The sequence below is a fragment of the Chiloscyllium plagiosum genome, unplaced genomic scaffold, assembly GCF_037043375.1.
Source record: "Chiloscyllium plagiosum isolate Xiang-an unplaced genomic scaffold, Cpla_swu_hap1 HiC_scaffold_15, whole genome shotgun sequence".
Taxonomy (NCBI): Eukaryota; Metazoa; Chordata; class Chondrichthyes; order Orectolobiformes; family Hemiscylliidae; genus Chiloscyllium; species Chiloscyllium plagiosum.
Genome location: NW_028270153.1, coordinates 70722826 through 71011183, shown reverse-complemented (window position 1 = coordinate 71011183; position 288358 = coordinate 70722826). Strand labels below are relative to the sequence as shown.

Below are 288358 nucleotides of genomic sequence, written 5' to 3'. Positions count from 1 at the left end.
TAGCAGTGATCTCATTGAAAGAGGAAGCAGACTGGATGGACCAAATAGTCTACTTCTGTTCATGTGGCTTACGGTTTTAGGTACAATGTTAGTTGCTACAGCACATCTGTGACAAGAAACTGCACAGATTCTTCCATGCAAGTCATACTGTTTGAGATGAGCAGGGAAGCAATAGCCGAGAAGAATTATAATTGGGCTCTTAATCCAAAAACTCAGCGCATATTATGGAGATTGACTTTGAGAGTGCAACAAAGGTTTTACCCACACAGTTGAAGGGATACAGGGTAGGCCGTTTAGGACTGAGAGGAGGAGAAATTTCTTCACTCACTGAGTGAGTGAGCCCATGGAATTCTCTGCCACAGAAAGCAGTTGATGCCAAAATACTGAATGTTTTCAAGGAGTTAGATCTAGTTAGAGTCATGAGTTATAAAGATATACAGCATGTAAACAGACCCTTCAGTCCCACTTGTCAATGCTGACCAGATATGCTAACCCAATCTAGTCCTACCTGCCAGCACCCGGCTCATATCCCTCCAAACCCTTCCTATTCATATAGTCAACCAGATGCCTTTTAAATGGTGCAACTGTACCAGCCTCCACCACTTCCTCTGGCAGCTCATTCCATACACATACCACCTTCTGCGTGAAACAGTTGCTCCTTGGGTCTCTTTTATATCTTTCCCCTCTCACTCTAAACCTATGCCCTCTAGTTCTGGAGTCCCCAACCCCAGGGAAAAGACTCTGTCTATTTATCCTATCCATGCCCCTCATGATTTTATAAATCTCTATAAGGTCACCCCTCAAAATCCAAGGAAAACAGCCCCAGCCTGTTCAACCACTCCCTATAGCTCAAATCCTCCAACCCTGGCACCATCCTTGGAAATCTTTTCTGAACCGTTTCAAGTTTCACAACATCCTTCTGATAGGAAGGGGACCAGAATTGCACGCAATATTCCAACAGTGGCCTAACCAATGTCCTGTACAGCCGCAACATGACCTCCCAACTCCTGTACTCAATACTCTGACCAATAAAGGAAAGCATACCAAACACCTTCTTCACTATCCTAGCTATATTTGACTCTACTTTCAAGGAACTATGAACCTGCACTCCAAGGTCTCTTCATTCAGCAGAACACCCTAGGACCTTACCATTAATAGACAATAGACAATAGACAATAGGTGCAGGAGTAGGCCATTCTGCCCTTCGAGCCTGCACCACCATTCAATATAATCATGGCTGATCATCCTTAATCAGTATCCTGTTCCTGCCTTATCTCCATAACCCTTGATTCCACAATCCTTGAGAGCTCTATCCAACTCTTTCTTAAATTAATCCAGAGACTGGACCTCCACTGCCCTCTGGGGCAGAGCATTCCACCTCTCTCTGGGTGAAGACGTTTCTCCTCATCTCTGTCCTAAATGGTCTACCCTGTATTTTTAAGCTGTGTCCTCTGGTTCGGCACTCACCCATCAGCGGAAACATGTTTCCTGCCTCCAGAGTGTCCAATCCTTTAATAATCTTATATGTCTCAATCAGATCCCCTCTCAGTCTTCTAAACGCAAGGGTATACAAGCCCAGTCGCTCCAGTTTTTCAGTGTAAGGTAATCCCACCATTCCAGGAATTGACCTCGTGAACCTTCGCTGCACTCCCTCAATAGCCAGAATGTCTTTCCTCAAATTTGGAGACCAGAACTGCACACAGTACTCCAGGTGTGGTCTCACCAGGGCCCTATACAGCTGCAGAAGAATATCTTTGCTTCTATACTCAATCCCTCTTGTTATGACGGCCAGTATACTATTAGCCTTCTTCACTACCTGCTGTACCTGCATGCTTACCTTCATTGACTGGTGTACAAGGACACCCAGATCTCTCTGTACTGCTCCTTTACCTAAATTGATTCCATTTAGGTAGTAATCTGCCTTCCTGTTCTTGCCACCAAAGTGGATAACCATACATTTATCCACATTAAACTGCATCTGCCACTCACCTATACCTTCCATGTCCTTCTTCACAGTAAATAATGATGCACAATACTCATTTAGTATCTCCCCATCGCCTGCGACTCCGCAAAAAGCCACCATGCTGATCTTTGAGAGGCCTCATTTTCTCCCTCGTTACCTTCTGTCCTTCATGTATTTGTAAAAACCCTTTGGATTCTCCTTAACTCTATTTGTCAAAGCTATCTCATGTCCCCTTTTTGCCCTCCTGATTTCCCTATTAAGTATACTCAAACTGCCTTTATACTCTTCTAAGAATTCACGCGATCTATCTTGTCTGTACCTGACATATGCTTCCTTCTTTTTCTTAACCAAACCCGCAATTTCTTCAGTCATCCAGCATTCTCTATACCGATCAGCCTTTCCTTTCACCCTAACAGGAATATACTGTCTCTGGACTCTCAGTATCTCATTTCTGAAGGCTTTGCATTTTCCAGCCATCCCTTTACCCGCAAACATCCACTCCCAATCAGCTTTTGAAAGTTTTTGCCTAATACGGCCAAAATTAACCTGACTCCAATTTAGAACTTCAACTTTTAGATCTGGTCTATTCTTTTCCATCACTATTTTAAAACTAATAGAATTATGGTTGCTGGCCCCAAAGTGCTCCCCCACTGACACCTCAGTCACCTGCCCTGCCTTATTTCCTAAGAGTAGGTCAAGTTTTGCACCTTCTCTAGTAGGCGCATCCACGAACTGAATCAGAAAATTTTCTTGTACACATTTAACAAATGCCTCTCCATCTAAACCCTTAACACTATGGCAGTCCCAGTCTATGTCTGGGAAGTTAAAATCCCCTACCATAACCACGCTATTATTCTTACAGATAACTGAGATCTCCTTACAAGTTTGTTTCTCAATTTTCCTCTGACTATTAGGGGGTCTATAATACAATCCCAATAAGGTGATCATCCCTTTCTTATTTCTTAGTTCCACCCAACTAACTTCCCTGGATGTATATCTGGGAATATCCTCCCTCAGTACAGCTGTAATGCTACCCCTTATCAAAAACGCCACTTCCCCTCCTCTCTCGCCTTCCTTTCTGTAGCATTTGTATCTTGGAACATTCAGCTGCCAGTCCTGTCCATCCCTGAGCCATGTTTTTGTAATTGCTATGATATCCCAATCCCATATTCCTAGCCTTGCCGAGTTCATCTGCCTTCCCTGTTAGGCCCCTTGCATTGAAATAAATGCAGTTTAATCTGTCAGTCCTACCTTGTTCTCTGCTTTGTCCTGGCCTACCCTGACCGTTTGACTTGCTTCTGTTCTGAACTGTACCAGTCTCAGATTGATCTCTTTCCTCACCCAACACCTCCCCCCAACCCCCCACCCCACCTTACTAGTTTAAGCCCTCCCGGGCAGCTCTAGCAAATCTCCTTGCCAGTATATTAGTCCCCTTCCAATTTAGGTGCAATCTGTCCTTGTACAGGTCACTTCTATTCCAAAACAGCTTCCAGTGATCCAAAAACATGAATCCTTCTCCCATACACCAGCCCCTCAGCCATGCATTCAACTGCTCTATCTTCCTTTTCCTGCCCTCACTAGTTCGCAGTACCGGGAATAATCCTGATATCACTACTCTTGAGGACCTTTATAAATTGCTGCCTAACTCTCTGTAATCTCCCTTCAGAATCTCAACCTTTTCCCTTCCTATGTCGTTGGTTCCAATGTGTACAATGACTTCCTGCTGGCCCCTCTCCCCAGTGAGAACATTCTGCACCCTCTCTGAGACATCCTTGATCCTGGCACCAGGGAAGCAACACACCATTCTGATTTTTCTCTGCTGGCCACAGAAACGTCTGTCTATACCTTGGACTAGAGAGTCCCCTAAAACAATTGATCTCTTGGAATCTGACGTGTCCCTCAATGCATGAGAACCAGTCTCAAGAGCAGAAACTTGGCTGTTCGTGCTACATTCCCCAGAGAATCAATCACCCCATACATTTTCTAAAACAGCATACTTGTTTGAAATGGGGACAGCCACAGAAGACTCCTACACAACCTGCCTATCTCTCTTACCTTTCCTGGAGTTTACCTATCTATGTGACTGTATCTGCAACTTTTCTCCCTTCCTGTAACTGCCATCCATCACATCCCCTTGCTCTTATAAATTCCTCATTGCCTCTCACTGTCTCTCCATCCAATCCACTCAATCTGATAGGATTTGCAATTGCAGATATAATCCTCAGTAACACGTAAACTCTGCCTAAACTCCCACATTCGACAAGAGGAGCATACCACTCTACTAAAGGCCATTTTTGCTTCATTCAACCTACAGACTGCCTTATTCCTCTAAAAAACACCGCTCCAGGTTAAATTAATACTTATGGCTTATATTTTTAAGTTTAATCAAGAGACATATCTCAATATAACATATAATCAAGAAAGAACCCACTCTACTCACTACTGTAGACTAACTGTAAGGCCATGCTTAAAATAATCACTTATCTGTTTCTGTGCTTTGGCCTCTTTCAAACACATTCCTCCAACATCAGTTGTGAATTTCACTGTTTGTTAGTTCTCCCAGGCGCACTCCAGCATCCAGCATTAAATGAATTCAAACAGCAAAGGCAATAATTGTGCAGTTCACTGCTGTGTCAGTTAGCAGTGTGGGTTTCTTTCTTTTTCTCTCTCTCTCTTCCCCCCCCCCCCCCCACCCACCCCCAACACGGACCTTACCATGTGCTTCCTAAGTCTGTTCCTCTCCCTTTTAAAAGTGCTGTTGTTTTAACTTTTTTCTCTCCAAAGTTCCAAACCAATGCAACAGCATAGAAAACAGCAATTGCTGCTCCTGGAATTCGAGGAAATCACCTCCAACACTTAAAATCCTCAAAAAAGGAGCAGCCTGCGACAGCCAGAAATTTTTCCCATCCTCCATCTTGAATTACCTAGAATCCTAGTAGCCTTCCTCAAGCTAAAAGGATCAAAAGATAAGTGGAGAAAGTGGGAACAGGGGACTGAGTTGAATGATCAGTCATGACCACACTGTATATCAGCGCAGGCTCATGGCCACCATCTGCCCCTACTTCCTTTGACTATAAAATATGATGCAAATGTCAGGATGGTAATTAATAAAAGCAAAAACAAAAACTACAATCAGCTCATTGTAACATTACAGCAAGGAAAACAGCATTGAAATGTTCAGCATTCTGAACGTGACACTTGCTTTCAATATTTCAAAACACATACAACCTAGCTTCATTCTGGGTATAAGTGCAGCCTGGAGGTATTTTCCCTTCTGTGACTAAAGCAAAATTCAAAGGCTACACAGTTGTAAAGCATGTGTTTGAAAAGGCTTCCGTCATCACAGGTGATTAATAGTGAAATCACAACCAATGAACTGACAACCAATCCAACACCTGAACACTTAAGACAGAAGGAAGTTTTCAAAGAATACGCAGAAATAGGCAAAATTGATTTGTCTGATCAAGCATATTTATTGCCTTTGAGCATACATTCAGCAGGGTGGCAATATACTGGAGCACAACATTCCAATTGCTTACCTTATGGCAAACTTCAGTCTTTATCTCCTTCATAGCACGCTCCGAAAAGACACAGCCACAGTCGCGGAGATAACAAAATCTGCAAGATACCAATAACATGACTAACAACAACAGTAACTACCTTCACAAAGAATGTTTTATATATAAAAAAAAATTCCTTTGCATTTATAATCTAGATCATAGAGTCAGAGAGATGTACAGCGGCAAGGAGAGAGGGCTGTGCAGAAGCTTTTCAGCGGCTGAGATCTAAACCAGAGACCCTACACCATAGGGCATCCCACCCTCCGTCTCACCCATCCCCTCTAACCTTACCCAGAGTCTGTAAATTCGGTAAGTTTGCAGGATTTCTTTTTCTTCTCTTCCTTGTTTAGTCCTGTGTGGGCTTTCAAATTAGCAAGGTTTGGCTGATAGGGCAGTTGCATGTTCCTCCTGCAGAAGGTGGCAGGTGAGTGACATGACACATGACTCTAGCTCCTTGAAAATCAAGTTACGGAATTGGAGCTGGATGAACTGCAGATCATCCGGGAGGCTGAGGGAGAAATTGAGAGAACATACAGGGAGGTGGTCACTCCTCAGTCATAGGATAAGGACAGCTGGGTTACAGTCAGGGGGAAGAAATGGAACCAACAGTTAGAGTAGGGATCCCCTGTGTCCATCCCCCTCAACTGATCACAACTGCCTCACATTTACCATAGACTTGGAGAGGGAAAGGAGCAGTTACCAAGGGAAGATATTTAATTGGGGAAAAGGAAAGTATGACCCTATCAGACAGCAGTTGGCAAGTACAGATTGGGAGCAATTATTCCACAGAAAGGGCACAGCAGACTTGTGAAGGCTATTTAAGGAGCAGTTGTTGCAAGTGATGCACGAATTTGTTCCTCTGAGATAGGTAAGAAGGGGCAAGATTAAGGAGCCTCGGATGACGAGAACAGAGGAGCTTCTCATCAAAAGGAAGACAACAGACTACATAAAGTGGAGGAAGCAAGGATCTAGCATAGCTTTAGAGGATTACAGGCTTACTAGAAAGGAGCTCAGAAATGGACTGAGGAGAGCCAGGAGGGGGCACGAGAAAGGCTTGGCAGGAAGGATTAGGGAGAACCCAAACGCATTTTACTCTTACATGAGGAACAAGATAATAATCAAGGAGAAGGTCAGGCCGATCAGGGACAGCGTAGGGAACTTGTGCGTGGAGTCTGAGCAGATAGGGAAAGCCATAAATGAGTTTTTTGCTTCGGTTTTCACTAAGGAAAGGGACCTTGTTGTGAATGAGAACTTTGAGGAGCTGGGAAACAGGCTTGAACAGATCAAGATTGATGAAGTTGATGTGCTGGAAATTTTGGAAAACATTAAGACTGATAAGTCCCCAGGGCCAAACCAAATTTATCCTCGGTTGCTTTGGGAAGCAAGAAAGGAGGTTGTTAAGCCGTTGGCGAAGATCTTTGCTTCCTCACTCTCCATGGGAGTCGTACCGGAAGAGTGGAGGGAGGCAAATGTTGCTCTTCTTTTCAAGAAGGGGAATAGGGAAATCCCTAGCAATTACAGACCAGTCAGTCAGTCTTACGTCTGTGCTCAGCAAGGTTTTGGAAAGCATTTTGAGGGATACAATTTATGACTATTTGGAAAAGCGTTCCGAGATTAAAGGCAGTCAGCAAGGTTTTGAGAGGGGCAGGTCATGCCTCACAAATCTTATTGAGGTGTCAGGACAGGTCGACGAAGGTCGAGCAGTGGATGTGGTTTATGTGGACTTTAGCAAGGAATTTGATAAGGTTCACCATGGTAGGCTCATTCATAAAGTCAGGAGGTATGGGATACAGGGAGATTTGGGTTTCTGGATTCAGAATTAGTTGGCTGACAGAAGATAGAGTGGTTGTAGATGGAACGTGTTCTGCCTGAAGGTCACGGTGAGTGGTGTCCTGCAGAGTTCTGTTCTTGGGCCTTTGCTCTTTGTAGATTTTATAAATGACTTGGATGAGGAGGTTGAGGGGTGGGTTAGTAAATTTACAGATGACACAAAGGTTGGAGGTGCTATTGATAGTATCGAGGGCTATTACAGGCTACAGCGCGACATAGACACGATGCAGAGCTGGGCTGAGAAATGGCAGATGGAATTCAACCTGGATAAATGCGAAGTAATGCATTTTGGAAGGTCGACCTTGAATGCTGAACATAGGATTAAAGACAGGATTCTTGGCAGTGTGGAGGAACAGAGGAATCTTGGTGTTCAAGTGCATGGATCCCTCAAAGTTGCACCCAAGTGGGTTAAGAAAGCATATGGTGTTTTGGCTTTCATTAACAGGGAGTTTAAGACATGCGAGGTTTTGCTGAAACTCTACAAGTCCCTGGTGAGACCACACTTGGAATATTGTGTCCAATTCTGGTCACCCTGAGATTAGATTAGATTACTTACAGTGTGGAAACAGGCCCTTCGGCCCAACAAGTCCATACCGACCCGCCGAAGCGCAACCCACCCAGACCCATTCCCCTACATTTACCTCTTCACCTAACACTACGGCAATTTAGCATGGCCAATTCACCTAACCTGCACATTTTTGGACTGTGGGAGGAAACCGGAGCACCCAGAGGAAACCCATGCAGACATGGGGGGAACGTGCAAACTCCACACAGTCAGTCGCCTGAAGTGGGAATTGAACCCGGGTCTCTGACGCTGTGAGGCAGCAGTGCTAACTAGCCACTGTGCCACCGTGCCGCCCAATTATAGGAAAGATATGGAGGCTTTGGAAAGGGTGCAAAGAATGTTCACCAGGATGCTGCCTGGATCGGAGGGCTTGTCTTACGAAGACAGGTTGGCTAAGCTAGGACTTCTCTCTCTCTGGAGTGAAGGGGCAAGAGAGGTGACCTGATCAAGTTACACAAGGTAATAAGAAGCATGGATAGAGTCAATAGTCAGATACTTTCCCCCCAGAGAAGGATGACTGGTGCAAGGGGTCTTGGTTTTAAGATATTAGGAGGAAGGTATAGAGGATACATCAGAGGAAGATTCTTTACACAGAGAGTTCAGTGTGCATGGAATGTGTTGCCAGTGGTGGTGGTGGTACCAGAGTCATTAGGGTCATTTAAGTGACTGCTGGACACGCACATGGACAGCAATGAACCGAGGGGTGCGTAGGTTAGGTTATTTTATTTTATTATTTCTAATAATCCTCAGTACAACAGCGTGGGCTGAAGGACCTGCTCTGTGCTGTACTTTTCTATGTTCTGTGTTCTATGTTAAACAGACCTATCAGTCCAACCCATCCATGCCAACCAGATATCCTAAATTAATCTAGTCCTATTTGCTAGCAGTTTGCCCATATCCTTCTAAACCCTTCCTATTCATATACCCATCCAAATGCATTTCAAATGCTGTAATTGTAGCAGCCTCCAACACTTCCTCTGACAGCTTATTCCATACACTGACTTGACCTGTAGTTACACAGAACATTACAGCGTAGAACATGCCCTTTGGTCCACGATGTTGCGCCAACCTGTGGAACCAATCTGAAGCCCATCTAACCTACACTATTCCATTCTCGTCCACATGCTTGTCCAATGACCATTTAAATCCCCTTAAAGTCCCCAAGTCTACTACTGTTGCTGGCAGTGCATTCCACTCCCCTACTACTTTCTGAGTAGGACATCTCTCCCACATCTATCACCCCTCAATTTAAAGCTATGTCCCCTCATGCTAGCCATCGCCATCTGAGGAAAAAGGTTCTCACTGTCCACCCTATCTAACCCCCTGATTATCTTAGATGTCTCAATTAAGTAACCTCTCAACCCTCTTCTCTCTAATGAAAACAGCCTTAAGTCCCTGAGCTTTTCCTTGTAAGATCTTCCCTCCACACCAGGCAACATCCTACTAAATGTCCTCTGAACCCTTTCCAAAGCTTCCACATCCTTGCTATAAAGTGGTGACCAGAACTGGACGCAATACTCCAAATGTGGCCGCACCAGAGTTTTGTATAGCTGCAGCATGACCTCATGGTTTTGAAACTCAATAATTCTACTAATAAAAGCTAACACACCAAATGCCTTCTGAACAACCCTGTCAACCTGGGCGGCAACTTTCAAGGAACTATGTACATGGACACCGAGATCTCTCTGCTCATCTACATTACCAAAGATCTTACCATTAGCCCAGTACTCTGCATTCCTGTTACTTCTTCCAAAGTGAATCATGTCACACTTTTCCACATTAATCTCCATTTGCCACCTCTCAGCCCAGCTCTGCAGATTATCTATTTCCCTCTGCATCCATCAGCACTACCCACAACTTTACCAACCTTAGTGTCATCCACAAATTTACTAACCCATCCTTCTATGCTCTCATCCATGTCATTTATAAAAATTACAAACAACAGTGGACCCAAAACAGATGCTTGCGGCAGACCACTAGTAACTGAACTCTAGGATGAACATTTCCCCTGGGTCTCCTTTCAGCTAGCCAATTTCTGATCCAAACTGCTAAATCACCCTCAATCCCATGCCTCCGTATTTCGCGCAATAGCCTACCGTGGGGAACCTTATCAAATGCCTTGCTGAAATCTATGTACACCACATCAACTGCTTTACCCTCACTCACCTGTTTGGTCACCTTCTCAAAGAACTCAATAAGGTTTGTGAGGCACGACCTATCTTCACAAAACCGTGTTGACTATCCCTAATTAAATTATTCCTTTCTAGATGATTATAATCCTACCTCTTCTAACTCTTCCCAATTCTTTACGCACAACTGAAGTATGGTCCACCGGTCTATAATTTCTAGGGTTGTCTCTATTCCCCCTTCTTGAACAAGGGAACAACATTTGCTATCCTCCAGTCTTCTGGCACTATTCCTGTAGACAATGACAACATAAAGATCAAAGCCAAAGGCTCGGCAATCTCCTCCCTGGCTTCCCAGAGAATCCTCTGATAAATCCCATCTGGCTCAGGGAATTTTTCCATTTTTAACACTTGGGGATGGAGATAGCAAATGGCATGCAGGGAGGTAGAAAGTGGCATTCAAAGGGGAGACATAGTGCCGGAAGGGAGTAAACAGTAGAAATGAAGGGGGGAGATGGCACAGAAGAGGGTAGACCAATAATACGGAAGGGGAAGGCGACAGTATTGCTAATATCAATCATGTTTAACTAATACAATCTGTTATTTTAAGACTATTAGATGTGGAAGCAGAAGTAGACCATTTTTCCCATCATTCCAGAAGACCATGGCTGATCTGATAATCCCCAACTCCACATCCTGCCATTTCTCCATATTCCTTGATTCCATAATCAATTAAAAATGTCTATCTCAGCCTTGAATATACTAAATGATCTAGCCTCACTGTTCTCTGCAGTAAAGAACTCCAAAGATCAACTACCATCAGAAAAATCTCTTCCTCATCACTAGCTTAAATGTGCAAACTCTAATTCAGAGATGATGCCCTCTGGTCCTAGACTTTACCACATGGGGAAAACGTCTCTTCCTATGTTTCAATAAGGTGTCGCTTCTTTATCTTCCAAAAAGAGTACAGACCCACCTGACTCACCCCCTCCTCACAAGTAAGTCCCTCCATATCCAGGATCAACCTTGTGAACCATTTCTGGTCTGTAAAAGTTTTCCTGTTGATTTTTTGGTTGACAAACACTGCCAAGCACAAGTCTTCTAGGTTACCCCTATCAGGGTGAGTTAGTCATGTCCCACCTGTCCCAGAGGTGTGTAGCAAGATCTCTGAACAGGGCAATTACAATATATCACAATGGTTACTAAAAGGTGCCCTTACAAATCTTTTTTAAAAGTTTTGTATAACTCACAAACATTTACACAGTTTACAGCTCATCAGTTAACTCTATTTGTATATGCAATTCTCATGAATCAAAGTCCTAATGTTAAGGAAATATTAAAATCAAATAACTCACTTCTGTCGACCATTCATTTCCAAACCAACGACAGGACAGATGAATGCAGCACCTTGCAAATCTTCATACTTGTCACCTTTTGTGTTCACCTTGTCACCTTTCCAGGCTGGATTGTCAGTCAGATTTAGCTCCTTCACATCCTGAGGATCAAAACAGCACAGTGAAAACAAGTCATAGCATCTTGGTCCAACAAACTCGGAGGCAGGTGTTATGCCTATTGCTTTATTTTGATGGGTGGTTTAATTACAGGACTCCTGAAGGAACATATTTTTAAATCCAAATTTCTCAGAGCAACTTAGCTGAAATTTATAAGGTTTGTCTCATTAGCTTATTGATGTCCTCAGTAGGTTGATTTTACCTTAACCATCAGGGTAAAAATGTCTATCTCAGCCTTGAATATACTAAATGATCTAGCCTTACATTTTCCCACAATGCTAAGCCAAAATGGGGGGAAAAAAAAGGAACAAAACATCTCATCAGATGAAAACACAATCAACCAGCACAGAAAGCTAGAGGGGCCTCTTGGCTGCTTTGCATGCAAGCTAGGTCAATTGCCCAAATGCAAGGAGGAAACGTACAGAATGGAAAATGTAATCATTACAGAAGGTAATGCCCAAGACAGAGCAGCATTTGAGGGCAAGGAAGCGACCAAATACCAAAGGATGTCTGACTTGCAGACTACACTGTAACTACTACATAAAGAAGCTGGGGGATAGAGGTACTGAAGGTTCACTGTTAAGCAGTTGATAGAGACTGGACAACATTAGCAGATTGTAGGTCCTTTGGAGCGTGAATCTGGGCTACATTAATACAATTAAAGTGTCTCAGTTTCTCTTTGGTTTGTGGAAAGGTTGACTGTAATACAACTTTGTATCATCTGAATCCAAGTTTAAATGAGTATGGACTCAACAAGAATGTGCGGTTTCAGATATAAATTGGCAATTTAATTCTGATAACCTCCCAGCTCCTGCGTTGTTATCTTGAGGCTACAGCAAAGGCATATTTATAAAGCAAGCAACTAGCAGCGAAAATGTTGAATTCCGAATACAACAAAAATTGTTCACCTCAAACATTGAAAAAAAAGCTAATGTATAATCACATAGGCCTTTATTTCTTCAAGAGTCTTCAGTCATACATTAATCACCCCAACAACTTCCAAGTACTATCTTTCATCACTGTCAAATCGCATTTAAAGGTGGGTATGCTGCTCTGAGGCTTGCAAGCATGAGCTAGCTGAGCATGATCAATAGGCTGTGAATAGTCAATAAGATGCATTGTTTCATATAGTCCGCATGTTGTTAGGTTATGTGGAGAAACTACCAAACAAGACACAGCTGTAGGCTGAACAAATGTTTTTTTGGCTTGAAAATAGCCAAGTCCACAAGTATGTCGACGATGGGTTGAGACTGTATTATAGAAATCATTTATTAAATAATCTGAAATCAAATCAAAAATCTGTCAAGCATGCGACACACGACATATCTAAATGCACAGGACCCTGTTTTATGAACACTGAAGGAATTTGTCCATTCATTGCATCTTTTTCATGGAAGGAAACCTGTTATGGATACTACTAACCTCAGTATTTCTATGGCACACACTATTGGCTGTCTGCCTGACCAGTCAAAGAATCAAAACAGTCAGATAACTTGTTCCTGCATCTTCATGGCAAAGATGGCCTCACCATTCAACACCTGTTTCTCATGTTGTGTAATGTATTTTTTCCAAGACTGTTTCTTACATCCTAGTCCCGATAAGTGCAAAGCAAAAAGCTTTGACTTCTTGTTTCCTTTCAGCAAGGCTATGAAATAATTATTGCCTGCAGAAAATCAAAAAAAGTTGATGATTTTTTTTCCCTGAACTTAATAGTTTATCTGACTCAGCGTGAATATCTTTTCAGTACATCTATGGCTATTTGAAGTCACTTTTCCATCTCGTGGCCTTGCAACTTTTACAGCATCAAAAAACAGACAAATGGTTCTAGAAATACTGGATACTTTCCAACCCATTAATTGTGTACTGAGATCATTGCCAACTGTTTAAAAAGATTAAGATACTCATGTTCCTTAGATAACATGAAGATCACAAGATCATAGAACCACAGAATCCCTTCAGTGTGGAAACTGGCCGGGCCCAATAAGTCCACACTGACCTTGATTAGATTAGATTAGATTAGATTAGATTAGATTAGATTAGATTACTTACAGTGTGGAAACAGACCCTTCGGCCCAACAAGTCCACACCGCCCTGCCGAAGCGCAACCCACCTATACCCCTACATTTACCCCTTACCTAACACTACGGGCAATTTAGCATGGTCAATTCACCTGACCCTGCACATCTTTGGACTGTGGGAGGAAACCGGAGCACCCGGAGGAAACCCACACAGACACGGGGAGAACGTGCAAACTCCACACAGTCGCCTGAGGCGGGAATTGAACCCGGGTCTCTGGCGCTGTGAGGCAGCAGTGCTAACCACTGTGCCACCGTGCCGCCCAGAAGGGCATCCTATCCAGACTCACTCCTCTACCCAATACTCTAGATTTCCCCGATTAATGCACTTAGCCTTAACATCCCTGAACACTATGGAGAAAGTGAGGACTGCAGATGCTGGAGATCAGAGCTGAAAAATGTGTTGCTGGAAAAGCGCAGCAGGTCAGGCAGCATCCAAGAAGCAGGAGAATCGACATTTCGGGCATAAGCCTTTCTTCACTATGGCCAATTCACCTAATTTGCACATCTTTGGACTGTGGGAGGAAACCCATGCAGATGCAGGGAGAATGTATAAACTCCACACTGACAGTCGTCCAAGGCTAGAATTTAACCTGAGTCCCTGGCACTGTGAGGCAGCAGTGCAAACCACTGAGCCACTGCCATCGTTTTTTTTTTAAATCCCTGAACTGCAACAATTGGCACCTCCCCTAGGATTATATTCTTTCCAACGCGTTAACTGTGTACTGCCAATTGTTTCCGAAGATTAAGCTATTCACGTCTTTCAGATAACATGAAGATTACAAGATATAGGAGTAGAATTAGGCCATTTCGGCCATCAAGTCTGCTCCATCATTCGATCATGGCTGATATGCTTCTCAACCGCATTTTCCTGCTTTCAAAGTAGCCTTTGAATGCCTTAGAAATGAAGAACCTATCTCTGACTTAAATACACTCAATGACTTGGCCTTCCTTAGTAATCAGTTTCACAGATTCAACGTGCTTTGGTTGAATAGTCCACTTCACCCCAGTCCCTTCACACTGAGACAGTGCCTACAAGTCCTAGTCTTTCCTAATAGTGGAAACATCTTCACCACATCCAGGCCTCTCAGTATTCAGGAAGTTCCAATAAGATTCCCCTTCATCCTTCTAAGCACCATTACATACAGACCCAGAGCCCTCAAGTGCTCCTCATTAAGACAAGCACTTCATTCCATGATCATTCTTGTTATGAAGCTGTAGATGTGTATTGTACCTTTAAGAGAGTAAAGGACTTAGCAAGCACACACAGTGCTTGAGAATTTACAATGTAACATTTGGTTCAGCAGCTAGGTCTGGCTAAGTTGCTATGAGACAAAAAAAATTTGAATTTGGCCAATCAGTTTAAGTTATACCCCAAAATACCAACCTTCAATCAAGTTTGAATTTAGTATATTGACAATATTAAAAACCAATGAAACAATCCAATGCTTTGGGGTATAAGACCAGGAAAAATTGAACAGTTAAGGGGAGAACTGCCAAGCCACCAGCACATACAGAATGCCCAAATCACAACTCTCTTAAAAGGTAACTTTATCTATCAACGACCTGTGAAACAGAAATCCCTAAGAAGAAGAAAATATACAATGGAAGATACAAAGGGAAGATTCGACAGCTATCTGGTTTTGAAATTTGAATTTTTGGTTAATCTTACTCAGAGGTTTTATCGGACTTGTATTATAGAAGGGAAAGTAAAAGATAGGTTAGAGGAAGGAGTCAAGATTAGAGTGGTGCTGGAAATGCACAGGTCAGGCAGCATCCGAGGAACAGGAAAATCGACTTCATCAGGATTAAGGGCTCCTGCATGAAACTTAATTTCCCTGCTCCTTGGATGCTGCCTGACCTGCTGTGCATTTCCAGCACCACTCTAATCTTGACTCTAATCTCCAGCCCTCACTTTTGCCTATAGGGAGGAGTTGTAAATAGTTGTCAGTTAATTATACTCTGTTATACTTTATAAAATAAAGTTGTTAATTTTAACTTCAAATAGCTCTTGGCCTCTCAAATTTTCACAGATTACTGCACGGGATAAATCTTTTCTGTGTTGCTGGTTTAAATTAAGCAGAAGAGTTTACCAGTGTCCTAACATTCCTGTGAACCTTCTCCAGATCCCATCCAATACCAGTACATATTTCCTTAGATACAGGGCCCAAAACTGCTCTCAGTATTCCAAATATGGTCTGACCAGAGCCTTATCCACCTACAGCAATACATTATTGCTCTTATAATCCAAAAAAAATGGAGTTCTGATATTGTATTTGTATTCCTAATTGCCAACTGAACCTGCATGATAATCTTAAGAGAATCCTGAACTAGACTAAGTTCCTCTGTGCTTTGGATTTCTGAAGCCTTTCCTCAATTCGAAAATGTTCTATGCCTCTATTCTTCCTACCAAATAGCATAACCTCACACTTTCCAACTTTGTATTCCATCTGCCATTTCTTTGTTCACACACCTATGCTGTCCAAGTCTTTTTGCAGCCTCACCACTTCCTCAACATGACCTGTCCCTCCATCCACCTTTGTATTATCTGCAAACTTAGCAGTAGTGTTTCTTCGTCCAGATTGTAATGGGTAAAGTGAGCATCTGTGGCCACAACACTGATTCCTGTGGAACTCCACTAGTCACCATCCTGGCTGTTATCCTGAAAAAGACGCCAGTCAGCCAATCCTTTATCCATGCCAATACCTTGCCCTAACACTACAGGCTCTCATTTAGCAGCGTCGAGTTCAGCATCTTGTCAAAGGCCATCTGGAATCCAAATAGATCACAACCACTGGCTCTCCTGTGTCTAACTTGCTCATTACCTCCTCAAAGAATTCTAAGAGATTTGTTAGGCATAACCTTCCCTTGACAATGCCAAGCTGACTCCGCCTACTTTACCTTACACTTTCAAGTACACAGCAATCTCATGCTTAAGAATGTACTTCAAAACCTTACCAATGACAAAGGTCAGGTTAAGGAGCCTAGAATTTCCCATCTCCTGCCTCCCTCCTTTCTTAATGGGGATGTTACATTAGACATTTTTCAGTCATCTGGGACCCTCCCTGACTCCAGTGATTCTTGAAGGATCACAATCAATGCCTTCACAATCTCTTCAGCTACCTCTTTCTGAACGCTGGAGCATAATCCTTCTGGTCTCGGTGATTTATCCACCTGCTCTCTAGCACCTTCTCCTTAATGATAGCCACGGCTCTCACTTCAGCCCCGATTCTCTCGAAGTTCTGGAATACTACTGATGTCCCCCACTGTGTTGACTGATTAAAAATAATGATTCAGTTCTTCTGCCATTTCTTTGCTCTACATCACTACTTCTGCAAACCACATTACAGGAGCAATTTAATTGCACTGGAAAGGGTGTGGAGGAGATTTACCAGAATGTTACTCAAACCTTCCAGCCCAGGCACCAAAGACAAATCAGACAGACTGGGGTTGTTTTCCTTGGATTAGAAGAGACCGGCAGGAGAGGGAAATGGTAGAGATGTATAAAATTATGAGGGGCCAAGATAGGGTAGAAAAGAAACTTTTCCCCTTGAAGAAGGAATCAATTTCAGATAAGGGACAGAAGCTTAAGAGGAGATGGGAGGAAAAAGCTTTTCATCCAGAGTGGTGGAATCTGGAACTCTCTGCCTGTAAGTATGGTAGAGGCAGAATCTGTCATACCATTTAAGGAATATTCTGATTAAGGCACACAAGGCTATGGGCCAAATGCTGGAAATCGGATTAGGACAGTTAGCAGATTGTTTCTGACCAGCGCAGACTTGATGAGCCAAAGGGTCTTTTTCTGCACTGCTGGATAAAGCAGGATATGAATTCTGCTACATGATCAAAGAATCAAGTATTCCACTGTTAACCATAATGCAGTTTTGAAGTCCAAAGTAGGATACAAGTCCAACTAGAACAAAAATGTAAAAACATCTCACTGACTGCAGTTGAAACACAACGGCCAAAGGAATCATCTCATATCAGATCTTGGCCTGTAAATTATCTGATTAACTCAACAAATGCCAGAGGGTAGAAATGATATGCAGATAGAAGCTCACGTTGACCATGTGCGTAACACTACAAAAGAAACTTAGCACATCTGATGGTCACTGCTATTGACTGGTCTTTGTACCATTTAGTATATTATACAGATATACTAGAACATGTCAAACCGATAAAGACTCCTTTCAGCAGAAGAACGAAGACACTGAGCCCAAAGTTAACTCTGTGTTCATGTATATGTTTTAAAACCTTGCCCATTACTTCTGTGGGGCTTCTCACTATTTGTCATTCCAAATTACCAGAGGGCAGTTTGGGTTCAACCACTTTACTGTGGAGTCTCGTGTACACCAGGCAAGTTAAGGCTGACAGATTTGCTTCCAAAGGATTTTTTTAATGATAATCAACAGTTGCATTAGGCTAAATTCTTAATCCAAACTAGGCAACAGTGAGGACTGCACATGCTGGAAATAAGAGTCTACATTAGTGTGATGCTGGAAGAGCACAGCAGATCAGGCAGCATCCGAGGAGCAGGGAAATCGACGTACCTGATGAAGGGGTTTTGCCCGAAATGTCAATTTTCCTGCTCCTCGGATGCTGCCTGATCTGCTGTGCTTTTCCAGCACCACACTAATCTAAATTCTTTATCCAGTTATTTGCAGAATTTAAATTTCACCATCTGCCAATGACATTCAAACTCATGTTCCAAGACCAATTGCCTACGGTTCTGGATTAGTGGTAGTTAGTACACCACGACATCTCCAAGATATAATAATCAATTCTAGTGATTTACATCCGAGAGATTGTGGGGGCTTTCGCGATCATCTACCCCTACGATTTAAGGAGGGAGAGACAGAGAAAGTGGTGAGTTCAAGATCTGTAGTAGCTGATGTCTGTTGGGGGTCAAAAACTAGAATCTATTTCCACAGATGTGGCATTTGCACGGTTAGAAAACAATTATAATTGGGCCATGTCAACATGGATTTAAGACAGAAATCATGTATGATAAACCTTTTTAAATTATTTGAAAACGCTGTTAGCAGAGCAAATAAAGAGAAACTAATGAATGTGTTGTATTCGGAGCATCACAAGGTTTGAGATAGGGTTTCACACAGGAGGTTAGTATATGGTGTAGGGGGTAACATATTAGCATGGATTGAGGATTGGTAAACAGAAAGAGACAGCAAGAATAAATGGAAGCTAAGCTTGGTAGGTCAACTTACAGGAAACTGGTAGAATCAGTGCTTAGGCTTCAAGCATTCACAATATAGATTAATTATTTGGATGCATGGACCAAATGGAATATTTCCAAGTTTGCAGGTGTGAGGATCAAAGAAGCTTCAAGGAACTTGGATGGGCTAAGTGACTGGGCAAGGACGTGGCAGATACAATTAATGTGGATAACTGAAAGGATATCCACTTTGGTGAGAGGAGTAATGTTGAGAGACTGGGAAGTATGGATGCCTAAAGAGACCTGGGTGTCTTTGTTCACGAGTCAGTGAAGCTTACACAGATACAGCAAGGAATTAGGAAAACAAATAGTACCTTGGCCTTTATCACAGAGAATGCGAGTACAGGAATAAAGATAAATTGCATCATTCGTATAAAACCTCAACAAGGCTGTATTGGAATATTATGCGCACAGAGTCATAGAGATGTACAGCATGGAAACTGACCCTTCGGTCCAACCTGTCCATGCCGACCAGATATCCCAACCCAATCTAGTCCCACCTGCCAGCACCCGGCCCATATCCCTCCAAACCCTTCCTATTCATATACTCATCCAAATGCCTCTTAAATGTTGTAATTGTACCAGCCTTCACCACTTCCTCTGGCAGCTCATTCCATACACGTACCACCCTCTGCGTGAAAAGGTTGCCCTTAGGTCTCTTTTATATCTTTCCCCTCTCACCCTAAAGCTCTAGGTCTGGACTCCCCAACCCCAGGGAAAAGACTTTGCCTATTTACCCTATCGATGCCCCATATAATTTTGTAAATCTCTATAAGGTCACCCCTCAGCCTCCGACGCTCCAGGGAAAACAGCCCCAGCCTGTTCAGCCTCTCCCTATAGCTCAAACCAAAAAGCCATAGGAGTGCAGCAAAGGTTCACTCAGCTAATTGTGGAGACGGTGGGACTGCCCAATAACAACAGATTGAGGCAGCTGGGCTTGCATCCTCTGGATTGAGATTGAGTTTGAGATTGAACATAATAAAATTCTCAAAAAGCCTGGCAGGGTGAATGATGAAAGGATATTTTTCCTCAGTTGGGGCCCTACATTCCAGGGACACAGTCTCAGTGTAAGAGGCAGTCTATGTAAGACTGACAAAAAAGAATTTCTTCATTCAAAGCATATTCTAGATGGTTGCAGAAATGTAATCACTTTGCATCTCCAAGACACAGATCAATCGAGTTCCACAAACTAATCACATCAAGGAATAGAATAGATTAGATTAGATTCGATTCAATTCGATTCCCTCCAGTGTGAAAACAGGCCTTTCGGCCCAACCAGTCCACACCAGTCGAAGAGTAACCCACCCAGACCAATTTCCCTCTGACTAATGCACCTAACACTATGGCCAATTCACTTGACCTGCACATGTTTTGGACTGTGGGAGGAAACCGGAGCACTCGGAGGAAACTCACGCAGACATAGGGAGAAAACAGCTCCAGGCTATTCAACCTCCTCCTGTAGCTCAAACCTACAACCTTGGCAACATGCTTGCAAATCTTTTCACAACATCCTTCTGATAGGAAGAGACTAAAATTATACATAATATTCCAAAACTGGCCAAACCAATGACCTGTACAACAGCAACATGACCTCCCACTCCTACACTCAATGCTCTGACCAATAAAGGAAAGCATACCAAATGCCATCTTCACTGTCCCGTCTACCTGCGACTCCACATTCAAGGAGCTATGAACCTGCACTCCAAGGTCTCCTGGTTCAGCATCACTCCCTAGGACCTTACCATTAAGTCTAAAAATCCTGCTAAGATTTGCTTTCCCAAAATGCAGCACCTCACATTTATTGAAGTTAAACTTCATCTGCAACATCTGAGCCCATTGGCCCATTTGGTCAAGATCCTGTTGTACTTTGAGGTAACCTTCTTCACTGTCTACTACACCTCCAATTTTGGTATAATCTGCAAACTTCGTAACTACACCTCTTTTCACATCCAAGTCATTTATATAAATGATGAAAAGTAATGGACCCAGCATAGATCCTTGTGGCACACCACTGGTCACAGGCCTCCAGTCTGAAAAACAACCCTCCACCACCACCCTCTATCTTCTACCTTTGAGCCAGTTCTGTATCCAAATAGCTAGTTCTCACTATATTCCATGAGATCCAAACTTGATAACCAGTCTCCCATGGGGAACCTTGTGAAACAACTTACTGAAGTCCAGAGAGATCATGTCTACCGCTCTGCCCTCATCAATCCTCTTCATTAAGTCTTCAAAAAACTCAATCAAGTTTGTGAGATATGATTTCCCATGCACAAAGCCATGCAGACTATCCCTGATCAATCTTTGCCTTTCCAAATACATGTAAATCCTGTCCCTTAGGATTCCCTGCAACAACTTGCCCACCACTAATATCAGGCTCACCGGTCTACAATTCCCTGGTTTTCCTTACCACCTTTCTTAAATAATTAGCCAACCTCCCGTCTTCCAGCACCTCACCTGTGACTATCGATGATACAAATATCTCAGCAAAAGGCCCAGCAGTCACTTCCCTAGCTTCCCACAGAATTCTAGGGTACACCTGATCAAGTCCTGAGGATTTATCCACTTTTAGATGTTTTAAGACATCCAGTACTACCTCCTCTGGAATACAGACATTTTTCAAGATGTCACCATCTATTTCCCCCACATTCGAGCTCTTCCATGTCCTTCTCCACAGTAAACACTGTTGCAAAATACTCGCTTAGTATCTTCCCCAGTTCCACACACAGACTGCCTTGCTGATCTTTGAGCGATCATATTCTCTCCCTAGGTTCCCTTTTGTCCTTAATTTATTTATAAAATCACTTGGACTTCTCCTTAACTCTATTTGCCAAAACTACCTCATGTTCCCTTTTTGCCATCTTGATTTCCCTCTTATACTCTTCTAAGGATTCATTCGATCTATCCAGTCTATACCTGACATGATTCCTAGTTTTTCTTAATCAAACCCTCAATTTCTTTCGTCATTCAGTATTGCCTGTACCTACCAGCCTTTCCTTCCACCCTCACAATAATATACTGTCTCTGGAATTTTGTTATCTCATTTTTGAAGGCTTCCTATTTTCCATCCATCCCTTTACATCCAAACATCTGCCTGCAATCAGCTTTTGAAAGTTATTTTTAAGATTCCCTACAGTGTGGAAACAGGCCCTTCGGCCCAACAAGTTCACACCGACCCTCCGAACAGCAATCCACCCAGATCCATTCCCCAACATTTACCTCTGACTAATGCACCTAACACAATGGGCAATTTAGCATGGCCAATTCACCTGACCTGCACATCTTTGGACTGCGGGAGGAAACCGGAGCACCCAAGGGAAACCCATGCAGACCCAAGGGAAACCCATGTGCAAACTCCACACAGACAGTTGCCCGAGACAGGAATTGAACCCGGGTCCCTGGCGCTGTGAGGCAACAGTGCTAATCACTGAGCCACTGTGCCACCCAGAGAAATTCTTGTGTAATACTGTCAAAATTAGCCGTCCTCCAATTTAGAACTTGAACTTTTAGATCCAGTCTATCCATTTCCATCACTATTTTAAAAATAATAAAATTATGGTTGCTGGCCCCAAAGTGCTCCCCCATTGACACCTTAGTCACCTGCTCTGCCTTACTTCCCAAGAGTAGATCAAGTTTTGCACTTTGTCTAGTTGGTACATGCACATACTGATTCAGAACATTTTCTTGTAAAAATTTAAATTCCTCCCCATCTAAACCCTTAACACTCCAGTGTTTGTTTGGAAAGTTAACCACCCTATCATTCTTACAGATAAATTTAAATCACCTTACAAATTTGCTCCTCAATTTCCTACTGACTATTAGGGTGTTTATTGTTACAAAGCCGGTCCTTTTCTCAAAGGTACTGTGCCATTGAGTTTTTTCAGAGGAGTCTTAAAACAGCCCAGGCTCCAAAACGGCAGAGTTGGTACAGAGATGAATAGTTTAATGGGACCCTTTTTGTTTACCCCTAAACAGATGATACCTCAGGTCAAAGGATTTCAGTCTTAGAAATTACTTGTATAATGAAAGGGGAGTGGCCAGTCCTGGCAGCTGAGGTTTTTTGGATTAGTTACAGCAGGGGATGTGTGAAACAAGCTTCTGGACTTCTCGCGCTCTCCTTGCAAATTGTGAGTTGCCTGCGTCATGTTTTACTGTTTGTGCTCAAGGGTGTGTGTGTTTTTGGAACAGCATCATTAAGTCAGGTTTGGATAAGTTATCGAGTAAACTATTTTCTGTTCTTTGTGTTTCATTCCGTAATGTTGTAAATAAATATTTTCTGTTTAAAACTTGGCAGTCAACCCAGGAATGTCCAATTTACACTTAGCTAAACAAATAACAAAGTTAAGGTCTGGGTTACCTGCTTAAAAATGTTTTGAGGGGTCTGGCCTAGCCATAACAGATTGGGGTCTCTTAGTGGGATTAAGTGGTGGTTTGTGTCTTTTATTTCGGCTGTTGATTTGGTTGGTTTAAACAGCACTCTGACAGCAAATGCTCTTTCAGTCACTGAGGAGGTTCGAGAGGTGGAAGAAGTAACCTTGGGGGTTTTACAAAAGGCAAACAAGACCAAGTGGCGGAAATTAATAGACAAGCTGGGGTTGCATTTACCTTCTAATGAGGAGAGATGTGATGATTTCAGCAGTAGTTCAATCTTTAAATTTGCTGGAAACACATCATGATATGTAGAAATGGCAAGAATTCAATTGCAAATGAAACCATTTGAGTTAGAGGCGAGAGAGAAGGAAAGGGCAGCAGAAATGAAACAGTTCGAGTTACGATTAAAATCAGAAGAAAACAAAGGGCTCTAGCAGAAGAGAAAGAAAGAAAGAGAGAGAGTTTGAACTTCAGAAATTGACACTTAAAAAGGGAAGTGAGCATAAAAGGATGGAGACAAAGCCTGAAGGTAGGCTTAGTGAGGAAGAGAGTGAGGATAAGCAAGCCCCCGGAAGTCAAAAGCCTGGTGAGAAACTGTTTAACTATGTTCAAGCATTGCCTAAATTTGATGCGAAGGATATGAAAGCCTTTTTCATCTCATTTGAAAAAGTAGCTAAACTAATGGAGTGGCAGTGACCATGTGGGTTTTATTGATCCAAACTAAACTTGTAGATAGAGCTAGTGAGGTATTTGCATCACTATCAGAGGTGGTATCTGGGGTGTATGAGGAAGTGAATAAAGCTTTCTTAAGTACATATGAACTTGTACCAGAAGCTGATAGACAACATTTTCAGGAATCTAAGGAGGGACCCTGGTCAAACCTATATTGAGTTTGAAAGGATCAAACAAAGTAATTTTGATAGGTGGATAAGAGCTTTAAAAATAGAGCAAACGTACGATGCCCTGAGAGAGAATTATTTTGGAGAAGTTCAAAAATTCACCGTCTGACATAGTGCAACCTCATGTGGAAGAGCAGAGAGTTAAAACGGCAAGGTTAGCAGTTGACACGGCTGATGATTATGAGTTGGTCCATAATCCATGGTTTGACTTCCTGAATCAATTTCAATCCATGAGGGATAGAAGTTAGGGAAAAGAAAAATCCTCACATGGAAAGTGAAAGCTAGACCTCAGTGAAAAGCATAAGGAGACCTTATCCCAGGGTAAAAAGGCAACCCTTGAGTGGGGCAAAGAAGTTAAACAGCTCCTGTGTTTTCATTGTAATAAAGTAGACCCCATGAAATCAGAGTGTTAGTGGGCTAGAAAAAGCACAGGAAAGCCAGGCATGGGAAGGTGGGATAAGCCTGAAAGTTTTGTTGGAGTGGTAACACGAAGCTAGAAAGCTGCAGAGTGCACACGCTGATCAGATGGTAGTGAAGGAGGAAGTGCCATATCTGCTTAAAGAAATACCTGCAAAGCTTATTCACATAGGCCAGGTGTAGAAGGTAAAGAGGTTACAATATTAAGGGACACAGGATCCTCTCAGTCTGTGATGCTGAAGGATGAGAAGATATGTACTTCTGAAGGGCTATTGCCAGAAAAGGTACTGGTAACAGGAAGTCATGGTGAGACAAAAAGGGGTCAATTATTTAAAGTGAGGCTAGAGTGTCCAGAAAAAGGGGAAAATTTGTGTTAAGAGTACTGGAAAAATTCTTGGAACCAGGAATACAATTTGTCCTTGCGAATGATATAGCTGATTCACCGCTAGGCATGTTGCCTACTCTAGTTGAAAAGCCAGTTGAAATGCAGGCAACTGAAGCAATGCAGTATGTTTATCCAGGAATCTTGCTTGATTGTGTAGTAATGAGATCACAGAGTCACAAGCTGAAGCAGGAGAGATCAAACGGCACAGAGAAGGAAGCTGAAGTAGCACTAGCAGAGACTGCATCCAGTCAGTTGGTTGGGACAAACCAAGAGCAAATAAAGGATCATGCAAATATCTTTAGCTTTGCTGAGCTCATTGAGTTTCAGCAGAAGGATGAAAAGTTAAAGCAATTGTATTAAAAGATATACTCAGTAAATGAGTCTGAATGCATTCCTGCATGTTATTACCTGAAAAATGATGTCTTAATGAGGTAATAGGAGACCATCACATATTCAAGCAGATGAGAAATGGTCATCAAATTCATCAAATTGTATTGCCAGTGGGGTATAGAAAGGTGGTGTTGAGAGTGGCGCATGAGCTACCACTTGGAGGTCATTTAGGGGTGAAGAAAACACAGGCTAAAATACAAAGACATTTTTACTAGCCTGGACTGCAGAAGGGTGCAATTGAATTTTGCCAGACATGTCATACGTGTCAGGTAATTGGAAAATTACAGGCGGTAATAAAACCTGCACCTTTAATATCTATACCAACATTTGAGGAACCTTTTGCAAGAGTCTTAATTAATTGCGTAGGTTCCCTAACTCAAACGGAAAGCAGGAATCAGTATTTGTGAACAACAATGGCTGCATCAATGAGATTTCCAGAGGCCATTCCATTAGACAATATCTTAGCAAAAAGAATTGTGTAATTTTTCTACGAATTTTCTTTTACTAGATACGGACTACCAATTGAGATACAGTCACATTAAGGGTCAAACTTCACATCCAAACTATTCAAGGAAGTTATGGACAGCTTAGGCATAAACAATTCAAATCCATTGCAGAATCCAGGATCTATCCAGAATCGCAGGGAGATGGCATCAAACACTAAAGACAACGTTGAGGGCTTATAGTCAGGATTAACCAGATGATTGGAGTAAGTAACTTCCACATGTGTTTTTTGCAGTCAAAGATGCACTAAATGAATCAACCAAAGTCAGTCCATTTGAATTAGTTTTTTGGCATGAAGTCAGAGGACTACTAAAATCGATTAAGGAGAAATTACTAAGTCAGTATTCGGAGACCACACATTTGGACTGTCAAATCTTCAAGAACGATTAAGTAGAGCTGGGGAGTTGGCTAGACAGCATTTAACAGTATCACAGCATGCAATGAAACAGGAAGCAGATAAGAAATCAATAATTCGCAATTTTGCTAGCAGGGATAAGGTAAATAGTGCTACTTCCAGTAATAGCTGAACCTTTAAAAGCAGGGTTTAGCGGATCTTATAAAATCGAAAGGAAATTGAGTGAGGTGAACTATTTGATAAGGACTCTAGACAGGAAGAAATCTCACGGAATGTGTCATGTGAATGTGAATATGCTCAAAAGATATTTTGACAGGGAAGGAAAGCAAGAGGAGAAAGTATTAATGATTACAACAAAGAAGGAATAACCAAATTCTGAATTGGACATTCCTCAAATTAAAGTGGGATAAATTATTGGGTTATCTTCCTGAGAAAAATCAAAATGACCTGAAAGAGTTATTGCTATCACATGGGGAGATATGTGGAAATTATTTGGGAGGTACTAACATAATTGTGCATGATGTAGATGTAGGAGATGCTGTTCCGATTAAGCAACATCCTTACAGGCATAACCTTCTAAAGTTGGCACAGGTTCAAGAGGAGATAGAACATGTGCTCCAAGATGGCATAATTGAAGTGAGTTATAATGACCGGAGCTCATCCATAGTTATGGTGCCAAAGCCAGATGGTACCCAACGGTTATGTATGGACTATCGCAAAGTCAATGTACTTACAAAAACTAATGCATATCCAATTCCATGGTTGGAACATTGTGTTGAAAAGGTGGGACAAGCAATTTCTAAGTTAGACTTGCTCAGAGGCCACTGGCAGATACCTTTGTCAGAAACAGCAAAGGTAATTTTGGCTTTCATAACGCCAAATGGACTGTATCAATTTAGAAGGATGAAATTTAGTATGAAAAACGCTCCAGCCACATTTCAGAGACTGACTAATAAAGCTACTTTCCCCTCCTCCTCCTCCCCCCCCAACCCCACACCTTCCCCTCCTCCTCCTCCCCCCCATCCCCACCACTTCCCCTCCTCCTCCTCCCCCCCATCCCCACACCTTCCCCTCCTCCTCCTCCTCCTCCCCCCCATCCCCACACCTTCCCCTCCTCCTCCCCCCCAGATTACCCAACTGTTGTGTACATTCCTGATCTGGTGATTTTTAGTCACTCATGGAAGGAACAGTTACAGCATTTATCGGACTTAGATCGACTTTAGAAGGCAGGTTTGGTGGTAAACCTAACTAAAAGTGAATTTACCAAAGCCCAAGTCACCTTCCTGGGCCATGTTATTGGACATGGACAAACGGCCCCATGGGATGTGAAAACAAAAGTAATTAGGAAATTTCCACACCATCGACAGAAAGAGCTATACAACAGATCCTGGGATTGAGTGGATTTTATCGAAAGTTTGTGATGAACTTTAGCAGTGTAGCAACACCACTCACTGAAATACTAAAGAAAGGAAAGAAGTTTCAGTGGACAACAGACTGTCAAAAGGCGTTTGACAGCATGAAAACTGTGTTAACCACTGCCCCAGTATTAGCCACACTTAATTACACACAGCCTTTCAAGGTGGTTATCAATGCGAGCGATATGGGTGTTGGTGCGGTGCTCCTGCAGGCAGAGATTAAGAAAATAGAATGACCGATTGGGTATTTTTCCATGAAACTGAATGTTCATCAGCAAAAATATTTCATGGTTGAGAAAGAGACTTAAAGCTTGGTGTTGGCACTCCCAACATTTCAGTGTTTATATTACTAGCAACGCATCTGAGACAATGGTATACATTGATCATTACTCATTGAACTTTGTGGAAGAATTTAAGGACAAAAATGCCAGACAATTTAGATGGCGCTTGTTGTCGCATCCATTCAATTTGAACATTGTGTTTGCGCCACATCGAGAAAATGTGATTGCCGATGCATTGTTGAGACTCTAATGAGATACGGAGGTATTCAGTGGTGGGGGTACACAGACTGAATCCTGTCATCAGGCATGTTTGCATGTGTATAATCAGTGTAATGTATATGTGCATTTTAGAGTACTAATCAACTTTTTTTTAAAAGGGGTTTTAAAAATGAAGCCACCTTTGGTTAATGATGGTTCATTTTTTAAGGGGGGGGGTGGGTTGTCACAAAGCCGACCCTTTTTCTCAAAGGTACTGTTCCCTTGAGCTTTTTCCAGAGGGGTCTTAAAACAGCCCAGGCTCCGAAACGGCAGAGTTGGTGCAGAGATGAATAATTTACTGGGACCCTTTTTGTTTACCCCCGAACAGATGATACCTCAAGCCAAAGGATTTCATGTTTTAGAAACAACTTGTATAATGAAAGGGGACTGGCCAGTCCTGGCAGCTGAGGTTTTTTTGGTTCAATTACTGCAGGGGGTGTGTGAAACAAGCTGTTGGACTACTCTCTCTCCTTGCAAACTGCAAGCCTGCGCCATGTTTTACTGTTTGTGCTAAGGGATGTGTGTGTTTTCGGAACAGCATCATTAAGTCTGATTTGGATAAGTTATCGGGTATTCTATTTTCTACTCTTGTGTTTCATTCCATAATTTTCTAAATAAATTTTAAAACTTGGCAGTTGACCCAGCTAATTTACACCAATAATCTCCAATATATACCGAGCAAAACAAATAGTAAAGTTACATAGAACATAGAAGAATACAGCGCAGTACAGGCCCTTTGGCCCTCGATGTTGCGCCGATCCAAGCCCACCTAACCCACTATCCTCCATATACCTATCCAATGCCCGCTTAAATGCCCATAAAGAGGGAGAGTCCACCACTGCTACTGGCAGGGCATTCCATGAACTTACGACTCGCTGAGTGAAGAACCTATCCCTAACTTCAGTCCTATATCTACCCCCCCTTAATTTAAAGCTATGCCCCCTTGTAATACCCGACTCCATACGCGGGAAAAGGTTCACACTGTCAACCCTATCTAACCCCCTAATCATCTTGTACACCTCAATCAAGTCACCCCTAAACCTTCTTTTCTCTAATGAAAACAGCCCCAAGTGTCTCAGTCTTTCCTCATACGATCTTCCTTCCATACCAGGCAACATCCTGGTAAACCTCCTCTGCACCCGTTCCAGTGCCTCCACATCCTTCCTATAGTATGGCGACCAAAACTGCACACAATATTCCAGATGCGGCCGCACCAGAGTCTTATACAACTGCATCATGACCTCAGGACTCCGGAACTCAATTCCTCTACCAATAAAAGCCAGTACGCCATATGCCTTCCTCACCGCACTATTTACCTGGGTGGCAACTTTCAGAGATCTGTGTACATGGACACCAAGATCCCTCTGCTCATCCACACTACCAAGTATCCGACCATTAGCCCAGTACCCCATCTTTTTGTTATTCTTCCCAAAGTGAATCACCTCACACTTAGCTACATTGAATTCCATTTGCCACCTTTCTGCCCAGCTCTGCAGCTTCTCTATATCCTGCTGTAACCTGCCACATTCTTCCTCACTGTCACGGTCTGGGCTACCTGCTTAAAAATGTTTTGAGGGGTCTGGCCTTGTCCATAACGCTCTAATACAATCCCAATACTGCTGAACAATTTTGTTTGAAATCAAAGGCTTAAGTGTTAGAAAGAATGTTGTTCTCAAAAAAGTTCCAAATTTAACTTTGGAAAATAGTGTCAATTTTAAAAAAAATCAGATACTTGAACTGACAAACCTGACGACTGCAAAATTGAGACAATTGGCAAAAATCACGATAGCACAAACTTCTGATTAAATTTCCAATGATTAGAATCACAGACTTAACAGAATTGTTACCTGATGAGTTTGGTATGTCCGTTTTCAAAAATGTACTTGGTCACTTCACATCGATATAATGATTATGAATGTGCTGAAAATCAGATTGCACCACCAAACTCAAACTTAGCAGGTGTTTTGTAGCCTCTAGTGGTCAAGATTATATACTACACCAAAAAGATCAGACTGGAGAAGCTAAAATTCATCCCTATCAATTTCAGTATGTATATCTGCTGTCATTAAGACAGTGAAATAAAAGTTTTGTAGGATTCACTCAGATTTAAGAAAAATAATTGTTGGTACATGCCATCATTGTTTTTATTGTTGACTCCTCAGGAAAGGGGTGGCGAGTTTTCATCTTGAACTGATTCAGTCCACGAAGAATTCTTTACTCAGCAACTATAAGTATTTAAACCATATTTTCAATCAACAGCAATTTAGAGCTTGTAGACGCAGTGGCTCAACTCATTTGTTTAAAGGTCAGTTCACAGCACTTGCACACGAAGAACTAAAATTTTCTAATATGAATGAAGAGGAAGCAGCTCCTAGTTTAAACAGAAAACCTTCCATGAAGTATTACACATTTATGCTATTAAATAGCCTAATCTCTGTGGGATTAACAAGGTACAATAGGATGGGATAAGCAAACAACAGCATTCTCAAACAGTTGTTAAAGTGATTTGGAGACTGGCTACAATTGAAATGGTACATATTTCTGGCACTTTTCTTTTAATTAACAATCTAGCAAAATTGCCACAAGTTTGCAAATAAAATTTAAGAGACATTTAAACATACACATGTTGAGGCAGCGAAGACAGGGATACAGATCATAAGCAGGCAGTTGGTTTAATTTATAATTGAATCAAGGTCAGCACAAAGATGGTGGGCTGAAGGGCCTGTTCCTGCAATGCACCGTTCTATGTTCTATCAAGATACTCATATTCCTCTGCATATCAGAGCTTTGCACTCTTTCACCATTTACATACTATGCTTCTTTCATATTCTTCCTGCTAAAATGGACAATTTCACATTTACCCACATTACACAGCATTTGACACATGCTTGTCCACTCAATTCACCAATCTACATCTTTTGTAACCTTATGTCATCTTCACAACTTACTTTTCCACATATCTTTGCATCCGTAGCAATTTTGGAACCATACCTTCTATCCTTTCTTCCAAGTTTATATAGTTTATATAAGCAGTTGATGCAGCAGCACCAATTCCCGTGGTACAACACTCTCCATCTTGGAACCAGAAAAAGACCCACTTACACTTGTGCTTTGCTTCCCATTAGCCAGCCAATCTTTTCTCCGTACCAAAGTGCTGGGATTACATCATTACCTTCTATTTTCTGTAATAATCTTTGACACAGCAATTTATCTGTGTCTCCTTGCTTACTATGATCTGCCCATACTGACAATAAATCAAATCAATTTATCAAATGCCTTTGGAAATCATGGACAGGGCATCCACCACTTGAAACTTTATTGCTGGAACAGCACAGCAGGTCAGGCAGCATCCAGGGAACAGGAGATTCGACGTTTCGGGCACAGGCCCTTCTTCAGGAATGATTCATTCCTGAAGAAGGGCCTGTGCCCGAAACGTCGAATCTCCTGTTCCCTGGATGCTGCCTGACCTGCTGTGCTGTTCCAGCAATAAAGTTTCAACTTTGATCTCCAGCATCTGCAGACCTCACTTTCTCATCCACCACTTGCCCTTTACCCATTGTAAATTTTACCTCAAAGAATTCCAATAGATTCATTGAATCATAGACTCCCTACAGTGTGGAATCAGGCCACTTGGCCCATCGAATCCACACAGACTCTCTGAAGAGCATCCCAACCAGGCTCCCACCCCACCACACCCCCAAATCTGCAGCTGCAACCCCACATTTCCCATGGCTAATCCATCGAGCCTGTACCTCCGTGGATACAACGGGAAATTTGGTATGGCTAATCTACCTAACCGGCATATCTTCGGACAGTGGTAGGAAACCTAAATTCCTGGAAGAAACCAATAGGACAAATGCCATTTGAACTGAAATCCTCCAAGTGTCCTTTTATAACTTAAGTAATAGCTTTGAACATTTTCCCTGTGATAGACGTTAAGCTAACTGTCCTACAGGTTCTTGCTTTATTTCCCTCCCCTTTTGACGGGTCTGTTTCCATACTGTACATCTCTATGACTCAATGAATGGACAAATTTGAAGCGCCATCTTCCAATCTAAAGGTACCACCTTAAATCAATGTAGTTTTGGAAAATTAACAACTTTGAGTCACAGATTCATAGATATGTACAGCATGGAAATTGACCTTCCAGTTCAACTTGTCCACACCAACCATGACCTAAATTAATGTAGACCCATTTGCCAGCATCCAGCCCATATCCCTCTAAACCCTTCTTATTCATACACACATTCAAGTGCCTTTTAAATGTTGCAATTGTCCCAGGCTCCACCACTTCCTCTGGCAGCTCAATCCATACACACACCGCTCTCTGCGTGAAAAAATTGCCCCTTCGGTCCCTTTTAAATCTTTCCCCTCTCACCCTAATCCTATGCTACCAAGTTCTGGACTCCCCAACCCAGGGAAAAGACCCTGTCTATTTACCTTATCCATGCCCCTTCAGATTTTATAAACCTCTTCTCTGATGATTGCAGTTTTCCTGAGTTCCTCCCTTCCTTCCATTTCCTGATTTTTTCATGGCTACTGGGATGTTAGTCATTCTTTGTCATGAAGACTGATGTAAAAGATCTGTTCAAAGTATCTGCCACCCACCTCCTACAAGTTGTTTCTGCCAACTGTGTTTTTTAAAAACATTTACAGCAAGATTTACAATCAGTTTTTTTTATATTCCGAGCTATCTTTTTCTCATACTCGAGTTTTTCCCTCAATTCATTTTGTTGCAATTCTTTGTTGTTTTTGACATTCCATCCAACATTTTACCTGCTACATGCTTTTGCACAACCACACTTTTTTCCAAGTTCGATATTATCTTTAATATTTCGACATATCCACTGATAATGAGTCCACCCTTCAGAAATTTTCTTACTCATTGGCAAAACTATTCTGTATATTCTGAGATATCACCTTAGTTGTCTGTCATTGCATCTCAAATTAAGCCATCCTCTGGCCAGTTGTGTTTTCAAAGCATCATAAATGCCCTTATTTACATTTTAAACAGAACCCACTTCCCTCTCCCTCAAACTGAAAGTTAATTTCAACCACATCATAGTTTCTGCTACCTAGGGACACGTTCACTTAGAGATCACGAATAAATCCTACCACAATGTACATTATCAAGCTAGGTACATCCTGTTCTCTGGTCAGCTCCAGAATGAGCTATTCTAAGAAACTATCCCAAAAACTTTCTATAAATGGCTCATCTAGGCTACCTTTTCCCATCTGACCTTTTCAGTCGATACATGAATTAAAATATTTAAGATCATAAGAGAGAAAAACAGTAGGTTGATTTGCTCATTGAGCCTGCTCCACCACTCAATAGGATCATGGCTGATCTAACATTCGCTTTATTCCTGATGAAGGGCTTTTGCCCGAAATATAGATTTTACTGCTCCTTGGATGCTGCCTGAACTGCTGTGCTCTTCCAGCACCACTAATCCAGAATCTGGTTTCCAGCATCTGCAGTCATTGTTTTTACCTAACATTCGTCACACCCACTTTTCTATAACGTTTGATTCCTGACTGATTGAGAATCAATCTATCTCAGCCTCAAATATATACAAGAACTCTGCTCCCAATAGCTCTCCATGGCAAGGAGTTCCAAAGACTCTCAATCCTCTGACAGAAAAAATCCCTCCAGATATGTTTTAAATTGACGCTCATTTCATCTGATACTATGTCTAAACTCTCTCATGAGGGGAAACATCCTCTCATCATTTACACTGTCAAGCCCCTTAAGAATCCTTTATTTCTCAATGAGATCACCTCTCATTCTTCTAAAATCCATTGAGTAGAGTCCCAACGTATTTAGTTTTTGCTCATAAGACGATCTCTCCAGAGCAGGGATCATCCTAGTGAACCTTCTCTGAACTACCTCCAATGAAATAATATCTTTCCTTAAATAAATGAGATCAAAACCACTCACAGTATCCTGATGTGGTCTTACTAGCATCTTGCACATTTACAGTAAGAATTCCTCATACTCTAACCCTCTTGAATTAAGGGCCAACATCCAATTTGCATTCCTGATTGCCTGTCACATCTGTATGCGAGCTTTATGTTTTATGCACAAATAACCCCAAGTCCCTTTATGTTGCAGTTTTCTTCAGATTTTCTCCACTTAAATAATACTGATCTTTTGCTCTCCTTTTAAAGCAAACTTCACATTTTCCCATATTATACATCAGATCGCCTATGATTATCACTATACTTTTCTGACAAACTTGATTGAGTTTTTTGAAGACATAGCGAAGAGGATTGATGAGGGCAGAGTGGTAGACATGATCTCTCTGGACTTCAGTAAGGTGTTTGACAAGGTTCCCCATGGGAGACTGGTTAGCAAGGTTAGATCTCATGGAATACAGGGAGAACTAGCCAGTTGGATACAGAACTGGCTCAAAGGTGGTGGTGGAGGGTTGTTTTTGAGGAACCAGTGGAGTGCCACAAGGATCGGTGCTGGGTCCACTACTTCTCAACATAAATATAAATAATTTGGATGTGAGCATAGGAGGTATAGTGAGTAAGTTTGCAGATGACATCAAAATTGGAGGTGTAGTGGACAGCGAAGAAGATTACCTCAGATTACAACAGGATCTTGATGAGATGAGCCAATAAGCTGAGACGTGGCAGATGAAATTTAACTCAGATAAATGCGAGGTGCTGCATTTTGGGAAAGCAAATCTTAGCAGGACTTATACACTTAATGGTAAGGTCCTAGGGAGTGTTGCTGAACAAAGAGATCTTGGAATGCAGGTTCATAGCTCCTTGCAAGTAGAGTCGCAGGTAGATAGGATAGTGAAGAAAGCATTTGGTATGCTTTCCTTCATCGGTCAGAGTATTGAGTACAGGAGTTGGGAGGTCATGTTGCGGCTGTACAGGACATTGGTTAGGCCACTGTTGGAATATTGCATGCAATTCTGGTTTCCTTCCTGTCGGAAAGATGTTGTGAAACTTGAAAGGGTTCAGAAAAGATTTACAAGGATGTTGCAAGGATTGGAGGATGTGAGCTACAGGGAGAGGCTGAACAGGCTGGGGCTGTTTTCGCTGAAGCATTGGAGGCCGAGGGGTGACCTTATAGAGGTTTACAAAATTATAAGGGGCATGGATAGGATAAATAGGCAAAGTCTTTTCCCTGGGGTCAGAGAGTCCAGAACTAGAAGGCATAGGTTTAGGGTGAGAGGGGAAAGATATAAAAGAGACCTAAGGGTCAACGTTTTCATACAGAAGGTGGTACATGTATTGAATGAGCTGCCAGAGGAAGTGATGGAGGCTGGTATAATTGCAACATTTAAGAGGCATTTAGATGGGTATATGATAGGAAGGGTTTGGAGGGATATGGGCTGGGTGCTGGCAGGTGGGACTAGATTGGGTTGGGATATCTGGTTGGAATGGATGGGTTGGACCGAAGAGTCTGTTTCCGTGCTGAACATCTCTATGACTCGATAACAGCTACTGTGTCCTTGATAAGTATGTACCTGTCAAACAGGGATGAAGTGGTTGAGTGAGTGAGCCATGGTTTACTAAAGAAATTGAATCTCTTGACAAGAGGATGGTGGCAGCCTATGTTTGGATGAGATATGAAGGCTGAATTAGGGCATTTGAGAGTTACAAGCTGGCCAAGAAAGACCTAAACAGAGAAATAAGAAGAGCCAAGAGGGGATATGAGAAGTCTTTGGCAGGTAGGATCAAGGAAAACCCTAAAGCTTTCTATAGGTATATCAGGAATAAAAGAATGACTAGGGTAAGATTAGGGCCAATCAAGAAAGTAAAGGGAAGTTGTGTGTGGAGCCCGAGGAGAAAAGAGAAGTGCTAAATGAATATTTAACTGGACAAAGACAATGTTGTCAAGGACAATACTGAGATACAGGTTACTAGACGAGACAGGATTGAGGTTCACAAGGAGGAGGGGTTAGCAATTCTGGAAAGTGTGAAAATAGATAAATCCCCTGGGCCGGATGGGTTTTTTTTAAGATTACTTAGTGTGGAAACAAACCCTTCGGCCCAACAAGTCCACACCGACCCGCCGAAGCGCAACTCACCCAGACCCATTCCCCTACATTTACCCCTTCACCTAACACTACGGGCAATTTAGCATGGCCAATTCACCTAACCTGCACATTTTTGGATTGTGGGAGGAAACCGGAGCACCTGGAGGAAACCCACGCAGACACGGGAAGAATGTGCAAACTCCACACAGAGAGTCGCCTGAGGCGGGAATTGAACCCAGGTCTCTGGCGCTGTGAGGCAGCAGTGCTAACCACTGTGCCGCCCTAGGATGTTCGGGGAAGCGCGGGAATAGATTGCCGAGCCTTTGGCTTCGATCTTTGTGTCATCACTGACTACAGGAATAATGCCAGAAGACTGGAGGATAGCAAAAATTGTCCCTTGTTCAAGAAGGGGAGTAGAAACAACCCTGATAATTAATTATAAATCAATTATAATTAATTGATACTTCAGTTCTGGGTAAAGTGTTGGAAAAGGGTATAAGAGATAGGAATTATAATCATCTAGAAAAGAAGTTAATTAGGGATATTCAACACGGTTTTGTGAAGGGCAGTCGTTCCTCATAAACCTTATTGAGTTCTTTGAGAAGGTGACCAAAGAGGTGGATGAGGATAAAGCGGTTGATGTGGTGTATATGGATTTCAGTAAGGCATTTGATAAGGTTCCTCATGGGAGGCTATTGCACAAAATACAGAGGCATGGGATTGAGGGTGATTTAGCAGTTTGGATCAGAAATTGGCCAGCTCAAAGAAGAGATGATGATGGTTGATGGGAAATGTTCATCCTGGAGTTCAGTTACTAGTCGTGTACAACAAAAGATCTGGTTTGGGTCCAATCTGTTTATCATTTTTATAAATGATCTGGATGAATGCGTAGAAGAATGGTTTAGTAAGTTTGCAGCTGACACTAAGTTCAGTAGAGTTGTGCAAGCGCTGAAGGATATTGCAGGTTACAGAGGCAAATAGATAAGCTGCAGAGCTGGACTGACAGATGGCAAATGGAGGTTAATGCAGAAAAGTGAGAGGTGATTCACTTTGGAAGGAACAACAGGAATAAAGAGTACTGGGCTCATGGTAAGATTGTTGGCAGTTTAGAAATGTATAGACATCTCTGTGTTCACGTACATAGACCCCTGAAAGTTGCGACCCAGGTTAATAGGCATATGGTGTGTTAGCTTTTATTGGTGGAGGGATTGAGTTTCGGAACCATGAAGTTATGCTGCAGCTCTGATGCTGCCACACTAGCGAGTGTTGCGTGCAATTCTGGTCATCGCATTATAGGAAGGATGTGGAAGCTCTGGACAGGGTTCAGAGGAGATTTACTAGGATGTTGCCTGGTATGGAGGGAAGGTTTATGGAGAAAGACTGAGGGACTTGAAGCTGTTTCATTAGAGAGGAGAAGGTTCAGAAGTGACTTAATTGAGACATACAAAATAATCAGAGGGTTAGTAGGGTGGAGAATGAGATCCTTTTTCCTCCAATAGGTAACATGAGGAGGACATAGCTTTAAATTGAGCAGTGACAGATGCAGGACAGATGTCAGAGGTAGTTTCTTTACTCAGATTCGTCAGGGCATGGAACTCCCTGCCTGCAGAAGTAGTAGACGTGCCAACTTTAAAGGGCATTTAAATAGTCATTGGATAAACACAAGGATGAAAATGGAATAGTGTAGGATAGATAGGATTCAGATTAGTTACACAGGTCTGCACAACATAGGTTGAACAGCCTATATTGCGCTGCAATGTTCTATGTTCTGTCTCACAGAATTCAGGGCGAGCTGGCAAATTGAATACAAAATTGGTTTCATGATAGGAAGCAGGGGGCAATATTGGAAGGACGTTTGTTGGACTGGAGGCCTGTGACTAATTGAGTGCCTCAGGGGTTGGTGCCAAGCCTATTACTGTTAGTATCTACATCAATGATTTGGATGAGAACATACGAGGCACAATTAGTAATTTTGCAGATGACATTAAAACAGGGCCTATTGTGGACAGAAAGAAAGGCTATTAGAAATTGCAGCAGGACCTTGATCAACTGGGGAAGTGGGCCGAGAAATGGCAAATGGAGTTTAATATAGCTAAGTGTGAGGTCTTGCATCTTGGAAAGTCAAATCAAGATAGGAGTTTCATGGTGAATGGTTGGGCCTTAAGGAGTTAGTGGAACTAAGGAATCTTAGGATTCAGGATTCAGATTCAGGAGAGTGGAGTCACAGGTAGACAGGGCAGTGAAGAAGGCTTTTGGTACGCTGGCCTTCATTAGTCAGGGCATTGAGTGTCTAAGTTGGGAAGTTATATTGCAGTTGCACAGGACGGTGGTGCGGCCACACTTGGAGTAGTGTGTTCAATGTTAGTTACCTTGTGAGAACAAGGATGTTATTAGACAGGAAAGAGTGAAGAAGAAATTTACAAGGATGTTGCCTGGATTCAATGGTCTTGAGTTACAGAGAGAGGTTGGACAAAATAAGACATTTTTTCTTTACAATGTAGGAGACTGAGAGGGTACCTTATAGTGGTGTATAAGATGATGTGAGGCATGGATAGAGGACGAGAGAGCATAAGTTTAAGGTTAGAGGGAAAAGAATAAAAGGGAACCTGAGGAGTAACTTTATTACACAAAGGGTGGTACACATATGGAATGAGCTGCCAGCACAACAGGTTGAGGTGGGTACATTAACAACATTTAAAAGGCATTTGGATACATACATGGATAGGCAAAGATTAGAAAAATATGGGCCAAGTGCAGGGTAATGGACCAACATTTTGGTCAGCATGGACCAGTTTGAGCCAAAGGGTCTGTCTCCGTGCTGGAGGGCAAAAAGGGGACATGAAATAGCTTTGGCAAATGGGGTTAAGAAGAATCTAGAGGGATTTTAAAAATACATTAAGGACAAAACAGTAACTAGGGAGAGAATAGGGCCTCTCAAAGATCGTCAAGGCAACCTATGTATGGAACCGCAGGAGATGGGAGAGATATTAGGCAAGTATTTTGCATCAGTGTTTAATGTGGAGAAGGACATGGAAGATGCAGAATATGGGGAAATAGATGGTGATATCTTGAAAAATGCCCATATTACAGAGATGTTGTTATTGGATGTTTTAAAATGCATTGAGATGGATAAATCCCCAGGACAGATCAGGCGTACCCTCGAGCTCTGTGGGAAGCGAGGGAAGTGATTGCTGGACCCCTTGCAGAGATATTTCGATCATTGATAGTCACAGGTGAGGTGCTGGAAGACCGGAGTTGGGCAAACTTGGTGTCACTATTTAAGAAAGATAGTAAGGAAAAGCCAGTAAACTACAGACCGGTAAGCCTGACATCAGTGATGGGCAAATTGTTGGAGGGAATCCTGAGGGACAGGACTTACATGTATTTGGAAAGGCAAGGACGGATAAGGGATAGTCAACTTGGCCTTTGTTCGTGGAAAATCATGTCTCATAAACTTGATTATTTTCAAGAAGTAACGAAGAGGATTGTTGAGGGCAGAGTGCTGGACATGATCTATATGGACTTCTATAAGATGTTTGACAAGGTTCCTCACGGTAGACTGGTTAGCAAGGTTAGATCACATGAAATACAGGGAGAACTAACCATTTGGATACAGAACTGGCTTGGTGGTAGAAGAGAGAGGATGGTGGTGGAAAGTTGCATTTCAAACTGGAGGGCAATGATCAGTGGTGTGCCACAAGGATTTGTGCTGGGTCCACTCCTCGTCATCATTTATATAAATAATTTGGATGTGAGCATAGGTGGTCTAGTTATTAAGTTTGCAGATGACACCAAAATTGGAGGACAGCGAAGAAGGCTACCGCAGAGCACAACAGGATCCTGATCAGATGGACCAATGGGCTGAGGAATGGCAAATGGAGTTCAATTTAGATAAATGAGGTGCTGCATTTTGGAAAGGCAAACCAGGGCAGAACCGATACACTTAATAAAGTACAGAGGAGTATTGCTGAACAAAGAGACCTTGGAATGCAGGTTCATAGTTCCTTGAAAGTGGAGTTGCAGGTAGATTGGATAGTTTGGAATGCTTTCCTTTATTGGTCAGAGCATCAAGTACAGGAGTTGGGAGATCATGTTGCAGCTGTACAGAACGTTGGTTAGGCCACTGTTGGAATATTCCATGCAATTCTAGTCTCCTTCCTATTAGAAGGATGTCGTGAAACTTGAAAGAGTTCAGAAAAGATTTACAAGGATGTTGCCAGGGTTGGAGCACTTGAGCTATAGGGAGAGGTTGAATAGGCTGGAGCTGTTTTTCCTGGAGCATCAGAGGCTGAGGGGTGACCGTATAGAGGTTTATAAAATCATGAGTGGCATGGATAGGGGGATATTCAAGGTATTATCCTTGGGGTGGGGGGTGTACAGAGCTAGAGGGCATAGATTTAGGATGAGAGGGGAAAAGTTTAGGTTCTTTTTAAAGGGCAACTTTTTCATCAGAGGGTGGTGCATGTATGGAATGAGCTACCAAAAGAAGTAGTGGAGGCTGGTACAATTACAATATTTGAAAGACATCTGAATGGGTATATGAATAGGAAGGATTGCAAGAGAGATGGGCCAAGTGCTGGCAAATAGGTGTACATCAGTTTAGAATATCTGATGAGCATGGACAAGTTGGACCAAAGGCTCTGTTTTCATGCTGCATATCTATATGACTGCATGGTTCTAATTCCTGCTGCATTCCTTTGCATATATTTTCAACCCATTCCTGTTACTTTTATTATCATTTGCCTCTTCACTTCCTTGCACCTCTGTTCTTTCATTTCTTTTTGATTTTTTAAACTTCTCTCCAACTGAACCGCCACCCCCTCACACCATCACTCATTAGTTAAAACTCCTATCTACAGCCTTTGTTATACAATTCACCAGGATACTGTAACACCATTTTTCAAATGAAGCCCATACTAAGAGAGAAGCTCTTTCCCCAGGTGCCAATGGATAAACAAGAATTGGAACCCATTTTGCCCATACCAATCTTTGAGCCATTATCAACTTCTCTCATATTATTTACCTGATAGTGACTTGCATATGCCTCACCAAGTAACCTGGAGATTATTGCTTTTGTAGTTCTGCTTTAAAATTTAGCTCCAAGCTGCTCCTAATTACTCAGCAGAAATTCTTTCCTTGTTGTTGGTACCTACATGGACCAGGAAAACTGGATCCCTCCCCTCCCAAAGTTCTGCTCCATCACAGAAGAATGTTCTCAAACTTGCAAACACAGCCTATGGGACTTTGCCCATGCTTCTGAGAACACTATCTACTGCCCTAATATTCTTATCTCCTATTACAATATTATTTAATCTCCCCCCCCCCCCATTTGACTGTTGTTGGACAAGAGCTGTGGTCAGTTTGCTAATTCTTGCTGCAGTCTATGACCCCACCCACACTGGGAGTAAGAAACTTGTACCTATTGAATAAGGGCACTGGCTGAGGCTGTTAGAAAGTCAGGACCCTCATATCCTCCCCACTTGCAGTCACACCCTTTTGTCTTGACTATGGTCCAAATTTGATGTAATTAATCTAAGGAGTGTGAATGTCTCTTGAAACATTATCCAGACACCTTCACCCTTCTCTAACGTGTCATTGTGTCCACAACTCAGATTCCAGCTCATCATATCAGAGTCAAAGCTTATATTCATGATTCCATTTTTTCTTTAGTTGTTTCCCTTTCCCTTTCCAATTCGAATTCGAGCTTCCTCGTTGTTATTCCCCTTTCTTTATATTTTCTTGTACTTTGGAATTCCTTCTTGAGCACTTTCATCTTGTCTTTGTGCTCAAGCTGCTTTAACTGTAATTCAGTATTGCTCTACTCTGATGTATCAGTATCTGGATTACTTCATCTCATTATATATCAATTAAATCAAAGTGCTGTGCTCATACAGCACACTTTGTTTTAACAGTCACTCTTAAAAGGGAGCAAAAATTATGTATTTCAAATATCACAGTTTACTGTATTATTCTATATAATTATTATAGTCTTTTTAATTTATTTACCGCAATGTAAATATACTTTTTATTCAATCCAATGACCATATAAATACCAACAGTTGAATTTAATTTTGAGTCAATGACTGCATTATCAGAGTAATCAGTTAAGGCTGCAAGAGAGTAGGCTTTGTGCTGGTCAATTTTATTTCATGCAAAGTTGATTATTTAAGTGATTTATGCTGTAAATAAAGCACAACAGTAATGTGCACACTCCCTATATTACATTTCTATGACTTAATTGATGTAAAAACACACACTATGTGGACCTCTTGAATATGCAGAATATTTGATCAACTGGCACACTCCTGGCCCCCATAGATTTCTGTTTATAATAAGTTTGCTGTATTTTACATTTATCTGTTTTCCTAGCTCTGACAGGCAACGCTGCCTCCAGTTTACCTGCCAACACAATCAACCTGGGTTTTGAATGTTCACTTAAGACTATCAGGTTCAACTCTGCCCCATCCAGGAAACCCTTTGAGATTCCTAGTGCCATTTCTTTTGGAGTGCAGAACCTGACGTTTTCTTCACCTTTACTACTTACATTACCACACCCAAATCCTCATTGTCTGTTTCAAATTCTATCCTAACAAGAACCAAAAAATTGTGCTACACCTCATGGAGGTTGCACGCTTCACATTAGGTCCCTAGATTCTGGATATTTGGTGCTAGAAGAGCACAGCAATTCAGGCAGCATCCGAAAAGCTTCGAAACCGACGTTTCGGGCAAAAGCCCTTCATCAGGAATAAAGGCAGAGAGCCTAAAGCGTGGAGAGATAAGCTAGAGGAGGGTGGGGGTGGGGATAGAGTAGCATAGAGTACAATAGGTCAGTGGGGGAGGAGATGAAGGTGATAGGTCAGGGAGGAGAGGGTGGAGTGGATAGGTGGAAAAGGAGATGGGCAGGTCGGACAAGTCAAGGGGACAGTGTTGCTGGAGGTTAGAAACTAGGATGAGGTGGGGGAAGGGGAAATGAGGAAACTGTTGAAGTCCACATTGATGCCCTGGGGTTGAAGTGTTCCGAGGCGGAAGATGAGGCGTTCTTCTTCCATGCGTCTGGTGGTGAGGGAGCGGCGGTGGAGGAGGCCCAGCACCTCCATATCCTCGGCAGAGTGGGAGAGGGAGTTGAAATGTTGGGCCACGGGGCGGTTTGGTTGATTGGTGCGGGTGTCTCGGAGATGTTCCCTAAAGCGCTCTGCTAGGAGGCGCCCAGTCTCCCCAATGTAGAGGAGACCGCATCGGGAGCAACGGATACAATCAATGATATTAGTGGATTTGCAGGTAAAACTTTGATGGATGTGGAAGGCTCCTTTAGGGCCTTGGATGGAGGTGAGGGAGGAGGTGTGGGCACAGGCTTTACAGTTCCTGCGGTGGCAGAGGAAAGTGCCAGGATGGGAGGGTGGGTCATGGGGGGGGGGGGCGTGGACCTGACCAGGTAGTCACGGAGGGAACGGTCTTTGCGGAAGGCGGAGAGGGGTGGGGAGGGAAATATATCCCTGGTGGTGGGGTCTGTTTGGAGGTGGCGGAAATGTCGGCGGATGATTTGGTTTATGCGAAGGTTGGTAGGGTGGAAGGTGAGCACCAGGGGCGTTCTGTCCTTGTTGCGGTTGGAGGGGTTGGGTCTGAGGGCGGAGGTGCAGGATGTGGACGAGATGCGTTGGAGGGTATCTTTAACCACGTGGGAAGGGAAATTGCGATCTCTAAAGAAGGAGGCTATCTAGTGTGTTCTATGGTGGAACTGGTCCTCCTGGGAGCAGATACGGCGGAGTCGGAGGAATTGGGAATACGGGATGGCATTTTTGCAAGAGGTAGGGTGGGAAGAGGTGTAATCCAGGTAGCTGTGGGAGTCGGTGGGTTTGTAAAAGATATCAGTGTCAAGTCGGTCGTCACTGATGGAGATGGAGAGGTCCAGGAAGGGGAGGGAGGTGTCAGAGATAGTCCAGGTAAATTTAAGGTCAGGGTGGAATGTGTTGGTGAAGTTGATGAATTGCTCGACCTCCTCGCGGGAGCACGAGGTGGCGCCAATGCAGTCATCAATGTAGCGGAGGAAGAGGTGGGGAGTGGTGCCGGTGTAATTACGGAAGATCAACTGCTCTACATAGCAAACAAAGAGACAGGCATAGCTGGGGCCCATACGTGTGCCCTTTGGTCTGGAGGAAGTGGGAGGATTCAAAGGAGAAATTCTTAAGGGTGAGGACCAGTTCGGCCAAACGAATGAGAGTGTCGGTGGAGGGGTACTGTTGGGAACGTCTGGAGAGGAAAAACGGAGGGCTTGGAGGCCCTGTTCATGGCGGATGGAGGTGTAGAGGGATTGGATATCCATGGTGAAGATGAGGCGTTCGGGGCCGGGGAAACGGAAGTCTTGGAGGAGGTGGAGGGCGTGGGTGGTGTCTCGAACGTATGTGGGGAGTTCCTGGACTAGGGGGGGATAGGACAGTGTCGAGGTAGGTAGAGATGAGTTCAGTGGGGCAGGAGCATGCTGAGACAATGGGTCGGCCAGGGTGGTCAGGCTTGTGGATCTTGGGAAGGAGGTAGAACCGGGCAGTGCGGGGTTCCCGGACTATGAGGTTGGAAGCTGTGGGTGGGAGATCTCCTGAGGTGATGAGGTTCTGTATGGTCTGGGAGATGATGGTTTGGTGATGGGGGGTGGGGTCATGGTCAAGGGGGCGGTAGGAAGAGGTGTCCTCGAGTTGGTGTTTGGCTTCAGCGATGTAGAGGTCAGTGTGCCAGACTACCACTGCGCCCCTTTTATCCGCTGGCTTGATGGTGAGGTCGGGATTGGAGCAGAGGGATTGGAGGGCTGCGCGTTGTGAGGGTGGGAGGTTGGAGTGGGGGAGGGGGGTCGACAGGTTGAGGCGGTTAATGTCCCAGCGGCAGTTGGAAATGAAGAGGTCGAGGGCAGGTAATAGGCCAGCGCGGGGTGTCCAGGTGGATGCAGTGTGTTGGAGGTGGGCGAAGGGGTCCTCGGAAGATGGGCAGGAATCCTGATTGTGAAAGTAAGCTCGGAGGCGGAGGCGACGGAAAAATTGTTCGATGTCACGGCGTGTATTAAATTCATTGATGCGTGGACGGAGGGGGACGAAGGTGAGTCCTTTGCTGAGGACTGATCAATCGTCCTCAGGTGAGGGGGAGGTCTGGAGGGATGGTGAAAACTCGGCAGGGCTGGGAGCTGGTGTGGGTGTAGAGCTGGGAGTGGGGTCGGAGCCAGTACCTGGAGTGGGTGTGATGGTGGGGGGAATGGGGGTAGAGTCATGAGCAGGGGTAGTGTTCCCCTCGGGGTTCTGGGGGGTGGGGATAGTGACAGTGGGGTCTGTGGGGGGCGTGTCAGCAGAATGCAGGTGAGTGGCACTGGTGGGGGCGGAAGTGGTGGCAGACACGGCAGTAGGGGTGGTGGAAGTCACTGAGCGTGTGGCATCAGCGATGATGTGAGGGGCGGAAGTGGCTGTGGGAGTGGCCATGATGGGGGCAGAAGTGACATCATCAATCAGCGTGGGGGTGGTAGCTGCATCAGCCGCATGGCTAATGGTGTTTCCGAGGCCAGGGGAATCTTCTGGGATGTTCGAGGAGCTAGCCCCAGAGTCACCACAAAAGTTAAACATTTGGAATTCTGTAAAGTCTCCTTTCTAAAAGTCAGATTAACAGTAAAATGGAACAGATTTCTATACTTAACTATTTAATACAAATGTACAAATTCTAGCCATTGGTAAACAACTATGAACATTGTCAACATATATCTCTACTAGTTAAAACTCTAACCCCCTTCTAAAACTCCTCTACACACAAACAAATTTTAAAAATTTGGTGTTGTGTATGGAGGGAGAAAAAAAAGAGTGGAAAAATAATTCAATAACAACAGTCCTCAGGATTCAAATGAGGTTCCTTTTGTTTGTTGTCATTGTGGGTTTGTTCGCCGAGCTGGGAAGTTGGTTTGCAAAGATTTTGTCTGCTTTCTAGGTGACACACTCAGTGCTGTGGAGCCTCCTGTGAAGTGCTGCTGTACTGTGTTGGTTGGAATTTATTTGGCTTCGCTCCCACTGATTCCGGTTATGCGTTGCATTGGTCAGTATATCGTCCTAGGTCAATGTGTTTATTGATGGAGACCATAGACGAGTGCTCCTAGAAATTCTCTAGCTGTCCTCCGACTTGCCCTATTATTTTTGTTGTCCCAGTCAAATGTATGTTCCTTGGCATCTGTGTATAGCTACTAAGGACAGCAGCTTGTGGCGTCTAGTGGCTAGTTGATGTTCATGAATGCAGATTGCTACTGTCTATCTGTTGTCCTCCATAGTGATACGTGCAGTCCCTACATGGAATCTTGAATACCATGTTTGCCCTGCACATGACAGGTGTTGGGTATTTTGTTCTGGTGAGTTGTCGGAGCACAGTTGCCAGTTTATGTACTGTCATGAATCAGAGTGTTTGGAAAGTCTAGCTGTCAGTTCCAAGATATTATTTTTTATATAAGGTAGACTGATTAGTATATTGCGTATGGCATGTCCTTGTTGCATTGTTTGTCTGCCAGGCACCTGCAGATGAAGTTGAGGGAATATCCATTCTTGGCAAAGACTTTGTAGAGATGTCCTTCTTCCTCTCTTGACAGATCGGAAGTGCTGCTGTGTTGTAGCCCTTTTGAACAGGGTCCTAATGCAGCTGCTCTTGTGTGTGCTTGGGTGGTTGCTGTTAAATTCAGGACCTGGTCTGTGTGTGCTTTTCTGAAAACTTTTGTTATGCATTCCCCATTCTGTATTCTTTTTTACCATCACATCAACAAATGGGAGTTGATTGTTAACTTCATCCTCTCGAGTAAATTTGATCACTGTGAGCATGGTGTTGCTAATTTGATGTATGCCTTCAATTTCTGTTCTTTTAATTATTATAAATGTGTCATCCATATATCTGATCCAAAGTTCTCGTCTTTGCATCACAGCTTCTACTATGAGCCTGGAGATGGGAGAGTCCATAGGTGCCCATTGATTTGTTCATATATTTGGCTGCTGAATTAAACAGCATTGTCAAGCACAAGTCCAGTAGTTTAAGTATGCAGTCCTGTTGATTGGTCCCCTGTCATGTCATCTATTGTGTTTTATCCAGGAGATTAGCCAAGGAAACATTAGCCAAGGTTTTGTCAACTGAAATAAACAGTCCATTACATCAAATGAAACTATAGTTTTGTCCTTGTCTATGTTTATGTTCTTGATGTTGTCCAGGAATTCCTGTGATGATTGTATGGAGTGTTTGGATCCACGTTTAGAAATTTTAGTTTTTGTTTAAGTTCTTTTTTCCAGTTTATGAGATGGGATACAGCGACCACTGCAACAAACAACTGAAACCAGCAACCAGAAGCACCAAGAATGAAGCCAAATAAATTCCAACCACCCAACAGTATAGCAGCGTTTCACAGGAGGCTCCAGAGCACAGAGGGCATCACTGAGAAAGGGGATGAAATGTCTGCAAACCAACTTCTCAGCTCAGTGAACATACCTACAACAACTGCAACCCGCAACAAGCTACAAATCTTTACACAAACCTTGCTTCTTTTGTTTCCCCAGGTCCTTCAGTTGTCTGACCCTTGCTTTCACAAATGTTCACTTCTTCACAGAAGGCACAGAGCAACTAGTTCACAAGTTGTCAAGTTTCTGACATATTGTTGAGTGTGCGGGGAAGTGCGAGTATGGAGGGTGACCACGAGGCAAAGTGAAAAACATCACCTCCCTTTCCAGAGGTGTAATGGCATCTCGCTATATCAGAGTCACAAACTTCTGAATCGCCCAGGAATCATAGAGCTGTTGTCAAACTGTCCTTTGGTATCTACAACTGGTCAAACTTCCTCCAAATCAGCAACCTGTGACAAATGTACACATATCCTGGTAGCAAGCTGTCTCCTCTTACACCATTCCTCACTACTTGAAAAACAACGGAGTGAACACAAGCCACAATGAGTTTCAGTAACTTGCTTTTTAAAAGTACAGCAATTCCTTTCTCAGTTATTTGTTGTTAAATAGCCCTGTCTTGTTCAGTCCACAATCCAAGATAAAGTCTGTACAATTCTCTTGCCTCTCTAATTGTACAGTTGATAAAAACACCAGCCTGGTTCCAATGGGATTCATAGTTTTTGTAGAGAACAGTCTCAAACCTTCTATTTTATCCTCTACCACCTTCCTCCTTACCTCCTCACCTCCTCAAGTGGCTTATATGGCAGCATGTGACCATATTCGGATACTCATTCATCTTGCAGCCCTCACTCTCACCTAAAATGAAATCATCTTAAACTCATTGGATCATTGCAAGGGCTGAGGTTCTTGCAGCACTGCCCTGAGTCCCCTTACCTGCCTCATTCAGTCATACACTCCTGCCCCTGAACACTGACTGAATCAAACAATCCAATTCTGAGAGGTGTGGCTACCTCCTAGTACTAAGAATCCCTCATTGATATATTACACTGTCTGCAGTTCAAATTCTGAGATAAAGCAACCTGAACTTCAAACACTTGGGTAGTCAATATTTACTCAAATTGGAGTTTGGGAACTGCTGCAACCATGACACATTATATATCCTGCCATACTCAAGGAGCTCTATGAAATTACATATTTATTATTTTTAACTTTATGCTTAATTATGCTTTTATACATTGTATTAGCCTTACCACCAGCTGTACTATTTCCAACCTTAGGAATAAACTTTAATCACTTACCAGATATTTACCAATTAAACCAGTTACTTGTCCTGTTCAAGAGCAAGAACCAATTCCTTTAAAGTGAAAAGGCTTAGGCAAAAACAAAAGCAACAAATACTTCTTTCCCTTCCTTTGCTTAACTCCTTGAATCATTTAACTCTGGCATTCCATTCGAATTTGTACTCACGGAAACACAAAGTAGGAGTAGGAGCAGGAAACCGCCAACCGTCCCTTTGAGCCTGCTCCGCCAACCATCACGATCATGGCCGATCATCCAACTCAATAACCTAATCCTGCTTTCTCCCCATAATCTTTGGTCCCGTTCGCCCCAAATGCTATATCTAGCCGCCTCCTGAATACACATTTAGCATCAACGACCTCCTGTGTTCACGAATTCCACAGGCTCACCACACTTTGGGTGAAGAAATGGCTCTTCATCTCCGTCCTAAATGGTCCACTCCAAATTCTCAGACTGTGACCCCTGGTTCTGGACGCACCCACCTTTGGGAACACCATCCCTACATCTACCCTGCCTGGTCCTGTTAGAATTTAAGTCTCTATGAGGTTCCCCCTTCACTCATCTTAACTCCAGTGAAAATAATCCTAACCTAGTCAATCTCTCCTCACACGTCAGTCCCACCATCCCGGGAATCAGCCTGTACTTGAAATCACTTGCAATGAAGGCCAACATACCACTTTGCTTCTTTACTGCCTGCTGCACTTGCATGCTTACCTTCAGCGACTGGCACAGAAGGACACCCAGATCCCAGTGTACACTTCCCTCTCCCACTTTACAGCCATTCAGGTGGTAATGTGCCTTCTTCTTTTTTACTTCCAAAGTGAATAACCTTGCACTTATCCAAATTACACTGCATCTGCCATTGATATGCCCACTCACACAACCTGTCCAGAACATGCTGAAGGATCTCTGCACCATCAGAATTCACCCTCCCACCCAACTTGATATGAGAGTCATAGAGGTGTATAGCACGAAAACAGACCCTTCTGTCCAACCCGTCCATGCTGACCAGATATCCCAACTCAATCTAGTCCCACCTGTCAGCACCCGGCCCAAATCCCTCCAAACCCTCCCTATTCATATACCCATTCAAATGTTACATTTTGTTCCCCCATCCAAATCATTGATATATATTGTGAATAGCTGGGGTCCTCGCACCGATCCCTGTGGCACCCCACTGCCTTCCAATTTTAAAAGGACCCATAAATTCTTTTGATTCCTCTCTGTCAACCAATTTTCTATCCATCTCAATACACATCCCCCAATCTAACACAAAAGGCCAGAGTCACTTAATAGGTATCCAGTTTCAGTTGTTTCTTAATTAAGTCACTGCTTCACTCAAACCCTTGAAAAGCCCTGCTTAGGGGCTGGCAACAAAAGAAATTACGCCACTACCTGCAAGGTCAAGTTTTACAGCTCCTGTCTTACAACTGTACTGCTGTTTGCTTGCTATCACTGGGTCAAAATCCTAGAACCCCATTCCCAATAGGAGGCGCAACTGGACTGTAGTGGCTCAAGGACTGTGACACTAACATCCACAAAGAATTGAACAAGAATAGATAATCAGCATTATGGCTATGCATTGTTAAGTTATCAAGTGATAGACTCACCTTAAGGTTCTTAATGTGTGCTGCAGTCTCTATAATGCATTTCTCTGGAGATGTGTCCAATAAATATTCAATGACAACATCTTTGTTGTACAATCTAAAATGTAAAAAGTGATCAGTCAAACAGAGCGTCAATCCCAAACTCTAAGCATCAGATATAGAATTGCAGTTAGAAATATAAGGAGTTGAACTTGGAAAGGAAACGCAAATTGATTTTAAACCGTTGAAATAAAAGGACAACTGAAGCTGTCCAAAAGATAATTTTATTTTTGTATTGCATTTCAGTGGGATTATCAAGACATCCAGCTCCAAATAATCATGGACGTCTAACTGGGATGACTGCGAAGACTGCAAATTGAGTCAAAGATCTCAATCAATTCTTTCATAGATTTATAGAAACCCAGAAAAAACAAAAAACGTACTCAAAAACATTCAAAGAAGTCAATATACTCCTGGAAAAAGTACAGAAACTTTCCTAATCAGCCTTGACACAATGGGGTCCCCTCTGGTCCAGTCACAATGGGTAGCTTCCAAACCTATCCAAGGAAAGCATGCCAGATTGCAAGTATCCTGAGCAGATAATAGATGTGAACTAACACACATCTTAATATCTGACATCCATCAGGCACTGTATGACATCAGTAACAAAACTGTATTCAACCAGAACCTGTCATCTCATTTCCCAGCATATGCTTCACTCCTCCTGGCTCAACAAGGTGTAGAGGAAGGTGTGCGAGGAACAGCACCTAGAATACCTAAAAATGCGGTTGCAATCAAGGGAACGTACAAGACAGGACCACATGGATGCTAGACAGCAGAAACAAAAACATAGAACATAGAAGAATACAACGCAGTACAGGCCCTTCGGCCCTCGATGTTGCGCCGATCCAAACCCACCTAACCTATACTAGACCACTACCTCCATATGCCTATCCAATGCCCGCTTAAATGCCCATAATGAGGGACAGTCCACCACTGCTACTGGCAGGGCATTCCATGAACTCACGACTCGCTGAGTAAAGAACCTACCCCTAACATCTGTCCTATACCTACCCCCCTTAACTTAAAGCTATGCCCCCTTGTAATAGCTGACTCCATACGTGGAAAGAGATTCTCACTGTCGATCCTATCTAAACCCCTAATCATCTTGTACACCTCTATCAAGTCACCCCTAAACCTTCTTTTCTCTAATGAAAACAACCCCAAGTGCCTCAGCCTTTCCTCATACGATCTTCCTACCATACCAGGCAATATCCTGGTAAACCTCCTCTGCACCCGTTCCAGTGCCTCCACATCCTTCCTATAGTATGGCGACCAAAACTGCACACAATACTCCAGATGTAGCCGCACCAGAGTCTTCTAGAACTGCAACATGACCTCAGGACACCGGAACTCAATTCCTCTACCAATAAAAGCCAGTTCGCCATATGCCTTCTTCACCGCACTATCTACCTGGGTGGCAACTTTCAAAGATCTGTGTACATGGACACCAAGATCCCTCTGCTCATCCACACTACCAAGTATCCAACCATTAGCCCAGTACCCCATCTTTTTGTTACTCTTACCAAAGTGAATCATCTCACACTTAGCTACATTGAACTCCATTTGCCACCTTTCTGCCCAATTCTGCAGCTTATCTATATCCCGCTGTAACCTGCCACATCCTTCCTCACTGTCTACAACTCCTCCGACTTTCGTATCATCCGCAAAACTTGCTCACCCAATCTTCTAACCTCTCCTCCAGGTCATTTATAAAAATGACAAACAGCAATGGTCCCAAAACAGATCCTTGCGGAACACCGCTAGTGACGGCACTCCAAGATGAACCTTTGCCATCAACTACTACCCTCTGTCTTCTTCCAGCCAGCCAACTCCTAATCCAAACCTCCAACTCACCCTCAATGCCATACCTCCGTATTTTTTGCAGTAGTCTACCATGGGGAACCTTATCAAATGCCTTACTAAAATCCATATACACCACATCTACCGCTTTCCCCTCATCCACCTCCTTAGTCACCTTCTCAAAGAATTCAATAAGGTTTGTGAGGCACGACCTGCCCTTCACAAAACCATGCTGACTATCCTTGATCACATTATTCCTATCCAGATATTCATAAATCCTATCCCTTACAATTCTCTCTAAGACTTTGCCCACAACAGAAGTGAGACTCACCGGCCTATAGTTACTAGGGTTATCCCTACTCCCCTTCTTAAACAAGGGAACCACATTTGCTAGCCTCCAATCTTCTGGCACTACTCCTGTAGACAGCAAGGACATAAAAATCAAGGCCAATGGCTCTGCAATCTCCTCCCTTGCTTCCCAGAGAATCCTAGGATAAATGCCATCAGGCCCAGGGTACTCATCTATTTTCACCCTTTCCAGAATTTCCAACACCTCTTGACACATGCCCCATTTAATCCTGCATTTCTAAGTTTTAAAATTCCTCAGCATCAGCAAGGACAGAATCCTAATTATTTCAGTCAATGAATCGTGAGGAGTACACCATTCTTGGCACCACTACTACAAAAATTCCATTTAGAATCTTTGGCTAAGAATTGCATAGCAGGAAAATAATCATAGACAGACATCAGAGACAGGTATCAATAAGTGTACAAAAATCCCACCTATAACGCATTTTGAATGGAAGACAATTGATGAACATGCCCAATTGACTATACCCTAAGTTAACTCCTACCTGCCAAGTTCACAAGCGACTATGGGTTTCCTCAGAGGTCTCTGACTGATCGCACAGTAGTTCCAGCGAGCAATTAATGCAGCATTTTTGTCAACCTGAAAAAAAAACAAATTTATGCAAATAAAGCACAACCAAGTTTGTGCACAAGAGGAGAATGACACCTACTACACACCTCAAAACGAATATCCCAAAACAAACATTTACAAAAAGGCTTTAATTTACTAAATTGTCCTAAATTAACAAAATTGAAAAATCCAAATCAAATTGGTCACAAGTAAATCACATCAATCACAGTTTTGGCCATCCCTCTTCAACCACATTTCCCATTCCAAAGTTCCATCTAGCTATCCAATAACCCAAATGTCCCATGCAGGTGGCAAGTCAGCCACTTTAAGGTACTGCATTCATGTAAATACTTTAAGGGGGCAATGCACTTAATTAAATTTCTTCAATAAAGAAAATTTAAACATACATCGCCGACAACTCGGTTCCTGCTGCATCTGCCCTGAGAGAAATCTCATCAAAATATTCATTCAATTGTATCAAACCACTCAAGGAAAATCAAATACAATCAGACAGACCAACCGGCATTGGCCGAAACTTTAGAAATAGCAATGACTACACACCCCCAATTGATCCACAAGTCTATAGAGTCTGAGAGTCATACAGCATGGAAACAGACCCTCCAATCCAACTAGTCCATGCCAATCATGATCCCAAACTAATCTAGTCCCACATGCCTGCAATTGACTCATATCCCTCCAGTCTTTTCCTATCGAGGATATTATCCAAACGCTTAAGGATTGCAGCTGTACCTACATCCACCACTTCCTCTGGCAGTTCATTCCACACAGTAACCATTCCTGTGTGGAAACCACTTCAGTAATAGCTGAGACTTGTGCCAAAATTAGAAGGCTACCCTACAGCCTAGTCAACTAAAAGCCGGACACTATCATAGTCACCAAATTATACCATACAGCCAATGTCAAAGCTTCACCATTCCTGAGCCTGCTCTGCAGGTGGGAAGGAGCATACCTATAACCCGACCCTAAAGCAGTATGGTGTTATTCGTAGCAATACTTGGAATGCATGCCTCAAAGAAGCTAGGGCATCTCACCAGTCTATGCCGGTACTTATGCTCCATTGAAGCTTTCATGTATCATTCTTCAGTTAAACTTCGATCATGGCCCACTCCCTTTCTCTCTCTCACAGTTTGGCAAACTTCCCACAAATGCATTGATACATTTCGAAGAAAGTTTCTTCTGAATTCCCAAGTGGATTTCTTGGTGAGAACCATATATTGATGACCTTTTGCAGTGATCTTCCCCAAAATAGGAAACATACTATACCTCAAATCAAAACATTTCCTAATTTTAAAAGATCTCGATTAGCCTTTGTTTTTGAAGACATAAGAGGCCCAGCTTGCCAATTCTTCCCTTACATATATCTCTAAGTGTTCTGGCATCTGCCTTGCATATATAGGCAACTGGGCATCTATCCAACAATACAAAACAATTGTCAAGATATGCCCAATCACTTACTTAGCAAGAAGAGGTCAGTTAGCTGGGTCGACCGGACCATTAGGTTAAACCACCACCAAATCATCTCTCTATCCAATGAGACAGCTGTCCTATAATCCAGTAGGAACGTGGCAATTCTACCCTTGCATGGCAAGTACCAACTCACTGCTGCTCAACTTAGGTCCCTCCATGGTACTCAACTCTCGTCCTCATCACAGCCGTGATCCAAACACGGACAAAAGAACAGAATTCTGGAGGTCACCGGAGGGTAACTGATCTTGATTCCAAATAAACCTGTTGGACTATAAGTTGTTGTGAGCTTAAGCAAAATCAAAGTCCCTGGGAAACAAGGAAAAACCTCTTCTTGAAGTTATTGTTAACACACAGAGGGCATTGGTTGTTGAACCCCAATTATCTCAACTCCAAAATATCATTGAAGTGGTCTTAGGCCCAACCATCTTCAAGTTCATCATTAGGTTTGAAGTGCGGATATTTGCTATGATTGCAGAACGTTCACTGTTATTACTCATTACTGTCTGAAGGTATACTTGAGACTTAAGGAGCAAGGAACAGGCGATAGATAAATTAGTTAAATGATTAATTTGGTGAGCACGGGTTGTAAAAATATAGTCACGAATGTGGTGAGAGTTATATGCAATGTGGTTATCTGAAATAAAGCTGTCACTAAAAAGTGTGGACCTGAACTCTGTTTTATCTTTTTCTGTACTGCATTAACAGCAGAGGATGGTTGAGTCAAAATGTGAAGCTTCAAAGTAGATTTATCCACTATTCTCTGAAACTGAACCTAAAAGAACAAGGAAGGAAAATAGTAACTATGTGGACTTGGATTACTTTCTTACTAAAGTTAAGACAATGTATGTCCTTAGTACTTTCATTAACTGGATGTAGGTTCGCTCGCTGAGTTGGTGTTTAAAAAAAATTCTCAAGGTCAGGTTCGTAGGAGAGTAGTCTGACACAGAACAAACGACCAAGAGGCGAGACTGCTAGAATATGGGCATTTTATTCCCCGCAGTGTCGCACAACGGGTCTGGCTTATACTCACTCCACATGTTACAAAAACTGGGAGCCGTCAGTTCTCGTAGAGCGGTTGCCAACAACCCACGCTCGGCGGTTAAACGTAACCCCGGAGCAGACTCACCGAACTGGAGACTTTTCCAGCTGATATACTCCCTTCCAGATATAAACATTCATGTGAACAGCAGAGCAAGGCTAAAAAACACATTCCATTCTGGTTACATACAGATAAGAAGATTCACACGGGACTAAGCAACACCTCCATTCCGGTTAGATTCACACATGTATTGGGACATAATTTTTAACCGTTTCACCACATTCCACTGCTTGGAATTTTACACCACAGTTGGAAGGTTCATTTTCGGACGTTTCTTCACAATACTAGGTAACATCTTCAGTGAGCCTCAGGACGAAGCACTGATGATTCCTGCTTTCTATTTATAGGTTTGGGTTTCTTTGGGTTGGTGATGTCATTTCCTGTAATGTTATTTCCTGTTCTTTTTCTCAGAGGGTGGTAAATCGTGTCCAAGTCAATATGTTTATTGATAGAGTTCTGCTTGGAATGCCATGCTTCTAGGAATTCTCGCGTGGGTCTCTGTTTGGCTTGTCCTAGGATGGATGTGTTGTCTCAGTCGAAGTGGTGTCCTTCCTCATCCGTATGTAAGGATACTACTGACAAAGGGTCGTATCGTTTTGTGGCTAGTTGGTGTTCATGTATTCTGGTGGCTAGTTTTCTGCCTGTTTGTCCAATGTAGTGTTTGTTACAGTCCTTGCATGGTATTTTGTAAATGACATTAGTTTTGCTTGTTGTCTGTACAGGGTCTTTCAAGTTCATTAGCTGCTGTTTTAGTGTGTTGGTGGGTTTGTGGGCCACCATGATGCCTTGGGGTCTGAGTAGTCTGGCAGTCATTTCTGAGATGTCTTTAATGAAGGGAAGAGTGGTTAAGGTTTCTGGATGTGTTTTGTCTGCTTGTTTGGGTTTGTTGCTGAGAAATCTACAGACTGTGTTCATTGGGTACCCGTTCTTTTTGAATCTATTGTATAAGTGATTTTCCTCTGCTCTGGGTAGTTCCTCTGTGCTGCAGTATGTGGTGGCTCATTGAAATAATGTTCTGATGCAGCTTCTTTTGTGGATATGAGGGTGACTGCTTCTGTTGTTCAATATTTTGTCCGTATGTGTTGTTTTCCTGTAGGCGCTGGTTTGAAGTTCCCCAATGACTGTTCGCTCTGTGACATTTAGAAATGGCAGTTTGTTGTTGTTTTCCTCCTCTTTAGTGAACATAAATAGAAAGCAGGAATCATCAACAGCGCTTTGCCCAGAGGCTCATTGAAGATGTTACCAAGTATGGTGACGAAACATCTGAAAATGAACCTTCCAGCTCAATGAGCAAACCTACATCCAGAACCTCAACCTGAGCTACAAATCTTCTCAAAACTCACTTTCATTAACAGAAGCAGGATTGTTTTTTACTCATTCATAGAATGTGGCCATCCCTGGCTAGGCCTGCATTTGCTGCCTATCCCTAATTACCACAGTAAACAGTCAAACACATTGCTATGGGTCTGAAGTCACATGTAAACCAGACTGGATGAGGTTGGCAACTTCCTTCCCTAAAGAACATTAGTGAACCAGATAGCTTTTTGACAATTAGTAACAGTTTCAAGGTCAAAATTAGACTCTCAATTCCACATTTTTGCTGAATTCAAATTCCGCCATCAGCCATGGGATTCGAACACAGGTCTCAGGAACATTACCTGGGTCTCTGCACGAATAGTTTCATGATAGTACCGCTAATGCATCACCTCCCTTCACCTTACCGCTACAATACAAGGCTTTGAGAATACTCCTGGAGTGGTGACTAAATATGGGCTTATTTGAGGAATGGTATAATTGTATTAGAAACTAATTCAGATGAGATTAAGCCCAACTCATTCCTGGGATGAAGGGCTTATCATATGAAAACAGGTTCACCAGTTTCCACAATGCAGCTTAGAAGAACAAGTAGTGGTTATACTGAAGCATACAAAAGCTTGAGGGAATTTGAAAGGAATATAGAGAGGAGAACTAGGGGGACACAGATGAAGTGGAAGTCTCGATTTTATGATGGAGATGAAAAAGATTTTGAGAGTCAGCAATCTGTGCAATTTTCCTTCTCAGAAAATAAAGGAGGTTGAATCATTGAATTTATTCTGCGTTGAATAGACTTTTGACAGAAAACAGAATCAAGGGTTACAGAGTGAGGAACAGGAAAGTGGAGTTGAGACCACAATCAGATCAGCCATCATATTTAAAGGGTCATATGGCCTACTCCGGCTCTCCTATCTAACCAACTATAAAACAATTTAAGCAACAACTCAATTTTTTTTCCAAATGTATGCTTTATTCATAAAATTTATGCTTAGTGTACAAAGCACACAGTCATTACAACTCAGTTGCTCCAACGTTGTACATTGCTTACTCACTGTATTTATAATTACACTCAATATTTATAAAGTTCACTTCATGCTAATGTATAGCCCGAGGGAGCCCTATTCCTATGGCCATAGGCCTTTCAACAAGCGGCATTTTGAAGTTGGAACTTGATCATTTGAACAAGGAGTGTTTTGACAGGTTAACTTTGTTGAATACCAAAATGATTCATTGACTGCTTATGGCGTGTGGTCAAATTTTGATAATGTAGAAATACCTAGGAAGAATACATGATGGAATTCAGCAGACAGAATGCAAAACAGCAAGAATTTTATTTGGAAATTCCATAATCTGCACTGGTAGTCAAGTTAATGGATTGTATGAAAATATTGACTATGGACATACTTCTTGTCTTGACAGGTATTAAATTTGAAGATAAACATACACTCAGGCACTAAAGAAAAAGTTTGAGGAATTCATTTCTTTCCAGCAATGTTTGTAGAAAAAAAAGGGGCAAATGGCATACAAAAGTAAGTAGAAGATACAAATATTAAATTGTCAAGACCATCTAGATACAGAGCACAGTATGAAAGGAAACTTTAACAAGAGAAATGAGGACGGAAGTGCGATTGATAATCGAGAAGCAAAAAGAATTTGGACTTTAGAAGAAGAGAATGAACCCCAGAAATTATCAGGATGTAGGCAATGTTTCAGGTACAATTCAACATACCAGTATGCCATGAACCACACCAGATGGTATAATAAAGTACTTGAAACTAAACATGAAATGGAAAATTTGTAGGACAAACGGATCAAAGAGAGAGCATTTTATTGGTCACAAGAAGCTTCAGCCTAGTGATTCAAGGAAACAGATCAACACCAACTTCTCAAGAGCAATTATGAAACAACAATTCTGCTCTGCCAATGATGTGCACATCCTCTGAATTAATTTGATCACAATGGGATGCACCAGTCACAATAACCTGTAATCTGAACCGGATGCTTGAATGTTTTGAATTCCTTCAAACTCTCTGAAAGGAAGCTGTGTAATGCTGGAAAACAACAACATTTGAGACAATTCCTTAAACTAATTTATTTTATACCATATAAATGTACAAATCACCACTTTTGTTTTAGCAAGTTCCAAATGATTGTCATGTAATTAGAAAACAATGAACGTGCCATGCTTCCCCAGATAGGTATTACATGCAGACTTCCGTCCTCATTTCTCTTGTTAAAGTTTCCTTTCATACTGTGCTCTGTATCTAGATGGTCTTGACAATTTAATATTTGTATCTTCTACTTACTTTTCTATTCTACATGCAGTTTTGGGTGCAAACAGTTTCCATTCTTGAGTCCATTCACAAGTCGATTTGCAAGCAAGTGGTAACAATGTAGTACAATTTACAGCAGCCATTAAGTACTAGAAATGTTTGTCTGTTGGCTCTTTAAAATAAAACCTCTGTACAGGATCGCATTCCTAAGTACAAGTATTCTGGCATCATCACAGATATGAAAATTAATTAAATTACCCAATTGCCCAATTTACCTACCTAATTCAGGTTAGAAAAATACACACCATGTTTATGTCATGAACAAGCAAGTAATAATTTTTTTGTAGCCAAACTAATCTTCTACTAATGGCAAAAAATGAAAAATGAATTGCTACTTTAAACTGCAAGCTGTACTTTAATCCTTCTGCATTCCTGCACAAACAAAGACAAGACACAAATATGGACAGAGAAAGAAGTGTGCAACCACGTGGTCTCATTGTTCTGCTTTGCTACGCACTTGTTGAACACAAAAGCTCTTGGGTCCCACGTGATCTCATTCAGTTCGTCTTTGGCGCGTGCGCTGTGAACAGCCGTCCAAGCATTCTTACGCTATCCGAGCAATGGGAAAAATTGATTCAGTTCGCGAACTTTTCGGTTCGCGAACTGGGTCCCAGAACGGATTAAGTTCATAAGTCAAGGTGCTACTGTACTCCAAATGTGGCCAAATTAAAGTTTCATACAGCTGCAACATGCCCATTTTTACATTCAATCCTCCAATCGTTGGAAGGCAAGCATGCCGTTCGCCTTCTTTACTTCCTTTGTCACTTATGTTGCCACTCTCGGGTCGCTATGGACTTACACCCTAAAATCCCTCCGAATATGAATGCTCCAAGGGTATTGTCATTTATGGTAGAGTTTCCTTTTGCATTTGACCTAAAATGCATCGCCTCACTCTTGTCCAGTTTAAACTCCATCTGCCATTTCTCCACTCAACTTTCTAACTGATCGATATTCTGCTGCATCCTTAGAAAACCTTCTTCAATGTGGACAACTCCTCCAATTTTGATGCCATCTGCAAATTTACTAATCAGACCACCCACATTTCCATCCAAATAATTTATATATCTTACAAACAAGAGACCCCAACACTGACCCTTGTAGAGTATCACTGTCAGAACATCACTGCCATTCAGTCAGAAAACTACCCCTTTTCACAACCACCCTCTGTCTTCTATGACCAATTTGTCATCCTAACTGTTTACTGTTATTGCAAATTGGTTTTCTGTATTCACCTAAGTCTTTGAGTATCATACCTTATAAGAACAATACTTTTCTATTTTAATACCAAACTGAATTATCTCATATTTCTCACATTGTACTCCATCTGTGACTAAACTCAAATTTTTCACTCTCTTTTTCCAGTCTCATTATGCCATGTTCATCTGACATTCCACCTAGTTTTATACCATTAAATACATTCTCAGTCTCTTGATCCAAGTCATTAATTACATAGCTGAGGTTCCAAAACTGATCCTTGCACCATTCCTCTCATTACAAACTGCCAACCCAAAGTGTTCAATTTATCCTTACTCTACTTCCTATCCATTTACCAATCTTGTATCTTGATTGATATATTAGTTGTCAACTCCATAAGCTGTTACCTTGAATACCACATTATCTTTTTGTGGTGCCTTTTGAAAATCATCCACTGGTTTCCCTTTATGTAGCTGGTTTATGGAAAGAGGAAGGCTCTCCATGCCTGGTGAAACATCACCAGCAAGGCAAAGATGAGAACTCATCTAACAAAGGTGGAGTTACAAAGAAAAGTTAGGGAAATCAAGAACCAATTGTGGTTTTGGAAAGCTAAGGAGTTTCAACTCTTTGCCAATAAGCACAATGCCCAGGGTTTCCTCAGTAGCACGGAAGCAACATGTGGACACAATACCCCTGGCCTCAACCAGTGCAGAATAAATATGGCACTCTTGAGAAACAGAAAAAAAATCAGCTATTGATAGAGAGGATGCTTCAAAGAAGTCCTCAACTATGATATCATTGTCAATAAATACGTTTTTGCGGAAATCCCCCAACTCCTCAAAAGATGATCTCGGACTCCCAACCAGTGCGGCTGACGTTGAAGCCTCCATTCGGCACACAAATAATGGAAAAGCTGCAGGAGTGCACAGGATTCCAGCATAGATTTTCAAACTTGGAGGAGCAGGGCTTATTCGCTATCTTCATCAATTGTACGGGACAGAAACATTCATTCAGAAAAAAATCAACTTGGAGGAAACTCCTCTACGAAGCAACACAATCCTTCGAGAACACTCGACGGCAAGAGGAAATACTGAAAAGGAACCACAGAAAGGAAAGCCAACGATCTCAAGGCCAAAGTATATTTTCACCTGCTGGAAACACCTGCCAAACATGCAGCTCTACGAACGGACTCATAACTCACGTAAATACTCACGGAAACCATGACCACAGAATTTCCTAGGTGGACAATCATATACGTGAGTGATTACCAACAGTATTCTGGTTTGTAATGGACTCAAATAATTAATAAAATCATTTTAACTAAGTCTGAACATTGTGATCTTCTCAGTGCTTTGTTAACAGGCTGCAATTTTGCATAAACAATGTGAGGCTAAAAGATCTGTATTTCCCAGCTTTCCCTCTCTCTGCCTTTCTTGAATACAATGTTAGATCCCAATCTGCTGGAAAGCTTCTAGATTCTAAAGAATGTTGGAAAATCATAATCAGTCTATAGAGTCTAATCCTAGAGACATACAGCATAGAAACAGGTCCTTCAGCCAAACTAGCCCATGCCAACCATGGTCCCAAACTAAACAAGTGCCAACTGCCTGCATTTGGCTCAAATCCTTCCAAATCTTTCCTATTCATGAACTTATCCAAATGCCTTAAGCATTGCAACTGTACCTCCGTTCACCATTTCCTCTGGCAGTCCATTCCACACAGTAACCATTCCTGTGTGGAAAAGTTGCCCATCATGTTCTTTTTAAATGATTCTCCTCTCAGCTTAAAAATATGCCCACAAGTTTTGAAATCCCCCACTATTGGGAAAAGACCTTTGCTATTCACCTTATCTATGCCCTTCGTAATTTTACAAACCTCTATAAAAGGTCACCCTCAACCTCTTATGCTCTAGTGAAAGAAGTCCCAGCCTATCTAGTCTATTTTTATAACACAAACCCTCCATTCCCAGCAACATCCTGGTAAATCTTTTCTGAACCCCCCCTCCAATTTAATATTTTCCTTGCTATAACAGGGTGACCAGTACGGCACACATTACTCCAGAAGAGACCTCACTAACAGCCTGTACAACTTTAACATGATGTCCCAACTCCTACACACTCAAAAGTCTGAACAATGAAGGCAAGCGTGCTAAACATCTTCTTAAACACCCTGTCCACCTGTGATGCAAACTTCGAAGAATTATGTACCTGAACCCCTAGGTCTCTCTGTTCTACAACTCTACCCAGGGTCCTATTATTTGTTGCATAAGCCTTACCCTTGTTTTACCAAAATGCAATATCTTGGTGTTTATCCAAATTAAACTCCATCTGCTAATCCTCAGCCCATTGACCCAATTGATCAAGATCTCTTTGCAATCTTAGATAACCTTCAGCACTGTCCACTATACCACCAATTTTGGTGCCATCCACAAACTAACCATGCCTCCCCCATTCTTATCGAATCCATTTATATAAATGACAAACAAATGTGGACCCAATATCAATCACTGTGGAACACCACTGATCACTGGCCTCCAGTTCAAAAACAACCCTCCACCACCTGACCTGAAAGCCAATTTGCAAAGAATCAAAATCCCTACAGTGTTGAAACAGCCCATTTGGCCCAACAAGTTCAGAACGACCCCCAAAGCATAACCCACCTAGACCCATTCCTCTACCCTATGAGTCTACATTTACCCCTGATTAATGTACTTAACCTATACATTACTGACCACTATGGACAATCTAGCATGGTCAATTTGTCAAACTTGCACGTTTGGATTATGGAAGGACACCAGAGTTCCCAGAGGAAACTCACACAGACACAGGGAGAATGTCCATCTCCACACAGTTGTCTAAGGCTGGAATCAAACCTGGGTCCCTGGTGCTGTGAGGCAGCAGTGCAAACCACTGTGCCATCCAATTTTGTAGCCAACTGGCAAGCTGACCTTGAATCCTATGAGATCTAACTTTACTCATTAGTCGGCCATGAAGCCAACTCTTTTAGACCCCTTGGATGATTTTCATGGCTCATGTTTTAGCTACAATAGAGCAGGTGCAACATGACATATGACCACTGAACTACTGTGTATCCACACACCATTTTTCCAATGGATTAACCAATATGATGATAATGCAACACAAAGTATTAGTGTTAGTCCCTTGGAGTAAACTAAGGCACAAAACAAGCAGCATCAAGTTCATTATTGCTGTCATTCAGACTCAGCATGTACACCAACACTGTAAAAACAATCGAAAATAGCTTTTAAACTTTTTTTTAAAAATCTATGGACCTTAGGGTAATTTTCTAAGTATAAACATAGGCCTGGTGTTAATTTCCCTCTCCCTTGGTCAGCACTCACCACTGGCTAAACAGACAGACGGTATGACCTCAGTCCCAAGTTGTCAGGCCTCGCACCAGACACTAGAGCGACCGCAGTTCCGACCAGTAAACACCGCGGGAAGCCTGGGACTAGGCCACACTAACCGGCGCGATGGGACAACATCGCTCCTCACCTGCTCCACCTTCTTGGGCCCTTTCACCAACTCATGTCGTTTCGGGATAGTACCTCCATCACAGCCCATGGTGTCCTGGAGACAGGCAGCACACAACCACTCACTCCAACAACATCCGCACTGTGCATGCGAACCCCGACTCCCCGGATGTCGCTGACCTTGCCCCGCCCACACCGCCGGCAAAACCCGGAAGTCCCTACCTGGACCCATCCGCCCGGCCTCGCCGTCCCCTGAGCTGGAGTAGGGGGAGGGGGGAAACAGGGCTCTGCTCAGGCAGTCCTAATAGTGGGTTTGGGGAAGAATGCAGAACCAGGCTGTACTGGGTGAAGGGACTGTGAGGTGGGAAGTTCCACACATCCCCTTCACCAGCTTCCAATATTCCCCCTCCACCTGGGACCCTCTCTCTGGCCTTTTACCTGCTCTCAGCCTGTTCATTGAGAATGGTCAACATGACATTGGTCACCTATTCAAACCTATACCGCTCTGAACTGACTGCATTCCGTACTCTCAATCCAACCCTGACTTTGTAATTAAACCTACCAACAAGAATGGTGCTGTTGTTGTTGTTGGAGAAAGTGAGGTCTGCAGATGCTGGAGATCAAAGTTGAAACTTTATTGCTGGAACAGCACAGCAGGTCAGGCAGCATCCAGGGAACAGGAGATTCGACGTTTCGGGCACAGGCCCTTCTTCAGGAAATCTTCGACGTTTCGGGCACAGGCCCTTCTTCAGGGCCTGAAGAAGGGCCTGTGCCCGAAACGTCGAATCTCCTGTTCCCTGGATGCCGCCTGACCTGCTGTGCTGTTCCAGCAATAAAGTTTCAACTGTTGTTGTTGTTGTCTGTCTTGTGGGGGCGGGGTTCAACAATGGACACCTCCTCCTATCTCCCTCGGACCATGACAACCATCAAACATCAAGCTATTGTCTCCAATAACCGTCACCAACCTCATCTGGGGATTTCCCCCTCAAAACAGCTTCCCACTTAACCGTCCCACAACTCTATGCAGCCTGTTTCTGAATTATTCCCAAAATCTACAAACCGGATTGACTATGCAGACTTATTGTTTCTGCCGGTTCCTGCTCCACAGAACTTGTTTCTTCATATCCCGACTCCCTTATTCCCTTATCCAGTCCTGTCCCATTTACATCCATTATTCTTCTGATGCTCCATATCTGTTTCAAAATTCCATTTTGCCTGCATCAGCCATCCTCTTTACCATGGACACACAATCCCTTTACAATCTATCCCCCAATCAAGATGTTCTGAGGGTGCTCTGCTTCTTTCTTGACAGAAGTCCTAAACCATCCCTATCCACCACCCTTGTCACTCATTATCTTAACTACATATTTTTACGCTCTGCTTCCTGTAAGGATTCCATCTCATTTTCCCAGTTTCTCCATCTCTGTTGCATCTGTTCTGAAGATGCCACATTGGGGGGGAGGGGGGTTGGGCTCAAATGTCTAACGTTTCCTCAACCAAGGATTCCCTGCCACCATAATCAACAGTGCCGTCAGCTGCGTCTGACCCATTTATCACACTTCTTTCCTCATTCTTTCCTTTCTACACAATGACGAGATCTTCACTTTCCACTCCAACAGCCTCCCTATCCAAAGGATCATAAGCTGCCATTTCCACCATTTCCGGCAGGAGGCAGCTATCAAACACACATTCCCCTCCTGTTCCTTGTCAGTCTTCCGAAGGCACTGTTCCCTGTGGGATACCCTGGTCAACTATTCATCCACTCTCTTCACTCCTGACACCCTACAGCAACTTCACATGCAATCTCAGAAGGTGCAATCCCACCCTCCTCTATATCAGACCCCACACACCTTCCAATGAAGCATTGATTTTCCTGCATTTTGTTCAATCTAGGCTCACAATGTAGTCTCCTCTAAAAGTTGAAGTTCTAAATTGGAGGAAGGCCAATTTTGACAGTTTTAGGTAAGAACTTGCAAAAGCTGTTTGGGGGCAGATGTTCACAGGTAAGGGGACGGCTGGAAAATGGGAAGCCTTCAGAAAGGAGATAACAAGAATCCACAGAAAGTATATTCCTGTTAGGTTGAAAGGAAAGGCTGGTAGGTATAGGGAATGCTGGATGACTAAAAAAATTGAGGGTTTGGTTCGGAAAAAGAAGGAATCATATGTCAGGTTGAGACAGGATAGATTGAGTGAATCCTTTGAAGAGTATAAAGGCAGTAGGAGAATACTTAAGAGGGAAATCAGGAGGGCAAAAAGGGGACATGAGATAGCTTTGACAAATAGAATTAAGGAGAATCCAAAGTGTTTTTAAAAATACATTAAGAACAAAAGGGTAACTAGGGAGAGAATAGGGCCCCTCAAAGATCGGCAAGGCGGCCTTTGTGGGGAACTGCAGAAAATGGGGGAGATACTAAATGAGTATTTTGCATCAGTATTTACTGTGGAAAAGGACATGGAAGATATAGTGGGTGGCACGGTGGCACAGTGGTTAGCACTGCTGCCTCACAGTGCAAGAGACCCGGGTTCAATTCCCGCCTCAGGCGACTGACTGTGTGGAGTTTGCACGTTCTCCCAGTGTCTGCGTGGGTTTCCTCCGGGTGCTCCGGTTTCCTCCCACAGTCCAAAGATGTGCAGGTCAGGTGAATTGGCCATGCTAAATTGCCCGTAGTGTTAGGTAAGCGGTAAATGTTAGGGGTATGGGTGGGTTGTGCTTCGGCGGGGCGGTGTGGACTTGTTGGGTCGAAGGGCCTGTTTCCACACTGTAAGTAATCTAATCTAATATAGACTGTAGGGACATAGGTGGTGACATCTTGAAAAATGTCCATATTACAGAGGAGGAAGTGCTGGATGTCTTGAAACGCATAGAAGTGAATAAATCCCCAGGACCTGATCAGGTGCACTCTAGAACTCTGTGGAAAGCTAGAGAAGTGATTGCTGGGCATCTTGCTGGGATATTTATATCATTGATTGTCACAGGTGAGGTGCCAGAAGATTGGAGGTTAGCTAACGTGATGTCACTGTTTAAGAAGGGTGGTAAGGACAAGCCAGGGAACTATAGACCAGTGAGCCTGACATCGGTGGTGGGCACATTTTGGAGGGAATCCTGAGAGACACGATGAACATGTATTTGGAAAGGCAAAGACTGATTAAGGATAGTCAACATGGCTTTGTGCGTGTGAAATCATGTCTCACAAACTTGATTGAGTTTTTTGAAGAAGTAGCAAAGAGGATTGATGAGGGCAGAGTGGTAGATGTGATCTATATGGACTTCAATAAGGCATTCATAGAACATAGAACAATACAGCACAGAACAGGCCCTTCAGCCACGATGTTGTGCTGACCATCGATCCTCATGTATGCACCCTCAAATTTCTGTGACTATGTGCATGTCCAGCAGTCTCTTAAATGTCCCCAATGACCCTGCCTCCACAACTGCTGCTGGCAATGCATTCCATGCTCTCACAACTCTCTTTGTAAAGAACCCGCCTCTGACATCCCCTCTATACTTTCCTCCAACCAGCTTAAAACTATGATCCCTCATGTTAGCCATTTCTGCCCTGGGAAATAGTCTCTGGCTATCAACTTTATCTATGCCTCTCATTATCTTGTATACCTCAATTAGGTCCCCATTGCTCCTCCTATTCTCCAATGAAAAAAGTCCAAGCTCAGTCAACCTCTCTTCATAAGATAAGCCCTCCAATCCAGGCAGCATCCTGGTAAACCTCCTCTGAACCCTCTCCAAAGCATCCACATCTTTCCTATAATAGGGCTACCAGAACTGGACGCAGTATTCCAAGTGCGGTCTAACCAAAGTTTTATAGAGTTGCAACAAGATCTCATGGCTCTTAAACTCAATCCCCCTGTTAATGAAAGCCAAAACACCATATGCTTTCTTAACAACACTTGGGTGGCCATTTTAAGAGATCTATGTACCTGCACACCAAGATCCCTCTGTTCCTCCATACTGCCAAGAATCCTATCCTTAAACCTGTACTCAGCTTTCAAGTTCGACCTTTCAAAATGCATCACCTCGCATCACCTCCCTATGGCAGACTGGTTAGCAAGGTTAGATGTCACGGACTACAGGGAAAACTAGCCATTTGGATACAGAACTGGCTCAAAGGTAGAAGACAGAGGGTGGTGGTGGAGGGTTGTTTTTCAGACTGGAGGCCTGTGACCAGTGGAGTGCCACAAGGATCGGTGCTGGGTCCTCTACTTTTTGTCATTTATATAAATGATTTGGATGTGAGCATAAGAGGTATAGTTAGTAAGTTTGCAGATGACACCAAAATTGGAGGAATAGTGGACAGTGAAGAAGATTACCTCAGACTACAACAGGATCTTGATCAGATGGACCAATGGGCTGAGAAGTGGCAGATGGAGTTTAATTTAAATAAATGCGAGGCGCTGCATTTTGAGAAAGCAAATCTTAGCAGGACTTTAACACTTAATGGTAATGTCCTTTGGACAAAGAGACTTTGCAATGCAGGTTCATAGCTCCTTGAAAAAGAAGTCGCGGTAGATAGGATAGTGAAGAAGGCGTTTGGTCTGCTTTCCTTTATTGGTCAGAGTATTGAGTACAGGAGTTGGGAGGTCATGTTGCGGCTGTACAAGACTTTGGTTATGCCACTGTTGGAATATTGCGTGTAATTCTGATCTCCTTCCTGTCAGAAGGATGTTGTGAAACCTGAAAGTGTTCAGAAAAGATTTACAAGGATGTTGGCAGGGTTGGAGGATTTGAGCTATAGGCAGAGGATGAACAGGCTGGGACTGTTTTCCCTGGAGTGTTGGAGGCTGAGGGGTGACTTTATAGAGGTTTACAAAATTATGAGGGGCATGGATAGGGTAAACAGGCAAAGTCTTTTCCCTGGGTTCAGGGAGTCCAGAACTAGAGGGCATAGGTTTAGAGTGAGAGGGGAAAGATATAAAAGAGACCTAAGGGGCAACTTTTTCACACAGAGGGTTGTATGTGTATGGAATGTGTATGGAATGAGCTGCCAGAGGAAGTGGTGGAGGCTGGTACAATTGCAACATTTAAAAGGCATTTGGATGGGTATATGAATAGGAAGGGTTTGGAGGGATATGGGCCAGGTGCTGGCAGGTGGGACTAGATTGGGTTGGGATATCTGGTCGGCATGGACGGGTTGAACTGAACGGTCTGCTTCCGTGCTGTACATCTCTATGACTCTATGACTCAACATTGGAGAGATGACATGCAGACTGGGTGTCTGCTTTGTTGCTTATGCTTAATCTATTAAAATAATCCCAAGGTTCCAGTTACCTACCATTTCAACACACTACCGTGCCAACATTTCTGCAGCAGTGCTCCAGCGAGGCTCAGCACAAATGGGATGAACAACATTTCACCTTCCAGTTGACATCATACAGTCTTCAAGACTCAATATTGAATTTAATAATCTCAGAATGTAATTGCTCTCCTCCATGTTGGTTAGCCTCCCCAAAAACCCATAGGTTCCTCCCTGCACAGCCAGCCCAGTTTCACAGCCATGGATACTGGATCAGTTGGTAGTTTTAAATCTGAGAGAGATACATTCTTGTTTAGCAAGGGATTTGGGACAAGAGCAGGTATATGGAATTCAGCGACAATCTCACTGAATGGTGGAGCAGGCTCAAGGGACTGAACAAATCATACTTCTCATTGGCACTTATCACTCTGTCAGCTTATCATTAGTTATCTCTTTTGTTTGTCCCCCCCCCTCCAACACATCCCTCTGGGATACGACTCCATGTACAATATTCACTCTTCCCACCCACCCCTCCCCCACCATCTTTTCATTCGCATAGATGCTACTTTTTCCCAACTATTTTCAGTCCTGATGAAGGGTCACCGTACCTAAAACATTTACAAGGATGTTGTCAGGATTGCAAGGTTTGAGATTTAGGGAGAGGCTGACTAGGCTGGGGCTGTTTTCTCTGGAGCATCCGAGGTTGAGGGGTGACCTTATCGAGGTTTATAAAATCATTAGGGGCATAGATAGGGTACTAGTTAAGGTATTTTTCCTGACTTGGTGGGGGCGGGGGGCGCATCTAGAACTAGAGGGCATAGGTTTAGGGGGAGAGGGGGAAAGATTTAAAAGGGACCTAAAGGGAAACATTTTCACGCAGAGGCCGGGCTGCTGTGTTTCACTAGCACTATTTTTGTTTCAGCTTAAACTTTCTCAGCCTCAAATATACCTTCTTGTATTTTACAAACACTTGAACATTTACTGATCTCCTTATACTGAGGAAACCTCTTTTGAATAATTTTAAACTGTCTTCTCCCTTTCACAGGATCAACCACTTTTCACATCCAGCTTCAGTCAAGACCCAAGCAGAACTGCTCCAAGCTGAAACTAAAACACTTCTTTTCAGCTATAGGTGTTTCCTTTAAGCCAAAGAAATCAAAAATCAGAAGCTTCCATCTGAAAGCCAAACATATTGTTTGTAATATATTGCAGGTATAGCTGTGGATACAATGTCCATATCAAATGCATGAAATTTGGGCAAAGCACCAGGCAAAGACTGAGAATCAAACCACTGTCAAATGTCCTCTGTGCAGAGCGGAGTTTGCACCACTTTCTCTCCTGCAAGAAGAATTTTAAAAAACCACAAAACTTCTGACTGCAGAAAGAGAAAAACTTGACAAACACCTTGGTATTCCATACAATAACTGCCAAGTTTGTCCACTTCAGGACAAATGTTACAGGTAAACTGATTTCTATTTCAAGTTGATAAAAATCTAATATGTAGTGGTTTGTTATTTTGTTTAGAGCATCTACACCACTTGCATCTTATATATGTTATCTTTCACATTCACAGTACAGATCTTATTAAATGTTCTCTAGAATGATGAAACATTAAATGATCAAACTTTTGAAAAATTGGGTTCTTTTCATTCGAGCAGAGGAGATTATATGGTGACCTGACAGATTAAAGTCATGAAGATATGCAAAACTGTAGGTAGAAACAGATTTTCCGGTGATTGACAGATGTTGAAATGCCTTGCAGCCCATTACCTTGCTCTACATTTACTCTAAAACTGATGAACTGTGGCAGCAGTGTGTACCATCTATAAGAAGCACTGCAGTAACTCAATGTTCCTCTGATAGCACTTTTCAAACAAAAGATCTCTGCCACCTAGAATGACAAGACCACTGGATGCATGCAAACAATTAAACAACTAACAGGGAGAGGGGGCTCTACAAAAATTGCCATTCTCTAATGGTGAGAGAACCCAGAAAGTCTGTGAAAAAGACAAAACATTTTAGCCAAAATTATCTATATTGGTCCTCCCTTGAGGTCCTTTGTAAGATGGATGCAAGTTTTCAACCAATTTAATTCACTCCATATGATATCAAAAAAAACAACTTCAAAGGTTATCCGCCCTGTAAGCATTCTGACTATCGTAATGAAGATTTCACTCCAGAATTAGCTGTGCCCTGAACCAGGCTGTTCAAGTACAACCATAACAATTGAATCGATTCATCAATGTGGAAAAGTGTCCAGTTATATCACATTTACAAAAAGCAGGAGAAATCCAACCCAACCAATTTACAGTTCCATCAGTCTATTCTCAATCACCAGCAAAATGGAAAGAGTCAGCAACAGAGCTATCAATATTCAACACATCACTCACACAATTTTGTATGATCTTTTCATCTCTCTGTCCATTGATTTCTCTGCCTATAAATTCTGTGCCTGTATGCTTTTCCTCACTTCACCTAATGAAAGGGCAGTGCTCTGAAAGCTTGTGATTTCAAATAAATCTATTGGAATATAACCTGATGTCATGTGACTTCTGACCTTGTCCACCCCACTCCAACACCGTCACCTCCAGGACTTGGATCAGGGAGAGTACAGAACAGGCAATTGGATTCAGATCCGATCAGAAGTTTGAGAGTCAGAATAATTTGGAGTCTGGATGGAGGTGCAAGAAAAACCTAAATAGGAAATTAGGTATATCTTTGGAAACAACATTACACACTGAGCATGGAAGAACTGCAGCTGATAACAGGATAAGTGAGAATATCACTGAGATCTACAGGCAGTAAAGCAGAGAGTGTAACAGAGAGCTTTTAAGTAAATAAACAATGAAAAGTTGTTATCAGTGGTTGAATGAATTGAAAAAGGTGTCATAGTTTGAGGATATTTACTGGGAGAACCAAATGGAAGAGGTTTGGAATGTTCATGAACTGAGGGTCTTACTGAAGGAGAGAGCAGTATTTAATGGAGGCAATGGGGATCTCACCCAACTACTAGATAACCAGTAAAATCCTGTGTTGCTTACTTTCGGTAAGGTCCAGCAAATTGGGTGACAGTCAGGCATTTAATTGGGCAACAAAAGGCCTTCCCTGGATGCATGGGGACAGAAATCCTATCTATACCATTCTTCCCAAGAATTGCCAGCAAATCAGAGACGACTATTGTGCATTCGTCAGCAGGAACAGCACCACCTGCAAGTTTCCTTCCATTGCCACTCACCATTCCTTCAATGTCAGAATCCTGAAACTTCCTGTCTAATATTACTGTGTGGTACTTACACCATATGGACTGTAGCAGTTCAAGAAGACAGCACACTACTATGTTCTCAAAACACCTAAAGATGGGATATAAATGCTGACCCAGCAATCAATGCCCCTGTCCCATGAATGAGAAGCTGCTACTAGCAATGCATTGACCCAATGCTCAGAATCCAGGGAATAGGTATATAATAGCAAAATATCACAAGGAAGGGGCATCCTTCCTTTGCCACGTCTTTTTATTAGGCATTGAGTGCTTTTGAACACAAGGCACTCCTGGAAGCCCATGGGCAGATGAATAGGTTTTTGCTTTTTGAGCTTCCTGTACAAGTTCCCTTTCCATCAAGTGAACAGTAATTGCTCATTTAGGAGCTCTGCAATTGGCAGCAGGTGGGAAGGCCACCCATGAGCTTTTCTGTCCCATATCGTAATCAGGTCAGAAGTTGGAAGGTGGTGAGGCTCCAACCTGCCATGTTCAGCTCAATTTAATGGCCTCACCTGCCCTCAGACTCAATGGGCTGAATAGCCTTTTCTGTGTTGAATGAACGTATCACCACCATCTGCCTTTGGAGAATGTTTTAACTTCAATTTAGAATCTAGAATGCTATTTAAAAAGGAATGTAATAAACGTTGGTTCTTCCTTTTATAAAGTGAATCAGGGGTAATAATGTTATCAGAGATCATGGCGGCATTGGTGCCAGTGGGCTCATTCTATTCTATGATTTGTTTTATTCTGCTAGAACACATCATTCCATGGAATGGTTTAGAAACATTGGTGCTGACCTGAGTAAATCAGATTTGAAGAAAAGCTCTTGAACATATATTATGGGAATGCTAAATTCCCGAGTAGAAATCCCTAAAGTTTTTAGGCAAGAACTACTTTTTGTCATTTCTATAAATTTGGATGTGAGCATAAGAGGTACAGTTAGTAAGTTTGCAGATGACACCAAAATTGGAGATGTAGCAGACAGCAAAGAAGGTTGCCTCACATTACAATGGGGTATTGATCAGAAATAGCCAGTGGGCTGAGGAGTGGCACATGAAGTATAGTAGGACTTATTCACTTAATAATAAGGTCCTAGGGAGTGTTGCTGAACAAAGAGACCTTGGAGTGCAGGTTCATAGTTCCTTGAAGTTAGTGTGACAGGTAGATAGGATAGTGAAGAAGACATTTGGTATGCTTTCCTTTATTGGTCAGTGTATTGAGTACAGCAGTTGGGAGGTCAGGTTGCAGCTGTACAGGACATTGGTTAGTCCACTTTTAGAATATTGTGTGCAATTCTGGTTTCCATCTTATTGGAAAGATGTTGTGAAACTTGCAAAAGTTAAGAAAAGATTTACAAGGATGTTGCCAGGGTTGGAGGATTTGAGCTATAGGGAGAGGTTGAAAAGGCTGGTGACCATGTGGGAATCAGTGCTGATGACTTACCTTTATTGATCAGTTGTTGTGGCTGTGGGTATGTTCACCGAGCTGGGACGTTGATTTGCAGATGTTTTGTCCCCTGTCTAGGTGACACCTCAGTGCTTTGGAGTCTCCTGTGAAGCGCCTCTGTACTATGTCTTTTGGAATTTATTTGATTCCGTTTCTGCTGCTTCCGGTTCTAGTTGTTCATTGTAGTGGCTGGTATATTGGGTCTAGGTTAATGCGCTTGTTGATGGAGTCTGTTCTCAAAATTCCCTGGGTGTCCAATGTTAAGCTTGTCCTATGATCATTGTGTTGCCCCAATCGAGTTTGTGGTCCTTGTATGGCTAGTCGGGACTGCTAGCCGTGGCGTTTAGTGGCTAGTTGGCGTTTGTAGATGCAGATTGCTAGTTGTCTGCCTGTTTGCCCTATATAGTGTTTCATGCAGTCTTTGCATGGAATCCTGTAAATTACGTTAGCTTTGCATATGATGGGTCCTGGTGGGTTGTTGTCTGAGCGTGGCTGTAGGTTTATGGGCTGTCATGAATCCCATTGGATCGGAGAAACATCCGCAAATCAACTTCCCAACTGGGTGAACATGCTCACAACTACGACAACAGGCACTTGAGCTACAAATCTGAACACCAATCTTTATTGGTCAGTGCATTGAGTATAGGAGTTGAGATGTCATTTTGCAGTTGTACAGGACATCTGTTAGGTCACTTTTGAAATACTGCGTTCAATTCTGGTCTCCCTGCTATAAGAAAGATGGTGTTAAATTTGAAAGAGTGTAGAAAAAATTTACAAAGACTTTGCCGGGCTTAGAGGGTTTGAGTTATAAGGAGAGGTTGAATAGGCTGGGGTTATTTTTCCTGAAGCGTCAGAGGTTTATAAAATCATGAGGGGATAGATAGGGTGAATAGTCAAGATCTTTTTCTCAAGTTAGAGGAGTCCAAAACTCGAGATGATAAGTTAAAGGTGTGAGGAGAAAGATATAAAAGAAACCTAAGGGGAAATTTTATCATGAAAAGGGTAGTGTGTGTGTGGAATAAACTGTCAGAGGAAATGGTAGAGGCTAATAGAATTACAACATTTAAATCCATCTGGATGGGTACATGAATAGGAAGGGTTTCAAGATATATGGGCCAAATGCTGGCAAATGGGATTAGATTAAGGTAGGATATCGAGTTGCAGAGACGAGTTGGATAGAAGGGTCTGTTTCCATGCTGCACAATTCTATGATTCTAAGGTATGTTCCCTGCCACCACTTTTCCTCCTGTAGCTGTGAAGTATTACTGGAAAATGGCTGGAACAATGTCTAGGGTGGGTGGAATAAATGTCAATTTGAGGGAATATTGCTTGGACATTATGGAAATTAATATATGAAGTAGCTGTTTGCAAAGTTCATCACATTAAATTTGTAATTATTTGCTATGCATTCAGATTGAAGCTACTGAGGTTTCAGATGCTGGTCAAAGGTGATTTCCCAAATACCATTGGTGCTTGCAAATTAAACTTGGGCATCTCAATGATGTGGAAGTGAGCAACAATGATGCTGATAAGGACCAGTGCTCGCTAAAGGTGAATCACAGTTTGCCCAATTGTCAAGAGTCCTGTGTGAGCCACACAATCCTCATTTATTCCTTTACTCTTGGTCTGTTTTTAGGTCCTTCCCACCAAAAGTGATTGACACTGCTGCTGGTGGCTGCCTGCATAAGAAGGCAAAAATGGATGCAGGAGGACGAGAGCTGATGGCAAGCTGAAGAGCAGCAGCAGAGCAGCATGGAGGGCAAGGAGCATGCAGCACAGGGAGAGGTCTCCAGGATACTTCAGGATGTGTGAAATTTGGAGGCACACAGCTTTCCAGCCCATAATACATTTCCTGGGGATGACTGGACTGTGAAGAAGGTTGCCTCAGAGTACGAAAAGAAAGTGAGGACTGCAGATGCTGGAGATCAGAGCTGAAAATGTGTTGCTGGAAAAGCGCAGCAGGTCAGGCAGCATCCAAGGAACAGGAGAATCAACGTTTCGGGCATAAGCCCTTCTTCAGGAATGAGGAAAGTGTGTCCAGCAGGCGAAGATAAAAGGTAGGGAGGGATGAGGGACTGAACTGGTCCTCACCCCCACCCTCCTTCGACTGACTGAACTGGTCCTCACCCTCTTTCCCGCCGTACCAACCAGTACCCTTCCACTGACACCCTCCTTCAACTGACTGAACTGGTCCTCACCCTTCCCCACCTACGTTCGGGACACCACTCAACCCCTCCACCTCCTCCATGATTTTCGCTTCCCCTGTCCCCAACACCTTATCTTCACCATGGACATCCAGTCCCTGTACACCTCCATCCCCCATCACGAAGGACTCAAAGCCCTCCGCTTCTTCCTTTCCCGCCGTACCAACCAGTACCCTTCCACTGACACCCTCCTTTGACTGACTGAACTGGTCCTCACCCTGAACAACTTCTCTTTCCAATCCTCCCACTTCCTCCAAACCAAAGGAGTAGCCATGGGCACCCGCATGGGCCCCAACTATGCCTGCCTCTTCGTAGGATATGTGGATCAGTCCATCTTCCGCAGCTACACTGGCACCACCCCCCACCTTTTCCTCCGCTACATCGATGACTGTATCGGCGCTGCCTCGTGCTCCCATGAGGAGGTTGAACAGTTTATCCACTTTACTAACACCTTCCACCCCGACCTCAAATTCACCTGGACCGTCTCAGACTCGTCCCTCCCCTTCCTAGACCTCTCCATTTCTATCTCGGGCGACCGAATCAACACGGACATTTACTATAAACCGACCGAATCCCACAGCTACCTAGACTACACCTCCTCCCACCCTGCCCTCTGTAAAAACGCCATCCCATATTCCCAATTCCTTCGTCTCTGCTGCATCTGCTCCCAGGAGGACCAGTTCCAAATCCGTACAACCCAGATGGCCTCCTTCTTCAAGGACCGCAATTTCCCCCAGATGTGGTCGACGATGCCCTCCACCACATCTCTTCCACTTCCCGCTCCTCCGCCCTTGAACCCCGCCCCTCCAACCGCAACCAGGACAGAACCCCACTGGTCCTCACCTACCACCCCACCAACCTCCATGTACAGCATATCATCCGCCGTCATTTCCGCCACCTCCAAACGGACGCCACCACCAGGGATATATTTCCCTCCCCTCCCCTATCAGTATTCCGAAAAGACCACTCCCTCCGTGACTCCCTCGTCAGGTCCACACCCCCCACCAACCCAACCGCCACTCCCGGCACCTTCCCCTGCAACCGCAAGAAATGCAAAACTTGCGCCCACACCACCCCCCTCATTTCCCTCCAAGGCCCCAAGGGACACTTCCATATCCACCACAAATTCACCTGCATCTCCACACACATCATCTAGTGCATCCGCTGCACCCGATGTGGCCTCCTCTATATTGGGGAGACAGGCCGCCTACTTGCGGAACGGTTCAGAGAACACCTCTGGGACACCTGGACCAACCAACCCAACCACCCCGTGGCTCAACACTTCAACTCCCCCTCCCACTCCACCAAGGACATGCAGGTCCTTGGAGTCCTCCATCGCCAGACCATAGCAACACGACGGCTAAAGGAAGAGCGCCTCATCTTCCGCCTAGGAACCCTCTAACCACAAGGGATGAACTCAGATTTCTCGTTTTCTCATTTCCCCTTCCCCCACCTTGTCTCAGTCAAATCCCTCGAACTCAGCACTGCCTTCCTAACCTGCAATCTTCTTCCTGACCTCCCCGCCCCCACCCCACTCCGGCCTATCACCTTCACCTTGACCTCCTTCCACCTATCGCATTTCCAACGCTCCTCCCCCAAGTCCCTCCTCCCTACCTTTTATCTTAGCCTGCTGGGCACACTTTCCTCATTCCTGAAGAAGGGCTTATGCCCGAAACGTCGATTCTCCTGTTCCTTGGATGCTGCCTGACCTGCTGCGTTTTTCCAGCAACACATTTTTACCTCAGAGTACAACAGGATTGTAATCAGATGGCCAATGGGCCGAGGAGTGGCAGATCGAGTTTAATTTAGATAAATGTGAGGTGCTGCATGTTGGAAAGGCAAATCAGGGCAGGACATATCCACTTAATGGTAAGGTCCTGGGGAGTGTTGCTGAACAAAAGAGGCTTTGGTGTGCAGGTTCATAGCTCCTTGAAAGTAGAGTCACAGATAGTGAAGAAGGTGTTTGGTGTGTGTGCCTTTATTAGTTAGTGCGTTGAGTATTGGAGTTGGGAGGTCATGTTGTGGCTGTACAGAAAATTGGTTAGGCCACTATTGGAATACTCCATGCAATTCTAGTCACTGTGCTATAGGAAGGATATTGTGAGCTGAAAATATGTTGCTGGAAAAGCACAGCAGGTCAGGCAGCATCCAAGGAGCAGGAGAATCGACATTTCGGGCATGACCCCTCCCTGAAGAAGGGCTCATGCCTGAAATGTCGATTCTCCTGCTCCTTGGATGCTGTCTGACCTGCTGCGCTTTTCCAGCAACACATTTTCAGTTCTGATCTCCAGCATCTGCAGTCCTCACTTTCTCCTAGAAGGATATTGTGAAACTTGAAAGGGTTCAGAAAAGATTTACAAGGATGTTGCCAGAGTTGGAGGATTTGAGCTGTAGAGAGAGGCTGAATGGACTGACTAGACTGAGGCTATTTCCCTGGAGCCTTGGTGGCTGAGGGATGACCTTATAGAGGTTGATAAAATCATGAGGGGCATGGATAGGCTAAATAGACAAGGTCTTTTCCCTGGAGTGAAGGAATACAAAACTAGAGGGTATAAGGTTCAAGGTGAGAGGGGAAAGATTTTAAAGGGACCTAAGGGACAACCTTTTCATGCATAGGGTAATGCGTGTATGGAATGAACCGCCAGAGGAGGTAGTGGAGGCTGGTATAATTACAACATTTAAAAGGCATTTGGATGGGTGTATGAATAGGAAGGATTTAGAGGGATACAGGCCAAATGCCTGCAAATGGTACTAGATTTATTTAGGATATCTGGTTGGCATGGAAAAGTTGGATCAAAGTGTTTGTTTCCATGCTGTATATCTCTATGATCCTATGATTGAGATGCAGTGCTCACACAGGCTCCGTATGTCACAGAACACTTTGATAAAACTGTGCTGGATGCTGCAGCAGTACCTGACAGCCTCCATCCATTCCCAGTGGCTACGCAAGTCACTGCTATGCTGAAAGTTTATGCTGCAGGTTCCTTCCAGGGAATCATGGGTGATCTGTGTGGGCTATCTCAATCGTGAACTCTCAAATGCATTAGGACAGTTACCAATGCTATCTGTTCAAAATCACACCAGTTCATTTCCTTCATCAATGACGAGATCAGTGCTACAACCGAGTAGGATTTGGGAAAATAGCTGAGAATCCCCCAGGTGCAGAATGCCATCAAATGCACACATGTGGTTATGAAAGAACCACACAACGACGCTGCAGAACTTACTAACAGGGGCTGCAATCAAATAATATTCAGGTGATCACTCTTCCCACTTCCTAGAGGTGTGTTAAAAAAAAGCAAATTACTGTGGATGCTGGAATCTAAAACCAAAAGAGAAAATGCTGGAAAATCTCAGAAGGTCTGGCAGCATCTGTGAGGAGAGAAAAGAGCTGACATTTCGAGTCTAACTGACTCTTTGTCAAAGCTGGGGAGTTGAAGAAGTTGAAGATGGAGATTGTTCGGGCCTCTTTTCGAGAAAGAAGCGAAGAGCTTTCAAGCCGTCTTCGTGTGGAATGGAGGTGTAAAGATATCGCACATCCATGGTGGCTTTGAATAGAAGAAGCTTTGACAAAGAGTCAGCTAGACTCGAAACGTCAGCTCTTTTCTCTTCTTACAGATGCTGCCAGACCTGCTGAGATTTTCCAGCATTTTCTCTTTTGGTCCTAGAGGTGTGTGTCTGCTCCCTTGGCAGTTGCCATTGGCTCCTACATCCTGGGGTATGTTCACCCACCTGGCGCATTTGAGGATCAAGATGCCTTTCAAGGCTGCTTACTCGGGACACCATGGCACACCCTCCAACTGTTGCAGAGTGGGAGTAAAATGCCACCCATGCTTCCACGGGGTTGTGGTGGAGTATAAGGCTGCTGAAGATGCTGCTTCACACCTTCGACTTGTGCAGAGGGCCCTTAACCATCTTTAATAACTGAGAAATAATTGGGCACAGACTGAGTCAGTTCTTATAACCAAGATACTGGTGGCGTCAATGGTAAGTGACCACAGGCCTTCACAGAAAGATGGTGCCATAACAACGGCCCCGCGCACCTGCGCAGTACGGTCGAGCTCCGGGTGGCGCGCAGGCGCAGTGGGCCTTGACCGTGTCGTGCTCTCCCTGCCCGTCAATGGAGCCCTCCGTGCGAGTCGCTGACTTCGAGGCGGTGGAGAGGCACCGGGCCGTTCTGCAGCAGCGGTTGTGTGTGGACACCGAGCTTGGCGATGTCAGCCAACAGCTGGTGCGTACGGAGCCACTGGGCAGGTACAGGTCGCCTTTGTCTTCACTGCTTCAAACAGGGAGTTGGGAGAAGCCCCCAGGACCAAGGCCGCCATTGTGGGTGGCTCAGGAACAGGAGCAAGGCGGGCCTTTCCCCAGTGAGCGGGTGGGGTTAGACTTCAGTCGGAGCTCAGGTTAAAAAACACGTTTGTCTTTTACTTTAAAAAATACACCATTATTGATCTGTCGCTAATTTCTACAAACCAACTATTTTCAATGGCTGAATCCACTGAGAGTTTCATGGCTCTTGCTGCTTGGCTGTCCCATTGATGTCTTAAATTCCATGTTTAATCTGGTGTCAAAATGCCTCGCAATAATGGACGATTTTAATTCTCATCTAAACTGGATGAGTAAAATTGGCAAAGGTAGCCTGTAGGATACGTTCATTCAGGAGCCTTTCCAGGATCAATGCATTCAGCAACCAAACAGGCCATTTTAAAGTTCTGAGGAAGGGTCGCTTGAGCCAAAATGCTAACTCTGATTTCTCTCCATAGATATTGCCAGACCTGCTGGACGTTTCCAGCAATTTCTGTTCATGTTAGGCTATTTTAAATCTGTGTAATGTTTAATGAAGCAAGATTAATTAAAAACTTTGTAAATGTGAGAAACAAAGCTCACTCACTTCAATAATTGCAGTCCGAGACGAAAATCTGAATCAGCAGTGTCTTTTATTTTACACTTGCAAGTGGGTGTAATGGCAGGGACAAAAGCACACCAAATTCAACAAACTCTCGAAAGTTATATAATTTGGGTCCCTACATATTTTTTCTTATTCCATTGTTCCCCCCCCCTTACATCATTCACTTCCCTAAGACTGATCCCACCACCCCTGCTGATCCGGCCTTGTCCATGATAGAATGCCTATCTCCGGCCTCATAAGGTCGTTTGACGTCATCCCACTGCAGGTCATCGTTAGGCATATTCTTTCAATCTGGGCCTCTCCAGAGGCCACTCTGATCTTTATGACCTCTTTAATTAGGGTTTGTTCCTGTGTCTCCGTACAAGTGGGAAACAGATGTTTTTACCTACTGTTATACAAGCCGAGGTCATTTCCTTACAACTTCTTATCTATTTGCTCATACATCGACCATTGTTTTGCAATCACGTTTCATGCTAATATACCATTTTTAACTGATACGAAAACAATTATATATTTCCTTTACATAGTTTCCATTCTTGTTGACTCAACTCTTAGCTAAAACAATTACACGTGAGTTCATTTACTCTGTATCAGAAATTATAATTGCAGAAATAACATTAATTTACCTATATCCCACAATTTCCCCTTTTTCTTTTAATTACCATTTGTTATCTTCTGCATTTTTTTTTAAACATCGCCCCCGAAATTCGCAAGCATCATTCCAGAGATTTCATCCATCTTGGTCTCACTCATCTCCTCATCATTTAGTCGATAAAGTTCCTCTGTCTGATTCCCTTTTAGGGGCATCTGTTTCATCAAGGCTGTTTCAATCAGTCTTTGGGTGAGCCCTCGTATACAGGGTATGACGCAACAGCCAATGGCCACCAATACCCCGACTACTACTATCAGGGAAGTAAGGATAGAAACCACCACCCCCTTCCATTTGCCAAACCATGATTCAAGCCATCCCGTGAGAGATGTGTCTACTCCTGAATTCTCAGCCAGTTCCTCTGCTAATGGTAGTCAATCCCCTTAAGGCCCGAGTAATTGAACCATCAGGTGCAATGTTATTAGGAATAAAGATACAACAGCTTCCTCCTAACATCACACACACATTCCATTTTTCTGCTAAATTCATATCAAGGGCTATTCTGTTTTCCCATGCCATTCTACTTGTCGCATCAAGCTGTTCTGATATTCCTTTAACTGCATCTCTTGTATAATTTATAAATCGCTGTTGATTATAGAAAATGTAATTTATCCAATCTACATTTTTATTAATTGTTACCCACCAAAAGAGAGCTGACTCAAAGCCTGCTGCAATCTGGTTACGAGCCTTGAATTTATTTGATAGGGACTCCTACCAAATCAAGATAAATCCTGTCATCGAAAGAAGTGTCTAGCAGTGATCTCTTACCCCTTCCCTTTTTCCCTACTATCTTTTCCTTCTCAAATGCCAAGGTAAATGGAATTGCCAATTGTACAATTGCACATATCCCTCTCCAATCCGGAGGTAGGGTGGGTCTCAATATTTTGCCTCCACAGTACCACCACAGATCCGCCCAGGGAACCTTTAATGCTGAGTAGTTCCCTCCCTTCTCCGTTTCGGTAACATTCTTAATCTCTGAACATAATTTCAGCTCCCCCAAATCTCTCGACCGACTTGTACCTCGCCTGCGCATACACGACGTGTGATTTCCAACTGGGGCGGAAAATGTGGGGGGATCTTTTGCATCTTTCTTCTCCATGGAATGATAGGAATTGTACCTCAGAGATAGGGAGGTACAATTCCTATCATTCCATGCAGTCTCATCCTAATACAGGGCTATCATACATTTCATGCCCTTCCTGTCTCGCTTCCACCCGAGCGGAAAGGGAACCATCTGGGCCACTGGCCTACCGGAGGCACATGCATACCAATTGCTTTTGTTCAGACTTTTTACAGTATACTTTACCCATTCAACCCAGGCATTTGCATCCCCGTACCCAGTTTCTATTTCGATGGTCTGTTTCAAGTCCTTTACCTCTATAATTTTTACTACTTTAGGAGCATCGGGAGGGGTGAAGGGTTGTATCTTATTACCCAGTAATTCTACCCGTTTTCCCTGTCCTACGCTAATTCAAAAGCAACAGCCCACGAAATCCTTCCCATTTGCTTTCATTTCGATCCCCCCCCCCCCCCCCCCGAATTGCTTCATGCCATGTAGTTTTCTTTATTGTTAGGTATATTGGGTTACACTTTTTATCGGGACAATCGCGAGCTGGTCGAAAGGGGGCCCGGTGTACTGTGATGAGACCATTATACCAAGTACCATCCCCATAGGACTTAAGATGTATCTCAGAGCTGCGGTACTGTCTCTGATTATCTCCATCCCCACAATTTACTCAGCTTCAAGCATCAGCGTCTATTACTTGTAGATTATCAGACTCAGGAACCCGTTAATAATACATATGAAAATGATATTTGACAAAACCCCAATACTAAGAGGGCTAACATCATAACTCTAAGCATTCCCAGTATTCTAAACATCATGCTGAAGCACAAAAAGACTTAATATACAATCTTACAGAAATAATCCCGCGCTCGCGTCGCCACTGTATAATCAGTTACTCAAAGTCTCTTTAGTCTGAGTTTCAGCGGGTCTTGCATTGATTTGGCTGTCCAGACTTCTTCCTCAACTGGAGGGTCCACTGGCCCTTTGATCCGAGTGTAATGAGTCCAGCCTTTCTCCGCTGTCCTTATTGCCGTTTCGGTGGTCAAAAGAGCCTGGTACGGCCCTTCCCAGTCCGGCTGCAATTTAGTCTCTGTCCATGATTTTACTAAGATCCAATCACCCGGCCGGATGGGGTGAACAGTGAATTCAAGGGGCGAAGTCTGTGCCAACAGACCCTGTTTTCTGAGGAAAGATAAAGAGGAGGACAAGCCCAGTATATACTTCTTTAAAAACAAATCTTTAGTTTCGGGAATTGGCAATTCTCCATTCGTTCCCAGATAAGGTAATCCAAATAAGATTTCATAGGGGGATAGTCCCAAATCTTTCCTTGGGGCTGTTCGTACTCGCAAGAGAGCTATAGGTAAACATTTGGTCCAAGGGAGTCTGGTTTCTATTATCAATTTAGAGAGCTGTCGTTTGAGTGTTTGGTTCATTCTCTCAACCCTTCCTGATGATGGCGGGTGCCATGGAGTATGGAACTCCCAGGAAATTCCCAACCCCTTCATTACCCCCTGTAACACTTTAGAGGTAAAATGAGTTCCTTGGTCGTAATCTATACGGTTCACTAGCCCATATCGGGGAATTATGTGCTCTAATATTGTTTTAGACACCCCATTCACAGTGGCGGTAGCTAGGGGGTATGCCTCAACCCAACCAGATAGATGATCTACTATGACCAACATATATTTTAGTCTTCCAACTCTAGGTAGTTCAGTATAATCTACTTGTATACTCTGGAAGGGTCTCAATCCTGGGTCTCTTCCTCCCGGGGCCTGTTTTCTCAAGACTTTTTTATTTACCTTTCTGCATATTATACATCCCTCACATATTTGTTTAGCAATGGTATATATCCCTTTACATCCATATTCCCTAAGAACTAAATCACACATTGCTTGTACCCCCCAATGGCTGCCTTGGTGTAGGATAGCCATAATCTCTCGCATCATCATTTTGTTTAACATTTCCCTTGCATCAGGTAACCTCCAATGCCCGTCTGCTGTTTTTGCAGCCCCTAAATCTCTCAATTCTTTTTCTTCTCTTTCAGTAAATATAGGAGTTTCCCTAGGACCTGGGATAGTAGGTATTAGGGAATGAATCACCACTTCTTGTGGGTTCAGGGCGGCTTCCCGATCCACTTCATTGGCTAATCTATTTCCCCTAACCTCTGGTTCATTTCCTTTCTGATGACCATTTACGTGCACTACGGCTATCTCTCGGGGGAGTAATAGAGATTCCAAGACCCGTTTAATCAATTCTTCATGAACTAATTCCTTCCCTCGACTATTGATCAGTCTTCTTTCCTGCCATATCTTTCCGAAAGTGTGCACAACACTAAATGCATATTTAGTCAGTGTATACTGTGCCCTCTTTATTTTCTAATGCCCTAAGGGCTCTTTCCAATTCATAGAGTTCGCAGGTCTGAGCTGACCACCCATTTGGCAACCTTCCTGCCTCCACCACACTACCTTTTGTCCCATCTACGACTGCATACCCATTATGTCTTTTCCCTTCAGTCACCCAGGATGACCCGTCTATAAAAAGTCAGGCTCCTGCATGAAGCGGAACATCTCTCAGGTCTATGCGGACCTTAGTTTGGTATTCTATAATGTCAAGGCAGTCGTGCCCTGGATTCTGAGGAGAGTCTCCTTCCCCTTTCCAAAGAAAGGCAGCTGGATTTAAACAAATGTCAGTGACCAATACTAGATCATCTTTTTCTATTAATATCGCCTCATATTTCAGAATCCGTGAGTCTGTCAACCATCGCCCAGCTTTTTGGTTTAAGATCGTTCTCACTTGGTGTGGGGTGCTTACTATTAGGGGCTCCCCCAAATGTAAGCTTTCTGCTTTCCTCCACCAACAGTGCAGTGGCAGCCACGGCCTGCACACACTCAGGCCACTCCCGGGATACTGGATCCAATAGCTTTGAAAGATATGCTACTGGCTGTCTCATCCCTCCCCACCTCTGAGTTAATACTCCCAAAGCTGCTCCCTTATCTACGGTAGCAAAGAGGTGGAAAGGTTTATCTAGGAAAGGTAAGGCTAACACGGGGGCATGAATCAGATCTCTTTTGAGTTTCTCAACTAGTTCTTTTTCCTCATCATCCCAATTTAGACATTTTGGCTCCCCCTGTAATAGTTTGAGATATAATTTCCTAGTCTTCTGAGCATAGGAATCTATCCACAATCTGTAATATCCCGTTAGACCCAAAAATTTGCGTAGCTCCCGTTTAGTGCTGGGCAGTGGCATCCCCACTATTCCCTCTATCCGTTCTGGGCTTATCTTTCGCTTGCCCTCACTCACTAAATGTCCCAAGTATTTTACTTCTTGCTCCACATATTGTAATTTGTTTTTAGATACTTGCAGTCCCTGCTGACCCAGGAAATTCAATAATTTGTTAGTGGCTTCTTCTACTCCTTCTCTCCTTATTCCTGATACTAAGAGGTCGTCTACATACTGCAACAGAGTAGTCCCCTTGGGTCTGCTAAATTTCTCTAATATTTGTTCTAACATCTGTCCAAATAAATTCGGGGATTCCGTAAACCCCTGGGGGAGCACAGTCCACCGGTATTGCTGTTTCCGTCCTGTCTGAGGGTCTTCCCATTCAAAGGCAAACAAATTCCTACTTTCCTCCGCCAAGGGACAAGCCCAAAAGGCATCCTTTAAATCTATCACACTAAACCATTTGTGATCATGAGGGATCTTACTTAATAACGTATAGGGGTTTGGCACCACTGGGTGCCTGATCTGTACTATTCGATTTAATGTTCTCAAATCCTGCACCAATCGATAAGTTCCATCAGATTTCCGCACTGGTAGAATTGGGGTATTATAAGGAGACTTACATGGCTCCAACAGTTCATCTCTAATCAATCCTTCAATTACTGGCTGCAGTCCTCGTTTACCTTCTATGGAAATAGCATATTGTCGTTCACAGACAACGTCCCCTTTCCGTTTTAAATTTATTAAAAGGGGAGGGATCTGTAGTTTTCCACGATTCCCTTCTCGAGCCCATACAATAGGGTCTATCTCTCTCTCCACATCCTCTGTCAACATTGCCAGTTGTACAACTAATTCTTTTTCCTGAATTCCAATCTCCAGTCCTAATAGGATAATTAAGTCTCTCCCTAGTAAGTTACTTCCTATATCAGGGATATACAGCAGTTCCCCTGTGACCCTATCCTTAGGACCTTCTGTCATCATAGGTTTAAATACTGGAACAGTATTCACCCCAGAAACAGTAATTGACTGTGTCGACATTTCTACTTTCTTTGGTTTAAAATTCAGCGATGACCGTGCTGCCCCCGTATCTACTAGGAAGACAACCTCTTCCCTATAGGGTCCCACCTTCAGGGTTATCAAGGGTTCCTGGTGGGCCCCCGAGGGCAGGAACCCCTGACACCCCTATTCTTCATCAAAATTCAGAAGCGGAATTGCCCTTTCTTCCCTTTGTAGATCAGGACACTCCTGCTTAAAATGCCCTATCTTTCCGCAATAATAGCATCCTGCCTGTGGAGACTTCCATCTCTGCCCCTGTCGCCCAAACCCTCTTTCAAATGCTCCCCTGTGTCTTCTCCCTCTCCCTCTCCCTCTCTGTCCTACATGCTGCCTCCCGCCGCTCCGGTTGCTCACTATTGGTTCCATTCTTTTCTTAACTACCTCATCAACCGTAGCTACCATCATTTTCACCTTCTGTTTTTGTCTCTCATCCTCCCTCTTTACAAACACTTTCTGTGCCTCTCTTAACAATTCACCTAATGGTTTTTCACTCCACCCTTCTATCTTCTGTATCTTTCTCTGTATGTCTGGCCATGCCTTTGTCACAAAATGTACTTTCAAAAGACCCTGTACCACTGGGTCCTCAGAGTTCATTCCAGAATATTTCCGCATCGAGTCCCTTAATCTTTGCAAGAAAGCTGAGGGAGTCTCATCTTTCTCCTGTCTAACTTCAAAGGCTTTAGTCAAATTCTGTGACTTCTGAACTGCCTCTCTTATTCCTTTTAGAATCAGGTCTTTCAATTCCCTCATTCCTTCTCTATGCCCCGGGTTTTGGTTTTCTCACTGGGGGTCTCTGAGGGGAAACTTCACCTCTCCCTGTCCAGCAACCGCCATCTCCAATCGGGTGTTCCCAGTCCCATATTTTAATGGCGGCTCCTCGTATAAGTCCCCTTTCTTCCCCAGTAAATAGTATATTCAAAATAGACTTTAACTCAGCCCAGGTATACAGACTTGGCCCCAAAAATTGATCAATTTGTTCAGACAACCCCACTGGATCCTCAACCAGGACCTTCATTTCCTTTTTAAATGTTCTGACCTCCCCACTGGTGAGGGGGGGGCACTTACAAACCCAATCTCTTTGTCCCCTATTGGTACCTCCCGAAGGGGATAAGTCGTTACGTTCTTCCCTTTTTTGTTTTCTTTTTTTTAAAAGAAATATTGCAATATTTCTAGCTCCCCATAACTTCAAACACCAATTCATCAATTCATGCTTGACTAACTTTTAAAGCCTGTTCCTAACTTGTAATTATATTTATATATTTACGTTCATTTATTCAGTATTTAATATTTAAAATGTAAAATGCATACAATTCCCAATTTTGAAATTCGCTGTAATTACCCAGTTTTAGTCCATTAATTTAAATCCAAAATTAGTTTTCTTAAGTAGTCCTGATCAATCATTGCTCAATTACAATACTATAGGTCGTAAAATAATCAGAGCTGCCTTAAAAGAATTTGTCTATTCAAGTTTAAAAAAAAACTTCTAATGCATGAGCAATGGCTGAATGCAAGGTCACAGACATTAACCATAGAATTTTGTTTTTACTACAATCTAATGTTGAACTGAAACTTCAACTGTCCTCCATAAATCGCTTTTATATAAAGATAAAAGAGATTAGTTAGAAACTGATAGTAAGGCAGTCATGACCTGTAAAAAGAACAGGAGTTATCATTCTTTTTTTTCATAATCTCTATAGAATCCTTAACCTTAAAAGAAATCATGTTAAGTTTCCATAATAAAAATCAGATTCAAAACAGTCCTGGAACTCAAGCTCCAGGGAATAAAACGCAAACATTCAATCACCAACAAACAAATGTTCACTCAAACCAAATCACAAAGGGTAAAACTTTCTACCAGCTCCTTTCATTCTCTCTCCCTCTCACTCATTGACAAATAAATTCAGATATTTACAAACCCAGTCTTCGACCAACCCGTACTTTGGCCAGAAGACGGCAGGACGAAGAGTGGATTCCTTAGTCCATACAAAGCAACAGTATTTAATCTTCTTTCTCCCTTGTACAAGTATTATTTCTCCAATTCCACAACATCCTGCCCAAAGGACTTTCTGGAGGTATGTTGTAAGGGACCCCACCTCCATTTCCATTGCCTTTTTCTGCTTTTGTTTTCCTGGAGGCTTTTCCTTACCCACGGCACAATCCATATTGAGTTCCTTCGTTAGTCCCTTATTAACTACTAAAACTCAATCCCGGCCATCAAGGCAATACTTAAAAGTCAATTTTCTTATCTTGGTCTGTGCAGAGTTGCCTGGCCCCTTTTTGCCGTATTTTCTATCAACCTCCCATCACTGTCTGATTCAGATGTCTCTCTTGTGGGATCCGTACCAGCCGCCCAAGGGAGCAGACTAAACCGGGACACAAGACTGCTCCTCAATTGGGAATGGGACGCGTCTTCCCAGTGTCCAAGGCCAGCCACTCCCCCCGGCGATGGAAGAAAATCCCGGACAGCCCCCAATTGTGAGAAACAAAGCTCACTCACTTCAATAATTGCAGTCCGAGACGTAAATCTGAATCAGCAGTGTCCTTTATTTTACACTTGCAAGTGGGTGTAATGTCCACAAGGCAGGGATAAAAACACACCAAATTCAGCAAACTCTCGAAATTTATATAATTTGGGTCCCTACATATTTTTTCTTATTCCATTGTTCTCCCCCCCCCATTTACATCTTCCCTAAGACTGATCCCACCACCCCTGCTTATCCGGCCTTGTCCGTGATAGAACGCTTATCTCTGGCCTCAAGGTCGTTTGACGTCATCCCACTGCAGGTCATCGTTAGGCATATTCTTTCCCTCTGGGCCTCTCCGGAGGCCACTCTGATCTTTATGACCTCTTTAATTAGGGTTTGTTCCTGTGTCTCCGTACAAGTGGGAAACAGATGTTTTTACCTACTGTTATACAAGCCGAGGTCATTTCCTTACAACTTCTTATCTATTTGCCCATACATCGACCATTGTTTTGCAATCACGTTTCATGCTAATATACCATTTTTAACTGATACGAAAACAATTATATATTTCCTTTACATAGTTTCCATTCTTGTTGACTCAACTCTTGGCTAAAACAATTACACACTGATGTGAGTTCATTTACTCTGTATCAGAAATTATAATTGCAGAAATAACATTAATTTACCTATATCCCACAGTAAACAATCCTTGTTAAGAATGATCATAATGTGATGGAATTTCATATTGAGTTTTGAGAGTGAGTAATGTAGTTTAGAAATATGTCTTAACTTTGTAACTGTCTTTAAGTTTATGAAGCCAGAGTTGGCTAAAGTAGATGAGGAAAATAGGTTGAAGTAAAATGGTAGGGAAGGAATGGCCAACTAAAGATGCTTCACACCTCACAAAAAAAAGATTATTATGTTTTTGGACTTCATCTTTCCTTTGGGTTAAAATTAAGGGGGTCAAAAGAGCTGTGCTGAAATTTGCCTGACAGCTAATTTGTTACAGATCAGTGTGGAAACATTGTTTTACTGCCGAGGTACAGGATTTAAAATGAAAAAGCAGAAGCCTGTCAGCTAATAATACAGACTGTGAATTTCCAAATTCCCAGAACACTGTTGAGAATGTCAGGTTGGAAAAAGTACTTCTTATGTAGTAATCAAGTCAGAGCCATACAAGATTGAAACAGACCTTTCAATCCAACATGACGACACCCTCCAGGTTTCCCAAAGTAAATTTGTCTGCATTTGGCCCATATCCTTCTAAATCTTCCCTATTCATGCAATTACAACATCTTTTAAATGTTTTAATTGTACCTGCATCCACCACTTCATTCCATATATGAACCACCCTGTGTGTGAAAACGTTGCCCCTCAGATCCCATTTAAATCTTTCTCCTCTCACCTTAAATGTATGCCGTCTAGTTTTGAACTCTCCAACCCAAAGGAAAAGACCTTTGCTGTTCAACTTATCTGTGCCCTTCATGATTTTATAAACCTCTACAATGTCACCCCTCAACCTCCTATACTCCAGTGGAAAAAGTCCCATCCCATCCAGTCTTTCCTTATAACTCAAACTTTCCAGTCCTGGTTACATCTTTATAAATCTTTTCTGCACCCTCTCCAATATTCTTCCTGTAGTCAAGTGACCAGAATTATACACTGTACTCCAAAAGTGGCCTGACCAACATTCTATAGAACATTGGAAATTTGGAACAATCTCCCTATCTCCTCGCTCCTCCATTTTCAGGAGGAGCGAGGAGAGAGAGGACCAGGGGGCTGTTAGGTAGGTAAATTTCTCACTTAAAAGAGACTTCACTTGAGCGTCAAGCCTCCATTTTCAGGAGGAGATATAGGACCAGGGGCTGCCAGGAAGGTAAATTTCCCCCTAAAAAGGACTTCCCTCGAGTATCATGCCTCCATTTTCGGGAGGATTGGGGGCGGGAGGGGAGAGAGAGAGTTCACTCATTGCAGTAGCAGTGAGAACGAGGAGCTGAGTGGGAGCGGTCGAATTGGACTCTGAGAAGGTGAGTGAACTGATATATTTGGGCAGCGGCTGATGGCCCTGACTCCTTCATGTGCAGGAAGTGTGTCCAGCTGCAGCTTTTGTTTGATCACATGATGGCTCTGGAGCTGCGGATGGACTCCCTGTGGAGCATCTGCGATGCTGAGTGTGTCGTGGATAGCACATTTAGTGAATTGGTCACAACTCAGATTAGGAGAAAGTGAGGTCTGCAGATGCTGGAGATCAAAGTTGAAACTTTATTGCTGGAACACAGCAGGTCAGGCAGCATCCAGGGAACAGGAGATTCAACGTTTCGGGCACAGGCCCTTCTTCAGGAATGAGCAGAGAGTGTTCAGCAGGAGAAGATAAAAGGTAGGGAGGAGGGACTTGGAGGAGGGGCGTTGGAAATGTGATAGGTGGAAAGAGGTCAAGGTGAGGGTGATAGGTCGGAGTAGGATGGAGGCGAAGAGGTCAAGAAGAAGACTGCAGGTCAGGAAGGCGGTGCCGGGCTGGAGGGATCCGGCTGAGACAAGGTGGGGGGAGGGGGGATGAAGAAACTGGTGAAGTCCAAGTTCATCCCCTGCGGTTGGAGGGTTCCCAGTCGGAAGATAAGACGCTCCTCCTCCGACCGTCGGGTTGTTGTGGTTTGGCGGTGGATGAGTCCAATGACCTGCATATCCTCGGTGGAGTGGGAGGGGGAGTTGAAATGCTGTGCTACAGGTTGGTTGGGTTGGTTCGTCCGGGTGGCCCAGAGGTGCTCTCTGAATCGCTCCGCAAGTAGGCGGCCTGTCTCCCCAATATAGAGGAGGCCACACCGGCTGCAGCGGATGCAGTAGATGATGTGGGTGGAGGTGCAGGTGAATCTGTGGCGGATATGGAAGTTTCCTTTGGGGCCTTGGAGAGAAGTGAGGGGGGAGGTGTGGGCGCAAGTGTTGCACCTCCTGCGGTTGCAAGGGAAGGTGCTGGGAGTGGAGGTTGTCGCAAGTGTTGCACCTCCTGCGGTTGCAAGGGAAGGTGCCGGGAGTGGAGGTTGATATATATTTCCCTCCCCTCCCCTACCAAGGATATATTTCCCTCCCCTCCCCTATCCCAAGGATATATTTCCCTCCCCTCCCCTATCCCAAGGATATATTTCCCTCCCCTCCCCTATCAGCTTTCCGTAGAGACCACTCCCTCCGCGACTCCCTTGTCAGATCCACACCCCCCACCGACCCAACCTCCACTCCCGGCACCTTCCCTTGCAACCGCAGGAGGTGCAACACTTGCGCCCACACCTCCCCCCTCACTTCTCTCCAAGGCCCCAAAGGAAACTTCCATATCCGCCACAGATTCACCTGCACCTCCACCCACATCATCTACTGCATCCGCTGCAGCCGGTGTGGCCTCCTCTATATTGGGGAGACAGGCCGCCTACTTGCGGAGCGATTCAGAGAGCACCTCTGGGCCACCCGGACGAACCAACCCAACCAACCTGTAGCACAGCATTTCAACTCCCCCTCCCACTCCACCGAGGATATGCAGGTCATTGGACTCATCCACCGCCAAACCACAACAACCCGACGGTCGGAGGAGGAGTGTCTTATCTTCCGACTGGGAACCCTCCAACCGCAGGGGATGAACTTGGACTTCACCAGTTTCTTCATCCCCCCTCCCCCCACCTTGTCTCAGCCGGATCCCTCCAGCCCGGCACCGCCTTCCTGACCTGCAGTCGTCTTCTTGACCTCTCCGCCTCCATCCTACTCCGACCTATCACCCTCACCTTGACCTCTTTCCACCTATCACATTTCCAACGCCCCTCCTCCAAGTCCCTCCTCCCTACCTTTTATCTTCTCCTGCTGAACACTCTCTGCTCATTCCTGAAGAAGGGCCTGTGCCCGAAACGTCGAATCTCCTGTTCCCTGGATGCTGCCTGACCTGCTGTGCTGTTCCAGCAATAAAGTTTCAACACAACTCAGATTAGGATTGCTGAGAGAGAAATGTGACCGAAAGGCACAGAAAGAGCAGGAAGGCAGTGCAGGTGTCCTCTGCAGTCATTTCCCTCCAAAACAGGTCTACCATTTTGGATATTGTTGAAGGAGATGCCTCACTAGGGGAAGGCAACAGTAGCCAGGTTCATTGAACTGGGGTGGCTGGCTCTGCTATACAGAAGTGCGGGAAAAAGTGGAAGTGCTATCGTCATAGGGAATTCAATTGTAAGGGGAGTCGATAGGTGGTTCTGTGGTCAAAAACGAGACACCCAAGTGGTATGTTGCCTCCCAGGTGCACGGGTCAGGGGTGTCTCAGATCGGCTGCAGAATGTTCTCAAGGGGGAAGGTGAATAGCATTTCGACATTGGTGCATTTCGACACCAGTAATGTAGGATGAGCTCCTACAAACAGAATTTAGGGAGTTGGGAGCCAAGTTAAAAAGTAGGACCTCAGAGGTAGTAATCTCAGGATTGCTACTAGTGCCATGCGCTAGTCAGAATAGAAATGAAAGAAAAGGCAGGATGAATGCGTGGTTTGAGAGATGGTGCAGGAGGGAGGGGTTCTGCTTTTTTCGGACATTGGGACTGGTTCTGGGGAGGTGGGACCCTTACAAATTGGACAGTCTCCACCAGGGCCAGACTGGAACGTGCTTTTGCTAACTGTGGAGAGGGTTTAAATTAATTTGATGGGGATGGGAACCAAATGAGGCGGTTAGTCGACAGTAAGGAGGTAGTAACTAAACCCTGTAAGGAACTAGATAATGAAGTCAGTGTGACAAAGTAGGCAGGGCGCAGATGGTGAACGCAAAGGGACTGTTGGTCTGAGGTGCATTTGTTTTAGTGCAATAAGTGTAGTAGGTAAGGCAGATGAACTTAGGGCTTGGATTAGTACCTGGGAGTGTGATGTTATTGCTATTACTGAGACTTGGTTGAGGGAAGGGCATAATTGGCAACTAAATATCCCAGGATATCGATGCTTCAGGCAGGATAGAGAGATAAAAGGGGTGGAGGCGTTGCAATACTGGTCATCAAAGCTTCTTCTATTCAAAGCTTCTTCTATTCAAAGCCACCATGGATGTGCGATATCTTTACACCTCCATCCCACACGAAGACACAGCCATGCTGAAGAAAGTTAAAAATCACACAACACCAGGTTATAGTCCAACAGGTTTAATTGGAAGCACACTAGCTTTCGGAGCGACGCTCCTTCATCAGGTAGTAGTGGAGGGCTCAATCGTAACACACAGAATTTATAGCAAAAATTTAGTGTGATGTAACTGAAATTATACATGGAAAAATTGATTGTCTGTTAAGCCTTTCATCTGTTAGAATACAGTCATGTAGAACTCTGAGCTCAAAAACTGCATGAATTTATGTAAAACTCCATTATCTCACTTTTTAGATTAGAATCAATCTAAACATCATAGCATAGACAGAGAACACAGGGGGCTAACACCTTCAACATATTGTCTAGCTATCACCATTGTTAACAGCTAACCCGAGAATGCAACTTTTTAAAAAAAAGTTTTGTGATTGACACATGAAAGAAGTGAAACTATCACTGTATTCAAACAGATGAAAGGCTTAGCAAAGATATCAGAGATATCTTTAGCAAATAGGGTTAAGGAAAATCCCAAAGCCTTTAATTCATATATATAAAAAGCAAGAGAGTAATTAGAGAAAGGGTTGGCCTCCGGTGGCATGATGATTAGCACTGCTGCCTCACAGCGCCAGAGATCCTGGTTCAATTCCTGCCTCAGGTGACTCTCTGTGTGGAGTTTGCACATTCTCCCCATGTCTGCATGGATTTCCTCTGGGTGCTCTGGTTTCCTCCCACAGTCCAAAGATGTGCAGGTCAGGTGAATTGGCCATGCTAAATTGCCCGTAGTGTTCGGTAAAGGGGTAAATGTAGCAGAATGGGTCTGGGTGGGTTGCGCTTTGGCAGTCGGTGTGGACTTGTTGGGCCAAAGGACCTGTTGCTACACTGTAAGTAATCTAATCTAATCTAATCACTCAAGGACAAAGGAGGAAAGTTATGCGTGGAGTCAGAGAAAATGGGTCAGATTCTTAATGAGTATTTTGAGTTGGTATTTACTGAGGAGAGGGACATGACAGATGTCGAGGTTCAGGATAAATGTTTGATTACTTTCGGTCAATTTGACATAAGGATGGAGGAAGTGTTGGGTATTCTAAAAGGCATTAAGGTGGACAAGTCCCCAGGTCCAGATGGGATCTATCCCAGTTACTGAGGGATCCGAGAGGGGAAATAGCAGGTGCCTTAACAGATATCTTTGAATCATCCTTGAACACTGGTGAGGTCCTGGAGGGCTGGAGAATTGCTAATGTTGTCGCCTTGTTTAAGAAGGGTAGCAGGAATATTTCAGATAATTATAGACTGGTAAGTCTGATGTCACTAGTAGGGAAGCTGCTAAAGAAGATACTGAGGGATAGGATAGATTCCCATTTGGGGAAAAAAAATGGCTTATCAGTGATAGGCAACATGGTTTTGTGCAGGGAAGATCATGTCTTACCAATTTAATAGAATTCTTTGAGGAAGTGACAAATTTGCTTGATGAGGGAAGAGTTGTAGATGTCATATACATGGACTTCAGTAAGGCGTTTGATAAGGTAGGCTGATGGAGAAAGTGAAGTGCATAGGGTGCAGGGTGTACCAGCTAGTTAGATAGAGAACTGGCTGGGCAACAGGAGACAGAGTAGTGGTGGGAGGGAATTCCTCAAAATGGAGACCTGTGACTAGTGGTGTTCTACAAGGATCTGTGCTGGGACTACTGTTGTTTGTGATGTACATAAATGATCTGGAGGAAGGTATAGGTGGTCTGATTAGCAAGTTTGCAGTTGACACTAAGATTGGTGGAGTAGCAGATAGTGAAGGGGACTGTCTGAGAATGCAGCAGAATATAGATAGATTGGAGAGTTGGGCAGAGAAATGGCAGATGAAGTTCAATCGGGACAAATGCGAGCTGATGCATTTTGGAAGACCCAATTCAAGAGCGAAGTATACAGTAAAGGAAAAGTCCTGGGGAAGGTTGATGTACAAAGAGACCTGGGTGCTCAGGTTGATTGTACCTAGAAGGTGACAATGCAGGTCAATAGAGTGACCAAGAAGGCATATGGTATGCTTTCCTTCATCAGATGGGGTATTGAGTGCAAGAGTTGGCTGGTCATGTTGCACTTGTATACGACTTTGGTTTGGCCACATTGGGAATACTACGTTCAGTTCTGGTCGTCATATTACCAAAAGGATGTGAATGCTTTGGAGAGGGTGCAGAGGTGGTTCACCCAGATGTTGCCTGGCATGGAGGGTGCTCGCTATGAAGAGAGGTTGAGTAGATTAGGATTATTTTCACTAGAAAACAAAGGTTGAACAGGGATCTGATTGAGGTCTACAAAATCATGAGAGGTATAGTCAGGGTGGATCGCAAGAAGTTTTTTCCCCAGAGTGGAGGACTCCATTACTAGGGGTTACGAGTTCAAAGTAAGGGGGGAAAAGTTTAGGGGAGATATGTGTGGAAAGTTCTTTATGCAGAGGGTGCTGAGTGCCTGGAAAGTGTTAGAGGAGGGCACGATAGCATCATTTAAGATTTATCTAGACAGATACATGAATGGGCAGGGTACAGACCCTTAGAAAATAGGTGACAGGTTTAGACAGAGGATCAGCACAGGTTTGGAGGGCCGAAGGGCCTGTTCCTGCACTGTAATTTTTTTCGTTCTTTGTTCGAAAACAGCAATTGCTGGAGGAATTCAACAGGTCTGGCATCTGAGGATATTCTGTTCCATGCATTAAACTTACAAATCAATGTACTTTTCTTCCAGCTCTGATGTTCTTAAAAAGATTGAAAATGTTGTCAAAGAGACACTCACATATCTTGCGAAGGGAGAAGCCCCAGTTATCACTTTTGACAAACGATCATCCTGGGAGAATATTTGGTATGTTTTATTATAGTCACGCAATGCTCCAAGTGTTAAAAACATATCTGAAAAACTAAATGAACCTGATAGAAGTGAAGCAATTCGCACCAATATTGGTTTCTAATCAAACCTGCAATGTTTGAATAGTTAAGCAGTTTTAATCAATATGTACTTTTGTTTTTTGTAGTAAACATGCTCTGAGCTAATTATTTTGCTTTCGAAATGTAGATTACAATGAGAATAGCATTACAATAGCATAATTATACACCCCAGTATGCAATAAAAAAGGAGTGGTTGTTAAGCATGAGTCTTTGGCAGGGGAATGGTAATGTGGATGGGTTAGCCCCACCATCATGGACCACAAAGAGCAATTAAAGGAGTGGTGTGAAAGGTGGTGTTGTAAGCTACAGATCAGTAAGTAAAGATGGGGAGGTAACATGCACCATTGTCACAAAAATCTTTTTTTCATATAGAATCCCTACAGTGTGGAAACAGGCCCTTCGGCCCAACAAGTCCACAACCACCCTCTGAAGAGTATCCCACCCAGACCTAGTCCCCTACCCTATTACTCTACATTTCCCTGACAAATGGACCTAACCTACACATCCCTGAATGCTATGGGCAATTTAGCTTGGCAGGTTCATCTAACGTGCACACCTTTGGGCTATAGGAGGAAACCCATGCAGACACAGGGAGAATGTTCAAACTCCACGCAGACAGTCACCCAAGGCTGGAATCGAACCCGGGTCCCTGGTGCTGTGAGGCAGTAGTGCTAACCACTGAGCCACCATGCCGTCTGAGTTCGTTATTACAATACGAGACTCAGAGAGATTTGCTAGAAGAGGTCAGAGTAGACCTGTGTACAAATCTAGTAGATGACATCTTGTCCAAGGAAGTTTGAGATGAAAGGAATGTTCAAGGTGAAGTGATGGGGTTAATGTTAGGTTGGGGGTGGGTGGGTAGGAAGGATAGAGCACTTTGTCACTAATGGCACTCCTGAGAAAACAAGAAACAGCACAGACACAAAGGTACCATTAAGAGTAGTTGATACGGGGAGTTTTTAATTAATATTTCTCCTCTGTGTTTACTGAGAGAATCATGGGTGCTAAAGAAATAAGGCAAACAAGTGATGATGGTTTGGACTGCATACATATTAATAGAGAGGCGGTATTTGCAGCCTTAAATAAGTCCCCGGGCCTGATCACGTGCATCCTCTGATGTTGTGGGAGGCTAGTGAAGAAATTGCAGGGGCTCTTGCAGAGATTTTTACTTTGACTTTAGCTTCATCTGGTAAAGTTCCAAAAGACAGAGTGTGAATAATGTTGTTCCATTGTTTAAGAAAGTTAGCAAAGACAAGCCAGGGAACTACAGGTCAGTGAGCCTGATATCAGTGGGTAAGTTGTTGGCGAGGATACTGAGGGACAAGACCACTCAACATTTGGATAGACAAGGTCTGATTAAGGATAGTCAGCATGGATTTGTGTATAGGAAGTCATGTCTGCTAAATCTTTTACAATTTTTTGAAGGGGTAACCAAAATATGAGGATCGGGCAGTGGATGATGTCCCGCATGGCAGACTGGACATGAAGGTACGGTCACATGGGATCCAGGGAGAGCTAACTAATTGGATTCAAAATTGGCTCGATGTTAGGAGGCAGAAGGTGATGGTTGAAGATTGTTTCTTGGACTGGAGGACTGTGATTAGTGGTGTGCCACTGGAAACTATTTGTTATTTACATAAATGATCTAGATATGAATGTACAAGACATGATTGGTAAGTTTGCAGATGATATAAAATTAGGAGGTATTGTTGATAGCGAAGAAGGTTATCACAAATTAGGGGGATCACAGTTTATATGGGGAAGTGGACTGAGGATTCACAAATTCAGCTCAATACAGATAAGTGTGAGGTATTGCACCTTGGAAAGTCAAACCAATGTAGGCCTTATACACTAAATAGTAAGGTCCTGAGGGGTACTCGGTAATCCAAGATGGAGGTTGGGAACACATTTTGGCTGTAAGAGCTGTTCCTTTTTTTTTTGAGGTATTTTCGGTGTTGCAACTAACTTCCTCAAATTCCAGGAGCAGTAATTACTGTTTTATAATCTGTTGTATTGTGTTTGGAACTTTGGGGAAAAAAGATCAAAACAACGGCACTTTAAAAAGGAGGAAGAGAGACCAAGGTAGACACTACACGGACAATAATTCAAATGGAGAAAGAAACCTACACTGCTGTCTGACACAGCAGTGAATCTGCACAGCTACTGCTTTTGCTGTTTGAATCTCTAGACATCAGAATGTGTCTAAGAAAAATTAACAAATCGCAAAATTCACAGCTGATTTTGAGGAACCTGTGTGGGAGAGCTCACGGCACAGGAGCAGTTCAGTGCAGTTTTTAAGTGTAACCTTGCTGTTCGTTCTTTTTTGTAAGTCTACAATAATGACGAGAGAGTTCTTTTTGATTACATGTTTCATTGAGAACTGTCTCTTGATTAAATGTGAAGAATATAAAGCATAGCTACGAAATTAGCCTGGAGCAGTAAGACTCAGCTATTTTGAGTTTGTAGACTATTAAGGTGCAAAGATGGCCTTTGTTAGACTGATGTGCTCTTTCTGTCAGATGTGGGAGATTAAGGAAAGTTTCCCTATTACTGATTATTATGGTTGCAGTAAGTGTGTTTGGTTGTGAATCTTATCATTGCATGGATCGTTTGGAGAGCAGTTAGAGGCAATAAGGAATTTACAGGAGCTCAGGGGTATGATGGATGGAACTTATAGGAAGGTAGAAAAACCACAGATGCAGTCAGATAGATGGGTTACCTCCAGAGAAGCTTTGAGAGGGAGGCAGGTAGTGCAGGAGTGACCTGTGGCTGTTCCCATCTCAAACAAGCATGCTGTTTTGGAAATTACTTGGGGGAAATGGGCTCTCGGAATTCTCTGGCCAACAGCAAGAAATCAGAATGGTATGTTGACTCCCTGTTGCAGGTTCAAGGATATCTCTGAGAGACAGTGGAATGTTCTCATAGCGGGATAGACCAGCAGAAGGTCATTCTACACATTGGGAACTAACGATATAGGCAGGAAAAAGAATGAGATTTTGAATGTAGAATATAGAAAGTTAGGCAGAAATTTAAAAAGGAGGTCTTTGAGGGTAGTAGTATCTGGATTACTCCTATTAGTGTGAGCTAATGAGGGTAGAAATAGGAGGATAGAGCAGATGAATGTATGACTGAGGAGCTGGTGCAGGGGAGAAGGGTTCACATTTTTTTGGATCCTTGGAATCTCTTCTGGGATAGAAGTGATGGAATGCAACTGAATTGGAAACTGACTAATATACTGCCAGGGAGATTTGCTAGAGCTGCAGGAGGATGTAAACTAGGAGATATTGAGGAAAGAGATCAGATTAAGATGGGTACTGTTGGGAAAAGGAGCAAGTCAAACAGTCAGGGCAGGTAGGAACAAAGCAGAGAACAAGGCAAGACTGATCAACTAAACTGCATTTATTTCAAAGCAAGAGGTCTAATGGAGAAGGCAGATGAACTCAGGGCAAGGTTTGGACCGGGACTAGGATGTCATAGCAATTACAGAGACATGGTTCAGGGATGGACAGGAGTGGGACAAGCGGAGAGTCATGGAAACTTCTTGAAGGTCAAGGCTTACAAATCTCCCCCCAACCTATCAGGAACTAAGATAATGTTTTTCCAGGGCTTTATCTGCGGCTGTGGTCCATAAGAGGAAATCGTTTGATGAGGTTAAGAGAAGGTTAAAGGACCTTGATATTCAATATTCAGTGAGATACCCACGGATGCTTCATATTACTTACGAGGAGACTGTGGACCAAGCCATCCAGACCACTTTCTTAAATTTGACTGATGCACTATCTAAGCTGATGGCCTTGGTGTCGCAGCATATTATTATGGGGGGGGGACTTTAATTGCCTTAAGGATCCTGTGCTGGATAGAAAGACCAAAGGCCCCCCCAAAGTTTTCTTCACAATCTAAGCAGTTGGGTGATCACTGTGTGGAACCAGGGTTGGTAGACATTTGGAGACTTCTACACCCCACGGGCAGAGATTTTACGTTCTTTTCCAATCCTCATAAATGTCACACAAGAAGTGATTATTTCCTAACTCCTGCGGCTTTTTTAGATTTGGTGGTATCCTGTTCGATTGGGAATGCTGTGAGGACAGATGGGATAAGATGGAGTCTTTGTTTTTAGGAATCTGGATCTTCCTGGTGTGTCTGCTGAGCAGGTGTCTCTCCTTAGTGCTTCGTTAACAGCCCAAGCGATACAGGAGGCAGTAACGCACCTGGCCCTGATGGTCTGCCCAGTGAGTTTTATAAAGAATTTGCAAACATCCTGTCAGGCTGAATCTAGACATGTATAATTATTCATATAGTTGGGATTACCTCCTGCCATCCTTGAGAGAGACTAATATCTCTCTTATCCTCAAGAAAGTGAAGGCCCCGGAGGACTACGCTGCTTACAGACCCATCTCACTTTTAAACTCTGATTTTAAAATTTTATCAAAGTCTCTGGCATTCAGGTTGGAAAGAGTGTTGCCTTCTATTGTTAAGGAGGATCTCACAGGCTTTATAAAGGGTTGCAGATCTTCTAATAGTGTTAGGAGACTGGGGCGTCATGGTGGCTCAGTGGTTAGCACTGATGCCTCGCAGCGCCACGGACCTGGGTTCAATTCCAGCCTCGGTTGACTGCCTGCATGGAGTTTGCACGGGTTTGCTCCGGGTGCTCCGGTTTCCTCCCACAGTCCAAAGTTGTACAGGTAAGGTGAATTGGCCATGCTAAATTGCCCATAGTGATAGTTGCATTAGTAAGGAGTAGGGGAGTGGGTCTGGGTGGGTTACTCTTCGGAGGTAAAAACAATGACTGCAAATGCTGGAAAGCAGATTCTGGATTAGTGGTGCTGGAAGAGCACAGCAGTTCAGGCAGCATCGAAGGAGCTTCGAATTCGATGTTTCAGGAATAAAGGCAGTGAGCCTGAAGTGTGGAGAGATAAGCTGGAGGAGGGTGGGGGTGGGGAGAAAGTAGCATAGAGTACAATGGGTGAGTGGGGGAGGGGATGAAAGTGATAGGTCAGGGAAGAGAGGGTGGAGTGGATAGGTGGAAAAGGAGATAGGCAGGTAGGACAAGTCCGGACAAGTCATGGGGACAGTGCTGAGCTGGAAGTTTGGAACTAGGGTGAGGTGGGGGAAGGGAAAATGAGGAAACTGTTGAAGCCCACATTGATGCTACTCTTCGGAGGGTCAATGTGGACTTGTTGGGCCGAAGGGCCTGTTTCCGCACTGTAGGTAATCTAATCTAATCTTAACATGATTCAAGTCATAGACATGTACAACACAGAAACAGACCAGTGTGCCAGCAACAGTCAGTTCAAGGGTTGGTGGTTTCCTTGGACGCAGAGAAGGAATTTGACCAGGTGGAATGACTGTAGCTTTTTTATACCCTGGAGTGGTTTGGCCTGGTTGAAGTGTTTACTGGATGGGTAAGGGTCCTTTACAGTGATCCTCTGGCGGTGGTTCTCACTAATGGTATGAGAGATGATAATTTTAACATTGGTAGGGGCAGTTCGCAAGGCTGTCTCCTCTCACCTTTTCTCTTCACATTGGTGATTGAGCAGCTGGCAGAGGCCATTCATGAGGACCTTAACATAGCTGCCCCAAAGGTAGGGTCGAAGGTGCATAAGATCACATTATTTTCGGGTGATGTTCTTGTTTTTCTTTCGAACCCGGCAGTTTCGGTGGCCTATTTGATACAGTGTATTAATTCATTTGGCTTTTTCTTAGGTTACAAGATCAATTTTTCAACATCGGAGGCTATGCCTATTGGTGGGGAAGGTGAGGTCTTTGGGGAATACCAGATGATGAAGGTGGGTTCCCCTTTAAGTGGGTACAGGAAGGCTTTCTTTATTTGCGCCTCTGTTACCTCTAGTTTTGATCAATTAGTCAAGGCTAATTTTGTTCATTTGTTTGACAAATTTGTTAAACAAGACCTTCTAAGATGGGAGGCCCTTCCAATATCGTGGCTAGGTCAAGTTGCTCTTATTAAAATGAATGTTCTTCCTCACTTATTATACCCTCTGCAGAAGCTTCCCTTGCTTTTTCCTAGACAAACATTTTGCAAATTAAGTGGTTGGTTTAGTTCTTTTATTTGGCACCACAAGTGGCCCCTTACAAAATTGCAGGTGCTCTAGGGGTTGGGAGGAGTGGATCTCCCCGATGTCAGAAGATATCAATTGAGTTCCCTTCTATCTTTTGAGAGTGATTGGGCCTCTGAGGACTCAGCGTCGATATGGTTGGACGTTGAGGCCTCTCAGGCAAAGTGTCCTCTTATTGACCCGTTGTTTCTGGACAAAATGAGGATAGTTGCGGAACATTGCCACAAACCAGTAGTTATTAATATTGTAAAAGCATGGAGGGCAATGAGACAGATGGAGGGTAATATGTGTAAAACTTCTTTCCATACTCTCTCAGTTGGTATGCCAGGTTTCTGGACAGGAACAATGGATCCTGGGTTTAAGTCCTGGATGGATAGGGGAGTCTCTTGTTTGGGTGACCTGTTTGAAGATGAAATGTTAATGTTATTTGATCAAATTACTCATAAGTATGAACTATCAAGTTAGGACCTCTTCCGTTCTTTTCAAATCAGAGATTTTATCCGAAAAGAGACTACACTTTTGACTGAGTGTTATAGATCTGATACAGAACGAGGGTGCTTCAGGCTAAGAGCACTCTTTCAGTGAATGCACTCTATCGTTTGTTGGGGGGAGGTTCCTCAGGTGACATTAAGTGATTACGATAGGTCTGGGAGAGAGTGTTAGGTGTGGAGATCTCTCCAAAAACTTGGGAGGACGTTTGTGAGAATACGAGGAGGATTTTGAGATGTAATAGGACCTATGCTATGCAGTTAAAGATTTTTTATAGGGCTCATCTGGCCTCAGATAGTCTGGCAAAATTTAGGCAGGGTGCATCTTCAATGTGCCCCAAATATAAAATAAATACAGATACCCTCACTCACTGTGACGAGTAACAGAGAGGATCTTGGGGACCAAAGTCAAGGTGGACCTGGTTTCTCTTCTGGGTTTGCTGAATTTATCTCCCTTAGGTGTGCATGGAAAAAAGCTTTTTGGCATCCTCACCTTTTGTGCGAGGAAGAACATTGTGATGTGCTGGGTGTCTGATAACCCCCTGGGTCTGTCGGGGTGGCATTAGTTAATTATGGAACACATTCCTTTGGACTTTCTTACAGACATGGTGCACCAGAAAACAGACAATTTTTATAAGACATGGCAGCCCTTTTTGAATTATTTGGAACCAGATCAGTCCACCATTTTAATTAGGGCTTTTGTCGAGCCATGGTTTGTTGAATAAACCTAAAATCTTGAGAGGAGCAATTTCGAGCAAATGTGGATTTAATAATTGATGCTCTTGAAGGTTGAGAGCTCAGGTCTTGTTACACTGAGCGGCGTTATTTATTTACTTGTTTATTCACGTGTAATGAGTGTAATTGTGAGTTCTTTTATAGAGTAGTATAGTTCATTTATTGTTTTTTGTTATAATGGTATATTTTCATGTTTTTGTAATTTTATAATTTTGTAAAGAAGAAAATAAAAATATCTAATTAAGAAAAGGCAGTAGGAGTTGACTTAAGAGGGAAATCAGGAGGGCAAAAGGGGGGCATGAGATAGCTTCGGCAAATAGGGTAAAGGAGAATCCCAAGTGATTTTATAGTTACATTAAGGACAAAAGGGTAACTAGGGAGGGTACAGGGCCCCTCAAAGATCAGTGTTGAAAAGAGTGTGCTGGAAAAGCAAAGCAGGTCAAGCAGCATTTGAGAAGCAGGAGAGTCGTCGTTTTGGGCATAAGCCAGTCATCAGGAATATGGCATTCCTGATGAAGGGCGTGTGCCCAAAACATCAACTCACCTGCTGTTCAGATCCTGCCTGACCTGCTGTGCTTTTCCAACACACCCTTTTCAACTCTGATCTTTGCAGTATCTGCAGTCCTCACTTTCCCCTCAAAGACTAGCAAGGCAGCCAATGTGGAACGGCAGAAGATGGGAGAGATACTAAATGAGTATTTTGCATCAATGTTTACTGTGGAGAAGGACATGGAAGGTACAGAATGTGGGGAAATAGACAGTGCTATCTTGAAAGATGTCCATATTACAGAGGAGGAGATGCTAGGTGTCTTAAAATGCATAAAGCTGGATAAATCCCCAGGACCAGATAGGTGTACACTAGAACTCTGTGGGAAACTAGGGAAGTGATTTCTGGGCCCCTTGCTGAGATATTTGTATCATTAATAGTCACAGGTGAAGTGCTGAAGACTAGAGGCTGGCTAATTTGGTGCTATTATTTAAGAAAGATGGTATGGAAAAGCCAGGGAACTGTAGACCGGTGAGCCTGACATCAGTGGTAGGCAAGTTGTTGGAGGGACAGGATTTGCATGTAGAAAGGCAAGGATTGATTAGGGATGGTCAACATGGCTTTGTGTGTGGGAAATCATAGTCAAAACATGTGGCGTTGGAAAAGCACAGCCGGTCAGACAGCATCCGAGGAGCAGGAGAGTTGATGTTTCAAGCATAAGCTCTTCATCAGGATGTTTTTGACTCTGATCTCCAGCATCTACAGTCCTCCCTTTCTCTGCATGGGAAATCATGTCTCACTAACTTGATTGAGTTTTTTGAAGAAGTAACGAAGAGAATTAATGAGGGCAGAGCAGTACAAGTTAACTATATGGACTTTAGGAAGGAGTTTGACAAGGTTCCTTGTGGTACCTTGGTTAGCAAAGTTGTGTCTCATGGAATACAGGGAGAACTAGCCATTTGGATATCGAACTGGCTTGAAGATAGAAGACAGAGGATGCTGATAGAGGGTTTCTTTTCAGAATGGAGTCTGTGACCAGTGGTGTACCACAAGGATCTATGCTGGGCCATTGCTTTTCGTCATTTATATAAATGATTTGGATGTGAACACCGATATACTTAATACTTTTGCAGATAACCCCAAAATTGGAGCTGTAGTGGACAGCGAAGAGAGTAGCTCAGAGTACAACAGGATCTTTATTGGATGTGCCAATGGCCTGAGGAATGGCAGATAGTTTGATTCAGATGAATGTGAGGTGCTGCATTTTGGAAAGGCAAGTCAGGTCAGGACCTATACACTTAATGGTACTGTTCTGGGCTTTGTTGCTGAACAGACACCTTGGAATGCAGGTTCATAGTTCATTGAAAGTGGAATCGCAAAAAGATAGGATAGTGAAAAAATCATTTGGTATTCTTTTATTGGTCAGAGCATTGAGACGAGGAGTTGGGAGTCATTTTGCGGCTGTACTGAACATTGGTTCGGCCAGTTTTGGAATATTGTGTGCAATCTGGTCTCCTTCCTATTGGAAGGATGTTGTGAAACTTGAAAAGGTTCAGAGAAAGATTTACAAAGGTGTTGCCCGTTGGAGGGTTTGAGTGATAGGGAGAGGCTGAACAAGTTGGGGCTGTTTTACCTGGAGCGGCTGAGGGGTGATCTTAAAGAGGCTTATAAAAGGCTGAGGGGCATAGTTAGGGTAAATAGTCAAGATCTTTTCGCTGGGGTGCAGAAGTCCAGAGTTGGAGGGCATAGGTTTAGGGTGACAGGGGAAAGATTTAAAAGGGACCTAAGGGGCAACTTTTTCATGCTGATGGTGCCTGAATAGAATGAGCTACCAGAGGAAGTGATTGAGGCTGGTACAATTAGAATATTTAAAAGGCATTGGATGGGCATATGAATAAGAAAGGTTTAGGGGAATATGGGCCAAGTGCTGGCAAATGGGACTAGATTAATTTAGAATATCTGGTCGGCATGAGTTGGATCGAAGAGTCTATTTCCCTGCTGCACATCTCCATGATTCTGAGCTTTGTGGAACAGAGGAACCTAGGAATGCAAGTACATTGTTCATTGAAAGCTATGTCATAGGTTGATAGAAGGCATTTAGCATGCTGGCCTTCATCGGTCGAGGCATTGAGTAAAGGAGTTGGGACCTTATGTTACAGTTGTATAGTCGCTCGTGAGGCTGCAATTGAGTATTGTGTACAGGTTTCATCACCTTGTTAGACCAAAGATATAGTTAAACTGGAAAGAATTCAAGGAAGGTTTACAAGGATGGTGCCAGGACGTGTAGACCTGAGTTATGGGAAGAGGTTTGCCAAGGTATCTCTTTATTCCTTGGAACGTAGGAGAATACGGGGTGACCTTCTTGAGGTGTATAAAATCATGAGGGGCATAGATAGGATGAATGCATATCGTCTTTTTTCCCCCAGGAATGGGGAATTGAAAGCTAGAGGGCATAGTTTAAGGTGAGAGGGGAAAGATTTAAGAAGGATCTGAGGGGTAACTATTTCACGCAGACAGTGGTATGTGTGTGGAATGGACTGCTAGAAAAATTGGGTTGAGGCAAATACAATAGCATCATTTCAAAAACATCTGGATAGGTATGTGAATGGGAAGGGTTTAGGGGGATATGGACCAAATGTGGGCAATTGGAACTAGCTGAGTGGGCAGAGACCAGTTTGGGCCGAAGGGCCTGTTTCCATACTGTTACTCTATGACTCTGTGTCACAGAAAGACATATTGAATTCAGAGAGGGCATAGAAATATGGTTTAGGCCTTGTAATACAGTGGTGAATCTTCACGTGTTTAAATTCTGACTTTAATATCATCTGCTGTGAGACATTAAGAACACATGAAAAGTAAACAATGTGATTGGTGAAGTCTGAAAAATAAGAGAAGGCTAATAAAAAAAACCCAATACCTCATGTAGACATATTTTTCATTTTAACAGGTTTGATGGCAATGTTGGTTTGCAAATGGTATCTGATTCTGCTATGAGCAAAGTGAAATGTGAGTGTCCCAGATCAATCCACAGGTTTGGTAAGTAATTATTGCAGCAATACTGCTAATATAAATATAGAGTAATTACTTGCAAAGCTTGCGTGCATGTGTGGTCAAATGTGAACCTTCCCACCTTAGCCTTGCATGTGTGTTTGGTGATGTACTTGAACTATTCTTCTTCACAATTGCTTTCTATCTGCTGGGCATGTAAAACTATGTGGGGTTTAGCGTAGAGGAGGAGGTCTGGAAACTAAGTGGGGAAGGGGAAGGTCTGAATTTGGATATGTATTCCTTTTAATCATATGTGAAATAAGGGCATCTTTGGCTGAGGGAGCACATATTGCCTGTTCCTAATTGCTCTTTGATCTTCAGCGTGGCATAGTGGCTCAGTGTTTAGCATTGCTGCCTCACAGTGCCAAGGACCTGGTTTGATTCCAGCCTCAACAGTCTATGTGGAGTTTGCACATTCTCCCCATGTCTGCATGGGTTTCCTCTGGGTGCTCGGGTTTCCTCCCCCTGTCCAAAGATGTGCAGGTTAAGTGAATTGGCCATGTGTAGGTTAGATGCATTAGCCAGGAGTAAATGTAGAGTAATAGGGTAGTGGGAATGTGTCTGGGTGGGTGACTCTTCGGAGGGTCGGTATGGATTTGTTGGACCAAAGGACCTATTTCCACACAGGAGGGATTCTATGATACTCTGACCTGAGTGGCTTGTGAGGGCCGTTGTAGAGGGCAGTTAAATAAACCACATAGATCTGGAATCATTAGTTGGTTACACCAGGTAAGGTTAACAGACCTTCTGCCCTAAAGAATATTAATGAAACTGATGGGTTTTCACAACAATGGTTACATGGTACCCATCCAGCTAGCTTTGTTTAATTCACGTTTCAGCATCTGCCATGGATCAGATGTATATTTCATAAGTCGTCTTGGATTGTGGGTTATAGAGTCATAGAGATGTACAGCACGGAAACAGACCCTTCGGTCCAACCCGTCCATGCCGACCAGATATTCCCACCTGCCAGCACTTGGCCCATATCCTTCTAAACCCTTCCTATTCATATACCCATCTAAATGCCTCTTAAATGTTGCAATTGTACCAGCCTCCACCACTTCCTCTGGCAGCTCATTCCGTACACGTACCACACTCAGAATGAAAAAGTTGCCCCGTAGGTCTCTTCTTTATCTTTCCCCTCTCACCCTAAACCTGTGCCCTCTAGTTCTGGACTCCCCGACCCCAGGGTAAAGACTTTGCCTATTTACCTCTGATGCTCAGGGAAAACAGCCCCAGCCTGTTCAGCCACTCCCTATAACTCAAATCCTCCAACCCTGGCAACATCCTTGTAAATCTTTTCTGAACCCTTTCAAGTTTCACAACATCCTTCCAATAGGAAGGAGACCAGAATTGCACACAATATTCCAACAGTGGCCTAACCAATGTCCTGTACAGCCGCAACATGACCTCCCAACTCAATACTCTGATAAAGAAAAGCATACCAAACACCTCCTTCACTATCCTATCCACCTGCGACTCCACTTTCAAGGAGCTATGAACCTGCACTCCAAGTTCTCTTTGTTCAACAACACTCCCTAGGACCTTACCATTAAGTGTATAAGTCCTGCGAAGATTTGCATTCCCAAAATGCAGCACCTCGCATTTATCTAAATTAAACTCTATCTGCCACTTCTCAGCCCATTAGCCTATCTGATCAAGATCCTGTTGTATTCTGAGGTAACCTTCTTCGCTGTCCACTACACCTCCAATTTTGGTGTCATCTGCAAACTTACTAACTATACCTCTTATGCTCACATCAAAATCATTTATATAAATGACGAAAAGTAGTAGACCTAGCACCGATCCTTGTGGCACTCCACTGGTCACAGGCCTCCAATCTGAAAAACAACCCTCCAACACCACCCTCTGTTTTCTACCTTTGAGCCAGTTCTGTATCCAAATGGCTAGTTCTCCCTGTATTCCGTGAGATCTAACCTTGCTAACCAGTCTCCCATGGGGAACCTTGTCGAATGCCTCACTGAAGTCCATATAGATCACATCTACTGCTCTGCCCTCATCAATCCTCTTTGTTACTTCTTCAAAAACTCAATCAAGTTTGTGAGACATGATTTCCGACGCACAAAACCATGTTGACTATCCAGAATCAGTCCTTGCCTTTCTAAGCACATGTACATCCTGTCCCTCAGGATTTCCTCCAACAACTTGCCCACCACTGGTTACTAGTCCAGAAACATTAGTAAACATGCCACTGCCTCCCCTTAATGGTAGATGGTGCAGTATAGTAGGAACAATAAGGAGGACAAATGGTCCAAATTTTGAAAAGCAGGAAAGAACAGCGACACCTTGGGGTATATATAATCATATCGTTATATTTGTTAGTAAAAATAAAAACTGTTAAAGTGCCAACAGGATCTATGCTTTATTAATAGAAGTGTAGAGTACGAAAGTAAGAAATCTTTGCTAAACCATTTATTTAAAAAAAAGGTTTCAGTTGGGCTCACCGGGACTGATTTTAAGAGGGTTGTAAAGGTTTTAGAGAGAGTGCAAACTGGGGTTTCTACTTGTTAGAGGAGATATGGCACAAACAGGCCATTCATTTCAACTAATCCATCTCCTTAACACTGACTCACTGCCCTCCAGGTCACTGTCTCAAATCTGTTCACAAACTCATCCTACTGTTTGACTTCACATTCAGCTTATGAAGTGTCTTGCATCATATGTGCGAGTTCGTTAACCATTGTAACATCAACCAAAGTGCAGTCCTGCCTCAGCCCATTTCCAGACATGATTTGACTTATTGTTGTCACTTTGGAAGGTTGAATTTGAATTTGAATGCAGAATACAGGTTTAAAGGCGGGATTCTTGGCATTGTGGAGGAACAGAGGGGCCACATCCATAAATCCCTCAAAGTTGCCACCCAGGTTGGTAGGGTTGTTGAGAAGGCGTATGGTATGTTGGCTTTCCTTAGCAGGGGGATTGAGTTTAAGAGTCACTAGGTTATGCTGCAGCTTTATCAAGTCCTGGTTCGACCACACTTGGAATATTGTGTCCAGTTCTGTGCGCTTCATTGTAAAGAAGACGTGGAAGCTTTAGAGAGGGTGCAGAGATTTACCAGGATATTGTCTGGACTGGAGGGCATGCTTTATGAAGAAAGGTTGAGGGAGCTAGGGCTTTCTCATTGAAGCAAAGAAGGATGAGAGGCGACTTGGTAGAGGTGTACAAGATAATGAGAGGCATAGATAGAGTGGATAGCCAGAGACGTTTCTCCCAGGGCAGAAATGGCAGTCACACTGGGGCATCGTGTTAAGGTGTCAGAGGTAGGTTCTTTACACAAGGAGTGGTGGGTCCATGGAATGCACTGCCGGCAGTGGTATGAGAGTCAGATACATTAGGGACATTTAAGCGACATTTGGATAGGAACATTTAAGGTAGTACAACGAAGGGTATGTCGGTTAGTTTGATCTTAGAGTAGGATAAGACGTCGGCACAACATAGAGGGCCAAAGGGCCTGTACTGTGCTGTACTGTTCTCTGTACCAAGATACAGTAAAAGGTAATGTTTTGCATGTTAATCAGGCAAATCATACCTTACATTAGTACATCAGGATAATAGAGCAGAATGCAGAATACAGTGTGACAGCTATAGTGGAAGTGCAGAGAAAGATCAGTTCTGATATGAGAAGTCTGTTCATAAGTCTGATAACGATAAAGAAGCTGTTCTTGAAGATTTTGGTGCACGTTTCATACCTTTCTAACTTTTGCCAATGAAACAGAATATAACCGTTGTGGAAGGGGGTCCTTGATTTTCTTGGCTGCGATCCTGAGGTAGTGGCAAGTGTAGATGGAGTCATTGGAAAAAAGACTGGCTTTCATGATGGACTGGGCTGTGTTCACAACTCTCTGTAACTTCTTGTGTTCTTGGGCAGAGCAATTGCCATACCAAGCTGTGCTGCATCAGGATAGGATGCTTTCCATGGTGCATCAATTAAAAATTGTTTAGATTAATTGTGGACATGTCAAATTTTCCTCTGAGAAAGTACATGCGTTGGTGTACTTCCTTGACTGTAGCATCAATGTGGATTGACCAGGAGAGACTGTTGGTGATATTTATTCCTAGGAACTTGAAGCTTTTGACCAACTCCACCTCAGCACCATTAATACAGACAGTGGCATGTCCTCCACTCTGCTTCCTGAAGTCGATGACCAACTCCTTCATTTTGCTGACTTTGATGGAGAGATTGTTTTCTTTACACCATGCCATTAAGCTGACTTTCTCTTTCCTGTCCTCTGTCTCAACATTGTTTGAGATCTGATCCACTATGTGGTGTCATCAGCAAACTTGTAAATGGAATTAGAGCCGAACTTCTCCACATAGCTGCAAGTATACGAGGAGTGTAGTAAGGAGCTGAGTATGCAACCTTGCAGGGCAACTTGCTGAGGATTATTGTGGCGAAGGTGTTGTCACCTATCATTACTGATTGCGGTCTGTATGTCAGGAAGTTGAGGATCCACTTGCAGAGTAGGGGTAAAAGTCTTGGAGTTTGGAGATGAGTTTTATTAGAATTATGGTGTGGAAGGTTGCGGTAAAGTGAGTTGATAGGATGGCTGACTCAGATGTCCTTGTTATCCACATCCAGGGATGAGTGTAGGTCGAGGGGAATGGCATTTACCACGGACGTGTTGCGATAGTAGGTGAACTATAGTGGATCAAGGCAGCCTGGGAGGCTAGAATTGATGTATACCAGTACTAATTTTCTGAAGCATTTCATGATGGTGGATGTCAGAGTGACTGGGTAGTTAAGGCACAAACCTGATTTTTCTTTGGTACCAGGCTGATAGGTCATCTTGAAACAGGTGGGAACCTCAGATGTCTCCAAATACTCCAGCTCACTGGTCTGCACAGGATCTAAGTGCACAACCGGGCCAGTCACTTTAAGTTTTAATTGTTTCGCCACCTGTCTTCATGCTACAAACATTTGTCCAAACTTCTACAGCTCATATCACATGCTGCATGAATCCTGCTAATCTCATGTTATTGTTCCCAGCATTTTAAATCTAGCATTCTCATGTATGGTGGTTCTGTTCGCCAAGCTGGAAGTTTTTGTTGCAAACGTTTCGTCCCCTGGCTAGGCGACATCCATCAGTGCTTGGGAGCCTCCTGCGAAGCGCTTCTTTGATGTTTCCTCCGGTGTTTATAGTGGTCTGTCCCTGCCGCTTCCGGTTGTCAGTTTCAACTGTCCGCTGTAGTGGTTGGTATATTGGATCCAGGTCGATGTGTTTGTTGATGGAGTTTGTGGATGAATGCCATGCCTCTAGGAATTCCCTGGCTGTTCTCTGTCTGGCTTGCCCTATGATAGTAGTGTTGTCCCAGTCGAATTCATGTTGCTTGTTGTCTGCGTGTGTGGCTACTAAGGATAGCTGGTCGTGTCGTTTCGTGGCTAGTTGATGTTCATATATGCGGATTGTTAGCTGTCTTCCTGTTTGTCCTATATAGTGTTTTGTGCAGTCGAACAGAAGCTCGGCGAACAGAACCACAACAACGAGCACCCGAGCTACAAATCTTCGCACAAACTTTGAATTCTCATGTATATGTTGTATTTGTGTGTATATGGTTTTTTGGACTTGCCCCAACATGTACAATCCTGTCCTGCCTCCCAACTCACCAGTCTTCTGATTGTGAACTCTTGTGCATGCTTTGCTGGCATTTCTTTCAACTCTTTACCTCTCCATTGCCTCTTCGTCCTTTAACACCATTATTCTAACCTACCTCCAAGCCTTTGGTCACTTAGAATTTGTCCTTCTTTGATTTAATGTCCATATCCTTGTGATAAGTTGAGAAATGCTTTGGAATATTTTCAAAGGTGCTTATACATAAGTGTTTAATGTTCATGTGTGAAATATTAAGACAATTCAATGTTCCAGAAAAACTGTAAAAACTTGAATAAAATTGTCAAATTCTGATCCTACGTCAATGTTCGAAGTTATAATGAAGTTATCTAAGAGGCTTAGATTTGGGAATGAATGTGTGGCAATTATGACCTGTATTAGGCCATTAAAAATGCATGCAGAATGATAGTTTTCAGAAGAAACATGTCTCTGGCACTAATCACTTTTGCCTTGCAGCTCTAATACTTAAGGCTCTGGCGATGATCTACAAATTGGTGCAGAGCAATACTTACGCAACGAAAAGGTGACTAAGTTGAGATGATATTTCAAAATAGTTATAACTTGGAAGTTAGCAAAAGCATGTCTGTGTATTATTTGTACTGTATCATATATATGTCATCTTGTATTGAAAATTGATACAGTAAGATAAATAAAATTTGGCTACCAGTTATCAGCAAAAGTCAATAAACCCCTTCAGTGAAGTTGAAATCCTTTGTGCTAGCTACAATATATGTTTAAGTCAGAATGATATGACTTGGAGCCCAGATTGGACCAGAATATTGAATTGAGCAACTCTTATTGAATTTCCTCTGATTTCCACTAACTGCAGTTTAGCTAGGATGCCTTGATGTTAAAAGCAATCATTCTCACTTCACCTCTGCTCAGCTGTTTTGTTCATGTTAACATCAAAGTAATAATGAAGTCATGAACTGTGAGAGTCTTTGGTAGAATCCGGTCTGAGCATCAGTGAACACATGATTTCTTTCTATGAGCCACTTGGTTGCATTGTTGATGACACTTCACATCATTTTGCTGATGATCAATAGTACGTTGAAAGCACAATAATTGACCAGGTTGTATTTGTCATGCTTTTTGTGTACAGAGCACAGCTGGGCAATCTCCACATTTTTGGGTAGATGCCAGTATTTTAGTTTTGCTATAATAGCTTGGCTAGGGGGTGTTGCAAGTTCTGAAGCACTAGTCTTCAAGCCTATTGCTGGAATATTGTCAGAGCTCGTGGTCTTTAAAGGAAACAAAGTGAGGAACATAATAAAAATTAACGAGTCATTTATAAGGCCAGCAGACAAGTTGAAGCTTTAATCACTTCAAGCCCATAAGTATTAAAACAAACAGAAAAGATAAGTCTTAGAGATAAGCTGGACTGGGTTTTGCTAGAAGTATAATATAGATATTCTTAGAATTACAACAATGTTTATAAGCTGTATCAGGATGTATTGATTCCAGTACAAAGCTGTTGTCTCTGCTCATTCTATAATAAGTGCTTGCATCAGAAATTCAAAACTTTTGATACTGTTAGAAGGGAATAGTGTGTTATTTACCCCTGTTATGAAGATGTGGGTGTACTGTACCGTTTTGAGTGTTAAAAGCTAGCAGACCTACCTGACAGCACAAGATATAATAGCTGTGGTTCAGTAGCTAGGGTAGAAGGTTGCCTGGAAACCTCAAAACAGATTCGAATTGGGCCAATCACTTTAAATTATACCCCAAAATATACAGACTCCGGTCCAATTTGAATTTAGTATATTGGCAATCTTAAAAGCTGATGCTTTGGAGGTATAAGACCAGGAAAAATTGAACAGTTGGGAGGAGAACTGCCAAGCCAACGACATCTGCAGACTGCCCAAAGAATAGCGCTCTTAAAGGTACCTTTATTGATCAGTAACTTGTGAAGCGGAAATCCCAAAGATGAAGAAAAGTAGATTCAACATCAGGCTGGTTTTGGAAAAGTTGAATTTTGGTAAACCATAACCGGGGGTTTATTGGACTTGTATTTTAGAGGGAAGGTAAAAGATAGGGTAGAAGAAGGAGTTGTAAATAGTTGTTAGTTAATTATTCTCTGTTATACTTCAAAAAATAAAGTTGTTACTTTTACTTTAACTAGTTCTTGGCCTCTCGAATATTCACAGATTACTGCCCGGGATAAATCTTTTGTGTTGCTGTTTTAAATAAAGCTGGAGGGTTTACCCCGTGTTGAAGTACTCCATTGTTTATCTTCGTTTCTATTATTAACAAAACATTGATTTATTATTAAAACAAAAATTGCAACAGCTTATGTTTTAGTAAAAGATCACTTTGGTGAAACAAATTGTGATCTATCCAGCCAGATTCCTATTGAGAATCTCACATCTCCAGTATTTGTATCAAGTAGACATTTCTTCCTAACAGTTGGGACCACTAGATTATAAACATAATGTGAGAGATCCTATGCTCTGGTATTGGATGAGGTCCCGAAATATTAGGTGCAATATGCCCTGATGCAGCTTACAATATTGTTGCCATTCTAAGACCATCTAGTGCTGTAGTTCTAGCAAGACTCAGTCCATTTCCCAGGAAGAAAGAGAAACTATTCATTCTATTACTTTGATAGGCTGAAAGTAAGAATTTCAACTGGAACTGTCGATAACTTCGTTAATTATTATTATGCACCTGCCTTAGTTTCCTTTCAATGCTCTCCTATCTCTGCTTCAGCTTCAGTTCCTTTTTTTAATAAACTTCAACATGCTTAATCACTTATTTTTCACCGACTATATACAATACACTGGTCTGAGGTTAATAATAACTGCTTATTCTAAGACAGTTTCATGAGCTAACCCCTTTTCTTAGGAATGTTGCTCACTATATACCACCTCATGAAAAATTTCTCCTGAATAGCTCCCCATACCAATGAAAGAATATTAAAATCAAAGTCCAGAAAGTTTTCTCCCTACGCTGTCTGGGTGGTTCCCTATGAACTCTGAGTAACATCCTCTCACTTGGAATTATAACTTTTCTAACCCAATTGTTAATTTCTAATACATGGACAATTTATATATTTACCTTCGAAATCCAACAACCAAGCTCACAGTAAATGATGTCAAAATATGTATATACGCATCACAGTTTTATCACAACTAAGTATCATTTTTAAAATCTTTCCTATCACCAAAATAAAACTGATTGGTCTGTAGCTTCGGAGCTTACCATCATATATCCATTTTTGAACAAGATTAGAATATTTGAAATTCTACAGTCCTCTCAGCACCATCATGATTGACCTGAAAGCATTTCTTTGATGAAGCAGCTTATTATATCAGCTGTGCATTATCAGCTTGCATTCTCATTCTGGTGATTTTTATTTCAGAGACCTGTACTACAATGAATCACAGTTGTTTGGATCACAAATGATTCTTGATGGTATTATCAATGATATAAGCTGCATGTTAAAAGTCCCACGCAGGTCTCTTCATGTAGTAAGTACTCAGCGCATCCACTTCTGCCCCTTTAAAACTAATGATTTAAGATTGAAACAAAGAAAGCTTGGATATATCTCTAACATAGGGCGGCACGGTGGCACTGCTGCCTCACAGCACCAGAGACCTGGGTTCAATTCCCGCCTCAGGCGACTGACTGTGTGGAGTTTGCACATTCTCCCCGTGTCTGCATGGGTTTCCTCCGGGTGCTCCGGTTTCCTCCCACAGTCCAAAGATGTGCAGGTCAGGTGAATTGGCCATGCTAAATTGCCCGTAGTGTTAGGTAAGGGGTAAATGTAGGGGTATGGGTGGGTTGCGCTTCGGCGGGTCGGTGTGGACTTGTTGGGCCGAAGGGCCTGTTTCCACACTGTAAGTAATCTAATCTAATCTAATCTAATCTAATAATCCTTGTGTCAATTGTACGAATTTTGCTGAAGACTTTTTTTTTAAGATTACTTACAGTGTGGAAACGGGCCCTTTGGCACAACAAGTCCATACGACCCTCCGAAGAGCAACCCACCCAGACCCATTCCCCTACACCCAACACTACAGGCAATTCAGCATGGCCAATTCACTTAACCTGCACATTTTTGGACTGTGGGAGGAAACCGGAGCACCTGGAGGAAACCCACGCAGACACAGGGAGAATGTGCAAACTCCACAAAGACAGTAGGCAGGAATTGAACCCGGGTCTCTGGCGCTGTGAGGCAGCAGTGCTAACCACTGTGCCACCATGCTGCCCTCTATAATTGCTTATTGGCTGTCAAAAATGACTTCCATATTATGGAATAATTTCTGCTTGAAACGTTTAATTGTGTAAAGTTTAAACCTATGAAATAACTAAAAACGAAAAGAATTGAGTAGTGATTTTTAGTTTGAGTGCTGTATGTGAGATTTTCTACATAATCTGGCCGCTTTTCCACCAAATACTATCTAAATTTTATCGATGCAAGAATTGGTAAAAATTTCCCCCGAGTGTGAAATGTGTACGAAATTGGAGTGCGTAGTGCAGTCATTAACTTTTCAATTACATATGGATCTTTGTCCATAAGTGCAGTTATTAAGCAAGCATAATGTAATAGCATTCAAGGGGTACCATGATGTTCAAATAAATCCCAGGGCAGCATTAAAACTGAAATTACTAAAGCAAAGAAGTAATGGACAATACCAAATTCGTATTAGTTTTCTCCTGTCTCATGACAATGATTTGTGCCATGACGGTCAACTTTGTGTTAAGCATCACCTGCTGAGTCACAAACCTATTTTGGCATGGCAATCTCTGTCATACTTACTGCCAAGTTAAAAATCTCACAACACTAGATTATAGTTCAATAGGCTTATTTGAAAGTATAAGCTTTTGGAGTGCGGCTCCTTCAGGTAGCTAGTGGGACAGGATCAGCCTTCCTAAAGCTTGTACTTTCAAATAAACCTGATGATGTATGATTTTTAACTTTTTCCACCCCAGTCCAACACTGGCACCTCCAAATCATACTTACTGTAGAGGAAGTTAGTGGGCTGAATGTGTGCCCACTTATCTCACTTTTTTTCTGTCCTCTTTCCAACCAACAAAGCTTTTCATTCCTCCTCGCCTCTTCCACAGCAAATAGTCAGCCTCGAGGGGTCACAGCCATTGATGGTGGCCTCCTGGTTGTCAGTGCCAGTGTCTGTCATCTTCACATGTTGTTTGCTGATGTAAACAACATTTTGTGGAATTTTATTTGCTGCTGTACAGACAATATTAGTGTATAATAACACCTTCTGAAAGCAGGAGCCATTTATTGGCACACCAGTTGACACACCTGGAACTTCGCAGTGAAGCTAAGAGGGAAATTTTCTTGTAGCAGAGCTAGGAATGACCAGGATGCCTTTTGAACCAATGACCAATTCATCATATAGAAGATTTTTAGGTACGTGGCTAGAGAAAATCAACTTTTAACATTTGATAGTATTGGCATAACTGAATTCCCTGTGATCAACTGAATTGAAAAAATGTGTAACTGGAAAAAGCGCAGTAGGTCAAGCAGCATCAGAGGAACAGGAGAGTTGACGTTTCAGGCAGGACCCTTCATCACGGTCAGTCCACAGCAAAGAATATACACGTTTACTGTTCCTTCTCACTGAGGACGAATGGTCAGTCCTCAGCAAAAGATTATCAAACCAGGGACTCCATTGACCAGAAATTGAACAGGACTACCCATATATACACTGAATCTACAAGAGCATGTCAGAGGGTAGGAAGCCTCCTGACTCAAAGCTTGTCTGGCATCCACAGAGAGGGATGATTATTAAGCTTACGGATGGCCGAAGATTGGCCGTATAGTTCACAGTGAGAAAGTAGTCATTTGGTTACAAAAGGATATACACAGATTGGGCAGATCGTGTAGGTTGGAATTTAACTCTAATAAGTGCGAAGTGATGCACTTTGGAAGAAATAACGAGACAAGGGATACTAGGAAGCCCAGAGGAACAGGGGGATCTTGGAGTGTTTGTCCACAAATCATTGAAGGTGGCTGGACAGATTAATAAAGTAGTTAAGGCGGCAAATGGGACTCTTGCCTTTATCAGTCAAGGCATAGATAATGAAAAAAGAGAGGTTATAACGGAGCTGTACAGGACTTCGGTTAGGCCACAGTTGAAGTATTGTGTGCAGTTCTGGTCATTCCACTATCTGAAGGATGTAATTGCACTGGATGAGGTACAGAGATGATTCACCAGAATGTTACCTAGGATGGAGCGTTGCAGCGGTACAGAGAGGCTTGGATTGTTTACTTTGAGCAGAGAAGGTTGAGGGAAGACCTGATAGAGGTGTAGAAGATTGTGAGGAGCATGACCAGAGTGAATAGAAAGCAACTGTCCCCCTTTGGTTGAAGGGTTAATAACAAGGAGGTATAATTTTAAGTTGAAAGGCAGAAAGTTCAGAGGGGTTTGAGGAAAATATTTTCACACAGTGGGTGGAGAGGGTCTGGAATGCACTGCCTGGGAGAGTAGTTAAGGTGGATGTCTTCTAAATGTTGCAATTGCACTAGCTTCCACCAGTTCTTCTCGAAGCTCATTCCATGCATGCACCACCCTTTGTCTGGAAAAAGATTCCCCTTAGGTCCCTTTTATATCTTTCCCCTCTCACCCTAAATCTATACCCTCTAGTTCTGGACTCCCCACCCCAGGGAATAGTCCTTATCTATTTGCCCCATCCAAGCCCCTCATGATTTTTTTTAAACCTCTATAAGGTCAGCCCTTAGCCTCTGACACTCCAGGGGAAACAACCCCAGCCTATTCAGCTTCTTTCTATCCCTCAAGCCTTCCAACCCTGGCAACATCCTTGTAAATAATTTATGAACCTTCTGAAGTTTTGCAACATCCTGCTGATAGGAGGCAGACCAGAATTGCACAGTGTTCCGACAGTGGCAAAATATCCTCCCAACTCATATGCTCAGTGCTCTGACCAATAAAGGAAAGCACACTAAACGCCTCTTCACTGGACCTGCACTCGAAGGTCTCTTTGTTCAGCAACACACTCCAGTTCCTTTCCATTAAGTGTAGAAGTCCTGCCCTGATTTGTCTTTCCAAAGTGCAGCACCTCACATTCATTTAAATTAAACTCCATCTACCACTCCTCAGCAAATTGGCCCATCTGATCAAGATCCCATTGTACTCTGAGGTAACCTTCTTTGCTGTCCACTACATCTCATTCCTGTTGAAGGGCTTATGCTCAAAACATAGACTCTGTTGCTTCTTGAATGCTGCTGGATCTGCTGTACTTTTCCAATGTCACACTTTTTGACCTCCAATTTTGATCTCATCTACAAACTTACTAGTTACACCTCTTATGTTCACATCAAAATCAGTTATATAAATAATGAAAAGTAGTGGAGCTAGCACCGATCCTTGTACCACTCCACTGTTAACAGACCTCCAGTCTAAAACACAACCTTCCACCAACACCGTCTGTCTTCCTCCTTCAAGTCAGTTTGGTATCCAACCAGACAGTTCTCCCTTTATTCCATATGATCTAACCTTGCTAAACCATCTCCCATGAGGAACTTTGTTGAATGCCAAATTGAAGTCCACGTAGATCACATCTACCTCTCTGTTCTCGTCAATTGTCTTTGTTACTACTTCCAAAAACTCAATCAAGTTGATGAGACATAAAGTCATAGAGATGTACAGCATGGAAACAGACCCTTTGGTCCAACCTGTCCATGTTGACTAGATATCCCAAGCCAGTCTAGTCCCACCTGCCAGCACCTGGCCCATATCCCTCCAAACCCTTCTTATTCATATACCCATCTAAATGCCTCTTAAATGTTGCTATTGTACCAGCCTCCATCACTTCCCCTGGCAGCTCATTCCATACACGTACCACCCTCTGTGCGAAAAAGTTGCCCCTTAGGTCTCTTTTATATCTTTCCCCTCTCACCCTAAACCTATGCCCTCTAGTTCTGGACTTTCCCACCCCAGGGAAATCACTTTGCCGATTTACCCTATCCATGCCCCTCATAATTTTGTAAACCTCTATAAGGTCACCCCTCAGCCCCCGATGCTCCAGGGAAAACAGCCCCCGCCTGTTCAGCCTCTCCTTATAACTCAAATCCTCCAACCCTTATAAATCTTTTCTGAACCCTTTCAAGTTTCACAACATCCATCTGATAGGAAGGGGACCAGAATTGCACGCAATATTCCAACAGTAACCTAACCAATGTCCTGTACAACCGCAACATGACCTCCCAACTCCTGTACTCAATATTCTGACCAATAAAGGAAAGCATACCAAACGCCTCCTTCACTATCCTATCTACATGTGACTCTACTTTCAAGGAGCTATGAACCTGCACTCCAAGGTCTCTTTGTTCAACAACACTCCCTAGGACCTCACCATTAAGTGTATAAGTTCTGCTAAGATTTGCATTCCCAAAATGCAGCACCTTGCATTTATCTGAATTAAACTCCATCTGCCACTTCTCGGTCCATTGGCCCATCTGATCAAGTTCATGTTGTAATCTGAGGTAACTCTCGTCACTGTCCACTACACCTCCAATTTTAGTGTCATCTTTAAACTTACTAACTATACTTCTTATGCTCACATCCAAATAATTTATGTAAATGACAAAACGTAGAGGACCCAGCACTGATCCTTGTGGTACTCCACTGGTCACAGGCCTCCAGTCTGAAAAACAACCCTCTACCATCACTTTGTGTCTTCTACCTTTGACCCAGTTCTGTATCCAAATGGCTAGTTCTCCCTGTATTCCGTGAGATCTAACCTTGCTAATCAGTCTCCCATGGGGAACCTTGTGGAACGCCTTACCGAAGTCCATATAGATCACATCTAACGCTATTCCCTCATCAATCCTCTTTGTTACTTCCTCAAACTCAATCAAGTTTGTGAGACATGATGTCCCATGCACAAAACTATGTTGACTATCCCTAATCAGTCCTTGCCATTCCAAATACATGCAAGCCCTGTCTCTCAGGATTCCTTCCAACAACTTGCCCACCACTGAGGCCAGGCTCAATGGTCTATAGTTCCCTGCCTTGTCCTTACCACCCTTCTTAAACAGTGGCACCACGTTAGCCAACCTCCAGTCTTCTGGCACTTCACCTGTTCCTATCGATGATACAAATATCTCAACAAGGGGCACAGCAATCACATCCCTAGCTTCCCACAAAGTTCAAGGGTACACCTGATCAGGTTCTGGGGATTTATCCATCTTTGTGTTTTAAGACATCCAGCACTACTACCCCTGTAATATGGACATTTTTCAAGATGTCACCATCAATTTCCCCTACATTCTCTATCTTCCATATCCTCATCCACAGTAAACACTGATGCAAAATACCCGTTTCATATTTCCCCCGTCTCCTGCAGTTCCACACAAAAGCTGCTTTGCTGATCTTTGAAGGGTTCTATTCTCTCCCTCGTTACTCTTTTGTCCTTAACGTATTTATACATTCGCTTTGGATTCTCCTTAACTTTATTTGCCAAAGCTATCTCATGTCCCATTTTTGCCCTCATGATTTCCATCTTAAGCGTTCTCCTACTTGCTTTATACTCTTCTAAGGATTCACTTGATCTCTGCTGTCTGACATTTGCTTCCTTCTTTTTCTTAAGCAAAACCTCAATTTCTCTAGTCATCCAGCATTCCCTGCACCTAGCGGCCTTGCCTTTCACCCTAACAGGAATATACTGTCTCTGGACTCTCGATAGTCTCATTTTTGATGCCTTCCCATTTTCCAGCTGCCCCTTTACTTGCGAACATTCGCCCCCCACCCCCAATCAACATTTGAAAGTTCTTGCCTAATATTGTCAAAATTGGCTTTTCTCCAATTTAGAGCTTTAACTTTTAGATCTGGTCTATCCTTTTCCATCTCTACTTTAAAACTAATAGAACTATGGTCACTGGCCCCAAAGTGCTCCCCCACCGACATGCCAGTCACCTGCCCTGCCTTATTTCCCAAGAGTAGGTCAGGCTTTGTACCTTCTCTCCTAGGTATATCCACCTACTGAATCAGAAAATTGCCTTGTACGTACTTAACAAATTCCTGTCCATTTAAACGTTTAACACTATTGCAGTCCCAGTCTATGTTTGGAAAGTTGAAATACCTTACCATGACCACCCTATTATTCTTGGAGATAACTGAGATCGCCCAACAAATTTGTTTCTCAATTTCCTGCAAACTAGAGTGTCTATAGTACAATCCCAATTGGGTAATCATTCCTTTCTTATTTCTCAGTTCCACCCAAATAACTTCCCTAGACGTATTCCGGAGAATATCCTCGCTCAGTACAGCGTAATGTTATCCCTTATCAGAAATGCAACTCCCCCTCCTCTCTTGCTTCTTTCTATCCTTCCTGTAGCATTTGTATCCTGGAACATGAAGCTGCCAGTCCTGTCCATCTCTGTGCCACATCTTTGTAATTGTTATTATATCCCATGTTCCTGACCATGCCCCGAGTTCATCTGCCCTCCCAGTTTAATTAATAGAATACGCTGATGCAAATATATACTCCATAGCTATACTGATTACAGATGGCTTTTTGACTCAAATCATTGGATAATGAAAGTGGGAATTTCTCTAAAGGGTTTTATGATTAAAGCACATTATTTGGTGATCGTCACATTGCCTTCATGTATATTTTGGTTATCGTGTTACCTGCGGCACATGACTATTCTCCAGAAGTACTTTGTTGACTGTGAAATGCTTTGGGACAACCTGAAGTCATGGAAAATGCTGTATAAATGTAAGAATTTGTTTCAGAAAAATTATTTTTGTTTTATTATAGCTTTCTACGTCTAAAGGCTGCATTGCGGGTGATCTATGCTATACGGAGGAAGATGGCAACAGAGTGAACTGTGCTTGCAATTCTACTGTATGTACCAAGTTTATTTAAGAACCGTTCAAATTAACTAAAGATTTTATCAAAAGAAGCAAAACAAGATACAGAAAATCAACAAATAAGCATATGAACGTGTAAAAGTGATGGAAAGCAAAAACCTGCTGCCTATTCACTCTGCCTCCAAAAGCTATAATATCGGAATGTGCAATATCTGATCATTATGTAGGTCAATTAAACAATTGTTCATTATACTTGTATTGTAACAGTTCCTATGCTGCAAAAATGTGTAATGTAGTAAAATTGTTTTAATGACAATAAAGGACACCAAGTCAGGAGCCAAGAAGAAAAATTTAAATGCTGTGCTTTATGGCCTGATTATAAATGGATTTCCCTCTATCTGTTTTCTACCCAAGCTTGTTTGTAATCTTATGTTTTTTCTTCGATCATGTTAGCCCTTATAAAAATTCACATTTGTAGACTGCTTGACACTCAATACGACAAATTGTACTCAGACTGAGCTATGTTGCTGTCAATGAGATACCTTGAAGTAGCACAGAACTGCAAATACAGTGCGCATTATGTCACGTCTTACTAAATATATAATGTTACTATCAAAGTACTGTGTGACGTCATGCAAGGATACATGCAGCATGGGTGATTATTCAACACTTCCCTAATAGAATTAGGGATAAGATCTCAGGCAGGAAACCACAGAAGACCACTTGACCAAAAAGCTCAAACTCATGAAGATGCTTTTCTATCAAGTTTTTTTAGAGGTATTCAGTTGTACATAGGGAGAGTGGGACGTGTTTTCTTTTTAGAACCACTTATTAGAAATCACATGAGTTAAGCTAACCAAATAGCTGTGTATTCAGAAATGCTAAATTTACTGGAGTCACATGTCTGAGTTTATGGCTTTGATTTGAACATTGTCTAGTATTTAGTAGGGTAGACTCTGCTGAGAGAGAGAAGCTATCCAGGTCATGTTCTGTCATTCTGGGAAAACTCGTTTAAAGAGTTTAGCATGAGACCTAAACAAAGAATGTTTTCCTGAAATGCTTCTGTATATTCAATGATTCCTGAACAAAGTGTCTGCAACAGGTCCATTGACAACTGCCTATGTTCAGTGTTACCCAGCTATGATTGTTACCTCAAGCAATCTGATCATTTCCTTCTTCATTCCTTTTCCCTCGAGTACTAACAATTATTAGTCAAATTCTTCCCCCTCCCACTCCACAAAATGAATATCTACAGATAAAATAACGTTTTTTTCATTTAATTGATACGTGTATGGTATGTTTTTTAGAATGTTAAATATTTATTGTTTCACAGTTCATTATATGTTGATCAACTTTGTTGAAGAAGTTCCTTTCCCAATAGTAAATCACTTGGTCTACTTTGACTAAATTAGTTACTGAATAAAGTTACAGCATTTAAAAGGCATCTGGATGGGTATATGAATGGGAAGGGTTTAGAGGAATATGAGCCCGGTGCTGGCAAATGGGACTAGATTAATGTAGGGCATGTGGTTGGCATGGACGAGTTGGATCAAAAGGTCTGTTTCCACGCTGTACGTATCTATGACCAGGGAGCAATGGGAGCAGAGAGCAATAGTGACTGGAGAGAGGCTGTCCAACATTGGTTGTATCACTGAAAGCATAATGTTGGCCTTCAAATAGGGACATTGGAAAGATTCTAAAACATAGGAAATAATGAAATAATACAGAGGAATGATGTTTTTAAAATTAATTAATGTTTCTTTTCCTTTAATTTAACAGGCTATTCTTGTGCCATCCAATGTGGATGGGATACAAAGTATCCTTTTTATTACTAATAATCAAGATAAACTATAATATTAAGTGTTCATGGTGACAACTTGATTCATTTACTGCCTTAGCAGATGTGATTTGTCCATTGAGTTGACAAAATTATAAACTGATTATTAATTTATCAGTTTAGTATGATCGCAGGTGATTTATTACATATTGTAATATTGATGCACCTACTTTTTAAAAATAAATATGAATTCAATATTTTGCCTTTTTGTCCCATATATAAATATCTCAAATGAAATTCTTTCATGCATTGTCTCAATGTAGGCATTAACTTTAACAAGGAAGAATAGAGGTGCTGTATAACATGTAAACATAATAGTAATGAAGAGTGAAATCAGGAACAAAAGAGAAGCAGGGATGGAAAGCCAATTAAGATATAATTAAATGAAGAGAAAATAAATAGGGAAAGAGGAGATGAAGAAAAATGTGCAAAAAAGAACGATCAGTAGAAGGGCATAAATGCATAGCCTAAGGGCTATTCATATGGTATCAATAATCTAGCAAGTCCTGTCCTTGAAATCAAAGTCTCAGCAATCTTATATATCGGTATTGTAATATTCTGGACTCAACTATAATGTAGATGCTAACATATTGATTTTAATTGAATGCTATAACAGAAGATCCTTGGATGATCAGGGATTTTATGACTCCCCTCTGAGAGCTCAAAACCTAAACACCCAAAAGGAGCACCTCGCCTCGTAATCTGTTATAAAACAGAGGTGGATAAATGAAATGAAATTGTTTCAGAAAGCATAGAACAGTACAGCACACTACAGGCCCTTCTCGTTGCAACCTACAACAGCCTCCAACTATCCACAACTCCACCAACCTTCGTGTTATCAGCAAACTTACTAAGCCATCATTCCACTTCCTCACCAAAAATCACAAAGATCAGAGGTCCCAAAACCGCTCCCTGCGGAACACACTGGTCACCGAGCTCCAGGCTGAATACTTTCCTTTTACCACCATCTATGGACCAGCTAATTCTGTATCCACATGGACAGTTTCCTTATATCCCATGCCTCCTTACTTTCTGAATAAGCCTCCCATGGGGACCTTTAACAAATGCTTTGCTAAAATCCATGTATACCACATCCACTGCTCTACCTTCAATGTGTTTTGTCACATACTCAATGAATTCAGTAAGGTTTGTGAGGCATGACCAGCCCCTCTCAAAGCCATGCTGACTATCTTTAATCAAACTATGGTTTTCCAAGTAATTGTAAATCCTGTCTCTCAGAATCCTCTCCAATACTTTGCCCACCACTGATGTAAGACTGACTGGTCTGAAATTCTCAGGATTATCCCTACTCCTTTTCTTAAACAAGGGAATAACATTTGTCATCCTCCAATTATCTGGTACAACTCCAGTGGACAGTAAGGATGCAAAGATCATCATCAAAGGTGCAGCAATCACTTCCCTCCCTTCATAGTAACCTAGGGTATATCCCATCTGGCCCAAGGGATTTATCTATCCTTATGTTTTCCAAACTTTTCAGCACATCCTCCTTCCTAACATAAACCTGTTCTAGCATATCAATCTGTTTCATTCACTCTACAATAAACATGCCACAATTCATTTATCTAATTCACTATCAATGAACAACTTAACAGAACTACTAACAAACCGACTAGTTCTCCTCTAAGTAACTATTCCCTAATAAAACAAAATCCTAATGGTATGCCCTTCCAATAAAATACAAGTCAATAGAAACAAAATACAAGTCAATAGAAACAAGACAATAGAATTTAATTGTTAAAAATTACAAGTAGGAAACATCTTTCAGAATGCTCCTCATGCTCTCCGCTGATCCTCCACCAGGAGCATCTTTCTTTGTCAAATTCTGATGTCTGAAACACCTCTTCTTGGTCAAATTAGTGTGTCAAGCATATTAGCTAAGAGTGCTGTAGAGGTGTTTGGATGGTTTTTAATCAGAGAGCTTAAAGATTTCTGTGAGAGCCAGATATTTACTATTTAGATGGCAGTTCACTCTAATTTTCCAAATGCTCTAATCTTTTGTACCCATGATTATTTTCTTTACAATCAGATTGGTTCTAGATAATCAAACCCATCATATTTAAATTTAGTTGTTTTTTTAATATCTAAGGGCTTGATCTAAATTCATTGGCTAAATTTAAAAGGCCTTGGTAAGAATGCTGCTCGGCTGTTCAATACAAAATGTTTCAGTTCGGGTGCTTTCTGTGCACCAGCACTTTAAACTGTTTTCAGATATCCGTTTTAATATGATGGGTTTGATTATCTAGAACCACGTCGGAGGTAGGGAAATTATTGGAAAAGATTCTCATTAACAAGATCCATAAGCATTTGAAGCAAATAGACTGATTAGTGATAAACAGCATGGTTTTGTGTGGGGAATGTCATGCCTTACTAATTTGATCGGATTTTTTGAGGAGGTGGTGAAGATGACTGATTAGGGAAAAGCAGTTCATGTTGTCTACGTGGACTTCAGTAAGTATTTGACAAGGTCCTTCATGGCAGACTGATACAAAAGGTGAAATCACATGGTTTCAGGAATGCGCTGGCAAGGTGGATACAGAATTGGCTTAGTCATAGGAGGCAGAGGGTACGATGGAAAGATGTTTTTCGGAATGGAGGGCTGTGACTAGTAGTGCTCTCTAGGGATCAGTGCTTGGACCTGTGCTGCTTGTGATCTACATAAATGATTTGGAGGAAAACGTAGCTGGTCTAATTAGTATGTTCGCAGATGACGGAACTGCGAATAATGAGGATTGTCAGAGGATACAATAGGATTTTGATCAGTTGGTGGCATAGGCAAAAAAAAATGACAGATGGAGTTCAATCCAGACAAATGTGAGGTGATGCGTTTTGGAAGATGAAGTACAGGAAGAAATAACACATTGAATGGTAGAACCCTTAGGAGTTTTTATATGCAGAGAGACATGGGTGTGCAGGTCCACAGATCACTGAAGGTGGCAGCACAGGTAGATAACATAGTTAAAAAAATGCCTATGGCATGCTTGCCCTCATTGGAATCGGCATTGAGTATAAGGATAGACAAATTATGCTGCAGCTTTATTGAACTTTAGGCCACACTTGGAATATTGCATATAGTTCTGATCACCACACTACCAGAAGGATGTGGATGCTTTGGAGAGGGTGCGGAAAAGGTTTACCAGGATGTTGCCCGGTGTGGGCGATTTCGGCTGTAAAATAAGGTTGGATAGACTGGGTTTGTTTGCACTGGAATGCGGGAGGTTGAGGGGCTGCCTGATAAAAGTTTATAAGATTGTGAATGGCATGATTAGAGTGGAAAGTATGAGGCTTTTTCCCATGGTGGAGGGGACAATTACTAGGGGACACAGATTCAAAGTACCAGGAGGGAAGTTGAAAAGACTTTTTCACATAAAGGGTGGTGAGTGCCTGGAATGTGCTGCCAGAGGCAGTGGTGGAAGCAGACACAGTTGCAGCATTCAAGAAATATCTGGACAAATCCATGAATAGGAAGGGAATAGAGGGATACGGCTCCTGTAAGTGCAGACAGTTTTAATATGGAAGGACAAAATGTGTCAGCACAGCTTTGAAGGGCTGAAGGGCCTGTTCATGTGCTGTATTGTTCTTTGTTTTAAGATAGGAATTGTAGGATTCATTTACTAATACTGCCTAAGAATAATTTGTCTGTTAATTCACCTTAAATTTAAAGATTTAAAATCTGCTGCTAAATTTGTGCTTGTAGTTGAAAAAGATGCCACCTTCCAGAGGTTATTGGACGATGACTTTTGCACCAAATTGTTCCCATGTATTATTATAACTGTAAGTGTCCTTTATTCACAATAAATTTGGCAGTTGTTGTTTCAGCACTCTTTGATTCATGTTTTTGAGTTTTATTAAGGATGCTCATTCGCTTTTTATTTAACTGTTTGTTGAAACCATACTAAAATGTGCATTTTAATCTCTGCAGACCAGACCATTCAAAAGAAATAACAGAATTGGTTATTACAAATGAACTCTTGTTAATTGCAATTGTGAGTTACTTAAAGTGCTAAGAAAGCTTGGGAAGATTGAGAAATGACTCATCTATTTTCCTCAAATGAGTCCTTTCTGCATAAAGAAAGAGGGAGAGACAGGAGGAAATGCAGTGTATTGAATGGAAAGTAGAAGTAAGCATGGAAGGAAATTATCTTGTGCATCCTTTGCATCTCTTAACTGGGTATAGCTGTGCTAGTGTTTGGCAGGAACAGTTATCTGAGATTCCTTTTTGAATCATGTTGGTGTAACTCTATTTTGTCCTTCCTAAAATAAAGCAAAAAATGTTAAGAGGCTGCCTCAAATTCACATTTAATCAACAAAAGGTGAAATCACATGGTTTCAGGAATGCGTTGGCAAGGTGGATACAGAATTGGCTTAGTCATAGGAGGCAGAGGGTACGATGGAAAGATGTTTTTCGGAATGGAGGGCTGTGACTAGTAGTGCTGTCTAGGGATCAGTGCTTGGACCTGTGCTGTTTGTGATCTACATAAATGATTTGGAGGAAAACGTAACTGGTCTAATTAGTATGTTCGCAGATGACGGAACTGCGAATAATGAGGATTGTCAGAGGATACAAAAAAATATCTGTATGGGTGCCAAACTTAAAAATAAGTTGGTGCAGATATTATGATGGCCAGGTAGTCATTGGAGCAGTGCAGGCTGAGTTTTACATTGGGATGTTGCAGAATTCTTGACACAGCAGACTCTATGATAATTGCCCAGCACTTTGAAACTTCCAATAGGCATTCCCCTTGAATGTAGAATTGAAGTAGTCATAAATTTTTGGAAGGATGTGATTCATTTTTGTTACCCAGGGCCAAGAGTAAGTTGGAAAACTTACTCTCATTCCTGAGTAACACCACTACACACCCCAAGTCTCCCAGGTGAAATCCCCCCAGACCCATCAACAAGCTGGTCTCATGAATATGACCATTCCCTCTCCCATTAGAAGCCATTCCCCGCCTGGATCAGCTTGACTGTCCCCAACTCCAGACCTACACACACACACACTCACATTCCTCACCAACCCAGCCTGACTTGACATCCTTATTGGCCTGACCACAGTGCCAACACTTCTCTTCCCTGAGGCAACCCCAGCCTGACACAATCTGACATGACACAGCACCTCTAAACTCACATTCACTTAACTGGCATCCCATCCAAATAGCATTCAATTCATCTGGCACTCAACCCCCTCACCCAGCTGGCATCCCAGCCACCCGGCAACTTATCTTCCTGGCACTTATCTCCTGACCCACTTGGCCAATCTACTTCACTCACTTAGCACTCTAGTTCCCTGGCCAGCTGGCACACTGCTTCCTCACTCACCTGGCACCCCGCTCCCCTCATTCCATCTTAAACACAAATCCTTCACTTGCCTTATATTATCACCATTTACAGGCATTGTCAAAATGGCTGGCTGTGTTTTAGGACATGTAAATCGCAAAAACAGCACATAAAGGAGCATGGTTTAAAGATTTTCTTCACTTTTGTACTCCTGAGTACATTTGTAACAGGAGGCCTATGTTCAGAAATCCCCAGCTCACAAGTCATCTGTAGGTAAGTAGGCATTATTTAGTCAGATCAGGGTTGAAAATCGGTTTCCATCCTGTTCAGAATATCTAAGCCATTATGTGTTACCTGTATTTGAACAGGTGTTCGTGCATGTTACTGTCATGAAAATGTGAAGTTGTCTATTTTGGCAGGAAGATTGATAAAGAAGCATATTATCAAAATGGCAAGAGATTGCAGAGGATCTGGGAGTCCTTGTGTGAATTATAGAGATTGCTATGTAGATACAGCAAGTAATTGGAAAAGCAAATAGATGTTGCAGTTTATCATGCGAGGAATTGAATGCAAAAGTAAGATTGTTTTGCTTCAGCTGTACAGGGTACTGGTAGGACCACATCTAGAGTACTGTGTATAGTGTTAGTCACCTTATTTTCGAAAGGATTGGAGGCAGTTGACTAGACTAATACATGCAATGGAGATATTTTCTTTTGAAGAAAGGTTAGACAGGCTGGGATTGTATCTACTGGAGTTTAGAAGAGTGAGAGGCAATTTGATTAAAACATTACTTCTTCACATCGACCAGATTTTATTTCCTCTTATGGCAGAGGTGTCACTGTTTAGAAATCAGGGGGCAGTCCTTTAAAAGAAATAAGTGGTTAATATTACTTCTTTGTGACATTGTAAGTATTTGCCCCTCTCCCTGAAAAGGTGATGGAAGCAGATTCCTTGAATATTTTTAATGCAGAGGTGGATAGCTGCATGTTAAACAAGGGGGTGAAAGCTTATCAGGAGTTGGTATGAATATGTATTTGAAGCTCCAGTCAGATCAGACATGATCTTATTGAATGGTGGAGCAGGGCCAAGGAGTGGAATGGCCTACTGCTGCTACTGATTAATATGTTTGTAAGTCAAAATGTTATGTCTTTATAGTCTTCTATTCTTGTGTCATCACTCATTCCTTCAAGAGATTTGTGCTCTCAAATTGTTTACTACTCTCTTGTCAAAGGGCAAGATGGGGTCCATCTTGGATGATGATTCAAAGCAATCTTATTGCTTCAATTTGTTCTTTTTAACAGAAGACAATCATCCCACAGCCTGATTTCACAAGGAACCTGAGATAAACATTTGACCAAACATCAGTGCATTTATACATGTGACAGTGGGTACAAGTGGCCAGATTACAAAGGACGAGGAGCACAGTACTTGAACGAAGAGCTTGTCCTAGGCCAGAGGTCATGGCTAGAGCCATTAACAAAGTTATCTCACCTACTTTCCATTATTCCAATTCTTCTGGAGCATCAAGTATCACTGAAAATTGAGTTTCTAGTCTTGGTCACCGCTTCTTAATAGCTATCAAATTCAATGCAAATTCATTTACTTTTATCTGTGCATTGTCTGATCTATCTTGTTACAAATGCTGTATGCATTTGGATAAACAGCCTTAAGTTTTGACCATTATTACTCAGTGGCTAATTTATGCTGCATTCTTTATATATTTTCTTCCCCTTCCTGTTAAACAGGGTAGAGAGACAGACCATGCTTTTCTTCCAGAAGCAGCAGAGACCCCAAACCATGTCAGCTTAGTCAGAGGTTGCCAGTCAGGTCAATGCAGTCTCAGCTGTCCAGAGGAGTGCACTGCAATGTTGGAAGGAGGTCAATGGCCTTCAGCACTGTGTCTGCGTGGGTTTCCTCCGGGTGCTCCGGTTTCCTCCCACAGTCCAAAAATGTGCAGGTTAGGTGAATTGGCCACGCTAAATTGCCCGTAGTGTTAGGTGCAGGGATAAATGTAGGGGAACGGGTCTGGGTGGGTGCACTTCGGCGGGTCAGTGTGGACTTGTTGGGCCGAAGGGCCTGTTTCCACACTGTAAGTAATCTAATCATCAGTAAATGAGTAATTAGCACTAATGATTGAAGCTAAGTTAATGAGATGGTAATTATTGAGGTTAGATTTGTTCTGATTTTCCCAGATAGGGCATTACACCCTTCTTCTAAAAAGATTTTAAAGAGAAGCTCATTAATTACAGACCAGTACTTTGGTGGTGAGGAAACTTCTAAAATTAATCATTTGGGATAGAGTTAGTAGTCCCATGGTGTGTTATTTCAGAAAAGCCAATATAGATTTGTTAAGAGAAAATCACATCAAATTAATTTTCTGGAGTTTTCTCAAGATGTAAGAAGGGTTGATAATGCATGGACTTCCAAATGGCTTTTGATACAGTGCCACACAACAGGCTTATGAAGATCATGGTGATTCATGGAATACTGTCGGACCAATGTAAATACAAAATTGGCTGTGGAATAGGAAATAGAGAGTAGTGGTTAATGGATTTTTTTCAGGCTGGAGAGTTTGTAGTGGAATTCCTCCGGGATTAGATCCAGGGTCTCCATTTTCTTGATATATGAACAATTTAGATCTGGTGTGCAGGGGACAATTTCACAGCTCGCAGATGACACAAAACTTGTAAGAGTCATAAAATGTTAGGAGCACACAATAGACATTGGCACATTGACAGAGAGGTCACACAGGTGACGGATGAAGTGTGAGGAGATATTCTTTGATACTAAAAACATAGACTAGATTAGATTAGATTACTCACAGTGTGGAAACAGGCCTTTCGGTCCAACAAGTCCACACCGACCCACCACCCACCCAGACCCATTCCCGTACATTTATCCCTTCATCTAACACTATGGGCAATTTAGCATGGCCAATTCACCTAACCTGCACATTTTTGGATTGTGGAAGGAAACCGGAGCGCCTGGAGGAAACCCACGCAGAAACAGGGAGAATGTGCAAACTCCACACAGAGTCGCCTGAGATGGGAATTGAACCCGGTTCTCTGGCACTGTGAGGCAGCAGTACTAACCACTGTGCTGCCCACAGTACAAAATAAAGAGGTATTTTAATGAGGTATGCAGGGCGATAAAAACCCTGATGTACATGTGCATAAATCCTTAATGTTGGCAGAACAGGTAGAGAGAGATGTTAATAAAACAGAGTTTTATATGCTTTTTAATAGGGGCAAAGGCTACAAGAGAAGGGAGGTTATGCTGACCCTGTATAGGACACTGTTTAGATCTCAGAGTATTGTTTACAGTTCTGAGTGCGACATTTTAGGAAGAATGTTAAATTGATTGGAGAAAGTGCAGAAGAGGTTTACAAGAATGGTTCTGAGGATGGGAAACTTCAGTTATGAGGAATATTTGGAGAAATTGGTAAGTTTTCCTCCGAGGAGAAAGCTGTGGGGATGTTTGCTAGAAATTTGCAAAATCATGAAGTGTTTGAACAGAGTAGACAAGAAGAAACTATTCTCACATGTAAAAGATCGAAAACCAGAGGGCATGGTTTTAAATTGTTTTGCAAAAAAAGCAAATGTGAGGTGAGGAGGTAAATTGAAGCACTTGAGAGCATTTAAATATAAATGATGTGCAGGCTTATGAGGAAAAGGTGGGAGTTTGGCACAAAGTCAAAATGCTCAGAGAGCCAGTGCAGACATGATGGGTCCTCTGCATCATAACAATTCTGTGATGTAGTTTGATGATTTGGAACGTTCATTTGGTAAATTCCCAATAGTGTTTTTGTCAAGTGCACGGGAACTTATTATTGGGCTGTGTTACGTGTGAGATAGTGTTTTTTGATGCTGACATTACTAGGGCAGCATTTAATTCCTCAGCATTCAACCCGTAGCATTAATGAAAACAAAGAAAACAAAATGAGAGTTTGGTGTATCATAATCAATTCATCAGAAAGAATAATGACAAATAAATTATGTGCAAAATGTTAGCCAAATTCATCAAATGAGATGTATTTGCATGTTTTTGTGTTTTTAACATTCTATTATCACGGCTGATTTTCAGGGGAAGGGAGTACCAGATCTAAGCACCAGACTGATGGTCCGGAAACTGTGGGACATTCTGCACATCCCAGCTTTTGCCCTTGTGGATGCTGACCCACATGGTAATTATTGTCTCAGAGTAAGAAGCCAGATTTAACATAATTCAGTTAGTTATTTTTCAGAGCCTTTACTCCAGCTATCTCTCCTGCTCTCCTAAAGTCAGGGGGTTCACAGGTATAAGAGTGTGATGGGAGTCAGGGGAAGGCATTACGGGTTTGGTTGAGGGAGTGTTCGCTCAGGGCATTAATCACACATTTGGGCACAATATATCCCACAGAGTTTTGCCTAGATGCTATATCTAAAGCTTTCCAAGGATTCCTGAAAAAGTTAAATTGTGCTACACCTTAACCAGCTTGGGGATAATTTTCTGTCACATTTTTAAATTGCTACAGCCTAGATGAGAGAGAGTGAATGGATTCCTTTCAATGTCCTACTCTACAAGCCACAACAAAGTTTAGATTTTGACAAGAGGGTGATATTGCCAATTATTAGATAGTATATGACTCAGGATCAGGAACAGTGAGCCAAGTTTCTTAAATTAATAAAGAACCAATTTATTACAAAAATAACATCCTCAAGCAAAGACTATTAACAGAACTACTAAAATGTGCGAATACACTCAACTACACTTCTTGAAAAGAACAGACAAATACGCACAAAAACCACCTCCAATCCTGAGTTTTTAAAAAAAAAGAAAAATTCTGCTAAGCGTTACCTTGAAGTACTTTGGCAAAGTAACAGTGAAGTTGAGAAAACAGAACTTATTCACAGATTATCCAAAGTGCTGGTCAGCAGTCATTGCTGTTTGGCGATGAGTTTCCTCATGGATCTATTGTGATGTAATGAATCCCTTTTTCTGAAGACAATGTTGTAGATTCAGAACCTTAAAGAACCCTCCATCTGTGGTAATGAAGATGCAGTAGGGTTTTTAACTGAAACTTAAATTAGATTAGATTACGTTACAGTGTGGAAACAGGCCCTTCGGCCCAACAAGTCCACACCGACCCGCCGAAGCGAAACCCACCCATACCCCTACATTTACCCGTTACCTAACACTACGGGCAATTTAGCATGGCCAATTCACCTGACCCTGCACATCTTTGTGACTGTGGGAGGAAACCGGAGCACCCGGAGGAAACCCACGCAGACACGGGGAGAACGTGCAAACTCCACACAGTCAGTCGCCTGAGGCGGGAAGTGAACCCGGGTCTCAGGCGCTGTGAGGCAGCAGTGCTAACCACTGTGCCACCGTGCCGCCCACTGAGGGGATTCAGAGAAAAAAAAGTATAGGGTGAGGGCTTTCACTACTGTGACACATTCTCTCTGACTGCCTGTGTTCAAAATCAATGTATTTTACCCCTCTCAAACCAATTCATGTGATCTCTATAAAAATGTCGACTTGGTGACTCCAATCACCTTCAGCTTGTCTTCTGTTTGAATGTATAATTTTCTGCTGCAATAGCCAGTGTTCTTTACTTTGCAAAATATTATTTTCAGAATGGTTTAAGATAGATTTATATGTACAACTGATGGTATTATCAGTTAATGTTTGAGCTATCATCATAACAGTATTTTTAATGCAATACAAACAAAATTCTGGGTGTTGTGGTTCTGTTCGCCGAGCTGGGAATTTGTGTTGCAGACGTTTCGTCCCCTGTCTAGGTGACATCCTCAGTGCTTGGGAGCCTCCTGTGAAGCGCTTCTGCGATGTTTCCTCCAGCATTTATAGTGATTTGTATCTGCCGCTTCAGGTTGTCAGTTCCAGCTGTCCGTTGCAGTGCCTGGTATATTGGGTCCAGGTCGATGTGCTTATTGATTGAATCTGTGGATGAGTGCCATGCCTCTAGGAATTCCCTGGCTGTTCTCTGTTTGGCATGTCCTATAATAGTAGTGTTGTCCCAGTCGAAGTCATGTTGTTTGTCATCTGTGTGTGTGGCTACTAAGGATAGCTGGTCGTGTTGTTTCGTGGCTAGTTGGTGTTCATGGATGCGGATCGTTAGCTGTCTTTCTGTTTGTCCTATGTAGTGTTTTGTGCAGTCCTTGCATGGGATTTTGTACACTACATTGGTTTTGCTCTTGCTCGGTATCGGTTCCTTTGTCCTGGTGAGTTGTTGTCTGAGAGTGGCTGTTGGTTTGTGTGCTGTTATGATGTAGTGCAGCAGTGCTAACCACTGAGCCACCATGCCACCCCAGTCTGCTAACATTATTAGAAGATCTGCGACTGCTGGAGCAGAGAATGGGTAGACAGCAGGAACTGTGCCCCTGATGTATGCCAGTGCTCCCACTACCTGCTTGTCATCTAGGGGCCAAAGAAATTGTGGTCTGACATAAATGCACAAATCAATATGTTACTTGAGCAAATAGATTGTAACTAGAAAAAGTACAGGTGCTATGAATGCTAAAAATCTGAACTAAAATAGAATATTTTGGAAATACTCACTGTCTATGATGAGGAAAGGAGAGTTAGCAGACTGTACTTTATACTTTCCCCCATGGCGAATTTGGAGTCAAGAAGGTTGGGATGGTTGCAGATGTGGATCCAGCCATCCACCCCAATTAAATTTGTAGGTGTTGACTCATGGGCATATTGCTTGTGGCCTTTTGGACATGATCCCCTGAACAAAGGTAGGAGTAGGGCCTCTGAGATCAAAACACCTCCCCTCGCGACTAACCCCCTCCACTCCTTCTCTGCACCCTGTACCCATCAAACCCCTCCTGTCATCACTTGTGTCAGTCTCAGTCTCTCCGTGTTCCCAGGCTTCCAACAGTTGCCATTGCCTTTGGTGCCATTGCTGAACAAAAGCGCTGCTAATCTCTGACCTTCAACTCTCTGTAGGCAGGTCCCAAGTGGTTCTCATCTTGGGAAAAACCTGCCAATGGCCTGTTAATTGTTTGATTGGATTATGATGTGGCTTGTTTCCTCCAATGGAAGCAACATAGGTCTTTTGTCAGCTCTCCAGCAGTCAGCTGAGTGGCACACCCATCATATCCATACACTGTATCAGATCTGTGACCTTTCCATGTGTTTTCTCTGGACCAGATGCCACTTAGCTGCTGAAATAATCTGTTTAATTCCTGCTTTGGTTGTCTTCAGGCATTGAAATCATGTGTATCTACAAGTATGGTTCGAGGGTGAGTATGTTTATTTGAAATCTATGCATTGTGTTATTAGAATATCGTGATACAATATTGGGTAAAATATTCATCAGTGCTGATTGATTATCTGCAAAGTGGAATTTTTAACCTGTTCCAATGTAGATTCATAGTTTCATGCAACACAGAAAAGGCCCTTCAATCCATTGAGTTTACATAACTACCACTAAAAGTGCACTGATTCCAATTTCCTGCACTTGTCCCATATCCTTGAATGTTGTGATAATGTGCTTCAGATTTGGTTATGTGTTTCTGCAAGTTTCCAGATATACTAGTGGTTTTCTCCCCACCCACAATCAGAACATACAAACATTTCTCTGCATAACATACAGTGAGCATTTATTTTCTTTGTAGCCAATTTAGAAAAGATATTCAGAAATAGAACATAGAACATTACAGCACAGAACAGGTCCTTCAGCCCACGATGTTGTGCCGACCACTGATCCTCATGTACGCACCCTCAAATTTCTGTGACCATATGCATGTCCAGGAGTCTCTTAAATGTCCCCAATGACCCTGCCTCCACAACTGCTGCTGGCAACGCATTCCATGCTCCCACAACTCTCTGTGTAAAGAACCCGCCTCTGACATCCCCTCTATACTTTCCTCCAACCAGCTTAAAACTATGACCCCTCGTGTTAGTCATTTCTGCCCTGGGAAATAGTCTCTGGCTATCGACTCTATCTATGCCTCTCACTGATTGGTTTATAGAATTTCATATCTGAACAGAAATACTTTGTCACCTTCCTCTGCTTCTTTAACTCCTTTGTCAGGGGGAGTATCTGCGATTGAGACTAATCAATGGTAAATTCCTCTGCAGAGGTACAACAGTGCAGTCATAGGACAGGCCCCAAAGAGTCCCTGGATAGCAAGGCTGGCTGCCATGGTCCCCACTGCCATAAATACAGAGACATGAGCAGGGTGACCACTGCATGGGAATACCTATACTTGCAGGGTACTGTATGTGTTAGAAGGCTGACTAGATCACAGTGCTGTCTGGAACATTTGGATAGATAAGAATTTTAAACTAATGAAATTGATTTATGTAATGTTTTATATACTATTAACATGAACTGTGAATTATGATATATACAGATATCATCAGATTCTCACCAACGCTGTGAATACTGCAGTAGGTACACCTTCTAAATGTGCCAAATGTATTGGGAATTATATTGGCTTGATTTCCATTCTATAGCGGCTGAAGCTTTATCCTGTGCCAGAGATGTGTTCAGTCATCTACGCCAGGATCTCTCAGCTGAATTAGTATTAAATTAGGAAGTCCCTTTTGACAACCTCGTCCTGCATGGACTCTTCCATCACATTTCCTGGTGTGCCATGAAGCAAGTCTGCTTTCCCCACCCACTTTTCAGTCTCCTTGGCCTTGATTCCCCTTACCCTTCTCATTCACTCTCTTTCTTTTCCTCCTCATCCTATTTTGCCTTCCTCCTCCTCCTCCTCCAAAAATGTGGGCAGTTCCTCATCCTCCTCCTGTTGAGGAACCACTGTCCTTAGATGCAGCATACAGCATGCAAAGGGTATCCGGGATAGTTTAGCATGTGAGTATTCAAGAGCTCCACCAGAACAGTCAAGACTTCAAAATTTGCATTTTATCATGGCCATGACCTGCTTAGTGAAAGTCCTGGTGTAACACTGGCTGTCAACATCACTGAGCTGAGGTTTTGTCTGTGGATCCCAAATGGAATATGAAGCTCTGTTTTCACAGGGTAGACATTGGTGACCAGAATCCATCCATGCAGTGAGAGTATAGGGTAGAATAACTGAGGTAGTCTTGACTTGAAGGATATAGAATTATCATGGCAACTTCCTGGAAAGCTGTGCAATAAATTATTCATGTGGATGGAAACCTTCTGCACACTTACTGAATCGTACTCCCTGCTGGTGGTGAAGTAGTCTGAGTTCTCTGTTGGTGCCTTGATATGTCCGATCCACAACACTGTAAGATTGCTAGAAACTTACTTTGGAAATTAGCTACATCTATTTAGAAGTTGATGAAATCAGCACACTGTGGGAAGGCATCTCAACAGTATGGATACCTGACTGGGATATTCCACAAAGGTCAGCAACAAAGCATTGAAGTCGTCAATGGCTGTGGTGGCTTTCAGTGTGACAGGTACAGCATGACAATGGACTTAGGGACCAGGTCACCATTCAGAAAGAAGGGTTGGTCACTGTCTCACAGGACAGCCAAGTTCTTCTCCTGTGCTAGCGCTTCACATTTCCAGGAGGGAAAACCATTACAGTGGCTATTCGCTGATTCTTCTCTTTAGCAATGGCCACTGAGACTTTGGCTCTAGCCTAATTCATGGGAACCTTTCCTTGTAGCATTTTATCAGGGTCATGACCTGGTCAATGAATGTCCTGGTGCAGTGCTGGCTCGCATTATCATTTTGTGGATTCCCGAGTCGGGTTTGAAGCAAATTTTCAGAGGCTACTGCTGCTGTTCCTGGCTGGGCTGCTCGTTTGTCCAGAATCATCGAATCCCTACAGTGTGGAAACAGACCCTTCAGCCCAACAAGTCCACACTGACCCTCCAAAGAGTAACCCACCCAGATCCATTCCCTACTACTTTATATTTACCCCAGACCTACACATCCCTGAATACTATGGGCAATTTTACATGGGCATTTCATCTAACCTGCACATTTTGGGATTGTGGGAGGAAACCAGAGCACACGGAGGAAACCCACATAGACACGGGGAGAATGTACAATCGCACTCTTGACTTCAGACAGAATGCAACTTGATCAAAGGACATTCAATTTCTTGTGTTGGTCAATAGCATTGGGACTTTTGCATGTGGTACTCACCTGTCTGCTTTCAGAAGGGACAGTACAGTGCAGTTTCTTTGTCTTGATACACCACTTGAGAGAATACATTCTAGGTTACAGCAGTGATCTACACATAACCAGTTCTAATTTCCTTGTTCGTTCTTCTTTCAATAGTTCCTCGTCGATGACTCCTTATAAGTCTGAAACTATTAAAAACATTTCTTCAGTATTTACCTTCTCAAAACTATCAGTTTTGAAAAGCTGTGTTCATATTTCCTTAACATGCTCCATTCCACAGGAAGTTCTGATTTTCAAGCATGTCTTCAAAGTTCTCATCATGGTATAATATTCCCACTGACATTAAACCAAGTCCCACTGAAAATCAATATCACTTCTGCAGCTTTGTTTTCAGTGTCTCTAAATATAAAATTATGAACCAAAATTGAAATTGCTGGAAAAATTCAGCAGATCTGACAGCATCTATAGAGAGAAAATAGAATTAACATTTTGGGTCTAATGACACTTCAGAACATTTCAGGTCCACATCCTTCTTCTGATCATTGGACCTAAACGTTAACTCTGTGTTCTCTTCACAGGTGCAGCAAGACTTCCTGAGTTTTTTTCAACAATTTCTGATTTTGTTTCTGACTTCCAGCATCTGCTGTTCTTTGAGGTTTTTCTTTTAAAAAATATGAAGCCCACTTGTGTTTTTATAATCTTTCTTTCCCTGTAGTTTTCACTTCATGTTCTATTATTTATACCTTGAGAACTCTCTGCTCCTCCATTACATTAGAAATCATACTTCATAACGGCACGGTGGCACAGTGGTTAGCACTGCTACCTCACAGCGCCAGAGACCCGGGTGTGTGGAGTTTGCACATTCTCCCCGTGTCTGCGTGGATTTCCTCCAGGTGCTCCGGTTTCCTCCCACAGTCCAAAAATGTGCAGGTTAGTTGAATTGGCCATGCTAAATTGCCCGTAGTGTTAGGTGAAGGGGTAAATGTAGGGGAATGGGTCTGGGTGGGTTGCGGGTCAGTGTGGACCTGTCGGGCCGAAGGGCCTGTTTCCACACTGTAAGTAATCTAATCTAATCAAAATAACATTTTTATTTTCTTATTTTTCCAAAGTGTGTTGTTCCCTTTATTTGTTTGTTTTGTATGACGACGTGGTAAAAGAATATGTGCACCCTTGTGCACTTTCACAAGACGAACTGCATTTGGTTCTGAAGAAGTCACACTGGACTCAGAAGGCTAATTGCTTTCATCTGCCCACAGATGCTGCCGGTCCTGTTGAGTTTCTTCAGCACTTCCTGTTTTTAATTTCTGATTTCAACAGTGTTTTATTTTTATTTGAATTGTTTAATTCACTTCCAAATCCATCCCTTCTAATCCCCATCCCGTACCCTAATACCAGTTCTAATACCCAGTGACCTTCCCCTCTGATACTGAATGATATGCGTTCAGCAAAGGACTTAGTTTTATCAATTTACACCCCACCTAATAAAATTTGGCATGAAATGATGTTGAACAGTTTTTTTTTCCATCATCTTCACCTTCATGCCTGCTTCTTTGGACAATAATCCTGTCCCCACTTCACAGACCCTTTCCCCCACTTCCAATATTCAACCTTCATTAGGACTTGATCTCTCCATCGAGAAAGGCTGGTATAACATCAGTTGCCTTAGTTCCTTTCATACTGAATTTATGTCTCTTTTATCTTGACTCAATTTTTTTCCATCCTTATTCACTCTCTTCCCACCTATCTTTGTGATTCTTCTGACATTTGGGTCGGTTCTACAATTCCCAGTTTTGTTGGCCTTCACCGTGAATGTGCAATCTCTCTACACATCCATATTCCATCAGGAGAGTCTAAAGACTACCAGCTTCTTCCTTCAAAAGGCCTGAGCGGTACCCATTCCCCACTGCTTCCCTGGCTGAGCTTGTTCTCACTTTGAACAGTTTTTCCTTTGCCTCATGTCACTTTCTCCAAGTCAAAGTATATTTATGGGTACAGCCAAACTGGTCTCTTTGTGGGGTATGTGGAATATTCTCTGGTCCAGTCCTACTCGGGCCCCACCTATAACTCTTTCTCTGATACATCAGTGATGTCATCAATGCTGCTTCATGCTTTCATTGAGAATTGGAAAAATTAATAAAAACTGAAAGAACTGCAGATGCTATAAATCAGAGACAAAAAATAGAAATTGCTGGATAAGCTCAGCAAGTGTGACAGCATCTGTGTAGAGAAATCAGATTTAAAGTTTCAGGTTGAGTGACCCTTCCTCAGAGGAAGTTCTGTTGATATTCTGCAGGAACTGTCCCCTTGGTGACAATCTGGTCCACTATTCCATCACTCTGAGCACTTCCTCACTCCATCATCTGCAATTGTGGAAGCTATAACACCTGCTACCTCACCTCCTCCCACATCCAAGGTCTCAAACATCATCCAGGTGAAGCAGTATTTTACTTGGTCTTCTTTCAATCTGGTCTTCTGTATTTGCTCCTCCCATACAGTTTTCTTTACAGTGGTGACATCAAAAGCAGACTGGGTGACCACTTTGGAACACCTGCACTCTGTCCATAGGAATGACCCTGACCTTCCAGTTACTTTCCATTTCAATAAACTACATTTCTGTTCTTGACCTGCTGCAGTGTTCCATTGAAGCTCAACGCAAGCTAGAAAAGCAACTCGTTTTTTGCTTAGGCACTTTACAGCTTCTAGGACACAATACTGAGTTCTGCACCTTCAACATATGACTTTTGAGCTCCATCTTTCTTACAATCCCCACCCTCCCCTGGCTGTACTTTTTAGTCTTGTTGACTTTGCTCTCAGCAGAGCAGGCCCGTTTTTCTTCTCTCAGCTAGAATTTACTCTTATTTTACATACCTATTACTCCTTTACTACCATTATCACCACTTTTGTCTTTTGTTCTGGACACCCTCACAATCTGTTCCACTTGTTCCTCCTCCCCTTCCGTTTACCGCCTTGAATTCCCACCATTTTCCACTTCTTTTCAGTTCGAAAGAGGCAATATATTAGATCAAAAAGTTAACTTTGTTTCTCTCTCCACAGATGCTGCTAGCCCTGCTGAGTTTCTCCAGAACTTTGTTTTTATTTCACGTTTCCAGCATCACAGTATTTTGCTTTTTATCTTCAGACAAATGTTTGTTATAGAAATATTAATGCTATTATCTTTCCATACCAGTCTATGTCCTTTGATGCTCACAGTCTGACTGTTCCCATTATTAGTTGGTTGGGTTTGCTTCCATCTGATATTCAAAGGTTAGTAGTGGGATTAAAATGCAGGTCTGTTTATTTTTGTGCAGTAACCAATATTCTTATTAGGCTAATATAGGCATGTGGTTTTCAGATCATTTTTTTGTATTCTTTTATTTCCAAGAGAAACTTAGCCTCATCTGTATTAGAAGGATGTTGTTTTGTGAGAATCTTAGTGGAATGGCATTATGTTGTCATTTTCACAAAAATAGAAAATGTGTTGTTCACATCAGTAGTAACAAAGTTATTTGACAATTATTTTAATGTCATTCATTAACTAACATTAGCAAGCAGAATATTGTCATCAGATAAAACATACATTCTTTCCCACATGGTGTAATCAATGGAGAAATACGTGGGGCTGAATTTTGCTGTTGAGTCTTCTACCCTTTACGCTATCAGAAACTCTCCTTGCTGACCTCTTACAACCATGCCCTTACCAAGTATTCACCATGTACAAAACCATTGAATCATATAGTAATGATGATAATTCTTGAAATGCTTGTGAATGAAGCAGCTGTTGAGCAATCTGCTTTAGAAAGTTCTTTTGCTCTTATAACCTTAATAAAATTTCTGTTGCCTGATTCGACATATCCAGCTTGGGTTAAAAGACTCTGTTTCACACAATTTTTATTTTGGAGAGGGGAGGTGATTGTCAGGATAGACCTAGGCATATCAGCCCTGAAATCTGAATGTAGATGGCCACAGGATAGGCAATTCCAAGGTGTGCAAGTTAGAAGGTCCACAAGCTGTTAGACTCTCAAACCAAAATTAAACAGGCAGACCTTTGAAATGCAATGAAAATCTCTAATTTACACAGTTTAAAAAATAAATGTAAATGTAAATCTTTATGATTTTGAATTCATAAAGATATCAATGAATCAAAGCCAACCCTTTGCCCCAAATGAAAACAGATCTCTTTTGAACTCATCCATCCATGAGGTTTGGCCTTCGTATTGAGGCCATCTGGTAATTTCATCAACAGAAATAGATGGCCAAATATCTGTTTCTCCGCATGACGTCATTATTAAGAATATGTGACTGAAATTCAAGACTCTCAATTTGATTAACTCAACAGGAGACTGTTTAGAACTTGAGGAGGGGGTTGTTAATTTTGATTGGTATTGTTATGAGGTTATAATAAGTTATACTTTGGTGTGTTTTATCAATGTCTGTTTATTTGAAGAATACTAAGAGATAGTATACACTTAATGGTGGGGTCCTAGGGAGTAGTGGTGAACAAAGAGATCGTGGGGTGCCGGTTCACAGTTCCTTGAAGGTGGAATCAGTACGGGATACTGAAGATGATATTTGGTACACTTGCTTTTCTTGTTCAGTGCATTGAGTATAGGAATTGGGATGTCGTGTTGCAGCTGTGCAGGACATTGGTCAGGCCACTTTTGGAATACTGTGTTCAGTGCTGGTCTCCCTGCTGTGGGAAAGATGTTGTTAAACTTGAAAGGGTGTAGAAAAGATTTACAAGGATGTTGCCATGCTTGGTGGGTTTGAGCTATAAGGAGAGGCTGAATAGGCTGGGACTATTTTCCCCGGAGTGCCAGAGGCTAAAAGGGTGACCTTACATAGACTTTTAAAATCATGAGGGGCATGAATAGGGTGCATAGCCTAGGCCTTTTTCCCAGAGTAGGGGAGTCCAAAACTAGAGGGCATAGGTTTAAAGTGAGAGGGGAAAGATTTAAAAGAGAAGCAAAGGGGAGCTTTTTCATACAGAGTTTGGTGTATGTCTGGAATGAGCTGCCAGAGGAAGTGGTGGAGGCTGGTACAATTACAGCATTTAAAAGGATCTGGATGGATACGTGAATAGGAAGGGTTTGGAGGGATATGCACCAAATGCTGGCAAATGGGACTAGATTAATATAGGATATCTAGTTGGCATGGATGAGTTGGACCAAAGTTTTCCATGCTGTACAGTGCTGACTCTATGACTATTTTCTACCCCTAACTGACTGACAATTGCAGGGGCTGGGAAAATTCAGTCCAGATTGGGTGCAGCAGTTGCTTGATTTTGCAGATTTTGCCAAATGCATCAAAATTACTAAGAAGCTAGTTACTGCTGATGAACAAATGAAGGAAAAGGATGATCGAAGTGGAAAACCGCTTATGTGTATGAAAGTGGTTTGACCCTCTCAATGAGTCCATTCACGCTGCTTCCGAAATATGACTATAGTCTCCAAGAAAACTTATTATTTTCAATTATTATGTTCCCACTTCCAAATATACTTGTTCATCTAGGAGTTCAATTTCATGTGTAAACATTCAAATATTTGTTATGACGGAGTTAGGCAGGGCAAACCAATCCCTTTCTGTGACCCATTCCTCCACTGGTCATAACAAATTTTGAATCGCAAAAAGGAAATGATAGATTCCAAATTCAAATAAATATTAATATATAGTAAATCATACTGTATATAGTTCAGTTTATAAACATGTCAACCAGGCTGCTTTAATAACAAATGAATAACTAATTTATTGGAGACGACGCTGATTTAAACTGTTCAAATGCACAACTACCTTTCTTGGAAGAAAAATCACATACAAAGACAAACACACACACATACTCACACAAAATCTTCAAGTCTGGGGAGAAAAAAATACCTGAAGTAACAATTAAATTCAGAGAAATGAATTATTCATGGATTGTCCAATGTTGGTCTGCAGCTGAAGTCAGTTTGTACAGACTCTCAGGGTTTCTTTCAGAATCGGGTCTAGCTGGCTGATTTCTTTTTGTCTGAAGACCGTAGAGTTAATTCGGAATTCTTCACTTCCAATTACTCTTTATGCCCAGGGAGTTTGCAACTTACACATCTTTGCTGAGGGGAATTTCAGAGATGTGGAAACAAAGTGCAAAGGCTGTTGCTCAGGCAAGATATCTTTCTCACTATCTGTATTCAAATCCAAATGCTTTTTCACCCAAACTGGCTCTCTCTGAAGGAATTGTAGATGCAGTGACTCCAATTGCTCAATGTCTGTTTTTGAAAATGCAAAATTTTCCTGCTGTCACCAGTCTCTTTTGCTTTATAAAGTGTTTTTTTTCCAAAATGTCCATGATGTAAGTATATGTCCAGTTAATGATAGCTGATAGCATCTTAATAACAACATAAAAAGCAATTTAAAAGTGGGGTATTGCTAAAAGATCAAATACACTTGATCACTGATAGAACAACTTGATTGCATACACTGAACAAATGGTCACATTTATCATTTTAATAAACAATGTTTTGCATCTAATATTACATTCTGACAATAATCCAATATAATTTGTGACATCCTATGCTTGTCAGACTAATTTTTCATTTCATAAGTTACAAGTGATATTCATATTAGAAACTAAATGGGGCGGCATGGTGGCTCACTGCTGTATCACAGTGTCAATGACCCAGGTTCGATTCCTGCCTCGGGCAACTGTCTGTGTGGAGTTTGCATATTCTCCCCATATCTGCATGGGTTTCCTCTGGGTGGTCTGGTTTCCTCCCACAATCTAGATGAATTGGCCATGCTAAATTGCCCATAGAGTTAGGTGCATTAGTCAGGGGTAAATATAGGGTAGGGGAATGGGTCTGGGTGGGTTACTCTTCGGAGGGTCGGTGTGGACTTGTTGGGCCGATGAGCCTGTTTCCATACTGTAGAGAATCTAATCTAAATGTCGATCAAATGTGCTTTCCTTGTATATGTTGTCTCCAGATTAAATATACCAAAAGAAGTTTTAATTCCCCTTACTAACAATGATATGAGGAAGTTGAGCAAGCTGCAGAAGAGACCCTATGTTAACTGTCAACCCCTCTGGAAGAAAGAGGTAAGATTAATTAGTTGCTTATGCAGTAATACATAAGTAATAATTTTGCTGATAATACAAAATGACAAAGTATGGTCAGGTTGTACAATCAAATGTGTGGAACACAATCTCCCAGACCATCCATAACCTCATCACCTCAGGGGACCTCCCATGCACCGCCTCCAACCTCATAGTCCCACAACCCCGCACCGCCCGTTTCTACCTCCTGCCCAAAATCCACAAACCTGACTGCCCCGGACGACCCATCGTCTCAGCCTGCTCCTGCCCAACCGAACTCATCTCGGCATACCTCGACACGGTCCTGTCCCCATTAGTCCAAGAACTCCCCACCTACGTTCGTGACACCACCCACGCCCTCCACCTCCTCCAGGATTTCCGCTTCCCCGGTCCCCAACGCCTCATCTTCACCATGGACATCCAGTCCCTGTACACCTCCATCCCCCATCACGAAGGACTCAAAGCACTCCGCTTCTTCCTTTCCCGCCGTACCACCCAGTACACTGGCCCCACCCCCCATCTTTTCCTTCGCTACATTGATGACTGTATCGGCGCTACCTCGTGCTCCCACGAGGAGGTTGAACAGTTCATCCACTACACTAACACCTTCCACCCCGACCTCAAATTCACCTGGACAGTCTCGGACTCCTCCCTCCCCTTCCTAGACCTTTCTGCTTCTATCTCAGGCGACCGAATCAACACGGACATCTACTACAAACCAACCGACTCCCACAGCTACCTGGACTACACCTCCTCCCATCCTGCCCCCTGTAAAAACGCCATCCCATTCTCCCAATTCCTTTGTCTCCGCCGCATCTGCTCCCAGGAGGACCAGTTCAAAATACGTACAACACAGATGGCCTCCTTCTTCAAGGACCGCAATTTCCCCCCCCGACGTGGTCGACGGTGCCCTCCACCGCATCTCCTCCACTTCCCGCTCCTCCGCCCTTGAGCCCCGCCCCTCCAACCGCCACCAGGACAGAACCCCACTGGTCCTCACCTACCACCCCACCAATCTCCATGTACAGCGCATCATCCGCCGTCACTTCCGCCACCTCCAAACATACCCCAGCACCAAGGATATATTTCCCTCCCCTCCCCTATCAGCTTTCCGTAGAGACCACTCCCTCCGCGACTCCCTTGTCAGATCCACACCCCCCACCGACCCAACCTCCACTCCCGGCACCTTCCCTTGCAACCGCAGGAGGTGCAACACTTGCGCCCACACCTCCCCCCTCACTTCTCTCCATCCTACTCCGACCTATCACCCTCACCTTGACCTCTTTCCACCTATCACATTTCCAACGCCCCTCCTCCAAGTCCCTCCTCCCTACCTTTTATCTTCTCCTGCTGAACACTCTCTGCTCATTCCTGAAGAAGGGCCTGTGCCCGAAACGTCGAATCTCCTGTTCCCTGGATGCTGCCTGACCTGCTGTGCTGTTCCAGCAATAAAGTTTCAACTGTGGAACACAATCTGCCATTCATGGCTGCGAATCCTCAGTTTCGTTTTCCTGCCTTTTCCCCATAATGTAGAAACAGGAGTAGGCCATTCAGCCCCTCGAGCCTGTTCAGCTGTTCAAATATGACAAATTTGTAGTCTAACTCCATATACCTGCCTTTGCCCCATATTCCTTATTACCTTTGCTTAATAAAAGTGTATCTGTCTCAAATTAAAAATTAACAATTGATCTAGCATCCCCTGTTGTTAGTGGAAGAGAGTTCCAAACATATACCACCTTGTGAGCATAGAAGTGATTTCTAATGTCTCTCCTGAACTGTCTGACCCTAGTCATAGTCATAGAGATGTACAGCACGGAAACGGACCCTTCGGTCCAACTTGTCCATGCCGACCAGATATCCTAATCCAATCTCGTCCCACCTGCCAGCACCTGGCCCATATCCCTCCAAACCGTTCCTGTTCATATACCCAGATACCTTTTAAATGTAGCAATTGCACCGGCCTCCACCACTTCCTCTGGCAGCTCATTCCATACACGTACCACCTTCTGCGTGAAAAAGTTGCCCCTTAGGTCTCTTTTATATCTTTTCCCCTCTCACCCTCACCCTAACCCTATGCCCTCTAGTTCTGGACTCACCCAGCCCAGGGAATAAAACTTTGTCTATTTATCCTGTCCATGCCCCTCATGATTTTATAAACCTTTATAAAGTCACCCCTCAGCCTCCAATGCTCCAGGAAAAACAGCTCCAGCCTGTTTAGCCTTTCCCTGTAGCTCAAACCTTCCAACCCTGGCAACATCCTTGTCAGTCTTTTCTGAACCCTTTCAAGTTTCACAACATCTTTCCAATAGGAAGACCAGAATTGCACGCTATATTCCAATAGTGGCCTAACCAATTTCCTGTACAGCTGCAATATGATCTCCCAATTCCTGTACTCAATACTCTGACCGATAAAGGAAAGCATACCAAACGCCTTCTTCACTATCCTATCTACCTGCGACTCCACTTTCAAGTAGCTATGAACCTGCACTTTAAGGTCTCTTTCTTCAGCAAACTCCCTAGGATCTTACCATTAAGTGTATAAAGTGTCTGTAGTTCCCGAATCTTCAATTAGTGAACATAGTTTATCTTTATCTACCCTATCTTTTCCTGTTAATATCTTGAAGACTTTGATCAGATTGTCCATTAACTCTCGAAATTCTTGAGAGAACAGGCCTAATTTGTATAATCTCTACTCATATCTTGACCCTGTAGTCCAGGTATGATTCTTGTAAACCTACATAATACCCCTTCAAAGGGCTTACCTTCCGAAGTATGGTGTGGACAGTGGTGCCTAGTTCTGTTCACAGTACTCCAAGTGGGGTCTAACTCGTTTTTTTTTAACTGCATAATTTCTGTGTCCTTATATTCCAGTCCTCTAGAAATAAAAACTAGCATTCCATTAGCTTTCTTGATTATTTTCTATCCCTGTTTGTGGTATTTTAAAGATCGATGTACCTCAACCCCAGGTCATTGAATTTGGATGCTAGCTTTTTGTGATTTGTGGACAAACATAAGAACTAGGAGCAGAAGTTCTGGCCCTTCGAGTCTTCTCTATCATTCAGTAAGATCATGACTGATCTTTTTGTAGACTCAGCTGCACTTACCCACCCTCTCACTGTCTCGCTTAATTCCTTTATTGTTCAAAAAAATCTATCTTAGCTTTAAAAATGTTTACTGAAGTAGCTTCAACTATTACTCTAAGCAGGGAATTCCATAGATTTACATATCTCTGGGTGAAGAAGTTCCTTCTCAATTCGGTCCTAAATCTGCTCCCCCTAATTTTGAATCTAAGCCTTCTTGGCCTAGATTCACCTACCAGTGGAAACTTTCCTCTGCAAAGTTCTACAGTCCTCTGCACACTTTGCTCTGTCACTCATCTTAGTGTCATTTGCAAACTTTGACATACTGCGCATGGTTTCCAACTCCAAATCATCTATTTTAATTCTGAATAATTGCGGTCCCAACACTGATCCCTCAGGCACACCACTGGTTACTGATTTGCCAACCAGAATAGCACTCATTTATCCCCACTCTTTGCTTCCTGTTAGTCAACCAATCCTGTATCCATGCTAATATTTCAACCATAATGCCATGCATCTTTATCTTATGCAGCAGCCTCTTGTGCGGCACCTTTTTGAAAGCATTTTGGAAATCCTGGTACATCACATCGACTGGGTCTCCGTTGTCCACCTTGCTTGTAATGTCATCATAGAATTCGAAAGATTTGTCAAGCATGACGTGTCCTTCATGAACCCATGTTGCACTTGCCCAATGGAACAATTTCTCTCTAGATGCCTTGCTATTTCTTCCTTGCTAATAGCCTCAAGAAATGGTGGCACAGTGGTTAGCACTGCTGCCTCACAGCGCCTGAGACCCGGGTTCAATTCCCGCCTCAGGCGACTGACTGTGTGGAGTTTGCACGTTCTCCCCGTGTCTGCGTGGGTTTCCTCCGGGTGCTCCGGTTTCCTCCCACAGTCCAAAGATGTGCAGGGTCAGGTGAATTGGCCATGCTAAATTGCCCGTAGTGTTAGGTAAGGGGTAAATGTAGGGGTATGGGTGGGTTTCGCTTCGGCGGGTCGGTGTGGACTTGTTGGGCCGAAGGGCCTGTTTCCACACTGTAATGTAATCTAAAAAAAAATCTAAAAAACTTTCCCACCACACAAGTTAAGCTAACCAGTCTATAATTCCCCATCTTTTTTCTGCCACCCTTTTTAAATGGTGATGTCACATTTACTGTTTTCCAATCTGCTGGAACTACCCCAGAATTCAGAGAATTTTGGAAAATTACCACAAGTGCACTTGCTATTTCTCCTGCCATCTCTCTTAGTACCCTGGGATGCATTCCATCAGGGCCAGGAGACTTATCTGTCCTTAGCTCCATTGGCATGGCCAACACTGCCTCGTCTATGATAATGATTGCTTCCATGTCCTTACCTACCTTCAATTTCTTCGTCAATTACAGGCATGTTATTAGTATCCTCCACTGTGAAGACCAACACAAAATACCTGTTCAATGCCTCAGCCATTTCATCATCTCCCATAACTAAATTTCCCTTCTCATCCTGTAAAGGACCAATGGTTACTTTAGCCACTCTTTTTTGTTTGATATATTTATAGAAACTTGTTCTATCTGTCTTTATATTCTGTGCTAGTTTTTTCTTATGTTCTATCTTGCTTTTCTTTATAGCTCTTTTTGTGGCTTTCTGTTGACCTTTAAAGCTTTCCCAATCTTCTAGTTTCCCGCTGATCTTGGCCACTTTCAATTTGATAGCTTCCCTTATTTCCTTAGACACCTGTGGCAGATTACCCCTTTTCTTACACACCTTTTTCACAGGAATATACTTTTGCTGAACACGATGAAGAATTGCTTTGAAAGTCCTCCACTGCTTGTCAACTGTCCCACCATAAAATCTTTGTTTCCAGTCCACTTTATCCAAATCCCCCCATATCTCTTGTTTAAGCATAGGACCCTGGTACCGGATTTATTCTCCATCTGTATTCTAGATTCAACCATATTACCAAATCCTTCAGTTCCATGGCTTTCTGCAGCCTTCCTGCATTTAAATACTATTCAATTCCTGTATTTGTCCTGCCAAGTGCATAACCTCACTTTCCCACATTATATTCCATCATCCACAGACTTGGGTATAGTATATCACTTTCATTATCCAAGCCATTAATTTAAAGGTAAATAATTGTTGTCTCAGCATTGATCCGTGTGACCAGTGTCGTACAGAACAAAACTGCAAGTGAAAAAACAGTGTAATTATATGCTAAGGCAAATATTAATTTAAAATACTTGTGTACCCAGATAGATACACTATAAAAGAGCATCTTTATTCAGTCATGCCCCTGCCATTATCAATGGGGAAATAAAAAATCAGGTCTGGAGATGATCTCACGATATGTTGATCTGTGGGCAGCAAATCAGTGTACGATGAGGAGTGGGTATATGTCAATCTCCCAAAGCATCTTGTATTCAGAATGGAGGAGAAAGTGAGGTCTGCAGATGCTGGAGATCAGAGCTGGAAATGTGTTGCTGGAAAGGCGCAGCAGGTCAGGCAGCATCCAGGGAACAGGAGAATCGACGTTTCGGGCATAAGCCCTTCTTCAGGTATTCAGAATGTCAATTAGTTCACTCACTGATAAAGTAGCACCTTTTCATTCAGATATATCATTGCATTCTATTACTAGGAGAAAGTGAGGGCTGCAGATGCTGGAGCTCAGTTGAGAGTGTGGTGCTGGAAAAGCACAGAAGGACAGGCGACATCTGAGGAGAAGGAGAATCGATGTTTCCGGCATAAGCCTTTCCTGATGAAGGGCTTATGCCCAAAACATTGATTCTCCTGCTGCTCTCATGCTGCCTAATCTGCTGTGCTTTACCAACACCATGCTGTTGATTGCATTCTGTTACTGCCATAAATTACAGCATGTTACAAATATGTGAATTGCTACAGCAAACACGCTACTAAAAAATCTTTTATTCTTTTCAGATGGAAATTATGGAGACGTGTAAAGTGAAGGCTGAAATACAGGCCCTGGAATCTATTTCTTCTGACTACCTGACAAGAGTATACTTACCAAACAAACTCAAGTTTGGTGGATGGATATAACAAAACTGTCTGTGTTATTTGAAGTGATGTATTCATACATTTGACTGTATTCAAGTGAATTACATGTCTGATTTGAGTTGACATGCCAGCTGTTCAGCTTTTATGTTGTTTGATGTAACACCAATTGATTGTTAGTTGATGTGGTGCTGAGGTGTTGTCATCTCTGACTGAGTTGGTTTGTCAGATGTTTAGCACTTTTGCTCAGATTGCTGGTTAGTTATTCAGCCTTTTGTTTTGTTGTCTTGGTGAAGTTGAAATTTTGGTCAGATGTATCTATTCACTTGGTGAGTAAGCTGAAATATACCTGTTCAGTTGATGTGTCTGCTGTAAACTAGTTGGCGCACCAGTTATTGAGTGGTGTGGTTGGCTTTTTTATTTGCTGTTAGTGTTAAGGTCAACTCCACTGAAAGTAGTAACATATTCCATGGAATACATTAATTTGTAGTTTTAAGATCCACGAATACCTAGAGCAGTTGTACTTCATTATCGAACATTTTCACTTTCAAGTTTGTGACTGATTTCCAAAATAAATAGGATAATTGTTATACGTAAACGATAGTATTCAGTCACTACTTAAGGACTCAGATTATGTTATGAACAGTAATGACAAAGCCACAGTGGTTTCTAATGATAAGAAAATGAAAAGATTAGGTGGAAGGCATGTGCCCAATAGCTGTGACCTCACCGTGACAAGGGAACAATCCTTTCCCTTGCAGGAGAGGATCAGAACCACTCCTGTAGGGACGCAGAGTCATCGCTGTCCTGGCAACTGACTAAATCTCACTTATTCTTGCACTGAAACACTGACATTAACCTGTGAGTGTCATGCATTGGACACTTGTAACCTGTGGCCATGATGGATCACCCTCCAAGGACCAATGACATGCAACCAGGTACAGGCCCCTTCAACCGCATCTTTGGAACTGGATGCCTCAGTGATGTGCAGCAGGAGGGAGAAGAGAAGTATACTGAAGGCATGAGGGCCACAGCTCACAGTATGTACATAGTTAGTTATGATTGTAAATGTTTGTTATACATTCATATGGCTGTCCCTGTCTGTGTTGGACTTATGTGCTCCATTGTGCTCCACAGCATCACTGCCATGGCAGTAATGAGATGCAATATTTGGGGTCTGTGAAGAACAACAGTAGCAAAGCGTCTATATGTGCTTGGCTCACCTGATGCTTCAGGCCTCCCTTTCAACATTGCCTATTATCTGGCTAAGAAATGCATATATCAGGCAATACCCTGGCAGTGATGTTAAATGGGAGGTGCAGCACTGAGAGAGGGGCAATGCTGCAGGTTTACCAGGGAGTAGGCACCCTGCACGTTTGACCCGCCAATGTAGGGTCCTAGAGATGTACAGCACAGAAACAGATCCTTCGGTCCAACTAGTCAGTGTCAATGAGATATCCTAAGTTAATCCAGTCCCATTTTCCAGCACATGACCCATGTCTCTTGCAACCCTCCCTTTCCACATACCCATCCAAGTGCCTTTTAAATTTTGTAATTGTACCAGCCTCCACCACTTCCACTGGCAGCTCATTCCATATACATGCCACCCTCTGTGTGGAAAATGTTGCCCCTTAGGTCCCTTTAATATCTTCTCCTCTCACCCCAAACCTATGCCCTCTAGTTCTGGACTCCTCCACTCAGGAAAAAGACTTTGTCTGTTTACCCTATCCATGCCCCTCATGGTTTTATAAACCTCTGTAAGGTCACCCCTCAGCCCCAGTCTGTTCAAGCCTCTCCCAATAGCTCAAATCCTCCAACTCTGGCAACATCCTTGCAAATCTTTTCTGAACCCTTTCAAGTTTCACAACACCCTTCTTATAGGGGGAGACCGGAATTGCACACAATAATACAAAAATAGTCGAACAATGTCCTGTACAGCTGCAACATGATCTCCCAACTCCTGTACTCAATACTCTGACCAATGAAGGAAAGCATACTAAATGTCTTCTTCACTATCCTATCTACCTGGACTCCCTTTTCAAGGAGCTATGAACCTGCACTCCAAGGTCTCTTTGTTCAGCAGCACACCTTACTAAGTATATAAGCCCTGCCCTGCTTTGCCTTTACAAAATGCAGCACCTCACATTTATCTAAATTAAGCTCCATTTGCCACTCCTCGGCCCATTGGCCCAACTGATCAAGATCTTGTACGGTGAGGTAAACTTCTTCGCTGTTCACTACACCTCCAATTTTGGTGTAATCTGCAAACTTACTTACTATAGCACCTATGTTCACATCTAAATCATTCATATAAATGACGAAAAGAAGTGGACCCAGCACCAATCCTTGTGGCACTCCACTGGTCACAGGCCTCCAGTCTAAAAGGCAACCCTCCACAACTACTCTCTGTCTTCCACCTTCAAGCCAGTTCTGTATCCAAATGGCTACTTCTCCCTATAATCTGAGATCTAACCTTGCTAACCAGTCTACCATGAGGAACCTTGTCGAACACCTTGCTGAAGTCCATATAGATCACATCCACCGCTCTAACCTCTTCCTTCCTCTTTGTTACATCTTCAGAAAACTCAATCAAGTTAGTGAGACATAATTTCCCATGCACAAAGTCTTGGTGACTATCCTTAATCAGTCCTTTCCTATCCAAATGCATGTAAATCCTATCCCTCAGGATTCCCTTCAACAACTTGGCCACCACCAGTGTCAGGCTGAATGGTTTCTGGTTCCCTGGCTTGTCCTTCCCACCTTTCTTAGGACGTGGCACCACATTAGCCAACCTCCAGTCTTCCGGCACTTCACTTGTAACTATTGATGATCCAAATATCTCAGCAAGGGGCTCAGGAATCACTTCCCTCACTTCCCATAGAGATCTAGGGTACACCTGATCAGGTCTTGGGCATTTTATCCACCGTTCTGCGTTGTAAGACATCCAGCACCACCAGCTCTGTAACATGGACATTTTTCAAGATGTCACCATCTATTTACCCACATTCCGACTGTCATCCTGGCTGAAGTGTTCACCTGTATTACTCAGTGACTGGTTGCAGATGCAGCCCCCTCCTTCACATGTCAACACGTTTCCAAGACTTCCCTGGCTGTTCTCAGAAACATTGTGCACTTTCCATGTCCTTTATGACTGCTACAACAGTGAGCTTTCCTCTGCACTGACTTCCAGCCTCACTCTTAACACGCCACTCAGGCATCGAGTATAACCCTCCTTTCTATGTGCCTTCCATGAACTCCACAGTCTTCACACTTCCCCAGTTCATCTCCCAAGTCATGTGCATGCACTATATCCGTATACTTGCTCCCCTTCCCTCTTCAGTTCTGTGAATGAAGGAGTGGAACAACTGTGGCCCATCCCCTTGAGTGATCTGACCTGCCTAAGGCAGCCCACACCCCTGTCTGATGTACACACTGGCTTGCTGTGGATCTTCTAAATTGACCACAGCTGGAGAAATCAGGCCCAAGAGAAAATTGACCAAACTAAATTAAACTTCAGCCAGCACCTCTCAGCTAAGGAGAAGAACGGAAACAAGATCCAAGAGGCCACAAATATTCAGGGGGATCCAGTTAGAATCAGCCTGAGGGTTGTGTAATGGAGGAGTTCTAATCAGACATCCAGGCATCTTGACTTCCAGCCAATGCCTGAGGATATGTACCGCACACCTCCCAAATATGGCAACAGTGTGGGTTGTTGACATGTCGCAGTGCATGCTTTGCCCACCCCATTGTCCAAAGGCCAGATAATGTTCAGGAGGTCTGGGGCAAAGGGGAATAAAAACACACCTGGATGTCAACCCCTCAACGAAGACACAACCTGGACCAGCAGTGGAGCTCTGACCATCTGGAGAGAGACACAGAGAGACTACATCCTGACCCCTACAAGACCCACCTTAGTGGAAGAGGGCCAGCCCTACATCAGGAAAGGAGATTCCCACAGGCCAGCTCCAACATGTAGATCACTGCAGGTAATAGCTTTTCTCAGATGGATTGAGCTAGATAAAGAATAAACACTTGCAATTTGGGAAATGCTCACGATGTTTTTAATAAGGAATATTTTGTTAATAAAATCAAGATGAACCACAAACCGAATTCTGTTTGTTTGCCTCACCAAGAGTGCTTGGGTAAAGTGTTTTTAATACATAGAATAGGGCCCCTTAAAAATCAACAAGGCTGTCTATGCGTGGAACAGCAAGAGATGGGTGAGATACTAAATGAGTATTTTGCTTCAATGTTTACTGTGGAGAAGGATATGTAAGCTAAAGAACTTGGAGAAATACCTAGTGATATCTTGAAAAATGTCTATATTTCACAGGAGATGGTGTTGGATGTATTAAAACACATAAAGGAATAAATCCCAAGGACCTGAACCTAGAACTTTGTGGGAAGCTAGGGAAATGGTTGCTGGGCCCAATATTTGTATCAGTAACAGCCACAGGTGAGGTGCCAGAAGAATTTAAGGTGATTAATGTGGTGCCATTATTTAAGAAAAGTGATAAGGAAAAGTCAAGGAACTACAAACCGGTAAGCCTGTTCAGTGGTGGTAAGTTGTTGGAGGGGATTCTGAGGGACAGGATTTACATGTATTTGGAAAAGCAAAGACTGATTAGTGTAATGAAGATGTAGGGGTACTGTGCCTTTAAGAGAGTTGAAAAGCTAGCAGGAGTTGTAAATAGTTGTTAGTTAATTATTCTCTGTTAGACAAAAAGAAGTTAGTAATTTTTACTTTAAATAATGACTTTTGGGATAGTTCCTTGATTCTTGAATTTTAACAGATTACAGCATGGGGTTGTCTTTTCTGTGTTGCTGGTTTAAATTAGCAGAGGGATTTACTCCATGGTCGGTGGAGTAGTGGACAGCGTGGAAGAATATTAGAGGTTGCAGGGGGACTTGGATAAATTGCAGAATTGGGCTGAGAGGTGGCAAATGGAGTTCAATGCAGCTAAATGTGAGGTAATTCACTTGGGAAGAATAACAGGAAGGCAGAGTACTGGGTCGATGGAAAGATTCTTGGTAGTGTGGATGTGCAGATGGATCTTGGAGTCCATTTTCATAGATCCCTGAAAGTTGCCACCCAGGTGGATCGTGCTGTTAAGAAGGCATACGGTATGTTAGGTTTCATTCGTAGTGGGATTGAGTTCCGGAGTTCCGCAATATCATGCTGCAACTATACAAAACGCTGGTGTGGCCACACTTGGAATATTGTGTACAGTTCTGGTCCCCATATTTCGGGAAGGATGTGGATGCATTGGAAAAGATGCAGAGGAGATTTACCAGGATGTTGCCTGGTCTGGAGGGAAGGTCTTATGAGGAAAGGCTGAGAGACTTGAACCTGTTCTCATTGGCAAGAAGAAGGCAAAGAGGGGATTTGATAGAGACATACAAGATGATCAGAGGATTAGATAGTGTAGACAGCAAAAGTCTTTTTCCTAGGAAGATGATGTTAGCATGTACGAGGGGACATAACTACAAATTGAGGGGTGATAGATTTAAGACAGATGTCAGAGGCAGGTTCTTTATGCAGAGAGTGGTAAGGGTGTGGAATGCCCTACCTGTTAATGTAGTCAACTCAGCTACATTAGGGAGATTTAAACAATCCTTAGATTTTGGGATAGTGTAGGGGGACGAGCTGAGAATAGTTCACAGGTCGATGCAACATTGAGGGCCGAAGGGCCTTTTCTGCGCTGTATTGTTCAATATTCTATGTTCTACATCATAACAATTAGGGATAGCCAACGTGGCTTTGTGATTGGGAAATCATGTCTCACCATCTTGATTTGGCTTTTTGAAATGACAAAGAAAACAGATGAAGACAGAGTGCTGAATGTTGGATTTCAGCAAGGTTCCACATAGTAGACTGGTTAGCAAGGTTAGATCACATGGTATCCAAGGAGAGCTAGTCATTTGGATACAAAATTGGCTTGAAGATAGGAGACAGAAGGTGGTGGGAGGGGTGTTGTTTTTCAGACTGGAGGCCTGTGACCAGTGGTTTACCGTAAAGATCAGTGCTGGGTCCATTGTGTTTTGCTATTTCTCTAAATGATTTGAATATGCTTAGTAAGTTTGCAGGTGATATCAAAATTGGTGGTATAGTAGACAGTGATGAAGGTTATCTCACAGTACAATAGGACTTTGGTCAGATCGGCCAAGGAGTAGAAAATGGAGTTGAACTTAGATAATGTGAGATTTTGCATTTTGTTAAGATAAATCAGGACAGGACTTATAAACTTAATGGTAGGGTGCTGGGGAGTGTTGCCGAACAAAGGGACCTTCGGTTGCAGGTTCATAGTTCCGTGAAAGTGGACAGCATAGTGAACATTTGGTACATTTGCCTTAATTGGTCAGTGCATTGAGTGTAGGAGTTGGGATGTCATGTTGTGGGTGTACAGGATATTGGGTAGGTAACTTTTGGAATACTGTGTTCATTTCTGATCTCCCTGATATAGGAAGGATGTTGTTAAACCTAAAAGGGTGCAGAAAAGTTTACAAGGATGTTGCCAGAGTTGGAGGATTTGAGCTATAGGGAGAGGTTGAATCGTCTGGGGCTGTTTTCCAATGGACTGTTGGAGGCTGAGAGGTGACATTATGGAGACTTATAAAATCATGAGGGGCATGGATATCCTGGGGAAAAGACCTTGGCTATTCATCTATCCATGCCCCTCATGATTTTAGAAGTCTCTATAAGGTCACCCCTCAGCCTCCAACAGTCTAAAACTAGAGGGCATAGGTTTAAGGTGAGAGGTGAAAGATTTAAAAGAAACCCAGGGAGGAACATTTTCAGGCATGGATGAGTTGGACCGAAGGGTGGACAAAGTTAAAAATCACACAATACCAGGTTATAGTCCAACAAGTTTATTTGGAAGCACTAACGTTCGGAGTGCTGCTCCTTTACAGGAGGTTGTGGAGCATAGGATCATAAGACACAGAATTTATAGGAAAAGATTACAGTGTCATGGATTGGGTCACAGACTCTGACCTCACACCTTTGTCTAAGGTGAGATGTCAATTTTTTGTTATAAAACCTTAAATTATCTCAAGAAGGTGACTTAAAAGAAGTTCTGGGATTACATATTAATGAGGTCTGCAGATGCTGGAGATCAAAGTTGAAACTTTATTGCTGGAACAGCACAGCAGGTCAGGCAGCATCCAGGGAACAGGAGATTCGACGTTTCGGGCACAGGCCCTTCTTCGGCCTGTGCCCGAAACGTCGAATCTCCTGTTCCCTGGATGCTGCCTGACCTGCTGTGCTGTTCCAGCAATAAAGTTTCAACTTTGATCTCCAGCATCTGCAGACCTCACTTTCTCCTCGAAGATTTCAACCTACTGCGAATCCTCTTACAAGGATGCCTTCCTTGAAGAAGCTCTCTGCCTCTCTCTACAAAGATTTCAGTGAGTCCCTCTCTCACTGCACACCCCAGGTCATCTCCTCTGCACAGAAGCTCTTCAGCCACATTCTGAAGCAGACTCGTTACCACAGCCATATCTCCTTTCTCAGCACCTGCCTACGGAACCGACTGATCCCCCATGGACTCCAGATCACCTTCCGACCATTCCTGAAGAAGGGCCTGTGCCCGAAACGTCGAATCTCCTGTTCCCTGGATGCTGCCTGACCTGCTGTGCTGTTCCAGCAATAAAGTTTCAACTTACATATTAATGAACCAAAGCCTGCATTCTAAAAGACGAAAGATTTAACAATCAAGGTTTGATCAATATATCACTGTGTAACACTGTAATCGTTTGCTATAAATTCTGTGTCTTATGATCCAGTACTCCACAAACACTCAATGAAGGAGCAGCGCTCCAAAAGCTAGTGTTTCCAAATAAACCTGTTGGATGATAACCTGGTATTGTCTGATTTTTAACTTTGTCCACCCCAGTCCAACACCAGCTCCTCCACATCATGGACCGAAGGGTCTGTTTCCATGTTGCATAACTCTATGCTCTATGACTCTACTTTCCAAGGTAGTGCATTCCAAATTCCCACCAAATGCTGAGTGAAAAAGGTTTTCCCCCTGATCTCCTGTGAATCTCCTGCTCCTTACCATAAAACTATGGCCTCTTGTGATTGACCCCTCAACCGAGGGGAACAGCAGCTTTCAATTCACCCTGTCTACTCATAATCTTATATACATCAATCATGTCCACCCTCAATCTTGGTATAAAAAACAACAATCCAAGCCTATCCAGTCTCTTGTTATAGTTCAATTTCTCCATTCCAGCTAACATCCTGGTGAACCTCCCCTGCACCCCCTCTAGCTCTATCACATCCTTCCTGTGGTGAGGTGACAAGAACTGCTTACAGTACTCCAGTTGTGGCTGAGGAGAAAGTGAGGACTGCAGATGTTGGAGATCAGAGTCAAAACGTGTGGTGCTCGAAAAGCACAGCAGATCAGGCAGCATCCGAGGAGCAGGAGAGTCAATGTTTCGAGCATACATTCTTCATCAGGAATGTGGGGGGCCCAAGGGGGCTGAGAGATAAATGGGAAGGAGGTGGGGCTAGGGAAAGGTAGCTGGGAATGCGGTAGGTAGAAGGTTGGGGTGAAGGTGATAGGTCGGAGAGGAGGGTGGAGCGGATAGGTGGGAAGGAAGATGGACAGGTAGGACAGTTCAAGAGGGCACTGCCGAGTTGGAGGTTTGGATCTGGGATAAGATTGGGGAAGGGGAGATGAGGAAACTGGTGAAATCGACATTGATCCCGTCTTGTTGGAAGGTCCCGAAGTGGAAGATGAAGCGTTCTTCATCCATTCGTCGGGTAGCTAGAATTTGGCGATGGAGGAGGCCCAGGACCTGCATGTCCTTGATGTAGTGGGAGGGGGAGTTGAAGTGTTCAGCCACGAGGCGGTGGGGTTGGTTTGTGCATGTGTCCCAGAGATGTTGTCTGAAATAGATTAGATTAGATTACTTACAGTGTGGAAACAGGCTCTTCGGCCCAACAAGTCCACACCGACCCTCCGAAGAGCAACCCACCCAGACCCATTCCCCTACATTTACCACTTCACCTAACACTACGGGCAATTTAGCATGGCCAATTCACCTAGCCTGCACATTTTTGGACTGTGGGAGGAAACTGGAGCATCTGGAGGAAACCCACACAGACACGGGGAGAATGTGCAAACTCCACACAGTCTTCAAGGACCGCAATTTCCCCCCAGACGTGGTCGACGATGCCCTCCACTGCATCTCTTCCACTTCCCGCTCCTCCGCCCTTGAGCCCCGCCCCTCCAACCGCCACCAGGACAGAACCCCACTGGTCCTCACCTACCACCCCACCAACCTCCATGTACAGCGGATCATCTGCCGTCATTTCCGCCACCTCCAAACGGACCCCACCACCAGGGATATATTTCCCTCCCCTCCCCTATCAGCATTCCGAAAAGACCACTCCCTCCGTGACTCCCTCGTCAGGTCCACACCCCCCACCAACCCAACCTCCACTCCCGGCACCTTCCCCTGCAACCGCAAGAAATGCAAAACTTGCGCCCACACCTCTCCCCTTACTTCCCTCCAAGGCCCCAAGGGACACTTCCATATCTGCCACAAATTCACCTGCACCTCCACACACATCATCTATTGCATCCGCCGCACCCGATGTGGCCTCCTCTACATTGGGGAGACAGGCCGCCTACTTGCGGAACGGTTCAGAGAACACCTCTGGGACACCCGGACCAACCAACCCAACCACCCTGCGGCTCAACACTTCAACTCCCCCTCCCACTCCACCAAGGACATGCAGGTCCTTGGACTCCTTCATCGCCAGACCATAGCAACACGACGGTTGGAGGAAGAGCGCCTCATTTACATAGAACATAGAACATAGAAGAATACAGCGCAGTACAGGCCCTTTGGCCCTCGATGTTGCGCCGATCCAAGCCCACCTAACCTATACTAACCCACTATCCTCCATATACCTATCCAATGCCCGCTTAAATGCCCATAAAGAGGGAGAGTCCACCACTGCTACTGGCAGGGCATTCCATGAACTTACGACTCGCTGAGTGAAGAACCTACCCCTAACTTCAGTCCTATATCTACCCCCCCCCTTAATTTAAAGCTATGCCCCCTTGTAATACCCGACTCCATACACGGGAAAAGGTTCACACTGTCAACCCTATCTAACCCCGTAATCATCTTGTACACCTCAATCAAGTCACCTCTAAACCTTCTTTTCTCTAATGAAAACAGCCCCAAGTGTCTCAGTCTTTCCTCATACGATCTTCCTTCCATACCAGGCAACATCCTGGTAAACCTCCTCTGCACCCGTTCCAGTGCCTCCACATCCTTCCTATAGTATGGCGACCAAAACTGCACACAATATTCCAGATGCGGCCGCACCAGAGTCTTATACAACTGCATCATGACCTCAGGACTCCGGAACTCAATTCCTCTACCAATAAAAGCCAGTACGCCATATGCCTTCCTCACCGCACTATTTACCTGGGTGGCAACTTTCAGAGATCTGTGTACATGGACACCAAGATCCCTCTGCTCATCCACACTACCAAGTATCCGACCATTAGCCCAGTACCCCATCTTTTTGTTATTCTTCCCAAAGTGAATCACCTCACACTTAGCTACATTGAATTCCATTTGCTACCTTTCTGCCCAGCTCTGCAGCTTCTCTATCCTGCTGTAACCTGCCACATCCTTCCTCACTGTCAACAACTCCTCCGACTTTCGTATCATCCGCAAACTTGCTCACCCAACCTTCTAACCCCTCTTCCAGGTCATTTATAAAAATGACAAACAGCAATGGTCCCAAAACAGATCCTTGCGGAACACCGCTTTTGCGCCTAGGAACCCTCCAACCACAAGGGATGAACTCAGATTTCTCCAGTTTCCTCATTTCCCCTCCCCCCACCTTGTCTCAGTCAAATCCCTCGAACTCAGCACCGCCTTCCTAACCTGCAATCTTCTTCCTGACCTCTCCGTCCCCACCCCACTCCGGCCTATCACCCTCAAGCCCCTCCCCCAAGTCCCTCCTCCCTACCTTTTATCTTAGCCTGCTGGACACACTTTCCTCATTCCTGAAGAAGGGCTTATGCCCGAAACGTCGATTCTCCTGTTCCTTGGATGCTGCCTGACCTGCTGCGCTTTTCCAGCAACACATTTTCAGCTGCAACAAGACATAGACAGGATGCAGAGCTGGGCCGAGAAGCAGCAGATGGAGTTCAACCTGGATAAACGTGAAGTGATACATTTTGAAAGTCGAAGTTGAATGTTGAATACAGGGTTAGATTAGATTAGATTAGATTACTTACAGTGTGGAAACAGGCCCTTCGGCCCAACAAGTCCACACCGCCCCGCCGAAGCGCAACCCACCCATACCCCTTCATTTACCCCTTACCTAACACTATGGGCAATTTAGCATGGCCAATTCACCTGACCTGCACATCTTTGGACTGTGGGAGGAAACCGGAGCACCTGGAGGAAACCCACGCAGACATGGGGAGAATTTGCAAACTCCACACAGTCAGTCGCCTGAGGCGGGAATTGAACCCGGGTCTCTGGCGCTGTGAGGCAGCAGTGCTGACCACTGTGCCACCGTGTCGCCCAAAGACAGGATTCTTGGCAGTGTGGGGAACATTTATATAGATTCCTCAAAGTTGCCACCCAAGTTGATAGGGCTGTTAAGAAGGTGTACAGTATTTTGGCTTACATTAACAGGGGAATGGAGTTGAAGAGCCGTGAGGTTTTGCTGCTGCTCTATAAAACCCTGGTCTGACCACACTTGGAATATTGTGTCCAGTTTTGGTCGCCTCATTATAGGAAGGATGTAGGTGCTTTCAAGAGGGTGCAGAGGATATTTACCAGGACTTTGCCTTGATTGGAGGACTTGTCTTATGCAGAGAGGTTGAGTGAACTGGGGCTTTTCACATTGGAGAGAAGAAGGAAGAGAGGTGACTTGGTAGGGGTGTACAAGGTAATGGGAGGCATAGAGAGAGTGGATAGTCAGAGACTTTTCCCCAGGGCAGATATGGCTGTCATGAGGGGGTCATAATTATAAGGTGATTGGAGGAAGGTTTAGGGGAGATGTCAGAGGTAGGTTCTTTACACAGAGAATGGTGGTTGTGTGGAATGCACTGCCAGCAATGGTAGCAGAGTCAGAGACATTAGGGACATTTAACTACTGCTGGACAAGCAAATGGATTGCTGTAAATTGAGGGGTGTGTAGATTAAGCTGCCCTTAAATTAAGATAAATGCTTGGCACAACATCGTGGGCCAAAGGGCCTGTACTGTGCTGTACTGTTCTGTATTCAAAATCACCTCCCCTTATTGCAGTAGTTGACTCCTTAATTAATAGTGCTCCACTACCACCCTTTTTACACTCTCTGTCTTGCGTAAAGATCCTGTACCCCAGAATATTGATATTCTGTGTCCCCTCATTGATATTCTGTGTCCCCTCCTGCTGCCAGACTAGTTTAAACTCCTCTTAACAGCACTAGCAAGCCTAGGCTGCAAGGATGTTGGTCCCAAAACAAGATATTGGACATCCAGCCCTATCAAGTATTTGGATATGCACAGAAAGGTATCTCCTGATGAAAGTTAAAAAGAATAAAACAAGCTTTGAGGCATAAGATGGGAATTCAAGATATATGGGTGGATTCACTGAATCAGAAAAAACAATTTTGAAAATTTCTGTTGCATTGTTCAAAACAAATGCCCATGAGTATAAACCAATTAATATTAACGTTTGGTACTTGGTAACGGACCGGGACAAGTGATGGGCTTGTTAGTGGGTGAACATTTTGGTGATGGTGACCACAATTCTGTGACTTTCACCTTGGTTATGGAGAGAGATAGGTGCGTGCAACAGGGTAGGTTTTACAATTGGGGGAAGGGTAAATACGATGCTGTAAGATGGGATCTGAGGAGCATAAGTTGGGAGCATAGGCTGTCAGTGAAGGATATCGTGGAAATGTGGAACTTTTTCAAGGAACAGATACGACGTGTCCTTGATATGTATGTACCTGTCAGGCAGGAAAGAGATGGTCGTGTGAGGGAACCTTGGTTGACGAGGGAGGTTGAATGTCTAGTAAAGAGGAAGAAGGAGGCTTACATAAGGTTGAGGAAACAAGGTTCAGACAGAGTGTTGGAGGGATACAGGATAGCCAGAAGGGACCTGAAGAAAGGGATTAGGAGAGCTAAGAGAGGGCATGAAAAATCTTTGGTGGGTAGGATTAAGGATAACCCCAAGGCATTTTATGCGTATGTGAGAAACATGAGAATGACGACAACGAGGGTAGGTCCGATCAAGGACAGTAGTGGGAGACTGTGTATTGAGTCAGAAGAGATAGGAGAGGTCTTGAATGAGTACTTTTCTTCAGTATTTACAAATGAGAGGGACCATATTGTTGAAGAGGAGAGTGTGAAATGGACTGGTAAGCTAGAAGAGATACTTGTTAGGAAGATGTGTTGGGCATTTTGAAAAACTTGAGGATAGAGAAGTCCCCCGGGCCTGACAGGATATATCCTAGGATTATGTGGGAAGCAAGAGAGGAAATTGCAGTACCATTGGCAATGATCTTTTCATCTTCACTGTCAACGGGGATGGTACCAGGGGACTGGAGAGTGGCGAATGTTGTGCCCCTGTTCAAAAAAGGGAATAGGGATAACCCCGGGAATTACAGGCCAGTTAGTCTTACTTCGGTGGTAGGCAAAGTAATGGAAAGGGTACTGAGGGATACGATTTATGAGTATCTGGAAAGACACTGCTTGATTAGGGACAGCCAGCACGGATTTGTGAAGGGTAGGTCTTATCTTACAAGTCTTATTGAATTCTTTGAGGAGGTGACCAAGCATGTGGATGAGGGTAGAGCAGTGGATTAGATTAGATTACTTACAGTGTGGAAACAGGCCCTTCGGCCCAACAAGTCCACACCGCCCCGCCGAAGCGCAACCCACCCATACCCCTACATTTACCCCTTACCTAACACTATGGGCAATTTAGCATGGTCAATTCACCTGGCCTGCACATCTTTGGACTGTGGGAGAAAACCGGAGCACCCGGAGGAAACCCACGCAGACACGGGGAGAATGTGCAAACTCCACACAGTCAGTCGCCTGAGGCGGGAATTGAACCCGGATCTCTGGTGCTGTGAGGCAGCAGTGCTAACCACTGTGCCACTGTGCCGCCCATGTAGTGTACATGGATTTTAGTAAGACATTTAATAAGGTTCCCCATGGTAGGCTCATGCAGAAAGTCAGGAGGCATGGGATAGAGGGAAATTTGGCCAGTTGGATAGAAAACTGGCTAACCGGTCGAAGTCAGAGAGTGGTGGTAGATGGTAAATATTCAGCCTGGAGCCCAGTTACAAGTGGAGTTCCGCAGGGATCAGTTCTGGGTCCTCTGCTGTTTGTAATTTTTATTAATGACTTGGAAGAGGGAGTCAAAGGGTGGGTCAATAAATTTGCAGATGATACGAAGATTGGTGGAGTTGTGGATAGTGAGGAGGGCTGTTGTCGGCTGCAAAGGGACTTAGATATGATGCAGAGCTGGGCTGAGGAGTGGCAGATGGAGTTCAACCCTGTCAAGTGTGAGGTTGTCCATTTTGGAAGGAAAAATAAGAATGCGGAATACAGGGTTAACGGTAGGGTTCTTTGTAAGGTGGAGGAGCAGAGGGATCTTGGAGTCTATGTTCATAGATCTTTGAAAGTTGCCACTCAGGTGGGTAGAGCTTGTAAGAAGGCCTATGGTGTATTAGCGTTCATTAGCAGAGGGATTGAACTCAAGAGTCGTGAAGTGATGTTGCAGCTGTACAGGACCTTGGTAAGGCCACATTTGGAGTACTGTGTGCAGTTCTGGTCGCCTCACTTTAGGAAAGATGTGGAAGCTTTGGAGAGGGTGCAGAGAAGATTTACCAGGATGTTGCCTGGAATGGAGAATAGGTCGTACAAGGATAGGTTGAGAGTGCTAGGCCTTTTCTCATTGGAACGGCGAAGGATGAGGGGTGACTTGATAGAGGTTTATAAGATGATCAGAGGAATAGATAGAGTAGACAGTCAGAGACATTTTCCCCGGGGACAACAGAGTGTTACAAGGGATATAAATTTAAGGTGAAGGGTGGAAGGTATGGGGGGGATGTCAGGGGTAGGTTCTTTACCCAGAGAGTGGTGGGGCATGGAAGTGGCAGAGTCAGAATCATTGGTGATCTTTAAGCGGCAATTGGATAGGTACATGGATGGGTGCTTAAGCTAGGACAAATGTTCGGCACAACATCGTGGGCTGAAGGGCCTGTTCTGTGCTGTATTGTTCTATGTTCTATGTTCTATGTTCTATGTAACGTTGCATTTCTGCAGGGAGACCAGCTCAAGAGGGATGTGTTCCTTCATCCTGCAATAGAAGCACGAAACACAGTGGTGACAGTCTGGAAGTTAAAGAAATGTGTGCATGGTCCAAATGATACCTCAAGATTTTTGTACTCCTCAGTAAGGTCTATTTCATTAAAACCGGGTGGTCTTCAGTTAAAAGCAAACCATACCATGTTTTAAGGGCCAGGTTTGCAGATTTAAAAGAGATGCTGGAGAGTGGAGACATTAGTACTCAGCTATTTGATAGCTTTACAAAGTAAGGAATGAGTTCAGCAAAACCTTTGGAATTGCTAGAATAAGGAAGCTTGGAAGTTTACTGTTGTAAAGAATGTAATCTGGGAATATAATCTTGACATTTTATATGTTTTTACACGTTATTATCGATTGATTTATCTAAAACTAAAAAGGGAAATCTGTTATTGCCTCATGTGGTCTGAAGGAATGCCCTTACGGAAGGGGATTTTTAAATTCAGAGTTATATGGGTTTGAATTACTTGTACAAATACAGTAATCGTGGGTGAGAGTTTATGGAGTGTGACTACATGAAATAAAACTCTCATTTAAAAGCATGGCTTTACATTCTATTTAAATACAGTTATCTGATGGAATATAACAGATGCCACTGTATTTTTCTCGATTGTATCTTCAGCCTAGATATTAGTTATGACATTTTTTAAACCAATTTCTCCACCTATCTGTTACTGGAATTATTTTTAAGTACACAGGGAGCACAAGGGTGATATTGAACATGGCAAATTAAAATGTTCTTTTATTTATCTGTAGACAGCAACATATTTTAACTGAAACAATTCATTTCTGCAGTGACTTTCTGCTTTGAACTCTTGACTTGCTATTATTTTATACACTAATCCGATCCTCAGGACATCCCAAAGTAAATTGCAGCCAATGAAATAGAATTCTAACATGTAACTGTCATTGTCATGTAGGAAATGAGGCAGTCAAATTATGCAGTTACCTTTTCATGTAATAAAGACCAGAAATCTGGTTTTATTTTAAGTGATGTTAATTGTAAGATGAATACTGCCAGGATGTTAAATTTTCTTTCTCAGACTAGATTAACATTGGCTAATTTGTTTGGCTTTCAGTGCTCTGATTGGGTATTTGTCTCTAAGGCTCGGATTGGCTAATTCTGATTCGACTGAACGTTCCAATTTTCAGGAACACACTCAGTTTGAATGCACTTTAGTGTGTATCGCAGAATTAAGTTTCCTGATTGGAAGGATTAATTTCACTAAAAGAAAATCACCTAGTTTCCTGTATGAAAATTGTTCCCTCATTCTCTAATTCTTGCCCCCCCACCAGTTTCCCATTCTGCATCTCTCTTCCCATTTTCCTATTCTCATTCCCGCCTTCTCTAACTGTTCTTCTTTCTCCCCTCCTTAACTCCCATAAATTATCCAAGCCATGGTATCAGGTTTATGGAGTATTACTGGAGCTGCATTCATCCACGTAAGTGAGGAGTATTCCATCACATTCTTTGACTTGAGCCTTCAAATGGTGGACATGGATGCATGTTCTTTGAAACGTTTGGACATAATGGAAGAAGGATGCTCAGGAGTCAGGAAGTGGCTTATTTGCTGTAGGATTCCAAGCCCCTGATCAGCGTGTGGAGCCACAATATTTGCATCACTAATCCCGTTCAGTTTCTAGTCAATGATAACACCAGGATGTTACTAACGGCAAATTCAGTGATAGTAACACCATTAAAACTTGAGAGATAGAGGTTCGATTTTCGCTTTTTGGAAGTGGTCATTGCCTGGTATTTGTATTCCGCAAATAGTACTTTCCTGTCCAGTTCCTCCTTCATTTCAACGTGGGCTGATTCAGTATCTGAGGAGTCGTGAACGACGCTGAACATTGTTTAATCATCAGCGAACATCCTCACTTATGGTGTTATGATGGAGGGAAGGTCACTAATGAAGTAGCTGGAGATGTTTGGGCCTAGGACACTATCCTGAGGAACTTCTACTGAGATGTGCTGGAGCTGAGGTGACTGATCTCCAACAGATTCCTGCGTGCCAAGGACTCCAATCAGTGGACAGCATTCCCCTACCCCAATTTTAATTGATTACAATTTTGCTAGGGCTTGCTGACACCACGCTTAGCTGAATGTGGCCTTGATGTCAACGGCTATCACTCTCACCTCACTCTGGAATGCAGCTTTTTTGTTCATGCTTGAACTAAGACTGTTATGAGGTTAGAAGCGGAGTGGCCTTGGTGGAACTGAAATTGGGTGTCACTGATCTGGCTATTGCTGAGAAGATGCTACTTAATAGCACTGAAGTGAATTGAATTGAATGATTTATTGTCACTTGTGTTTCACAAATAAATGCAGTCAAAAGTAATATGTTGCCACACTCCGGTGCCATTTTGACTTACAGAAGATAAGACTGAAAGTGAGATATAAAACTTAAAAAAAATTAAACAGTGTTAACGTTCCTCCCTATTTGTGCTCCGCCTGACATTGGGGTGGGGTGGGGTGTGGGGGAGGGATGATGTGTGTTTCTACAACAGGCTCCTGGTCCACCAACACCCCTGCATCACAGTCCATTACAGTATACCAATTCAGCTTCAGCTGCAGCGATGCAGTAAGCCCGATGACATTGTTGATGGTATCTTCCAACATTTTACTGATGATCAAGAAAAGACAGATGGGATAGTAATTGCCTGGATTGATGAATTTGGTTGGATTTGTTCTGCTTTTTGTGTACAGGACGTCCCTGGGCAATTTTCCACATTGCTGAGTAGATGCCAGTGTTCAGGCCGTACTGATACATCTTGACCAGGGGCATACAGTTTGTGTAGCACAGGTCTTCAGTATTATTGCTGAAATATTTTTAGGGCTCATAAGCTTTTGCAGTGTCCAGTGCCTTCAGCTATCTTTTGATATCATGTAAAGTGGCTTGAATTGTTTGATACTGGAGGCTGAAATGGATGATTCTTTCTGCACTTCTGGCTGATGACTGTGGTAAATGCTTCAGCCTTATCTTTTGGACTTCAGCACTATGCTGCTCCATAATTAAGGATGGAGATATTTATAAAGTCTTCCATTCCAGAGAAACGTTTTAAGTATCCACCACCATTCAAGACTGGATGTGGCAAGACTGCTGAGCTTGAATCGATTGGTTGTGGAGTTGTTTAGTTCTGCCTATTATTTGCAGTATATGCTGTTTGACTCTCAAGCAGTCCTGTGTTGTAATTTTACCATATTGATACTTCATTTGTAAGTATGCTGAATGCTGATCCTCACTGCATGCTTGATTAAACCAGGGTTGATCCACTGCTTAATAGAACAAAGGACTGCAGATGCTTAAGATCTGAAAGAAAAACACAGAAATTGCTGGAGAAATGCAGCAAGTGTGGCAGTATCTGTGGAGCGAAAGCAAGTTTTGAATTCAGTGTGACTGTTCCTCAATTCTGAGGATGTTGATTGAACAATGATTTTTGACCAGCATGTAGAAGATCGAAATAAAAGCTGAAAGAACTGCAGATGCTGTAAATTAGAAACACAAACAGAAATGACTGGAAATGCTCAGCAGGTCTGGCAGCATCTATGGAGAGAAATTAGAGTTCATGTTTCAGGTTCAGCGAAATTAATTCTGATTTCTCTCCACAGATGTTGCCAGACGTGCTGAGTTTTCCCAGCAATTTCAGTTTTTGTTTCTGACTTACAGCATCCGCAGTTCTTTCAGTTTTTAATTATATCTTCCAGCATGCTGGTCAAAAAGTCGTTGCTCAACCAACATCTCAAACCAGTCAGAATTCTGAGGAAAGTCAATCACATTGAATTCAAAACTTGCGTTCGCTCCACAGATACTGCCAGACCTGCTGAATTTCTCCAGCGATTTCTGTTAATAGATTTTGAATAGGGGAAGAGAGTTGGTGCATTGTGGAGGCTGAATACTTCTGAAAAAAAAACACTTGAGTCATTAAAATATATATTCAACCTTAAAACTGAAGGGGAAAAAGTAAAGGAATCAAACGTATGGCATGTAAAGGGAAAAGGTAATGGATATAATGAATGTCGAGAAAGGGGAATACAGCAGGGTTTTGAAATCGGAAGTGCAATCGCGGATCGTCCAGACGGTGTTTGGGCAGCTCTGGCGAACCATACTCGAGTGTGTGTGAGAGAGAGAGAGAGAGAGAGGGGGATAGAGACAGGGCCCAGGAGAGGGAAAAATAAAGGGATAGAGAGAGAGGGGGATAGTGAGGAGGCACGGGGGGAGAGAGAGAGAGACAGGGCCGGGAGAGGGGGGAGAGAGGGAGTGAGGGATAGTGAGAGGGCCCGGGGGGAGGGAGGAGAGAGACAGCGAGGCCCAGAGAGGAGAGGGAGGGAGAGAGAGAGAGAGAGAGGAGAGGAGAGGGAGAGAGAGCTGGGGACCATCGGGGGCAGCAGCCCGGGGCCGGGTCAGGGTCAGGGTCAGGGTCAGGGGGGCCTGAAGCATCCAGAGCCGTGTCTCTCTGTCTCTCTGTGTCTGTGCAGTGACAGGCTGCAGGTAACTGTAACATGCACAAACCTGACATTACCTGGTTTGGGTGTTCAGCCTTTGGGGGGGGGGGCTCAGTGCAGAAATGTGGTGTCCCTTCTTTCAGCAAACCCCTCTCGCTGCTGACTGCCAGGGGCGCTCCCTCCCTCTCCCCCTGCCTGCCTGCCTCCCTCTCCCCCTGCCTGCCTGCCTCCCTCCCTCTCTCCCTGCCTGCCTCCCTCCCTCCCTCCCTGCCTGCCTCCCTCCCTCCCTCCCTCCCTCCCTCTCTCCCTCCCTCTCTCCCTCCCTCCCTCCCTCTCTCCCTGCCTGCCTGCCTCCCTCCCTCTCTCCCTGCCTGCCTGCCTCCCTCCCTCTCCCCCTGCCTGCCTGCCTCCCTCCCTCTCCCCCTGCCTGCCTCCCTCCCTCTCCCCCTGCCTGCCTCCCTCCCTCTCCCCCTGCCTGCCTCCCTCCCTCTCCCCCTGCCTGCCTCCCTCCCTCTCCCCCTGCCTGCCTCCCTCCCTGCCTCCCTCCCTGCCTGCCTCCCTCTCCCCCTGCCTGCCTCCCTCCCTCTCCCCCTGCCTGCCTCCCTCCCTCTCCCCCTGCCTGCCTCCCTCCCTCCCTCTCCCCCTGCCTGCCTCCCTCCCTCCCTCTCCCCCTGCCTGCCTCCCTCCCTCTCCCCCTGCCTGCCTCCCTCTCCCCCTGCCTGCCTCCCTCCCTCTCCCCGCCTCCCTCCCTCTCCCCCTGCCTGCCTCCCTCCCTCTCCCCCTGCCTGCCTCCCTCCCTCTCCCCCTGCCTGCCTCCCTCCCTCTCCCCCTACCTGCCTCCCTCCCTCTCCCCCTGCCTGCCTCCCTCCCTCTCCCCCTGCCTGCCTCCCTCTGCTCATGGACCCATCTTCCCCTGTGCAGATGTCCACAGTGTTCATTGGCAAGACCTCTGCTCTTGGGTCACTTGTGGTTTTTACAGGCACCATGTGACCCAGAATTCCACCTGCATTGTGGTTCTGTGCCTGTATTAGCCGCTGCTATCCAGAATTTTGCATACTTGGCTGTTTTTTTAAAAAAATCTTTGTAAGTGGGAATGTTAGAGTTGATCTTTCCTGTCTCTCAAAACACAGGACTGACCTCCGTTAGTAGGAGGATGTGGGGCAGAATGTAGAAGGGAATTACTGCAGATGCTGGAATCTGTACTGAATACAAAAAGTGCTGGACATCAGGGTGCTGCTTGACCGCTCTGGTCTCCAGTATTTTTTGTTTTCCGTCAGGATGTGGGACAGCACTGGGAGCCGTTCAGTTCAATTGTTCTTCAAGGTTGTGAAACTATCCTCATGGCTGCATTTAGCTGTGTACCTCAATAGCTTTCTGTAGTGGCTGCATGCAGAGCTATATTCTGCAGACTAGACCCACTGTCACAGTGCAAAGTGTTTGTTTCATGTGACTCCTATGAAATGCCTTGGGTTTTCATACACAGTTTTCACACCTTGGCTTTTACTTCTTGATTGGTGATGAGGTCTTATCCGAGATGATGTCCACGTATTTTGAGATTGGGTGTGAAGAAGTGGGAAATTTGAAAGTTCCCTCCCCAGCAGTGTTGCTGGGATTTCTAGTTGTAAATAAGGAGCTGAATGGAGCACCAACTCAGGGTGGGATTCCAGGCCCAGATCCTTATAGCTTCTGTAGGAATGAGGATAAATGGAAGCTTTCCCCAGTGATAAATAGCAGCTCCAATCTATGTATGCTTAACGTTGTGATTGATCCTCACTCAGTATGTCATCTCATGATTTGTCAAAACTGAGAAACAATTTGAATGTACATAAATACACAGCTTTTTTTCAGTGTTAGCTTAAATGTAATGTTTGGCAGGAAGTGCTCCCTAACTTTGTCACAAAATCAATTCATGCCTATGAGTCTTTTCCGCACTTAACTTTGACAGTCTTGGTGTGTAACTTATTTTTATGATTCCTTAAAAACAATGGATTTTTTGTTTTAAAAAATTCACAACAGCAAGAAAGACCTGCCAGCCAAATGGTCTACGATGTTTTATTTGCTCCATGTGGACCTCTATCCATCTGAAATCATTTAACTGTATCAGTACCTCGTTTTCTTGAACAGGGCAGTGGTTGTTAAGTCCTGTCTTAATTATAGTCAGCATCTGTAATCATTATTGACTTTAAAATTCATTGTTTGCAGAGTCTAAAATGAGCATATTTGGAACAAGTGGAGGGTTTGGAACTGGGAGCATGTTTGGAGGGACAACAACTGACAACCACAATCCTATGAAGGTATGGTACATTAGGAGGTATACAGCACTGGTACTGAATCTGTTTCGATAAAAACAGATAAGTAGTCACTGCAACTATATATTAAATGGTGAAATGTTATGAATAGTAAGTTTGTTTTTGTCAGCTTAGGCTCAGTTGGTGATCCTTCCATCTGTGGGTGAAAGACCAACACCAGGGACTTGACTGACCGTTGACTGAGGGAATGCTGCTGTGTTTGCACACCATGCTGGTTATCACAGCGTGGCATTATTTAAAAATGAGCAGGTGTATTCTTGGTAATATATATGTGGATGTTATGGGAGGTTGCCAAATTTTCTGCATTTCAACTTTTGTAATACTTCAAAAGGGCTCATTAGGTTGCATTAGGATTAGATGTTGACAATTGTGTAAATTATGACCACTCTTCCCTAATAATTGTTTCACTGAAGAATGCAGTTGATTTTTTTTTGTGTGCATCTCCTTTAAATGTTTTCACAGCCACCCATATTGGCAGAATAGTTTGAAGAGTCTAAACGATAACGCAGTTTAGAGGAAGCATTGGTTACACCTGATTTTCAAGATTTTTCAGTATATGTATTTACATATTAGGGTTTCCACTCAGATCACTAAAGATCATAGTTCTTGATAAAGATTAATGTTGCTAACCTTTTGTGCTTGACTTCAAAATTGTGATCTTCTGTGGAATGCAACCGCAATGTGAAGTGTCTGTTCTTGAGCAAGAGTGAATCAACATAATTGCCGATATTTAGGTATTATTTAGCAATGTGTTTTGTTTTTCCTGATAAATGTCATCTTTTCAAATCTAGGCTTTTCCAATAGGGAAAGAAGACAGTTTCTCAGTTGGAGAAACTATTTCTTATTGTGACTCCATTTTGAGGCTTTAAAATGTGAGAGCAGGGGCCTTTTGGAGTTGGAACACAGTTGTTGTGACTCATTCTGAGCTCATTATTGTGATTGTCATCACACAACTTATAGTCACACCATTTCTGATTGTGACCTCACTTTGGGGAGGCAATGGCCGGTGGTGTTATTGCTAGACTATTAATCCAGAAACTCAACTAAAGTTCTGAAGACACAGGGTCAAATCCTGCCATGGCAGATGGTGAAATTTGAATTCAGTAACAAATTTGTAATTAAGGGTCTAATGATGACTAAGTTGGAAAAACCTATCTGGTTCACTAATGTCCTTTAGGGAAGGAAATCTGTCATTCTTACCTGGTCTGGCCTACCTATGACCTCAGACTCATAACCACTATAGTTGACTCTTAACTACTCCCTGGGCAATTAGGGATGGGCAATAAATGCTGACCTAGCCAGAGACGCCCACATCCTCTGAGTGAATTAAATAACTTTGGGAAGCCCTCACTTATAGAATTAAACCTTGGTGGAAACATATACCTTCATTTTTGGGATTTTGGCACAGAGTTGTTATGGTGTAGTGGAATAGTCATCCAAAGAAATGATCTAAAAAACTCAGGTTCTAGGTTCAAATTCTACTCTCTGGCTGTCATGTTAATTGATTCTGTAAGTGATTCTCTCATCTCAAGTACTGTCTCTCTCCAGTTGGAGCTGCTATCACCAACCCCTCTTTAAATAAATCTTAACTTTCTATCCCTTCAAACAACTAGCCTGTCTCCAAACTCCATTTCTGTCTGAACCATGCTTATTGTTCCTGCATTTCTAGCCTGCTACAAATTAGGTTTATATCCTGCCAGTGTACTGAAGCTGCCCTTAACACAGTCCTGTGTGGCTCTGACCAGGGTCCCTCTTGATCTTTTTGCATCTTTAACACAGGTAGTTGCTCATCATTCTTTTGAGATGCCCCTCTGTTGCCCAACTGGGTGGGACGGACCTCAGCTGGTCCCAACACAGCAAGAGAATCAATTGTTTTAGCTCATCTTTCCTTTCTTGCATCACTCCCTCTGGTGCTTTCAAAAGTCTTCGTCCTATTTCTCAACCAAATGCTGATCCTTGGCAGCACCATCTGAAAACATGATCTCCTGTGTTACAGAGTCATACCCCATGGGAACAGACCCTTCGGTTCAACTAGTCCACACAGACCATGTCTCAAAACTAAACTAGTCCTACTTGCCTGCATTTGGCCCGTATCCCTTCAACCCTTTCCTATTCATGAACTTATCAAAATGTCTTTAAAAATGTTGTTAACTGTACCTGCACCCATAGGTACATGCAGTTTTACTTCACTCCCCTGATCTCGCTGCCTCTGACTTGGATGAGGAAAGTGAATGAATGTACTAGAGCCAAGTTTGGGAATGGCCACAAAAATAGATGTAAAAGCAAGGGGTGAGGATGACACAGAGCCTACTGATGGGTACAGACAAGTTAGCTGAGTGGGCTAAAATTTGGCAAATAGAACATACTGTGGGAAAATGTGAAGTGGTGCACCTTAGCAGGAAGACTACAGGAGCTGAAAAGTATTGAAATGGGGAAAGACTAGAAGGCTACAGAACAGAGATCTGGGAGTTTTCAAAAAGCTAGCATCCAAGTTAAACAAGTAATAGGGAAGGCAAATGGATTGTTCGCCTTTATTTGAAAGGGAATGGATTATAAAAATAGGGAAGTCTTACTAAAACTATACAAATCATTGGTCAGACCACATTTGGAATACAGGTGGTTCTGCTATAATGTGTCAGTTGTATTCCTTTGTAATCTTGCATTATGGAAAACCGCTATAGAAAATTGCACTGTAGAAGGTTGCTAATAGGAAATCACTGTATCATTCATTAGAAACTTTGTGCTATCCAAATAACGTCCATAATTCGTCAACTGTGTTATAGCCTATTCGCACTGACAAAACTTGCGTTAGAGCAGAATGACCTGTACTGTGAACAGTTTTGGGGCCCCTTGTCTTTGAAAAGATATCCTGGCATTGGAGGCAATCCAGACAAGTTTCACTAGGCTGGTTTTGGTTATGGAGGAACTCTCGTCGAGGTGAGATTCAGTAAGTTGTCATCATTGGAATTTAGTAGAGTGAGAGGTGACCTTATCAAAACATACAAGGTGCTTAAGGGACTTGACATGGTACATGCGGAAAAGTTATTTCCCCTTGTGGGAGAAATTCAGACCATTTAAAAAAAAAGGAACAGGAATAAGCCATTTGGTCCCTGGAGTCTGCTTCGTGATTCATGGCTGATCCGACATTCCTCATAACCACTTCCCTGCATTTTCCTTGGTTCCCCGACTGATCAAGAATCTATCTCAACCTTAAATATACACAAGGTCTATACCCCCACAGCTTCCTGTGGCGTGGAATTCCAAAGACACTCAACCGTCTGAGAGAAGAAATTCCTCTTTATCTCAATCTTAAATTGGCGCCCCCGAATTCTGAGACTATGCCCCCAGTCCAGGACTCACCCATGATGGGAAACATCCTCTTTGCATTTCCCTTGTCAGACCACTTAAGAATTTCTATATATTTCAATGAGATGACCTCTTATTCTAAATTACAAGGAGTCTAGTCTCAGCCTGTATAACCTTTGCTCATAATCTCAAAAGGCATAATCTGAAGAGTAAGGAGTCATCCATCTAAGAAAAAGATGAGGAGGAGATTCATGAGGGTGGTGAATCTGTGGTCGTCTTTATCATAAAGAACTCTTGAGGCCGGATTGCTAAATATATCAAGACTGAGATAGATAAAATGTTAATCAGTAAGGGAATCGAAAATCATGGAGAAAAACCAGCAAGGTAACTTATCAGTTCAGACATGATCTCATTGATTAGTGGAGAGTCTTGATGGGTGGTTGCCTTGCTTGTGTTTCTTCATCTTACAGGCCACTTGTCCAACACCCATTATTTAAAGAGGAGAAGTTTCCTCCAAGCTGTTAAGGCCGTTGTTTACCATCTCTGCCGCAAATTCCATCCTTCTCCTGGCCAGATGTCTGAAGCTGTACCAGACTGTATGCAACATTGCTGTCCTATTTGAGATGAGCATTTGTTCTGAAACCAAGATGATATGCTTTCGCTGTCAACATCACCTGACAATGTCCCATCACAGCTTACTTGTGGTTGAAATCTTCATCTGTGTCTATGGTACATTAAATTTGACTATTCCACTGCTTTCCTGGGCAGTCTACAGTCTTTTACCTGTTACAAACTGCAGCACATCCAGAATTCTGCTGCCCAGTCAGACTAAGTCCTATTCACCCATCATCCTTCTGGTTGTTGACCAACATTGGCTTTGCACCTGTTTGAAAATTCTCATGTTGGTGGTAAATTCCTATCCATGGTCTCGCCCCTCCTTGACACTCTAATCTTTCCTAGCTTTAAAACACTCCCAGGTCTCTACATTCTTCCAATTCTGGCCAACCTCAGGTTTAATTCAGCCAACAGTGGTGACTGTGCTTTCAGCTGTCTGGGCCCCAAGATCTGGGATTATCTGCTGCTAAACCTTCCTGCTTTTCTCTCCTTTGGAGAAGCCCATTAAAACCTCTGGCTGTGATCAAGTCTTTGATCATTTGTCCTACTAGCCCTTTGTGTGGCTGTGCCCTATGCTATTTAAAAATAGGGAGTTTTGAGAAGATTTGTAGCTCAGGTTGAGGTTCTGGATATAGGTTTGCTCACTGAGCTGGAAATATAAATATACCCATTTTATAAATAAAAAGCGGGCTACACCACCAGTGCATCATCAGGAGGCTCACTGATGATGTTATCTAGTATGGTGATGCAACGTCTGAAAATCAACCTTCCAGCTCGGCGAGCAAACCTACATCCAGAACTATTTAAAAATGTTCCTGTGATGCACCTCAGGAAATTTGTAATGTTCAGATTTAAGTATAAGTTGTATGTATTTTAAATCCTTTTATAGCATATTCATGAATACACGGACACCTTTATATCTTTTGTGACAACTTTTGAGGGCATTTTCTTTCTTGTACCTGAATTATTTCACACGAGTATATGAGTTGTACAAGTGAAATTGTCTGTAAACAGAAAATGCAAGTATCTGTTCTTAAGATAAAGGATATCAAGTAAGAAAAATCTGCTCTGGAAATAGCATAAATGTGATCAAATGTTTTGTTGACCAGTGTTTGTCCAGCAGAATGATGAGGTACTTCTGAATTTTACATTGACCATTGTTGGGGAGGACATGGAAAGATATTGAACAAGGGTGTTAAAATGAATCAGAAGCAGGTCTTGTACACACCTAATCTGCATTTAGTCTCTTTAATATATAAAGATTACACAGCAAGCAGCAAATACAATGTGCTGAATTAGAAAGGGGACAGTGAGGTTGATATCTCAAATGGAAGAAATAGTTGGTGCTGATGCAGAAGCATTGTGAAGATAAATGGGCACTCATTGTATCTCTTGTGGTTGCATGAAAGATGCCAAGGAAAGGGCAGCTGGATGTGGGGAATGGAGAAAAGAAGGGGAAAGGCACTTGTTGATGGGACTGATTTGTTAGCAGATTGGCGTCTGGAGAAGAGGGAGCTGGTAGGACAGAAGGAAAAAAGTGACTTACAAACAAACATACATACATGCATGTGTGGAGGAACTGGCGTGCTAATGTGTGTAGATCTCAACTGGGGTGGGCTGGGGTTTTGAAATTTACCTTTTCAGTAACTCCTCGGAGAAGTGGAATCATCTGAATAAATGTGATAACTTTGTATGTAGGTCAATGGAAAGCATATTGTAGGAATGCAGGAGGGAAAGAAACAGTCAGAGATAAATCGCATGAATGTCAAGGATGCTGTTGATGGATGAGTGGTGAACCGGTGATTGACCATAAGAAATAGAAGCAGGGTAGGTTGTTCAACTTCGGACCTGATCTACCATTTAATAGGATAATGGCTAAACCAACATTCCTCACTTCCCTGTATTTTTCCTAGAACCATTGATTCCCTGCTGATCGAGAATCTATCTATCTCAGCCTTGAATATACACAAGAACTCTGCCTCCACAGTTCTCTGTGGCAAGAGACTCTCTATCCTCTTAGCAAATAAATTCCTTCTCATCTCAATTTTAAGTTGACGCTCCTTAATTCTCAGAGAAAGTGAGGACTGCAGATGCTGGAGATCAGAGCTGAAAAATGTGTTGCTGGAAAAGCGCAGCAGGTCAGGCAGCATCCAAGGAACAGGAGAATCAACGTTTTAGGCATAAGGGCTTATGCCTGAAACGTCGATTCTCCTGCTCCTTGGATGCTGCCTGACCTGCTGCGCTTTTCCAGCAGCACATTTTTCAGCTCCTTAATTCTAGACTGTCCAGTGAGAGAATGCATCCTCCCAGCATTTACCCTGTCAAGCCCATTAAGAATCCTAAATGTCTCAATGAAGTGATATGTGCATTGAATGCAGGGTTGGGCCGAAAAGAGCTAGTGGAGGGAACTTGTGCCTGGAGTCTGAAGTCATAGGGGAGGCCCTTAAATGAGTTTTTTGCTTCTGTATTCAGTAGAGAGAGGGACCTGGTAATAATGAGACCAGGTTAACAGGCTTGAACAAATTGATATTAAGAAATTGGATGTGTTGGAAATTCTGGGAAGCGAGGAATGATCTTTGCATCCTCCCTTGCCACTGGAGTAGTACAGATGATTGGAGGGAGGCGAATGTTGTTCCTTTATTGAAGAAAGGGAATAGGGAAATCCCTGGGAATTATGTCTGTAGTAAGAAAGGATTCTAAGAGATAGGATTTATGACTATTTGGAAGTACATAGTTTGATTAAAGATAGTCAGCATGGCTTTGTGAGGGGCAGATCATGCCTCACAAGCCTTATTGCATTCTTTGAGGATGTGACAAGAAAAGTCGACGAAGGTCGAGCAGTGGTTGCTGTGTATATGTCTTTCAGTAAGGCATTTGATAAGGTTCCCCAACGTAGGCTCATTCAGAAAGTTAGGAGGTATGGGATACAGGGACATTTGTCTGACTGGATACAGAATTGGCTGTCCGGAAGGAGACAGCGAGTGGTAGTGGATGGAAAGATTTCTGTCTGGAGGTCGGTGACCAGTGGTGTCCTGCAGGGATCTGTTCTTGGGCCTCTGCTCTTTGTAGTTTTTATAAATGACTTGGATGAGGAAGTAGAAGGGTGAGGTAGTAAGTTTGTAGATGACCTAAAGGTTGTTGGTGTTGTGGATAGTGTGGAGGGATGTTGCAGGCATCCTGACAAGACATTGACAGGATGCAGAGCTGGGCTGAGAAGCGACAGATGGAGTTCAACCTGGATAAATGTGAAGTTTTTGGAAAGTTGAATTTGAATGCTGAATACAGGGTTAAATCTTGCGATCCACGTACATAGTTCCCTCAGAGTTGCCACCCAAGTTGATAGGGTGGTTCAGAAGATGTATGGTGTTTTGGCTTTCATTAACAGAGGGATTGAGTTTAAGAGCGTGAGGTTTCTGCTGTAGCTCTGTGTAACCCTGGTCAGACCACACTTGGAATATTGTGTGCAGTTCTGGTCGCCTCATTATAAGGAAGATGTAGATACTTTAGAGAGGGTGCAGAGGAGAATTACCAGGATGCTGCCTGGATTGGAGGGCTTGTCTTGTGAAGAGAGATTGACTGAGCTCGGGCTTTTCACACTGGAGAGAAGAAGGAAGAGAGGTGACTTGGTAGGGGTGTACAAGGTAATGAGAGGCATAGAGAGAGTAGATAGATTAGATTAGATTAGATTACTTAGATTAGATTACTTACAGTGTGGAAACAGGCCCTTCGGCCCAATAAGTCCACACTGACCCTCTGAAGAGCAACCCACCCAGACCCATTCCCCTACATTTACCCCTTCACCTAACACTACGGGCAATTTAGCACGGCCAATTCACCTAACCTGCACATCTTTGGACTGTGGGAGGAAACTGGAGCACCTGGAGGAAACCCACACAGACACGGGGAGAATGTGCAAACTCCACACAGATAGCTAGAGATTTTTCCCCAGGGCAGAAGTGGCTGTCACGAGGGGATCATAATTATAAGGTGATTGGAGGAAGGTGTGGGGAGATGTCAAGAGGTAGGTTTTTTACATAGAGAGTGGAATGCACTGCCAGCGGTAGTAGTAAAGTCAGAGACATTAGGGACATTTAAGTGACTGCTGGACAAACACATGGAAGGCAGTAAATTGAGTTGTGTGTAGGTTAGGTTGATCTTAAATTAAGGTAAATGCTCAGCGCAATGTCTTGGGCCGAAGGGCCTGTACTGTGTTGGACTGTTCTATACTCCTGAAGTAGAGTAGGAGAAACAGCAGCACCAAATTCAAGATATCAGAGAGAGAAGATCTGAATAGAAATGGAGCAATGGCCGTTTCACGTGTACAGAGAATGCTGGAGAAACTCAAAGTCTGGCAGCATTTTGGAGAGAGGAACAGCATTAACATTTTGAGTCCAGTAACTTTTCAGAACTGAAATGTTACTTCTGTTTCTCTCTGCACAGATGCCGATAAACCTGTTGAGTTTCTTCAATGTTCTATTTGTTTCAAATTTCAAACATTTACAGTATTTTGCTTTTATTTGTCTGTTCCACTCTCCTGTTTTACTTGATTCTTGAGGTTAATTCTTTATGGATCCATCCAAAGTGTGATTTAATAAAGAGGTTTCTGTAAAGGTTGTCTGTAAATAATTCATGTTTTTATTTGAATGCTACATTGTTGAAATGCTACATTCAATTTTCTTATTATTTAAGAGAAAAGTGAAAGCTAGAGCAAAGAGGAGATCAGCGAGGATATAATGTTACAAATGATGCAAAGTGTAGCATTTGAAAGCTCGTTGACTTTGGAAAGAAAGATTTGTAGAGGAAATGGAACAAGTCATAATTTCAACTGCAAGTGAAGGGAGGAAAGAACGTATACTGTTTGTATACGTCGAAAATAGGAGCAGGCGTAGGCTTTTCGGCCTGCTCCAAAATAGATTGGGCTATTATAGAAAAATAGTTCCATTTGTACTAGGTCTGGTGTAAATCCTGCAGAGAAAGTCAACCAACAGTTTATTATGTCGAGTATGTTGAACAGTTGTGTTCTGATGTAACAATGTTGTTTCCACAGGATATTGAAGTGGTGTCTCCTCCTGATGACAGCATCAGCTGCTTGGAGTTTAGCCCTCCGACGTTACCAGGAAACTTTCTCATTGCTGGATCCTGGGCCAACGATGTGAGTAATTGATCTAATGGTGATGCCTTTATTTATGGTGTTCTCTGTCTTGCTGCTTTCTGCACTGCCTTTTTTTTGGTAAGCTTCTACTTCGTGTCATTGTGTGATAGCTAAGTTTTATACTCATAAGAAATAGGAACAGGATCTAACCATTTGGTCTAGTGAGCCTCTTTCACCATTTAATATAGTCAAGGATGATCTTTGGCTTCAACTCCATTTTTCTGCCTCTTTGCCATCTGCTTTGACTCCATGAGCATCCAAAAATATCTAAGCAATTGAGCATCCATCTCTGGGATAGAGAATTCCAAATGGACATTACTTTGCAGTGTGGAAACAGGCCCTTCGGCCCAACAAGTCCACAGCGACCCGCCGAAGCGCAACCCACCCATACCCCTACATTTACCCCTTACCTAACACTACGGACAATTTAGCATGGCCAATTCACCTGACCTGCACATCTTTGGACTGTGGGAGGAAACCGGAGCACCCGGAGAAAACCCACACAGACACGGGGAGAATGTGCAAACTCCACATAGTCAGTCGCCTGAGGCAGGAATTGAACCCGGGTCTCTGGTGCTGTGAGGCAGCAGTGCTAACCACTGTGCCACCGTGCTGCCCACATCCTCCTTTAAATGTCTCATAAACTCAGTGTTAAATGATCAGTCTCTTCTAGGCTTTGGAAACAACTTCTTTGCCAAGCCTGTTCAGATTCTGGTATTTTCCACAGGTCCAATTTACGTGGTCTCACATCAAATCACACTCCAGAGGTTCAGGCGTAATTCTCCATCATAACCACCAGTCTCAGACTAGTCAGCAGGTGCCCAAATTGCAAAAGCAAAGTACTGTGAATGCTGAAAATCTGATGTAAAACACAAAATAAAGTGCTGGAAGCATTCACCAAGTTAGGGCAGCATCAGTGGAGAGACAAGTAATTCATGTTTAGGATCTGTGACTTTTCATCATAACTAGAAAGTTTGAGAGAATGGGTTATAAACATATATGAAAGGGGTAAAGTGAAAGTATGAAAGGAATTCCTGTGAAATGTGGAAGGCAGGAGAGGATAAATGACAAAGGAAGGTGGAAGGCTAGAGGAGATGATATTGGCACAAATCCATAAAAAGAGAGATGACTGTAGAGGAATTATAGATGGCAATTTACTCCGTTCCTTTCTCCTTTTCCAAGCTGCCGTACTTGTTTATAATCTGCTAAATCTTTAGTTTCTCCACATTTTAGCAAAAAATCATTAACCCGAAACATTGACATTGTTCTCTCTAAAGTTGGTGTCCAATCTGCTGAGTGTTTTTCAACATCCTTTGGGTGTTTTTTTTTCAGATTTACAGAATCTGCAGTATTTTATTTTTATTTTTCTTCTTGTTTTTATCGAAGACTGAGGTGTTCTCAAAATTTCCTCAGAAACTCTTTGTCACCTTCTTGTACATATCATGAGTTTTCCCCATGTTGGAACTAAGGACACAGGAAGGAAAAAGGATGAGATACTAAAAGAAGTTAGGCAGGAATTTAAAAAGGAGGTCCTCGAGGTTAGTAATGTCTGGATTGCTCCCGGCACTACAAGCTAGTGAGGGTAGGAATAGAAGGATAGAGCAAATGGATGTGTGGCTGAGGAGCTTGTGCATGGGAGAAGGGTTCACATTTTCAGATCATTGGAATCTTTTCTGGGGTAGAAGTGACCTGTATAAGAAGGACAGATTGCACCTGAATTGACAGAGGACTAATGTACTGGCAGGGAGCTTTGCTAGAGCTGCTTGGGAGTATTTAAACTAGTAAGATGAGGGATGGGATAACGAGGTCAGTCTGAGACTGGTACAGTTGGGAAAAGGAGCAAGTTAAACAGGGCAGGAAGGAACAAAGCAGAGAATGAGGTAAATTAACCTGCATTTATTTCAATGCAAGAGGCCTAACAGGGAAGGCAGATGAACTCCAGGCATGGTTAGGAACATGGGACTGGGGTATCATAGCAATTACAGAAATGTGACTCTGGGATGGACAGGACTGAGAGCTTAATGTTCCAGGATAAAAATGCTATAGGAAGGTTAGAAAGGGGGTCAAGAGAGGAGGGCGAGTGGCATTTTTGATTAGGGATAGCATTACTGCTGTACTGAGGGAGGATATTCCTGGGACTACATCAAGGAAGTTATTTGGGTGGAGCTGAGAAATAAGAAAGGGTGATAGCCTTATTGGATTGTATTATAAACCCCCTAATAGTCAGCAGCAAATTGAAAAACAAATTTGTAAGAAGCTGGTGGTCATCTGTAAGAAAAATAAGGTGGTAATGTTAGGAGATTTTAACTTTCCAAACATAGAGTGGGACTGCCATTGTGTTAAGGGTTTAGATGGAGAGGAATTTGTTAAATCTGTACAAGAAAAGTGTCTGATTCAGTACGTGTGTGTCTCTACTTGAGAAGGTGCAAAATTAGACCTACTCTTGGGAAATAAGACAGGGCAAGTGACAGAGGTGTCGGTGGGGGAGCACTTTGGGGCCAGTGAACAAATTGTATTAGTTTTACAATAGTGATGGAAAAGGGATAGACAGGATCTAAAAGTTAAAGTACTGAATTGGAGGAAGGCCAATTTTGATGGTATTCGGCAGTGTAGAGACTATATGTTCCTGTTAGGGTGAAAGGCAAGGCTGGTAGCATGACTAGAGGAATTGAGGATTTGGTCAAGAAAAAGAAGGAAACATACATCAGCAGAGATCAAGTGAATCCTTAGAAGAGTATAAAGGCAGAAGCAGTTGAAATCAGGAGGGCAAAAAGGGACATGACATAGCTTTGGCAAATAGAGTTAAGGAGCGTCCAAAGCGATTTTATAAATACATTAAGGTCAAAAGGGTAACTAGAGAGAGAACAGGACCCCACAAAGATCAGCAAGTCGGCCTATGTGTGGAACCACAGGAGATGGTGGAGATACTAAACAAGTATTTTGCATCAGAGTTTAATGTGGAGAAGAACATGGAAGGTACAGAATGTGGGGGAAATAGTTGGTGACATCTTGAAAAATGTCCATATTACAGAGGAGGAGGTGTTTTATGTTTTAAAACACATAAAGATGGATGAATCCCCAGTACCTGATCAGGTGTACCCTAGAACTCTGTGGGAATCTAGGAAAGCCTCTTGCTGAGATATTTGGATCATAGATGGTCATAGTTGAGGTGTCGGAAGGCTAATGTGGTGCCACTATTTAAGAAAGGTGGTAAGGAAAAGCCAGGGAACTATAGACCGGTGAGCCTGATGGTGGTGGGCAAGTTGGTGGTGGGAAGGAATCCTGAGGGGCAGGATTTACACTTATTTGGAAAGGCAAGGACTGATGAGGGATAGTCAACAAGGCTTTGTGCATGGGAAATCATGTCTCAGTAATTTGATTGAGTTTTTTGAAGAAATAACAGAGGATTGATGAGGGCAGAGCGGTTGATGTGATCTATATGGACTTCAGTAAGGTGTTCGACAAGGTTCCCCATGGGAGACTGATTAGCAAGGTTAGATCTCATGGAATACAGGGAGAACTAGCCATTTGGATGCAGAACTGGCTCAAAAGTAAAAAAACAGAGGGTGGTGGTGGAGGGTTGCTTTTCAGACTGGAGGCCTGTGACCAGTGGAATGCCACAAGGATTGGTGCTTGGTTTGCTACTTTTTGTCATTTTATATAAATAATTTTGACGTGAACATAGGAGGTACAATTAGTAAATTTGCAGATGAGTTAAGGTGGCAAATGGAGTTCAATGTATGTAAGTGTGAGGTGATTCACTTTGGTAAGAGTAACAAAAAGACGGGGTACTGGGCTAATGGTCGGATACTTGGTAGTGTGGATGAGCAGAGGGATCTTGGTGTCCATGTACACAGATCTCTGAAAGTTGCCACCCAGGTAAATAGTGCGGTGAAGAAGGCATATGGCGTACTGGCTTTTATTGGTAGAGGAATTGAGTTCCGGAGCCCTGAGGACATGTTGCAGTTGTATAAGACTCTGGTGCAGCCGCATCTGGAGTATTGTGTGCAGTTTTGGTCGCCATACTATAGGAAGGATGTGGAGGCACTGGAACGGGTGCAGAGGAGGTTTACCAGAATGTTGCCTGGTATGGTAGGAAGATCGTATGAGGAAAGGCTGAGGCACTTGGGGTTGTTTTCATTGGAGAAAAGAAGGTTTAGGGGTGACTTGATAGAGGTGTACAAGATGATTAGGGGTTTAGATAGGGTTGACCATGAGAACCTTTTTCCACGTATGGAGTCAGCTATTACGAGGGGGCATAGCTTTAAATTAAGGGGTGGTAGGTATAGGACAGATGTTAGGAGTAGATTCTTTACTCAGCGAGTCGTGAGTTCATGGAATGCCCTGCCAGTAGCAGTGGTGGACTCTCCCTCTTTATGGGCATTTAAACGGGCATTGGATAGGCATATGGAGGATAGTGGGCTAGTGTAGGTTAGGTGGGCTTGGATCGGCGCAACATCGAGGGCCAAAGGGCCTGTACTGAGCTGTATTTTCTATGTTTCTATGACATCAAAATTGGAGGTGTAGTGGACAACGAAGAGGGTTACCTCCGAGTACAATGGGATCTTGATCAGATTGGCCAATGGGCCGAGGAGTGGCAGATGGAGTTTAATTTAGATAAATATGAGGTGCTGCTTTTTGGAAAGGCAAATCAGGGCAGGACTTACACATTTAATGTTAAGGAACTGCGGTGTGTTGCTGAAGAAAGAGACCTTGGAGTGCAGGTTCATAGCTCCTTGAAAGTGGAGTCTCAGGTAAGTGAAGAAAGCTTTAGTCTTCACTTACCTGAGTGAAGAAAGTGAAGTATGCTTTAGTATTTTGGTAGGAGTGTTCAGCATAGGTGTTGGGAGGTCATGTTGTGGCTGTACAGGACATTGTTTAGGCCACTTTTGGAATGTTGTGTGCAATTCTGGTCTACTTCCTAAAGGAACGATGTTGTGAAAATTGAAAGGGTTCAGAAAAGTTTTACAAGGATGTTGCCAGGGTTGAAATGTTTGAGCCAAAGGGAGAGGCTGAATAGCCTGGGGCTATCTTCCCTGGAACATTGGAGGCTGAGGGGAGACCTTCTAGAAGTTTATAAAATCATGAGGGGCATGGATAGAGTAAATAGACAAGGTCTGTTCCCTAGGTTGGGGGAGTGCAAAACTAGAGGGAATAGGGTTAGGGTGAGAAGGCAAGGATTTAAAAGGGACCTAAGGGGCAGCTTTGTCATGCAAAGGGTGGTGCGTGCATGGAATGATCTGCCAGAAGAAGCAAGGGAGGCTGGTACAATTACAACATTTTAAAAGGATACATGAATAGCAAGGGTTTAGAGGGATGTGGTCCAAATGCTGGAAAGTGGGGCTAGATTAATTTAGGATATCTGGTCGGCATAAACGGGTTGGACCAAAGGGTCTGTTTACGTGCTGAGGTCGCTATGACTCTATATAATGGTGATTACAGAGACATTGCTGCAGGGTGGAGAAGGAGGAAAATTAAACATCCAGACATTCCGGGGTATTAATTATTTAGGAAGGACAGGCAAGAAAGGAGGGGTGGTGGGGTGGTGATGCTACTAAAGGACTAAAAGCAATGCAATAGTGACAAAAGAAATGATTGGGAATCTGATTGGGTGGAGATATGAAACAGCAAGGTACACACATTAGGGGTGATCTCTTGGGCCCCAAATAGTAGTGAAGATGGAGGCATTAAACAAGACATCAGTTATGCATGCAATAAAGGTACAACTGTAACCGTGGAAGATTTTTATTTTCGTACATTTTGGACAAACCAAATTAGAATGATATTGTGGAGGAGGATTTCCCAGCATTTGTACTTGATGGGTTTTTATAATACCAACATAGTTGAGGAACCAACCAGAAAACAAGTTATCTTAGACAAGATATTCTTCTAGACGACTTCAGTCAGGTGAAGACTGTGATAGTTGAATGTCATACTCGGGTCCTGAATCTGAATAAAGGGAAACACTAGAGTATGACGCACAAATTGACAGGATAGATTAGAGGATCTTAGCGAAAGGGTTGATAGTGGACAATGTCTAATATTTAAAGAATTTGTGCATGATTATAATAATTGTTCATTCCTGTCTGGCGCAAAAATAATATAGGAAAAGTGGGTTATAAGGCAAATAATGGGTAGTGTTAGATTCAGAGAGAAGACTTATAAAATTGCCTGAAAATGCAGCAAAGCTGAGGATCAGAAGCATTTTAGAATTTAGCAAAAGAGAACAAAAAGTTTGACCAAGAGGGAGAAAATAGAATACAAAGGTAAAATTGTAGGGAGCCTTAAAACATATCATAACAGTGTCTATAAATATGTGAAGAGAACAAGATTAATAAAGACAAATGTAGGTCCCTTATAGTCAGAATCCAAGGCATTTATAATGGGAAACAAAGAAACAGTAGAAGAACTGAAAATGTACTTTTGGTGCTGTCTTCACAAAAGATGGCACACATAACCTACCAGAAATATTAAGGAGCCAAGAGTCCACTAAGGGGATGAAATTGAAGGGAGTTATAATTAATAAGAAACAGTACTTGGGATATTAATGAGGTTAAAGGCTGACATATCGTCAGGGCTTGATAATCTACTTCCCAGAATACTGAAGGAAGTACCCCTGGAAATATTGGATGAATTGATGACCATCTCCCAAACTCCATACTGTTGAGCAGTTGCTACAGATTAGAAAGTGGCAAATATAACCCACTTTTTAAAAAGACAGAATAGGAAACCAGTTAGCCTAACATCAGTCCTGAGGAAAATGATAAAGTCTACTATAAAAAAACGTGATAAGAGAACTCTTAAACAAAACCAGCATGGGTAATGAAAGGCATATCATGCCTAACAAATCTACTGGATTTTATTTTGGAGGATGTAACTCATAGAATAGTTAAGGGAGAACCAGTGGGTATGGTGTATTTGGGTTTTCAGAAAGCTTTTGATAAGGTCCTACATAACAGGTTAGTTGAAAATCGGTTGACAAACAGGAACCAGTGAGAATAAATGTTTTTTTCTCCCCCACATGGCAAGCAATGACTAGTGGTGTACCCCAAGTATCAATACTTGGACACCAGCTATTCACAGTATATGTAAATGGCCTGGATGTGGGAACCAAATGCAACATTTCCAAGCTTGCTGACAGCACAAAACTGGATGGGATTGTGAGGAGGATGCAAGGAGCGTTTAGGGTGATTTAGACAAATCGAGTGTGCAGGTGCAGTACAGTGTGGCTAAATGTGAAGTTACACACTTTAGTATGGAAAACAGAAAGGAATAGTATTATTTATAGGATGGCATATTGGGAAATGTGCATGTACGAACGGATCTGGGTGTCCTTGTACACTGGTCAATGAAAGTAATGGGCAGTTAGAAGGGTAAATGTTGTACAGAGGAATCTTGATTATCGGAATATCAATTACCTGAATTTCGGATTATCCAAAGGAGATCTCAAGGTCCCGCAAAAACATGAAACATAACCTCAAAGAGGTAAGTGAATTCGTTTTACCTGTACTGAAGAACGTGTGAAAACGCTGGCAAAAACAAAGAAACACAAGCAGCTCAAGCAACAGTGACTAGATATTTTTAGGTAAAGTTTAGTTACACAGCCCTTTGCAAAAGTAAATGTTTTACAGTAATCCTGTCACTTTACCGGGCCGTGAATGAAAAGAAAATTTGACCAAGAAAGTAAACGTGTGCGAGGTGGTTCTGTCACAGAAGTTCACAGAAACTGACAAATGCTCTTGCGATCATAGAAGCAGTTGGGGACCTTGTTTAATGGTGGGATTTAGTATACAATATTTATGTGATGTTAAGTCCTTCTCGGTTTCACCTGTAATTTGCAGAATGCAAAGATTAGTTTGTTTAAATAGCATACTCATTAAAATTAAAGATTTAAATAAATTCTCCAGTAGAGTACAGCATTAGATCAATGTGGCTTCCCTTGTTTAAGGTATAGTTGATTATCCGAATGATCAATTATCCGAACAAAATAGTGCCCACCCATCTCGTTTGGATAATCGAGGTTCCTCTGTACAGGCGTTCATTGTAAGAGGATTTGAGTTTGGAAGTAGAAAGTCTTGCAGGGCCTTGGTGAGACCGCACCTGGAATATTGGGTACAGTTTTGTTCGCCCTACCTACGAAAAGATATACTTACCATGGAGGGAGTGCAGCAAAGTTTCATTTGGCTGCTACCGGGAATACCAGGGCTGTCATATGAGGAGAGATTGGTTCAATTCGGTCTGTATTTACTCAAGTTCAGAATCATGACAGGGGATCTGATTGAAATTTGTAACATTCCAACAAGACTGGACATACTAGATATAGGGAGGATGTTTCCCCTGGTGGGGGAGTCTATGACCGGGGACACAGTCTCGGGACACTAGGTAAACCATTTAGGACTGAGATCTATAAAGATTTCTTCACTCAAAGCATAGTGAACCTGTGGAATTTTATACCACAGAAGACTTGGAGACAAGTCACTGAATATATTCAAGAAAGACTTTGAAGGCAAGGGGAGAAAGCGGTAATATTATGGTAGAGGATCAGCCAAGATCATATCAGATTGCAGAGTAGGCTCAGAAGTCTAAATGGCCTACTTCTGCTCTGGTTTTCTATGTTGGGCAGGTTACTTGGTGTAGGTCCATGGTGTCCATTTGACATGGTGGGTAAGGGTTTATGTTAGTTCATTGGCCATGCTTGTTGCAACAAATGTTTTCATCTTCACTTCCCTCACATTGTGCTCAGAGAGATTTTCAGTCATTAGTTGCTCACTTGTGCACTTGCGTTCTTTCATCTAAATTTCTGAATTGTTTTGGTTTTCTGTCTGTGTGAATGATACTGTTAGTCGAATTGTTAGTTCATTATTACTACTTTTCGAATTGTGCGGTGTTGTAGAAACTTTTATTTTTATTTTTGAAGGTACGTTGCTGGGAGATTCAGGACAGTGGACAGACCGTTCCAAAGGCCCAGCAGATGCATACAGGTCCAGTGTTGGATGTCTGTTGGAGTGATGTAGGTCGATTAAATATTTAGTGTTGCAAATACATTTTGTTCTGTTCTGTTTTTATCAAAATATCCAGTCATGAAAGTAGGAAATTTGATATACTCATCTTTCTAGATTCTTAGGGCAAGGAATACAGAATCCGGTAAAAGAATTGCGGTATGAATTGATATTCGGAAATTGTAGTTATTCAAACAGGACTTGAATGGTACTTCACACTGGAATGGGCTACATTCTCTCCCTGGTTCTTTTTGTTACTTTGGTTTCTCAAATGAGGAAGAAGGTTTTCACCCAGATGGTGGTGGTAATCTGCTTGTAAGAGTGGTGGAGGCAGAGATCCTCAACATTGAAGCAGTATGTCAGTGTGCACTTGCAATGCCAAGGCATACAATGCTATGGGCTAGGTCTGCAAAATTAACTTAGAATAGTCAGGTGGTTGTTTTTGACCAGCATGATGTGATGGGCCGAAAGACTTCTCAGGCAGCGTTCTGCTAACTCTTTTCATGACCTTACCTACTGGCACTGCTATCTTTAAAAGGCAGGCTGACATTTGTTCTCCACATGTCGCCCCTGTGAAAAGAGAAGGTGGGCCCCTGTGAAAAGAGAAGGTGGGAGCTACAGTATATAAAGCTAAAGTACACCTCAGTATTAGTGTGGAATTTCAGGATTTTGACTGAACAGCAGTGAAGATGATCGCACTCTCATTGGCCAGCAAGCCTTAAGAAATAGCGCTAACTTGTCACAGAAGGAGCTTTTGAACATGATACACAAGAATAAAATGTACCAAAATAGCTTTAATGGAGGTTAATATGTACAATGATTAGGAGGGTTTATTAAAATTGCACCATGATATGCTTTCATGTCATACAGTGTGTATGGAGTGTTCACATTGACTGTGTGAGACTGCATTTAACTTTGTGCAGTAATATATCTTTGTATCCTTAAAGGATGGGAGCAAAGTGATCACAGCATCATGTGATAAAACTGCAAAGATGTGGGATCTCAACAGCAACCAGGCAATACAGATTGCACAAGTAAGTAGGAACGATGGTACTTCTGAGTGGAAACTCTGGACAAAAGACGAATGAAATGGGCCCTTTTGTCACTTTTAGATTGTAGATTTTGTTGTATTCCTTTCAAAATCATAAAAGTCCGCAAGCATGATTGACTACTAAACTGGTAATCAGCCTTGATGTAGACTGTGCATGTTGTCAATTTGCACATGTAGTACCAAACAATATTGGGGACCAACGGTAGCTGTAGAATGGCATCACACAGACTGATGTTCACAATTTGCCACTGGCAATTTCCAGTGGGCTCGGATGATTTATGAAGTATAAATTACATATTGAGTTTAGAAGACTGTGGGATGATATGATCATGTTATTTAAATGATAATAGAATTGGTATAAAACAACTGTTTTGGTGGGGAACCTAGCACAAAAGGGCACATCTGTAAGGTGAGGTCCAGACCATTCAGGAGTGAAATGAGGAAGCATTAATTCACACACATGATCATAGAATTCTGGAACATTATTCCAAAAGAGTGAATTTAAAGTTTTGAGATTATAATTGTTCTGAAGAAAAGAGATACTTAACTTGAAATGTTCATTCTTGTTTCTTAGTCCACAGCTACAGCCAAAATACTTACAGTGCTTCAGGTCTGGCAGTATCTGTGGAGAGGAAGTAGAGTTAACATTTCAGGTTCAGTGACTCTTCTTTAGAAGTCTGCATATGGGTCACTGGACCTGAAATGTAAACGATGCTGCCAGACCTGCTGCGTTTTTCCTGCAATTTCTGTTTTTACTTCAGATTTCCAGCATCCATAGTTCTTTGCACCTCTTTGTGTTTACCGCAGCATCTGCTATATTTTGCTTTTATTTTGTTGATGGATTTCTGTTAGTCAAAGGATTTGGATCAGAGGTGGTTAAATGGAGTTGACATAATCTAGTTGAGGAACTGGATGACCTCATACTGTACATCAATACAACTCCTGGGAAAACCAGCACCTTCTCTAACAGTTGGAGTTTTCTGTAACAAAACGTCAGTCTTCCAAACATGACCTTTTTTGTTTGGAGCCTGGTGGAATTAAAATGTGATTTGTTATTTTTCACAAGAGAAGGGGCAAAAAATAGGCTGCATAGTATAAAGAAAAATCCTAAATGTTTGAGTCCTCTAAGTAGTACAGCACTAGTAATAATATCCACTTGAACCACAGCACGATGCTCCCATTAAAACCGTCCACTGGATCAAAGCACCTAACTACAGTTGTGTAATGACTGGAAGCTGGGACAAGACGTTGAAGGTATGAACGCAGTATTTGTGTTGATATTAAGCTTGTAAGTGTCATTCGTTCCGTTATACAGCAGCACAGGCTTTGTGCAAAACGTTATCCATGAGATGGAACTGTCACTGCCAAGTTGCCTTTGAGAAGGTGGTGATGAGCTGTGTTTTTGAGTTGCTACAATCAATGCTGTGAAATCACTCTTAATGAGGGAATTCCAGAATTTTGACATAGCAACAATGAAGGAACAGCAATAAGCTGGGTTGTTATGTGACATGGAGGAACTTCAAAGCAATGCTGTTTCCATCCAGCTACTGTCCCTATATAACACAGCAGCCTGCAAGTATTGTAGGTAGGCTTCTTCTGTTTTTCAATTTTAGCAGTAACTGAGGAGCAGGTGCAGTGGTACTAAAGACAGTTGTAGAAACTTCAACCATGAGACCTTGCCTGAAATTGGCCAACTCAACACCTAGGGAAAAACTAGAAAAGTATTTATCTGATACATGTTTAAGGAACAGGCTACAATGTTAAATTGATTTTGAGCTTATGTCTTTAGGTAGTGAACAGTGCATAGTGGAGCAAGGATGTTAATTGCCGCTCTTGTATTTCAGTTCTGGGACACGCGTTCTCCAAATCCCATGCTGACGTTGCAGCTGCCGGAGAGATGTTACTGTGCTGATGTGGTAAGTAGTTGCATTGCAACAATGCCTATATATGTTCTTGTTAGAATTGCCATGTGAGATCGCTGGTGGTCCATGAAGCAAATGTGAGTGCCACTCACTAACCCTGACTTTACAAATTAATAATAAATTATTTAACCCAGGATAATAGACTGAAGAGGAACAAACTATCGGTGAACCATTGTTTATGTTATATCTTCATAATCTTGCCCTGTGAACCATGTAAAGTAGTGCAAAATACATCGGTTGATTGATTTGCCGACTATGACTCAAACATGCTTTCCCCAGCCCTAACCCATCTTTATAACAGCTGGTAGAATGGAGCATCCAATTTAATGGCTGTGTGTATGGAATCACACCTTGTAAGGTGATGCTGGGGGCAACAAACCCTTCTGAACAGCCCACTGAATGACACCCCAGAATTCAATTGGACTGAAGTTCAGAGTTTGCATTTTCTAACTCCGAGACAAAAATGCTACCATATGCCAACTGGTTAACTCTGAAACTGCACATTGTATCTGATTACCTTTGTGTTCAGGAGCACGAATTTAAACTATATGGGGGGGCAGGGGGGAAAGACTGGAAAATTCCTAATGTTGTCCCCTTGTTTAAGAAGGGTAGCAGGAATAATTCAGGTAATTATAGACCGGTGAGCTTGGTGCCAGTGGTAGGGAAGCTGCTGGAGAAGATACTGATGGATAGGATCTATTCCCATTTGGAAGAAAATGGGCTCATCAGTGATAGGCAACATGGTTTTCTGAAGGCAAGGTCATGTCTTGCAAACTTAATAGAATTCTTTGAGGAAGTGACAAAGTTGATTGATGAAGGAAGCGCTGTAGATGTCATTTACATGGACTTCTGTAAGGCATTTGATAAGGTTCCCCATGGTAGGCTGATGGAGAAAGTGAAGTCGCATGGGGTCCAGGGTGTACTAGCTAGATGGATAGAGAACTGGCTGGGCAACAGAAGACAGAATAGTGGTGGGAGGGAGTTTCTCAAAATGGAGAACTGTGACCAGTGGTGTTCCACAGGGATCTGTGCTGGGACCACTGTTGTTTGTGATATACATAAATGATCTGGAGGAAGGTATAGTTGGTCTGATTAGCAAGTTTGCAGATGACACTAAGATTGGTGGAGTAGCAGATAATGAAGGGGACTGTCCGAAAATGCAGCAGAATAGAGATAGATTGGAGAGTTGGGCAGAGAAATGGCAGATAGAGTTCAATCAAGGCAAATGTGAGCTGATGCATTTTGGAAGATCCAACTCAAGAGTGAAATGTACAGTAAATGGAAAAGTCCTGGGGAAAATTGACGTACAGAGAGATCTGGGTGTTCAGGTCCATTGTTCCCTGAAGGTCAATAGAGTGGTCAAGAAAGCATGCTTTCCTTCATTGGTCGGGGTATTGAGTACAAGAGCTAGCACTCATGTTGCAGTTATATTGGACTTTGGTTCGACCACATTTGGAATACTGTGTACAGCTCTGGTCACCACATTACCAAAAAGATGTGGATGCTTTGGAGAGGGTGTAGAGGAGGTTCACCAGGATGTTGCCTGATATGGAAGGTGCTAGCTATGAAGAGAGATTGAGTAGATTAAGATTATTTTCATTAGAAAGTCAGAGGTTGAGGGGGGAACCTGATTAAGATCTACAAAATCATGGGCGGTTTAGACAGGGTGGATAGCAAGAAGCGTTTTCCCAGAGTGGGGGACTCAATTACTAGGGGTCACAAGTTCAAGGTGAGAGGGGAAAGCTTTAGTGGAGATATGTGTGAAAGTTCTTTACGCAGAGGATGGTGGGTGCTGGAACGCGTTGCCAATGGACGTGGTAGAGGCGGGCACAATAGAGTAATTTAAGATGTACCTAGTCAGAATAGGCAGGAAACAAAGGGATACGGACCCTTAGAAAATAGGCGACAGGTTTAGATGGAGGATCTGGATTGGCGCAGGCTTAGATAATTTCCTTTGTTCTTTGAAGGGGCATATCTTTGCTTCTGCACCATACTGACTGCAGACTAATTGTTAAGTAATTAATTAAATTAATGAATTAATTAAACTAATTAGTTAATTCCAGACATTCTTTCTTAAGTAGTAGTGTTTGGAAGCTAACACAATAAGGTTCTTTTTACAAAGCTCTTTACTCATAATATGCACCTTTAACAATGAGGTGGAGCAATGAAAATTTGTATTCATAGTTAATAAATTATGAAAATATTTCAAGAAATTTGAGATTAATACATTTTTATGCAGTAACTAACTGCAGATCTCTTGTATTAAAATATATTACACCAAGGTGCTGTTAGAATGCTTTGTTGTGTTATTCAAGTAAATGGTCATACAAGATTCCTTACTTTCGCCATCACTCTCTCTTTTAAATTACAGTTGTATCCAATGGCTGTGGTCGCCACTGCAGAGAGAGGCCTGATAGTTTATCAGCTCGAGAACCAGCCTTCAGAATTCAAAAGGATAGACTCTCCTCTCAAGCATCAGGTACATTGCCAGCTGCAGCTGCCTGCAGGATAAAGGGAACCATTCCAACAGCAGGAAATGTGCCTTCCTATGATTAATATAAACTGCTGCGCAGGTCCATATATGCCCAATGTGCCTGCTCCTCTTTATTATTTGGAATTTCGGGTTTCTTGATGCATTTCTTACTATTTCCCCATGTTTATTTTTAGCTGTTCACTGTTTCCAGTCAACCTGAACTTTTACCTGTAAAATTTGTCCCTTTTTTAAAAAAAGAGAGGCAATTCAGTTGGAGTATTTGCCACATGGCTGACTCTCTTGGATGTCTTCTGTAAGTGCATCTTATGTATTACAATATAAATCCATCTCTAGGGAATAAATCAACACCAACCCTACATCGATGGTATTTGATTATCAAATCATTTACTAAACTGAGCCATCTTTATCTGTGAGCTTGGATAGTAAAACTTAACAGAGAATGTGACTCTGGGGAATCTGCTCCTAAATTGCAGACTGTTTACTGGAAAGGGATCAGGAATTGGTTATACTTCCATTCCCTTTCTTGAAGCTTTTATGGTTGGTCATCATTACCCACCAGTGCAGGAAAAGCCAATTCGGCCAAAAGATTTGTGCTAAATCTCCAAATTGCCATGAAAATAATTGGATTATTTATTTCTAAATCTCTCTCACTGTCGTCTGTTCCCAACCCAAGGTTTCCTCAATAGTCCTTACTAACACCATTACTTCGACCCTCCAGAAGCGCAAATAGACTCCTGAGAACGGTCATTCCCAACCCCACCCCCGTTTTTCTCCCAAGTGTCTAATTTTCCTTCCTTGGAAATGTATTTTATCTAATTATCAGGTGAAAATTTGGAACACTCTGTCTAATAGTGCTTTAGAAGTAACTTTACTACAGGAACGACAGGGTTCAGGTGGTACAGTGAGGAATGGTCAATAAACAGACCCTGCCACTCCTCCCTGTCTCAACGAATGAAATAAATGTGGCTAGTGGTAGGTATGTAAACTATTGGATTCATATTGTAAAGCTCATATTCTCAACGTTTTTCAAACCATCTTTCTCAGCACCGCTGTGTTGCCATCTTCAAAGATAAACAGAACAAGCCAACAGGATTTGCTCTTGGAAGTATTGAGGGGCGAGTGGCCATTCATTATATAAACCCTCCCAACCCGTAAGTATTCTTAGTTTTTGGCCACTTATGTTTGTTTAATGTGATGCTCTAACAAACTGCTTAATAATATTTTGTTTTAAATAGTGCAAAAGACAACTTCACTTTCAAATGTCACCGATCTAATGGAACAACCAATACATCTGGGCCTCAGGATATTTATGCTGTGAGTATTGAAACACATCTTTTCAGGCACATTTATCTTGCAGAGCACTAATTCACCTGATCAGCTGTGGCGCTGTGGGTAGAAGGAAATTGATTTGGCTAATGGTAAAATGTGACATTTAGTCTGGCCATGTTAGCAATATAATTGTTAATTACACACCTAATTATCTACTATCCTTTTCTATGGATTTATAGCCAAGTCAGGAGATCGGGAGTTGGCCCTGAAAAAAAAACTCAAGCACTTAAATACCAGTATGTGCAACCTGATTTCACACAACAGATTTCAGCACAAAGTGGTCATCGGGTGCATCATTGCTTGTGGTAGCTCCACACCAGATCTCAGGTCAATGACTGTTCATCAAAATGTGGAAACAGTTAGAAGTGGAACACATTTTAAGCAAGTACAGAATCAAAGGAATAAGAAGGGGGAAGGTCTGCAATAGGATAGAAGGTTGGAGAGCTTAAATGACGAATGGGATAATGATGTAAAACGAATGGGTATGGAAATAAATCCGAATCAAGGTATTTCCAGAGGAGGTGTATATTCAAATAGCCAAATCATTACGAGCACTGGCTCTCCGATAAAAATTGGAACAATGGAGAGGATCTGGAACTGAACTTAGAAGTCTGTAAAGGTCATAAAGGAAAGGGGATGTACTGTTCCTTGAATCACTGTTCAGATTCATTGGAACTATGTAAGAGGCCAAGGACAGAGGTGAGAGTGATGGAGAAAATTAAAATGGTAAGCTCTGCCTTTACTGTCATCACCAATCACATATTCTCTTTCCCTCCTTTCGGCATTTTGAAGGAATCTTTCCCTCTGTAACACTTTTTTGTCCACGCTTCAACTTCACCCAACAGCCTTACCCTTTCCACAGCACTGTCCTGTGTAAGCATAGGATCGCAATATCTGCCCTTTAGCCTGTTCCATCCCAACTGTTCCTGGGCCCCAAATGCTACGTCAGGTGGAAAGAAAAATTCCTCCCAGCATGGTACATTCTTGTTTGTTGCTCACAATCTAGTTTCCTCTGCATTGAGAGACCAAACGAAAGTTTAGTGCTAGCTTTGTGAAGATCTCCATGTTCCACTACTGATCAGTGTAAGCCGTAGGAACGTTGTACCTTATTCTTTTGATTAGTAATGTTACAAGCTGCTAGACTCAACATTGGGTTCAATGATTTCAGGTAACCATTGCTCCCAATTTTTTGAGAGGACAGTAGCTGTGAATCATGATCTAGAATTATCACCTCATCTACACCCACTTCTTGTTTTATGTCCTGTGTCATCCTGTTTTGCCTTACATGATCATCACTTTGTCGTGTAATCTCTTCAGCTTCCTCCCTCTCCGCTCTCACCAATCCCCTGTACTTTTCTTGCATCTGTTCTTGTGGAAGCCAGTTACATTTCTAACATTTTCTCACTTATATGAAAGGTCATCAATCTGAAATGTTAACCCTGTTTTTCTCCTCATAAATGCTGTCTGACCTGCTGAGTATTACTAACATTTTTATTTCTACTTTCCAGATTCCTCAATATTTTGCTTTTTTTAATAGATTTGGTTGAGCTTGGGTTAATTACTTACAGGATTTTCCTTTTGGGTCTTATGACTGAATAATTGTTTGTTGAGTTTAAGAGCTGAAAATGTGTTGCTGGAAAAGCTCAGCAGGTCAGGCAGCATCCAAGGACCAGGAGAATCGACGTTTTGGGCATGAGCCCTTCTTCAGGAATGTTGAGTTTAAGACCCAAGGATGAATAATTTCTGTATGTTAATATAGTGTACAGAACATGAGACATGGTGGTGCTGATCTGATGCTGTAACTGACTCAACAATTTAACCATACACTATACTGACAGGTTTGTAAGAGATGCATATACGTTTGCATACTGCTCCATAGTCACTGCTCAGAGAGAACACGAGCCGGCAGTGTAACCCAGGGTTGCAGGCCCAATTTAGCGTTCTAAAAACAATGTTATCCACTAGGAATGTGCCAATGTAAATCTGTGGCCACCAAAGCACAAATTTTAGTCAAAAATGTTTTATACATTCAGCACAGGTAAGCAAACTTCACGCATCTGGTTATTTAATAAATTTCTGTCCACATTCAGTAACCAAGAGCTTATAGCATTATAATGATAAAAATTCTGTCTTTTGTCTTACATTTTACAAACAAGATTGAAGTACAGAAGGGCAATACCGGACATGTCCCAGTTTGTGTTTGTACAGTGATTGTGTCTATTACTTTTCATTTCTGATTTAGTAAATAAAAATTAGATGCATATGCCTAACATTTTGATTAACATTGCTGCAAAGTACTGGCTTAAGATCCACATTCGCCTTTAGTTTATTGTAGAAGCTGTTCACATTCAAGAATGAAATCTGAGTGCTGAGCTTTGAGCAATGATTTATTAAAAAATGTGCTGCCCACTTCTCCAACATGTCATTTAAAAAGCTTCTCCATTTCCACTTCTCCCAGGTGAATGGAATTGCATTCCATCCTCTCCATGGCACCCTGGCCACTGTAGGATCTGACGGCAGGTTCAGTTTTTGGGACAAAGATGCTCGCACTAAGCTGAAAACCTCAGAACAGCTTGACCAGCAAATAGCTGCCTGCTGCTTCAATAATAATGGAAACATTTTTGCATATTCATCAAGTTATGACTGGTCAAAGGTAAGTACAAGTATCCTGCTCTCTGCGTAGATATCTGAGTAATGGTCATAAATAAAGACGATGCAACTTCTGATCATGCAATGAGTAAGCCTTTAGTTTACTTGGGACAGCTTTGGCAAGAGCAGGTTCAAGGAAGGAGTGTTCTCCCCATCACCTATAAAAAGATCTAGCTCAGTTAAGAGGCTTTCTTACTGCTATAGTAGTATCTGGGGATGCTCTTTTATAGCTGTGAAAGAGCTGGCTGCAGTAGTGGGTGCTCTTTTAATAAGGTCTATTTTCTATAGGGAACATTCTCCTGCAGTTTATTGCCAAATTCATTTTAAATTGATCAATCAATCAATCCACCACTGTAATACTTAGTAGAAATATAGTTTTGTTCTCTGCCAGTTTGTCCCCAGCTCCACTTTTATTGAAGTTTTTTTGTTGTGATTAAATTCCATAGCTATTGTGCAGACTGAAACATGCAAGCTATAGGTTTCAGTGTTAGCAAGTTATATGGCTGTGGTTGGGAGCAGCTCAGAAACTACACTGGTCTCATCTGATTCCCAAACACAGAAGTTGCTGAATAGAGACCAAGAGATGAGTCTCATGGTTGACTTCCCATTGTCTATCCAATGAGCTTCATTCTGTTTCAGTCTGGTTTCGGCTAGCTCTGCATATAAAAAGAAGCAAGCACAACACCAGGTAGTCAACTGAAGGAATTGGCTGATGTATTGATGAAGCTTTACACAGTTTTCACTTTGTACTGTAATGATCAATACCATATGTCTTTGCTGAAGCATGTCCACCTGACCCCTGGCCAGCACTGAATTAGAATGCTGTGATCGACATAAAACTGGATTCCTGTTGTGAGCAATGTTAACTGGAAGACCAGAGTTGTGCCGAGAATCTACACCTTTGTGGCCTGCCCCCAGCAAAACAAAAATTGGTGACTTTTAATCCAAACTGAGAATAACATTTTGAAAGTGGCGAGCGGGCCCCAAACTGTTCTCAGCACGTTTTGCAATTATAGACGTTGGAGGCAAAGTCATGTCTGATTTAGTGTTTTTCATAAGATTTAGTCAGAAGGATTCACTCCAAACTGTTTGTAGGTAGCATTGTATATTAAACTTATTAGTGCACAATATAAGGTTAGATTACTAGCTGACAGCTTTAGAAGCACAGCACGTCATGGTACTGTGTAACATTAAGATAGAATCAATTAAATACAGCACTATCCCATTAAAGTTCAGATAATGCTCAAGTAAGCCCTGTAAGCATGTGGTCTGAAAAGACATATCCTGTGGACAGTTAATAGATAATTGTAAAGCAAAATTTCCATAGGTGGAGTTGAGAGTGTGGTGCTGGAAAAGCACTGCAGGTCAGGCAGCAACGTCGATACATTGATTTTCCTGCTCCTCGGATGCTACCTGACCTGCTGTGCTGTGCTTTTCCAGCACCACACTGATGACGCTGATCTCCAACATCTGCAGTCCTCACTTTCTCCTTTCCATAGATGGGCACATGTTTGTAAATCCCTGACTTCTGTTGTTGATAAAGTGAGGGAAGAGGTTAACATAATGTCATAGCGGTGACTGGAGATGTCAGTAGATTGTGTTTGTATTTTCACTTTGCCACACCAGAATTTAATTAGCTGGTTACAGTAAACACTTGAGTTTTTTTTTCAGGGTCATGAATATTTCAATCCACAGAAGAAGAATTACATCTTCCTGCGCAATGCTGCGGAGGAGCTGAAACCCAGGAACAAGAAAGGGTGAGTGCTACAAATAGGCTTACTGCAGACAGTGAGCTAATTCCTGCATATCCAGAGGGAGGGATGGACTTACTGCCGTGCCCAGTGGGGGGTGGAGTTAGTATTCTGTTTATTTCCACAAATCCATAGTGCTATATTTCTCTCTTCTGCAATTGATACACTAAAATGGGCAAAGAGATGGTGGAAATTGGTGATTGTTTCCCCTTTTAAGTCAACCAGGTCCCGACTCATTAACGGATCAAATCCAAATCAGGAAAACTACTTGGATTACTTGAGTTCATTCATCTGGATGTGAAGCCTCTCAGTGCCCTCAAATTAAATGAGATCTTCAGCCTCATTAACGCTGAGATTATTTGCTACTTTGTCTTACTCAATTCTGAAAGTCAACAGGTTTGGAAAATTTATGAGCTTATAGTTCATTGACAGCTAAATACTCAAAGTACCAAGGTCTATTAGATTCGGTAACTTAGGATATTTGTTAGTTAATGGGAACATGAGTTTCAGTATGGTTCCTGAGGATCCTAGGTGCATGTAATGACTGTCCTTGATACCAAGACAACATTTGACTGAGTGTGGCAAGTTTTAAGTCGCTGGGAATGGGGGGTGGTGGGAAAGAGAATCTTCATACCTTAAACAAAGGAAAACGGTTGCAATGCTTGATGCTTAAGATATTATTGCAGCAGTTTCTCAGGGGTGCCTCCTGGACAATGAAGCAGTCCATACCCATGTGCAATAAGATGTGAACAACATCCAGGTGGCAAGTAACATTTGTGCCATCAAGTGACAGGTAGTGAGAGAATCTAACCACCTCCCCTTGATGCTTGTCGTTAAAGCCCTTACTATATAGGGACTATCAGTAACTGGAAAGTGAACTGGACCAGCCACAGAAATATAGGAACAATGAGCAACTCACCTCTGAACTCTCCAAAGCCATTTCACCACGGTGAGGCACCAATCAGAAGCATGATGGATATTTTCAACTCATGTGGATGAATGTAGTTTCAATAATACTTGAAGAACTCTCACCATTCAGGACAAAGCAGTACATTTCAAACAGCATCATGTGTACACCTTAAATATTCATTCCTTCCCCACTGGCAGTACACAGCCTACAAATGCACAACGGCAATTTGCCAACTGTCCTTCAATAGCACTTTCCAAACCTATCATCTTTACCAAGTAGAAAGATAAGAGCAACAGATATATGGGAACACCACACCAGCACGTTTCCCTCCAAGCCACACAATCCAGACTTGGAAATATATTGTCATTTCTTCACTGTTGCTGGGTCAAACTACTGGAATTGCAGACCTAACAGACCTGTATCACATGGACTGCAATCCAGACACTCTGGATTAGTGTTCCAAGGAAGTTTGAAACCATTGTTAATTGTTGTAATCACTCATCTGCTTCACTAATGTTCTTTAGGGAAGACATGATGTGGAAGTGCCAGTGTTGGACTGTAGTGCAAAAAGTCAGTAGTGACATGATACCAAATCCAGAGTCTCTGGATTAATAGTCTAGCGCTACTATCTCTAGGTCACCCCTCCCCTCTTACGTTTTCAGTTATCTTAGAGCATTTAGAAATACTTTGTTTTTGAACTGTAGTCACTGCTGCAATGTAGGGAACCATTCAACTTGTGTATAGCAAGCTGCCAGAAACAGCAATACAGTAAAGATTAGATAACATGATGTTGGTTGAAAGATAAATATTGACATGGATATGAGGAGAATTTCCTGCTCCTGTTCAGAATAGCAGAGTGATAGAGTAATATGGCTTGGAAACAGACCTTTCAGCCCAAACTGATTCGTGCTGACCATGGTGCCCACTCAGCTAGTTCCAATTGCCCACATTTGGTCCATATCGCTCTAAACCCTTTCCATCATGTACCTATTCAAATGTTTTTAAAATATTGCTATTGTAGCTGCCTCAACCATTTTCTCTGGTATTCCATTCCATACATACACCACTCCCTGCGTGAAGAAATTGCCCCTCAGATCGTTCTTAAATCATTCCCCTCTCACTTTAAACCTATGCCCTCTAGTTTTCAATTCCCCATCCCTAGGAAAAAGACTGTATACATGCATCCCATCTATGCCCCTCATGATTTTATACCCCTCAATAAGGTCACCCCTCATTCTTCTACGTTCCAAGGAATAAAGTCCTATCCTGGCCAACTTCTTCCTATAACTCGAGCCTACTAGTCCTGGCAACATCCTCATAAGTCTTCTTTGCATTGTTTTTCCAGTTTAACTTTGTCTTTCCAATAACAGGGTGACCAAAACTATGCACAATACTCCAAATGTGGCCTCACCAACAACTTATACAACTACAACATAATGCCCCAAAATCCTATGGGTGAGTGCCGAACCAGAGGACACAGCTTAAAAATACAGGGTAGACCATTTAGGACAGAGATGAGGAGAAACTTCTTCACCCAGAGAGTGGTGGCTGTGTGGAATACTCTGCCCCAGAGGGCAGTGGAGGCCCAGTCTCTGGATTCATTTAAGAAAGAGTTGGATAGAGCTCTCAAGGATTGTGGAATCAATGGTTATGGGGATAAGGCAGGAACAGGATACTGATTAAGGATGATCAGCCATGATCATAATGAATGGTGGCGCAGGTTTGAAAGGCAGAATGGCCTACTCCTGCACCTATTATCTATTGTCTATGCTTAATGCACCAGCGGTGAATGCCAGCATGCTAAACACCTTTGTCACCACCCTGTCTATCTGTGACATTGCTTTCAAAGAACTATGTCATTGTACTCCTAAATTCCTCTGTTCCACAACACCCCTGAGGACCTTACCATTTACAGTGTAAGACCTCCCTTGGTTTGACTTTCCAAAGTGCAACACCTCACACTTTAAAGCATGAGATCCGTTACTCCCCCTCAGAGGGTAGACATGATCCTGAGGTTTTCAGGGACTTGTGGACTTTATAGGGGCTGGAATGTATCATCACCCAGTAACACTTTTCATTTTTAGAATCATAGAATCCCTACAATGTGGAAAGAGGCCATTTGGCCCAGCGAGTCTGCACCAACCCTCTGAACCCTCACCCTATACCCATACCTCATATTTGCCATGGTTAATTCATCTAACATGCACATCCTTGGACACGGAGGCAATGTAGCATGGCCAGTCCACCTAACCTGCACACCTTAGGACTGTGGGAGAAAACCAGAGTACCCAGCAGAAACTCAGACATGGGGAGACTGTGCAAACTCTACATAGATGGTCGCCCAAGGCTGGGATTGAACCCAGGTCCCTGGTGCTTTGTGGTAGCAGTGCTAACCGCTGAGCTACATACTGTCTACTTGATTTTGATACGTTTTTGTTGGCCATGACTTTTTTTTTGAAGTTTAAAGCATTATTGTTCATCTAGAAAGAATAGAAATTACTTTAGTTTTGTCTATTATTTTAAAGACTGCACTTCTGACAGTACAGCACTCCCTCAGTGCTGCACTGTAGTGTCCACTTGACTGGAACAGGGACACCCTGAAGTACTGAAGAGGCAGAAACCCCTGAGTTAGATGAGTTAAGGGCATTACCTTCATTACACGGTCTCAAGCTCATTCCAAGTGCGAGTATCCTTCCTGTGCTGAACCTCTATATCTCACTCAAAAAAACCCAAAGAACTGCAGGTACTAGAAATCTGAAACAAAAATTGAAATTGCTGGAAAACTTCAGTAGGACTGGCAGTTCTGAAGAAGGGTTGCTGGACCTGAACTGTTAACTCTGTTAATCTCCCCAGAGACCTTCTGAGTTTTTCCAGCAATTTATGGTTTTGGCATTATATCCTAATACTAAGTCTAATATGCAGTGTTAGAATGTAGATGTGTATTCATGCCCAGATCCTGTTTCCAGTTCTCCTGATTTGTTATGTGAAATGGTCACCAATCCTTGGTGTAAAATTTATGGTGTAAGCATTTTATGAAACTGGTCTGTTCTCAAGCATTGATATTTCTTTCCTATTTTACTTCAATTATTTTGTAAATATTTTTACTGGGACAGTGCCCTCATCAGAGTAAACTGACAATGAAATGTTAAAGACTAATGGTGTGATGGAATTCAAGATGTGAACCCAGAATAATTATTTAATGACTGTATGAGGGTTCACCCTGCAGTTCACTGACATGTGCACACAAAAAAGGATCTGGGCCTAATATTTTCCATATCAGTGGCCTGGTCTCAGCTGTGGTGGTAATGTTAGAGATGGATTGAGGCACAGCTAAGGCCTGGGAAGGGGGTTGCAATTAACAATCACCAGAGCTCGAGCTCATTGGCAAAGTAATCTGTCAGTTTGAATCCCGTATTCCCAATTCCTCCGCCTCCGCAGAACACACCAGATGGCCTCCTTCTTTAGAGACCGCAATTTCCCTTCCTACGTGGTTAAAGATGCCCTCCAATGCATCTCGTCTACATTCCGCCCTCAGACCCCACCCCTCCAACCGTAACAAGGACAGAACGCCCCTGGTGCTCACCTTCCACCCTACCAACCTTCGCATAAACCAAATCATCCGCTGACATTTCCGCCACCTCCAAAAAGACCCCACCACCAGGAATATATTTCCCTCCCCACCCCTTTCCGCCTTCCGCAAAGACCGTTCCCTCCGTGACTACCTGGTCAGGTCCACGCCCCCCTACGACCCACCCTCCCATCCTGGCACTTTCCCCTGCCACCGCAGGAACTGTAAAACCTGCGCCACACCTCCTCCCTCACCTCTATCCAATGCCCTAAAGGAGCCTTTCACATCCATCAAAGTTTTACTTGCACATCCACTAATATCATTTATTGTATCCGTTGCTCCCGATGCGGTCTCCTCTACATTGGGGAGACTGGGCGCCTCCTAGCAGAGCGCTTTAGGGAACATCTCCAGGACACCCACACCAATCAACCAAACCGCCCCGTGGCTCAACATTTCAACTCCCCCTCCCACTCTGCCGAGGACATGGAGGTCCTGGGCCTCCTTCACCGCTGCTCCCTCACCACCAGACGCCTGGAGGAAGAACGCCTCATCTTCCGCCTCGGAACACTTCAACCCCAGGGCATCAATGTGGACTTCAACAGCTTCCTCATTTCCCCTTCCCCTACCTCATCCTAGCTTCAAACTTCCAGCTCAGCACTGTCCCCATGACTTGTCCGGACTTGTCCGACCCGCCTAGCTCCTTTTCCACCTATCCACTCCACCCTCTCCTCCCTGACCTATCACCTTCATCTCCTCCTCCACTCACCCATTGTACTCTATGCTACTCTCTCCCCACCCCCACCCTCCCCTAGCTTATCTCTTCACGCTTCAGGCTCACTGCCTTTATTCCTGATGAAGAGCTTTTGCCCGAAACGTCGATTTCGAAGCTCCTTCGATGCTGCCTGAACTGCTGTGCTCTTCCAGCACCACGAATCCAGAATCTGGTTTCCAGCATCTGCAGTCATTGTTTTTACCTACCTGAATGGTCAGTGTCCAATGCAGCCATCCTGGAGCATAGGACATCGTGAACAATAGACTAATCAATAATGATTGCTATTGTTCTAAACAGCAGATTCATCTGCTGAGTAGAACACGCCAGATTCCTAGTTCTTCCTTTCATATATGGTTTTGTTTCTGTTTGGGAGTTGTAAAGTTCTGCTGACTTCATGTCTGGCTGGAACACACGATATCTAGTGCTTCTCCATTACTTTAACCCCCATAAGCCCTTCCTCACAGCCTCCCCTGATGGTGGGGGCTTTCCTCAGCCCTCTTCCTTGGTTGTCGCCTACGCCATGGCAGCCAGTGTTTGATTAGATTAGATTAGATTACATTACAGTGTAGAAACAGGCCCTTCGGCCCAACAAGTCCACACCGACCCGCCGAAGCGAAACCCACCCATACCCCTACATTTACCCCTTACCTAACACTACGGGCAATTTAGCATGGCCAATTCACCTGACCCTGCACATCTTTTGGACTGTGGGAGGAAACCGGAGCACCCGGAGGAAACCCACGCAGACACGGGGAGAACGTGCAAACTCCACAGAGTGCAACTTTCCACCTTCACAGCTCCTGAACTCTTCCTCCAATGATATTAATCTCCAAACTTCCCAAACTGAGCCAGTAAGTAAGCCAGACACAAAGAATACCACAGAAAGAGGCTCAGTGCAGCTTCAAGTAAATTTCAAGGTCAATACAACTATTAGATCAATGTGAAACTTTGTTAATTATTGTAGTTAGATACAGAATGTGTCAATTTTCATTTACCATATGGTTAATGTAATCTAATGATTTTACTGGTGGGCTCATAACCCTGAATTAATGTGCTTAAATCTATCACCCTTAGTTTGTGAAATATGATTTGATAAATCTGGCTGTTTGTGGACTAAAATGCAGTCACAGTCACAAACACTACTGATTTGCTTGGAAAACTGCTTCAATGCAATCAGCCATCTTACTGGGCTACATGTAACTTAGTTCAACACTGTTAATGGAGTTAGGTCACTCACGGATGGGCAGTGACTACTATATTACCATAAACAAGCAAAATAAAACCTTGTATGGAGGACATGCAGTACCTCACACAATATTCCTCAACAGCCTTTGTAAACAGTGCTGAGACACAAATCATGTAAGGTTTGGGAGCACATCATAAAACATAAATGAAAGCAGAAAACCTGCTGGTCATGATCAAAGGTGTCCTGTGTTTTGAATTACAAGATGACATTGGACACCTGTCATGTCATGCTCCAGTTTCTACTTAAAAGGGAAAGGAGACATAGAGTTGGATTTTGCCAAGTTTTGTGCACCCCATTATCAGGACTGAGCAGTCAGCATCTTCCCCTTCCTTAAAAGTCTATCAAGTATCAGGCTGAGAGAGGAAGGAAACTCAGGATGAAAAAACAACCCACTTCAGGCCCCTCCTTCAGTGTGAAATCATCTTGGAGTAGGCAAATGCAAGGTCAGTGTTATTTAAACACAGCTCTGTGGATCTGTCCCTGTTTCCCTTCTCTGGCAAGCAGGACAGGGGCGAAATTGAGGGCTGCAGATGCTGGAGAACAGAGTGTAGATTAGAGTGGTGCTGGAAAAGCACAGGAGGTCAGGCAGCATCTGAGGAGCAGGAAAATCGACATTTCAGGCAAAAGCCCTTCATCAGGAATGAGGGGGCCTAGTCTGTCTCTCCTTGGCTCTGCTTCTTAATCAGAAGGGTATAAAAGGTTTTGTTTGTTAGCTCTACTTGTTGGCACTTTGTAAGAGGTCATTTTTACCACTAATTTTTAAAATTATGGATCTATTGCTTTGATTAATTTTTGTTCAGGTTGCTGTTTTCTTCAAAATCTTAACTCGTTTTTTGGAAATCCCTGTTTAATCTGCCACAGCTAGTCTCAGTCAGCAGCTGTGGGACTTTGGCTGAAAGGGGATTGAGAGGCTCACAAGAACTGTGTTGCTTTTTGGAGTGTTGGGGAAAAAGAGGTATTTTTAATCCTGTAGAAATGGGATGGTTTGGAAATGCTCAGCAGATTAGTCAGCCTCTGTACAGAGAAACAGAGGTCATAGAACTGTACAGCACAGAAACAGACCTTTCGGTCCAACTCATCCATGCTGACCTGATATCCTAAATAAATCTAGTCCTATTTGCCACCATTTGGCCTATATCCCTCTAAACTTTTCCTATTCACATAACCGTCTAGATGTCTTTTAAATATTGCAATTGTATCCACGTCCTCTGGCAGCTCATTCCATACACGCACCACCCTCTAAGTGAAAAGGTTGCCCCTTAGGTTCCTTTTATATCTTTCTCCTCTCATCTTAAACCTATGCCCTCTAGTTTTGGACTTCCTAACCCAGGGAAAAGATTTTGCCTATTTACTCTATCCATGCCCCTCATGATATTATAAACCTCTTTAAGATCACCCCTCAGCCTCCGACACTCCGGATAAAACAGCCCCAGCCTATTCAGCCTCTGTCTATAGCTCAAATCCTCCAAGCCTGGCAACATCCTTGTAAATTTTTTCTGAACCCTTTCAAGTTTCACAACATCCTTCCGATAGGAAGGAGACAAGAATTGCACACAATATTCTGAAAGTGGCCTAGCTAATGTCCTGTACAGGTGCAACATGACCTCCCAACCCCAATACCCAATGCATTGACCAGTACAAGCAAGCATACCAAATTCCTTCTTCACTATCCTGTCTACCTCTGACTCCACTTTCAAGGAACTATGAACCTGCACTCCTCTGCCTCTGGCCTATCTGATCAAGGTCCCATTGTACTCTGAGGTGATTAACCTTCGCTATGCACTACATCTCCAATTTTGGTGTCACCTCCACTCGTGGATCAATAATGCACTGATTAGACATCTCAGTGGTCTACGTAAAGATCTATCACTTCGTCAGAATTGGAGAATTTGGAATTGATGTCTTTAGGGCTTCCCTGATGTGTATGTTGGTCAGGATTAATCACCCAAGCTGCTGTATAATAGAAAATCACTTAGCACAGTGTCATCTTAAGAGTCAACATTTGTTTTCATTTATTCACGGGATTAGGGTGTTGCTGGTTAGGCCAGCATTCATTACTCATCCTTAGTCCAGAGGTAATGCCTTCAGGTGAAGGGGATCAAAATACACATCTCAATAGTTCCTCATGATTATAGTAGTTGTCTGGTAACTGGAATTAATGTGGTTAAAACTATCATGCTTAATTTGTGAGATAGGAGTCAAATAACCTGACTGCTTGTGGCTTAATACTACAGTTCTTGTTAGATCTGCTAACTCTTCCCAGCCTGAATTATTTCCCCCCACCATCTCCAAAGTCCTAACACTCATGGTTCAAACACCTAAAGTGAGTCACCATTTTAACAGTTTGATTTTTTTCTTCAAAAGACGTGGAGTTGGTGATATCCGTTCTTGAGTTGAAGAATGCACAGTAAGTATGTGTATCATCTCTCTGTGCCACAGCACCAGACACTGCTCTGATCTTCCATCTGGCAGAGCCACCATTGGCACAGCACCTCTTTGGCCTAACTTTATTAGTCACCTGTGGGTCTTTTGAGCAAGTTCTCTGGGAGTTTCATGGCTGTCTGCCTTTACTGGTATTGGGGATAACTAACAGTGTCAATATTACTATGGCCAAGTCCACTTCACACCTGGCACAATAAAAATTCAAAGCACCTTTTACTGCACCCCTTGGTTTTATTCCAATTCAAAACAGTTCACTCCTCTTTAGAGAATGTTTTCTACTTCTGTACTATCCCTAAAGAATTTAAATGATGTCTAAATAAGTACATTTAACAAATAACAGACTTAGATCTATATAGTAACTTCCATAACAACATGCCTTATATGTACTAAATGACTGTTGAAGATCATTAGTAATGTGATGCAGGAAGTGTGAAAGACACAGCATTAAAAGAATGTGCTAGTGGAGTGACTTGAATTAAAGAGTGGATGGAAATCTGTGAGGAACATAAACCTGTTAGGCTGAGTCGACATTCTGTGTAATTCACTGTTACTGACATGTTCATTCACAGATTACAGAGAGATTGGGAAAATGCCATCCCTATGCAACTGGACAATCTTGAAATTGGCATTGGGCTTTTAAATACAAGAGATTATCAGGTTGAATCTCCTTTGCAGTTCTCCCACTCCATTGAATTTAATTCTCTTCAGAAATGAGGGAAAATTTCTATCAAATCTGTGGTGAAGTTACCTTGACAAAGTTTGGAAGTATATGCAGAAGAAATTCACCCCTCTTAACATTGACTGAAATCAATGCCACCTCTAGTCTAGAAGAGCATAATACTGACATGTAGTGTTAATTTAGCTTGGCAAGAGAGGTTTGTCCCCAAGAATGGGGAAAAGGATTAGCTAGCGGCTCTAATACTGTTGATGTCATTTTCTCCTTTTCAGGATTTGAACATGCGATTTTGGTGATTTTCAAAACCACTTCAGCGACAGAGCCATCAGAGAAAGACATTTTAACTTGTGGAGCCATAGCTACAGCTGCTGCCTTGATCTATGTTGCTCTTGCTGTTTCCTTGGACCACACAGCATGCCTTGTTTCGTATATTTTCCCATAATAAAATTTTCACTTAATTATTTGGTTGTTTTTAAAACGTGAAGACAACAGGAAAGAGAATTCAACTGTGCCTTGTTCTATGCCAAGACAGTGCCCATCACTAGAGCGACAGCAGGTGTGCCCTTACACAGGTAACAGGAGCCAAGTAGGAATTTCACCTCATTAAGCACAGACTATTGAGAATGGCACTCTAGGAGTCAGTTGCTGTTTGACTCTGTTCACAGGATACCTGCTGCTGTGTTGTTTTGATAATTTAAAATGAAGGTGACCATACTTGTTAATTAAAATGAGTCAAAAGATTCAGTTGCAACCCAAAGTTACATTTTAGATTAGATTAGATTAGATTACTTACAGTGTGGAAACAGGCCCTTCGGCCCAACAAGTCCACACCGCCCCGCCGAAGCGCAACCCACCCATGCCCCTACATTTATCCCTTACCTAACACTACGGGCAATTTAGCATGGCCAGTTCACCTGACCTGCACATCTTTGGATGGTGGGAGGAAACCGGAGCACCCGGAGGAAACCCACGCAGACACTGGGAGAACGTGCAAACTCCATGCAGGCAGTCGCCTGAGGCGGGAATTGAACCCGGGTCTCAGGCGCTGCGAGACAGCAGTGAGGTTGGCACAATGGCAAACCACCATCTTCAAAAACTCTTTTCTGTGGTTCAAATTAAAGTATTCGTTCTGCAATGGCAGAGCCTAGAATGGATAGATTTCACAATGGGCATCCTAGCTGATTCTAGTCCTTTACTCACCTAATTTCACAGGAAACAGATTTTAAAAATGGGTAAAAGAAACATCTGCCCACTTTGATTCACTCACTCAATGACCTTAAAGCCTTCCACCAGGTTGGTGTGTACGTTGTCATAGTTTCATACAGCACAGTAACAGACCCTTCATTCCAACCAATCCAGGTCGAACATAATCCCAAACTAAACTAGTCCTACCTGCCTGCTCCCTGGCCAGTATCCCTCCAAGAAACTTGATGTAGTAAGAGGTAATGGTACTCATGCCATGATGCAGTTGGCAATTTAATGTTTCACTGGTGCAGATGTCTCGTGGAACTGTGGTGAAATTTAATCAACTTTTCCTCATATTTCTAAAAATGCTCAAGTTTACAGATTTCTGACCCTTGTACCTCTAACATTGCTCCACTGCTGAAATTTTGATGTCTTCTGCACTCCTTGCTGCCCTAACCTAAATTTAACCATTATTTCATATGCAGTATATCTCTCAATGGTTTTGTACTGCAGGAACATTCAGTGAGCTGCAACTGTGGATGTAGAGACAAAACGCTTGGGAACTTTGGTCAGTTATGTTGTTTTGTGACAAATGCAAATGAGATGACAGCATTGCAGAGAATATGCAGAGCTTGATGCTGTTAGTTACAAGACAATAAACAGTCACTTAATCAAGAAAGTGTTGGTTGTTTAGCTGCCAAACGCTTTGCTAATAATACAGGACCTTGGGATGAGAAAAAGTTCATCTGTGTTGTATCTTTCACGTCTTGGAATATCCCAAAATGCTTTTATAGTCAATGAAGTACTTTTGAAGTGTTGTCATTGTTTAGTGTAGGAGGTGGTGCAGCAAGTTTGTATGCACCCTCAGCAACAAGATAATGATTTCACTTCTTTTTCAATCAAGGTTGGGGGAGCAGGGGAGGTGAAATATTATTCAGCTGGGTACTGGAGAGAATGTCCATGCTTTTCATTGGTGACCCAAGATCTTTTATATCTGCCTGCCCTGTCAGGTAGGAGCTTTGTTTAATATCTTATTTGAAAGATGACACCTCCAACAATGACTGTTTGCAGCTCCACATGTATCATCTTGGAGTATCCTTGATAGAGCTCAAACTTCACAGCAATGTGTCCCAATATAACAAGACACTTGCTCTTGAAGACCAGTGTTTCCAATGGCTGAAGGGTCAATGAGTAAGGTCACAATATTAAGGTTGACAAATTAATCAGATATGGTATAAGGAAAAATCTTTAGGTTAGGATTTGGAATGGTGGTTGATGCAGATTGGCTATTTGCCCTCAAATAGGAAATAGATAAGTACTTGAAGGGGGAACAAACATGACAGGGATATGGGAATGTAAAGGGGAATGGGACTAACTAGATTGTTCTCCAAAATAGCCAGCATTGATTTGATGGGCTAAATGGTCTCCATCAGTGTTTTCTGATGTTGATGATGATGGTGGGATGTCATTTAAATGTATGACACTAGGTGGTAGCCTAACATAGAATTTGCCATGTGACACATTCAGTTAAAGCTGTAATTGTGTAAATATCCATTGTTGGATTATATGTCTGAGAGAAACTATTGACACAGGCACATTCCCCATCTCAATAAAAGTTCAAAGTGAAATATTGAATAAAATTATGTGCACAGTAATGTTTTTACTGAATCCCTGCACTTACACACACACACACACACACTCTCACTACTGCTGTGTAGCAGCAGTTGGTTGGAGGGGAGGGGGTATAAAATGTTTTTAGACATATATCCAGGAGATTTACAGGGGACTAACTCAGCCTGTAGCCAGCCAACTCAATGTTCTGGAAAGAAAGCTCCAAGACACAGAGCCAAATTGCGAATTCCCCGGGCAAAATAATTGCCTCCTACACATTTACGGACTTCCAACTTCCCTCGTGTTCCTGTAATACTTTGCATGATCATGTCAGTTTCAAAAATCCATTTTTGTATTAACTGCAGGAAAATAATGAGTTCCAGCCATTCTGTTAATAATAGAACTCTGCCATGTGCAGTGAAACAACTGCAAGAATAGAGGATGGGTTAATAGTAAGGAAGCAGAGGTTGAGAAGAATGGGGTATTTTCAGGCTATGAAGAGTGGACTGCCACCAGATTTGAGGCCTTGGTTATTTTCTAATCTATTTACATGTCTTCAACAGAGACTAAGTTGTCGGCCAATCCAAACTAGTTGAGAATGTAAGCTGTGAGGAGGAAACAGAAAATATGCCTTCGAAGCAACACAGTAAAGATTCACAAGATTGTTCTCTGGGATAAAAGAGTTTACCTGTGATGAGAGGCTGAGTAAATTAGCCCCACATTTTCTGGAGTTTTGAGAATGAGAGGTGGGATTTATTGAAGCGTGCAAGTTTACAAAGAGATTTGAGGGGGCAACTCTCAAGATTAGACAAAGCCTGAAGCAAGGAGACATAACTGAAGGGTTATGAATATCTATAATGCTGTACTCCAGAGAGTTATGGAAGCTTTGCTATTGAACACACTTATGGCTGAAATAGGTGGACTTTTAGTTGTTCGTAGATGAGAGATATAGGGAGTGGGTAGGAACTGGAACTGAGGTAGATCAGTCGTACTTGCATTGAGTGGCAGAGCAGTTTTGAGTAGCCTTCTAGTCTACTTTTGTTTTCTATAAGAGGAGTAATATTCTTACATTTCTCTTTTGCTGTACCCCTTTAAATGGTGTGTATTGGCCATTAGTTATATTGTTTCTCACAAGAGGAAGCATTCTCTCCATCAAAGTTATCCATAATTTCACAAGTCTCTAATAGGTCACCCAGTAATCTCTTTTAAGAAAGAAGAGGCCCAGTTTGCCAGTTCCTTTGGTGATGTATATACCCACATGTTTCTGACGTCATCCTGGTAAATCTCTGCACATGTCAGTGATTCTCTTATATTGTTTCAATTAAGTAGTGGCCAGAATTGAAGATACTTTTCCAAGTGTAGTCTAACCAAGATTTGATATAGATTTAGCATAATTACCCTATTTTCCAATTCTATGCCTCCTGATTAAAGCATTGTGTTTTTTATAAGACCTTACTAATTTTTGGTGCAACCTTTAGTGATTTGTACTCATAAGATCCTTTTGTTCCTCTGACCTCAGCAACGTTCCAAGCGTTAAGTGGCCTTATTCTTCCTACCAAAACAAACTACTCTTTTTCTCTTTTGAACTTAGTTTGCTAATTACATGGTCATAGAGTCATAAAATCCTACAGCCCAAACTAGTCCATGCCGACCAAAATGTCCATCCACTCTAACCTAATTTCCCTGCACTTCTAATCCTTTCTTATCCAGTTAAAAATCACACAACACCAGGTTATAGCCAACTATCACCTGATGAAGGAGCGATGCTCCGAAAGCTAGTGTGCTTCCAATTAAACCTGTTGGACTATAACCTGGTGTTGTGTGATTTTTAACTTTGTACACCCCAGTCCAACACCGGCATCTCCAAATCTTTCTTATCCAGGTATTTGTCCAAATGCCTTTTAAATGTTGTTAATGTACCCGCCTCAACCACTTCTGCAGGCAGCTCATTCCATATGCATACCACCCACTGTGTAAAAAAGTTGCCTCCCAGGTTCACTTTTAGTCTTTCCTCTCTAACATTAAACTAATGCCCTCTAGTCCTCAATTCCCCAACCCTGGGAAAAAGACTGAGTACATTCACCCTATCCTTGCCTCTCATGATCTTGAACATCTCTGTAATGTTCCACCTCCGTCATCTATGCTCTAAAGAAAATAAGTCCTAGCTTGTCCAGCATCTTCCTATAACTCAGACCATTGAGTCCATGCAACATCATTCTGTAAACTTATTAATATTCTCCTGCAAACTTTGCAGCCTTCCTCTATTCACCCAAATTGGTGTCATTTGCAAATTTAGAAATTTTGTTTCTAGAAGGGGAATTATCATTAGTGGTGACCCTCACACTAATATTTAGAGAGCTCATCTTTCCTGAATGCCTTGTTTTCAGGAATAGTTAGTGACCACTGCTACCCTTTAGCCAGGTGACCAATATTGCTGCATCATATCTTCCTTCTGTATTTCTCTCTGAACCTGACTGCCCATAATCCTCTTGACACATACCCACACACACACACCAAACCTCTATCATGGACCCTGAGACCACCCCTGCTGGAACACGGATCAAACCCTGAACTGTTGGCACCTACCTGACCCATTCTGATCACCCAGACAAGTGAACCAACCATTCTCAGCCTCCCTGGAGTCTGGATTACCATGGCAAATACACTTCACATGTTCACTGCAGCCTGTGGATAGTAATGGCAGAGGCTCCAATTAATCTCCATCACATCATCAACAGAAATCTCACTCTTACCACCTGCTGTTGATAAAATTTATGAATTGAAACTCCACCTGGTTGCATTGTGAATGCATCTTTCTTGGCCATGTAGTCCTGGTGTGGGACCTGAACCAGGAATGTCAGGCTCAGAGGTAGGGTCAATACCCACTGTGACACAAGACCTCTATTATTAATTCAACCAATGTAGCATCTCTTGTCAGGCCAGCATTTATTGCCTGTCCCCAGTCTCCAGTGGTGGGCTGCCTTTTGAACTGTTGCAGCCCATGTGCTGTGGGTTGATGCAAAATGCCATTAGGAAGGGAGTTCCAGCGTGTTGACCCAGCAACAATGAAGGATTGGTGTATATTTCCAAGTCAGGATGCTGAGTAGCTTGGCGTGGAACTTGTGAGCGGTGGTGTTCCTACATATCATGCTGCTCTTGTCCTTGTAGATGTTTTAGCTCTTTTTGTCCATGTTTGTCCAAGACTGTTGTAAAGTCAGCAGCTGAGTGGCCTTTGTGGAATCTGAACTGTGAGCAGGATACTCTATCGCAAGGGCTGCTTTCTAGACCAGTTGACAACCCCATCCATTACTTTACTGATGATCGAGTAGACTGGTGCGACCAAAATTTGTTGAAGAGGATTTCTTTTGTATTCATTAATGGGAAGAGGGTGTCACTGGTTAGGCCAGCATTTATTGCTCATCCATTACTGCCCAGCAGACTCTGTCAATCACATTGCTATGGGTCTGAAATAGGCCAGATCAGGTAAGGATGGCAGTTTCCTTCCCTAATGGATATTAGTGACCCATATGGGATTTTTCCAACAATCAACAATGAATTCATGGTCACGGACTCTTAATTCCAGATTTTTACAGAATTCAAATTCCATCATCTGCTGTGGTAGAATTCCTACCCAAATTCCCAGAACAATACCTGTCTCTGGATTAACAGTTGAGTAATAATACCACCATGCCATCACCTCCCCTTTAGCCATGCGTTTTGTCTATAGGACATACCTGGGCAAATTTACACATTGTTGAGTAGGTGTCAGTGTTGTAATTGCAATGGAACGGCTTGGCTAGGGCTGTGGCAAGTTCGGGAGGAAAATCTTATGTACCATTGCCAGAATGTTGTCAGTGCCCATACACTTTTGTTATGATCCAAGCTAAACAAATCAGATCCCAGACTGCAATCTAGTTTCATGAATCGTACTTTGTTTAGTTTTAAGTGAGGTGGTCTCTTGCAGAAACACAAATGTATAATGCTGCCAGTTTGGATTTTTCAATAAAATAGAGATTTATTATGTAAAAGAAATTAAGATAAAATAGAATAAACCAAGTTCTTTACATACAACACAAATGCATTTTTTTCTAAACACATGGTAGAAATATAATCCCATTAGTTCGAAAAGCCCCCTTTTATTGTACTCACACCAGAGAGAATTTCCTTCTCCATTACCTCCAAAGGACTTAATTTAACTGAGTTTTGACAATCTGACAACCTCTTTCCGGAGCCTTCATACATTTCAGCTTAAATTTTCTTCGCTTCAAAGAAGCCTTTCGAGATTTTATAAGCCCTTTGAGATTTTATAAACCCTTCTTATGTGGATCGTTTACTAAACCCCTTACACTGAAGTAACCTGTTTTTAGTGATTTTAATGAGAGTCGGGGGGTAGACGTGAGTGCAGTTGCCATCATTAAGCAGAAAGTGCTGGGGAAATTTGAATGGTCTGAAGGTGGATAGGTCATCCAGACGAGATGAACTACACCCCTGAGTTCTGAAGGAGATAGCTAAGGACATTGTAAAGGTGGTGATCTTTCAGAAATCATTGGAATCAGGGAGGGTGCCAGAGGACTGGAAAATGGCTAGAGAGGAGGGAGGCAGAAAGCAGGAAACTATAGGCCAATTAGCCTGACCTCTGTCTTGATAGGATTTTAGAGTCCATTATTCAGAATGAGATTACGGAGTACTTTGAAAAATAGGGTTGAGTCAGCACAGCTTCATGAAAGGAGATCATGCCTGACAAATCTGTTAGACTTCTTTGAGGAAGTAACAAGCAAGTTAGACAAAGGTGAGCCAGTAGATGCGGTCTATTTGAATTTACAAGATACAGCACAAGGGATTGCTAAATAAGATAAAAGCATAGTGTTAGGGCAAGGTACTGGCATTGGAGAGGATTGGCTGACTGGCAGAAGGCAGAGAGTGGGGACAAAGAAGGTGGCAGTGACTAATCGAGTTCTACAGGGGTCAGTGTTGGGATCTCAATTATTAATGTTTTACATTAAAGATCTGGATTAAGGAACTGAGGACATTGTTGCTAAGTTTACAGATGACACGAAGATTGACGGAGGGACAGCTAGTGAACGAAGAGGTAGGGAGGCTGCAGAAGGATTTGGATAGGTTAGGACAGTGGGCAAAGAAGTGGTAGATGGAATACAGTGTGGGAAAGTGTGAGGTTATGCATTTTGGTAGGAAGAATATAGGCTTAGACTATTTTCTAAATGGGAAAGGTTTCAGAAATCTGAAGCACAAAGGGACTTGTTCCTAGTTCAGAATTCTCAGATCAACATGCTGATTTAGTTGGCGGTTAGGAAGGCAAACGTAATGTCAGCATTCCATTTCAAGGGAGCTAGACTACAAGAACAGGGATGTATTGTTGAAGCTGTATAAGGCTCTAGTCAGACCACATTTGGAATGTTGTGAGCTGTTTCAGGCCTGTATCTAAGGAAGGATGTGCTGGCCTTGGACGGGGTCCAAAGGAGGTTTACAGGAATGATTCCGGGGATAAAGGGCCTGGCATTTGAGGAACGGCAGAGGATCTGGGTCTGTAATTGATAGACTTTAGAAGGGGATCTGATTGAAACTTAAGGAATACTGAGAGGTCTGGATAGAGTGGATATGGGGAAGGTGTTTTCATTAGGACCTAATGACTAGGACCTGACGGCACAGCCTCAGAGTGAAAGGATGAACTTTTAGAACTGAGATGAGGAAGTATTTCTTCAGCTGGAGGGTGGCTAATCTGTAGATTGCCATAGAAGGCTGTGGAGGCCAAGTCATTGGATGTATTGAAGACAGAGATAGATAGATTCTTGATTAATAAGGGAAACAAGGGTTACAGGATGAAGGCAGAAGAATGGGGTTGAGAAACATATCAGCTATGATCAAACAGGGGAGCAGGTTTGATGGGCCGAATGGTCTAATTCTGTTCCTATATCTTATGGTCTTAAGCTATCTTCTCCTCTTCACAGGAAAAACTACTTTATATATTCAGTTTCAGTCAAGAGCCCAGCAGAACCTATCTGGTTCATTAATGTCCTTTTAGGGAGGGAAACTGCCATCATTACCTGGTCTGGCCTACATGTGACTCCAGACCCACAGCAATGTGGCTGACTCTTAACTGGCCACTGGGAAATTTGGGATGGGCAACAAATACTGGCCTAGCCAGGAAGGCCCTCATTCAAAAGCCCTTCACAAACGTCGATTTTGCTGCTCCTCGGATGCTGCCTGAACAGCTGTGCTCTTCCAGCACCACTAATCCAGAATCTGGTTTCCAGCATCTGCAGTCATTGTTTTTACCTACCTGAAATTGTAAAGCTTCAAGCTAAGCCCAAATGAAATTCCAGACTCTTCCATCTGAAAGCATAGTGCACGACACTTGTAAACTCTCCAAAAGTAAACAAAAAGCCATTAACTTCCAAACTACCTCTCAAGACTTTTTTTTACAAAACAAATCACCAGGTCCACAGAAATACTTGCAAATTAAACCCTGTCAGACACACAGAAACCCCAAAACATTCTGGAAAATACAGCGGGTCAAGGAGCATCCATGGAGAGAGCAAGCAAACATTTCGGGTCTAGATGACTCTTCATCAGAATCACCTGGACTTGAAATATTATCTTGCTCTCTCTCCATTGATGCTGCCTGACCCGCTGTGATCTCCAGCATTTGTTTTTAGTACAGGCTCCAGCATCTGCAGTAATTTGCTCCTATTGAGAAACCCATATGCCCCTAGTTCAAATCTCAAATCAAAATCAAATCTCAAAAATTATGATATCAAAATATCTATATAACTCACACACCTTACAATTCACTTCGCAGTATCCAGTGTCTTTAGCCTTTTCTTTAAATGACATGGAGTCAATCAAATTGGTTGCAATCTGGTAGCTCAGATCATTGGGATCTCAGAGGGAGACCAAGATGGATCATCCAACCATCATCTCTGGCTGAAGCTGGTTTCAAATGCTTCTGCCTTGTCTTTTGCACTAATGTGCTGAGTTCTCCCAGCTTGAGGATGGGATATTTGTGGAGCTTATGAGCTGTTCAATCATCCATCACCATTCACAAGTGAATGTGCCAGAACTGCAAAGCTTCTATCGGAAACAAAAATAGAAATTGCTGGAAAACCTCAGCAGGTCTGGCAGCATGTGTGGAGAGAAATCAGAGTTAACGTTTTTGGACCAGTGATCCTTCTTCAGAATGATTCCTGATTTCCAGCACCCGCAGTTCTTTCGGCTTTTTAGCTTGTATTTGATCCTTTGGTTGAGAGATTACTTAATCCTAACTATTACTGTTACTGCTGTTTGTCATGGAAGTCGGCCTGTTTTGTAGCTTATAGGTTGATATCTCATTTATCTGGCTACAGTATTATTTAATCTAGTTTTCGCCCAATACTTGATGCACTTTGCTCTTCCTTCTAATATGACAGTCTTGCTCCCATTCATCTACCAAACAGGTTTAACCCCTTCCCAACAGCTCTCGCCAACTACCCAATATCTACAATTGTCACCTTTCTGTTTAGTGGTGAGCCATCTGGCCCCTCCCCTCCCACAGCTACACCAAATGTCCAAGGGTTCTAAAACCCACCATTTCTGGTTTCAGTTTTTTTTGTAATTTTGCTGCATATAAATTGGCTGCAAAATGGCCTTTTTTTTGGTAAATCATTGACAAGAAGCTCTTTGGGATGCACGGGCTGCTATATAAATATATTATGTTTTGGAATGAGCATCTCAGTATGGAACGGAAAGCCATTTGTCTCATTTTACCCCTTTGGCAGATGTGGGTACTGCAGAGGCTGGAGATTAGAGTCAAGATCAGAGTGGTGCTGGAAAAGCACAGCAGGTCAGGCAGCATCCGAGGAACAGGAAAATCGATGTTTTGGGCATTTCTGATGAAGGGCTTTTGTCTGAAACGTTGATTTTCCTGCTCCTCGGATGCTGCCTGACCTGCTGTGCTTTTCCAGCACCACTCTAATCTTGACTCATCTTTCCCTCTTGTCCGTTGTTGCCCCCTTCACTGTCTCACAGACAGACACACGCACACACACAGACACACCCCGCCTGTATTGACTGTTATGTGTAGAGTTTGACAATGGATTATATGGTTAAATCTGACTGATTAGAAACAGTTGAATGAATAGTTTGAGGTAAGCAGTTTATCTCCCAGGACAGAAATGATACAAAGGCAGTAGAAAGGTCTGGTCTTTGTGCTGACACACTTGTGATCAGTTGGACAATTGCAGGAGATTAGCTTTCTACTGGGCGGACAAAAGCCAGTGGACCTCCCCCTTCTGCACACTGTCACACCATGTTGTAGTTTTGAATCATAGAAACCCTACAGTTTGGAAGCAGGTAATCTGGCCCATCATGTCCACACCGACCCTCCAAAAAGCATCCCACCCAGACCTACTCTGTTACCATATCTCTGTAACCCTGCATTTCCCATGGCCAATCTACCTAACCTGCAAATCTTTGAATTGTGGGAGGAAACTGGAAAACCCAGAACATCAACTAGCCACGAAACGACACGACCAGCTATCCTTAGTAGCCCACACACGCAGATGACAAGCAACATGAATTCGACTGGTACAACACTACCATTATAGGGCAAGCCAAACAAAGAACAGCCAGGGAATTCCTAGAAGCATGGCATTCATCCACAAACTCCATCAACAAACACATCGACCTGGACCCAATATACCGGCCACTACAGCGGACAGCTGAAACTGACAACCGGAAGCGGCAGGGACAGGCCACTATAAATGCCGGAGGAACCACCACAGAAGCGCTTCACAGGAGGCTCCCAAGCACTGAGGATGTCACCTAGACAGGGGACGAAACGTTTGCAACAAAAATTTCCAGCTCGGCGAACAGAACCACAACAAGGAACCCATGCAGACACAGGGAAAATGTGCAAACTGCACACAGTCACTTGAGGCTAGAATCAAACCCGGGTCCCTAATGCTTAAGGCAGCATTGCTAACCATTGAGCCATTGTTCCGCCCTTTTGGTTAATATTTGATACATTGTCAATGTTAGCTCCAGCATCTCTGTCAACAACCACTGGCTCATGTCCCTCGTTGTTAAACCTGTTCCAGTCAAATATTTGGAGCTTTCCCAATGCAAACGACCACAATAGTGTTGATGGGTTCAGTTTCTGATCTTCTGATCTCATTCCCTGAGGCAAATGATGGTGTGTTCAAGTCCCACTGCACAAATTCAGGTACAAAATCAAGATTGATACTTCAGTAGAGTCCTGAAGGAGTGCTGCACTCCCACACTGCTAACTTTAGATCAGAGATTAAAGCAATGCCCTCTTGGTGAACAGAAAGATCACATGGCATTATTTGGAAAAAAGCAGTCCACAAATCCCTGGGTGTCACAACCAATATTTATCAAACAACATCATAAATGTAGATTTTTGTAGTATGCCACTTGTGGGACCTTGCAATGCACCAACTAGTGTCTGTGTTTGCCATCATACCAACAGTGACTACAGAATGTGTACACCAGTTTTGAACAGAGGAACCTAGGAGCAGGAGTAGACCTTTTGAGCTTTCCAGTCTGCTCCACTGTTCAAGAAGGTCATAGCTGATTTAGCTGTTGCCACACCTCCAATTTCCTACTCACTCCCCATAACCCTAGCCTCGCCTGTCCATCAAACCTCTATCTAACTCAGCCTTGAATACGTTTAAAGACCCAGCCACCACTGCCTCCTGGGAAAGAGGATTCCACACTTGATGCCCCTCTGACACAGAAAACAAATTCTCCTTAATGCCATCTTAAATGGGGAACCACATATTCTGAAACTATCTTCCCTCGTTTTAATCTCCAGTCCACCATGATCTCATGTTCCATTAAGATCATCTCTCATTCTTCGAAACTCCAATAGGTAAAAGACTCACCTGTTCAACCTTATTTCAAAAGATAAGCGGTTTATCCCGGGAATGAGACAAATAAATCTTCTCAGAGCTGCTTCTAAGACAATTACATCATTTTTTCAGATACTGTGCCCAGTATTCAGACTGGTTTCACAAAGGCCCTGGCAGCAATAGTAAAACGTACCCGTATTTACATATAATTTCCCTTGCAATTAAAGCAAAATTTTATTTGCCACTTATTGTTCTAACTTTGTGATTGACATACTAGGATACCAGAAGCTGCTGTACCACTGAGTTCTGCAATCTCTCTTCACATAAAAAATACACTGTTCCCCTTTCCTTTACTTTCAGTCCAAATGGATAAGTTCACATTTATTCATGTTAGACTCCATCCATCACAATTTTCTTTGCCCACTTGCCTAACCTATCCATATCCTTTTGCGGATTTCCACATTCCTGATGACAGCTGACTTTCTGACCTATTTCATCATTTATCCACCTCACTGATAATGATTAGAAATCATTGTGCCACTCAAATATTTGGCACTTGACAGCTTGAAAAGACCCATTTATCCTTTCTCTCAGTTTTCTGTTAGTGAGACGATCCCTTACCCAATGTTAATATATTCCATTCTACACTGACTTGTGCAATAACCTTTGATGTGTGTCTTGCAACCAGGAAAAACTGAGTGCAAATTCAAATTCCTGTTTCCCTGATCAAATCCAAGAGCTCTGCTGTTTGACTCCTCCCATTCGTGGAAGCTGCTGATCTGCCCTGAGTTCACTGGGAAAGTGTAATCACAGTTGGCACTGCCAGAGAGAGAGAGAGACCAGCACTGTCAGAGCTAGGGAGAGAGAGAGAGGCCAGCAATGTCAGGGAGAGGCTGCACTGTCAGCTGTTTCATATGAGTATATGAGTACAGGCAATCTGCTCATCCCAATCACCTCACCTCAGCGCAATGCCTCTTTCGGGAATAAATGAGGTGGTGTGTAGCACTGATGGACTGGAACTGCACCCAGTTGAATTCTCTGCTGCTGACAAAGCCAGCACCAGGCTCTCTGTCTCTCTTCATGTCATGCCAGAATATGAAGTACACAGTTATATCACATTATCAGATAAGAATGGCACAGATGGAATCATGTGCCATTTTCTGATACAGCTTTCACATGCTGTGCCCTTGTGTAATATAACTCTGAGGCTGGGGCAGTTTGGAAGAGCAGCAAGTCAATTAGTTAAGCAGGCAAGGGCAAGGCAGATAATGAGGTAGGCATGATAAATCAAACTGTATTTATTTCAATGCAGTGGGCGGCACGGTGGCACAGTGGTTAGCACTGCTGCCTCACAGCACCAGAGACCCGGGTTCAATTCCCACCTCAGGCGACTGACTGTGTGGAGTTTGTACATTCTCCCCGTGTCTGCGTGGGTTTCCTCCGGGTGCTCCGGTTTCCTCCTACAGTCCAAAGATGTGCAGGTCAGGTGAATTGGCCATGCTAAATTGCCCGTAGTGTTAGGTAAGGGGTAAATGTAGGAGTATGGGTGGGTTGCGCTTCGGCGGGTCGGTGTGGACTTGTTGGGCCAAAGGGCCTGTTTCCACACTGTAATGTAATCTAATCTAAGAGGCCTGATAGGTAAGGCAGATGAACTCAGGGCATGATTGAGAACAGACAGGATTGATGGAGGGAAAATGTTTCCATTGGTAGGAGAGACTAGGACCTGATGGCATAACCTCGGAGTAAAGGGAAGACCATTTAGAACGGAGATAAGGAGAAACTTCTTTAGGCAGAGAGTGGTAAATCTATGGAATTCATTGCCACAGAAGGCGGTGGAGGCCAGGTCATTGAGTATGTTTAAGACGGAGATAGATAGGTTCTTCATTGTAAAGGGGATCAAGAGTTACAGGGAGAAAATGGGAGAATCGGGTTGAGAAACGTATCAGCCATGATTGAATGGTGAGGTAGACTCAATGGGCTGAATGGCCTCATTTTTCCTCATATGTCTTATGGGGCTGGGATATCATAGCTATTACAGAGACACTGCTCAGCATTGGACAAGATGGCATTAATGTTCTGGGGTATAGATGTTCAGCACCATTTATGATTCCTGAGATATTGAAGCAGTCCATGTTCAAATGCAAAAAGATCTCATTAATATCCAGGCTTGGAGCTAACAAGGGCCAATGGGCTGAGAAGTGGCAGATGGAGCTTAATTCAGATAAATACGAGGTGCTGCATTTTGGGAAAGCGAATCTTAGCAGGACTTATACACTTAATGGTAAAGTCCTAGGGAGTGTTGCTGAACAAAGAGACCTTGGAGTGCAGGTTCATAGCTCCTTGAAAGTGGAGTTGCAGGTAGATAGGATAGTGAAGAAGGCGTTTGGTATGCTTTCCTTTATTGATCACAGTATTGAGTACAGGAGTTGGGAGGTCATGTTGCGGCTGTACAGGACATTGGTTAGGCCACTGTTGGAATATTGCGTGCAAATCTGGTCTCCTTCCTATCGGAAAGATGTTGTGAAACTTGAAAGGGTTCAGAAAAGATTTACAAGGATGTTGCCAGAGTTGGAGAATTTGAGCTATAGGGAGAGGCTGAACAGGCTGGGACTGTTTTCCCTGGAACGTCAGAGGGTGACTTTATAGAGGTTTATAAAATCATGAGGGGCATGGATAGAATAAATAGACAAAGTCTTTTCCCTCAGTTGTGGGAGTCCAGAACTAGAGGGCATAGGTTTAAGATGAGAGGGGAAAGATATAAAAGAGACCTAAGGGGCAACTTTTTCACGCAGAGGGTGGTACATGTATGGAATGAGCTGCCAGAGGAAATGGTGGAGGCTGGTACAATTGCAACATTTAAAAGGCATTTCGATGGATATATGAATAGGAAGGGTTTGGAGGGATATAGGCTGGTTGCTGGCAGTTGGGACTAGATTGGGTTGGGATAACTGGTCGGCATGGACTGGGTGGACCAAACAGTCTGTTTCCGTGCTGTACATCTGTATGACTCTAAGTGGTAAGTTACATTTGCATGATACAAATTCCAGGCTATGACCATCTGTCACATTGCTTGAGCTGGTCAGGTCATGAACACTTAGAGTCATAGAGAGGTACAGCATGGAAACAGACCCTTCGGTCCAACCCGTCCATGCTGACCAGATATCCCAATCCAATCTAGTCCCTCCTGCCAGCAACCGGCCCATATCCCTCCAAACCCTTCCTATTCGTATACCCATTCAAATGCCACTTAAATGTTTAAATTGTACCAGCCTCCACCACATCCTCTGGCAGCACATTCCATACACGTACCACCTTCTGCATGAAAAAGTTGCCCCTGAGATGTCTTTTATATCTTTCCCCTCTCACCCCAAACCTATGCCCTCTAGCTCTGGACTCCCTGACCCCAGGGAAAAGACTTTGCCTATTTATCCTATCCATGTCCCTCATATCCATGTCACCCCTCAGCCTCCGACGCTCCAGGGAAAACAGCCCCAGCCTGTTCAGCCTCTCCCTATAGCTCAAATCCTCCAACCCTGGCAACATCCTTGTAAATCTTTTCTGAACCGTTTCAAGTTTCACAACATCTTTCCGATAGGAAGGAGACCAGAATTGCACGCAATATTCCAACAGTGGCCTAACCAATGTCCTGTACTGCCGCAACATGACCTCCCAACTCCTGTACTCAATACTCTGACCAATAAAGGAAAGCATACCAAACGCCTTCTTCACTATCCTATCTACCTGCAACTTCACTTTCAAGGAGCTATGAACCTGCACTCCAAGGTCTCTTTGTTCAGCAACACTCCCTAGGACTTTACCATTAAGTGTATAAGTCCTGCTAAGATTCGCTTTCCCAAAATGCAGCACCTCACATTTATCTGTATTAAACTCCATCTGCCACCTCTCAGCCAATTGGCCAATCTGGTCCAGATCCTGTTGTAATCTGAGGTAACCCTCTTCACTGTCCACTACACCTCCAATTTTGGTGTCATCTGCAAACTTACTAACTGTACCTCTTATGCTCGCATCCAAATCATTTGTGTAAATGACAAAACGTAGAGGGCCCAGCACTGATCCTTGTGGCACTCCACTGGTCACAGGCCTCCAGTCTGAAAAACAACTCTCCACCACCACCCTCTCTCTTCTACCTTTGAGCCAGTTCTGTATCCAAATGACTAGTTCTCCCTGTATTCCATGAGATCTAACCTTGCTAATCAGTCTCCCATGGGGAACCTTGTCGAACGCCTTACTGAAGTCCATAGAGATCACATCTACTGCTCTGCCCTCATCAACCTTCTTTGTTACTTCTTCAAAAAGCTCAATCAAGTTTGTGAGACATGATTTCCCACCCTCAAAGCCATGTTGACTATCCCGAATCAGTCCTTGCCTTTCCAAATACATGTACATCCTGTCCCTCAGGACTCCCTCCAACAACTTGCTCACCACTGAGGTCAGGCTCACCGGTCTATAGTTCCCTGGCTTGTCTTTACTGCCCTTCTTAAACAGTGGCACCATGTTTGCCAACCTCCCGTCTTCTGGCACCTCACTTATGACTATCGATGGTACAAATATCTCAGCAAGGGGCCCAGCAATCACTTCTCTAGCTTCCCACAGAGTTCTCGGGTACACCTGATCAGGTCCTGGGGATTTATCCACCTTTAACCGTTTCAAGACAACCAGCACTTCCTCCTCTGTAATCTGGACATTTTGCAAGATGTCACCATCTACTTCCCTACAGTCTATATCTTCCATATACTTTTCCACAGTAAATACTGATGCAAAATATTCATTTAGTATCTCCCCCATTTTCTGAGGCTCCACACAAAGGCCGCCTTGCTGATCTTTGAAGGGCCCTATTCTCTTCCTAGTTACCCTTTTGTCCTTAATATATTTGTAAAAACCCTTTGGATTCTCCTTAATTCTATTTGCCAAAGCTGTCTCATGTCTCTGTTTTGCCCTCCTGATTTCCCTCTTAAGTATACTCCTACTTTCTTTATATTCTCCTAAGGATTCACTCGATCTATCCTCTCTATACCTCCTTTTTCTTAACCAAACCCTCAATTTCTTTAGTCATCCAGCATTCCCTATACCTACCAGCCTTTCCTTTCACCCTGACAGGAATATACTTTCTCTGGATTTTTGTTATCTCATTTCTGAAGGCTTCCCATTTTCCAGCCGTCCCTTTACCTGCAAACATCTGCCTCCAATCAGCTTTCGAAAGTTCTTGCCAAATCCGTCAAAATTGGCCTTTGTCCAATTTAGAACTTCATCTTTTAGATCTGGTCTATCCTTTTCCATCACTATTTTAAAACTAATAGAATTATGGTCGCTGGCCCCAAAATGGTCCCCCACTGACACCTCAGTCACCTGCCCTGCCTTATTTCCCACTTCCGGCACTGAATTGCCATTTTTCTGCCGGCCACAACTTAGGCCAGCTCCAAAGACACATTCTCTTTAGCGGTTACCTGTTCTACCTCCCATTCCTTGTAAGGTGTATCTTATTCTTTCTGGTCCAGCAGAAATGCAGAGTGTGACATTAAAGCGAGAGGCACAACCTTGACTCTTCTTCCTTCCATTGTTGTGAAAGTAATGCTTCAAATGTAATACACTCAATAACAGCTGTGAGATGAGCCTTTAGGTCATCGAGATTAAATCATGTCACCTTACTCTGGTTCATTCCCACTCACGAGGTGGCATTGCAAAACCATGAGGTAATGTGATACAGTGGCCAATTAGCATATCACTCTTCTGTGTTTGCTGCTCACTACAGCTCCTACTGTCTCTTTCTCCTCATCAATATCGGGACCCAAAACCACCAAAATATTTTGAAAAGTTCAATTCTTAAAACTCTGGAAATAAGAAGCTTGACTCTTTTTTATAATGGGACCTGGGCATCGCTGACAAAGTAAGCATTTATTGCCCATTCCCAAACAGATTTCTTAATGATAATTGACAGTGGTTACTTACTTATCATGACACTAGGTTTTTCATTTCAGGTTTTTATTAAATTCAAATTACAACATTTTCCATGATGGGATTCAATCCATGTTTTCAGACCATTAACCCAGGGTTCTGGATTACCAGTCCAGTGACATTACAATGATGCCACCACCTCCCACAAATGTCAGTTTCCATTGCAAACTGATAAGAATTTAGAAGGGGGGATATTTTCCAGTGGTTGGTGATACCACACCTGGAGTACTGCATGTAGTTTTGGTTTCCCTACCTAAGAGAGGATATACTTGACACAAAATGTGTGCAGCAAAGGCTCATTAGTCTGATACCAGAGACTAGGACAAAGTGAGAACTGCAGATGCTGGAGATTAGAGTCAAGAGTGTGGTGCTGGAAAAGCACAGCAGGTCAGGCAGCATCCGAGGAACAGGAGAATGAAGGGCTTATGCCCGAAACGTTGATTTTCCTGCTCGTCGGATGCTGTCTGACGTGCTGTGCTTTTCCAGCACCGCATTCTTGACTCCGATACCAGGGACTGTCACATGAGGAGACCCTGGTTCAACTGGGCTAGAATTCTAGGGTAAATTAGAGTTTGGACTAATCAGAGGGTATCTAATTGAAACATATACAATGTTAACAGGGCCATACAGATTAGAGCAGGAACAGTGCTTTCCATGGTTGGCAAACTTAGAACCAGGGGCTCACAGTCTCAGGGTGTGGAGTAAGATGTTTAGGACTGAAATGGGGAAATATTTTCTTCACTCAGAGTAGTGACAGTGAAACTGTTGGATTGTCATAAAAATCCAAATTGTTTACATATGTCCCTTAGTGAAGGAAGCCCATCATTATTTCCCAGGTTGGTCCTGATGTGACTCCAGATCCATACCATCCAGCCCACCTGAGGTAACTGAAAAACAATGACACTGAAGTTTCACCTGGAACAGCACAGAGTGGTTTAAGAAGGATCGCTTCTCGGGGTGACTTGGGGAAGGGCAGTAAATAATGGCGAGAGTGGGCACTGCAGATGCTGGAGATTACAGTCAAGATTAGAATAATGCTGGAAAAGCACAGCAGGTCAGGCAGCATCCGAGGAGCAGGAAAATCAAAGTTTTTTCATCAGGAAAGGCTTTTGCCCGAAACGTCAATTCTCCTGCTCCTCGGATGCTGCCTGACCTGCTGTGCTTTTCCAGCACCACTCTAATCTTGGCAGTAAATAATGGCCTAGTCAGCAGCACCTACATGCCATGAAAGAGTTTGGAAAATTAGCCCATACACTCTGTCATTTACATGGAGAGGGGCCAGGCAAGCAGGAGATAAGAAGTTTGGTCACACCCACCAGCATTGGCCAGTGAAAAAGAGGACAGTGGAATTATATTTTCAGGCTGAGCACACAGTGGTATGGATCTTCTTCCCCCAGTCCCCTGCTAAGCTCTGGGGCCAGCTGTATTCATGCACCGTCCCAGAGGATGATCCAGTCCAGGATTTCCCACCAACAGTTACGAAAGAAAAGTGTTCATTCTAAAAGCTGTTTCAAGCACAAGGAAGCTGAGCTGAGGCAAATCTGGTTCTGAAGGCTATAAATCCTAGGGTTTGATAATTGATACTTGCTCCTGTCTTTAAATAATGTAATTACCTTGTTTTCCGGGTGAACTGACTCACCCAGTGTACATGCCGCACTGTACTCACTGACGACCATTTAGTTCCAGTCACTAAACACCGGACAAGGGACGTTGAGTGAACATTACCATGATGTCACCACCTCCTGCAAATGTCGGTTTCCATTGCAAAATGATAAGAACCTTGATGGAGATTTGAATGAAATCAGTGAGCATTCTATTTGTTAAGGATAAACTGGGGAGCCTCTCTCTCTGTGGATTTTGACCCATAGGAAACCAGAAGAGAAAAACATTGTATTCAGGTAGTGGCCTTTCAAGGGCTCTTGTGGTGAAGTGGTAGTGTCCCTCCCTCTGAGCCAGGTGGTCTGGGTCCAAGTCCTACCCACTCATAACATCCCTGAACAGGCTGATTGGAAAATGTCTATCACACATCCCCGACCATTGGATGTCCCAGTGAAGTATTTGACCAGTATAGTCACTGGTGTCATTTTAGAAAAGTGGCAGCCAATTTACACCCAGGAAGGTCCCAGAAACAGCAGGATGATACTGGCTACGTGGAATGTATTTCTTTGTGATTTCATTCGAAAGGTATGTATCCGTCAGCATACTGGACCCTGGAGGGATAACCCCTTTCTTCTCTAAGAAACAACATGGGGCTGGTTAACACCCAACTGAGAAAGCAGACATGATCTATGTCTAAATGGCACCTCTTACACTTCCTGACAGCTGTGCTGAAGTGTTGGCCTGGATTATACCTTCAAGATTATACCTTGGGTGGCACAGTGGCTCAGTGGTTAGCACTTCTACCTCACAGCATTAGGGTCCCAGGTTCAATTCCAGCCTCGGGTGACTGTGTGGAGTTTGCATGTTCTCCCTGTCTCTGCACAAAGCTTCCTTGTGCTTAAAACAGCTTTTAGAATGAACGCTTTTCTTTTGTAACTGTTGGGGTTTCTTCCGGGTGCTCCGGTTTCCTCCCACAGTCCAAAGGTGTGCAGGTCAGGTGAATTGGTCATGCTAAATTGTCCATAGTGTTAGGTGCATTAGTCAGAGGGAAATGGGTCTGGGTGAGTTGCTATCCGGAGGGTTGGGCCGAAGCGCCTGTTTCCACACTGTAGGGAATCTAATCTTTATATAAAGACTCGAGCCTTTGACAAAACAAACCGCTGGCTCAATCTGGGTGAAGTTAGGGAGCCCTGGTAAGTAGTGGGAAGGGCAGTGAGGTTGACTGAGGCTGGAGGAACGATGGAGGTAAAGCTTGCTGGGGAAAGCAATGGCGGGAGGCGGGGGTGGGGGTAAGGGGGAAATGCATGGGCTGTGTCCCAGCAGGCCCAGGCCCAGGCCCAGGCCTCAGGTTTCCCCACCTTCTCCTACTCCAAAGGTCATCATTGTAAATGATGAAACACAGACGTTGTTGCGGACGTGGATGTCCAGAAGGAACAGCATTGCCTAAGGTTGTGAAAAGAGAACAAAGAGGCAACACGAGAGTAGTTGACAGATCAATAGGTTAAAATGAACCGAATGGGAAAATATAGCTGAGGCCTGCAACACCTCAAGTAGTGAGCTCGGAGACAGATCTCGATGAAGCAGCAATGTCATCGATGTTTTGAACTTTGTGTACTGGCAAGTTACCTACTCAATAGTTAAGCATAATGCCCGATCATTACAGAATCATGATGCTGGAAATAAATGTGCCAAACAGGAAATGTGAACTAGGTGCAAGACTAAAAGCCTGAATTAGTGGTCCAGACAGACAAACAAATCCAGTATTCAGTTTTTGGTGCAGCTTTTCCCACCAAGGTTCACAACCTAGCAGTGGCACGGTGGCTCAGTGGTTAGCACTGCTGCCTCACAGCACCAGGGACCTGGGTTCAATTCCAAACTCAGGCGACTGTCTGTGTGGATTTGCACATTCTGCGTGGGTTTCCTCCCACAGTCCAAAGAGGTGTGGGTTAGGTGGATTGCCTGTAGTGTTCAGGGATGTGTAAGTTAGGTGGATTAACCATGGGAAATGTGGGGTTACAGGAATGGGGTGGATCTGGGTGGGATGCTCTTTGGGAGGTTGGTACAGACTCAATGGGCCAAATGGCTTCTTGCTGCAATGCAGGGATTCTATGAATTTTGGCTAACACAGGCTGGTTTCTCACTCCTAATATCTGATCCTGTGGGCTGTGCTGTAAAACGATGTGTTGGATGGTGAGTTAGGACAGTACAGAGCTATACTGGGAGCTGAAAGGCACGTAGTCCCTCAAGAATGGCGTTTCTCCCAATCTTGTTCTGCTAGAATCTCCTGCGCTACAGATTACCTATGTCCCTGACTGGTTCCTGGGAGCATTCTCAGCAAACAGTGGAAACACCTCTCTCTCTATTTGCTTCATCTGGCAAGGGGGTGTTGAGGGTGGAGATGGAGAACAGGAATTTTGATTCCACCTCTTGGATGTACATGGGTTTCTGCAGACGGCTGATGGAAGGGTTAGCCACCCCAGTGATACTTAGTAACTAGGAAGACGCTCTTTGGTATTCATGTAGGATCTATTACACTGACCTAAGAGAATAGACAGTGCTACAGTCTAATGTCCCATTCAGAAGATGCACTTCCAACAATCCAGTGTTCCCCCTCAGTCTGGACTGTCAGCCTGGATTATCTGTGCAGGTCTTGCAAGTCGGAATCTATACTCTGACTGATGATGGGTGTATTGGTGAATTAGTGAAGATGTCCAGACCTTGTAGAGGACTAACTGCTGTACTTCAGCCTCTAGGACAGGAAGGAGGATAGGAGGATGGATGGCTTGACAAGGGGGAGATTGTGCACATAGGTCACTGGCTGCCTCCATTCACTCTCTCTGAGGCGTGCAATCCCTTTCAAATGCCATCCAATCTCACAACTACTGTGATTGGGCACACAGTAAAGACCAGACACAAATTCCCACAGAGAAGGTAATAGTTACTCAAGGCAACTCTATCTAATATGAAAGTTTCAAAGTTAACAGATGCATTTTGGTTGAAATAAGTGTCTCTTAAAAAGAACCCAACCCAGCTGTCATCTGTCTTGATCTTTTTTATCTCTGAAACCACACCCAGCCCTTGCCCAATTCTGACACTGATACGAACCCCTCACATTTGACAGAGCCTTTATCTCCGAAAAACATCTCAAGACACTTCACAAAGAAGGAATTGGAAACCTTCTCAGCTCTGTTTCGGCAGAGTCCTGGAAACACTGGGAAACTTTCCCTGGGCACAGGCCTTTGTGGAAATATGAGGGAGATGGCTCTGTGGCACAGTGGTTAGCACTGCTGCCTTACAGTGCCAAGGACCTGGGTTCGATCCTAACCTTGGGCAATTGTCAATGTGGAGTTTACACATTCTCCCCGTGTCTGCGTGGGTTTCCTCCAGGTGCTCTGGTTTCCTCTCACAATCCAAACGTGCAGATTAGGTGAATCGGCCATGCTAAATTGCCCATAGTTTTCAGGGATGTGTAGGCTAGGTGCATCATGCGGGGGAAATGTAGAGTAACGAGGTTAAGGGGAATGGGTCTGGCAGGGTTACTCTTTCGAGGGTCAGTGTGGACATGTAGGGCCTACTGGTCTGTTTCCACACTGTAGAGATTCTGTTCTATTCTTATGCTGGTGTAAAGCTAACGTCACCAGCCTAGTAACCGAGAGGCCAAGATAAATGGTCTGTGTGCATGGTTTCAAAACCCATCGCGGGAAACCTGTGGACCTGAAATTCAATGAATAATCTGGAATAGAAAGCTGGTCTTGGGAAGCGTGACTGTGAGGCTATCATTAATTGTTGCACAGACCAATCAGGTTCATCATAATGTCATACAGCACGGAAACAGACCCTTCATTTCGATTAGTCCATGTAACCTCAAACGAAACAAGTCCCACCACCCTGCTCTTGGCCCATATCCCCGCACAAATATTTCTTCATGTACTTATCTAAATATCTTTTAAACATTGTATCCCCATCCACCACTTCCACTGTAACAGTACCCCATCCACCACTTCCACTGTAACTGTGCCCCCACTGAAACTGTACCACGATCCACCACTTCCATTGTAACTGTACTCCCATCCATCGCTTCCAATGTAAATGAATGCCCATCCCACACTTCTACTGTCTCTATATCCCCATCCATCACTTTCACTGAAACTGTACCATGGTCCACCACTTCCATTATAACTGAACCCCCATACACCACTCCCACTGTAACTGTACACCCATCCATCACTTCCACAGTAACTGTACACCCATCCATCACTTCCACTGTAACTGTCATTGTACACCCATCCATCACTTCCACTGTAACTGTACGCAATTCCACCACTTCCATTGTAACTGTACCCCATCCACCACTTCCACTGTAACTGTACCCCCATCCACCACTTCCACTATAACTGTACCCCATCTATCACTTCCACTGAAACTGTACCATGATCCACCACTTCCATTGTAACTGTACTCCCATGCACCACATTCACTGTAGATGTACACCATCCATCACTTCCACTGTAACTGTACCCCCATCCATCGCTTCCATTGTAACTGTACCGCCATCCACCGCTTCCATTGTTACTGAATGCCCATCTCACACTTCCACTGGAACCACATCCATCACTTCCACTGAAACTGTACCAAAATCCCCCGCTTCCATTGTAACTGTACCCCCATCCATCACTTCCACTGAAACTGTACCACGACCCACCACTTCCATAGTAACTGTACCCCCATGCACCACTTTCACTGTAACTGTACCCCCATGCACCACTTTCACTGTAACTGTATCCCCATGCACCACTTCCACAGTAACTGTACGCCCATCCCACACTTCCACTATAACCGTACACCCATCCATCACTTCCACTGTAACTGTCATTGTACACCCATCCATCACTTCCACTGTAACTGTACACAATTCCACCACTTCCATTGTAACAGAATGCCCATCCCCCTCTTCCACTGTAACTGTACCCCCATCCACCACTTCCACTATAACTGTACCCCATCTATCACTTCCACTGAAACTGTACCATGATCCACCACTTCCATTGTAACTGTACCCCCATGAACCACATTCACTGTAGATGTACACCATCCATCGCTTCCATTGCAACGTACCGCCATCCACCACTTCCATTGTAACTGAATGCCCATCTCACATTTCCATTGGAACCACATCCATCACTTCCACTGAAACTGTACCAAAATCTCCCGCTTCCATTGTAACTGTACCCTCATCCATCGCTTCCATTGTAACTGAATGCCCATCCACATTTCCACTGTAACTGTACCATGATCCACCACATCCATAGTAACTGTACCCCCATGAACCACTTTCACTGTAACTGTACCCCCATCCATCACTTCCACTGTAACTGTACCCCCTTCCACCACTTCCATTGTAACTGTACCCTATCCATACCTTCCACTATAACTGTACCCCATCCATCACTTCCACTGAAACTGTACCACAATCCACCACTTCCATAGTAACTGTACCCCCATGCACCACTTTCACTGTAACTGTACCCCCATGCACCACTTTCACTGTAACTATATCCCCATCCACCACTTCCATTGTAACTGTACCCCCATCCCCCACTTCCACTGTAACTGTATCCCCATCCATCACTTCCACTGTAACTGTACCCCATCCAACACTTCTACTGTAACTGTGCCCCCACCCTCCACTTCCACTGTAACTGTACCCCCATCCATCACTTCCATTGTAACTGACCCCCATCCATCACTTCCACAGTAACTGTACCCCCATCAACCACTTTTATTGTAACTGATCGGTCATCCACCACTTCCATTGTAACTGTACCCCATCCACCACTCCCACTGTAACTGTACCCCCACCCCCCACTTCCACAGTAACTGTACCCCCATCAACCACTTTCATTGTAACTGATCGGTCATCCACCACTTCCATTGTAACTGTACCCCATCCATCACTTCCACTGCAACTGTACCCCATCCACCAGTTCCATTGTAACTGTACCCCCATCCATCACCCCCACTGTAACAGTATACCCATCCATCACTTTCACTGTAACTGTACCCCCATTCCCCCACTCCTATTGTAACTGTACCTCATCCAGCACTTCCATTGTAATTGTACCCCTATCCACCACTTTCACTATAACTGTACCCCCACCTCCCCACTTCCACTGTATTTGTAACCCCCTCTACCAGTTCCACTGTAACCGTACCTCCATCCAACACTTCCGCTGTTACTATACCCCCATCCATCACTTCCGCTGTAACTTTAACCCATCCATCCCTTCCATTGAAAATGTACTCCCATCCATCACTTCCGCTGTAACTGTACCCCAGTACGCCACCTCTATTGTAACTGTAACCCACCCATCACTTCCATTGTAATGGTAGGCCCATCCACACCTTCCACTGAAAGTGTACCGCCAACCCCAAATTCCATTGTGACTGTACCCCCTTCCACCACGTCTACTGTAACTGCACCCACATCCACCACTTCCACTGCAGCTGTACCCTCATCCACCACTTCCATTGTAACTACCCCCATCCATCACTTCCTCTGTAACTGTACCCCCATCCACCACTTCCATTGTAACTGTACCCACATCCATCACTTCCACTGTAACTGTACCCCCATCCCCCACTTGCACTGTAACTGTACCCCCATTCCCAACTTCCATTGTGACTGTACCCCCATGCACCACTTCTACTGTAACAGTACACCCATCCACCACTTCCATTGTAACTGTACCCCCAACCCCCACTTCCACTGTAACTGTACCCCCGTCCATCAATTCCACTGTTACTCTACCCCCATCCATCACTTCCACTGTAACTGTCCCTCCATCCCCCACTTCCACTGTAACTGTATCCCCATCCATCACTTCCACTGTAACTGTACCCCAATCCACCACTTCCATTGTAAATGTACCCCCATCCACCTCTTCCACTGTAACTGTACCCCAATCCATCACTTCCATTGTAACTGCATCCCCATCCATCACTTCCACTGTAACTGTACCCCCATCCACCCACTTCCATTGTAACTGAATGCCCATCCTCCACTTCCATTGTAACTATTCCCCCATCTACCTCTTTCACTGTAACTGTACCCATATCCCCCTCTTCCATTGTAACTGAAAGCCCATCCCCCACTTCCATTGTAACTGGACCCCCATCCACCACTTCCACTGTAACTGTAGCCCCATCCATCACTTTCATTGTAACTTTACCCCCATCCATCACTTCAACTGTAACTGTACCCATATCCCCCTCTTCCATTGTAACTGAACGCCCATCCATCACTTCCATTGTAACTGGACCCCCATCCACCACTTCCACTGTAACTGGACCCCCATCCATCACTTCCACTGTAACTGTATCCCTATCCACCACTTGCACTGTAACTGTACCCCCATTCCCAACTTCCATTGCGACTGTACCCCCATGCAACACTTCCACTGTAACAGTATACCCATCCACCACTTCCATTGTAACTGTACCCCCAACCCCCACTTCCACTGTAACTGTACCCTGGTCCATCAATTCCACTGTTACTCTACCCCCATGCACCACTTCCATTGTAACTGTATACCCATCCACCAGTTCCACTGTAACTAGCCCCCATCCCCCGCTTTCACTGAACTGTATCCCCATCCATCACTTCCACTGTAACTGTACCACAATCCATCACTTCCATTGTAACTGTACCCCCATCCCCCACTTCCATTATAACTGTATCCCCATCCACCTCTTCCACTGTAACTGTACCTCAATCCATCACTTCCATTGTAACTGTACCCCCATCCCCCACTTCCATTAAAACTGTATCCCCATCCACCTCTTCCACTGTAACTGTACCCCCACCCCCCACTTCCATTGTAACTGAAAGCCCATCCCCCACTTCCATTGTAACTATACCCCCATCCAATTCCATTGTAACTGAACGCACATCCCCCACTCCCACTGTAACTGTACCCACATCCATCACTTCAACTGTAACTGTATCCATATCCCCCTCTTCCATTGTAACTGAACGCCCATCCCCCACTTCCATTGTAACTGTACCTCAATCCACTACTTCCACTGTAACTGTACCTCCATTCTTTACTTCCATTGTAACTGAACACCCATCCACCACTTCCATTATAACTGAACCACCATCCCCCAATTCCATTGTAACGGTACACCCATCCATCACTTCCACTGTAACTGTACCCTCATCCACCACTTCCACTGTAACTGTGCCCCCACCTTCCACTTCCACTGAAACTGTACCACGATCCACCACTTCCATTGTAACTGTACTCCCATCCATCGCTTCCATTGTAAATGAATGCCCATCCCACACTTCTACTGTCTCTATATCCCCATCCATCACTTTCACTGAAACTGTACCATGGTCCACCACTTCCATTATAACTGAACCCCCATGCACCACTCCCACTGTAACTGTACCCCTATCCCCCACTCCCACTGTAACTGTACCCCCATCCATCACTTCCACAGTAACTATACCCCCATCCCCCTCTCCCACTGTAACTGTACCCCCATCCCCCTCTCCCACTGTAACTGTACCCCCATCCATCACTTCACAGTAACTGTACCCCCATCCCCCACTCCCACTGTAACTGTACCCCCATCCCCCACTCCCACTGTAACTGTACCCCATCCATCACTTCCACAGTAACTGTACCCCCATCCCCCACTCCCACTGTAACTGTACCCTATCCCCCACTCCCACTGTAACTGTACCCCCATCCATCACTTCCACAGTAACTGTATCCCCATCCCCCACTCCCACTGTAACTGTACCCCCATCCCCCACTCCCACTGTAACTGTACCCCCATCCCCCTCTCCCACTGTAACTGTACCCCCATCCATCACTTCTACAGTAACTGTACCCCATCCCCCACTCCCACTGTAACTGTACCCCCATCCCCCTCTCCCACTGTAACTGTACCCCCATCCCCCACTGTAACTGTACCCCCATCCATCACTTCCACAGTAACTGTACCCCCATCCCCCACTCCCACTGTAACTGTACCCCCATCCCCCTCTCCCACTGTAACTGTACCCCCATCCCCCACTCCCACTGTAACTGTACCCCCATCCCCCACTCCCACAGTAACTGTACCCCCATCCCCCACTCCCACTGTAACTGTACCCCATCCCCCTCTCCCACTGTAACTGTACCCCCATCCCCCACTCCCACTGTAACTGTACCCCCATCCCCCTCTCCCACTGTAACTGTACCCCCATCCCCCACTCCCACTGTAACTGTACCCCCATCCCCCTCTCCCACTGTAACTGTACCCCCATCCCCCACTCCCACTGTAACTGTACCCCCATCCCCCACTCCCACTGTAACTGTACTCCCATCCCCCTCTCCCACTGTAACTGTACCCCCATTCCCCCACTCCCACTGTAACTGTACCCCCATCCCCCACTCCCACTGTAACTGTACCCCCATCCCCCTCTCCCACTGTAACTGTACCCCCATCCCCCACTCCCACTGTAACTGTACCCCCATCCCCCTCTCCCACTGTAACTGTACCCCAATCCATCACTTCCATTGGAGCATCATTCCATGCATAAACTCTGTTTTAAAAAAACAGCCTCTTGTCTTTTTCTTTCAATCTTTCTCCTCTTATTTTAAAAATAAACCCCGTAGTCTTAAAATACCTCACCTGAGGGAAAAGACACCTGCCATTCACCTTATCTGTGATCTTAATGATTTTATAAACCTCCTTTCAGGCCACTGTCAATCTCCTGTACTCTGTTGGTAATGGTCCCAGTCTATCCACTCCCCCATTGATGTCCTTCAGTGAAGGAAATCTACCATGTGTACGTGGTCTGGTCTCTGAGTGACCCCAGACACACAGCAATGAAATGGCCCTAAAAAGATACTCGATTCAAGAGAAATTTGAGATGGGCAGCCAATGCTAACCTAGCTAGTGATGCCCCCAAATGCTATGAAAAATAATAAAAACACTAATGCTCATATGAATACAGCTTCCAACTGCAGATCAATCTTGATAATAAGGCCAGCACTGATGTTGACATTAGTGCTAATTGTACACTAAACATTAACACTGTCTCAACCTCAGTCCTAACTCCAACAATAATAGTGCACCAGTAGTGTCACTAATAGGCTGACAGGCAATAACATTAACACGAACACTAACCCGAGGATCACCTAAACACTGCTATTACCATCCAGCTGCACATATACTCAGGAGGTTGCCACCTAAGTTGCCACTGGATGGTGGCACAGAGCCAACTCCTTTGCTTCCTCCTCACCTGTCCTGGCAGCGTTCCCAGCTGAAGAGAGTGTGCTTTTTACCGCCATCTGCCCAGCTTTCCGAGTCAGCAGTGGCGGGAACAATTCCAGTCACTGATTAGCAAGGACCAAAACTCGAAACTGACTGAGGCCACTCCAAACTGACCAGTACAGAATTGTAACAGAGCCATGGAGGAGTATGGAACAGTACACACAGTAAATATAAAACACATTACGTACAACATGCCCCTATAGAATCGTACACATATTATTTATAACAGACCCCTATAGAACAGCATACACATTACAGATAACACATCCCCCTATAGAATTGTACACACATTTCATATAACACATCCCCCTATAGAACCGTACACGCATTACAAATAGCACATCTTCCGACAGAACCATACACACATTACATATAACACATTCCCCGATAGAACCATACACACATTACACATAACACATCCCCTATAGAACCATATACACATTACAGATAACATGCCCCCTATAGAACCGCATACACATTACAGATAACACATCTCCCATAGCACTGTGCACACGCGTATTACAGATAATACATCCTCTATAGAACAGTACGCACATTACAGATAACGTATCCTCTTATAGAACAATATACCGATTACAGATGACAGCCACGCTATTGAACATTATCCAGATGACTGGTAACAGACACCCCATAGAACATCATATTGATCACAGATAACGTTGTAAATAAATATTGATGTAGAATGGGTTGAGCCCAGTAATTATTGTAGTGTTCAGTTAAAGACAGGGTCACAGCTGGCTGTGTGGTCCCAGTAGTAGGAAAATCAGAAGCAGAGAGGCCACTCTGCCCTCCAGCTGTTCTATCTTTCAATTAGAATAGTAAATGTGATGGATGATCAGTTAATCTGTTTTGGTCATTTTGGTTGAGGGATAAGTGTTGAACAGAAAATAACATACTCAAGTGATGTTACTGTAACTGGTGCCCTTGAGAAGGTGTTGGTGAGCTATCTTAGTGAGCTATCAGATTGGAGGCCTGTTATCAGTGGTGCTGGGTCCACTTTTTTTTATAAATGGTTTAGATGAAAATATAGAAGGCATGGTTAGTAAGTTTGCAGAAGACACCAAACTTTGTGGTGTAGTGGACAGTGAAGAAGGTTCATGTCAGAAACAGCACCAACCTCCAGTGGAGTGAGCAGAGAGGCTGTGCCTGATGAATGGGACTGAGAGGGGGCACTGGTTTTGTTTTTGTGTTTTTTTCACCCCTGGAGTGTCAGAGAACCAGCTGGAGGGGACAGGTTAAACACTGAGGGAGGGAGGAAGTGGGAAGAAAGAGGGAGTGAGGGAGGCTCTGAGAGACACAGGCTCTGAGAGTGACTCTCCACCATTGACTCATCACCCAACCCTTCTGAAAATAAAACCTGGGACTGTCAGAAAACATTTGCCCCTTGATACCAGCTGAAATCTGTTCCTATTCTCTGAGTATAAAAATCAGGGGAAAGTTCTGAGAAACTGGGGAGAATTTGGAAGTCAGTCAGTGATGGGATCTCTTTTGTTTCTCTTTATTTTATTTCAAAACATCTTGGCTTTGATTTGAACAAGTTCTCTCTCACTTTCTCTCTCTCTTTCACACACACACACTCTCTCCTGGGGAGGGGATTTCTGAGAAACTGAAGTTTGGACACAGACAGAAGGAGACTCTGGGAGTCAATGGCTGGCCCATAGAAGACAGGTGGCTGTGATGGAAAGTATTCAGCCTGGAGCTCGGTGACCAGTGGTGTTCTGCAGGGATCGGCTCTGGGACATCTGCTTTTTGTGATCTTTATAAATGCCTTGGATGAGGAAGTGGAAGGATGGGTTAGTAAGTTTGCCGATGACATTGTTCTAGGTTGCAACAGGACATTGGCAGGATGCAGAACTGGGTGATAAGTGGCAGATGGAGTTCAACCTGGAAAAGTGTGAAGTGTTTCATTTTGGAAGGTCCAATTTGAATGCACTATACAGGATTAAAGGCAGGATTCTTCGCAGTGTGGAGGAACAGAGGGATCTTGGGGTCCATGTCCATAGATCCCTCAAAGTTGCCACATAAGTTGATAGGACTATTCAAAAGGTTTTCATTAGCAGGGGACTGAGTTTAAGAGCCGTGAGGTTATGCTGCAGCTCTATAAAGCCCTGGTTAGACCACACTTGGAATATTGTGTTCAGTTCTGGTTGCCTCATTATAGGAAGGATGTGGAAGCTTTAGAGAGGGTGCACAGGAGATTTACCAGGATGTTGCCTGGACTGGAGGGCAGGTCTTATGAAGAAAGGTTGAGGGAGCTAAGGCTTTTCTCAAGGGAGCGAAGAAGGATGAGAGGTGACTTGATAGAGGCTTACAAGATGATGAAAGACATAAATAGAATGGTAGTTAGAAACTTTTTCCCAGGTTAGAAATGGCTATTATGAGGGGGATTAATTTTAAGATGATTGGAGGAAGGTTTGGGGAGATGTCAGAGGTAGGCTCGATATGGAGAGAGTGGTGGATATTTGGAATGTACTGCCAGCAGTGGTATTAGAGTCAGAGACATTAGGGACATTTAAGTGACTCTTGGATAGACACATGGATGATAGTAAAATGAAGGATACATAGCTTAGTTTGATCTTAGAGTAGGATAGAGTGTCGGCACAACATTGAGGGCCGAAGGGGCTGTACTGTTCTGTGTTCTATGTTCTTTAGCAGCAGGAGTAATCATTCAGCTCCTCAAACCAATTCCACTGTTCTACAAGGTCATGGCTGATATATAACATCAAAACCTTTGTTTCCTGTCCCATATTCCTGGTTATCACTAATTTTCAAATCCTTCTATTTCTGTCTTGAATATAAATAAGTGGGATTCCACAGGCCACTGCTGTAGAGATTTGCAAAGATTCTCCATCCTCTGAGCCAAGAAGTTTCTCCTCATTTAAATCCAAGGAACCAACCTCTTTTTGAGCCTGTGAACTCTGGTTATAGATCCCAACGCTGACCTACAGACCGCCACCACCCCACTCCCCCAACTCCCAGCAATGACTGGAAACATCCTTCCTGCATCTCTGATAGTTCTGTAGGATTTGTTGCATGTTTATTGAGATGTACAGGATGTTGGTGAGGCCTCTTCTGGAATACTGTGTCCAGTTCTGTCGCCCTGATACAGGGAGGTCACTAATAGAAAATAACTATATCTGTTCAGTAGAAAGTTTGCATTATCCAAACAATGTCCCCAATTCATCAATCCTGTTATAGCCAATTCGCACTGACGAAATGCATGTTATAGCAGAACAACTTATACACTGGTTAAAAGAAATTTGGATAAGGACATGAATAAGAAATGTTTGGAGGAATATGGCAAAAGTGAGGACTGGAGATCAGAGTCTAGATTAGAGTGGTGCTGCAAAAGCACAGCAGGTCAGGCAGCATCCGGAGCAGGAAAATCACATTTCAGGAATGAAGCCCTTTCTGACGAAGGGCCTGGGAGGGATATAGGCCAAATGAAAGTAGGTGTGACAAGTTTAGCGTGGGGATATGGTCGGTTGACCGAAGGGTCTGTTTCCATGCTATATGGCTCTATGATATCTCATGGGATTTTGGGGGTGGGAGTCAGTCTGGAGAAGTTGCATCCCTTGGATGGTTTTACTGTTCCTCTCCAGCTAAATGCTATAGCAGCCTGGCTGCTGAAGGTACTCTCACAGTCTATGGGGTTGAAGGTTAAGGACTTGGACCTAGACCCCTTGTAAAAAATGCTGACATATTACCTAGGCCAGCTGCTGTGTGACTCGGTGCCGTTCTGGTCATGTTACCTGGTCTGTTCTGGTTGAACTGATCACCTGCACTCCTGACCTGCCCGCTTAGCTTAGTGCACACCGAAATAAATTGCTCCTGCAGGAAGCTGCCTTGATAAGATCAGGGCTGGGGCTGCAAAGTTCTCCCACCGTCAGAAACAAGAGCGGGAAGAAAAACCTCAGAAATGTTTAACAGGCGGGATTTATCTGACCGGAACTAAACATCAAAGTAATCCAATCAACACAGTCCCGCGCTGAGAGAGCAGGGCAGAGAGAGCAGGGCTGAGACGCTGAACGCTGTTTTCTCAATCGCTAAGTTACTCCTTGTTCAAGGGAACACGCTGTAGTCAGTCTTCTCTGGGATACAAATTGGATTTCCACCCAGGAATCCCTCTCTGTGCCTTTAGCTGACTTATTTAAATCTCTCAGTTCTGCTGTGGTGAATATAATGTCCTTGCAATAACAGCGCTGAGCAGGTTACTAGGTAAGTTGTCGATTTGAGTGTTGGATAAACACTTCAGAGTCATACTCGCAATGAAACAAACCCTTCGGTCCATGCCGATCAGATAACCTAAATCAATCCAATCCCATTGGCCAGCACCTGGCCCATATCCCTCTCAACCCTTTCTACTCATATAACCATCCAGATGTCATTTAAATGTTGTAAGTGTACCATTCTCCACCACTACATCTGGCAGCTCATGCACCACCCTCTGCATGAAAAAGTTGTCCCTTAGGTCCCTTTTAAATCTTCCACCTCTCACCTTCAACTTATGCCCTCTAGCTTTGGACTCTCCTATCCAGGAAAACGATCTTGACAATTCATCCTATCTATCTATACCCCTTGTGATTTTATAAACCTCTACAAGGTCACCCCTCAGCCTCCGACAATCCAGGGAAAACAGCCCGAGCCTGTTCAGCCTCTCCCTATAGACAAGCCCTCCAACCCTGGCAACATCCTTGTAAATCTTTTCTGAACCCTTTCAAGGTCAGCAACATGTTTCCTGTCGCAGAGAAACCCACACTAACCCTACAACGTGCCCCCCTTCTCAGGTATAGAAAGCACATTTCTTCTTTAATCTCTCCTATTGTAGAGGGTACCCTCTGTATTATGTCAGTGGATTGTCTGCTCTTCAATGTGCTCAGTTTACAATCTCTGTGTCTCTGGGATTAACCTGTTTAACAGCTGGATGGTTAGAGGAGGAAAAGAGGATCACCACCCCCCCCCCCCCCCCAATACTCTCACACACACACACTCTCTGTCTGTCTCTGAGGGGTCCTAGGCGCACACTGGCCCTCAAATCCCACAAGAGGCTGAGCAATTTACTGAGCCCAGTGACTCCACAAACATCACATTTCAGTGCCAAAGACTTTGCTTCAATGGAAACCTTCAGACTCTGTGTCTGCCCAGCTCTGCCATTTGTTTCACAATCTGGCAGTTTGTAACAGATTATTGACACCAAAATATGAAGTGAGGGTTTTGGAGATGTGTGGGGTATGTGGCCCCCCGTGTTTTTCTTCACTTGTATTTGCTTTAAACAATCAAAGCAGCCCTCCTGGAGTCCGTGTGTTATACGCCATCCTAGCTCTGTTACAATGGTTGTCATGGATACTGGGTGGCGACCCTTCGACATTGTGGTCGGAATAGGGGCTGGGTTATGTGGGGAGCTTCCCCTGGGTCATGGATGAAACTGTCCTGGGGTCATGGATTAAAGCCATTTGGGTTCATGTCGAACCTGCCTGTGGAGTCACGAATGAACCTGCCCTGGGGTCATTTCTCCTTCCAGTGGAAGATTCCTGGTGACTGTGCTCTGTCTCCAGGTTCAATCTGCTTGGTGTTGCATTTAGCTAGACCCAAAATGATCTTAAGGCATGAGAGATTCAGCAATGAAAGCACATCTGGTGGAAGAGGAGAAACCTACCTTTAATAAAATGATCTACATGTGTAAATTGATAACTCAGGTTATCAATTATCAGCTAAAGCAGATTAAAAAGACAATGGATAAGGCTGAGGGATATTCCAGGCCGAATGAGAACAACATCTTATATGAAAGAAAGAAGTATTTGCAGAACAAGATTAAGGGCAGGATATAAATGGGTCAGTAAATTTGCAGATGATACGAAGATAGGTGGAGTTGTGGACAGTGAGGAGGGCTGTTGTCGGCTGCAGAGGGACTTAGATATGATGCAGAGCTAGGCTGAGGAGTGGCAGATGGAGTTCAACCCTGCCAAGTGTGAGGTTGTCCATTTTGGAAGAACAAATAAGAATGCGGAATACAGGGTTAATGGTAGGGTTCTTAGTCAGGTGGAGGAACAGAGGGATCTTGGGGTCTATGTACATAGATCTTTGAAGGTTGCCACTCAGGTGGATAGAGTTTGTAAGAAGGCCTATGGAGTATTATCGTTCATTAGCAGAGGGATTGAATTCAAGAGTCGTGAAGTGATGTTGCAGCTGTACAGGACTTTGGTTAGGCCACAGTTGGAGTACTGTGTGCAGTTCTGGTCGCCTCACTTTAGGAAAGATGTGGAAACTTTGGAGAGGGTGCAGAGAAGATTTACCAGGATGTTGCCTGGAATGGAGAGGAAGTCGTACGAGGATAGGTTGAGAGTTCTCGGCCTTTTCTCGTTGGAACGGCGAAGGATGAGGGGTGACTTGATAGAGGTTTATAAGATGATCAGAGGAATAGATAGAGTAGACAGTCAGAAACTTTTTCCCCGGGTACAACAGAGTGTTACAAGGGGAAATAAATTTAAGGTGAAGGGTGGAAGGTATAGGGGAGATGTCAGGGGTGGGTTCTTTACCCAGAGAGTGGTGGGGGCATGGAATGCGCTGCCCGTGGGAGTGGTAGAGTCGGAATCATTGGCGACCTTTAAGCGGCATTTGGATAGGTACATGGCTGGGTACTTAATCTAGGTTAGAAGTTCGGCACAACATCGTGGGCCGAAGGGCCTGTTCTGTGCTGTATTGTTCTATGTTCTATGTTCTATGTTAAATGAGGACATCACACAAAAGAGAGAGAAGTATGCCCACTGTGGTGCTCTAACTGCAAGAAGCTGGATCACTTTGCAGGCGAGTGTTTCTTGAGAAAGGGGCAACGCAAACCTAGAAAGAAACCTTGGTTGCTCAAGAATTGTCAACTAAAGACTTTGGGATTAACCACTTTCCACCATATAATCAGTGGACATTGTTAGGTCTAAAGGTGACAAATGGTTTATAATGATGACTACAAAAGAAGGACATGAAGTGAACATGTCGTATCAGATAGATACCCATGCTTTGTGTAACATCAAGACTGGTAATGAAGTAATTCAAGTTGGAGACTTGAAAGTGAGTTTGAGCTGATATGATGGAATGATCCTCATGCCAAGAGGACAATTAAAGTTTAGAACCCAAAGATCTGGAGTTCCTCATGGCGAACCTGAGGTAAATTCCATTCATCTCAGCTGAAACTAGTCTGAAGCTTGGTTTGGCAACCAACAATCCCTCTAAACTGCAACCATTCCAACCTTCCGCATATGGTGACTGACGTCAGCATATCAATCTCAGCATTGACCTCCAGTCCCAGAGGTTGCTGCTGTGCCTGAACGTTAGCGGCCTACACAACTCTGAAAGAAAGTTAGAGGGAATGCTGCTGATTAGCCGACACATACCAGGAGAGATCTGCAGCACTTCAGAGGCCATAAATCCATTAACCACTGAACAGATCCGAAAAGATTACAAAGGATTAGATCTCTTCCTGGTGAATATCCTTTCGGAGTAGATAAGAATATGAGACCAACACTGCACCTACCAAGGGGAGAGTTCCAGCGACTGTCCCAGACCGGTCTGAAAGACAAGGTCGAGGAGCTGAGAAAGAAGGGATTAATCCTGGAGTGACAGCTCCTGGAGCCTGGATTAGCAGCAGGGAGCAGTGAAATAACCTGCCAAGCTGAAAAAATGCATCAATTCAAATGATCCAAGAAAGCTTTGAAGAGATCTCAATACCCCATTCTAACCATTAAAGGAATTTTGCCAGAACTTGCTAATACCAATAAGGCCTTTATTACCCTCAATATAAAGGATGGTTACTGCCAAGTGAAACCAGATGAAAGCAGCATTATTCGTATTGCAGTTTGGTACCATGCAAGGTTTACAGACAGTTGTACATAAATTTGCTATTTCCACGGCACAGACAATTTGAGATGGTCAGTGATTCTCATGAATCTGCTAATCTCTAGGTGTGAAGATATGAGGGAAAAAAGCATTAAAAACCACAATCAGAATCTCAAGTGACTACCTGAGCAGGTTTCGCAAATGATGCTGAAACTGTGTAAGAAGTATAATTGAAGGTATCAGAAGTCATGTGATAATGGTGAAAAGACATTCCCCAGATCCTGACAAGATTAGAGCTTGTGGGCGGCACGGTGGCACAGTGGTTAGCACTGCTGCCTCACAGCGCCGGAGACCCGGGTTCAATTCCCGCCTCAGGCGACTGACTGTGTGGAGTTTGCACGTTCTCCCTGTGTCTGCGTGGGTTTCCTCCGGGTGCTCCGGTTTCCTCCCACAGTCCAAAGATGTGCAGGTCAGGTGAATTGACCATGCTAAATTGCCCGTAGTGTTAGGTCAGGGGTAAATGTAGGGGTATGGGTGGGTTACGCTTCGGCGGGTCGGTGTGTACTTGTTGGGCTGAAGGGCCTGTTTCCACACTGTAAAGTAATCTAATCTAATCTAAAAAAAAAGAGATGCAGCTACCGACTGATACAAAAGCACTGCAACATTTGATCAATTTGTGAACTATTTAGGTAACTTCTTGATAAATTTGTCATTAAAATGTGGATTTCAAAGCAGACTCGCCACTCATAATATGCAGTGTTATTGGACACAGAATGAGAAGCAGCTTTCACTAGAATCAAACACCCAGTACTGACAGTGCCAGTGCTGCATACTTCATGGTGACTTCCTCATTGGCAGAGTGCTGCCAGCAAGACAGACTTGGAGAAACCCTTATGAAACAAGGAAGCCAACCAGGTGGATTGACATCCAAGGGTATTGAGATGGGCTAAATGACTACATCATGTTGATGTTGTACAGGACGCAGGTGAGGCCTCTTTTGGAGTAATGTGTTCAGTTCTGGTCACCCTGTTATAGGAAGGATAGTATTAAGATGGAGAGCATTCAGAAAAGATTTACCAGGACATTGCCAGAAGTGAAGGGTTTGAGCTATAAAGAGAGGCTGGATAGGCTGGGCCTGTTTTCGCTGGTGGGTAGGAGGTTGAGGAGTGATCCTTGTAAAGATCTATAAAATCGTGAGGGGCATGGATAGAGTGAATGGCAGGTGTCTTTTCCCTTGGATGGGGAATTTCAAGACTAGAGGGCATATTTTTAAGATGAGAAGAGAAAAGTTTAAACGTTTTTTACACAGATTGTGGTTCATGTGTGGAATGAATTTCTAGAGGATGAGGGTACAGTTACAACATTTGAAATATAATTACATGAATAAGAAATGTTTGAAGGAATTTGGGGCAAGTGCAGGAGGTGGGACTAGTTTAGTTTGGGATTATGGTTGTAATGAACTGGTTGGACCAAAGGGTCTGTTTCTGTGCTGTAAGACTCTATGATTCTATAATCAATGTTCAGGTTGAGAAAGAGCACCTGGCTATTGATCTTGCTGGTGAACATTCTAATCAATGCCAGTTTTGGCAAGGCAATGTTACAGTGGATGTCTAGCTACAAACCACTTCTAAAGATCTTCCTCAAAACACATATCTGTGCCAAAGTGTCTGCAAATTATGTTACTTCATTTCTAGAGGTATCGTCTGGACATAGGATACAAGCACGGGAAGCAGATGTACATTCCTGATGTGCTGTCAGGAGCAGTACACCCAAGGAACAAAGTTGAGAATGCTAGAACTAAATGTGGAATCTCCCAGCTTCCACTGAAGCAACAGCTCAACATGTTCTGGAGGTCAGCCAGCCCAGTGGAGACATTGAATCTGAAAGACAAGCTCAAATTAAGAAACAAAAATTAACTCTCCAAGTGCTGCAGGAAGTAATACTAAGAGGATAGTTCAAAACTATCAAGGACATGGCAGTTACTAAAACAGAGTGCTGGACAGGCAGAAATGAAGTGATAGCCCAAGATGGCCCCTCACACCAAGGAAATAGTAATTATCCTAAGAAGATGAGAAAGTGATGCTGCGGCACATTCATGCAAACATCAAGGAATTGAGTGAAGTCTGAGGAAGGTAAGAGGTCTTTTCCACTGGACAAACCTGGGCACTGAGGTGATGAGTCACATCAGCTAGTGCAGTGCTAGTAATGGATATCAAGCTAAACAGCTACAAATGATGCATATCACGGCAGACCACGGACGAAGCTTGGAATTGACCTTTTAACACTCAAACGAGCTGATTACCTAGTGACCTTTGACTATTGTTTTGACCGCAAACTGGAGTTCGATCAGCTGGTGTCAACTCAGCCAGTGAGATTGTAAAATGCCTGAAAGCACATTTCAGTTGTGAGGCCATTTCAGCCTGTGTTACATGACAATGGTCCTCGATGCACAAGTGAAGAACTCAACCACTTCATAAATGGTCAGGAAGGTCAATGCCATACCTCAATTCTGCACTATCAACAGTCAGATGGAAAGCTTAAGGTGGCAGAGAAAATTGTCAAAGTGATCCTAAAGAAATCAAGAAAATCCAATACAGACAAGGCTACCTTTGAATGGGCAGGTACACCTACTGAAAGCATGGAAGGGAGACCAGACCAAAGGCTAACATCACTCCATACCCAAAATAGTCTCCCATTCATGAAAAAAGTAACAGGTTTGAGTTGGGCTGTCACGGGGGCTCAGTGGTTAGCATTGCTGCCTCACAGGGACCTGGGTTCAATTCCAATCTTGGGTGACTGTCTGTGTTGAGTTTGTATATTCTCCGAGTGTCTGCTTGGGTTTCCTCCTGCTGTTCAGAGATGTGTAGGTTAGGTGGATTGGCGATGCTAAATTTCCCAGAGTGTCCAGGGATGTGCAGGCTAGGTGGATTAGCCTTGGGAAATGCAGGGATAGGAATGGGGGAGGGGGAATCCGGGTGGGTTGCTCTTTGGGGGGTGGTATGGGTTGAATGGCCTGCTTCCACACTATCGGGATTGTATGATTCTTTGAATATCAAGATCAAGGTGAAATTACAGAAAACCAAACTTCACCTTGATAACATTGTCAGATCATTGCCAGTACTGAGCATTAGAGCATCGACCACAGTGCAGATATTCAACACTACTAATAATATTAACCACATGGTAACTTGGGATCTGGCTAGAGCAGCTGTCACCTCGATTCATATGAAAATGCAACAGAAATGGATACAGCAGTTACCACAGAAACAGCACTCATTCTGAGAATGTCACTCCCCAGAAAATACACACTCAGAATGATCATTGACCAGAGGAACAGCCAATGACAACAAGCACACATGCCAATAGGAGACCTACATAATTTAAAGATTATGTATGCAATGTGTTCACACACTGTTGCAAGTGTAACTGATTGGAGTTAGCACTGTTTTGCTAATTAATGGTAAATTTCTTTGTGACCATGTGTTTAAGTAACTTTCAAAACTTGTAACTGCAAAATGATAGAGCATACATTTTTATGAACACAGGAATTTTCGGAAAAATGCAGTTTTACTCAGTGCCCTGGCTGGCTTGCTTTCGATCACTACATCTGCTGTTAGTGCCTTTGTAGGAAGTTTGTAGCTACCATAATGCATCGATCACTAGAAACAGAGGGACAGAAAACGGAGAGTGAGAGAGAACACAAAGGATTAGAAGCAGGCGGTTTCCGTCAATAATAGTGGCAATGAACGTCCTTGTTTGGTCTTGACAAAGTGTTTCTGTTATCAATACTGGGATAGCCTCCATTCAGTTGCTTCAAGTCAAAGGGATTAGCAGCACGGTTTCACATAACATCAAACTAAAAACCCATGGAAAGATCCTCTGCTGAGGTGAGTCATGGCAGGATTGAAGAATTTCAATTACAAAGAGAGATCTGAGAAATTAAGGCTATTTTCTGTGACAGAGAAGGATCAATCTGACTCTTCAAGACTACAAGACGGTGGGTAAATTCTGTTCTGCTCTTTTCAATAGTCAATGAGTTAGAATAAAGTTCCTATGTAAAGAGATGGAAGCTGTTGGTCATGTAGAGGATACAGCATCAGAAGTTAAGTTCAGGGACAAATAATTTGTCAAGATTGACAACTCACTTCTTTGACCTAAAAAGTAATTGTAATTTTGAATTTGGTCTTGTTGAAATAAGTTACCTAACAAAGATAGAGGACATAGTTAATATGTGAGCAAGGCAGGATTAGACAAGGGTAGGTCAAATCAATTAAACATCAGTGTAGATTCACACTAAAGCTGAAGATTATGGATGCTGGAAATCTGATATAAAAAGCACTGGAGAAACTCAGCAGCTTTGGCAGCATCTGTGGAGAGACAGAATCAGTGATAATGTTTCATGTCAATGACTTTTTATCAGAACTGGAAGAAGGCAGTGAGTTGAGGAGTGGAGGGTGTAGGGAGGAGAGTAATAACACAGGAACCCTGTAACAGAGTGGGAGCTGGAAGAGATTAAATGGTACAAGAGATAATGATGCATTGCAAAAAAGGGATAGTAATGGGTCAGATACTGAAAGGAAAGATGTATCGAGAGGAGGGGTGAATTGGAAAATACAGAGTGATTACTAACCACTGCCATCCCAAAATAAACAAAGGTTACAATCTGAGATTGTTGAACACAGTGTTGAGTTTGGAACATTGTAACATACCTGATCGACAGGTGAGAGTAACAGGCTTGTAATGCTGGAGGGGTTTCGTAGAATGGGAGGGGGGTATGGGATTGCCAGGGAGGGGTCAGTAGCAAACCCCTCTCTCCCTCACTTGATTCAACTGTGAAGCGGGGTCACTTCCACATCAAAAACCCACCCCCACCCACCCCCAGGAGACCACCAGCAGTCATGCGCATTCATAGCCCATTTATGAGTCTCATTTGGCAATGGGTAAGAAGGGAGCTGGGGTTCAGGCACATCACAATCCCACAATACTCGTCCCACCTCCAAAAATACCATGAGAGAGGGCCCGCTGGGAATATAATGGGTATATCAGAAGGTTGTAGCAAGTGGAAGTGTAAGGGAAATTTTTCACTGTCTACTTGCTTAAGTGACAAAGATGGAAGGAAACTGTTCAGTGGCTTTGAAATGACCTTGCGTGAAAGCAGTGTATTGAGTCGATGTTATAACACCAATGTTATAAATAGATGTTGCATCAGATCCAACTCTACAGTTCAGATAGCAGAGCTGAATACATTCTGTGCATAGAAAACATACTCCATTTAGTCTCCACAAGCTCAATGTCACATTTTAAAATTACTCTGCATCTTAATTCCTTTCAACAGGGGCTAATTCTTTGCCACTGTATCAAGTTGGAAGACGAGCTCTTCTGAAGTGAAGGTGTAAATGGAAATGAGATGAATTAAGATCAGAGTAAGTTTTACAGCAAGTCCAATAACAAAACACATTCGAATAGAACATTTCACATCCTTCGGCCTACACAGCCTATCAAGTTCGTTTTGAAATGGAATCACTGCTGTAAAGTGATAAACACAGTAGGAATTGGCACACAGCAAGCTTCCACAAATAACAATGAGATCAATCACTAGTTAATCTGGAATTGGAATTATTGTTGGAGGAGTAAATGTTGGGCAGGGTACTGGGGAGAACTCTCTCTTCATTGGTTCGTGTCAAGGGGAGCTTTTGACTGTATGACCAAGAATTAAGGCACAGCTTGTTTAATGCCTTGGCCAAAAGCCAACTCATGCACTGTCCTAGATGTGGCACTTATGTCAGACTGGATTACTTGATCAAATCTCTGTGTGCAATTTGATCCAATTACTTTGTGGCTCAGTAATGAAGCTACAGTGACTTGGTCAAACTGACTTTCGAGATGACAATGCCCTTTGTCCAGTACATCCATGCCTTTCCACGTGATTCCATGGACAGTTCAATGGTTAGCTCTGCTGCCTCACAACACCAGGGAACTGGGTTCGATTCTAGCCTCAGGCGACTTCTAGCAGCAGTCTCCTACTCTCCTCCTGCTCCTGCTTTCCACTCCTCCTGTTCTCCCCTCGTGTCTGTGTGGGTTTCCTCCGGGTGCTCTGGTTTCCTCCCACAATTCAAACATGTGCAGGTTAGGTGGATTGGTTATGCTAAAAGTGGGATTATGGGGATAGGATGGGGTTGGGGGTGGGTCTGGACGGGATGCTTGTCAGAGGGTGTTGCAGATTTGATGGACTGAATAACCTCTTTCCACACTTTAGGGATTCTACAATTTAACCTCACTCTTCCTTCTCACCATCTCCTCAACTCTCTTCCTGTCCTCACCCCAAAATTGAGAACATTCAGGTGACAGGATTTCTGATGTCCAGAAATTCCCATTCCCAATGGGAACGCTGCACCCCATTCCCATTCCAAGCAGCAGGCCACAATGGGTCCATTGTCCAGGCATCCACCACACAATTTTCTTCTGCACATTATCAGATTTCCTAACTCTTTTCTGCTGTTTTGCTCAGACAATACATCCCCTGAATCTTAGCGAAAACATTTGTCGCTCTGTATCGCTCATTTATTTGTTCCTTTCATTCAGTGTTTTTAACCACTTGATTTCTTAGAATGACAGAATGGTTCCAGCACAGTAGGAGGCCATTCAGGAAGAACTAGCCATTTGGATACAGAACTGGCTCAAAGGTAGAAGTGAGAGGGTGGTGGAGGAGGGTTGTTTTTCAGATTGGAGGCCTGTGACCAGTGGTGTACCACAAGGATCAGTGCTGCGTCCACTACTTTTCATCATTTATATAAATGATTTGGATGTGAGCATAAGAGGTATAGTTAGTAAGTTTGCAGATGACACCAAAATTGGAGGTGTAGTGGACAGCGAAGAAGGTTACCTCAGATTACAATGGGATCTTGATCAGATGGGCCAGTGGGCTGAGAAGTGGCAGATGGAGTTTAATTCAGATAAATTTGAGGTGCTGCATTTTGGGAAAGCAAATCTTAGCAGGACTTACACACTTAATGGTAAGGTCCTAGGGAGTGTTGCTGAACAAAGAGACCTTGAAGTGCAGGTTCATTGCTCCTCGAAAGTGGAGTCGCAGGTAGATAGGATAGTGAAGAAGGCGTTTGACATGGTTTCTTTTATTGGTCAGAGTATTGAGTACAGGAGTTGGGAGGTCATGTTGCGACTGTACAGGACATTGATTAGGCCACTGTTGGAATATTGCGTGCAATTCTGGTCTCCTTCCTATCAGAAGGATGTTGTGAAACTTGAAAGAGTTCAGAAAAGATTTACAAAGATGTTGCCAGGATTGGAGGATTTGAGCTATAGGGAGAGGCTGAACAGGCTGGGGCTGTTTTCCCTGGAGCATTGGAGGCTGAGGGGTGACCTTACAGAGGCTTATAAAATCATGAGGGACATGGATAGGATAAACAGACAAGGCCTTTTCCCTGGGGTGGGGGAGTCCAGAACTGGAGGTTTAGGGTGAGGGGAAAGATATAAAAAATACCTAAGGGGCAACTTTCTCATGCAGAGGGTGTTCCATATCTGGAATGGGCTGCCAGAGGAAGTGGTGGAGGCTGGTACAATTGCAAAATTTAAAAGACAGCTGGATGGGTCAATGAATAGGAAGGGTTGGAGGGATATGGGCCGGGTGCTGGCAAATGGGACTAGATTGGGTTGTGATGTCTGATCGGCATGGACGAGTTGGACCGTGCTGTACATCTCTATGACTCATGTCCGTGCTGGTCCCCTGAGTGAGCAAATCACCCAGTACAATGCCCTGCTGTAGCTGGATCTTCCTCTTAATCATGTTGAATATGCTTCGTTAAGCTGTTTCATTCCCCACATAATCCACAAACCATTCTTGTCTTTCTCTCTTTCCATGCGTTTGTTCATTCTGAGAACCAGTCCATCACCGATCCACATCTACATAGATTCTTGAAGTTTCTGACTGAAGGAAAGCTCAGGAGAGAATTCAATATCTCAGGGCTTTGGCAACTGAAGGATGGATTGAGGGAAACTGGGGATGTTAAGGGCGCCAATACTAAAGCAATGCAAAGCTCTGAGAGGATGATGGGAGGAGATTATTGTGGGAGGGAGGCAAATCCACCAAGAGACAGGAAATATGAGGGAATAATTTAAATTCAACCCTCTCTGTCTGGACTGCTGAGTGAATGCAGCAGTTGTATTTGTATTTCAGATTTGCATTTCCTTCACAATTAGTTTGGCATTTGATGTTGTAATTGTTTGGAGGGAAGGTGCTACAAGTGTGGTTCTCAAATAGTTTGGTTAGAAAACACCCTCTTCCGAAAGCATTAATAGGCTCAGACACTCCCACCTAAATTATAATATAACATAACATTCCAAATATAAAGGCATCGAAAGAATTTTTTAATAAGACTGCTACTAAGCAAGCAAGTGATTAACTTACAGATCTCAACAAAATGAATTGGACTGTGTACACAGGGCGGGAAAATGAAGACAGTAGAGACACAAAGGAAACAAAAATATAGTTTCGGCATTAAAGAAGCATGGGGAGAGCAGGAGGAGGGGGGAGAGCAGGAGGAGGGGGGAAAGCAGGAGGAGGGGTGGAGAACAGGAGGGGGGGAGAGCAGGAGGAGGGGGGAGAGCAGGAGGAGGGGGGAGAGCAGGAGGAGGGGGGGAGAACAGGAGGGGGGGAGAGCAGAAGGAGGGGGGAGCAGGAGGAGGGGAGAGCAGGAGAAGGGGTGGAGAACAGGAGGGGGGGAGAGCAGAAGGAGGGGGGTGCAGGAGGAGGGGAGAGCAGGAGGAGGGGGGGAGAACAGGAGGAAGGTGGAGAGCAGGAGGAAGATGGAGAGCAGGAGGAGGGGAGAGCAGAAGGAAGGGGGGGACAGGAGGAGGGGGGAGAGCAGGAGGAAGGGAGAGCAGGAGGAGGGGAGAGCAGGAGGAAGGGGGAGAACAGGAGGAGGGGGGAGAGCAGGAGGAAGGGAGAGCAGGAGGAGGGGGGAGAGCAGGAGGGGGGAGAGCAGGCGGGGGGAGAGCAGGAGGAGGGGGGGAGAACAGGAGGGGGGGGAGAGCAGGAGGAGGGGGGAGAGCAGGAGGAGGGGGGAGAACAGGAGGAGAGGGGAGAACAGGGGGAGAGAGCAGGAGGAGGGGGAGAGCAGGAGGAGGGGGGAGAACAGGAGGAGAGGGGGAGAACAGGAGAGGGGGAGAGCAGGAGGAGGGGGGAGAGCAGGAGGAGGGGGTAGAGCAGGAGGAGGGGGAGAGCAGGAGGAGGGGAGAGCAGGAGGAGTGGGGGAGAGCAGGAGGGGGTGAGAGCGGGGGGGGGGGGACCGGAGGAGGGGGGAGAGCAGGAGGAGGGGGAGAGCAGGAGGAGGGGAGAACAGGAGGAGGGGGGAGAGCAGGAGGAGGGGGGGGGAGCAGGAGGAGGGGGGAGAGCAGGAGGAGGGGGGAGAGCAGGAGGAGGGGGGGAGAGCAGGAGGAGGGGGGAGAGCAGGAGGAGGGGGGAGAGCAGGAGGAGGGGGGAGAGCAGGAGGAGGGGGGAGGAGGAGAGGGGAGCAGGAGGAGGAGAGCAGGAGGGGAGAGCAGGAGGAGGGGGGAGAGCAGGAGGAGTGCAGAACAGGAGGAGGGGGGAGAGCAGGAGGGGGAGAGCAGGAGGAGGGGAGAGAGCAGGAGGAGGGGAGGAGAGCAGGAGGAGTGCAGAACAGGAGGAGGGGGGAGAGCAGGAGGGGGGGAGAGCAGGCGGAGGGAAGAGCAGGAGGAGGGGGAGAGCAGGAGGGGGGAGAGCAGGAGGGGGGGAGAGCAGGAGGAGGGGAGAGCAGGAGGAGGGGGAGCAGGAGGGGGTAGAGCAGGAGGGGGGAGCAGGAGGAGGGGGGAGAGCAGGAGGAGGGGGAGAGCAGGAGGAGGGGGAGAGCAGGAGGAGGGGGAGAGCAGGAGGAGGGGAGAGCAGGAGGAGGGGGAGAGCAGGAGGAGGGGGGAGAGCAGGAGGGGAGAGCAGGAGGAGGGGGGAGAGCAGGAGGAGGGAAGAGTAGGAGGGGAGAGCAGGAGGAGGGGGAAGAGCAGGAGGAGGGGGGGATAAGAGGAGGAGGAGGGGAGAGTGAGGGTGCATAATAATGGATGAGAGCAGGGGAGAGCGGGGGGAGGCAGGGAGAGTGGGAGTGGGATCAGGGTGGGAGCAGGGAAGATAAGGAGCAGGTGGCGAGCGTGCAGAGGAAGGGTAGAGCAGGAGCAGGAGGAAGGATAAATCCACCTCTGGCCACATGTGAGTCGCTTACTCTTGATCTCTCAGCTGGGCCTGCCCACAGACCTGCAAAGTCTCTGTGGACCCCAATTTGAGAATGTCTTTATGGAAGGAAATCTTTGGACAGCCCTGTTCTGGGTCCTCTGGCCTCCTTACACTGGTTACTCATCAGAATCCATGACCAAAATAAAACCTTGAATCAAACAACAATGATACATTTTATCAGTTACATCCCAATCCAATCGGTCTGCTCCCCTCCTGAGTCGCTGTTTCACTGAAAACATTGTATAAGATCTCCGGCTAACTGTTACATTGAAGGACACAATAAGCACATTCATGTGTGTGTGAGTATTCATCTGCAAATGTAGTGTGTATGTGTGGGTGACTGACTGTGAGTAAGTGAATAAATCTGAGTGTGTGTCCAAATGTGTGGTGTGTGTGTATGAGCAAGTTTGTACAGGTGCGAATGTGTGTTCCTGTCAATGTATGTATTTGTCTGTGTGCACATAAGAGTACGAGTGTGTGTGTGTGTGTGTGAGAGAGTGTGTGTGTGAGTGAGTGTGTGTGTGAGTGAGTGAGTGTGTGTGTGTGTGTGTGTGTGTGTGAGAGAGAGAGAGAGAGAGTGTGTGTGTCTGTCTGTCTGTACACATTGAGATAATGCTATAGAGGCCCATATCCTGTCACCACTCACCTTTTATTTGCACATGAACAGTCCTTGACGATAGTACTGCCTCAGTTTGAGTAAGTATCCCTGACACTCACCCATTTTATCTGTCAGCCAGGGCTCCCTGAGTGGACCAGATTAACAGCTCCAATTAGGGAACTCATGACAATCACTGCATTCCCCCTCCCCCCGCCCCACTGAATCTGTGGATGTAGGTCGGTCCTTTTTCTTGGAGAGCCTGCTGGGGGGTTTTAGCACTGGGTCAGTTTCGTCCAACTCAGCGTCAGATACAGGCGGTGTATAATGCACAGGGGTTTGCCTCTTACACCAGGAGCGCCTCACAGAAGTTCACTCTCTTCTTCTGGCAGCAAAGACGTTGAGGCAGATATGTCCATCGCTGATTCAGAGGACTCGACAACTCTTCACGGACAGGGTGAATCTACGGCTTCTGGCAGCATTTCCAAAGGTTCCAAGAGGCAGGGCATGTTTTGCTCCCCCACCGTTTGTGAGTTTGCAGCATACCCCACATGCTTATTCAGGATTGTTGCACCTACCTGAACTTTATACATCACTGGAGCTGACCTTGTATTGACTATGCCTCTTACCCATGCAGGGCCGTTTCCATGATTCCATGACCAAACTTCATCCCCTGACGTAAAATGTCTGCCTCACTTGGGAGGGTCTTGAGTCCCGCATTGGCATTCCTGATACCATTTTACTGCCCCCCCCCCCCAAGGTATGGGAAGATTAGACTTAACTTGATGCAGAGTCTTTTCCCCATTGGCAACTCAGCCAGTGCTATCCCTGTAGTCCCATATGGGGTGGTCCTATAATCAAATAGGAACAGTGAAAGCATAGGATCTAGTGAGATTGTAGGTTGTTTCTTCAAGCCAGCCTTCAAAATTTGATCCACTCTTTTTGCCAGGCCATTGGATGATGGGTGTTATGGAGCTGTTCTTATGTGTCAAACCTCATTCGACTTTAAGAAATAACCAAATTCACTGCTGGTAAATGAAGGCCCATTATCTGTGACTAGGGATTCTGTGTGATGTGAGCGATTTTCTGTTGTTGTCCCCGTGTTTGATAAATGGACCCTATGCACGTCCAACCATTTTGAGTGGGTGTCTACAATGACTAAGAACATTGAACGCATTTAAGGACCTGCATAGTCAACGTGCAGCCAAGTCCAGGGCTTACCCAGCCATTCCCATAGATGTGGGGAGCTGCTGGCAGGAATCTTTATTCTTTATGGCATTCTGGGCAATGCCCCACCATCCTGGCTATGTCTGCATCCAAGTCTGGCCACCAGACAGAATATCTCGCCGACATACCCCTGGGTGACCTTGGTAGAGTTCAGCCAGTATCCGATGGTGACCTTTGCTCGGGAAAATCACTCTTGCTCCCAATTGTGAGGTGTTTTCCCAGGTCCAAAAATGTTTTAGTTCTAGTTATGATGGCCCTTTGGTTTCCCCCATTAATACTAATTGTTTCAATTTGGAAAGGACTGGATCTTTCTGTGTCCAAAATATGATATTGTCAGCTGTGACCGGGAGCATATCCAGAAAATTTAATATTGTTACAGAATCTTCCATTCATGGTACCACTAGTGGTGTATCTGTCAGTGAGAGGTGGTTCAATGCATCTGTATTTGCTTCTCAGCCACCCGACAGTGTTCCAACTAATAAGCACTTAGTATTAGAGCCCACTGCACTGCTTTGGCTCTTTGAACAGGCCAAGTAGGGGTATGTGGTCCGTGATTATTACAAATTTTCATCCATGAAGGTATTGGTGGAACTTCCCGACTTCAAATATGACCGCCAATCCTTCTTTCTCTATCTGGATGTATTTATGCTCTGCTTTAGCCAAAGTCCTGGATGTACACACTATTGAGTGTTCCTCCCAGTTGGCCACCTATTAGCTGCTGCTGTACGGGGAGGTATCACATGTCAATACAAGATCTTTCTTGGGATCATAGTATGTCAACACCTATGCTTGGCTTGGCTACACAATCATTTCCAAGGCTGAACCTTTTTTATGAGTTGATGCCAAGTTGTCAAGACAGAGGCCATGCTATCTATGAACTTTCCATTATAATTTACCAGCCCAAGGTATGACCGAAACTCCTGAACAGGCTTGGGAGCTAGAGCACCTTTGCTCGCTCTAATTTTATCTTCCAATAGATGTAACCTGGTCTTATCGACACTGTAGCCCAATTAGGTCACTTAGGGGGCCTGGAATGCATACTTTTCCCTTCTTAGGCATACGCTCGCCTTGGAAAAACACCTTAAGACTATATCCAAGTTCTCTAAGTGTTCCTAATTAGTTTCCCCTGTCATTAGCATGTCATCTAGGTAAATGGTGACCTGAGGTAGACCTTGCAAAATGTTCTTCATTGACTGCTGAAAAATTGCACAGACTGATGATACACCAAATGGCAGATCATATATTGGTATAAACCCTTATGGGTATTAATTATAGCATATTTCTGGGAATCCTCAACTAACCACACTCACAAGTAAGCTTGGCTCATGTCCTGCTTCGTGAAGGACAGCCTTCACTCAGGCAGCCATTTTCTGATTGAAAAGTGTTGAGCCAATCTCTCACAGCCAGTTTCATCCCATCAAGCTTGGGCCCGAGCATTTCACTACAATCACTGGTTACTGAATCTGCCACCTTCATGTAACACTCTGAGGGATTGGCTATTTATCCAGCTATGAAAAACAGTTTGCTGATTGTTTAAAATTCTCCCAAAGGTGAACTGACCCATTGGCTTCAAAATCAACACAACCGGAGCTGCCCATGCCCCACGTTGGAGAGACGTGATGGTTCCTTCACTTTCAAACCTTCTCATTTCTGCTTCTACTTTTGCCCATAAGGCAAATGGCACTTGGTGGGCCTTGCAATATCGTGGACTTGCTTTCTGGTTAACATGCAAGGCGGCCTTGCCTCCTCTCATAGTCCCTAGACATTCCTGGAAGAATTCTGGGTATTTAATTAGGACTTCACTCAAGCAGCCATTTCCTAATTGAAAAATGTTGAGCCAATCTAGATGAATTTCTCACGGCGAATTTCACTCCATCAAGCTTTCTTGATGGGCTAAGCCTTCTATTACAGTCACTGGCAACCGAACCAGTTGCTATTCATAAGAGACCAAAGTCTTACTCTTAATCTGTAAAGGTTCCCTGGTATCAGTTCTCAACCTAGCTGAGATCTTGTGCAAAGTTAAGAGCTAGAGCCCAGAGTGAATTTGAGTAAAAACTGATTCTGCGATCACTGAAGCGGCTGCAACGGTATCGACCTCTGTTCGAACCAGGTGACCATTTAACCAGACATTTATTTTGATTGGTTCTGATTTAGATGTTGCTACGTAATTAACTGCTCCAAACCAGGTGTAGGTGGACCTGCCAGGGTGTGCACTCTCCTGGATACAGACCTACGTGTTCTCTTGCTCAGTTCTGGTCTAGTGGGACTCTTTAGCTGTCTCGAGTCCACATGCCGACAGCAACTACAATGGCTTGCCAGCCCAGATCCTGAAGAAACTTTTAACCGTTTGGCCGAGACGTGGCTTTGTTTTGGCATTTTGCTATGGGCAGACCCAGAGTCCCTCTAAGCAGCATATGTCTTGAGTGAGGCAGTTAGCCTCACTCAAGACATATTCCTGATGAAGGGCTTTTGCCCGAAACGTCGATTTTGCCTGTCCTCGGATGCTGCCTGAATTGCTGTGCTCTTCCAGCACCACTGATCCAGAATCTGGTTTCCAGCATCTGCAGTCATTGTTTTTACCACCTTGAGTGAGGCAGTGCAATTCCCTGCTCTCAAATGGTATTCCCCAAGCTCAGTCAGACTGGTGAGGGTGTCCTCTCTCATCGGCATACCTTGCAACTCCACATGCTTCACATGCCGCACTTTCCAATGACAAAGCCAGTTGAGTGTGTCTGTTTGAAGTCAGTTGAGCTTCAGCTAGAAGACATATTTCCTAGGATACATCGTTAATCCCAGATATCAGACAGTCTCTCAGTATCTCATTAAGGGTTAAACCAAATTCACAGACTTCTGCCAATCATCTTAACCTAGTCAAAAGCTTCGATATGGATTCCCTGGTTCTCAAATTACTGAGTAATAGCCAAAGCATCTCAGAATTAAAGGGGGCTTGCGATCGTAATATTCCTTAACTACATCAGAGAATTCTTAGACGTTTTCAGTACCTGGAAAATTAGGCTTCCTATTTCAGAAAAAGCTGCACCTCCACAGGCTATCAGGAGAATGACACATTATTTCTCATTTGCTTGGAAAAAATAATGCATTCTTTCCACATACTAGGCCCAGTCCTTGATGGCAGGGTCAAATGAGTCAAGTTTCCCAAACAAAGGCATGATGTAAGAAATGTTTACCCCGACTCAGAGACGACTGTTGTGAGTGAATTTCTTCAGGATTGTTCTTTACTCTTGTCACCACTGAAATAACTCCACAGAGGCCAGTATCCAACCTCAAGTCTCCTTTTATTTGAATATGAAAATGAATATAATACTGCTTCATAAAGAGTCAGACACCAGTGTGTCAGAATCCCTGAAATTCAATCCATATCTGTCAGCCAAGGCTTCCCTGATTGGACCAGATTAACAACCCCAATCAGGGAACTCACATTCTATGATGTCCAGCTGGCTGACCTCACTACAATCACTACGTATTAGAGTACATATGGCAAATTCATGCACCTCCTTGCATTTATGGGAATTCAGGGTAGAGAGCAGAGCACAAAGGAATTTTGGGGAATGAAACTGTCGATGGATTTGATAACGAGGAGAACATTTTAAAATCAGAATGTTGCTTAATGGATGATAGATGAGTCAAAGAATTGTACAGCACAGAAATGGACCCCTCGGTCCAACTCGTCCATGACAACCAGTTATGCTAAATTAATTTAGTCTCATTTGCCAGCACTTGGCCCATATCCCTCTAATCCCTTCATGTACCCATCCAGATGCATTTCAAATGCTGTAATTGAACCAGCCTCCACCACTTCCTCTGGCACTTCCATACACACATTTCTGCATGAAATTATTCCTGCCTAGGTTCTCACCTGAAACCTATGCCCTCTAGTTCTGGACTCCCCCAACCCAGGCAAAACACCTTGTCTGTTTAGCCTCTCCATACTCCTCATGATTTTATAAACCTGTATAAGGTCACCCCTCAGCCTCCGATACTCCAGGGAAAACAGCCCCAGCCTATTCAGTCTCTTCCTATAGCTAAAATCCTCCAACCCTTGCAACATCCTTGCAAAACTTTTCTGAACCTTTTCAAGTTTAACAACATCCTTCCCATAGCAGGGAGATCAGAATTGAACGCAGTATTCCAAAAGTGGTCTAACTAATGTCCTGTATAGCCACAATATGACCTCCCAACTCCTCCACCTATCACAATTCCAACACCCCTCCCCCAAGTCCCTCCTCCCTACCTTTTATCTTAGCCTGCTGGACACACTTTCCTCATTCCTGAAGAAGGGCTTATGCCCGAAATGTTGATTCTCCTGCTCCTTGGATGCTGCCTGACCTGCTGCGTTTTTCCAGCAACAAATTTTCAGCTCTGATCTCCAGCATCTGCAGTCCTCACTTTCTTCCCAACTCCTATACTCAATACTCTGACAAAAAAAGGCAATCGCGCCAAAAGTCTTTAGATTAGATTACATTACATTACAGTGTGGAAACAGGCCCTTCAGCCCAACAAGTCCACACCACCCCGCCGAAGCGCAACCCACCCATACCCCTACATTTACCCCTGACCTCACACTACGGGCAATTTAGCATGGCCAATTCACCTGACCCGCACATCTTTGGACAGTAGGAGGAAACCGGAGCACCCGGAGGAAACCCACGCAGACACGGGGAGAATGTGCCTGAGGTGGGAATTGAACCCGGGTCTATAGGCGCTGTGAGGCAGCAGTGCTAACCACTGTGCCACCGTGCCGCCCACACTATAAAAAGGTCTCACTGCAAATGAGGACACTGCAAGTTTCAGAGGATAGACCTGAAACCAGCTAGGAGTGCATTGAATGATAGAATCATAATTACAGCAGAAAACGTAGCCATTCAGCCCATTATGTTTGTGTTGGTTCTATGTAAATATAAGCCCTCAGTGCTACTCCCCTTTCTTATCTCCATAGCCCTCCAAATGATTGCCCTTGACATTAAGATCTAAGAATCCTGTGATGGAGCTGGTCTCCACCACATTCTCAGCCAGTTTCCCAGCAACTTGCTGTGCAAATAAGATTGTTTACTTCCAATTGGAAAGTGCTGGAGAAATTCTCCATGCTGTGGAGAGAGTTGCAGCATTAACATTTGGAGTCCACTATGACTTTTCTTCAAATATCTTTAAGTCTTTTCAATTCTGAAGAGGAGTCATGCTGAATTTGAAACGTTAACTCTTTTTCTCTCTTTACAGATGCTGCCAGACCTGTTGAGTTTCTCCTGTCCTTTCTGTTTTTGTTTCAGATTTCCAGCATCTGCAGTATTTAATTTTTATTTGACACATTTTTATCTGTTCATTTGTATGTCTGAATCATTATTTCATTGTATGGGAAGTTGTATTGAGGTTATACAGATCATTGGTGAGGCCTCTGCTGGAGTACTGTGTCCAGTTTTGGTCACCCTGTTATAGGAAAAATATTGTTAAGCTGGAGAGGGCTCAGACAAGATTTACCAGGATATTTCTGGGAATGGACGGTTTGAGCTTTAAGGAGAGACTTGGTAGGTTAGGATTATTTCATTGGACTGTAGGCGGTTGAGGGGTGACCTTACAGAGCTTTATAAAATCATGAGGGGTAGAGGTAAGGCGAATGGCAGGTGTTTTTTCCCTTAGTGTGGGGCATATTAAGTTGAGGGGGCATATTTTTAAGGTGGAAAGGAGAAAGATTTAAACAGACACGAGAGGCAATGTTTTTACACAGAGAGTGACTTTTTGTGGAATGAACTTGCACAGGAAGTCATGGATATGGGTACTGTTAGAACATTTAAAAGATGTTTGGATAAGTACATGAATAAGAAATGTTTTAGGGATGTGGATCAAGTGCAGACAGGTAGGACTAGTTTAGTTTGGGATTATTGGCAGCATGGACGGTCTGGACCGAAGAGTCTGTTTCTGTGCTGTATGACTCTGGATGTAGGCTTGCTCGTTGAGCTGAAAGGTTCATTTCCAGACGTTTCATCACCCTACTAGGTAACATCTTCAGTGGGCCTCTGGACGAAGCACTGTTGATAATTCCAGCTTTCTATTTATATGTTTGGGTTTCTTTGGGATGTAATTTCCTGAAATGATGGTGCTTCGCCCAGAGGCCCACTGAAGATGTTACCTAGTAGGGTGACGAAACGTCTGGAAATGAACCTCCCAGCTCAGCGAGCAAACCTACATCCAGAACGTCAACCTGAGCTACAATTCGTCTCAAATCCCTGTGTGACATTTTGACAAATTGAATGGCTGGTCCCAGGGATCTGCAGTCCTTTTGCACTCAAGGGAGATGATCAATAAATACAAAACCAAAATGCCCTCCACACCTCATCAGTGCAGTAATTAATTAGTCCATTCATATGTCAGAAGAAGGCATCAGTGACCTTTGGCAGCCTGTAAATTGCTTGTTTATGTTGCCACTGGTGGCAAAGACAATGAACATTGTGGTTACCTTGAGAACCACTGGAAAGAGAGCCTGGCAAATCCGAGGAGGTGATGGCCTAGTGATATTATCACTGGGCTTTTAATCCAAAGACGCCAGCTAATGTTCAGGGGTCCTGGGTTTGAATCCTGCAATGGCAGCTAGTGGAATTTGAATTAAAAAAAAAACTGGAATTAGGAGCCTAATGATGCCAATGAAATCATTGTCAATTGTCAGGAAAAACCTCACCTGGTTGACTAATGTCCTTTAGGTAAAGAATTCTGCCATTTTTACCTGGTCTGGTCTACACGTGACTCTGGACCCACAGCAATGTGGTTTTGACAATTCTCTGCCCTCTGAGAAATTAGGGTTGGGTAAGAAATGTGGTCTGGAGAGTGACACCTACATCCCTTGATGAATAAATGCACCAGGCTGTAGATCTTGCTGCATATTCCCACCCACATCAGTGACCAGTTTCTGGCACAACCCTTCGTCTCTGGCATTGCACCTCCGACATCTGTGGGTAGCTTGCTAACAGGGTGCATGCCATCATAAAGGATGCCCTCCATGGATGATTGCGCGTGGCCAGCCTTGCCCTATGCTGCTGGTTTTATACTGCTCTCCTTGCTCAAAAATCCCCTCCTGCTCTTGAGGTTATAGGAAGTGAAATTGGTGACCCCTAATCAAAGATGACGCCCTCTGGTCCCAGACTCTTCCACACTGGGTAACAATCTCTCCTCATCTACTCTGTCAGGTTCCCCAAGAATATTGTCTGTTCCAATAAGGTCACCCCTCATTCTTCTACTCAACCCTCCTCTTAAGACTGTCCCTCTATAGCCAGGATCTTGATTTGCACAGGTCAAACAAAAATAACTCTGATATCAGATGTAACTACACAAAGCCAACTGGTCTATGTCATCACAAAACCAACATGAACTGGGTACAATGAGGTTCCTGTGTGAACCTGACTACATCTTAAAGGTAGGACTTAATTTCAAAATGTTTTAGTAGAATCAGTATTCATGCCATGCAAATTAAAAGTAGGAACTGACCATATGAAGGTGTGAGTCCTGGTCTGTTGGGAACTTAATCACTGCATTGAAAGACTGAAATTTCACCTCCTGTTTGATTAACACACCATGCTCCCCACTCCCACAGTCTTCATTAAATTCTGTCCACACATACACTGACATGTGTACACACACACACACACACCACACATACACCCATACACATACACGCACACACGCACACTCCACACATACACCCATACACATACATGCACACACGCACCACACACACACACCCACACACATACGCGCGTACTCACACACAGAGTTTTGCATATCCCCCAATCAATTGTAACTTCTAGATGTTAACCACAAGTTATTGCATTCTTGCCTTATAGTCTAAAATTAATACTACACTTGTTTGTGATTTGGAAGAAGTATCACTGTCATTAGTATCCAGAGGGATAAAGAGGGACACCAGTTCAACTGGGACATTACATCCACCCTGGGACAGGCTAAACAAAGAGATGCACGGGGATTCCTACAGCCATGACATTCAAACTGAACTCCATTAACAAATAGATCGATTTCGACCCCATTTACCAACCTCTCAGAAACAGAACCAGAAGTGATGTCACCCACCACAACAGACCAAGACACAGTAATAGCAAACGGGACAGAGCACCAGTGCTTCATCGGAGGCTCACTGATGATGTTACCTAGCATGGTGATGAAACATCTGAGAACAATCTATCAGCTCAGCGAGCAAATTTACAACCTGAACTACATTTGTTTTATACTCTGGCTGTCAACTATGGCCCTGTTGCACAGAAACATTTATTATCTGTTCAACTGTAACATGTAGGTCTTTCTCCTGACACTGTACTTAGTGGAATTTTCTTCCTTTATCAACACCGATGTGTGTTACCTTGCCTTTCTCAAGATTAAAAATAAAACTTGCACAATTATGTAGTCTTTGTGATTCTATCTGGATTCCCTCCCTTTCTAATATGTAAATTGTTATTATCTTCCTTTAATCCTCCTTTATTCAAAAAAGGAGGGAGGCATAAAACAGGAAACTACAGGCCAATTAGATGAGATTAGATTAGATCGCTTACAATGTGGAAACAGGCCCTTTGGCCCATCAAATCCACACCGACCCTTCGAAGAGTAACCCACCTTGACTCGTTCCCCTACATTTACCCCCAACTAAGGCACCTAACGCCTAGGAAATTATTAGAATCTATTAGTAAATAAATTATACAGGACAGTTGGATAAGTTCAAGGTTATCAAGCAGAATCAACAAGTTTCTAAGAAAGGGAAACCATGTTTGACCAATCTACCGGAGGTTTTTGAGGAGGTAACATGTACTGTGGATAAAGGAGAACCAGAGACCGTACTGTACCTGGATTTTCAGAAGGTATTTGGCAAGATGTCACATCAAAGGTTATTGCAGAAAATAAAAGCTTATTGTATTGGGGTGAGTGTATTAACATGGATAGAAGATTAGTTGGCAGAGAGTAGTTGGGATAAATTACTGCAGATGCTGAAATCTATACTGAAAACAACAAATGCTGGAGATCACAGTGGGTCAGACAGCGTCCATGGAGAGAGAGCAAGCTTATATTTTAAGTCTAGATGACTCTGATGACTGTCAAGTTGTGTCTGTATAGGACATTGGTTAGACCCACTTTTAGAATACTGTGTTCAGTTCTGGTCTCCCTGCTATAGGAAAGATATTGTTAAACTTGAAAGGGTGCAGAAAAGACTTACAAGGATGTTGCCTGGGTTGGAGGGTTTAGAGCTATAAGGAGAGGCTGAACAGGCTGGGGCTGTTTTCCCTGGAGCTTCGGACGCTGAGGGGTGACTTTATAGAAATCTACAAAATCATGAGGATAGGGTGAATAATCAATATCGTTTTCCCAGGGTAGGTGAGTTCAAAACTAGAGGGCACATGTTCAAGGTGGGAGGGGAAAGATTTTAAAGGGACCTAAGGGGCAACTTTCTCATGCAGAGGGTTGTGTGTGTATGAACGAGCTGCTAGAGGAAGTGGTGGAGGCTGGTACAATTACAATATTTAAAAGGCATCTGGATGGACACCTGAATAGGAAGGGTTTACAGGAATATGGCCGAGTGCTGGCAAATGGGACAAGATTAATTTAGGATATCTGGTTGGCATGGACAAGTTGGACTGAAGGGTCTGCTTCCCTGCTGTACATCTCTGTGATTCTATGTAAATGGAATGAATTAAAGTTTGACAAAGAGCAGTCTGAGCCAGCCAGCTAGTTTCCCTGTCTTTAATTCCCTCATTACGGGAATGCTGGAGCACGTAGGCCACGCAGTAGGTTAGGCACTGACCTTTCACCTGTAGGGACCAGTTTGGACTGTAGCCCAGGCTGATGGGGACAAAAGGTTCACTTTCATTGTAAGATTCATCTGTGAACTCAGTTTGTTCCAGCTCAGACCAACCTTTCTGAGTGGGAGACAAAGTCCTAGGCATAAAGCTGGGACTGCATCTCACTCAGATATCCTGAAGGTCTGTGCAGAAATGGGGATAACCACTCAAAAACACTTGGAGGGATTTTTTTTTGTCTGAGGCAGGGGCAGTAAAGGTCTTGTTGAGACTCCCCTTACAGGGGAACGAAAAGACTCAGTAATCACAGGAACAGGAACACTTTAGTGATTACAGCAGCTCAGACAGAACAAATTCTTATCTAAAGAATCCTTCATCCAGACCTTTCTCTTCCTTTCTCTCCCAGGGGGTCTAATGCCAACCCAACTTGTTTGGAACCTTATCAAATCTCTTCTCAATATTAAGATAAACCTAAACACCATTTAATGACAAGCAGTGGTTCTGTTCAATCTCAATAAATCACTTCTAGGTGGTGTACTGAAATATTTAAAGTTGCTTAAATTGCTGTTTTTTACAACATACAGATGTTTAACAGGTTTATAATCATCAAACAAATGGAACTGTCCATTGCTCGGTATTTTGGAACGGGTCCATGTCAATTTTACTGCCTTATCATCTGGTTTCTCAGAGGTTTGCTGCTCCTCAGATATGTCAAAAGACACTGGCATAATCAGTGCAAACTACTGGAAAGATCATTAAAGTGAATTACCTTACACAATGTCTGATTTCATCTCATACCGCTCCAATTTCAAACCTTATGTTGAACTTGTACAACTTCTTTGCAGCTGTAACTTTATATTCCTTGCTCTGTTCTATCACCCTATGATCTTTAAGTCTTTGTATGATCTGATTTGCTGTACTGCACGCAAAACAAAAATTTTCACTTTACCTAGATACATGTGATAATAATAAATCAAATCAAATCACAGTGATCCAGAGAGCTTCACTATGCACTAACTGCACCACACTTTTGTGGTCAAAAGTGTGCAATCTTTAAACTTTGCTGATGATATTGTCTCTATCTCTGCGTGATACACAGGCTAAACAGGAGCCAAATCTAACCTTTAATCTGTCTTGACTTGAAGTGGGGATTGTGGTTGGCATTACTGTCACACCTCACTAATAATCCAGTCCCACTCTTTTGGGGTCAACAGCGGTGAGGCTCCAGGTCACGGCTAGGCCCAGGTGCCTGATGGCAGAAGTATCTCATGCTGGACACCTTTCCTTTTCTTTTGGCTGTTTCTTTTATTTCTGCTTCTGCTTTTAATCCTGCCTTTTGTGTACTAAAATGGTGTCGGAGAATGATGACTTTGTACACTTTTCCGTTATTCTTTTGCTTGAGTACACATGACAATAAAAAAATGTAAATCTCTCAAAAGTTAAATATTTTTAAAAATAAGCAAAATTCAGGTCAATCGTGGAATTTTGCTTATTTTTAAAAATTTTAACTTTTGTCTTCAGATGCAGGTTGATGAAAAGCATCAACCAGGATTCTGTACTTAACAAAAATTACTATTTATTACAAGTAATTAGACTCTAATTGCAAGTAACCAATTATAAACCATCTGTATTAGATTTTATTATCATGTGTACTCAAGTACAGGGATACAGTGGAAAGTTTACAAAGTCACCATTCTCAGGTGCTATCTTCAGCACAAAAGAACCAGAACTAACCAGAAACAGCCATCTTAGATGTAAAAGCAAAACAACTGCTTCAGATACAGCATTAAACAGAATTAAAATAAAACAAAAGCAGAAATACAAGAAACAGAGCCAAGGAGAAAGGAAAGCGTCCATATCTATATAATTCCACAAGTTAAAACTCTTAATCCCTTACAAACACCTCCTTACAGACAAATAGATAGACAGGGAAAAAAAGAAGGGTGTTATGGACAAGAGGGAAAATTGAGAAGCAGTTCAGTGATCTGTGTTTGCAGGATCTGCTGAGATGATTCTTGCGCTTCTCAGTCTTTCTTTTCCAGATACTATATTCATCGGTTTGCTGGCGATACAGGAGGACTGGCTCACATTTATTAATTGTCTTTGACTTATTAATTAAAAGTCACAGCTTATAGCAAACAGAAAAAGGAAATAAACCGGCCCGTTTCAGGCTGGAGATGTTTTCTACTGCAGAGGGAAAACAGCTCATTCTCCTCTGGTATTCCGATGGCTTTTAACTCAAATGTTCACGTCTTCAAGCTGTTCAGCTCCCTTGGAGCCAATCACATACCATATTTACTCATGTAAAAGTCGATCCCATGTAAAGGTCGACCCCTTATTTTTGGCCAAAAAATCTGTAATTTTCCATATACTGTATCTAGTTCTTCACAGTTAACAGCTCGACATTTGTGAGTCAAGGTATTATCCTGTACATAAACGTTACGATGAGGAAATTAAATTTTTCTTTCATGCTATTGTGTGTTTTGAGTGCAATTCACACCAACGTTAAGCTACAGATTTCTTAAGTTCATTATCGAACGAGCACTATAACCACTATAACCACTATAATTAGTATTCACTTTTTGTATGGCCGTCCTGCTCTGATTCAGACCTCCAACCTGCTGACTGTCCCACCCTGCACTGCGCCCACTGACTGTCCCACTCCACTCGGTCTCCAGCCCATTGACCATCCCACTCCACTCGGTCTCCAACCCACTGACCGTCCCACTCCACTCGGTCTCCAACCCACTGACCGTCCCACTCCACTCGGTCTCCAACCCACTGACCGCCCCACTCCGCTCCGGGTCTCCAACCCACTGACTGTCCCACTCCACTCGGTCTCCAGCCCATTGACCATCCCACTCCACTCGGTCTCCAACCCACTGACCGTCCCACTCCACTCGGTCTCCAACCCACTGACCGTCCCACTCCGCTCTGGGTCTCCAACCCACTGACCGTCCCACTCCGCTCTGGGTCTCCAACCCACTGACTGTCCCACTCCACTCGGTCTCCAACCCACTGACTGTCCCACTCCACTCGGTCTCCAACCCACTGACCGTCCCACTCCGCTCTGGGTCTCCAACCCACTGACCGTCCCACTCCGCTCTGGGTCTCCAACCCACTGACTGTCCCACTCCACTCGGTCTCCAACCCACTGACCGTCCCACTCCGCTCGGTCTCCAACCCACTGACTGTCCCACTCCGCTCGGTCTCCAACCCACTGACCGTCCCACTCCGCTCTGGGTCTCCAACCCACTGACCGTCCCACTCCGCTCTGGGTCTCCAACCCACTGACTGTCCCACTCCACTCGGTCTCCAACCCACTGACCGTCCCACTCCACTCGGTCTCCAACCCACTGACCGTCCCACTCCGCTCGGTCTCCAACCCACTGACTGTCCCACTCCGCTCCGGGTCTCCAACCCACTGACCGTCCCACTCCACTCGGTCTCCAACCCATTGACCGTCCCACTCCGCTCTGGGTCTCCAACCCACTGACCGTCCCACTCCACTCGGTCTCCAACCCACTGACCGCCCCACTCCGCTCCGGGTCTCCAACCCACTGACTGTCCCACTCCACTCGGTCTCCAACCCATTGACCGTCCCACTCCGCTCTGGGTCTCCAACCCACTGACCGTCCCACTCCACTCGGTCTCCAACCCACTGACCGTCCCACTCCGCTCCGGGTCTCCAGCCCACTGACCGTCCCACCTCGCTCTGGGTCCCCAGCCCACTGACCATCCCACTCCACTCTGGGTCTCCAGCCCACTGACCGTCCCACCCCGCTCTGGGTCCCCAGCCCACTGACCGTCCCACCCCGCTCTGGGTCTCCAGCCCACTGACCGTCCCACCTCGCTCTGGGTCCCCAGCCCACTGACCATCCCACTCCACTCTGGGTCTCCAGCCCACTGACCGTCCCACCCCGCTCTGGGTCCCCAGCCCACTGACCGTCCCACTCCGCTCCGGGTCTCCAGCCCACTGACCGTCCCACTCCGCTCCGGGTCTCCAGCCCACTGACTGTCCCGCTCTGCCCTGCTAACCTTAAAAAATAGTCTAAAACATTTGAATTTTACACGAGTATATACAGTAGGTGTTGCCAGGCGGAAGACCTTTGCCATTGGTTACTGATCTCCATAACACAGACCAACCAGCTACTTGTTGTTGGCCACATCTCTGTTTGCACACAACCCCTGGCTGGAACTGGTCTGGAACTTGGCTTTCACCTGAATTTAAATCAACAGCTGTGTAAACAGCACATGCAATGAGTGTCAGGTTACTTGCTTTTAAAAATGCAGTAATCCTTTCCACATTCCTTGCTTTAAAACAGTCTTTTTCCCCACTTCAGAACACAATCAAAAATACAGACAAATAATAAAACATGGTCTTTCCACCACAACTGCATTCAGTGACCCATGTGAAGTGGATAAATCCTCATGTGGATCCCAGGATAAAGGAGAATGATATCAAAGAGGTAATATCACCCACTACTGCCTGTGCCCCACTTTACCTACCACTTAAAACCTCAGCAATCCATTTCTGATCTTCAAACTATTGAATAAAGGATTCTGGGTAATCCAAGATGGAGGACGGGAAAAATTTCTGGCTGTAACAGCTGCTCCTTTTTTGAGGTATTTTAGGCGCTTGAGGTGATTTCCTCGAATTCCAGGAGCAGCAATTACTGTTTTATATGCTGTCGCATTGTTTTGGAACTTTGGGGAATAAAAATCAAAACAACAGCAGTTTTAAAAGGGAGAAGAGCAGACAAAGGAAGCACATGGTGAGGTCAGTGCAGGAGAGAGAGAGAGAGAACGAGAACGAGAACGAGAACACACCTGCACAGTTACTGCCTTTGCTGTTTGAATTCATGTATCGCTGGTCATCGGAGTGCATCTGGGAAAACTAACAAACAGTGAAATTCACAACTAATCTTGGAGGAATCTGTTTGGGTGAAGTTCACAGCACAGAATCAGATAAGTTAATGGTTGTTTTAAGTCTGTCCAACAGAAAGGCTGCAGTAGTGTGTAGAGTGGATTCTTTCTTGATTATATGTTTTTGGAGATATGTCTCTTGATTAAACTTAAAAATATAAGCCATATGTATTCATTTAACCTGGGGCAGTGTTTTGGAGAGGAATAAGATGGTGTTATTTTCTGGGTCTGTAGATTGTGAAGGAGCAAAACTGGCCTTTAGTAGAATGATATGTACTTCTTGTCAGATGTGGGAGTTTAAAGATAGTTTAAGGGTTACTGCGGATTATTTCTGCCATAAATGTTGTTGGATGCGAATCTTATCAAATCAAATGGATCAGTTGGAGAGACAGATAGAAGCGATGAGGAATTTGCAACAACAACAGTATGTGACGGATGGTAGTTATAGGAAGGGGGAAAGTCTCAGATACAGTCACGTTGATGGGTTAACACCAGGAAAGGTAAGAGAGGTAGGCACCTAGTGCAGGATATATACATTTCAAACAGGTATGCTTGTTTGGAAAATGTAGGGGGTGATGGATTCTCTGGGGAATGTAGCACAAACAGCCAAGTTTCTGGTATGGAGACTGACTCTATGCAATGAGGGGTATGTCGGGTTCCAAGAGATCAGTTGTGTTAGGGGATTCTGTAGTCACGGGTACAGACAGACATTTCTGTGGCCAGCAGAGAAAAAGCAGAATGGTGTGTTGTTTCCCTGATGCCAGGATCAAGGATGTCTCAGAGAGGGTGCAGAATGTTCTCACGGGGGAGAGGGGCCAGCAAGAGGTCATTGTCCACATTGGAACCAATGACATTGGAAGGGAAAAGGTTGAGACTCTGAAGGGAGATTACAGAGAGTTAGGCAGATATTTAAAAAGAGGTCCTCAAGGGTAGTTATATCTGGATTACTCCCAGTGCTACGAGCTCGTGAGGGCAGGAATAGGAGGATAGAGCAGATGAATGCATGGCTGAGGAGCTGGTGTATGGAAGAAGGATTCACATTTTTGGATCATTGGAATCTTTTTCAGGGTAGAAATGACCTGTACAAGAAGGACAGAATTGCACTTAAATTGGAAGGGGACTAATATACTGGCAGGGGAATTTGCTAGATCTGCTCAGGAGGACTTAAATTAGTAAGGTGGGGGGGTGGGACCCAGGGAGATAGTGAGGAAAAAGATCAATCTGAGACTGGTATAGTTGAGAATAGAAGCGAGTCAAACAGTCAGGGCAGGCAGGGACAAGGTAGGATTAATAAATTAAACTGCATTTATTTCAATGCAAGGGGCCTAACAGGGAAGGCAGATGAATCCAGGGCATGGTTAGGAACATGGGACTGGGATATCATAGGAATACAGAAACATGGCTCAGGGCAGGACTGATAGCTGAATGTTCCAGGATACAAATGCTACAGGAAGGATAGAAAGGGAGGCAAGAGAGGAGGGGGAGTGGTGTTTTTGATAAGGGATAGCTGAGGGAGGATATTCCCGGAAATACATCCAGGGAAGTTATTTGGGTGGAACTGAGAAATAAGAAAGGGATGATCACCTCATTGGGATTGTATTATAGACCCCCTAATAGTCAGAGAGAAATTGAGAAACAAATTTGTAAGGAGATCTCAGCTGTCTGTAAGAGTAATAGGGTGGTTACGGTAGGGGATTTTAACTTTCCAAACATCGACTGGGACTGCCATAGTGTTAAAGGTTTAGATGGAGAGGCATTTTTTAGTTGCGTACAGGACAATTTTCTGATTCAGCATGTGGATGTACCTACTAGAGAAGGTGTAAACCTTGACCTACTCTTGGGAAATAAGGCAGGGCAGGTGACTGAGGTGTCAGTGGGGGAGCACTTTGGGGCCAGTGACCATAATTCTATTTGTTTTAAAATAGTGATAGAAAAGGACAGACCAGATCTAAAAGTTGAAGTTCTAAATTGGAGAAAGGCCAATTTTGATGGTATTAGGCAAGAACTTTCGAAAGCTGATTGGAGGCAGATGTTCGCAGGTAAAGGGATGGCTGGAAAATGGGAAGCCTTCAGAAATGAGATAACAAGAATCCAGAGAAAGTATATTCCTGTCAGGGTGAAAGGAAAGCTGGTAGGTATAGGGAATGCTGGATGACTGAAGAAATTGAAGGTTTGGTTAAGAAAAATAAGGAAGTATATGTCAGGTATAGACAGGATAGATCGAGGGAATCCTTAGAAGAGTATAAAGGAAGTAGGAGTATACTTAATAGGGAAATCAGGAGGGCAAAAAGGGGACATGAAATAGCTTTGGCAAATAGAATTAAGGAGAATCCAAAGGGCTTTTACAAATATATTAAGGACAAAAGGGTAACTAGGAAGAGAATAGGGCCCCTCAAAGATCAGCAAGGCGGCCTTTGTGTGGAGCCGCAGAAAATGGGGGAGATACTAAATGAATATTTTGCATCAGTATTTACTGTGGAAAAGGTTATGGAAGATATAGACTGTAGGGAAATAAATGGTGACATCTTGCAAAATGTCCAGATTACAGAGGAGGAAGTGCTGGATGTCTTGAAATGGTTAAAGGTGGATAAATCCCCAGGACCTGATCAGGTGTACCCAAGAACTCTGTGGGAAGCTAGAAAAGTGATTGCTGGGCCTCTTGCTGAGATATTTGTTTCATCGATAGTCACAGGTGAGGTGCCGGAAGACTGGAGGTTGGCAAATGTGGTGCCACTGTTTAAGAAAGGTGGTAAGGACAAGTCAGGAAACTATAGACCGGTGAGCCTGACATCGGTGGTGGGCAAGTTGTTGGAGGGAATCCTGAGGGACAGGATGTACATGTATTTGGAAAGGCAAGGACTGATTAGGGATAGTCAACATGGCTTTGTGCGTGGGAAATAATGTCTCACAAACTTGATTGAGTTTTTTGAAGAAGTAACAAAGAAGATTGATGAGAGCAGAGTGGTAGATGTGATCTATATGGACATCAGTAAGGCGTTTGACAAGGTTCCCCATGGGAGACTGATTAGCAAGTTTAGATCTCATGGAATACAGGGAGAACTAGCCATTTGGATACAGAACTGGCTCAAAGGTAGAAGACAGAGGGTGGTGGTGGAGGGTTGTTTTTCAGACTGGAGGCCTGTGACCAGTGGAGTGCCACAAGGATCAGTGCTAGGTCCTCTACGTTTTGTCATTTACATAAATGATTTGGATGTGAGCATAAGAGGTACAGTTAGTAAGTTTGCAGATGACACCAAAATTGGAGGTGTAGTGGACAGTGAAGACGGTTACCTCAGATTACAACAGGATCTGGACCAGATGGGCCAGTGGGCTAAGAAGTGGCAGATGGAGTTTAATTCAGATAAATGTGAGGTGCTGCATTTTGGGAAAGCAAATCATAGCAGAACTTATACATTTAATGGTAAGGTCCTAGGGAGTGTTGCTGAACAAAGAGATCTTGGAGTGCAGGTTCATTGCTCCTTGAAAGTGGAGTCGCAGGTAGATAGGATAGTGAAGAAGGCATTTGGTATGCGTTCCTTTATTGGTCAGAGTATTGATTTCAGGAGTTGGGAGGTCATGTTGCAGCTGTATAGGACATTGGTTAGGCCACTGTTGGAATATTGCATGCAATTCTGGTCTCCTTCCTATCGGAAAGATGTTATGAAACTTGAAAGGGTTCAGAAAAGATTTACAAGGATGTTGCCAGGGTTAGAGGATTTGAGCTATAGGGAGAAGCTGAACAGGCTGGGGCTGTTTTCCCTGGAGCGTTAGAGGCTGAGGGGTGACTTTATAGAGGTTTACAAAATTATGAGGGACATGGATAGGGTAAATAGGCAAAGCCTTTTCCCTGGGGTCGGGGAGTCCAGAACTAGAGGGCATGGGTTTAGGGTGAGAGAGCAAATATATAAAAGAGACCAATGGGGCAATGTTTTCACACAGAGGGTGGTACGTGTATGGAATGAGCTGCCGGAGGAAGTGGTGTAGGCTGGTACAATTGCAACATTTAAGAGGCATTTGGATGGGTATATGAATAGGAAGGTTTGGAGGCATATGGGCCAGGTGCTGGCAGGTGGGACTAGATTGGGTCAGGATATCTGGTTGGCATGGACCAAAGGGTCTGTTTCCATGCTGTACACCTCTATGACTCTATGTCAATGTTTGACAGGCTGACTTCCACCTTCCATAATCTTCAACCAATCCAAACGACAGTGTGTCTTATCTGAGTCCTCACCAAGTCCCATTCACCCATCATCTGTGTATTCTCTGACCTGCACTAGCTCAAGGTACAGGCAATATCACGGCGGCACGGTGGCACAGTGGTTAGCACTGCTGCCTCACAGCGCCAGAGACCCGGGTTCAATTCCCGCCTCAGGCGACTGACTGTGTGGAGTTTGCACATTCTCCCCGTGTCTGCGTGGGTTTCCTCCGGGTGCTCCGGTTTCCTCCCACAGTCCAAAGATGTGCAGGTCAGGTGAATTGGCCATGCTAAATTGCCCGTAGTGTTAGGCGAGGCGTAAATGTAGGGGTATGGGTGGGTTGCGCTTTGGCGGGTCGGTGTGGACTTGTTGGGCTGAAGGGCCTGTTTCCACACTGTAAGTAATCTAATCTAATCACACAAGTGAAATTCTTACCTGTGAGTTTGAATCATTGTCTTAGCTTCCTCACTATTTCTGTAGAATCCTCCAGCCTCTCTGCAAATTCTCCATATTTTTGACTCTAACTTTTGGAGTCTTCCTCCCTCCCGTTGCTCCAGTCGTGGCTGTACTTTTGGCCACTTAAGGCCCCATGCTCTGGAATTCCCTCCATAAAGCTCACTGTCATCGCTTTGCCTAAACCTTTAGTATTTTCCCCCCTGTTCAGCAGGCAGCTGACCAACAGGTATGAGCAGGGGACATGTTGTGTAAGGAACTGGACAACAATTCAGGTGAACACTTTCAGTAGATATGATGTGGAGTGCCTCTGTTGGACTGGGATGGACAAAGTTAAAAATCACACAACACCTGGTTACAGTCCAACAGGTTTATTTGGAAGTACTAGCTTTCAGAGCACAGCTTCTTCTTCAGGTAACTAGTGGGACAGGATCAAAACACACAGATTTTATTGCAAAAGATCACAGTGTCATGCAATTAAAACAACATATTGAACAAACCTAGATTGCTGTTTCGTCTTTCATCTTTTAGAATGGGTTGCAGGTTTTGTTTAATTAATATGTAAATCCCAGAACTTCTTTTAAGTCACATTCTTGAGATAACTTAAGCTTTTTTAAAAACCTTTTTTAATTCCTGGTGTTGTGTGATTTTTAATTTTCAGCAGAGAGGGACAAAACTGAAAGTGGAATTCAAAAACAATGAAGCCATTCTGAACTGTTTTTGTGAGATGTTTATAAAATCATTAGGGGCATGGATAGGGTAAATAGACATGGTCTTTTTCCTGAGTTGGGGGGAGTCCAGAACTAGAGGGCATAGATTTAAGGTGAGAGGGGAAAGATGTAAAATTGTGCTAAGGGGTAACTTTTTCATGCAAAGGCCGATGTGTGTATGGAATAAGCATCTGGAGGAAGTGGTGGAGGCTGGTACAATTACAACATTTAAAAGGCATCGGGATGGTACATGAATAGAAAGAGTTTAGAGGGAAGAATTTAGAGGGATTTGGGCCAAGTGCTGGCAAATGGGACTAGATTAATTAAGGATATCTGGTCAGCATGGATGAGTTGGACCGAAGGGTCTGCTTCCATGCTGTACATCTCTGTGACTCTACGTTTCATTATTTATATAAATGATATGGATGTGAACATAAGAGGTATGGTTAGTAAGTTTGCAGATGCTACCAGAATTGGAGGTGTAGTGGACAGCAAAGAAGATTATCTCAAAGTGTAAAGGGATCTTAATCACATGGGCCAATGGGCGAAGGAGAGATTAATTTCAATAAATGCGAGGTGCTGCATTTTGGAAAATCAGAGCAGGACTTATGCACTTAATGTTAAAGTCCTGGGGAGTGTTGCTGAACAAAAAGACCTTGGAGTGCAGGTTCATAGCTCCTTGAAAGTGGAATCGCAGGTTGATAGGATAGTGAAGAAGGTGTTTGGTATGCTTTCCTTTATTGGTCAGAGTATTGAGTACAGGAGTTGGGAGGTCATGTTGTAGCTGTACAGGTCATTGGTTAGGCCATTTTTTGAATATTGTGTGCAATTCTGGTCTCCCTCCTAACGGAAGGATGTTGTGAAACTTGAAAGGGTTCAGAAAAGGTTTACAAGGATGTTGCCAGAACTGGAGAGTTTGCGCTAAAGGGAGAGGCTGGATAGGCTGGGGCAGTTTTCCTTGGACCTGAGGGGTGACCTTATAGAGGTTTATAAAATCATGAGGGGCCTGGATAGGGTAAGTAGACAAGGTCATTTTTCCAGTGTGGGGGAGTCCGAAACCAGAGGGTACAGGTTTAAGGTGAGAGGGGAAAGATTTAAAAGGGACCTAAAGGTCAACTTTTTCACACAGAGGGTGCTGCGTGTATGGATTGAGCTGCCAGAGGAAGTGATGGAGTCATAGAGGTCTACAGCATGGAACAGGCCCTTCGCCCCAACTTGCCCATGCTGTTCAGTTTCACAATTAAACGAGTCCCATTTTTCTGCATTTTGTCCATATCCCTCCATATCTATCATACCCATGTCCCTGTCTAAATGTTTCTTGAATGACAAAAAAAAATTGTACTCACCTCCACTACTATCTCTGGCAGCCGGTTCCAAACACTCACTACTCTCAGTGTGAACAAAAGTGCTCCTCTGGACCCTTTTGCATCTCTTCCCTCTCACATTAAACCCATGCCCTCTAGTTTTAAACTCCCCTAATGGGGGGAAAAGCTGTCAACTATCTCCCTGGAGGCTGGAACAATTACAACATTGA

At 43.4% G+C, this 288358-nt stretch overlaps 3 protein-coding genes, 2 long non-coding RNA genes and 1 pseudogene across 6 annotated transcripts in view; 3 read left to right on the top strand and 3 right to left on the bottom strand.

Moving 5' to 3' along the window:
• rtf2 (replication termination factor 2) overlaps window positions 1–64270 on the bottom strand; it is a 168091-nt gene extending 103821 nt beyond the window's left edge. For both annotated transcript variants that reach the window (XM_043676978.2, XM_043676979.2), the window contains exons 1-5: window positions 64139–64270; window positions 53131–53225; window positions 50438–50531; window positions 11400–11539; window positions 5503–5581 (exon numbers count right to left, since the gene is read on the bottom strand). In XM_043676978.2, the coding sequence (XP_043532913.2) occupies window positions 5503–5581; window positions 11400–11539; window positions 50438–50531; window positions 53131–53225; window positions 64139–64207 (477 nt within the window). In that variant the 5' untranslated portion in view covers window positions 64208–64270. The remainder of the gene's footprint in view (window positions 1–5502; window positions 5582–11399; window positions 11540–50437; window positions 50532–53130; window positions 53226–64138) is intronic.
• LOC148147684 (uncharacterized) lies at window positions 23019–51309 on the top strand. The gene is made up of 3 exons (XR_015759625.1): window positions 23019–23065; window positions 25834–26034; window positions 50720–51309. It is a non-coding gene; the product is annotated as an uncharacterized LOC148147684 (long non-coding RNA).
• Window positions 55437–61513, bottom strand: LOC148147683 (uncharacterized; annotated as a pseudogene).
• A 15993-nt stretch (window positions 64271–80263) lies between the features above and the next one.
• Window positions 80264–161860, top strand: spo11 (SPO11 initiator of meiotic double stranded breaks). The gene is made up of 13 exons (XM_043676980.2): window positions 80264–80525; window positions 97442–97555; window positions 108370–108458; window positions 114557–114623; window positions 117462–117570; window positions 124853–124939; window positions 126685–126721; window positions 130425–130534; window positions 136121–136220; window positions 139253–139290; window positions 145309–145385; window positions 149079–149190; window positions 155181–161860. Exons 1-13 carry the CDS (start codon window positions 80392–80394, stop codon window positions 155298–155300), a joined length of 1194 nt encoding a protein of 397 aa, XP_043532915.1. The 5' UTR covers window positions 80264–80391; the 3' UTR covers window positions 155301–161860.
• A 679-nt stretch (window positions 161861–162539) lies between these two features.
• Window positions 162540–221771, bottom strand: LOC148147682 (uncharacterized). The gene is made up of 3 exons (XR_015759624.1): window positions 221628–221771; window positions 166261–166446; window positions 162540–164151 (listed from the first exon to the last, which is right to left on the bottom strand). It is a non-coding gene; the product is annotated as an uncharacterized LOC148147682 (long non-coding RNA).
• On the top strand, window positions 174969–216703 carry rae1 (ribonucleic acid export 1). Its single transcript, XM_087995020.1, has 13 exons — window positions 174969–175100; window positions 177257–177348; window positions 186332–186436; window positions 195354–195446; window positions 196383–196469; window positions 197654–197740; window positions 198331–198402; window positions 200780–200887; window positions 201947–202053; window positions 202138–202216; window positions 204690–204884; window positions 206552–206637; window positions 216518–216703. The coding sequence occupies exons 2-13, from the start codon at window positions 177265–177267 to the stop codon at window positions 216522–216524; spliced, it is 1110 nt and encodes a 369-aa protein (XP_087851146.1). The 5' UTR covers window positions 174969–175100; window positions 177257–177264; the 3' UTR covers window positions 216525–216703.
• Window positions 221772–288358: the final 66587 nt, after the last annotated feature.

What these genes read in the sequence shown, in the direction of transcription:
- spo11 (XM_043676980.2), top strand. Translation starts at nt 80,392, where the DNA reads ATGGAGCCCTCCGTGCGAGTCGCTGACTTCGAGGCGGTGGAGAGGCAC. An exon ending in AATACTTACGCAACGAAAAG is followed by an intron (nt 114,624 to 117,461) that starts GTGACTAAGTTG and finishes TTTTTATTTCAG; the next exon opens with AGACCTGTACTACAATGAAT. An exon ending in CTTCCATCTGATATTCAAAG is followed by an intron (nt 145,386 to 149,078) that starts GTTAGTAGTGGG and finishes TGTTGTCTCCAG; the next exon opens with ATTAAATATACCAAAAGAAG.
- rae1 (XM_087995020.1), top strand. Translation starts at nt 177,265, where the DNA reads ATGAGCATATTTGGAACAAGTGGAGGGTTTGGAACTGGGAGCATGTTT. An exon ending in CTGGATCCTGGGCCAACGAT is followed by an intron (nt 186,437 to 195,353) that starts GTGAGTAATTGA and finishes TTATTTTTGAAG; the next exon opens with GTACGTTGCTGGGAGATTCA. An exon ending in TGGATGTCTGTTGGAGTGAT is followed by an intron (nt 195,447 to 196,382) that starts GTAGGTCGATTA and finishes GTATCCTTAAAG; the next exon opens with GATGGGAGCAAAGTGATCAC.